This window comes from Chlorocebus sabaeus, chromosome 4 (genome assembly GCF_047675955.1).
Source record: "Chlorocebus sabaeus isolate Y175 chromosome 4, mChlSab1.0.hap1, whole genome shotgun sequence".
Taxonomy (NCBI): Eukaryota; Metazoa; Chordata; class Mammalia; order Primates; family Cercopithecidae; genus Chlorocebus; species Chlorocebus sabaeus.
Window position 1 is genome coordinate 93,065,506 of NC_132907.1, and position 249,699 is coordinate 93,315,204.

Here is a 249,699-nt window from a genome sequence, read left to right on the forward strand (position 1 = left end):
CCTCAGCTCCGTCCACCTGACCCCAGGGCGTACAGGGACCTCCAGTGCAGGGGACGCTCAGGTGCCAGTCCCAGCCCCAGGAGGCGCCAAGCTGAATTTGTGGATGGGAAAGAAGGGGTATCCGAGGCCACAGCCTGACCCTGCAGCACCTGGGATGTCCCTGCGCTCCTTCTCCAAGCACCTCTAGAATCTTGTAAAATGGTTTCTGAGCAACGGTTTGTGACTAACCATCAACTGGGGAGGTGTCTTCTCAGTGGCCTGTGGTTTTCCAAGAAGCACCTGTGACCCTGCCGAGCATCTGTGAAGAGAACCTGGGCAGAGCGGGGTCGACCTCTGTGGAACATTCCAGGAGCTCTGCCTGCCTGGCACCTGCGCCCGTGCGGGGTCCTCAGGCGGCTCTCATCCCCAGGTGAGTCTGCCCTCTGTAGCCTCCAGGTTTCTGCCCATGGCTGGGATGCCCGTGTCCCACCCATCCAGGCCCCTTCACTCAGCACCCTGGGTGCTCCTCCTGCCCCACCCCAGGGCCACGTGCGCCCAGCCCTTCATCATCTCCACGCCCTGATGTGCAGAACTCTTGGTGGCCCTGGTTGGGCCTGCCCATGGCTCTCCAGCCTCCCCACCCTATCGGGAGCCTGGGGCTGCAGCCGGGGTGGGGACGGGGCTCCCCATTTAGTAGCCCAGACTGGAAGCCTCAGGTGGAGGTGGAGCACACACAGCTGGTCAGAAGGGGTCTGCTGCCCTGGAAAGGGTTGGGGGAGCAGTGAGATCCCCTTATTTCTCCTGTTTCTCCCTCATGCCCCTTTGCCCCTCCCTCACCCCTGCAGCAGCCCCTGAGGGATCTCAGAGCTTGAAAACCAAGCAAGGAGGAACTTTGCTGTTACCCAAAGGCCACTGGCCCTGTCCCTTCCTGCCTCTGCCCAGCCCTGACCACAGAGCCACCTGCTCTCCCCTTCTTCCCTGGGGCCAGCCTGGGTGTCCTCCAGGGCTCACTGAGCACAGTGCTGGGTGCTGGGTGCTGGGTGCCAGGAGCCGAGTGCTGGGTGCCAGGTGCTGCATGTGGTTTACTCCATTCCTGCCCCACCCCTGTCCAGGTCTCCTGTGGATTTTGTCCTCCTATCCAGGTGAGGGGCATCCCCCACCCAGCGTCTGTGCATCTGGGGTCTGCAGCCTGGCCTCGGAGCTGGCCTTGGTGTCTTTACGCAGCTGCCCCATGTAATGACAGCGGGCGCCCAGGAACAAAGCCTGACTTGTTTACAGAGCCTGTGCTGCTGCCGACAGCAAGGAGCGTTATTAAAAACACTTTCGTCTCTGCCCCTTCTGCAGGCTCATTGACCTTCACGGGCCAAGCAATGCACTTTGCAGGTGTATTTTGAAATGGAAGTGCTTCCAAGGAAACATTGTTTCGGGGAACATTTTTATTAGGTGAACGAAACTCACAGTTCACCAATAGCAATCACGCCAGAGACGTTTCTCACTGTGCCCCACAGCCTCCCTGGGGCGAGCAGGCCTAGCGACAGCTCTCCTGGAGCCGGGTTTATCCAAGCCAGCATGGACTCCCTGGTCACCCTCCCCCCATCAGCTGTCTGCGGGAGCTGCTTGCTGCGCTATCACAAATGTTAAAATGTAACTCCTCCTTGCTTTTCCTCAACCACCAGCAGGCAGAGGAGCAAAGGTGAACCGGGGGTGTTGATAAGCTCATCGGGAGCACAGCGCCTTCCCGGACGTCCCATTCCGAGCCACTGCCCTGAGGGGTGGACCAGGGAGAGGCAGGGCTCAGACACCCTTCCTCGGGGCAGCGGGGGGCGGGGAGAGCTCTTCTGGCCGTGAGTCCCCCGCCCTGGCGCCCCTTCAGCAAGGTTCTCAGGCACATCTGCCAGGGTGCTGAGGGGACCTGAGATGGATGGGCCAGGAGGGAGGCTGAGGTCAGATCTCACCTCTGCACACAGCGCCGAAGCCCACTTGGGGTGAGGTCGCCACGGCTGTCAGAGGACACGCAGGGTGGGGGCTCCTGGGTGGGAAACAGGCAAGCCTCGTGGGCGTCTGGGGCTGGAAGCCTGAGTGGTCCTGAAAAACTCATTCAGGCCAGGAGCGGCGACTCACACCTGTAATCCTAGCACTTTAGGAGGCCAAGACGGGCAGATCACGAGGCCAAGAGATCAAGGCCGTCCTGGCCAACATGGTGAAACCCTGTCTCTACTGAAAATACAAAAATTAGCCGGGCGTGGTGATGGGCGCCTGTAGTCCCAACTACTTGGGAGGCTGAGACAGGAGAATCACTTGAACCCAGGAGGTGGAGGTCGCAGTGAGCTGAGATGGCGCCACTGCACTCCACCCTGGCGACAGAGTGAGACTCCATCTCAAATAAATAAACAAATAAATAAATAAAATACATAAATAAAATAAAACATCATTTAGTGAAAGAAGCGAGAAAGAGAAGGCATTCTGGGCAGACCCCGGCCCCCGGGGCACAGGCGAGCAGGGTTTCCCTTCCAGGGTTTGGTGGACACTCAGAGGGACCAGGTCAGGGTGTGGCCTGGGATGGATGGCCAAGGTCCAGCGGTCAGGGTCACTGCCGGGGAAGTCCCAGGGGCAGAGTGGAGCCGCCGCTGTGGGTATGTGAGGAGCCTACCAGCCGGCATGGCCCAGAGGAAGGAGGGGCTGAGGGTCAGAGGTCGCGGGAGAGAGGAGGGAGTGGGGTGGACCCTCTCCCAAGGCCATGGGGGTGAGAGAGAAACAGTGCCTCAGGGCCTGTCCTGATCCTCCTTCAGGGTCTGCTCAGAGTGGGGGCAGCTGCTCCTCCCTCCCCCTCCACCACCCAGGCGCAGGTGTGGCCTCTCCCTGGCCCCAGGACCTGCGCGGGGTCAGCCCTCAAAGCGCTGACCCTTATGGCTCACCTGGGCCCAGGGTGAGGCTCGACCCCACAGTGGACCCTGAGTCACCGCAGCTTCTGTGCCCAGCTCGGGAACAGAGCAGCCTTCAAGGCCAGGGCCGGGGAGGGGCTCAGCTTCTCCAGCCCTCGGACGCCACGCGACTTCTCCTCCCCGGGTGTTGGCAAAGAATTAGCACAGCCTCTGAAGTGCTGAAAAGACAAGGGCTCCCTCTTTTCCAGAAGGCCCCAGAGCCCACCATGAGCAGGCACGGTGTTCAGGAAAAGCCCGGGGAGGCAGCGGGGGCTCCGAGGAGCGGGGGATTCCAAGGGGTTACGGCTGCACTGAGCCCCAGGCTCCTGGGAAGCCTCAGAAGAAGAAGGGAGATCCTCTGGGTGGCATCCTCCCTGCATCCTGGGTGCTGCAGGGTGACCTCCCATAGTGCCAGCAGGGGCAGCCCCTCCGTCTGGCCAGAGAAGCCCAGTCACTGTCCCGTATGGTGGATGTCAGACCCAGTGCAGTGTTTCCGAAGGAGGGAAGGGGTGAGAGGCAGCAGCCGGACACCCTGCTGAGCCTGCCTGGGACCCTGAGCACGCAGGAGCTGGAGACGGTGTCTCACACCCAGTCTGGCTTTAGGACCATCCCTAGGGCTTCTGTGGGGAGGAGGAAGGAGGAACAGACGTGGAGGGGCTGTGAGGGCCCCAGCAGGTGGGGTTGGGAGCGGGGGAGAGCCAGGAAAGTGTGGGCGCCTGGGGGAGTCACAGATGGAGGTCTGGTACCTAGAGCCGGGAGAACGAGGGCTCTCGGGACAGAGGGCCTCAGACTCTGGCACACCAGCTGTACCCATGACAAGCTCCATGGGGGAAGAACCAGGGCACCTGGATGCACGGCTGTGAGGTCCCCACCCCACAGGGGACCCAGAGGCCCAGGCTCCAGGCTCCAGCGGGAAGGGCCCTGCTCCCCACCCCCACCCACCACCCCAGGCTTCACGGAGATGGGCCTCAGGGACCCTGGGAGCTTTCCATGAGTGCTCAGCAATGGGTTCCCCAAGGCCTAGCACAGGTTCTCCTTAGAGCCAGGCTGTGGACCCAAAGCCTCGGGCTGAGTCTCAGGACCAGATGGGTGACTCTGGAGGGGACCCCACAGTCCAGGGTTGGGTGCGCCCTGCTGGGGGCAGCCCTGCCCGTGGCCGTCTCCATCCCTCTCACCCTTACGTGAGGCCGGCTTCCTCTGCGTCCCGTGGTCGGGGCCTTGGAGAGGCCGGCAGGACCCGTGGGGGTCGAGTTTCTTCCCTGTGGCCTCAGCTCTTTTCCCAGCAGGACTCTGCGGCCGGGTGCAGCAGGCAAGCCCTGGAGTCCTTGGAAAACTGTGGCCTGGCAGGGGCCCAAGCAGTGCCACCCTACAGGGGACACCCACGTGGGCAGTCCCGAGGAGGGGTGTGCTGCCGCCCTGAGCTCAGCCAGGCATCGCCGTGGTGTCACCGTCAGCTCAGGTGGCACCTCCAGGGCTGCCCTCTCAGCTGCCACTTCTCATGAAACTGACAGGGACTGAACACGAATGACGTGGCTTATAGCTGGGTGTCCCCACCCTGACCACAGGTGCCACGCGAGGGGAGCCACATTCTCTTCCTGATTCTAACTCCACGGGTACAGAGACAGAAGCTGCCATCTTTAGAAATAAAACATTTTTCTAACTACAAAATAATACAGTTTAATATAGATAATGTGGAAAATATCGGGGTGGATATTGAGAAGAGAGAAGCAACACTAATCCTATGTGCGAGGCGCTGGCACTTCCCAGCGTAGCGTTGTGTTCCCGATGCTGGGGGCAGCTTGGGCATGGCCTGTGGGGGCCCCTGTGTCCAGGTGTGGAAGGGGCCCTGTGTCGTACAGGGCAAGTGGTCAGGGCCTCGGGCCCAGGCTGCCTTGAGTGAGATGACTGGGCCTGGCCCCCGGGGACTCGCTCTGACGAGTCCCCCAGCCACCCACTCCTGAGCCCCTGCAGAAGCAGCCCTGGGAACGTGGGGAGCAGCTCCTTCTGCCTGTGTGCTCTGGACTCAGGAATTCTGGAGAGAAGAAACGCGACCACACAGGCCCCGCCTGCCTCCAGTGGTCCTGAGGCCCCAAGGAAAGTCCCCGCTCTGGGCAGGGGAGTGGGTGCCCGGGCGAGGGTGTGGGGTGAGCGGGGTCCTGGGCATGTCAGGGCTGCATAGGGCTCCAGCGGGCCGGGTGTCTCCGGTGACCGGGCTTGGCTGGCCTGGTCTGCCCTCAACGGAGCCCCACCTGAGGGAGAGCTGGGGCGGGCTGCCCCGTTTACGACCGTGTAGTCGTCTTTCGCACACAGAGCCGTGTGAGTCCATATGTGAGTCCTGTGGAAAGACAAGACGTGGAATAGGAGTGACATCCGTCCCCAGGCATGAAGCAGAGAGCACCACATTGTGTGCGTTCAACACTGGCCGAGCACGGCGTGAGTGGAAGCCGGGAGCCTGGCCAGACGAGGGCTGCCCTGGGATGGAATTAGGCCAACACCCAAGGTTTCTGTTCCTTCCCATCCCTTCTCTCCCTTCAGAGAATCGAATGAGAGTTTCTAGGAAAGAAAGCGTGGCCAGGCCCTCCTCCAGCGCCCAGGCAGGGCTCAAGTGGACGCCCGCGTGACCCCCACATCTCTTCCACCCCTGCAGCTCTCTGACTCCGAGATCCCAGTGGGAGGAATGAGGAGGGGACAGGCGAGGAGGAGAAGGAGACCTGAGGGTTAGGAGGAGCACATCGTGAGTTTGTAAGGCTTCACTGACCTCTGGCCTCACAAACACACATAGGCCTGAGTTCCGGATATTTCTCCTGTTCTGGAGACAGTGAGAAGTGAAAGAGACACGGCTGCCCCTGCACCTCTTACCGAGAAGGAAGCTCAAGGCTGGAGGGCCCCTCTGCCTTCTGGTGATGGCCTGCGCCACATCCTAACCCGCTCAGCAGGTGAGCTGCAGGCTGCCAGTACACTGGTGCTACTTGCCCCTGGGTGTCTGGGTGGCTTCTGTACGGCTGCAGCAGCTTGCAGGCCCACATGCCAGGCACAGGTGGTCCTGAAGGTGCTGGGAAAGGGACATGCCCGGGGAGGCAGGATGTCCACAGTAAGTGGGTTGCTCGCCTCCACTGGAGGAGAGACGGACAGAAGCGTGGATGCACGCTGACTCGTGGACGGCTGCTGTTTGTCGAGACCATCAAGGAGGGAGGAGCATCCCTGGAAAGGCATGGCAGGGCGGTCAGGTTAGAGGTGCACATCAGCCTCTCCAATGCTCACGGCTAGAGGACACCGCGCCCCGTGAACGCTCACCGAGGACCCACCCGGGCACTGGGGCTCTCTGTGTCAGAATAGACAATACGCCACCTTCCCAGCTGCCCCGTCCTTCCTGCGAGAGCTTGGGGACAGGTACCCACAGTGGTGTTGGGGAGAACACGAGGGCTCCCCAGCAAGCAAGCGTTTTATCTCATGGAGGCGGCTCTGGTCACAGCGTCACTGCACGACCCAGCCATAGGGGTGGCCGATGGAAACTGGGCTCTTCTTTTTTTTTGAGACAGAGTCTCACTCTGTCTCCCAGGCTAGATAGAGTACAATGGAGCGATCTTGGCTCACTGCAACCTCCGTCTCCTGGGTTCAAGTGATTCTCCTGCATCAGCCTCCTGAGTAGCTGGGATTACAGGCCCCTGACACCACTCCCAGCTAATATATGTATTTTTAGTAGAGACAGGGTTTCACCATGTTGGTCAGACTGTCTCGAACTCCTGACCTCATGATCCGCCTGCCTAGACCTTCCCAAAGTGCTGGGATTACAGGCATGAGCCACCGCACCTGGCCAAAACTGGGCTCTTCTATGGTGGGCAGGGCAGAGCTATTCTCCCTGGGGTGGGTGCTTGTCTGGGACTTGTCACCATCCATTACTCCAGGGCTGTCTTCAGCACTGTCGCCCACAATCTTTCCGAAGCCTTATTCAGATGTCATAATTTCTCACACAATGTTCCTGACCAAGAAACGCATTTTACAGCAAAGGGGTGAGGAACAGATCTGTGGCCATAGGATCCCAGAGCCGTGTCCCCACTACTTAGGAGCAGGCGACCTGAGCAGAAGGGCTTGGCACTGGTGGGCAGTGGGAACCCTGCCATGGGCGGCCCAGGGGGTGGTGGGAGTCCCGCTGTGGGCAACCCGGGGGGCGGTGGGAGCCCCGCTGTGGGCAACCTGGGGGGTGGCGGAAGCCCCGCTGTGGGTGGGCGGGAGGCCCTACTGGGTGTGCTACCCGAAGGGAGGTCCTGACTGTGAGTCCAGGTTCCTGGCATGTTGAACAAAGAACTGAACAAAACTCACAAAACAACAAATAACAGAGTAATGAAAGCGCAGATTCTTTGCAGCGAACATGCACTTCCTGGGGGGACGCCGACTCCAGCAAGTGCTCCAGAGCCCCCATTAGGGTTTGTACTGGGCTAAAAGAATTTGGTAACACTCCTAGGTGCCCTTTCGAAGTCTCCGATTGGCTGCACCCTATGAAGGACTGGCCTGCGGCCAATCAGAGGCTAAGGTGGAGACCCCTGTCTTGTTATCCCAGGAGGGAGGCTGAGGCCTGTGTGCCGCCCTATCCAGCCAGGAACCGGCGGCACCTGCTGCCCTTCTGCTTCTGCCTTAGCCCTCGGTGACCCCCATTCCCTGTTCTCCTGCCTCAGGTGCAGGGCGATGGTTCTCAGTCAACGCTGGGGCCAGAGCCAAGGCGGGGGCCTTTCCTCCTGCACAGGTCCTGGGGGTGGTGGTGAGCAATGCTCTCGCTCTCACTCTCAGTGACCCACGTGCAAAGGGCCCCCCCAACCCCGCAGCTTTGGGCTCTGCTGACTTCAAGGCTTGATTCTCCTGCTAAGAGAACACAGAAGGTCCTTCTGACCACAGTCGGCCTCTCCAGCCTCTCACGCCTCTGGCCACGAGGCGACCGGCTGGAACGATGGATTCTGGTTACTACCACCCACAAGGCGAGGGGGGTGCATTGGTCAGCTTGGGCCGCTGTAACAAAATGCCACAGCCTGGGTGAGTGACTGACATTGCTTCCCCACTGTTCTGGAGGTTGGAGGCCTTAGATCGAGGTCCCTGATGCTATTTCGGTGATGCCGGAGCCTAGGAGGAGTCGCCCAGGCCCCAGCGTGGCCATAAGCACCTTCACAGGACCACGGAGTCGCTGCAGGTGTTCAGCCCTGTTGAGAGTGGGAGTCAGTGTAGACGGTCATGTCTCAGTAATTCGTCATCCCCAGCAGAGCAGACACAATTACCCTTCTCTGTCGAGCCTCCAGTCGATACTGAGAGCCACTGGGGCGTCTGATACCCAACGGCTCAGAGACGTTCACTTCGACTAAGTCCAGAGACCGTGCCCTTTCTAAGGCCCTGACTCAGTCACCCGGTGCTTATTGTGCTGGATCTTTCCACAGCCACAAAGACGGTGCGTGAAGGTGGGTGATGCAGGGGGCGCACTCCAGGTACAGAACTCAGAGGTGCTTCCCACCCCCCTTCCAGGCCTCACCCCTGCACCCTCCCTCAGCAGCAGCAGGTTTGGGCCGGGGCCTTCCTTGGCGTCCACCATGTATTCCAGTGACAGTTTAAGTAGATCACACCAAATGGCCACTAGAAACACGATTTTGCCTCAGGAAAGGTTCTCTCTGAGTTTAGTGCTCTGTTCAGGGGGTGAATGTTAAAATCTCTGCTTAACAATGTGAGATGCAGCCTAGTGCATATGACTCACAGAAACATGAAGCCACATTGGACGCCTGGATGAGACACAGATCACCTTCCAAATCTGAGTGTGGCCTTGGGACCAACCAGGCAGCCAGGGAGAAGGCAGAGACCAGAGGGAACCCAGGTGCCCTCAATCCCAGCCTCCTCCATCCCAGCCTCCTCCATCCTAGCCTCCCAATTCCAGCTTCACCAATCCCAGCCTCCTAATCCCAGCCCCCCAACTCCCAGCCTCCTGATCCCAGCCTCTCTGATCCCTGCCTCCCCTAAAACCCAGACTCTATGAATCCCAGCCTCTTAGGTGTGAACTGTTAGTATCCCCACTCCATGGACAAGAAAGCTGGGGCCTGGTGAGGCCAACAGCCTATCCCAGTGGTGTAGGAGAGGAATTGGCCTACTGGGGCCTAGTGAGGCTAACAGCCTATCCTGATGGTGTGAGGGAGGGATTGGCCTCCTGGGGCCCGGCAAAGCTAACAGCCTATCCCAGTGGTGTAGGAGAGGAATTGGCCTACTGGGGCCTAGCGAGGCTAACAGCCTATCCTGATGGTGTGAGGGAGGGATCGGCCTCTGAGGGCTGCTTCCACCTGTCTCACCAGTGGCTGCAGGCTCCAGGTGCCACTTTCCTTGAGTCCATGTTCTTTCCAAGCATGCTGCTGCTCTAGAAACTCTGGAGCCACTGGCACTGAGAGAAGCAATGGCACTGCATACAGGGTGAGTGTAGGACAGGGCGGAGCTGTTCTGTGACTGGCGGGCACGCTTTTTGTCGACATGAGCGTCCCTCACTGTTCCTGGACCCACTGGCTCCCCAGCTTCCCTGGAGCCAGGTGTGGCCACAGGAAAATGTTCAGGTCAATGACAGGTGAGCAAAAGTGTGAATACAACCTCCAGGAGTTTTCTTAAAGGAAGGGACAGGCCCTTCCCCTCCTCATGTCTCCTTCCAGTTGCCTGGAAGGCACATGTGAGGGCTGGAGCCTGAGCAACCATCTTGGGCCATCAGGAGGAAGCCTGTGCTGCAATGGTAACTCAGTGACTTGGTGAGACTCACAGAGCCTGCATTCCTGACACCTGGTGCCCTATACCAGCCCCGGGCCCCTTCTGTGTGTATTCTTAGGGTGGGAGAAAAATCAGCTTTGGTCTAGCTTAAGGTTCTAGATGGGGGAGAGAATGGGATGGAATGGGGAGTCCAGTTCCCCCAGCTGAGCCAGGTGACCGTCCCCCAGGAAACTTTGTTGACAGCAGTGTCAGGATGGGCCAGCAGAGGGCACTCGCACCCACAGGGAAAATCGTGCTCCATGGCTGGTCCACCGCCAGAAGATACTGCTACAGTGAGTCATTCCACAAATCCCTGCTGTCTCGGGATCCCTGGAGATAAAGGAAGGCGAGAATCCACAAATAGGGCTCTTTCTCCATTTATGAAATTCAGCTGCCCTTAGACTTCATGGCAGAGAATATAGAGACAGTAAACCCTAGGGTTGAAGATGGGACCACGAACCTGGGGGCACTTTCTAGGGACGGATGCTTCGTGCCAGGCATGGAGCGGGGGCGGGGCTGGAGCCTGAGTCAGTGCCAGGCACCTGAAATCTAACACGCTCAGTGCAGTTGCCCCCTTTGAAAAATAAAAGGTTTGGACAAAATAAGCTCCAAAGTCCCGTTCCGGTTTGAAATTTTTAACAAGCAAAACCACTGAACTCCAGTTCCAGTGTCACCGAGGACCTTTTGGAAATGTCTTTCAGCCTCTGTCTCGCTCTCATCATCAGGCTCCTGGGGAGGGACTGGGGGTGCTCCAGGGAGAGGGCAGCCCCCCAGCAGAGGGAGGGGAAGTGGCCCAGGGACACCCCTCTGAGGGGTCTGAGGTGGGAGATGGCACCAGCAGTGCCCCAGTGCCCAGGGCACCCCAGCGGCGGCTCAGCCCCACCTGCGTCCATGTGTGTCCATGGGCACGGCTGGGACGGGGCCCCTCGGGCTGGGTGGGGCGCTCCCTTCCTGACAGTCTTAATTGCACCCTCAAGGACTCAGACCCAGCGATTTCTTCCCCCTGGGGACACGGGGCAGCAACACAGGCGCAGCGCTGGGTTTTATACAAGACGCTGACTGCGTTCTGGCTGCCACCCGCCTCATGGTGGAAGATGATGTGGCTATGCTTTCCCGGAGGTGCCTGCGGCTGGGACCTGTGGAGCCTCCCTGCCCTCTGTCCACACCGAAGTCCACTGAGCAGCAATCAGCTGGCCTGGTCCTTGGTCAGGCCAGACGCAGGCCCCTTCACCATTGTGGGTGCTCTCTGCCCTCAGGCACAGGAGCTCCCAGGGTCTCTACAGTGCAGACCACGACTACCATCCACGCCACACGGTTCTTTCTTTTTTTTTTTTTTTTTGAGATCGAGTCTCGCTCTGTCGCCCAGGCTGGAGTGCAATGGTGCGGTCTCAGCTCACTGCAACCTCCACCTCCCAGAGAGAGGCGAAGCCAGCCAGACTTCCTGGGTCGAGTGGGGACTTGGAGAACTTTTCTGTCTAGCTAAAGGTTTGTAAACACACCAATCTGTACTCTGTAAAAATGCACCAATCAGAGCTCTGTGTCTAGCTAAAGGTTTGTAAACGCACCAATCAGCATGCTGTAAAAACAGACCAATCAGCACTCTGTAAAATGGACCAATCGGCGCTCTGTAAAATGGACCAATCAGCAGGACATGGGCGGGGCCAAATAAGGGAATAAAAGCTGGCCACCTGCGCCAGCGGGGCAACCTACTGGAGTTTCTGCTTGTGGAGGTTTTGTTCTTTTGCACTTTGGGTTTGCGCTACCTTTATGAGTTGTAACACTCACTGCAAAGGTCTGCAGTTTCCCTCCTGGAAGCTGTGAGACCATGAACTAACTAGGAGGAACAAATGGCCCTGGACGTGCCACCTTTAAGAGCTGTAACACTCACTGCCAAGGTCTGTGGGTTCACTCTTGAAGTCAGCGAGACTACGAACCCACCAAAAGGGAGAAACTCCCAACCCATCTGAACAGCTGAAGGAACAAACTCCAGACACACCATCTTTAAGAACTGTAACACTCATGGGGAGGGTCGGCGGTTGCATTCTTTAAGTCAGCGGGACCAAGAACCCACCAGAAGGAAACAATTCTGGACCCACTGGGTTCAAGCAGTTCTCCTGCCTCAGTCTCTAGAGTAAGTGGGATTACAGGTGCACGCTGCCACGCCCAGAAAATTTGTTTGTATTTTGGTAAAGATGGGGTTTCACCGTGTTGCCGAGCCTTCTTTCGAATTCCTAAGCTCAGGCAATCCATCCACCTCAACCTTCCAACGTGCTAGGATTACAGGCGTGAGCCACCACACCAGGCCCACATGGTCATTTCTACTCTGGGCTGAGTCTGCTGGGTCTTGGACAGTCTGCAGGATCCTACTGGGGAATGGGGCCCTGATCGGGGGAGGGCTTGTGAGGAGCCTGGGACCTGCTGGCCATAGGGGGACCGGAAGCTCCTTCCATCCCAGGATCCCATGGCACTTGGTCAGGGAAGCCTCCCCAGAGAGGCCAAGCTCCCAGATCCAGGTGGGGAACCAGGATACAAGTCAGTGTTCCCACCCCAGCCCTGCTGCTGGCTTCTGTCCCCGTACTGGGGTCACCCAGGTAGCTCCATCCCCGTGCTGGAGGTCACCCAGGCGGCTCCATCCCCGTGCTGGAGGTCACCCAGGTGGCTCCGTCCCCGTGCTGGGGGTCACCCAGGTGGCTCCGTCCCCGTGCTGGAGGTCACCCAGGTGGCTCCGTCCCTGTGCTGGGGGTCACCCAGGCGGCTCCTGCCTCCATGCACAGCCCTGTGGGTACCCCCACGCCGCCCATAATCAAGTCGGAGCTCACCAGCCCACAGGCCAGATGTGGCCCGCCACAAGGGGACGGTGGCCAGCAGGCTGCTCTGTGGGCAGCGCCGGGTTCCTGATCTCTCCGGGGCTGCTGGTGAATGAGGCAGGGGCAGAGGAGGCCCTCGTCTCACTTCCCACCCACACCGCCCGGTGGGTGTCTCTGTGCTGGGCAGTGCTGGGGCAGGTTACACACCCATGACAGTGTGAGGACTGAGGGTGCGTCCTGGAGCTCTCGGGGCTTGGGTGGAGGGGGCAGCTTGTTCCCCTGAGGCCAGGGCCAGAGATCCCATGCAGAATGTGGAGAACCAAGATTCTACCCGGATCCTGGCTTTGTGGGTCACCATGACAGTGGCCCAGACCTGACTGTGTGTGACAGTTTGTCCTGAGATTTATAAATGAATATTTAGACATGGGATCTGGGCGTCCACTTGAACCAAGGATGGGGACAGACAGCAGGGTGGAGGGTGGACAATGCAGGAAGATGCTGCGGGACCAAGAACAAGGGGGCTGTGGGGCAGAGAAGCAGTGTGAGAAGCCGTGTGTGCCCACTGCCACTTGCATACTCATTTCACAGCCCAAGTCTGTAACGACTGCCGCTTGCTGGAAAGATGCTCTGAAGACACAAAGAATGAGCATGCGCCACCCAGACTCCTGCCGGAGCCACTCCATTCCTTGAAGACGGTACCTGACCCCAGTCCTTGCTGTGTCCTGCAAGAGATAACGTCTGGCAGGGTTGGCAATTATGCCTCTGGGATCTGTAACGAGATATTCTCTGTAACCATTCTCTATAATCCAGATGTTCTCTGTAAACAGAAGTTTTCTGTAATTAGACTTTATAAGCAGTTGTCCTCTGTAACCTTCTCTATAATCCAGACATTCTCTGCAACCAGATGTTCTCTCTTAACTAGACATTCTCTATAACCAGACATTCTCTGTGATCAGACGTTCTGTATAATCCAGGCGTTCTCTGTAACCAGATGTTCTCTATAATCCAAACTTTTTTTTTTTTTTTGAGAGTTTCAATCTTGCTGCCCAGGCTGGAGTGCAATGGTGACATCTCGGCTCCCTGCAACCTCCACCTCCCAGGTTCAAGCGAGTCTCCTGCCTCGGCCTCCCGAGTAGGTGAGATTACAGGCGTGTGCCACCATGCCCAGCTAATTTTGTGTTTTTAGTAGAGATGGGGTTTCTTTATGTTGGTCAGGCTGGTCTCGAACTCCCGACCTCAGGTGATTCACCCGCCTTAGCCTCCCAAAGTGCTGAGATGACAGACGTGAGCCACTGCGCCCAGCCCCAGATGTTCGTTTTAATCCAGACATTCTCTATAACCAGAAATTATCTGTAATCAGACATTCTGTATAATCCAGGCTTTCTCTATAACAAGATGTTCTCTGTAATCCAGACGTTCTGTAACCCACGCACAGCTCAGTGTGACTCGGCTCTGCTGTGACTTGTGTGCCTATAATCGCGACGTTCTGTAACCCATGCACAGCTCAGTGTGACTCGGCTCTCCTGTGACTTCTGTGCCTATAATCGTGACGTTCTGTAACCCACATGCAGTTCAGTATGACTCGGCTCTACTGTGACTTGTGTGCCTATAATCGCGACGTTCTGTAACCCACGCACAGCTCAGTGTGACTCGGCTCTCCTGTGACTTCTGTGCCTATAATCGCGACGTTCTGTAACCCACATGCAGCTTGGTGTGACTCGGCTCTCCTGTGACTTGTGTGCCTATAATCGAGATGTTCTGTAACCCACGCACAGCTCGGTGTGACTCGGCTCTGCTGTGACTTCTGTGCACGTTTTGAGCTGCGTCACCAGAGCTGTGCCAGGGGCCGGGACTGTTCCACAGCAGCCTGACCATGTGCCTCTGAGAGACCCCCTGGGCTGCAGTGCTCAGAAAAACGTCCAATTAAGATGAACTTTGCTTGTTTAAAAGCTGGACTCCTTTTTTAGCGGACAGGGCTATGAGCTGAGGGACACGAGACGTCCGGGACAGGAGGCCCCGCCTCAGCTCAGGCCCTGCTCCCTCACCAAGGGCTCTGTGCTCTGTTCTTCTGAGCCAGGTCTCCTGAAACGGAGGCCCTTGTGCAACCCGGCTTTGTCTGTTGGCGGGGGACAGACACCAAGGCCTTGTCTCACACCCGTGATGGCCAGCCCCCGGCCCTCCTTCCCTCCTCCCCTGCTGTAGCCTTTAGTGTTCAGACCCTGACTGTCCCGTCCTCGTTGGGGCCGATGCCCTACCATTTCCCCCAGGAGTCCCCATGCTCGGCAGGCCTGGGCTGGGAGGTGCAGTTTCCAGTCTCCAGCAGACACCACCTTCCCCAGGAACGTGGCCCCTTCCTCGTTAGGGTGACATTTTCCTCACTGGGGAGCCTCTCGCCTCCTGAGTTGCACCGCCCCTGCACCAGCGTGGCTGGTTTCCAGAGTCATGCAGGAGCATGGCGGGCTCCCCTCCAAAACCAGAGGGTCCCCTGGACGTCAGGGCACGAGGGGCCGCCCTGGCCTCCCCAGACCCCAGTGCGATTCCCACAGCTCTCATCCACGAAGCACAGGCCTCAGCCACATTTCTAATCTCGCGCTCGCTCCTGGAAATTCCAGCCGTGGCAGATCCCATCAGAGTGGTGCTCACATCACTGAACTGACTGCAGGACACTGGAGAGCTGGCCGCGTGGAGAACCCGTGGATCCACCTGGGCCCTGGAGCCGGGGATGTTGGCAGTGTGCGGGGAGGTGGCAAGGCAAGATAGGCAGGAGGGGGCAACTCTGTCCAGGGCCCAGGGGTCCCTCACGTCTGTTCCAGGCACCCGCAGACCTCAGGAGTCGCAGTCATTGTTGGGTGTTTGGGACTCTCACCGAAACCTCACAGCTGCCACCTTGGTGCTGTTGTTATGGATGATGGGACTTTTGGGAAAATTGGGCACCTGTTGCCAGAGCAGCAGTTAGGCCTCAAGCCAACTAAGCTCCAGAGCTCCTGCCACCAATCATCATACCACAGGGCACAGTCCCAGATATTAACTGTCTGATTAGATAAAAATCAAGACCACAATTTCTCATTGCACTGGGAGCTTCCTCACGCACCATCTCTGGGCTGACACAACAGCCTAAGGCCGTGGGTCCGTAGAAATAGAAAATAGATCCTGCGTGTTGTAAGTGGTCCGGCCTGGTGGTCAGGGCTGCACACGGGGCCTCTGGACTGTGGTTGAGTGGTGGTCATTTCAGGAAGTTGTGCAGTGGGGTCCTGTGATAGGACATGTGTTGGGATCTTTATGACCTTGAGAATCATGGTTTTTGAGGGAGACCAAGTCCTCTGTGTCAGGACCAGCTTGATGGGGGTTAGGGGCAACTGAGCTCAGCACTGACAAGCTGGGAAACAGACAAGTTATCTCTTGCTCTATGCCTCAGTTTACTCATCTGTCCATTGTAGTAACACTTGTGTTTTTAAGGATTCTGCAAAAACAGCATCACGCATATGAAATGCCTGCAGGTTCCTGGAATGGACAGTGCTGAGCAGAGATGGCAGTTATTCTATTTCAGCAACCGAATGCCAAAAATGCAGAGGGGGCGGTGCAGCGTAAGGCGGATCTGCCTTACGAAATGGGCAGGGGCTCCACGCGTGGGAAATGGCACAGGCATTTGGAAGAGTGTGTGGCGCTTTTTCAGGAAATGCAACGTCCTTTCACTCTGTGACCCGGCCACTCCCCCCAGGTGCTTACTGGAGAGAAATGGACGCAGACGTCTGCACAGATGCAGGCACAGGAAGGTTTGTAGCCGCTGTATTTTAATATTTTAATTGCCCTAAACTGGAGATGACACAGAGTCCAGGCTCAGGAGCATGACTGGCAGCTGTGGCACGTCTGTGCCGTGGAGTGCTGCTCGGCACCAGGGGCAGGGGCTGTGGACAGAGCTGTGGACACAACAACGTCAGGACCACGGTGGGTGAGGAGACGGGAAGGTGGGAGCCCTGTTCTGTGGGGTTCTGGAGCAGACAAAGCATGCCTGGGGCAGAGACGGCCAGGCCAGCCTTACCCCTGGGCAAGGGCCGACTGCAAGGCCAGGACGGAGCTTTCTGGGGTGGTGCTGATGCAGGCAGACCCAGCTGTCTATGTGGAGCCCGCATCCCCTGCTGCTAGTGTCTATGCTGGAGGGCTCAGCTCACCGGCAGTTTGTCCCCAAGGTGGTGCTCAGTCACCATGCACAGGACATTTTTGACCGAAAGTTCTGTTTTTGCCATAAATTGCTCCCTGACCACACCTGCCCTTCTGAAAGCACCTGGTACCCAGATGTGCCCATCCCCAGCTGCATTTCCTGAGTATGAAACTTGAGGGAATTTGTAGCAGGGAGGATGGGACTAAGATTGTGTGTGTGTAGAGTAGGCAGGAGCTACTGAGAGCCCTGCAACCACTCAGGGTTTTGCTTGGCCATAAGGAGCCATGGTGCCTTCTAGGTTGAGAGAGGCCTTTGTGGATAAAGAAGGAAGCACCTGGATCAAGAAGGTTATTTCAGTTCTTGTCATCATCACCTTCTGGACCGTAGGTGGCAGGCACAATGCTGAAAATAACAACAGAAGACAGGCTACTTTGACTCAGATGTCTGGGCAGGCAGGGCTGGCCAGGAAGCTGGAGGCAGGACCGACCACAGCCTCTCTCTGCAAATCTGTGTCATTTATTCCCTGATGCCAGCACCCTGGGGGTCCCCCTGCCTGAACACCTTCTGGCTCTTCTTAATTGCTCTGAACACCTGGCATCAACCTGATGGGCAGGTGCTTCCCCCATGCCTCCTCTCCCTGTACTGCCCACCCCATGACTGACCTTCCCTGGGTTCCCCACATACCCCTTCAATGCCTCTCACTTCCCTCCTGATGGCAGGTGTCTCAGGACAGCTACTTTGGGGGGTTTCCCTTTGTGTCACTAGCCACATAAGGTATCTCATTATCTGCACGTCCCCATACCATGAATGGATGGATTGGTGAATGGGTAGATGGATGAATGGGTGGATGGATGAATAGATGGATAGATGGGTAGAGGGGTAGATGGATGGGTGGATGGATGAGTAGATAGGTGGGTAGGTGGATGGATGGATGGGTGATTATATAGAGTGGGTGAATGGATGGATGGATGGATGGATGGATGGATGGATGGATGGACGGACGGACAGATGAGTGGGTGGGTGGGTAGATGGATGTATGGGTGAATGGAATAATGGATAGATGGGTGGATGGATAGGTGGGTGGGTGGATAGGTGGATGGATGGATGGATGAATGGAATGATGGATAGGTGGGTGGGTGGGTGGGTGGATGGATGGATGGATGGATGGATGGATGGATAGTTGGGTGGGTAAGTGGATAGATAGAAGGGTGAGTGAATGGATGGATGGATGGATGGATGGATGCATGGACAGATGAGTGGGTGGGTGAATGGATGGATGGATGAATGATGGATGGGTGGGTGAGCAGATGGATGGATGGATGGATGGATAGATAGAAGGGTGAGTGAAAGTATGGATGGATGGACAGATGAGTGGGTGGGTGAGTTGGTGGATAGATGGATGGATGGATAGATGGGTGGATGGATGCATGGATGGATAGATGAGTGGGTACATGGATGGATGGATGAGTGGATGGGTGGGTGGATGGATGGGTTCATGAGTGAATGAAAGAATGAGTGAATGAATGAGTAGGTGAACTCGTTCTTCATGCCCTGGAGCTGGATCTACCCTACTGTGTTTGTGTGGCCTGTGTCCTATGCACCAGTCTCCATGAACTATGCTCCACACAGGGGCAGGAGCCTGACTCCTGAGAGATGTGGGTGTAACCTCTCAGGGTGTTACTCACTGGGGCCACCCAGGAGCTCCCTGCAAAGGCAAAGGCTCCAGGTCTCCCAGTAGGCAGAGCCTCAGTCTCCAGGTCTCCCAGTAGGCAGAGCCTTAGTCTCCAGGACTCCCAGTAGGCAGAGCCTCAGTCTCCAGGACTCCCAGCAGGCAGACCCTCAGTCTCCAGGACGTGGCCTGGGGCCGGCATTGTTCCAGCCCTGGGTGGGGTCTTTTACATAAGCCTCTAAGTGCCACCCTAGGAGGGGCTGGTCTTCCCACTCAGCCCTTTGTGTCCTTAGGGGCGAAAACATCTCCCTGCACCCTAGGGGGATGACTTTGCTCTGGTGCACCAGGGCCCTTATTGTGTGTCCCAAGAGAGAAAAGGGCTGAACCTGGTTTTTCTTAATCAGAAGGATGGTGTGGCCAGCCTGGGAGGAGGGGCTGCCTGGGCGGAGGCTTCTGTGTGGATGTTCAGAGTGCGGCTGTGCTGGCTGCCCAGTGCCTCCTGTCTTGAGGTACAGCTCTCTGGTGGACGGAGGACAGAGGCCCTGGAAACCATGGGCCCGGCTTGTCCCCACCCTGGTTCTGCAGCTTCAGCTGGTAGACAAGAGCTCCCGCCGGTCCCCGGGCCCCCAGAGTCTCAACCTCCCTCCTTGCTCAGAGTCTGTGCTTGTGTCCGGAAAAGGCACGAAGCAGAGGTTGCGGCATTGGCCCCAGACACTCCCTCTGAGAGCCCTGTGCCCGCCCTGGCCCTCATGGGCCTCTCATCCGGGAGACACATGTTATCTGATCAAGGAGGACTCCCCACTCCGCATCACTGCCCTCCTCCCACAGAGACACAGGGTGTCCTGCAGGGAGAAGAAGAGCCCAGTCAACTGGCTCTTCATGAAAAGTACCCTCTGGAGACGGATTTATCCGAGTGCTGGCTCTTCGTGCAGCCAGAGCATGTGGTTTCTGAGGCCAGCTTGGGGAGCCCAAGGGACACGTGGCCACGCCTCCCACAGCGCTGGTGGCTTCGTCTCAGCAAATTAGGAACAAAACCTTCTCAGTCAATCAGGGTGGGCCCCTGGAGGAAGTGGGGTGAGGTCACAAAGGTGGAGCAGCTGGCTGTGTGTGTGTCTGTGTGTATATGTGTGTATCCGTGTGTATCTGTGTGCGTGTCTGTATTTCTGTATGTGTGTGTGTTGGTGTGTGCGTTTCCATATCTGTGTATCTGTGTATGTGTGTATTTGTGTGTATCCGTGTGTATCTGTGTGCATCTGTATTTCTGTATGTGTGTGTGTCGGTGTGTGCGTCTCCATATCTGTGTGTCTGTGTTTGTGTGTATCTGTGTCTGTGTATTTCTGTGTGTGTCTCCATATCTGTGTGTTTCCATCTGTGTGTTTCTGTGTGTGTCTGTGCGTGTCTGTGTGTCTGTATTTCTGTGTATATCTGTGTGTGTTTGTGTGTGTCTGTGTCTATGTTTGTGTGTACACAGATCCACACTGTGAGATGAGAGGCCAGGGTGCTATGTGTCTGGTCCTGGTGGCCCTAGGGAGGAACCTGATGTCCCTGTGGATGTGACCTCCCAGGGCCTGAGTCTGCCCCCGAGTTTTTCGGGCTCCCGTGACCCTCAAGCGAGCCCACGCCATCCCTCCCGCCCACTGCTGCTTACCGGGCTGAATCCTTGGTGGGCCACAGCGCCCACCACCCGCGTGCAGCAGTGCCCAGGCCACTCACAAGGGAGACAGAGCTCACGGGCATCTGCAACCCCCTGCACTCGAGGGCCACAGGCTTCTGTTTGGGAGACACCTCAGCGGGGCTTAGGCCAGCGTCCCCCGAGCACCTCTCGCTGGAACAGGCTGAGGCAGCCTGGAAACCCAACCTCGATGGGGAGCCCGGGGCCCACAGGGCTGCAGGATCAGGTCACAGCGCTGGGCCAGGCCATGGGTCAGGTGGCCAAGTTTCCATGTTTGCAAGTTTCAAGTGAGGCAGGTCTCACCGTGGGGAGGGGCCCGTGGGCAAGGACTGGCACAGTGATCTTTTGGCATTGGGCAGGGCTGCAGAGCAGGGAGGCAGGCCAGGCCCACCATGGGGGTTTCTGGGCACCCTGACCCTGGGGGTATCCCAAGACTGATCTTTCAGCCCGAATCCAGGAGACCCATCTGTGATGTCACCCCTGACCCTACAGCACTGGGCATGGCTGCTCGATGAGCCCAGGTAAGAACCAGGACTATGTGCCCCTGATTGGCTACTGGAACTGGGCCGTGGACCCCTCGACTGTGGCTGAGTGTCCCCATACCCCTGCCACGGCCCAGGGAAGAACACCACCCTGGCCAGACTGCCTCGCCTGCTCCACAGAAAAACGTGTCCAGAATGTTACTACTCCCTCAGCCCTCACCCCATGACTGGCCCCCACAGCTGGCTAGTCAGGCCCTTGCATCACACCTAAACTGAGCACTGCAGGGGCAGGCCCTGGAGATGACTCAGATCTCTGCCCCCAGGAAATCCCCAAGGGGCAGGAGCACAGCCCCCTCCCAGGGGGGAGCCCCAGAGCTCACTGCAGAGCACAGGAGTAGGAGGTTGTAGAGACACTCTCCGGCCACCGAGAGCCCCTCCAGCACTCAGGGCCTCCCTGGGGCCCAGCCCAGCACCAAGCTCACAGCTCCAGCTGCTCACTGACTCGCTGGCCCCAACGCCCCTCCCGTTCTTCCTAGCAAGGTGGCCGAAGGCTGCGGCCCTTGGTTTGCTCGTCTATAAAATGGGGACAGCCATGGCCTCTCCCGCAGGGCTGCCATGGGAAGGAAAGTAGTTCTCACAATAAGCCCTTAGCTGCCTCCTGGCAGGGAGGGAACACGCCCCTTGTGCTGAGCTCATCGTTAAACAAAGAAATAAACAGACGTCAAAAAGGAAAGAGTCCGGTGACAGGAGGAGATGTTTCAGAGGGAAGAAAAGTCATCGAATCTGGCCAGTCAAAAGCCAAGTTTCTTCCTCAAGAAAAGCAGAAGTTGCCTTCATTGGCATTCTCACCAGGCTGAGGTAGGCGCCAGCTCTCAGCCCCTGTCCCTGAACAGACCTGCTGCCAGGCGGAGGCTGCACCCCAAAAGCCGGGCCCCTGAAGTTCTGGATGTTTCATTTCCGCTCTGCTCAGCGTCCCCTAGAGCCCAAATTCTATCCCAGGCCCAACCCTGTGCACGTCACCCACCCTGCAAAATCCCAAGGGCAGCCGCACCTGAGACACAGATTCCTTAGTCTGAGAGAGGACACGCCCACCCCCACCCCCAGGGCCGTGAAGGGTGTCCTCGGATGCAGGAGGCACATGATAAATGCAGGGGTGACTGGGGGAGGGTTCCAGTGGGTGTATACCCGGCCAGTGCTGGGTCAGCTGCCCGTCCCATCACGGGACCCCTCGAGGTCGAGGCCGCCTTAGGAGGACTTGCCATAGGAACATGGCGAGGCCACGTCCCCGGGCCACGGGCAGCTGGCTTTGCTGATGTGGGGTGGGCAGCTGGCCACCACCCAGTGAGTGGGCAGAGGTCTCGGCCTGAGTGGATCTGGAATGGGGCTGGAGGAAGATTCTAAAAGCAGGGAGGGTACTGGAAGAAAATGAACTCTGCTTTGGGTCATCTGCGGACCCCAGGAATCTCCTGCCGTGGCCTTGTGTGCACAGAAAGCTGGGAGCCTCCGTGTCCGCATAGTGAGGGCGCCCCGGCTGGATGCGCCTTCTGGACAGTGGGGATGCAGGAACCTCCCACTCGGCTTCTGTCGTGACTTGCTCCCTGGCTGCTCTTCAGTAGCCAGGCACATGTCCAGCACCCTCTGTCTCTGGGGACTGCACATCCTAGCCACAGCCTCACCCCAACCTCTCCCATAACTCCTCCCTTGGCTAGGGGCCAGCAACACAAGGCCGGGCTTAGCCTAAACGTGACCTCCCTGGATGGGCAACAGCTGGGGCCCCGGAGCGGCTCCTCCTCCTGCAGGTTCCCCACCGGCCTGGCCCTGGTGAGGGTGATCCCAGACCTGGCTGAAGGTCAGCAGATGCCCGGCCCTGTGGCGGCCTCCCCCGGCAAGGGGCTGTGCCCTGTAGCTGCAGCTTTCCTTAAGTAGCGCTGTCTCCACAGCACCTTCAACCCTGGGCCTTCGTCTCCAGGAAACGCCACTGAGCTAGCTGCTCACAAGGGGCAAATCGTGGACCAGCAGACCACGCGGGAGTAGACAGCTGAATGGGACACTTTATTTCAGCAGGTGAAGTGACGCCTGTGCAAACAAGGTGCAGAGCACCAAGGGGACGTTTCAGGGAGCGCCTGGGCCGGAGGACACAGTGGGTGTGCACCTGGCAGCCGGAGTTACAAAGCGAGTCTGTTGTCTCTCCCACCACAGAGCCTGCCCAGAGGGAGGTCCCAGCCCACAGAGCCAGGGAGCAGTCTCACGCCCAGCACCGCGGGCCAACAGGCTCCGGGGATGGAGCTGGGACACCTTCGCCTGGTCCTGGAAGTCAGGAACAAGAGTAGCATTCACAGAGGACAGGGCGTCCTGCAGAGAATTCCCCCGCAGTGAGTCATCTCATCCTTGAGCCCATCCTAGGGAGGAGGCACCATTGTTCTCCCAACTTTGGAAGTGAAGAGGCTGAGGCCCTGGGAGGATTCACCTCCGCAAGGGTGTGCAGGAGAAGTGCATCAGTCTGCTGTTGTGTTGGTAACACCGCATAACAAGTCGAGCTGCAGTTACTTATCCCCGCTCACTGTCGGAGCCAGCTGGTCTAGGCTTATCGGCCCTTCTGGGCTGCACTCGGGGCTGAGGTTGGGCCCAGAACCTCTCCCCAGGTCTCTCACCCTCCAGGGTCCGGCAGCCTTACCTGGAGTGTGTTTCTTACGGTGACAGCAGAGGCCAAGCCCAGCCTGCTAGAAATCCATTACTGATCCACTATTGATCCAGAGCAGAGTGTGCCTGTGTCCTTGGGGGGTGGAGGGGGAAGGGACCGGGTGTTTGCTGAACAATAATTCAAGCACCCATCATGATCTCGAGACAGAGGGAATGGAACCCAGCCCCCAGCGGCAGTGGTGACAGGGATGGAGGCTCTGACCCAGGTCAGCCTCTTCTGCTGTGCTCCCAGCTCCTCCCAGACCTCACAGCACTCCCAGGCACCCCAGGAGGGGCCCCTCCCAGAGCTCTGCCCTGAGCAAGAGGATGCCTCCTAAAGAGCAGGGAGGTGGGTGCCACACAGGAACCCCAGGAGCCATCCCTCTGTCAACATCCAGGGCTGAGAGGGCTACGAGCCCTGCCTGGGCTGCAGAGTGAGCCCCCCGGCCCCCAGGCAGCAGCGACCTCTGCACTCCTTCCCTGCCAGGCCCCTCACTGCCCACCAAAGTGGGGATGCAGGGGCACAGCAAGGGCCTTGATTCTTGGACAAGGAGACCCCACCCCTGCCCAACGTGGGTCTGGTGGGTGACGCCTTCCCTGGGATGGGCTCTGAGGCCTCCTGATCTGCATCCTGGCCTCCCCAGGAGTAGCCACTGCTTCTCTCTTGATGACCAAAGAGCCATGTCTGCGGCAGAACTCAGGAAGAGACGAGCACTGAGACTCACTCAGGAGGAGCACTGAGACTCAGGAAGAGAAGAGTACTGAGACTCACTCAGGAAGAGCACTGAGACTCAGGAGGAGCACTGAGACTCACTCAGGAAGAGACGAGCACTGAGACTCACTCAGGAGGAACACTGAGACTCAGGAAGAGAAGATTACTGAGACTCACTCAGGAAGAGCACTGAGACTCAGGAGGAGCACTGAGACTCACTCAGGAAGAGAAGAGTACTGAGACTCACTCAGGAAGAGACGAGCACTGAGACTTACTCAGGAGGAGCACACAGACTCAGGAGGAGCACTGAGACTCAGGAAGAGAAGAGTACTGAGACTCACTCAGGAGGAGCACACAGACTCAGGAGGAGCACTGAGACTCAGGAAGAGACGAGCACTGAGACTCACTCAGGAAGAGAAGAGTACTGAGACTCACTCAGGAGGAGCATGCAGACTCAGGAGAAGCACTGAGACTCAGGAAGAGAAGAGTACTGAGACTCACTCAGGAAGAGACGAGCACTGAGACTCACTCAGGAGGAGCATGCAGACTCAGGAGGAGCACTGAGACTCAGGAAGAGAAGAGTACTGAGACTCACTCAGGAGGAGCACACAGACTCAGGAGGAGCACTGAGACTCAGGAAGAGACGAGCACTGAGACTCACTCAGGAAGAGAAGAGTACTGAGACTCACTCAGGAAGAGACGAGCACTGAGACTCACTCAGGAGGAGCATGCAGACTCAGGAGGAGCACTGAGACTCAGGAAGAGAAGAGTACTGAGACTCACTCAGGAGGAGCACACAGACTCAGGAGGAGCACTGAGACTCAGGAAGAGACGAGCACTGAGACTCAGGAGGAGCACTGAGACTCACTCAGGAAGAGAAGAGTACTGAGACTCACTCAGGAAGAGACGAGCACTGAGACTCACTCAGGAGGAGCACGCAGCCTCAGGAGGAGCACTGAGACTCAGGAAGAGACGAGCACTGAGACTCACTCAGGAGGAGCACTGAGACTCACTCAGGAAGAGAAGAGTACTGAGACTCACTCAGGAAGAGACGAGCACTGAGACTCACTCAGGAGGAGCATGCAGACTCAGGAGGAGCACTGAGACTCAGGAAGAGAAGAGTACTGAGACTCACTCAGGAGGAGCACGCCGACTCAGGAGGAGCACTGAGACTCAGGAAGAGAAGAGTACTGAGACTCACTCAGGAAGAGCACTGAGACTCAAGAGGAACGCCGAGACTCACTCAGGAAGAGACGAGCACTGAGACTCACTCAGGAAGAGACGAGCACTGAGACTCACTCAGGAGGAGCACTCAGACTCACTCAGGAAGAGACGAGCACTGAGACTCACTCAGGAAGTGAAGAGCACTGAGACTCACTCAGGAGGAGCACTGAGACTCAAGATGTGGATCTTCCAGGAGCCACAGCCCAGACTGGCTCATCTCAGCATCTTATCGAATAGAACGTATTTCCATTCGTGTGCCTTTTAAAAACTAATAGACTTTGGCTGCGCTCATGCCTGTCATCCCAGCACTTTGGGAGGCCGAGGTAGGCAGATCACTTGAGGTCAGGAGTTCAAGACCAGCCTGACCAACATGGTGAAACCCCGTCTCTACCAAAAATACAAAAAGTAGCCAACCATGGTGGTGGACACCTGTAATCCCAGCTACTCAGGAGGCTGAGGCAGGAGAATCGCCTGAACCTGGGAGGTGGAGGTTGCAGCGAGCCAAGATCGTGCCACTGTACTCCAGCCTGGGCTACAGAGTGAGACTACATCTCAAAAGCAAACAAACAAACAAACAAACAACCTAATAGGCTTTAGAGCAGTTTCAGGACTGCTGAAAAATTAGTGGAAAGTACACAGTTCCCACATACCTTCTCCCCACCCCATGAACAAACTGATTATCATGCGAAGTCTGCTGGGGTTGACGAACCAGCAGTGATGCGCTGTGATGAGCCCAAGTCCATCGACCCCTGCTGGGTTCACTGAGCTCTAATCTAACTTTTCACTCCCTTTTGAACCTGCCTGGCTAGCAGCCCCCAAGGCCACTGAGGGGGCACGACTAGGGCTGGGAGGCGCAGCCAGGAGGAGGGAGGGGCAGTGGGAGGGGCCAGGCAGACTCTCCCCACCTGCTCCTGGGCACAGGCCGTGTCCTCCCTGCACCTGTCCCCTGCGTCTGCACAGGCACCTCCCGCACAGCCAGGCCTGGGTTGCAGATGTTCTCTGGGCCTTCCCTGGAACACCACAGCCAAGCTGGAAAATCTAGCAGAAAAAGGCGACTCAAGGCACAGACAGAACATTTCATCTGAAGGGGCTGGACCTCACCCCCATAGCACCAGGACACGCCAGGCACCTGACGCCCTCTTTCTCCTGGGCCTGCACCAGGGGACGGACGCTGCATTCCTCCCTGAGGCGACTCAGGTTCTTCTAAACTCTGGGGTTGGCAGCAGGTGTCCTCCTAAAACCCAAGTCCACGGGAGCCTCCAGGTATGAGGACATCTAGGAATTGTTGTCTGTGGGGGAGAGAGGGAGTTGAGGTTTTATCGCGTGTCCGGGAGCCTGTGAATGTGGACAGATGAAGCCTCTGATAACTGGCGGTTTGTTCAAAATAATACAGGTGGGGAGGGGAGTGGATTAGGGATGGAGCCGCGGGCGTTTGCTCAGGACACCCCCCTCACACAGGTTCAGATGTTGGGATGAGGCCCTGGGAAAGGAAACTGCCCAGGCCCCTTCCCGGGACCCCCGGCCGCACAGGCCTCCCTGGTTTCTGGAGCGCTGGGCCTGATGCCCCCACTACGTTTTCCTTCCACTAGCCTCGCTGTGGCCAGGAGTGGGCTTTCCTGCCTCTGCGTGACCAGCAGGCCTGGGCGCACGGCTGTCTCTGGCCCGTGGCACGTGACCGCAATGACCGTAGCCCATCCACACAGGGAACACCTCTGCGGGCTTCTGTGGGGGACTCGGATGTGTGTCTCCTGCAGCTTGGTGCCCTCGACAGCAGCTCCAGGCCCTTTGCTGGCTGGGGTGGGGGTGAGGAGCCCTTGCTGACCGAAGGCAAGGCCGGGCTGCTCTGGGATGACTGTGAGATACGGTTCAGGAAGCTGGGGGGACCCGCGCCTGGAGCAGCTCCCCATCTGGGACGGGGACATCTGCTGTCTCCTCACCACACTAGCTCCTGTATCAACACAGCTTCACCTACGGAGGGACACACGGGAGGCTTCTCTGAGTGTCACCGGTTGGGAGCACAGGCAGAGAGAATGCGGGCAGGGACCGAGCCATGCTGTTGGCAGCGGAGCTTATACGCAGGAGTCCACAGCCGGGCTGGCTGGCAGGCACCGGATGGTAGGCGCAGGGGTCGTCCCGTCCCCACACTCCAACGCCCGCCGCCCGGACTTCCCAGGAGGCCACCCTTGGAGGCCGTCGCCCCCACCCGGGAGAGAACCCTGGCATAGAGCAGAACCTGTGGACACCTGTGGGGAGTATCAGGGACTGCTCCAGGAGCCAGAGAGGACCAGTATCACCCCGATGGGCAGTGTGGCTGTGGCGCTCCCTGCCTGTTCTCCCACCACCCTTCAGCAGCTCCTCTCCAAAGGGAGGAGGCGTCCCATCGTCCAACGTCCGGTTCAGTAAATGGTGGGGAGAAAGGGTCAAAAACATCCTATCTCCTGCCTCTTGCCTCCACCCATCTCTCTCTGTCTCTCTCTCTCTCCCTCCCTCCCTCTTCCTGTCTCTCTCTGTCTCTCCCTCCCTCTGTCTCTGTCTCTCTCTTCCTCTCTCTGTCTCTGTCTTTCTGTCTCTATCACTCGCCCTGTCTCTTCTATCTCTCTGTTTTTCTCCCTCCCTCTCTCTGCCTCTCCCTTCTTCTCTCCGTCTCTCCCTCCCTCTCCGTCTCCATCTTTCTCTGTCTCTATCACTCTCCCTGTCTCTCTTCCTCCCTCTCTGTCTCTCTGTCTCTCCCTCTCTTTGTCTCTCTCTTTCTCTGTCTTTGTCTCTGCTCCCCACTGCACTCTCATCCCTCCTCACTCCCAAAGGCTCTCCCATTTCCTGGTCACCTACCTTCTTGAGGCTCCCCCAGGAAGACCTACAGGTCTGTGATGAGCCCCCAGGGATGTGACAGCAGGTGGGAGTGAAGTTGTGGGAGCCCAGGTGCGGGTGACCCCTGGAGGTGATCCCTGGGTTCCTCTGACCTGACTGTGGAATGAAGGCCGGGGACGGGGGGGTGGGGGGGAGGTGGGGGTTGCCTGCATGGGGCCTCTGACCTGGCTGCGGAATGAAGGCGGGGGACGGGGTGGGGTGGGGGGAGGGGGGAGGTGGGGGTTGCCTGCATGGGGCCTCTGACCTGGCTGCGGAATGAAGGCGGGGGTGCCTGCATGGGGCCAGACCACCCACCTGGCCCTCGCAGTCGGCCCCCCACAGAACTTGCAGCGTAAGTGGCAAGTCTTACTGTTTGCAGATCAGACCTCAATTTTGCAAACTGACAATTGAAAAAATTAGGAGCTATAAATAGGTTGTTAGTCGAAGAGATTAAAGTTGTCATTACAGACAGTGGAAAACAATAACACCGAGAGGCCACGGCTATTTTCAGGGGAAACTGCATAAGCTTCACTGTTTTCTTTATTTAGCAAGATAAACAAAAAGCATGAAGGAGTACTCAGATCAAGACGGGAGGAAGAACCGTCTTGAAAGAAAGTAATAGAAGCAGAATTTAGGACCTGGAGAGGAGGATAAAGCAGGAACAGCGGTGAGCCTGTGCTCAACCTCCCGGTGTCTGCGGCCGTCTCCCCACCGAGGGACGCGCGTGGCCGGTGCACCTCTCCCCCATCCTCAGCCCTTGTCCTTCTCCCCATCCACTGCTCAACACGGAGAACTTACGGGAGCCAGGCTGCATTTTTCTGTCTTTAATGTTTCATAAAAGAACCTGGATTCTTACATCCTTTCTCTCCTGTGGAGGCATCAGATGATCAGAGCCGGTTCGGCCTCCTGTGTCTCCAGTCCTGTCTTCGGAAGACATTCACCATGGTCCTCCCGGGACACACGCAGCCACTGTCCACGGGAGGCCAAGGGGGCAGTGGCCGCAGTGAGCCCCGTCGCCCAGGCTGACTCAGCATGGCTAGAAGCTGGCTTCTAAGGGGCTCCAGGACCTCCCAAATTTCTGGAGCAGCCTCGAGCCCAGGGACAGGGTCGGCAGAGGGTGTGGCTGAATGGCAGAGATTGGAGCATTTGGAAATGAAAGCTAGAGACAGGCTGCCCTTGGGGCAGGAGTCTGGAGGAGCTCTCACTTGAGGAACCTGAACAGGGGAGGCAGAAGCCGGGGAGGTGAGATAATCTGAGTTGTGGGACCTGCTTCCTCCTCAAGTCCATCCCAAGCTGCCTCTGGGTCTCAGGGGAGGCATCCAGGGTCGGCCTCATGGGGCAGGGCAAGAGACAGCCGCCAACTTCCCGGCCGGCACAGTGCTTCCCGGAGACACCAGAACCACCCTCACGTGGGTCCAGGCCAGACACGCAGCTCCACCAGCAACACAGCCCTGGATATCGCCCTGGAATTTGTAGGAAACTCACGTGGGTCCAGGCCAGACACACAGCTCTCCCAGCAACACAGCCCTGGATATTACCCTGGAACTTCTAGGAAATTCCAAAACAAGAACAAAGGGGTGAAAAGAAAACAGAAGAAGTAAAAACAACCAAAAAGGAAAAGATATCATTACTTACAGGTTAAAAAAATTCCTTGCAGGCTGGGTTTGGTGGCTCACGCCTGTAATCCCAGCAGTTTGGGAGGCCGAAATCACTTGAGGTCAGGAGTTCGAGACAAGCCTGGCCAACATGGCGAAACCCCTTCTCTACTAAAATACAAAAATTAGCTGGGCGTGGTGGTTCGCACCACGTGGTGGTTCAGCTGCTCGGGAGGCTGAGGCAGGCGAATTGCTTGAACCTGGGAGTCGGAGGTTGCAGTGAACTGAGATCGCACCACTGCACTCCAGCCTGGGTGACAGAGCAAGACTTAGTCTCCAAAACACAACAAAACAAAAATTCCTTGTAAAATGCAAGAAGTCGAACTGGAAATGTATTTGAATAATAGGATTTAGAGTTCTGCGAGGTAGAAGATTACAAAAGAAACACACAAGAGCAAAAGGTGTTTGGTTCAGTTTTTACATGTCAGTCCAGTAGTGACAAGAATGTGAATACACACACATAAATTAATGGAAAAAATGTGCAAGACCTAGGTGCAAAGATTTGACACCATAAAGATGTCAGTTCTCAGCAAATTTGTTTATACATTTAGTGACTTTTCAACCAAATCAGAAATGTATTTGGGGAGAGACTTCCAAAAGATTCAAAAGTTCATCTTGGAAAAAGGTGTGGGCAGGTAGGAACAGGTGTGAGAAGGTTGAGCAGGTGGGAACAGGTGTGGACAGATGTGAACAGGTGTGAGCCAGTGTGAGCAGGTGTGGGTGGGTGGGAGCAGGTGTGAGTAGGTGTGAGCAGGCTGGAACAGGTGTGGACAGATGTGTGCAGGTGTGAGCCAGTGTTGGCAGGTGTGAGCAGATGAGAACAGGTGTGGGCAGGTGTGGGCAGGTGGTACAGGGATGAGTAGGTGTGAGCAGGCTGGAACAGGTGTGGACAGATGTGTGCAGGTGTGAGCCAGTGTTGGCAGGTGTGAGCAGATGAGAACAGGTGTGGGCAGGTGGTACAGGGATGAGTAGGTGTGAGCAGGCTGGAACAGGTGTGGACACATGTGAGCCAGTGTGGGCAGGTGTGGGCAGGCATACATGCAGGTGCCATATGAGTGGAGGTGGGGTGATGGTAAGAGGGTGTGTTGAAGAAAGGAGTTCTTATCCTCCCTGGTCTTTCCACGGGCACTAGATGTGCCCTTGAAACCCAGCCTCTGGTGATTTCTCATCCACAGCACCACAAACATGGGTGGGTCACGTTTCTCAGCCTTCTGTACGTGAAGGTGTGGCCGCAGGACTAAGTTCTGGCTAACAGAATAAGCAAAGGTGCTATGTGCACTCCTAGGCTGTGCTCTGCAAAGGGGTGGCTAGCTACCTTTCCCGTGTCCTCACTCTACTGCTGGGATTCAGATGTGATGGCTGGACCAGCAGCAGCCACCTCGGATGACGAGGGTAGAGTATGACTGGAGGCAGCACAGCTGACCACTTGCTCCCTCTAAGTCACTGTCTGGATGTCACCTGAGGCCCTCCCCACACCCAGGAGCTCTTACCCTTGCCTCCCTTTAGAACATACACTTCACAGAGGCAGGGGTTCCCTTCTGTCATCTGCAGGGCCTGGCACAGGTCAGTGTTCATAAATATTTGTTGAATCTGTGAATACATATTGTAAAGTGCTCAATACTTCCACGCAAGGTGGTGGTAACAGCGTCATTAGAAGGGAGGAAAGAGCCAGTTGCAGAATTTGTGCAGCTACAGCGGTTGCAGGAATCCCCCTGAAGAGCAGGGGGGCTCTCCCAAAACTTTCAGGGTCCGGGGCTCCCAGTGCCTCCAGAGCCAGACTGGCCTCCGCCTTCCACCCTGGCTGCCCCCGGGGGCCTTTCTCCCCAGGTGGAAGTCCCAGGAGGAGGCCTCTGCCCCGCACGCTGAACCCTACTTGGCAAAGGGCTGGAGTTTGGGGATCGGGGAGGCGGAGGCCCCAGGTCAGGGCGCCCCTCCCCACAGACCCAAACGCCAGCGAGACCTCCACCCTCACCGGCCCCCTGGACCCGGCCCTCAGTGGGCGTCGCCAGAGACCCCAGGCTGCAGCGCTGCCGCCAGGGTGATCCTTGTTGGTTCCAGGCGGCGCAGAGCGAGGTCTGTTCCTCCCCTCCGGCCTCCGCACCGCGCGCTGACCCGACCGCTTGGCTGGGGCGTCTCCAAGGTCACGCAGCGAGACCCGAGGTCGCTCTTCGTTCTTCGGGGGCTGAGGCCGTGGTCGCCCCGCCAGCAGGGGACCGCCGCGAAGGTGTCAGCCCGGGTCCGCTCCGCCCTCCCGCCCAGTGCCCGCGCCGCGCGGCCCCATCCCAGGCGGTGCGCCCCGTCCCTCCCTCCCTCCCTCCGGGCCTCACTCCCTCCCTCCCGGCCTCCCCCGCCCGCCCCGCCGGCCCCGCCCTCCCCGCGCTCAGGTCTCCGCTCCCCGCAGCCGTCGCGGACACCATGTCCCAGCGCTTCTTGGTGACCCCCGCGACGGGGGATGCGGGGCCCCGGGCCGAGGAAGGCGGCAGCCAGCGCCCCATCCCGAGCCCCCGCTGGGCCCCCGACCCCGACCTGGACCCCGCAGCCGCGCCTGAGCCGCCAAGCGAGGACCCGCTTCCCATCCTGCGCTACTGCCGCGAGCCCGGCCGCTACGGTAGGTGCGCGCAGGTGCCGAGTCCCCTCGAGGGGCGCAGGTGGGCGGCGGCGGCCTCGCGGGGCGGGGCGGGGCCGAGCGGGGAAGGTGAGGCTCCTGGTCAGCCGGGGGTCGGTCCCTGCCTCGCGTCCCCCCAGCCCAGCCGAGCTCCGGGACCTGGGCCAGTTCCCTGTGGGAGTCCCGCCCTGTCCGTGGCCTGCAGGTGACACCGAGTTGGGGCAGGGGCCGGGGGGACGCCGTCCGCGGGGATGGACCGACAGGTCCCCGGGCGCCCTCTGAACTCGCGGTTCCCGCGGCTGCAGAGTCCATGCCGGGTCACCTCGTGGGGAGGGCGAGGACCAGGCCGGAAAGGGGGCCCTGTTCCCGCCCAGGGCTGCCTCTCTCAGGACCACTGCGGGTCCCTGAGGCCTTGGGCGGGGCTGTGGTTTGATTGTTTATAGCCCGGAAGGGTCGCAGGGGTCTGGCCCGGAAGATCTGGGAAGCACTGGGGGCTTGTCCCTGCGGGGAGCAGAGCCCTGTGCTCCTGACCACTCAGTGCACACACTGGGGCCCCCGAAGCGGGCGGGGCGGGGGAAAGAGGACCCAGAGCCAAGTTGGCTTCCAGTGGGCTGAGGAGGGCCCTGCCTCGGATCATGGAGTGTCCTGCCAGCCTTGGCCACACAGAGGCCACCAGGCCTGGACCCTGGCTTGGGCTTAAAGCTCATGGCCCTGAGGGCAGATGTCCCTGAGCCGTCACTCTGGCGTGGGACCTGGGTGCCCCGAGGGTCCGTCTGTTGTTCCCGCCTGACAGGGCGGGGCTGAGCTGCTCTGAACACCTGTGGTTACTGCTGTCTCACCCTGTGAGGGGGCTGGGGATGAGACAGGTCCCAGGCAGAAGGGCCTCCAATGGGCCCTGGGGGATCCAGTTCAGCGTGTGGGGGCCGTGTGTGTCCGTGTCACCTGTTCATGCATGTCACACGTGTGACAGTCCATAGCGAGGGCAGGCTTTACATGCGATGGCCCAGAGGAGCGAGCATGTCAGGCTCCTCAACTGGTGGCTGAGCTGGCCTCCTGCAGCACTACCGGGAACCATGTGAGTGTCCATGCCTGTGTGTTTGTGTGTCCGTATGTGTGTCTATGTGTGTGGTGTGTGGTATGTGTATATGTCTATGGGTGTGATGTGTGTATATGTGTGTATGGCATATGGGGTGTGTGTGTCTATATTATAATGTGTGGTGTGTGTCTGTGTCTAGGTGTGTGGTGCGTAGTACATATGTGTGTGTGTGTGTCTGTGTTGCAGACACCAGTTCTCCAGGACTGCATGCACTGGTACAGGGGTGTGTGGGAGCTGCCATCTGTGTCTCAACTGGATTCAGCTCAGTGCCCTAGATAGGTTGTGGACACACATGTTTTGGAGACAAGGTTAGGGTTAGGGGTTAGAGATTAGGGATTCGGGGTTAGAGGTTAGGGTTAGGGTTAGCGGTTAGGGTTTGGGATTAGAGATTAGAGGTTAGGGTTAGGGTTAGGGACACGTGTGTGGAGATGAGGTGGACAGGGCACCTGCCCTTCTGGGTGGCAGCTGTGGCTCTCAGGTCCAGCCCTGTCCTTCTCCTGACTCCTGAGTCATTTCTTATATTCTAGGGTCATGCCCTGCAATGTCTGATATGGGATGCTCTGGTCTCCTCCCTAAAGGAAGACCCTCTCTTCAAACAGCTGCTGTGTGACACTCCCCAGATGTGCATAAAGGTTTCTCTCTAATTCTGAAGTCAGCCTACTCACCAGGGTACATGTTCCTTTTGATTTTCTCTGTGGAGCCCAGCAACGGAGCTGGTGATTCTGCAGGTTGCCGGTTAGTGTGAACTAGAGCACCAAGTCAGGGCTGCAGGGTTCTCGGGCATCCTCAGGCCTCATTTGTTCTGGGGGAAATGGTTTGACAACATGGCTTGTGGCAATAGGGGGTTCCCCATGGGCACTGCTCTTGGCGTGGGCTGTTCCTCGGCTCGGTAGTGCCAGGGCCACAGCACCCCAGGCATGGACAGGGTCCTGAGTCAGGCTGACCCTACTGGTCTCCTCCACGCCTCATTCCCCTTTCTAGGGAGCCTTGGCCCCTCCCCCTGGTGCCCAGCACACTGGCCCATGGACCCCCTAGAGGCCCCTGAGGAAAGCATGTGGGGGCAGGTGCAGGTCTGAACTCATCTGTCCTTCCTGCTTCGGGCTGTGAATGTTTGCACATTCGTGTCAGAGTGGAGGGAGCTGTTGCCTTAATCTTGGATGGAGCAGGTGAGAGACCCTGTTTAGGCCTAGCATTCCCCCACCCACCTCATCTCCTCTTGGGGGCGGGTGCTCGGAGGCTGGGCTGGGAGGCCTAGGGGCTGGGCAAGCCCGTCCCTTCTCCCACGTCAGCGCCCGGGGGTAGAGACCCTGTGCCCACGGCCGTGCGGCTGCCTGGCTGCTGTGGACAGCTGGGCTCCAGTCCTGTGGGGGTTGGAGGAGGATGGCTCCAGCTAATGATCAGCTGAATGATTTTGTGTCGTGCCCACTACATATGAACAGAAGACCTATTATTTAACACTGCCATTAAGACAATGTAAACTAAGTTTAAAAAAGCAAACAAAGATTTTATTGGCATGCCTTGGGCGCCACAGGAATTGCACGCCGGGCGGGCCATTTGTCCTGGGCTGACCTTCCCTTGCAGATGTGTGGCCTGGTGATCAGATGAACTTTCTAATCCTCCAGAGACAGCTCCTCTCTGCTCACAGGCCCCAGGGATAAGCCAGTAATCCCTGCAGGCCTCCCCTGTCTGTCATACCTCAGTTTTCAATGCAGGAATCCAGACCGACTTTGTACTCACTTGACTTTGCTGTGAATGGCTGGGGTGTGTCGGTGCTTAGGCAGTGTGTGGTGGTGGGGTCTCCCTTCTCTAAGGGGGTCTCCCTTCTCTAGCTTGGGGGGTCTCCCTTACTGGGGGGGTCTCCCTTCTCTAGGGGGTGGGTCCCTTCTGTCTGCCACGGAATGTAAACATGCCATTGGGATCCTCGCCCTGCACTGGCACCCCCCTCGGTCCTGCTGGGTGAGCCCACAGGTGCAGGCAGGTCCAACAGGGGCTTTCCGGCTGTGTTTTTGCATCAAGGAGGGTGGTGCCACTTCCTGCTCAGCAGGGAGCAGCCTGTGGCTTCTACACCCAGTTAGTGGCCGGCCTCGGAGTCAGCCTTGCAGGCATGACTGACCCCTGCACACTGTGGCATCTTCTGTGGGCACAGGGGTGGGTGGCCGGGTGCGCAGGGCAGAGGAGAGATGAGCTGGGGAACCCCAGACAATCACACAGCCTCCTCGTCCCACGGGAGGTGGGATGGGATGGAGGTGATGGGGCCGGCCATGTCACAAAGCAGAGGAGAGGGAAGGGGAGGTGAAGCGGGGAACATCAGGCAATGGCAGAGCCCCTTGGCCCCGTGGGAAGGTCTAGCTGGGTGGTGATAGGGCAATTTCACAGATGGTTCCAGTGGCTCCAGAAGGTGAACATGGCTGCACCCCTTCCCCAGTGAAGGAGGCTGATGGCAGCCCCCGTGTAGCTCCCTTTGTGGGACAGTTTCAGTGGGGTCCCAGATCCAGCTATCAGGACATGGCAGGATCCGTCACCTGGCGTGCCCCCAGACCTGGAAGGGATGAGGAAAGGTAGGTCCCCAGCCTGCAAGGAGAGCTGTGTGCAGGAAGCTGCCCAGAGGACAGGACATTCAGGGAGGTCCAAGTGGCTCAAGGCCACAGCTGACGGGGAGCACAAGCTGTGCGCCCCTCACCACCCACCTCGTGCCTCCCCCTTGGGCTGCGCTGAACCTGCTCTAGAGGATGGGGCAGGCTGGAACTCAGGATCCCTCAGCCCGTTGGACCCTTCCTCTGGCACCGGTTGGCCCTTTCATCCCTGGTCCTGGGACACAGACCAGTTCTGAGTCCCTGATTAGAGGGTTGGACCTTTGGTTCCCTGCAGCTGTTGTTATGGCTGGCGGGGCCATCAGAGCCCTACAGACACTCATAATTATACCGGGAGGGTTGTGTGCGGCCCAGACCACTCTGGGAGGCTAAAGGAACCCTTCTCCAAGTGCTAGGGCTGGCATAGGCCGGGCTGCCTGCAGAGACTCCAGCTTGGCAAGGGCAGCCCACTGACATCTTCAGTGAGACGTGTGCCCAGGCTGGGCTGAGGCTTCTTTGTGTGTCTGTGTCTCTGTGTGTGAGTGGATGTCTGCGTCTCTGCGGCGCGTATTGGGTTTTTGCCGCTTAAGGAGAAGGTGAAGAGTTTGTAGCCTGAGCCTTGGAAACTGCTCTGGCTGGGAAGCAGCACTCACAGTAGAAGGCACCTTTGCAAGCCTGAACTTTGTGAGCTGGGATCCTGGGGACCTGGAACAGGAGGAGGCTGAGACCTGTCCTTGGGTACTGCCCACGGGCCCAGACCCTGCCAGGCCAGCAGTGAGGGCTCTGGCCCCGCCGTCTCCGTCCACCTCCCAAGGCCGCCCTCCCCATCCGGGGACCCCAGGAGAGCGGGCTGCCCCCCCAGCCATTGCCTTCTGTTGGGGGAAAGCCTCAGGAAAATCCCATGTCCTCAGCTGGCTCCATGCTCTCCTTGTCGGGAAAACCAGCAGCGCGGGGCTGCGTCTGCCTGTCCTCCTGGGCCGCTCAGAAACACGGAGCCCAGGCGGAGGCCGCCGGCTCTGGTGTCTGAAAACCCGCTGGCCCCACTGGGCAGACTCTGTTTTCTTTTTGCTTAAATATTTCATGGAGCTCGGCCCTCGTGTTAATCCATGAGCTGCCTCTAGTTATCCGTGGAGGACAAGTTTGCGTCTTGTCACTTTGCTCTTAAAGAAGTCTCGATTTAGTGATTTTAATTTTGGCTTTAAAAGAAAATGCTTGAACACATGTCCATTCTTTCTGTTCTTTAGTGTTTAATTTGGCTTCTTTTTCCACTGGAGGGGGCATGGGTTTTGAGACACCAGCTCCATGTATACACCAGAATTTTCTTTAAATAAAGACTTGACATCTGGAAGAGAGCCCGCAGCTCAGCTGCGTGGGGCACGAGCTGGGGTCCTTGTTGGGGTCCTCACCGTGGGCTGGGCCTTTGGGCCTTGGTGCAGGGCCCCACCCAGGTGCCTCCTCTGTTCCTCTGGGTGAGGCCTGTGCCCTGGAAATGAGGGATGGGGTTAGAGGGCAGGTGTGTGTGCATGGATGTCGGCTCCTGCGTGGCTCTGTTGGGATGGGGGAGGGGCAGAGAAAACTATAAGCACAGACCAAAAAAACCGCAAACACACATCAGAGGACACACACAGAGCGGAACAGCTCCAGGGATGGGAGACAGCGTTTGCAAAGCATAGAGCTGATGAGGGGTTCATACCCAGAGGATGCTAAGAACTCCTACAACTCAACAGCAACAACAGACAAATACACCCTTGTAAAAATGGGAAAAGGGCTTGAATAGCTATTTCTCTTTTTTTATTGTTATTGTTTTTTTCTTTGAGATGGAGTTTCGCTCTCGTTGCCCAGGCTGGAGTGCAATGGCACGATCTCAGCTCACCACAACCTCCACCTCCCAGATTCAAGCAATTCTCCTGCCTCGGCCTCCTGAGTAGTTGGAATTGCAGGCATGCACCACCATGCCCAGCTAATTTTTTGTATTGTGAGTAGAGATGGGGTTTCACCACATTGGCCAGGCTGGTCTCAAACTCCTGACATTAGGTGATCCACCCGCCTTGGCCTCCCAAAGTGCTGGGATTACAGATGTGAACCACTGTGCCCGGTTTGAATAGCCATTTCTCCAAAAAGATATACAAATGATCAATAAGCACATGGAGAGATGCTTCACATCCTAATCACCCTAATCACTAGAGAAATGCAAATCAACACCAATAGTTGTGAAGACACCACTTCACAACTATTTGAATGTCTCTTATTTTTATTTTTATTTATTTATTTGTTTTTGAGAGGGAGTTTTTCTCTGTTGCCAGGCTGGAGTGCAGTGGCACCATCTCGGCTCACTACAACCTCCACCTCCCGAGTTCAAGTGATTCTCCTGCTTCAGCCTCCCGAGAAGCTGGGATTACAGGCACCTGACACCATGCCTGGCTAATTTTTGTATTTTTAGTAGAGATGGGGTTTCGCCATGTTGGCCAGGCTGGCCTCGAACTCCTGACCTCAAGTGATCTGCCCACCTCAGCCTCCCAAAGTGCTGGGATGACAGGTGTGGGCCGCTGCACCCGACCAGGCTCTTATTTTTAGAATGGAAAATACCATGTTGGTGAGGATGTTACAAGTGGGGACCCTTGTGTGGTGCTCATGGGAATGTAAAGTGGCATGGCTGGAAAACAGATGACAGAAGTTCATACAGTAGCATCGTAGCATCATAGGATCCACAGTCCCCCTTCTGGGTGTAGCATCATAGGATCCACAGTCCCCCTTCTGGGTGTGGTATCATAGGATCCACAGTCCCCCTTCTGGGTGTGGCATCTTAGGATTCACAGTCCCCTTTCTGGGTGTAGTATCATAGGATCCACAGTCCCCTTTCTGGGTGTGGCATCTTAGGATTCACAGTCCCCTTTCTGGGTGTAGTATCATAGGATCCACAGTCCCCCTTCTGGGTGTGGCATCTTAGGATCCACAGTCCCCTTTCTGGGTGTGGCATCTTAGGATTCACAGTCCCCTTTCTGGGTGTGGTATCACAGGATTCACAGTCCCTGTTCTGGGTGTGGTATCACAGGATTCACAGTCCCTGTTCTGGGTGTAGTATCATAGGATCCACAGTCCCCTTTCTGGGTGTGGCATCTTAGGATTCACAGTCCCCTTTCTGGGTGTGGTATCACAGGATTCACAGTCCCTGTTCTGGGTGTAGGGGCTCAGAGAGACATTTGCACACCCATGTTCCCGGCAGCATCATTCAAGGTAGGCACAGGCAGAAGCTACCCAGGTGTCTGTGGATGGATGAACGGATTCGTAAAATGTGACATGTACTTTTAAACAAAAATTATAGGCAGATGTCATTTTGCATGGAGCTCCTACACCAGGCCCCAACACATTGCTCCATTTTGGTTTAGCCTAAATGCTAAATGGCGTCATCAAACTGAACCTTTAAGGAAGTAGATAGATCCCAAAACTGACCAGTTTTCCCTGAAAACAGGAGACTCCAGTCTGCCTGGTCAGTGTACTAAGGAAGTCCCTCTGCTTTAACCGTTACAACAAGGAACCTGAGAGAACCCGATGTCAACTGTCAGCCTTTCTCCTGCTCCGTGTCCCTGCACCCGCTTTACAAAACCCACTGGTGGTCATTGCCCAGGGGGAGCTCTCATTCCTCAATTGAGGCTGCCCTATTCGTGAAACGAGGATAAAAGCCAATTTGATCTACAGCTAAATTTGTTATAATTTTGTATAACATTTTAATACTACATGTAGTGGAATATTATTTAGCCTTAAAAATTATCAACAAAAAAATCTAAACTCTGTAAAATATTTAAAGAGGTTTATTCTGAGCCAATGTGAGTGACCATGGCCCAGAAAACAGCTTCAGGAGGGCCTGAGAACCTGTGCCTGAGGCGGTTACAGTTTGGTTTTACACATTTCAGGGAGAGAGAAGTTACAGGCAAAGCCAGGCCAGGTGTAATTCCACCTCTTTGGGAGGCCGAGGCAGTGGGATTGTTTCCCTACAGGAGTTCGAGACCACCCTGGGCAACACAGCAAGATCCCGTCTCTACAAAACATTTTCTAAAAATTAGCCAGGTGTGGTGGTGCGGACCCACAGTGCCACCTGCTTGGGAAGCTGAGGCTTGAGTCTGGGAGGTCAAGGCCGCAATGATCTGTGATTATGACAATACTGTCAGCCTGGGTGACAGAGGGAGACCCTGTCTCAAAAAAGTAGTTAATTAATTTAATTAAATGAAGTTACAGGCAAAGACATAAATCAGTACATGGAAGGTATACATTGATTCGGTGGGAAATGAGGGACATCTTGAAGGGGAGCAGGGGGATTTAGACGTTTTCTGATCGGCATTTGGTTGAAAAAGTTAAGCTGAAGACGTGAAGGCTTGCAGTGGGTGGAAATAAACGCTTGGGTTTAGCTGAGGGACTGTGGAGGCCAAGGTACTGGTGACGTAGAAGCCTCCAGGAGGCGCCCCAGAGAGGACGGAGGGCAGGCAGGGCCTTCACATGTGTGGGGACTCCTGGTGGGTCTCTCCGGGTGCAGGACCCTCGGCGGGCCTCTCAGGGTGGGGGACCCTCGGCGGGCCTCTCAGGGTGGGGGACCCTCGGCGGGCCTCTCCCGGGTGCGGGGCCCTCGGCGGGCCTCTCCCGGGTGGGGGACCCTCGGCGGGCCTCTCAGGGTGGGGGACCCTCGGCGGGCCTCTCAGGGTGGGGGACCCTCGGCGGGCCTCTCAGGGTGGGGGACCCTCGGCGGGTCTCTCCCGGGTGGGGGACCCTCGGCGGGTCTCTCAGGGTGGGGGACCTTCGGCGGGTCTGGATTTCGGGTCTTACCACAGAGTCTGTTCTGCTGTCTTCGGATCTGTATTTTGGAGTTAGTGTCAGTCAGCTGCACCTCAACTCCTACAGGTGACGGGGAGGCAGCCGTGACGAGGCGAGTCCCTCCTCCCTCCTATCACGGCGGGAATTTAGTTTTTCTGGTTGCCCTGGATCCCCTTGTCCAAGAGGGGTGCTCTGTTCATTAAGCTGGGGGATTTTGTTTTTAGTTTACGAAAGAAAGGAAATTCAGACCCACACTCCCACATGGATGGAGGCTGAGGACATTGTGTGAATGAAATAAGCCTGTTGACAAAAAGAGCGGAAGTCTGTGAAATATTTGAAGAGATGGATTCTGAACCACATAGAGTGACTGTGCAGTGACACAGCCTCGGGAGGTGGGCAGGTGCAGCTGGGCCTTAGACATTTCAGGGGGACATGAGACATCCATCAAATACGTTTAAGATATACGTTGGTCAGGTCCAGAAAGGCCGGACAGCTCCAAGTGGGGCTTCCAGGTCAGAGGTAGATTTAAAAATGCTCTGATTGGCAATTGGTTGGAAGTTATCATCAGTAGAAAGGAATGTCAGGTTAGGATAAGGGGTTGTGGAGACCGAGGTCTCATCGTGCAGATGAAGCCTCCAGGTGGTAGGCTCCAGAGAGAAGAGATTGTATGGTAAGTGTTTCTTACCAGACTTAAGGTCTGTGTTGATGTTAGTGCTGGTCGGCTTTTCCTAAATTCCGAAAGGGAGGAGGGCAGCATGAGGCATGGCCAACGACCGCTTCCCATCGTGGCCTGAACCAGTCTTTCAGGTTAACGTTGGGGTGTCCTGGCCCAGAGGAGGGGTCCCTTCAGATGGTTGGGGAAGAGCCTTAGAATTTTATTTTTGGTTTATACCACAGAGATGGCTTTGAACACCTCTCGGCAGGCCACCACTGCTCCCACCCCCATGCACGCACCCCAGCCTTCATTCCACGGCCAGGTCAGAGGGACCCAGGCCTGGAGGTCCATGGTCACCAGCCTGGGCGGTCACCCTCAAGGGTCACCAGCATCTGGGCTCTCACAACTTCACTGCATAAGCCCACCTGCTGGCAGATCCCTGGGGTCTGCAGACCCTCCCAGAGGAGCCTCAAGAAGGTGGGTGAACAGGGAATGGCCCCTCCTGCTGGGAGTGGGTTCCAGGAAGAGCCTCTGGGAGTGAGGAGGGATGGGGCAGCCAGACACAGAAAGGTCAATCCTGAAGGATAACACTTGCAGGCCGAGCCTGGAGTTGTCAAATTCTGGGAGTTGGAGGCAGAACGGGGGTGCCAGGGGCTGGGGGAGGGGAATGGGAGTCAGTTTAATGGGTGCAGAGCTGCAGCTTTGCAAGAGGAAGTTCTGGAGAAGGATGACGGTGATGGCTTTACAGCATTGTGACTGCATTTAATGCCACTGAACTGCTCGCCCAAAAATGGTTAAAATGGTAAAATGTCATGTGTGTTTTATCACAGTACAAAAAATAGCAAAAAGAAAATGCAAGCAGAAAGTAGGGGCCTAGAGATAAACTAAATCCTCCCCCACCCCCAGCCCCTTCCTTCTGCAGAGAACAGAGGCGCCTGATCCTGGCCTCTAGTTTTCTGAGAGGAGGCCGGTTTGATTAAATTGATTCACACCTAGGCAGGCTCTCCGGGGAGGGGGTCCTGTTTAATCTAAATTACTCTCTGCAGGGTGCTATTTCAGGCCTCTTGGAAGAGATATTTTTGTCCAGGGACCTTCCTGTTTCAAATAACATCCTTTGTGAGCCCTTCCTGACTGGTCCTGGAAAGGTCAGTGAAGGGGCTGGCAGCCTCTGATTTCCTGTGGGCAGATTCCAGGAAGGGGCAGCGAGCCTGGCCCCTAGGCAGCCTGCAGCCTCCGATGGCTCCTCGGTACTCCGAGAGCACGCACCTGGCCGCAGTTACCCCGCTGGGCACTCAGGGCTTCTGCAGGGGCACCTCGGCTGGGAATTAGGGGGAGGGTTGACCACCCCAGCAGCTGTGTCCCCACAGGGGAGGGGTCTGCAGAACAGGCCGTCATTTGCTGCACAGGCCATGTGATGGATGTGGCTCCCCGCTGGTCTTCCAGGCCCATTGGCAGCAGCCTCTGCCTGGCCCTTGCAGCCACTCACTGTCCTCTCTCCAGAGACCCCACACCCAAGTGTGAGGGCCAAGTTCTCGGCGCAGGTTCCCTTTGAAGAAGGGGTGATCCCTGGGCCCCCTGCGGCCTCCAGCTGCTGTCCCACGCGGGCTCTCTCCAGCCCTCCAGGCCTATCCTGGCCTTGCCGGCAGAATGTGCTCCTTCTCCAGCCCCTGCCCGGTCAGTCCAGTGGTGCCGGCTGCTGCTGCACCTTCCTCCCTGGGATGCAGCAAACTTCACATTTTGCCTCAGGACGTTCCAAGTCAGCTGTGGGAAACTGAACACTGGTTTAAAGACACATTGGTATCATCCCTGCTTTCTGCCACTCAGAGGCCTGTGTATGCATGGCCAGGATGGCAGCAGCACCTGTTTACTCAGATGGGCATTTCAGCAGAGCTGGAACTCAGAGACGCACCTGGTTCCAGTCTTTGCTTCCTTGCCTATAATTTTCTTACAGGTCTCCACCGCAGCCTGGTGATCTGTGGGTCTGGAAGTGGATGCAGGTGTTAATGGAAAAATATCTGTACTCAATTGTAAAGTATGATGTGGTCTGCTGGTTTGAGGGGTCATTTTCAAGGCAGGTGCCCACCGGGCTGCCTGCCTCATCATCTCACCATCACCCAGCATGACCTTACCGTGCCCTCCACCCAGCGTGACCCAGAGCTGAGGGCTCCTCCCATTCCACAGTTGAATTCCTGTCCCCAAACTGTCATGATGATGCTGGGACCAAAACAGGTGGGTGGGGGCGGGTAGCGGCGGCCTGGGGGCAACTGTTTTAAAGTTGGGGTGAAAACCCTGACTCTCCCAGATCTCGCTCAAAGGGGCCACTCCTTGTCGGAGCTGCCCTGAGCACCCTGGCAGTGCAAGGCCCTGGCGTGGAGCCCGGGATGTGGGCCCCTGCCTCGTGGGAGCTTGGGCACAGAGTAAGCCCCAGACACCGTCCTCTCCCACCACCCAGTGCTGCGTAGGCCAACTTCCCCTCCCTGAGGTTGGCAGGTGCGTTCAGGTCCCCTCCCCGAGGTTGGTGGATGTGTCCAGGTCCCCTCCCCGAGGTTGGTGGGTGCGTCCAGGTCCCCTCCCCGAGGTTGGCAGGTGTGTCCAGGTCCCTTCTCTGATGTTGGCGGGTGAGACCCTCCCTGCAGGGCTCTTCCCCCCCTGCCCATTTCTTAACTCTGGGCTGCAATCTTAGAACACGCTGGTGACAGCCGCCGAGCCAGCCAGGGGCAGGAGGGCAGGTTGCCCAGTACCAGGGTGCCCAGGAGGCCAAGGTGCTCAGCGCCAGGGTGCCCAGGAGGCCAGGGTGCCCAGCACTCTGCCCGAGCATGTCTGTTGGCCCCGGTGCAGCTGCAGGTTTGCTGGTTGGTACTGAGGAAGGTGCTTGAAGAGGGGGCCGGGCAGGGTCACGTGCCTGAAGCTCAGCAGCGGGTGCCGGCGCTCTGGGTGGAGAAGCAGCACCAGGACACAGGGAGAACCCTGGGAAGGCCCACAGAGGCGCACGCAGGACACAGACAGGTGCCGACTGAGTCGTGCCCCTGAAATTCGCAGCTGAGGCCCCAGCCCCCACAGGACTGTATCTGGAGCTAGGATCTTGAGGGAGGGATTTAAGGTTAAATGAGGTTGTGAGGAGGGCCCTGACCCAATAAAATGATAGGATGTGTCCGTGTAAGAAGAGAAAGCGACGCCAGGGATGCGTGTGTGCAGAGGAGCGGCGGTGGGAGGACATGGGAGAAGCCGCCGTCTGCGGGCCACAAAGAGGCCTCAGGAGAAGCCGCCCATCGGCCCCTTGGTCTTGGACTTCCAGCCCCCAGGCTGCGAGGGAACAATTTCTGGTGTTGAAGCCCCCGCCTGAGGCGCTTTGTTACAATCGCTGGAGCCAGCGAGGCCAGCCTTACACTTGCCCCTTACCCGAGAGGACTGGCACCGGTGCTGCGGGAGGTGGTGGGATGTCGGGAAGCTCGGGTTTTGGGAAATGCCACCTTCCGTGGGCAATCCTTGAGCTGCAGCTTCTGACCCTGCGGATGGAGGGGCGTGCTGCCCGTGAGGCTGTGCTGGGGCCCTCAGGGACGGAAGGCCCTGGGTCACAGATGGAGCTGTAAGCTCTGTGGTGCCTGGCATAGGAACAAGCCTTCTTTGGCCGCCTCTTGGTCCCTGTTACCGTGAATACCAGGGCCGAGGGCCCAGGGCCCAGCGCCCTCCCGGGGTGGAGAATGGGCCAGGAAATTCCATTTCTTCTTCTGCTGACTTACTCCTCCTCACCTCCCCTGAGTTCTGAGCACGTTGCCCGAAGAACAGGGGCTCTGAGTGAGTTTGGGATGTGGAGGGGAGGGGCGCATATGGGGAGGCAGCTGATGGTCACCGGTATTCTAGGGGGAAGATGTGGGGAGGGCCATGAGCAGCTCCTGCCTGGAGTTCCGGGCAGCGGTTCAGCAAGAGGGGAGACGGACAGAGAGAGACACAGAGACAGAGACAGACACAGAGACAGAGACAGACACAGAGACAGAGACAGACACAGAGCCAGACACAGAGACAGAGAGAGACACAGAGGCAGAGACAGACACAGAGACAGAGACAGAGACAGACACAGAGACAGAGAGAGACACAGAGGCAGAGACAGAGAGACAGAGACAGAGAGAGACACAGAGACAGAGACAGAGAGACAGAGACAGACACAGAGACAGAGAGAGACACAGAGACAGAGACAGACACAGACACAGAGACAGAGACAGACACAGAGACAGAGAGAGACACAGAGGCAGAGACAGAGAGACAGAGACAGAGAGAGACAGAGAGACAGAGACAGAGAGACAGAGACAGAGACAGAGAGACAGAGACAGACACAGAGACAGAGAGAGACACAGAGACAGAGACAGACACAGAGACAGAGAGAGACACAGAGACAGAGACAGACACAGAGACAGAGAGAGACACAGAGGCAGAGACAGAGAGACAGAGAGAGACACAGAGACAGAGACAGACACAGAGACAGACACAGAGACAGAGAGACAGAGACAGAGACACAGAGACAGAGACAGAGTCAGAGAGACACAGAGACAGAAAAACAGAGAGAGAGAGAGACAGATGGACAGAGACAGAGACAGAAAGAGAGACACACAGAAGCAGAGAACGGGGAAGAGAGGGGAGAGGAGAGAAGGGGGAAGGGAAAGGGGAGAGGACGGAGAGGAGAGGGGAGAGGAGGGAGAGGAGAGGGGAGAAGGGAAGGGGAGGGGGGAGGGAGAGGAGAGGGGAGAAGGGGAGGGGAGGGGGAGGGGGAGAGGCGAGAGGGGAAAGGGAAGAGTGGGGAGGGGAGACGGGAGGTGGGGAGGGGATGGGGGGACAGGAGAGGGGGTGAGTTTTCTTCCTCCTGATTATGGGGGCACCAGGGCTTATAGGGCTGGGCTGCCCCTGCCCTGTGGAGCATCTGGGCTCTGTATGGAGGGGCCCAGTCCGGGGCCCAGAGGTGCTGCCAGCGGTGGCCGGGTGAACTGACTGTGGCCCAGTGCAGCTCCCGGGAGGGGAGCAGCCACCCTGACGCCACCTGCCCTGCCTCTAGCACCAGAAGCAAAGGTGGAGACCGGGAAGCACCGGGAAGTCCTGCAGGGCTGCAGGGAAGGTGGGGGTATCTCCAAGCAACAGCCACAGTTGGTGGCTGGGAGTGCTTCAGACTCCGCATGACCAGATCCGATCCTGCCAGCAGCACCCACGATAATGGTGACTTGGACAAAATGAAAGTTCATTTCTCCCTCACTAAGCATTTTGTTCTGAATTTGTTCATCCGTCGATCTGTCCTGGTGAACCCTCTTGTCTCTGTCTGAGTGTCCAATGGCCTCTCTGCACCAATGGAGCTATTCCTTGTCCACGCCGTCCCATGCAGCACCACCGGCCACACGTGGCTATCAGCACTTGAGCTGTGGCTGCTGTGGCTGAGGACCTGGATTCTTCATTTTAAAAAAAATGTTAACTTAAATCTAAACTTCAGTGACCACACAAGCTTAGTGGCTGCTGTTTCAGTGAGGTCTGGGTGCTGAGGACACGGCAGGGAAGACAGTCCCCAGGGAGCCTTCATCCCAGGAGGGACAGAAAATAAGCTGGGGGAGAGCACAGAGAGGGAGGCAGGGATGGCTGTGGTGCTGTGGTGGCTGTGGTACCTGTGGTGCCTGTGGTGGCAGGGACAGCTGTGGTGCCCGTGGTGGCTGTAGTGTCCGTGGCAGCTGTGGTGCCCATGATGGCTGTGGTGCCCGTGGCAACTGTGGTGCCTGTGGCGGCAGGGAAGGCTGGGACAGCGGAGTTACAGGCAGTGACATCTCTCTGGGAGAGGACTGGGGGTCCTACTGCCCAGATGGTATTGGGAGGGAGGTGTTTGCAGAGGTCATCAAGTGACAGCTCACAGGGGTGTGTCCTAATTCAGTATGATGGGTGTCCTTATTAAAAGGGGGAGTTTGGACACAGAAATAGACACTCACAGAGTGGGGATGATGCAGAGACACAGGGAGAGGCTGGAACCGGAGCCCCCCATAGCTCAGGGGAGCAGCCCAGCCACACGCTGGCCTGAGACTTCAGGCCTAAGACTGCGAGACACGTCCGTGGTGTGCACAGCCTGGCTGCACTCATTTCCACGGCGGCCCGACCGGATTGATGTAAACTCCCCGTGTCCACCCTCCCCCTCAGCCTGGCCTCTCTGAACTGGCCCAGGCCCAGCTTGGCCACCTTGGCTGCAGCTCTGCCTCACCCTGAGCCTCCCGATGGGTTCCCCCTGGAACATTCTCCCATGGCGTGGTCCCCATGAAGCCACTCTGAGCTGTCATGCCGGTGCAGTGACCACATCCCTCCCCAGCCAGTGCTTGTCGACGGCCCTCCTGGGTGAATCTCCCTCCCCTGCATGCCCTCCACCAGCCACCTGAGCCCTCCCCGGGGCCCTGGGCTCCTCCCTCGCGCCTCTCGTTGCCTGGTGACCAGAGCTTTCTTGTCCCCCTGGAGTAGGGAGTGCAGAGCCAGCAGTGCGAGTTCCTGAGCATGGGGAGTTCCGGGGTTGCTGGGCACGCTGGCACTGTCCTGAACCCCATCTCCCTGTTTACGGAACAACACCTCCCTCCGGGGCAGCGGTGGGGAGGGGAAGCCAGCAGGGAGCACCCCCTTGCTGGAGCTGTACCTGTTTCCTCCTCCCTTGCTTACCAGTGTCTTCCAGACCCAGGGGTGGGAAGGGAACCGGGGGAGATGGAGACACAGGTGTGGCCATGCGGGCAGACTGGTGGTCAGGATTCATCTGAGGGGCTGTGGGGACCACGTGACTCATCGTCTGGGATGTGCTGGCTGCGGCGGGGCCGCCTTCCTCAGGAGAGGGATCTGCCTGGGTTCCCACGGGGCCCTGCTCCCTGCACCAGGTGGGCTGGAGCTGCAGAGTCCCATACCCCGCAGCTGTTGGTACAAGGTGAGGCTTCTGCCTTCCGTGGACACAGACCCTCTCGCACCTGTTTCCGCCCAGCACGCTGCTCTGCAGGTTTCCACACCTCTTCCAATCCAGCCTGGACCAGGGAGTGCTGAGGAGTTTACCCAAACCTGGACCCAGATGCAGCCAAACGCAGGCCCCACAGCCAGCCGGTGATGGGAAACAGCGTTTCTGGGGGACCTTCTGAGGGCAGGATGGCACCTTTGGGGTGCCGGTTGAGGACAAGGCTGTGGTGCCTGGTCGCTAACCTCGGAGCATGTGATGCCCTGAGACCTGGGATGCTCCAGGAGACAGAGGTGCAGGTCGGGCATGTTCTGACACCTTCCAGCACGTCCCGGCGTGGTCCGCATCTGTGACCACAGAGGTCTTCTTGACACTTCTTGGGATCAGAGCCCTGAGGCCCATGCATCCAGAAATGCCATTTAGAGATGTGGAAAATCCTTTTGACTCACAAAATCTGCCTTTGTCTCAGCAAGTGTCCCAGAGCCGTGGGGATGTAGCGGCCCTAGAATGGGAAGTGGAGCTCAGGAACCTTCAGAATTACTCGCCTTCCCCAAAGACACGGGGCCTGCCAGGAGGAGGGGCATGGGTCATAAAAGTGGGCCATGGCTACCCCAGGGTCAAGCAAGCTCGCCGTGTGCACTCGGGGAAGCAGACTGTGCGGATGCCCGCGGAGGAGCATGGGGGCCACTCTGCCTCCTGTTTCCTGGCACCCACACCGCTGGGGCTACTGCCTAAACAGTTCTCGAGGCAACCTCGGCTCCAGGTTCCAGCATGTGGCACCTTTGCCACTGTGCGGACACCATCCCCTCAGATGAAGCCAGCAAGGCCCAGGCAGTGTCAACCACCCCAGCTCCCAGAATCGCATCTGTCAGGCTGAGCCCCCTCTTGATTGAGGGCCCAGGGCCCTTGCGAGGATGTAGCTGAGCCCCAGTTGCATTTGCCTAGAGTGGTTCCTGCCTTCCAGGAGCTGCTCCCCGCCAGGGCTGGGCTTGGGTGCAGGCACTGGGGCTGCACATCCTGGGGTGATGCTACCAGTGAGGGTCCCCCCCAGGATCCCAGACGGCTGCCGTGGAGGCCACGGGCTCACACTTTCCTGCTTCCTCCTGCCTGCAGACCATGAGGACGCAGCAGCCACCCAGTGGGCCACACCCATGGGGATGAGGAGGGAGCCCAGCTGTGGGGACCATCCGAGGCTTCCAAAGTGCACCTGCTGCCGCCCAGAGGCCCCCCTAAGCTTGGGTGAGGGGCCACCCCTGCAGCCACTTCAAAGTCAGGACTTCAGCTTGCTCTCCTTTCAGAGGCCTGGTGGTGGGTGCAGGTCCACAGGCTTCTGGCCAGTGCCCTGGAGTCAAATATCCCCTTAGGACCCAGCACGTGTTAGGGACCTGGTAGAAAGCCGAGTGCTGCAGATGAACAGACACCCTGAGTCTCCTGCTGTGCACACAGGACTGTGTCCAGCAGTCGGGCTTGGCTTCCTGGGTCTCTCTCTGGAGCCCAAGTCCTTCTAAGTTTGGATCTTGATCCTGTTTTGGTTTCAAGGTTTGTAGTAAGCTAAATGGTGGCTTCTAAAGAGCTACATCTATGTCCTGATTCCTGGAATCCGAGAATATGACCTTATTTGGAAAAGAATCTCTGCATGTGGGGTAAAGTTAAAGATCTCCAGCTGACGTCACCCCAGTTTATCTGAGCGGGCTCTAAACCCACTGGCAAGTCAGAGACAGACGAGAAGAGAGGCACGCAGAGGAGGAGGCCCCTGAGGTTGAGAGGTGAAGCAGGCTGGGCTTCTGGGTGGGGTGGGGACTTGGATAACTTTTCTGTCTAGCTAAAGGATTGTAAACACACCAATCAGCGCTCTGTGTGTAGCTAAAGGTTTGTAAATGCACCAATCAGCACTCTGTAAAAACAGACCAATCAGCACTCTGTAAAATGAACCAATCAGTGCTCTGTAAAATGGACCAATCAACAGGATGTGGGCGGGGACAAATAAGGGAATAAAAGCTGGCCAACCCTCCCCACCGCCAAGTGGGCAGGCAGCAGACTGGGGCTGAGCTTCTGTGGTGTGGAAGCTTTGTTTTTGTTGTTTTGGTTTTTTTCCTTCACTTTTTGCAATAAATCTTGCTGCTGTTCACTCTTTGGGTGTGTGTCACCTTTAAGAGCTGTAAGACTCAGTGCAAAGGTCCGGGGTTTCATTCTTGAAGTCAGCCTAGACCAATGAACCTACTGGAAGGAACCGACTCTGGACACAGCCTGACCACTCCTGAGAAGAGGAGGGGCGGGTGCCGGCAGCTATCCCTGCTTCAGGGTCACTCAGGAACCAGGAGCCCAGCAACCAGCCCGACAAGAGAGACTGCTCCTTCTGCCACAACCTGCGGGACCCCCTGGGGTGTCTTTCACAGCACTGGTGTGGATGCCCTGATTCTTTATCACGGTGTGCCAGGCTCTGGGGAGCCGGTGCCAGGGGAGGGGCTGATCCGGGTGCCTGTGCTGGCTCCTCCCGTGCCAGCCAGACCATGGGTTCTGATGACGCACCTGGGCGAGCAGGGAGGGCCTGACCTGCAGAGGCCACCTCCAGGAAGAGGAGCCCTGGGCCCGAACCGTCCAGATGTGTGGCCCGAGGACAGCTGTGTGAAGCCCTGGGGCAGGCCCCGATGCTAAGTTCAGGATGAGACTGTGGACCTGAGTGGGGACCAGCTGGAGGGGACCAGGGTCATTCAGCGCCTGTTACAGGGAGGGATTGGATGTCCAGGCAGGCTGAGGAGTGGGAAGGTGTGTACAACGGGAAGGGAAGGTACAGTTGGGACTGAAGGCTGTCCCCTAGCAGTCGGGACCCTCTGGGGCTGGGTGGGGTGTATTTGACGTCCCTGGCAGGTGCCAAGCTGTAAGGAAACAAGGTGGGGAGACAGGCAGGCAGGGATGGAGTCCTGGCTCTCTGGGCCAAGGTTCTTTGTTGTTCGTGGTCTGATCCTTGTTCTTCGAGTCCTTGGTTTCGTGGGGCACAGACGGATGGGGCTACATAGGGAGTGGCTCCAGGTCGTTCCTGGGCTCCAGTGCTCTGGGAGGAGGGCACAGGTGGCCCCACCTGTGATTGGGGTATGAATCCTTGGAGTAGGGGCAGAGTGAGCTTGAGGGGGTGAGAACCAGGGGCTGCGGCGGCCTCACTGTGGCTGGGTGTGGCTCTGTGCACCCAGCTCTGGGCTGGGAAACACTCGCCATAGACACACGTGTGTCTGCATGTGTGTGCTGGTGTTGGAGTGTATGAGTACGTGTGTGTCCCGGTGTTGGTGTGAGCACGTGTCTGTGTGTCCTGGTGGTTAGTACATGTGTGTGTCCTGGTGTTGGTGTATGTGCACGTGTGTGTGTCCTGGTGTTGAGGTGTGTGCACATGTCTGCGTATCCTGGTGTTGGTGTCTGAGCACGTGTGTGCCTGCGTGTCCTGGTGTTGGGGTGTGAGCACGTCTGCGTATCCTGGTGTTGGTGTCTGAGCACATGTGTGCCTGCGTGTCCTGGTGTTGGGGTGTGAGCACGTCTGTGTCAGTCAAGTCGTATGTCTCAGTGGGTGTCAGGAGTCGTGATTTCTTGGAGCTGGGTCGGAAGGACAGTGGAGTGTTTCTCTCTATTGCACGGATGGTTCCTTGGGAGGACAAAGCTGCACAGCAGTGCCTGCAGGAGCGGAGATGGCCTTGAGTCTCCCTTATCCTGTGGCCTCTCCACAGGCTCCTCTTCCATGGGCTCTGAACCTTCCCATCAGCAGCTGTTTGCTTAAACACGGGATTCCCAGCCTGGATCGAGGGGCCATGTGCATCCGTGTCCTCTGCACCCGAGCCAGGCCTGGAGAGGGTGTGCTGCTTACCCCCACACCCCGCAGGGCCGATGAGGCCACCATTTCTGTGGGGAACTTACAGGATGAGCGGGGAGGGTGTGAGGGAAACAGGGAGTACATCCTGGATGTGGGGACGGTGTGGTCCAAGCTGGCACTGTCAAACTCATGAAAATATTTTTGGAAAACCCACCAGCTGTGAAACTGCACTCCTCTGAAAGAGACCTGGTGTGTTCCTGCCCTTACCAGGGTGACGCACTTCAGCAGAGCCTTCTGTAAACCCTGTGTGGGACGTTTGTCTTTCCAGGAACATTGTCACACTGTCACCACTCATGCACGCACCTGAAGCCACATGTGGCATCACTTTGCACATATCCACCCTTACAGAAACGGCACTGGGGGTAAGCACCGCCCTAGACTTGTTCTGGGGCTCTGTCTCCACAACCCTGTGGCCACTTCACCCCTGGGACCGGCATCATGTTATCTCCATGGCCACCCTGGATCCCAGGGCAGCAGGGCTGGGGGCGAGGGCTGCAGGTCACATCACCCACAGGTGAGCGCACCTGGGCTGGAGCCGGAGTGTTTAGTGTTGAGGCATTTGTCCAAGGCCATGGAAATGGAGCATGGTGGTTGTGTGTGGTTGACTTCCTGGGTCCCAGGAACTCCCTTTGCCTGTTGAGTCAAAATCTCACAGGCTCAGTTGCAAATGCACCTTTTCAGTTTCTTTACTAGGAAGGTTCTGGCTGGCCCCACAGTCTGTCCAGATGTTTCTCTTTTCATTTTCCATCATTTCCATCATTTTCCGTCTACTCATCCCCATCTTACAGATGAGCAAACCACGGCTTAGGAAGGTCAGTGTCTTTTGTTTGAGATGGAGTCTTGCCCTGTCACCCAGGCTGGGGTGCAGTGGTGAGATCTCGGCTCACTGCAACCTCCTCCTCCCAGGTTCAAGTAATTCTCCTACCTCAGCTTCCCGAGTTGCTGGGATTACAGGCACCCACCATACACCCGGCTAACTTTTGTGTTTTTAGTAGAGGCAGGGTTTCACCATGTTGGCCAGGCTGGTCTTAATCTTCTGACCTCAGGTGATCCACCCCCTTCGGCCTCCCAAAATGCTGGGATTACAGGTGTGAGCCACCGCACCCAGCTGAGGAAGGTCAGTGTCTTACTAGGGTCAGCCTAGGTGGTGTCAGGGCTCCGGGCTGAAGTTAGCAAGCATCCTTAAGTCCCACTCACTGGTGCACCTGAGCCTCAACTGTGAGCAGAGGGGAGCAGAAGGTTTCAAAGGCAGGCAGGAATTCCCCCACTGGGCAGCAAGGAGCTGGGCCAGCCCATCTTCCCCCTGAGGTGACTGAAGCCGCAGGGCTGAGGCTGCGCTGGGAGCTCTGGTGACTCCATTGGTGGGGACTGAAGTTAGATCTGATAGATGGTGCCTGTTAAAGCATCAGGGGTGTGCACTGTGGGGAGGCGGTGCCAGGGCCCCACTCCCCCAGCCGACCTCCTGACCTCTCTCCCTGCTGGTGCTGTGCAGGTGTCTAGCTTGAGTTCCCTTTATTGTGGCAAACATACACATTCTGCAACATTTACGGTTTTTACCACTTTGAAGTGTACAGTTCTGAGGCATTCAGCACGTCCACGCTGCTGTGCGGCCATCCCTGCCGTCCATCTCCTGTCTGCCCAACAGACCGCTGTCCCCATCACTCACTCCCCTCCCTCCCCAGCCTGCACCGCCGTCTACATTGGGTCTCTGGATCCGGCAACTCCGGGGACCTCCTAGGCGTGGGAGCGTACAGTCTTTGTCCTTCGTGACTGGCTGATTTCACTGAACGTCCTCAGCTGTCATCACACTGCCGCCTGTGTCAGAGTGTCCTTTTCTTTGAGATGAAGTCTCACTCTGTCGCCCAGGCTGGAGTGCAGTGGCACCATCTCGGCTCACGGCAGCCTCCACCTCCCGGGTTCAAGTGATTCTCCTGCCTCAGCCTCCCGAGTAGCTGGGATTACAGGTGCCCGCCACCACAACCGGCTAATTTTTGTGTTTTTAGTAGAGATGGGGTTTCACCATATTGGCCAGGCTGGTCTGGAACTCCTGGTAATCTGCCCACCTTGGCCTCCCAAAATGCTGGGGTTACAGGGGTGAGCCACTGCGCCCGGCCATGCCCTTTTTTAAGGCTGAACAATATCCTGCTATGTGGACAGACTCGTTTTGTTCATGGCTTTATCTGCTCACCACCTCTCGGGCTGATTCTGCCACCTCTCTGTTGTGGGTAGTGCAGCTGTAATCACAGGTGTGCAAATACCTGTTCGAGTCCCTGCTTTCAGTTATTTCTAGCACATATGCAGAAGTGAAATTGCTGGGTGGGAGGGTAATTCTATTAACTTTTTCAGGAACTGCCTTTCTCTTTTCTGCATTGACTGTCCCAATTTACACTCCCACCAGTAGAAGGGGCCGAATATTTTCACATCCTTGCAGCGTTCATTTTCTCGTGTTTTGATAGTAGCCATCTTCATGGGTGTTCAAGTTTTTTCTTTTTTTTAAATGGAATTTTGCTCTTGTTGCCTAGGCTGAAGTGAAATGGGATGATCTCAGCTCACTACAACCTCTGCCTCCCCGGTTCAAGTGATTCTCCTGCCTCAGCCTCCCGAATAGCTGGGATCACAGGCATGCACCACCACACCCAGCTAATTTTTGTATATTACTAGAGATGGGGTTTCACCATGTTGGCCAGGCTGGTCTCGAACTCCTGACCTCAGGTGATCTGCCCACCTCGGCCTCCCAAAGTACTGGGATTACAGTCGTGAGCCACCTCGCCCAGCCAAGTTTTTTAACCTACTAGAAACACATAGCTGTCCCAGAATTGCAGGGCTGGAGCTGGGAGAGTCACCCAGTTCTCCCACAACAGGAGAACCGGCTTTTAAAGGGGAGGCTGGGCTTGTTCTACACTCTGGCTGTCTGGGCTGGGTCTGGGGTGGGCGAGGGAGTCTGGCTGGGCTGAGCAGGCTTGTGGGCACCATCAAGCCCTGTCTCTCCACGGTGCGCATGCCAGGAAGTTCAGGGAGGAAGGCCGAGCAGCGGTTAGAACGAGAGCCCACTCCCCCCTCCAGCTGCAGCTCCATACAACCTTGTTTGCTGTTGCTGCCTCGGTTCGTCGGGGAAATAACTTGGCTCCCTGGATTACTCGGAAAGTTATTTACAGGGTCTGAGAACCCCGGGGGGTTCCTGCGCTGCCCCTAACCTCAGCCTCTGAGATTCAGCATCAGATGTTCGTACCCTGAAACTCCACACACAAAGCTGATGAAGTTCTCACCGAGGGGCACACGTCCAGCTTCCCATCTCTGATGGTGCTTTGGGGTGATCCCAGCAAGCACGCCGGCCAGCAAGCGTCCAGCAGCAGCCACAGGGCCTACGAGTATTTGGGGGGGTTCTCTCCACCCACAGTCAACCCCAAACAGCGCTGTGCAGGGTCCCCCTTGCCTCTCTTGCCTTAAGTCTTGTTGATGGAAAGAACAGGCGCCTCATGGCCCTGACCCCACCTCGCCCAGCCATCTCCCCCAGGACCAGCAGGGCAGGGTTCTCAGGGAGCCGTGTGCATCTGAACATCCTCCACTCCGGGAGGAGGTGGGGCTGGCGGGATTCAAGCTCAGGTCTGAAGATCCTGAGGAGGCTGGGGGGTTGGGGGAGCTCTTGCCCGCATGCGTGGCCCCTAACCACCAGCCCAGCACAGGGGCACCTGGTTAAATTTGTTTCAAATTAACACAAATAATTCTTAGTAGAAGCAGCTGGGTGCGGTGGCTCATGTCTGTAATCTCAGCACTTTGGGAAGCCAAGCCTGGCAGATCGCTTGAAGTTGGGAGTTCGAGACCATCCTGGCCAACGTGTTGAAACCCTGTCTACAAAAATTAGCCGGGCGTGGTGGCACATGCCTGTAATCCCAGCTACTCGGGAGGCTGAGGCAGGAGAATCGCTTGAACCCAGGAGGCAGCGGTTGCAGTGAGCCGTGATCGCGCCATTGCACTCCAGCCTAGATGACAGAGCAAGACTCTGTCTCAGAGAGAAATAAATTCTTAGTAGAAGCAGTATTTGGGCCACACTATATCAAAATAAAATTCATCATGTATCTGAAATTTGTGGTGGGTCGAGTGCCCGTGTCTTCTCCAGCAGCCCCGGCCAGGTCCTTTGGCCGTGGTGGGAGCTGACACCGGAATGGTCCGGAAAGCCAGGGGTCCTCATGCACCAGGGAACCCTGGAAGGAAAGGGACAGAAAACAGCCTGGGTTTTAGTTCAAAAAAGAAAAAAACTGTTAACCAGAAAGGGGCCCCAATCCAGATGACCCCCAAGGGAAGGTTCTTGGACCTCACAAGAAAGAATTGGAGGCTAGTCCACAGAGTGAAAGCAAGTTTGTTAAAGTGAAGGGATGAAGAATGGCTGCCCGACCAAGGACGCTGTTACTTCCTGATTATGCGCTGAACAAGGGGTAGATTATTCATGAATTTTCCGGGAAAAGGGTGCGCAATTCCCAGAACTGTGGGCTTCTCCCCTTTTTCGGCCATAGAGGATAGCTTCCCGATGTTGCCGTGGCCTCTGTAAACTGCCATCGTGCTGGTAGGAGTGTCTCTTAGATGCTAATGCGTTCTAATCAGCATGTAGTGAGCAGTGAGGATGACCAGAGGTCACTGGCCTGCCGCCTTGGTTTGGTGGGTACTGGGTATTGGACGACTTCCTGACCACAACCTGTTTTATCAGTAAGGTCTTAGTGACCTGCCTCTTGTGCCGACGTCCCGTCTCACCCTGTGACTGAGAATCCCAAAACTCCTGGGACTGCAGCACAGCAGGTCTCAGCCTCCTCAGACCCAGCCCCTGTTCAAGATGGAGTCACTCTGGTTCAAATGCCCCTGACGGAACCAGCGGCAGTGAACTTTGCCGTGTACACAGCCAGGGTGCTGGGCCCCACCTGGGAATCTGCTTCTGGGGGGTGTCGCCCCACCTCGCGGGAGGATCAGCTTACTCACTGAGCCTTTCCACAGCACAGGCCACAAAGGGAGCCCCTTTCCCGTGTCCTGGACGAGGGTCTGGGAACCCACCCCAGACAAGCCATTGCTGGGCAAGGCTCTGGGGGTTGGCCTGACTCAGGGTCTCAGTCCCAGCAGCCATTCCAGGGTGGATTCTGGAGGGCCCAAGGGGGGCAGCCCTAGCCCCTGGTTAGGGACCCGGAGAGGTGAGGTGAGGCCCCCAACACCAAGCAGGAGAGGTGGTCCCGGCAGGTTGCCTGGAGCACACCCTCTGGGGAGGTCCTCAGGGCTTGTGTTGACCACCAGGGCCAGTGCCTGCTTCCAACAGCATGGCGGACGTGCAGGACTGTGCGCCCCAGGTGCTAGGATTGTGTAGAATCCTGAGTTTCTGGAACCATCTGCCTGTTGCACCAACACTGGCTCCTTCCCCCATGCCCTTCAGCTGCTGCTGAGGCGGAGGTGCCCCAAGGAGGGGCCCAGGAATCCCCCGTGCCAGTGGTGCCAGGCCCCAGCCTCCGGGTGCCTATCGACAAGGAGCAGGACAGCCAGGAGGGACCGTGTCCCTGCACATCCCCGTGGGTCCCAGCGTGTCCCCTTACAATCGGGGACGTCCCTGTGAGTCCCTGTGTGTCTCTGTGAATACGGGCGCTGAGCTCTGAGTCTCTGTTTTGCTCTGATTCAGGCCTCCATCCCCCAGTCCCGGCCTTGCTCCCGCCCCCAGCCCTCACCCTGAAAACACTGCCCCTCCCTGACCTCCCAGGGCCCCTGGCAGCCCTCAGACCACCCTCTGAGGTGAGGTTCCGTCCGGCACCCCCAGGCTGCTCCAGTGCTGTCCCCAGGGCTCACTGCCTGAGCTGCCTCCCTGCTCAGACCAGCCCAGCCACTCCCCTTGGCCTTCCGGAAGGAGATCACATGGGCCGTGCTGAGCTCAGCTGCCTCCTCTACCCGCTTCTGCCACCCTCCTGCCGCCCTCCGCCCACCTGCATGTGCTGTGCTTCCCTGGCAGGGGCTCCGTGCACCTGTCCAGGTGTGTCTGCTGGAAGCTCCCACTGCTCCCTCTGGGCAGGCACAGGTAAGAGTGCAGCACGCCCTCCCTCCCTGCTGCCCCCGCCCCGGCTAAGGAGGTGAGGGGACACGCGTGCGCAGCTGCCCCGGCTGAGGAGGTGAGGGGACACACGTGCGCAGCCGCCCCGGCTAAGGAGGTGAGGGGACACGTGTGAGCAGCCGCGGGCAGGGCTGTAGGAGGCCCCAAGTGGCCTCTCCTGGGTGGGGTGGGGGCGGGCTTTTGCTCAGCCTCTCTTCCTCTCACAGTTCAAGCTCTGGGAGGGCCATGTCTTTGCTCCCCGCCCAGATGCAGATGCAGGTGCACCCTGGGTCCTCCCGTCCTCACTGGGCATCGAGCCGAGACAGGAGGTGCCTGCCCAGGTCCCTTGTCCTGAGAGTGCCTCCTCCCAGCCAGCCTTGCCCGGTAGGGTCCTGCAGGTTACGACTGAAGCAAGTGCTGTGGCTTCTAGAAGATTCTGGAGAGTCCTGGGCTGCCCATGAGGCCACTTGATGGGAGCAGTGGAAAAGGGGCCCCCACAGTTAAGACTCCTGTAACCAGACGGGTGCAATTCTGGGTGATTTTCCGCAGATTTTCTGAACCACATCCAGAAGTAAAGTCATGGAGGTGATATCAAAGCTTCTTGGGTATTTAAACTTCCTCTTTCAGGGGAAAACGCAGAGGTAGCTTTGGCTGCCCCAGCTGGCGAGGGCATCCCTTGAGCTCTGACCCCTGACCCACAGGCTCCTCACCTGGGAGTCAGGTGACAGCTTCACGCCCAGGACACAATGGGCTGTAAGGTTTCCAGCTCTGACGGCAGCAGGGCGTTCTTTTCCTCTTGAATCACCAGGTTTCAGGTCAGCAGTGTCAAGAGCCCGGCTCCAAGGTGCCTCTGCACGTTATCTCAGCTGGGATCTTTTCTTCCTGTTTAATCATGTCCAGAAATTACATCCCACCAGGGTGACCGCTGTGACTTTCTCTGTGAAACAGTGGGTGCCCTGGCTGTTCTCGTGTTCATCTGCGTGAGGGCTTTGGAAGCCTTGCCAGGGATGCCTGAGCAAGCGCGTCTCTCGGGGGCTGGCTAATGCCCCAGCTGGGCTCCTGGAGCCACCCTCCACCCTGTCTCCCAGGACGCTGTGGTTTCCCTGGTCCTGGTCCTGGACATCACAGGAAGGCTGAGGGGGCCAGGAGGGGAGGGCGCCTGGTTCTGTCCCTTACGCCAGGGGAAGCCTGGAACTTTCTCTGGCCCTCGTGGGCCTGGGGTCCCCTGGGACACTCCTGGTGGCCCTGTGACCACCTCCTTGCCTTGGGTAGCTGCTGAGGCTCTGTGAGACTGGACCTTGGAGGTGGGGGTGTTACCTGAACGTCCTGCCCACCTCCGACTTTCACTTGGAGCCAGGAGGTGTTGATCCCTGCAGCAGCTCAGCCTTTGGGAATGGACAGAGGGGCCGGCAGCAGTGGCCGCTGGCTGAGGGAGGCCTCTTGGAGGGGTGTCCTCGTGTGTCAAGGAGAGATGTGGCTGTCCCCGTGGCGAGGCAGGCCCTGGGCAGCAGCTGTGACCGAGGTTTGAGGAGAGGGGCTTCTAGAGGCCATCATACTTGGGATCCCAGCGGTACCCCCAAGCCTTGCAGGGGGTGGTGGGGTATGCTTGGCCATCAGGGAAAGCTGAAAGCAGAACCCAGCAGAAGGCGTGTTTGACGTGCGTGGGGATGGAGCACGTGGCAGGGAGCGGCGTGACTGAGGGTTCAGCTTGTGTGGTAGATGGTGGGAGTGGGTCTGGTTTCTGCATGTGTGTGCACATACGTGTGTATGCAAACATGTGATCCGTTCTAGGAAAAGGCTGGGAGCCATGTAGAGACCAGGCAGACTTGGGGCCACTCCCATTGGTGTGCACACATGCACACACACACATACATGCACACATGCTCTGCTGCAGCCTGTCAGGACTGGTAGTCACAGGGCAGACCCGATGCCCATGGGCCACCAGGTCTGTATCAGTCTCACTGGCCACCGCACCTGCTGAGCCTGTTATTTATCAAATATTTACTGAGCCCCAGCGGTCTCGGTGTGTTGGGGCTGGGCAGCACCTTTCCTCCCTATGAGAAGACGAATTCTAGAACCTTCCATCAACCACATGAGGAAGGAAACCCCTGTTGGAGGCTCCATCTGTACTGAGGTATGCTCCAAGGTCCCTGGGTCGGCATGAGATGTCCTGTCCTGCCTCCATGCATTGCTGCTGGCTTTTGTTAGTCTGAGTCCGACTTTACTTCCTGGAGCGAGGCCACCAGTTTCCGCTGGGCCTGACTGCCCCGTGAGAGCTCCAGTCCTGGGATTGGGATCTTGTGCTGCAGATCAGCGGGAGTTTACCTGGCAGCTGGGATCCAGCAACCCTGATCCCACCAGAGCTGGCGCGGACTTCCTGCCAGGTTGAGACCACAGGTGCAGGGTGGGGGGTGTGGTTCCTCAGGCACCCATCTCCCAGCCACGCCCACTCCCGGCCTTCCTTAAGCACGAGATCTGTTTCCTAAGTGAACTTGCCCCAGTGCATGGCGTGAGAAGCTAAATGACACACATCCTACATTCACTGGTTCTGGAATAACCAGAGATCACGCGCCTGTCACCACCTCCCAGATGAAAACCAGGACGTCGCAGCCCTGAAGAATCTGAGCCACTCTTGGGACACTTTCCTGGGGTGTGGGCGTCTCATCATGCTTTATCTTCCCTTCCTTGGTGACAAGTGCTAATTTGATAACAGGAGTTGTGCAAGATTACTTGTTTTTTAAAATTCCCTGGAAGACTTCAATGTAACTGGTATTATTTCTTCCTTCAGTGTTTGGAGGAGTTTACCAGTGAGTCTGTCTGACCCTGAAGGTTTTATGTGGAGAAGGGGGGCAAGGTTAAATCAAGGATTTAATGTCTTCATGAGACATAGTACTATTCAGAGCTTCTGTTTCTTTTTGTATGGATTTTGGTAGGTTTTGTTTCCCAGAGAATTTGTCTATTTTGTCTCCACTTACAAGATCATTATCACGGAGTTATTTGTGGTGTTTTTATATCCATCAGTTTCCTGGGACTGCTGTGATCACCACACACTGTGACTTCACAGATATGCCTTCTCTCTCAGCGATGGAGAAACGAAATCTGAAGTCCAGGTGTGGGCAAGGCTGCACGCCCTCTGGAGGTTCTAAAAGAGGGTCCTGGGCCGGGTGCGGTGGCTCAAGCCTGTAATCCCAGCACTTTGGGAGGCCGAGACGGGCGGATCACGAGGTCAGGAGATCAAGACCATCCTGGCTAACACGGTGAAACCCCGTCTCTAGGCCGGGCGCGGTGGCTCAAGCCTGTAATCCTAGCACTTTGGGAGGCCGAGACGGGCGGATCACGAGGTCAGGAGATCGAGACCATCCTGGCTAACATGGTGAAACCCCGTCTCTACTAAAAAATACAAAAAACTAGCCGGGCGCGGTGGCGGGCGCCTGTAGTCCCAGCTACTCGGGAGGCTGAGGCAGGAGAATGGCGTGAACCCGGGAGGCGGAGCTTGCAGTGAGCTGAGATCGGGCCACTGCACTCCAGCCTGGGCGACAGAGCGAGACTCCGTCTCAAAAAAAAAAAAAAAAAAAAAAAAAAAAAAAAAAAAAAAAAAAAAAAAAAAAAAAAGAAACCCCGTCTCTACTAAAAAATATGCAAAAAACTAGCCGGGCGAGGTGGCAGGCGCCTGTAGTCCCAGCTACTTGGGAGGCTGAGGCAGGAGAATGGCGTAAACCCAGGAGGCGGAGCTTGCAGTGAGCTGAGATCCGGTCACTGTACTCCAGCCTGGGCGACAGAGCAAGACTCCGTCTCAAAAAAAAAAAGAAAGAGCGTCCTTCCTTCCCCTTCCAGCTTCTGTGGCTCCAGGCATCCCTGGGTCTGTGGCCCCATCACCCCAGCCTCTGCCTCTGTCTCTGTGGCCCCTGCCCTTTGCCTCTCCTCTGTGGACTCAAACCTCTCCATATAAGGACATCAGTCGGTCAGGCGTGGTGGCTCATGCCTATAATGCCAGCACTTTGGGAGGCAGAGGCGGGTGGATCACGAAGTCAAGAGATTGAGCCCATCGTGGCCTACATGGTGAAACCCTGTCTCTACTAAAAATTCAAAAATTAGCTGGGCGTGGTGGCACGCGCCTGTAGTCCCAGCTACTTGGGAGGCTGAGGCAGGAGAATCACTTGAACCTGGGAGGTGGAGGTCGCAGTGAGCCGAGATCATGCTACTGCACTCCAGCCTGGCGACAAAGTGAGACTCCATCTCAAAAAAAAAAGACATCAGTCATTGGATTGAGAGCCCACCTACTCCAGGATGACCTCATCTTCACGATGCCATCCCATCTGCAAGGACCTACCACCCAGTCAGGGCCATTCACAGGTACCCGTGTTAGAACTTCAACATACCCTTCTGGGGGAGCCCAGCTCAACCCACTCCACTACTTTATACTTTTGCAGGATCTGCAGCGGTGACTCTTCCCTTAAGCACAGTTTCAGCTGCATCTTACGGTTTCGATAGGTTGTATTTTCATTATAATTTAGTTCAACAGGAAACCAAATACCGCATGTTCTTACTTACAAGTGGGAGCTAAACGATGAGAACCCATGGACACGTAGAGGGGAACAACCCTGGGGCCCACGTGAAGGCAGAGGGTGGGAGGAGGGAGAAGATCAGGAAAGATAACTAATGGGTACTGAGTTTAATACCCGGGCGATGAAATAATCTGTACAACAAACCCCCGTGACACAAATGTACCCATGTAATAAACGTGCATATGTACCCCTGAAACTTAAAAGTTACAAAACAAAACAAAAACAAATCAGAAGAGAAAAACTAAACACTTCAAAATGGTTTTTTTTGTTTTTTTTTTTTTTTGTTTGTTTGTTTGTTTTTTTTGAGACGGAGTCTTGCTCTGTCACCCGGGCTGGAGTGCAGTGGCCGAATGTCAGCTCACTGCAAGCTCCGCCTCCCGGGTTTACGCCATTCTCTTGCCTCAGCCTCCCGAGTAGCTGGGACTACAGGCGCCCGCCACCTCGCCCGGCTAATTTTTTGTATTTTTAGTAGAGACGGGGTTTCACCGTGTTAGCCAGGATGGTCTCGATCTCCTGACCTTGTGATCCGCCCATCTCGGCCTCCCAAAGTGCTGGGATTACAGGCTTGAGCCACCGCGCCCGGCCCAAAATGTTTTAAAACGTGAGTAACATCTCGGCCAGGCGCGGGATTACAGACGTGATTACAGATCACGTCTGTAATCCCAGCACTTTGGGAGGCCGAGGCAGATTACCTGAGCTCAGGAGTTCAAGACCAGCCTGGCCAACATGGTGAAACCCTGTCTCTACTGAAAATACAAAAAATTAGCCGGGCGTGGTGGCCCATGCCTGTAATCCCAGCTATCAGCAACTTGAGAGGCTGAGACACAAGAATCACTTGAACCTGGGAGGTGGAGGCTGCAGTGAGCTGAGATCACACCACTGCACTCCAGCCTGGAGTGAGACTCTGTTTCAAAAAATAATAAATAAAATAAAATAAAAAGAATAAGTGAATTCATGGGTTAATATTGTGTAAATATACTATGTGTATATTGCTAAAAATTAGCTTAATAACATGGGTGATTTTTTGGAAACATTAACAATTAAATTAATGAAGATATGACAACGCAGGTAGACAGGCTGGAGTGCAGATAGGCTGGAGTGCAATGATGTGATCTCAGCTCACTGCAACTTCCGCCTCCTGGGTTCAAGTGATTCTCCTGTCTCAGCCTCCCAAGTAGCTGAGATTACAGGCACATGCCACCATACCTGGCTAATTTTTGTATATTTAGTAGAGGTGGGGTTTCGTCATGTTGACCAGGCTGATCTCAAACTCCTGACCTCAGGTGATCCGCCCACCTCGGCCTCCCAAAGTGCTGAGATGACAGGCCTGAGCCACTGCGCCGGGCCCAGGTAGACATTTTAACCATATTTGATATATTTCATATTTTACCATTTGTCCAAAGTAATTGGGATCCAATTAGTCAAAGTTATCAATAAATTAGAAGAGTCTCCCACCCTAGATAAACTTTCCAAAACCACTGAGATCGGGGCATTTTCCTCAGTACAATTTCTAACGTGCTGACGTGACTGCAGATTCGATGAAAATACTAATATACCATTAATATGTTATTTAGCATGAAAATACTAAAATAAACTTTAAAAGTGTGCCGTTTGACTTCACTTGTTTTTACCCATGAAGTGATGTTTCTATGAAAGTCTTAGAATTAAAAAGAATTCACACACACACACACTTTAGTTTAAAACATTATCTCATTCCAATCATGGCTCACTCTTCAGCACGTGGGTTTCTCGATGTGCTGCAGTTTCCCAGGCCCTAGGGGATTTTCCGTTATCTTTCCGTGGCTGCTCTGTGCTGCGTTCCCAGCTGTCAGAGCTCCTCTCCCAATCCCGTGGTGCGGAGTACAGGCTGGGCAGTGGTTGGGTGTATTTCCACGTAGCTCACCATTAGGTCAGTCTTGCTCATGTGTTGTTCAAATCTTCTTTATCTCCAGTGATTTGTTTTACCAGTTACGGGGCGAGGTATCTTGAAATCTCTAGCTGTTCCCTGGAGCAGTATCTGCTTCTCCTCCACTTCTCTGGTTTTTGCCGAAGTGGGGCCGTCATCAGGGCGTGAGATTCGAGGCCTGGTCTGCCACCTCGGTTCTCCGGTTAGCGCAAGCATGGGTGTCTTTTCTCTTGATTATTTTGGATTAAACACTTTTTTTATTACTCCGTTTTCTCCCTGTGTTTACTTGCTAGCTGTGTGTTCTGCTGTTCTCACGGTCATTGCCCCAGCGTCTGCCCTGCACAGACGCCCTTGATGGTCCAGGTCCACTGCGGTCAGGGACTCCAGGGCCTCCCTCCCCCGTGCTGAACACTGAGGGTTTAATGCATCCAGCACCGCAAGGCTCTTCACCTGCCCCGCCAGTCCGTGTTCTCTGAGCTCTGGATTTCAGTGTTTCCACCAGGAACCATTTTCCTTCCACTTGGGATAAATCCTCACAGTCGTCGTTTGTCTGGAAATGTCTTGATTTTGCCTTCATTTTTGAAGGTAGTGTTTGCTGGCACAGAGGTGGAGGCTGCAGCTGTTTCTCTGTACTTTGGAAGCACCCTCCCTCCCACGGTCTTCTGTCCTCTGTGTTCTCTCTGACCACTGCACGCAGCTACTCCCTCATGGCCAGGCGCTGGAGTTGCAAATCTTTTTGGTTTTTGTTTTTTAAATGTGCATTCCTTTTCTCCTCGAAAGCACAGTGAGGGATTAGGTGGTCTTTAAAATACTTTTCTCTTGGCTTGTGGGCGCTGATCTCTATGCTGAAGATCTCTGGCCTGTGAAGTGTGTCCCTTAGGACAGATCTAGCTGTTGCTAGTTGTTGGGGCAGATTGACTTGCTGTCAGCTGTGGGTTTTGCATTGCGAGGTCCATGGAGGTTGCTGTCCTTCAAAAGCAATCAAAACTTATTTTTAAAATGTATTTTTAACTTATCGCCCTGAGAAAATAGAAATTAATGACTTGCAGTATTTGTACAGATAAGTCATTCTCTGTTGAGAGCGATGAATTTAGCAGCGTATTAGCCAGACTGTTCTCGTGATGTAAGCCAAATATTTAAGGTTTCAATGAGGCAATTAGACCAAGCGAGTTATCTCAGAAACTTAATCAAACATGTTTCCTCTTCTCTCTTCTCTTAATGAAACAAACGAAGAAAGTCAAGAAAGAGAGGTGGATTTGGATTCAGTTTGCCAAGCAAAATCTGAAGCTTAAACCTTGAGGATATGCTGCACCAGTTTGCAACACTGTTTGATGGAGGCCCTGAGTCCGGCTCCTTGGCCGATACACACGACATGTGTCCTCCAAGACCAGGACACTCAGAGAAGCTGACCGTGGCCCCCGGCCCCTTGGCGGGGAACGTCCACTCCTGTGCGACGGTCTCTGGCCGGCCTCGTTGCCTTGCTGAGCGGCTGCGCCTCAGTGGGCTGCGGGCCAGGCTGGGCAGCTTTATTCATTTATCTGGGGGCCTTTGGCAGGGGGGAGGCTGGACAGCTTAACTCATTTATCTGGGGGTTCTTTTGCCAGGAACCCCAGATGTGGGCTCTCATGCGCCTCTAGGAGCTGGTGGTGTTACCCGGCAGGGCTGTGCTTGCAGGTGCTGGGACCCAAGGGTTCGAGGGCCCAGGAGTGGACCCCTCCCCTCCTCGGAACCGGGGTCCCTGTGACCACTCCTGCTCTGCACACCCAGTATGCCTCTCTGTGCGGCTCCCAGAACCCACTTCCCCAGAGGGAATGTGAACCCAGAGCAAGCCACTGCCTCCCTGGGGCCTCACAGAGTGACCTTGGGCACAGGCCACCCGAGACCTTATCCGAACCACGTGTAAAAATAGGACAGAAATCACTGCCGGGAGCCAGAACGTGCCCTGCTTATCTTGGGCAGTGGCAGCGGCTCAGCCAGAACGATTACGAGGTATTTTTGGCCAGATGATGCTGGTGTAGCCACCCCAGATAACAGGACAGAGGAGCGTCGGCAGAAGGTCAGGCCTCACGCCCCCAGGCAGCCACGGCGACGCCCCCAGTTCCTCCCAGAGGGCTCGTGCGTGCGCACGTGGGGTGCTTCACACATTTTACACATTTTCATTTTTACTTAGATATATACCTTTGAAGTTGTTAGCCAGTACTCTACATAGGGGGAATAGCAACCCTCGTGCCCATCTGTGCATGAGTGGGTGAACAAAACACGGCCCGTCCACGCAGTGGACACTTGACAGCCAAGAAAAGGAAGGAGATGCTGGCACGGGTTACAGCACGCAGGAGCTGTGTGGATGTCGTGCCGCGGGGCCCTGTCTGATCCCCTCCTGGGAAGTCCCTGGAGTTCCCAGATCTGTAGGGACCAAACACAGAATGGCAGGTGCCAGGCTGGGGAGAGGCCTTCAGTCTGGGAGGGCTCTGGAGACTGTCGGTGAAGGCGGACGCACAGCTGTGGGAATGTTTCTTCCGTCGGACACTTAAAGATGGTGAAAATGGCAATTTTACATAATATTTGACTACAATTAAATGGATTTTTTTAGAAAAAGGAAAAAGCAAAGTTAAAACTAATAAACATTTTTACCGGTTATCTGAGCTGGTGTTGAGAATCCAAACCCCTTGAGGTGCCAAGTGCAGTGGCAGGGGCTGTGCTAGGCAGCCAGGATTTTCATCCCCACACTGCCCGGATGCTGGTGAGATTCTGACACCCCCAAATCCCGCCTGTGGAATGCATTGTGCGGGGAGGTGCAGCGGCTGTGGGCATCTGGCCAGCACCCCGTGGTGTCCCCGGCACACTGCCGATGGCGAGCGTCCCCGGGCGAGGTGGCGTCTGCACGTGCTCCTCCATGTTAGTTCGTCTTGGCCCTCTCGTCCAAAAGCTCAGCGAGACACCCGCACACCTCCCACAGCCCTGGAAGAAGCCACTAGAACCAGCCTTGGTACCTGCGAGGCTGCAGGGCCGGCGCATTTGATGTTATGAGCACAGTTGTTTGCCGTTGTCTGGGTCCCCCACGCTCCCTGATTTTTCATTGGCTCCATTAGAAGTGGGTGAGGCCAGGTCCTCTGCGGCCTGTGTCAGGTCCAGGTTTTCTCCTTCCTCCTGGACTCATTCGAATTTCCTGGCAGGAGGCATCTCCCAGTCTAGAGAGACCTTTCACGCCCAAGGACGGCTTCGTCGACTTCGCATTTGGCCAACAGCTCATCTGTGTCTGGCGAGGGTGTGGGTCTGGGTCACGCCTGTTTTTGGTGAATCCCTGGCGCTGCTGTCGGGAATACTCTTCTGCCGGGTCTGCATGGCTGCCAGGCCCGCCCACGACGTTCTCAGACCGCACTGAAACGCTTCCCCCTGTGGGGTTTTCTTATCTCTCTGTTCGAGGGGCTGAGGCCTATGGACTCCCCATCATGTAACCGTCCAGTGGGTTCGCCTTGCCCGCTGCCCAGACAGAGCTGATTGATCAAGACAGGGGAATTACAGTGGAGAAAGAGTGATTCACACAGAGCCGGCTATGCGGAGACTGGAGTTTCATTATCACTGAAATCGGTCTCCCCACGCATTCAGGATCAGGTTGTTGTTGTTATTGTTGTTTATTTCTGAGACGGAGTCTCGCTCTGTCACCCAGGCTGGAGTGCAGTGGCGGGATCTCAGCTCACTGCAAGCTCCACCTCCCGGGTTCACGCCATTCTCCTACCTCAGCCTCCCAAGTAGCTGGGACTACAGGAGCCCGCCACTACGCCCGGCTAACTTTTTGTATTTTTAGTAGAGACGGGGTTTCACCGCGTTCGCCAGGATGGTCTCGATCTCCTGACCTCGTGATCCACCCGCTTTGGCCTCCCATGGTGCTGGGATTACAGGCTTGAGCCACATGTGCCTGGCTGGGATCCGTTTTTAAGGATAGCTTAGTGCGTGGGGAAGCCAGTGAGCCAGGAGTGCTGATTGATCAGGTCAGAGATGAACTCACAGGGAACTGAAGCTGTCCTTCTGCGCTGACTCAGTTCCTGGTGGGGTCACAAGATCAGATGAGCCAGTCTGTTAATCTGGGTGGTGCCAGCTGATCCATCTAGTGCAACAAGGGTCTGCAAAACAGCTCAAGCATTGATTTTAGGAGCAGTTTAGGGAGGGTCAGAATCTTGTAGCCTCCAGCTACATGACTCCCAAACCACAATTTCTTTAATCTTGCGGCTAATTTGTTAATCCTACAAAGGCAGTCAAGTCCTCGGGCAAGAAGGAGGTTTATTTTAACTGTAAACTAAGTTCCTCCCAAAGTTAGTTCAGCCTACGCCCAGGAAGGAACAAGGACAGCTTGGAGGTTAGAACCAAGATGGGAGTCAGGTCGGATCACTTCCACCAACGGTGATAATTTTGCAGACTTGGTTTCACTAGTTGCTCTGTTGCTCCATCACAGGCTGGCAGGAACCCCTTCCCTGGCTGCCTCCCCAGTGAAGGCTGTGCCCCCACCCCTGCAGACCAGGCCCAGCTCACCCCAGCCTGCTCAGCAGCCCTGCCATGCTCAGCAGCCCCTCACAGCACGCCCCCCACCAGCCTCCTGGCCCATCCCTTTGGCTCTGGGGTTTGAGCAGGACCCTCTGCGGCTCTGAGACACAGCCAGCAGATCCCTGATCTCATGCTGTTGCTGGGGTTGGGGGCGTCACTGACAAGGGCTGGCCTCGTCCTCCATACCCAGTTCTTTATGACGTCTGAGAGAGGATTGGCCACACGTGTCCTGGGCTCTGCTTCCCTTTCTCAAGGGCTGTGTCTGCCAGGTTGGGAGGTTCTGAGCCCATCTGGACCCTGGCGCGGCCTTTCCCCCTGAGATGACAGCGAACATTTGCCCACGGTTTACTGTAAAGAAGTCACCTGTGGAGCAGGAACGAGAGCTGGCAGGGGTGGGTGGGCTTCTGGGCAGCTTGGACTTCAGAGGAAATGCAAACCTTCCCTGTGTCCGCAGCTCACAGGCGTCCGTGTGAGATTCTGAGTAACATTACGTGAGTAACACTTTGAGAGAAGGAAAGCCGCACACGTGGTCTAAAAATCCTGGAGCCTCCTGAGTGAGGGGCAGAGTGTGTCGGCCTTGTCCACGGAATCTTCCAGAGGGAACTTGAGTGAAGACTCAGTGTCCGTGAATTACAGGACTGAGAGCTTTGTCGCTCAAGCTTGACCTTCTGTTGGCGTCACTTACAGTCTCAGACACAGATGGTCTCAGAGGAGCTCTGTGCAGGGGGAGGCCCCATCTGTTCCCAGATTCAGCTCCATGGGATGTGCCCCTGCCCAGCAGGCATAGGAGCCGGGAGGCTCAGGACTCAGGCCCCATGTACCCGGCCACTGTGCAGACAGGCTCCCCAGCACCAGCTGAGCCAGGCCCACCATCCACCAGGCCCAGGGGCCCCACCCTGAGCAAGCCGGGGGTGCAGAGGGTGGGGGCAGCTTGTGGTGCCTGCCTGGGAAGAACCAGGCATTGTTTGCAGAACCCTCGGGACAGGGCTCATCTTCCGGGGAGATGCGGCCGTGGGCCTGGGGCTGTGGCTGGGGTCTTCTATCATGGCTATCTACCACAGCTCCCTTCAAGCCCCCACAGGTGGTGGCGGATGTGGGGTTTTAGGGCCACCCTGGCCATGGGCAGAATTCTCAGCCCTGGTGGGACTCCTGGGCAGGGAGAGTGCAGGTCCCACAGGCGGCTGGAGCCTTTGCTTCCTCCGCTGGTGTCCACACACCCCACTCTGCCAGGAGAGGCTCAACATACTTAAAAAAAAAAAAAAGTTTTGTTTTTTAAAAATACCTTTAGCCTTGGGTAACTGGGGCCTCCCTTCCCTCTCCCCTGCCCGCTTCCCCTTCACCCTTCTCCTGCTGCTTTTTTCTCCTCTCTCTTCTACTCTGCCCCTCTCCTCCCTTCCCACCTCTTTTCTTTCCCTTCACCCTTCTCCTGCTTCTCCTTTCTCCCCTCTCTTCTACTCTGCCCTACTCCCTCTCTCCCCCTACTCACCATGGGTACCAGGCCAACAGGCAAGCACCTGGGTGGGTGCCCAGCCCTGCCAGGCAGAAGGCGGGTGGCTTTCTGGTAAGAAGGAGTGTGGGGTCTCCAGGGCCAGCCTCCTCCAGGTGTCCCCTTCCCTGGACACGGAGCTCTTCACGGACGCTCTGCCCGCTGACCCCACCTACATCCTTCAGCCCTGGAGGTGCGCCCTGCCTGATACCCAACAGCAGGTTCCCAGCCCAAAAGGATGCAGATGGCACACCAGGAGATGAGCCCCCCCACCCTAACAGGAAAGCAGATGTGGACTGGGGGGACCCGTGGACCTGGGGAGAAGCTCCGTGTGCAGAGGCACACAGACACCTGGAGGCAGCCTGCACCTGGTGAGAGCCCTCCCAGGCCACAGCCCTGATTCCAAGCCATGGGCACAAGCAGCCTCCTGACTTGGAAGCTGGCATTGAGCATCCATCCTAATCAATTAGAAACTCCACGCCAGGGTGGCAGGCAGCAGGGACTGTTCTGAGAATCTACAAACAGAATGTAACCACCATCGGCCACCTTCTGCACTAAATCCTAGGGTTCCCCTGGCTGTGTCCTGCACACGGCCAAGAGGCCATCTCAGACGACCAGGCTCACATCATAAGGACGTGAGATTGCCTTTGAAGAGGCTCCGCTGGGCAAAGCTGGACACCAATGCTTGGAAAGGGCACTAATGGTGATCGACTGAGACCCACCCACGTGTTTCATCAGCAATGTATAAATACACTTGGGAGATCGTCAGGAACCAATTTACCATCGTAAAAAACAACAAGTGAGGGAGAGGCACCCTTGCCCTGCCTTTCCTATGGGCACCATTATCCGGACAGCCAGATGGACAGGATGAGCCTCTCCCTCCAGTGAATTCCTGACGAAGCCACCGAGCACTGGAAAATCACTGTTTTGCTCCATGAATCTGTCAATTCAGACATCAAGCACCAACGACTGCTGACGGAGGGGCTACCACCAGACAGTGCGTGGCTCCCTCTGAGAGCAAGCCCCTGGCCTTGCCAGGGGACTGGACCCAGATCCCACCAGTCCCCTGGCTCCAGATGCCCACTTTGAGGAGACACAGAGGCCTGCACCAAAAGATGCAACTCCAACCCAGGTCTCAGGTACCTCCACATGTCCGAGGGCTGGTTCCTACAACAGGTGCCATGTACAGAAAAGGACAGAGGGTTGTAGGTGGGTAGGAAGAGAGCACTGAAAGTCACACAATGCACATTTAACCCAAGGCTGCAGTGTGGGAGGACATACATGGGCGTGGAAACCCACAGAGCGAAGGAAGGAGCCACCAGGCCCCTAGGGATGGGCTACTGACGGGATGGGAGGGGCCTGCAGCGGCTTCTGGGCTCTGGCAAGGTTCTCTGTCTTGACCCGCGGGTGCTTACAGGGTGCTGATCTCTGTCATGACTCACCTAATTAGAATGCAAAAGGCAGACCTCACCCCCTACCCCAGGCCTCCCATAAGTAAGATCTAAGATTTAAACAAGAGGGAGCTTCAGCCATGGCCCTTGGTCCTAGTCAAGATTTTGTAATTACTGAGAAAACCACCCTCGGAGCTGCTGCAGGACCCTAAACTCCTGGGCCTCGGTTTCCTCCTCTGTAAAATGAAACTGATGAGTCCTGAGTCTGGGCGCTGGCCCTGGCCATAGACCCTCCAAACCAGCTCCTCTGAAGGTCCACAGCCAGTGTGTGGCGGGCAGCCGTCCCCACAGTCCAGGGGTGTGAAACAGAACTTGTACGTGCGACGGGAGCCCTGCACATCTGTTGCTCCTGCTGGCATCACTTGGGGAGGCCTTGTGCCCACCCTGAGCTCTGTCTAACCTTCAGGAATAGTGCTGAGTGGCAACCAGGGTTGAATGTGCAGAAGCCCCTGTCGGGGTGACTGAAGAGAGGGTTTACCCTGCACCCTAAGTGTGAACCCTATAATTGACCCCATTGAGCACTTCTGTTCCCACCCCCTGGATCTTTTCAGCAAAGCCAGCCCTCCTCGTGAGGATGCCTGGGAACCATTTTATCTTCTGGGGAGGTGGTTTCCCACCTTCCGTCCCACTGACCCAGGGAGGCAGCCACCCACAGCCCTGAGCTCCCTTTGGTGGGAGGTGGGGTGAGAGTGTGGACCAGGCACAGCTCCAGACACCCAGGCCAGAGGTACCCCCACCTCTGCAGAGGGCTGGTGCTGGATGGGGGACATTCCAGGAGGGGCCCAGGCCTCCAGCTTCTGCCCAGAAGAGCCCATGGGGCAAAGGGTAGAACCCTGGGCCATCGCAGGGCATGACTGGCTTTACTGGAAATGGCTGGAGAGGTTGGGCTTGCATTCCTTGATCCCACAGAGCCCCGTGATCCCACATGGAGGCCATCACTCTCATCCAGTTGCCTTTTAGGATTAGACAGGCATGCTGCTAAAACAAGGCCAGGCCATGCCCATTTTCCATGTGACAAGAGGCTGTGGCCATGTTTGCCCACACCACCTGTGTTTCTGCTTTGTTGTTGTACAGCAGTTGTGGGTGATTACGAATAAAGGCTGATTCATTGCACCTGTGTGCCATAGCATTTTAGCCCAGTTCTCCATTGACGGACATCTGATTGCTCCGTTTTTCATGAGTCATTTGTTGAGAAATGTGCCAGGTGCTGGCCGGTGGTATCTTGGTGTACGCCTGGCAGGTTCTAGAACTCCACCTTCCCTGCACCACCCTGTGAGCTTCTGGAACATTTCCCAAGGAGGGAAGGGAGGGTTCCAGGGCAGGGGCCGCAGGGCACTCCTGGGGTAGGTGTGGAGGAGACTGGGGTCTTCGTGGGTGGTATCTGTCATGGAGGGGGACACTCCCTCTACTGGGTTAGGTCCCTAACCTGGAGCTGGACCAAGGTCCAGAGGACCCTATCCCCAGACTATCCAAGACTCCTTCCACAGGAGATGCCTTCGCAGCCAGGCTGGGCTAGCCAGGAGCCAGGCTAGGAGCCCAGGGTCTGAGCGGGTGTTGACAGCCTGGAGTGGGTGGGAGGACTGTGTGGGAGGTGGGTGCTGGAGGATGGCGGGGGGTGGGGGGCAGGAGGCTGGAGCAGGAATAGGGGGCAAGCAGGAGGGGGTGCCAGACGGGGGGCCAGCAGGAGGGGCCCAGCAGGAGGGGGTGCAGGAGTGGTGGGGGGGTTCCCGCAGGAGGGCGTGCAGGAGGGGCAGGGGGCTGGAGCAGGAGCGGCAGAGGGGTCGGGGTGGGGGTAGGAGATCGAAGAAGGGGACAAGCGGGGGGGGGAGCGGGGGGGGGCAAGCAGGAGGGCGGCAGGGGGACGGGGGTTCCAGCAGGCGGGGCAGGGGGCTGGAGCAGGAGGGGGTGCAGGAGAAGGAGAGGGGATTCGCTGGCTCTGCGAGGGTCGGGGGCGCAGGCAGCGAAGGCCCAGCGTCCTGGGTCGGGGCGGTCGGGCGGACGCAGCCTGGGTTGGGGGTCCCCGCGGGAAGTCGCCTGGCCCAGCTCCGCCGCGGGCCAACTTTTCTTGGGGCCGCGGGGCCAGCAGGTGAGGTCACGTGGCTCGGGCGGGGCGGGGCGGTCGGGGCTGGTCGGTCGGACCCCGCCCCTGCGCCCAAGTCCCGTGGCGTCGGCGGGAGCGGCGCAGCGCGGGCCGGGCCGGGGCAGGGACTGTGGGCTGCAGGCAGCCATGCCCACCAACTTCACCGTGGTGCCCGTGGAGGCGCGCGCCGACGGCGGCGGGGACGAGGCGGCCGAGCGGACCGAGGCGCCGGGCACCCCCGAGGGCCCCGAGCCCGAGCGCCCCAGCCCGGGTGAGCGCGGCCGCACCTGGCCGGACAAAGGCCGAGCGCCCGGAGCGCGGGTCTGGGCCCTGCATCCGGGAGGGGAGGCGGGCGGCGCGGTGGGGGCTGTGGCCGCGGCGGTGGGGCCGGGGTACAGGAGGCGCCCCTTCCCGCGCCCCCACCTCCTGATCTTCTCGGACCCCCACGAGGGCCCCCACCCCACGTTAGTGGCACGGCTGGCGGGCGAGGGGCTGTGCCCAGGCTCCGGGTACCATCGGCTCGGGTGGGACCGGGGGCGGAGGTGTGGACGCCGCTGCTGGTAGCTATGGAAACGGGGAGGGGCCGGCGCGCCTCCGGAGGGAGCCCGGGCCCCTGGGTGGTCCCTGGTGGGACAGGGGTGGCGGTGGAGACCCGGGCGGTTCGGGAGTCGGGGCGTCCTGCGTCCCCCGCGCTCTCCCTTCCCCTGCGCCGCGGCCGTCCTGTCCCACTAGCCCGGGCCGGCCCGTCCTGCCCCCGCCTGACCCTGGAGGAGCCGCCCACCCCCCAGCGGCGGAACAGGAAGGACTGCGCCCTGGCTGGGGAGTGGGCGGCCGCCGGGGCCTTGTTCAGGCCGCGTCCTCCCGGTTCCGGGAATCTGGAGGTTTCTAGCACTTTCACTTTCTCTGGGGGTTGGGGATGGGACTGGGGAGAAAATCCCCCAGCCCTGTTCCCTCCATCCTGGCTCCAAATCCCAGTTACTCCCGGGATCTCAGCCCCATCTAGAAAGCGGAGGCTGTTAGGCCCTTCCCTCCAGAGTCTCTGAGAAGGTGACTCAGTCCAGCCGCCACCCCGTGCCCGCATGTGCCCGGGTCTCATGCAGTGGGTGGCAGCCTCCCTGTTCCCTGGAAGTGGAAGGAAGGAAGGTGAGGTCTGTCCAAGGACAAGTCCGGCGGCAGACCCCAGATCCTTCCTAACCCACCATCCCGGGCAGGAAAGGCCAGACATCCCCTCCAGGCAGTTTAGGAACCCAGGGACACGAGTGGGGACCCACCGTGAAGGCACCCACCAAGGTGGGTGAAGAGTGGTCTCAGCTTCCTCTGCACGGAGGCCAGCCCAGATCTTGGAATTGGTCAGGCTGGATGCCAGGCTCAACACCAGGTGAAGTGCTAAGCAGGGTCCATGAGTCCAAGCCCCTTCTCTCCAGTCATCAGGGCTGAGTCAGGAAGCACCAAGGAGGGTGGGCTCTGGCCTGGTCTTTCTGTGTGAGCTTTATAGCAACGCCCCCGAAACGCACTCAGAAGTCTTCCCGCCTGGCCGGCCCTTTCTCAAGGCTTATCAGGTTCACTGTTGTCTCTAGACTGTAAGTGTCCTTTGCTCTTAAGCCAGAGGGAATTTTGTGCTTGTTCGTTTTCTTGTCTGTTCTACTCTCAAGGCTGTTGAGCGGTACCCTGGGCCTCTGCCCGCCTGGGAGGCAGTGGCCCTGCCAGCGCACTCGGGTCCTGCTACTCAGGTCCTGCTACCGGCGTGTCAGGAGGCTCCCTGGCCCTTCATGAAATCGGAAACAGGAGGGAACGGGCCAGGTGTGGGCTTCTGGACACTCTTTTTTTTTTTTTTTTTTTTTTTTCCCGAGACAGAGTCTTGCTCTGTCACCCAGGCTGGAGTGCAGTGGCCGGATCTCAGCTCACTGCAAGCTCCGCCTCCCGGGTTCACGCCATTCTCCTGCCTCAGCCTCCCGAGTAGCTGGGACTACAGGCGCCCACCACTTCGCCCGGCTAATTTTTTGTATTTTTTAGTGGAGACGGGGTTTCACCGTGTTAGCCAGGATGGTCTCGATCTCCTGACCTCGTGATCCGCCCGTCTCGGCCTCCCAAAGTGCTGGGATTACAGGCTTGAGCCACCGCGCCCGGCCCACTGGACACTCTTGAAGGTGGCCTGTGGTGTGAGCTGAACTTGGGAGATTTCTCCGAACTGGCAGAGAACTTGCACCTGGGGCTTTTGTGCTGGCCACGCTTCCTCTTCCACAGAAAGGGCCCGGTGCCCAGCCACTGCCAGGCTGTAACGGGCATGCAGCTGCCCTTCGGAATCCACTTGATCACATCCTGATCTTCAGCCTACAGAGGTGTGGTGAGGAGTCCCGTGATGGGCACAGAGCCTGGGGAAGGAGGCACAGGCTTTGCTTTTTGGTGGCGGTGGTGGTGGTCGGGGGCAGGGGTCCTGCAGCAGCTGGAGCCGCTCCCAAAGGCCTGCTGCATGGGGTCCACGCCACAAGGTCACAGACCAGGTCCAAACCTGTCCAGCCACGGGAGTTACCGGCACCCAAGCTCTTCCTGACTCCATTGCCATTCCCCCGAATGGTCCATGGAGGTACTATAGAGGTACTTCTGGGCTGGCGCCTGGGTGACGGTGAAGCAAGTTTGGGGGGCCTGGTGGGTTGCTCCTGGGCACTGCTGGGTGAGCGTGGAGAGGGCGTCCTGAGCCACCCCAGCTTGAGCAGGGGACTCGGCGTCCTGAGCCCGGGTTGGGGGTTCTGGAGGAGGAGGGCTAAATGCTGCTGCCCAGGCTGCCTGGCTCGACCCACAACCCAGCAAGGCCATGTCTGCCCAGCCTGGCTCCAGGGGCTTCCTGTCCCCGACCCCTGCAGCTTCCCTGCTGCCTCTGGCGGAGCCTCTGCGGGAGGTGTCCTGTTCTCAGGATGGGCACTGTGCCCTCAGCACTTCTTCGGACACAGCTTTTATTCCTGGTTTTATTTTTATGTGAAATGCCTCGTCTTGAAGTGATGGGACATGTTAGCCCTCAGTTTCTCAGTGGGGTGATTTTTCGAGTAGGAGGTGGGAGGACACTGCTGGGGGCCGGCTGCGTCTTGAGTTGGAGGTGGGGGGACACTGCTGGGGGCCGGCTGTGTGTTGAGTAGGAATTGGGGGGACACTGCTGGGGGCTGGCTACGTCTTCAGTAGGAGATGGGGGGACACTGCTGGGGGCCGGCTGCGTCTCATCCAACTTCAGGGTGGGTTGGGTTTTATAACTGACTTGGGGGAGCCCACTCTTCCTCCGTGACTACATCAGGGTAGACTCGCTCCTTCCCAGGTTATATGGATGCGTCCAGGGGTGTCGGGACCCAGGAGACCGTGGGAGGGGTGGGGAGGGAGGGCTGGCCGGTGCCCTGGCCTGTCTGGAAGGTGCAGTGTGCAGAGCCTCCGGCGAGGCCCCGCAGGCCCGGGCCACCCACTCTCTAGGAGGGACGTCCACATGTCCGGGGCTCCCTGGGCTGGGAGAGCGTGGGTCCTGCCTGGCACCCCCAAGTCTCCCACCCGCAGCTGGGGCTCTCTCGGGTTTGCCGGGAGCTTCTTCCTGGCTCGGGCGCCATTTCCCTCTTTGGGTGCCGTTTCTGAGATTTTCCACTGTGGCTGAGCTCATGTTGGTTGTCCAGGGGCGGTCTCGCCTCCCTCTGCCCCTGGCCGCTGACAGAGGCCTGGTCGCACGGTCAGTGGCCTGCCTGTCCCTCCTGCTCCAACTACCTCCCGTGTCTGTGTTGGGAGTGCCCTCCTGAAATCTTAGGACAACAAGAGCTGCCACTTCCCGTCCCTACTCAGAAGGCCGTCCTGGGCCTCCTTGCCTGTTGGGTGCTGGGTGCCATGCTCTGCACTGGCCTTGGGAATGGCGAGACGGTGCACGCCGGCTGCACTGATCTGGGGTCCCCTTTGGGGATGCAGGGACTTGGGGATCATGCATTACATGGGGGGACCATGCCCATAGCGTCCGGGTTCTGTCCTTCTGAGTAGGGACGGACAGCTCTCATTGTCCCCAGATTTCAGGAGGGCGCTCCCGACAGACACGGGAGGCAGTCGGAGCAGGAGGTGACAGGCAGGCCGTTGACCCTGTGGCTGTGCCTGGGAACCCCTGCAGCAGCTGGGCACCACCTTGTGGGTATGGATGGTCACGGATATGTGGTGGGCAGGCAGGGAGGCTACGAGACATGCATTTTGTGTATCAGCTTCCCTTTTTGAAACCAAAGGAAACAAAAGATACACAGGAAGGTGGTGGCTGCTGGGCATCTAGGCTGGGGCCTGCGCTTCCTCCTGCGCCTGACATACTCCCAGGCTGTCTCCAGGCAAGAGGCCCTCCTTAGCAGGCATGCGGTAAAGCGTGGTGCCTTCGATCAGCTGGCTGGGCGCATGTGTGCAGGCACCTGTGTGCCTTGTGAGTGTGCAGGTGTATCCATGTGTGAGTCATGTGCTTGCACCACGTATATGTGCACATGCATGTACACACGTGTGCACACATGAGTGCACTGTGCTCTCACACAGCTGTGTGCTGTGGGCATGCTCATGTGTGTGTGCATGTGTGCGTGTGTGCGTGTGCATGTGTGTGTGCGTGCGCACGTGTGTGCATGTATGTGTGTGTTTGCGTGCCGTGGCGGGTAGACAGGGACTGGGGCTTTCTCTGCAGCAGAGGGTCACATGGCATTGGGTGTCCCTCTGGATATCCATTCCTTTCCCCTGAGCTAGGCCCGTCAGTGAGTGGCCAGCAGCTACCCCTCTTGGTGTGGCCTTGTGTTCAGGTCTGAACCTGCTCCTGGGCCTCTGATCATGTGAGGAGACCTTTGCCTTGTGGACTTGATTTCCTCTCTTGCAAAGCTCCCCAGGCCTCTCGGAGTGGGCGAGGCCAACGGATTCCACAGTGGTTTTCTGTCTCGTGTTGGACACCAGATCCCCTCCTTAGAGTGGGTGACTTTCTCGGTGCCTCTCCTGTGGTCTGGATGGCCGTTGGGAGGGCAGTGCCAAGAGGCGGGCCAGGTGCTCAGGCCTGGTGCAGGGGGCTGGTCGGGGCTGAAGCCCCAGGCTTGCTGGGGATCGGTGAATGTCGGAGACCTTGCCAGGCAGGCTGGAGTCAGGCAGAGGCACCTGAGGGACCCTGAGGGTGAGTTGGGGGCTGTCCTCCCCTCATGCCTGGCAGGAGTGAAGTCACCTCTGTCAGGGCCTCTGCCCTTTGGACGTGGGGCCGCGTCCTACAGAGCTCCTTGGACCTGACCCAGGGATTCCCAGATGGCTCAGGCTCCTGCATGGGGGATGGGTGGCCTTTGAAATCACAGAAAGCGACCTAGGTGGGCCTCAATCACTTGAGAGGTTTATTTGCCAAGGTTAAGGATGTGCGTAGCACAGAACCACGGGAAACTTCTGTGGTCCGGGCTTTTCTTCTCAAAGAAGGCTGGGAACTTGAATATTCAGAGGGTAAAGCGTGCGTATTAGGGGAAGAAAGAAAGAGAAAGAAGAGGGAGGGCAGATAAGAGGCAGGCGGCATTTGATCAGCGTTCACTGAACCCGTGTGTCACACGTGGGGGTAGAGGAAGAACCCCTCATGCCTCACACTCAGTGAATCTGCACATTTACCTACGACTCAGTCACTACGGGGTGCGCGAAGTGCTCAGGTGTGCGTTTGCCTCTGGCGAGCAGAGCAACAACTCCTGGTTCTGTCCTTGGTCCCGCACCATGAGGATGAGCTGTCGTTTCCACGGTCAGGGTGAGTTTTGTTGCAACTGCTTTAGCGTAAGGATCTTGTGGGCCCCAAAATGTGAGGGAGGCGTGTAGCTTCCTACACAGGAACAAAACAGAAGGCAGGTTGCGTGACCCATTTCCCAGCATGACTCTTGCCTGAGACTTAGTGGGTTTGGTCCTGAGATCCTGTTTTCCTTCCATACCTTGGACCAGCGAGCCGTCCCAGGGCTGCCGTCCTCGGGCACTGCAGACAGACCCTGATGTGGCACCGCTGGGCACAGCACTGGGAGTGGAGGTCAGCTCAGGGGGACATCCCAGCCATGAAGGGCACGAGTGGAGCTGGCACACCAGTGATCGATTGCCTCTGTGGGGCTGGCCGGCTGCCCGGAGGGCTCTCCTGTTACATCTCTGTTGGAATATGAATTTTCTTTTTTTTTTTTCTTTTTTGAGACAGAGTCTTGCTCTGTCACCCAGGCTGGAGTGCAGTGGCACAAGCTCAGCTCACTGCAATCTCCGCATCCCAGGTTCAAGCAGTTCTCATACCTCAGCCTTCCGAGTAGCTGGGACCACAGGCGTGCAGTAGCACGCCTGGCTAAGTTTTATATTTTCAGTGGAGATGGGGTTTGCCATGTTGGCCAAGCTGGTCTTGAACTCCTGGCCTCTAGTAGTTTGCACACTTCGGCCAGAGCACTGGGATTACAGGAGTGAGCCACCATATCTGGCCGGAATATGAATTTTCTAAGCTGTGCCTTAGACCGAGGTCTGGAGGGCAAAGTTTGATGTTTGATGTTAAGTATTAACCACAGTTCCTGGCTGGGTGCTTTTGATTTCAACCAGCTCCATCAGCTGAGTGTTTCTGGGGGTGGCTCCCAGAGTCATTTTGTGACGGCCACGTGGTGGGTGGGGCAGGAGTCCCTGGGTGCTGGGGAGTGTGAGACCCGCCGGGGCCTTGAGCGGCAGACTGCTCCCTGTGGGGCCTGGGAACCCTGTGGAGCCTGGCGGGGCTGGGTGTGGACGGCGTTCAGGAGTGGATCAGCTGGTCTTCAGGGCACTGGGCTGGGCTGGGGCCGTCTGGGGCCTGGTGAACAGATGACTGGGGGCCCTCCTGGTAACTGACACGGGGCCTGGTCTTCTTTGGTCTTCCTTCTCAGAGGCTGGGGAAGTGCCGCCCAGGGACAAGGGCAGAGCACAAAGGGTTAATACCTTTCCTTTGTGAAGAGGAGGGAAACTCCCTTTTGGGGGCAGAGGCCTGTTCTGTGAAGATAAACCTCTGGCTTCGATGCAGCAGCCTGAACGATGAGCTGCTTGGCTGGCCATGCTGTCCAGGCCCTGCCTCTTCCCTTGTTTGTGGCTGCTGACTCCCCAAGGGTCCTGGAGCCTCTGGCCGGGAGTGCCGGAGAACAGGCCTACAGCAGGGTCCCCTTTGGCTGGTGGGTGACTGCAGGACCTCATCCCTGCGGGGAGGGGTGTGTGCTGCTGTTGCAGAGGTCTCAGGGTCTGAGGTGCTTGCGGCCCTGGGCTGTGACGCAGGACCCCCCAGGCTGCCAGCCCGTGCCTGTTTCCGCTCTCTCCTTGGGCAGTTTCTTTTTGAGGAAACAGTTGTGGGGAGGAGAGTGCTGTGTCTGAATCACGTGTGAATCAAGGGTGGTTTGTTTCCTGCGTTCTGGGGTTTTCTCAGAACCCCACACGCACCTCCCTGGTGGGCCACTGAGAAAGGAAGGAGGTTGTGCCTGGAGATGGGGAGGCTGATGGAGGCATCGCGATCTCAGAGGGGATTAGGCCAGCTTCTCCCTGCAGAAACTACCCATGAAGGCACTTCCCAGGCCTGGATCGGGATGGGTCAGGGGTCTGACATGCAGACTCTCGCTGCCTCTCTGGCTGGAGGGGCTGCCCTTCCTCTGGCCGGGACACTTGTGTGTGTCTGGTCTTCGCCCTTCCATCTGCAGCTGCCTCCTTCCCTCTTGGGGTGGGGACACAGCCTGGTTGGACAAGCCCAGGAGGCTGCTCCCCAAGGGCCCAGCCCATCAGGATCTGCTTACTGACCACAGAGTCTGCATTCACTGTGTTGATAAGGTGTCAGAAAACTAATCTAGAGTGAAAAACAGACCAGAACTTGCCTCTGTGGCTGGGGGGCTTGGCTGGGGAGGGAGCTTGCCTCTGCAGGGAGTGGTCTTGAGCTCTGGGATGAGAGTGGGCCCTGCCCAGGCCTGTGTTGACCCCTGGAGTCAGATTGCCATCCACTGTGCTGGTTCCAGTGGCTCTGGGAAGTTAGGGGGCTGGGGCCTGAGCTCAAGGCTGGCCATGGACAACCGCACGCAGGTTGGCGTGTCTGGCTGGTGTGTCTGCCATGGCCTGGAGCCGTCCTCATGGTGGGGTAGCCCCGCTGGCCCTCCCAGCATTCCTGTCCATTTAGACCCAGTGCACAGGGGATGTTCACCTTGTACACGTGCATTCGCGAGGAGGATGTTAAAGTGATCCTTGAACATTTGCTCCGTGCCTCAGTTTCCCTTGCCAGGAGCCAGCCTGTCACGAGGGTGGCAGTGGCCATGACCTCTAGTCTCCTTGGCTCTGTCTGCAGACCTCTGGCGCCAGCGGGTTGGGCCTGGGCTTTCAGGGAGGCTCAGAGACGCCCTGGCAGTCACTGGGGAGGGATTGAGTGGAGTGGAAATCAGAGGAGGGAAGCGCGCCAGGCCAGGCCCCTCCTGGGTCCCCTCCACGCCACCAAGGGTCCCAACCTCAGCCCAGATGAAGCCTGTAACGGGAGCTGCCCTGGGAGGGCCCAGCAGGTGCGCTGGGGCCCTGCCTCTCCCGCCTTCCTTCGTCTCTGCCCCTGCAGGCTGCCTGGGCCCCGAGCCTCTGGCACTAGGGGACCCCATGGCCCCTCCATGGCTCAGACGTCACTCAGGCTGCTAAGGGAGGAGGCTGGACCAGGACCAGCAAACAGCTACCTGACAGAGGGTTCGGGAAGTGAGTTCACCCGAGGCCGCCTTCCCGCAAGCAGGCGTGTCCTTTAGATGGAAGGACTGTGGTCCCAGTGTGTGCCTGTGTTCTGGGCACCCCGCCCCATGGGTGGTGCAGTCTGGGGGCTGTAGGCCCTGGGACTTTCTGCAGATGTGTGTGCTGCAGATTGTGTGTGTACACGTGTATGTGCGGCTGTTTGTGTGTGACTGTGACTGTGGTGTGGGTGTGCACACATGAGTACAGGTGCGTGTGCAGGTTTGCGAGGTGAGTGTTGTGTGTATGGATGAGTGGGGTACCATGTGTGCGTGTGAGTACGGGTATGGAGAGTGTCTTACGTGTGAGCATGTTTGCGTGTGCACGTGGAAGTGCCTGTCTGTGCATGCGTACCCATGCAAGTCTGTGTGTGTGTGAGTGTGTGTTTTGTGTGGCGTGTGTTCATGTGTGTCTGGCCATAGCTTGCCAGGACCTTCCAGCCAGGCTTCCTTGCTCCCGGTGCCTCTTACGGTGAGCTGGAATCTCCCGGGCTCTCCTGGTTTACAGGATGCTGGCAGTGGTGTCTGCACAGACCGTTGGGAGGAGGGCCCTTCGGGAATGGGTGATGAAGGGCCTGTTTTTGTCTCAGAAGGCAGCACTGCTTTAGCCAGAAACTTGTGCTGGAAGCTTGAGTGCTTACCTGAAACCCCCGGGTCCCAGCCTGAACACTGGGCGGTTCTCATCCTGTGACCCTGAGAGCCTCAGGTTCTGGATTTTAGGGCCCACGCAGCACAAACTGTGAGGGGCAGAGGGAGGGCAAGGGTCAGGGGTCATCAGCTGGTGTTCGGGTCCTGGAACTGAAACACACTGTACTTCGGTGCCTGGCGCCGTCACCAGGAGCCCGGCCTCCAGGCGGTGGGGGTGGGGGAGTGCTCCTGGGTCTGCGTCTTCACAGGGAGCCCGGCCTCTAGACAGTGGTGTGGGCAGGGGGTATTCCTATGTCCATTCAGTTTCGGGCTGTTCCCAGAGGCCACGTGGGCTGATGCCACTGGGTCACTACGTGGGACTCATTCTGCTGCAGGTGTCCCTGTGGCTCCAGGGGAGGGTGGCCCCCTGGACCCAGGGGACACACAGAGCCAGGCCTGAGCACCTCCCGGAGTGCAGGGAGCTGGGAAGCCTGGACCTGCTTGTCCCCTGCCCCAGGCCTGGCACCTCTCTGTGTGCACAGGTCCTGTGCCGCCTGCCACTGCTCTGCAGGGCTGAGGAGCTGGACAGACCACCCACGCTGGAGGGCAGGAAGGGGCGGAGGCTGCCGGACCTGACTCCAGCTTCGCAGCCCCTCCTGCCTGTCAGCTGCTTCCAGCTCTAAGAGGACGTTCCTGGAGCCCTTTTCGGGAATGGCTGTAAAGTCCCAAAACGCAGGAGGAAGACGGGGAGGGATGAGCCACTGAGAAAGGGAGGAGGTTGTGCCTGGAGATGGGGAGGCTGGTGGAGGCATCGCGATCTCAGAGGGGATTAGGCCAGCTTCTCCCTGCAGATACTACCCATGAAGGCACTTCCCAGGCCTGGATCGGGATGGGTCAGGGGTCTGACACGCAGACTCTCGCTGCCTCTCTGGCTGGAGGGGCTGCCCTTCCTCTGGCCGGGACACTTGTGTGTCTGGTCTTCACTCTTCCATCTGCAGCCACCTCCTTCGCTCTCAGAGTGGGGACACAGCCTGGTTGGACAAGCCCAGGAGGCTGCTCCCCAAGGGCCCAGCCCATCAGGATCTGCTTACTGACCACAGAGTCTGCATTCACTGTGTTGATAAGGTGTCGGAAAACTAATCTAGAGTGAAAAACAGACCAGAACTTGCCTCTGTGGCTGGGGGGCTTGGCAGGGAGGGAGCTGGGGAAGTGGTGGGAGGCTTTTGGTAGGTCCGGTGAGCAGGGACAGGCCTTTGTTAATGCTTAGCAGATAGATGTTTTCTTGCCCAGGTGGCCGCAGCCAGAGAAAACTCAGCAAAGCGGCTCCAGAGGGCCACAAGGCTGGTCAGTGTCGGGGGCTGGAGGCCGGGCAGGGGCGGTGGTGGCCACTGTGTGCTGTGACATGCGTCCGTGGGGTGGATCTGTGTGTGGATAGCACCTGTGGGGGTGCACAGGATGTCTGCCCACTTGCTTACCTGGGGTCGTTTTCGTAATAAAGAGGTAGAAAAAACAAGATGAGAAAAAACTGACCTATGGCCAGCTCTCCAGGCCAGGGCTTGACCTCGCTGCCTTCATGGCTGAGGAGGGGAGCGGCATCGGTCAGCCTAGTGTGTCTGGTTCTCCACCACCGGCTGTCGGCATTTGCTGGCTATTGGGAGGGCTCCTCCAAGGTCTCAGGGGCCCACCAGAGGCCATGGTTCTGGGGCCTGGACCCAGGCTGGGCCTGCTGGCCAGACGCCGTCAGTCCAGGGCCTGTCTGCTTGGGGCAGGTCCTGTTGAGACCCTGGCCCCTGGGGATAGGTCAGCCTGGTGCATGGGGTTCATGAAGACACCAGACAAGCTGTGAGCAGAGCTGCTGCTGGAATTGCTTTAAACCTGGAGGGATGGGCGCTGGTGGCAGTGGTCAAGGCCCTGTCCCAGCACAGGTAGGCAGGGAGGTCCACCCAGTGCCAGCTGCCTAGGGCCGCTTGGGGCAGGTGAGCGAAGAAGGGCCTCTGGGGAGAAGGCACTGAAACGGGCTGTTCCCAGGCATAAGACGGGCCGAGGCCAGGGCTGTTCCCAGAGCTGGGAAGATGTTGGGATGGACGGAGCAGGAGGGCAGTGCACACAGCTGTAGGGGAGTGGCCATGGGTGGTGGGGGGCTCAGCTCGTTGAGGGCTCCTGGTGGGTGCTCACCACGCAGAACCACACCCCTCCAGGCTTGTGTTTCATCTCCTGTTTCCCGGTGTCCTTTGGTGTCCTTTTCTGTCCCAGGACACGTCCAGGATCCAATGTGACAGACACCGAGTTCCTGCACCGCCTTGGGCTCCTCTTGGCTGTGACGGTTTCTTGGACTTTCTTTTTTTGGTGACTGTGGCAGTTTTGGGGAGTCCTGGTCCATTTCAGAGAACGCCCCTCAGTTGGGAGGTGTCTGGCGTTTTCTCTCGTGGTAGCCTGTGGCTGGGTGTTCCGGGGAGGAAGACCCCAGAGGACAGGCGCCCTCCCTGTAGGCGGTGTCTGGGCACATGCGTCAGCAGGACTGGGTGCAGTCTCCCCACGGCGCCGTCTCCTCCTCCGTTACCCATGAGTGCAGCTCACCTTCCTCTCCCACCCCAGCCAGGCTTCTGGACCCTCGTTCGGGGTTTGGGGTCTGGTTTGGGTTCCGGTTGTTGGATCTGCAGATGGGCTTGCCTTTGGGGCCTGCCGTGCTGTGGATTTGGGGGCTGCTGTGAGACCATTCAGCCTTTGAAAGGCTGTGGAAGGACAGATGACAGCAAGCGGCTGCAGGAGGCCCAGGGTCCAGGCGGCCTTTACAGGGGCTTCTTTCCCAGTGACTCTGGCCGGGTCCTGTAGATTTTTAATTCTGACAGCGCGTCTGCAGAATGAAGCACCGTACAAGCCTCAACAGGCAGCGTGGACGGTACCAGCCCCTGCTGTCCTGATGCTGCCCGAGGGCGAGGGACATTCGTGGATGATTCACGGGCTTCATGAGCTATTTGCAGACATCCGCCCGAGTCTCCTTCAAGGGGAAATTCCTGAGCGGCCGCCTCGCCTCGCTGTTCTCTTCTGAGGCGTGTGGGAGCCCAGCCGGCCTGGTGGGAGGAGAGGGTTGAAATGCCGTGGCTGCTACTTCTCGCCCTGGATGCTACTGGCTGAAGGAGCCTTCTTTTAAAGCCTTATTGATCACGTTTCTCAGTGATAACAGGAACCATCACGCACCATCAGGGTGCGAAGTGGAGCGGCCCAGGCCTGGGGGACCCTGGACTTCCTGCTCCACATTCCTGCCCCACACGCCTGCCGGAGGGGACCGTGGTGTTTGTGAAGGGGCCATTCCCATCGCTCCCGACTGTTTGGTCATATGTTTTTTTTTTTGTTTTTGTTTTTGTTTTTTTGAGACAGAGACTCGCTCTGCCCAGGCTGGAGTGCAGTGGCGCGATCTCGGCTCACTGCGAGCTCCGCCTCCTGGGTTCACGCCATTCTCCTGCCTCAGCCTCCCGAGTAGCTGGTACTACAGGCGCCCGCCACCATGCCTGGCTAATTTTTTGTATTTTTTAGTGGAGACAGGGTTTCATCATGTTGGCCAGGATGGTCTTGATCTCCTGACCTCGTGATCCCCCTGCCTCGGCCTCCCAAAGTGCTGGGATTACAGGCGTGAGCCACCGCGCCCAGCCCCTGGTCGCATGGTTTTAAGGTGTCCCGAGTTTTGCTGCACTTGGTTTCCGGGAGACCATGAGCTTGGCACGAACTGAGATTCCTGAGTCAGCCTTTCTAAGCTGTCCTGGGCAGGCCACTGCTGTGATGTAAAATGTGAAAGGAGCAGGCCTTTACAGGGGTTTCTGTGAGGTGAGTTGAGCATTTCAGTCCTTAAATGTGGAGACAAATCAGAAATGGGTTTGTCTTCTGAGGAGGCGAGTGAGGTGGGGGTCGGTACCGTGGCTCATTCTGTGTCCTGACCGGAACCAGGATCAATCCTCTGACCCGCCAAGATGCCTGCTGTCCCCCAGGGGAGACGGACCGGGTCGGGGCACCGCCATCCCCCAGGGGAGACGGACCGGGTCGGGGCGCCGCCGTCCCCCAGGGGAGATGGACCAGGTTGGGGTGCTGCCGTCCCCCAGGGGAGATGGACCGGGTCGGGGCCCTGCCGTCCCCCAGGGGAGATGGACCGGGTCGGGGCCCTGCCGTCCCCCAGGGGAGATGGACCGGGTTGGGGTGCCGCCGTCCCCCAGGGGAGATGGACCGGGTCGGGGCCCTGCCGTCCCCCAGGGGAGATGGACCGGGTTGGGGCGCCGCCGTCCCCCAGGGGAGATGGACCGGGTCGGGGCCCTGCTGTCCCCCAGGGGAGATGGACCGGGTTGGGGCGCCGCCATCCCCTACGGGAGACGGACCAGGTCGGGGCCCTGCCGTCCCACAGGGGAGATGGACCAGGTCGGGGCTGGGTTGATGTCTGTGCCCTGCTCCTGCCTGAGGGCACGCGGGGTCTGGGTGCTGCTCTTTGGCCCACAGGGTGGGATTTGGCTGGGGACACTTGATCTGGGTTGTTGGGCCATCCCTTGCCCCTGCTTCACCCAGCCTGGCAGAGGCCACCTGTGCATGGCGCCTGGGCAGGGGCATCGCCGAGGCCTGCCCTGAGGGTTAGACACTGTGGGCCGCCCAGCAAGAACCCTGCCCGTCCCACCCTCCTGCATGCCACGTCGTTCCTGTGTGTCCGTTTGTCCTCTGAGGAGCCTTCCGGTCATCATGAACGTGCAGAATGACGAGGGAGGAGGTGCCATCCCAGACAAGTGGCCCTATCCCCAAAACACAGGCGGGGCTCGGCCAGAGGAAAACTCGCTGCCCTCACAGCAGCCAGGCCTGCCGATGTCCAAGTCCAGGCCAGGGGAGCACAAGGGACACAGCTGGGTGTGCAGAGGTTTACAGAGGTGACTGGGTGTGCAGAGGGTTAGATGAGGGTCTGGGCGTGCAGAGGATTACAGAAGTGGCTGGGTGTGCAGAGGGTTAGATGAGGGGCTGGGCGTGCAGAGGGTTAGAGGTGGGGCTGGGTGTGCAGAGGGTTAGAGGGGGGGCTGGGTGTGCAGAGGGTTAGAGGTGGGGCTGGGTGTGCAGAGGGTTAGAGGTGGGGCTGGGTGTGCAGAGGGTTAGAGGTGGGGCTGGGCGTGCAGAGGGTTAGAGGTGGGGCTGGGCGTGCAGAGGGTTAGATGAGGGGGCTGGGTGTGCAGAGGGTTAGAGGCAGCTGGGTGTGCAGAGGGTTAGAGGGGCATTGGATTTTTAACAAAGTCTCTTGACTGGGGTGGCGTTTGAGGCCATGACGCCCCTGGGACACACTCTTGGTTCGGGTCAGACCTGGCTGTTTTAACCATTTAGATGGAAATGTCTGTGCGTCTCCCGAGTGGGCACGTTCGTCCTGCTGAGAGCACGCTTGCCATGGCCTCCACAGAGACCAAGCGACGCTCTTAAGAAAGCGAGGGGAGACGCGTTCTCTTCAAAGGCTCGAAGGTTGTAGTCATGGTCTGAGGCTGCTTTTGGTAACAAGAACGTGCTGGTGGCTGGTAGAACATGCTCATGTGTTCAGTGCAGTCCCCACGTGGGAGGACCAGCCATATCCCGCTGGCGTGTTCCGTCCCCCTTTTCTGTGCGTCTTTGTGTTCTGGACTCATCATCTGTGTTACTTTAGTAAGCAGTGAAAGGACAGACTCACGCCTCGTTGTCCCCAGGTGTGGGGCTTTGTCGTGAGGCCGCTGGTGCACAGTCGGACACACGGATCCCAGGTGTGACCCTGTGGCGGTTACATGGTTATGTTTTCTAAGTTTAATGAATTGCTCGATAGTCATCCAACTTGAACAAGTTGTTGCTAGTGCCTTTTTCCAGCTGCATAGATTGCCTGTAGGAGGCTTGCGTGTGTGTTTTTTGGGGTGTCCTTGGGGCCTGATAGGTGTTGCCATCTTCCCAAGCAGGCTCTGCAGAGGAGACACCGAGGTGAGCAGTGGTCGTTGCTGCTGGGAGTGTTGGAGGTGACGGGAAGGATGTTGGTCTCCTTGGTTTGAGTGAGCGTGCTTGCTGTGTACACATTTTTCCTACCTGCACAGTTCGTAGAAGTTCAGATAAACAGTGGTTGCTTGCTGAACGAAAACATAGTTACATGCTAAGACCCCAACCACCAGTCAACCCGTGCTTTCCACAAGGGATGTGGGCCGAGCAGTGGAGCCCCAAGCTGCCCTCCTGGTGGAGAAGGGCAGGCAGGGCTCAGCCTCCAGAGCCACGCACCCTTCCTGCGGGGAAGAGAAACTTGAACCCAAGCAGCTGTGACTTTGTCCAAGGTTGTCTGTGGGCTTGGCTTCGTGGGAGGGAGAACCTGAAACCCTCGGGTCTCTCCCTCCCTCACTCCTTTCTTCCCTCCCTCCCTCCTTTCCTCTGTCCCTCTCTCCTTTCTTCCTTCCCTCCCTCCCTCTAAGAACAGCTGTACCAGGCTTCTGGTCCTTCATCTTCCGTTGACTCCAGAAAGACTCGCCAGTCACCGCTGATCTCTGTGTAAACAGTCGGCCATTATGTCCAGACAAAGGGCCTGAGCAGGAATCCACTGAAAACATGGGAGAGGAGTGGAGAAGGGCCCTGGATGGGGCTCATCTTGGAAAGACACCTAGACGTATTTTCTTAGTTGAATGTATTTGTAATTTTTATTTTAACCTGATTTTCATGGAACTTCAGATTTCAGAAAGGTTGCAAGACCAGTGTGGAGAACACTCACCCGCCCTTGGCCTTCGTTGCCCAAATACCAACCTCCTGCCGTGTTGGCCGTGTCCCTCCTGCTCCCCGCCCCGCCCCAGGTCTCCATCTTTCACTCTCACGTTTTTTCTGAACGGTTGGGAAGAAGCAGCCGAGTGGTGTCCCCCTCACAGGTGTGTCTCCTAAAGGCAAGCACGTTTCTTTCAGAATCTCTGCAGTGCAGTCCCCAAAAGCAGGGAGTTAATGATCACACACGAGATATCTTTTTCGGATCTCACCAACTGGCCCAAACACGGTCTCTAGAAAAAGAAAGTCTGAGGTCGTGCGTGCACTTGGCCGTCTCTGTCATCTGGAGCTTCCTCTGTGTTGTCTCCCTGACGTTTTTGAGGGGTGGGGCTGCTGTTCTGTGGTGCTGGCCTCTCTGTGGTGTGTCCCGCGGTCTGGGCGTCTGCAGTCGCTCATGGTGGCACCAAGGACCTTACACCCTGAGGGCTGTGCTTTCCGCCGTGGGCACCGTACTGGGAGCACGTGCTGCCCGCCTGCCCCGGGGCGGCGATGCCCTCTTTGCTGGCATGGCCGGAACCCACCACTCCTGCAGCTGGTGCCTGTCAGCCGGCCAAGGTGGCCGCCAGTGGGCTCTGGCACATCTGAAATGTACCATAGAAAATGCCCACCCTCCCCCTAGTGTTGTTTGGTGCAGTAATGAGCTCCTGGCCTGCCCTCCTCCGGCCACCTCGCATCCTACCTTGGCCATTTCTTCTGGACCCTCAGGGTCCCACACAGTTCTGTGCAGGGCTAGGGTGGCTGGTCAAGAATGGGCTGAGCACCCCTAGGAAGGGTCCCGGCCTGGTCGTTCCCAGTCTGGGGGGCTGGTGTGCAGCTCATGGGGCAGAGGGCCCTGGGGTGCACGGCTGGGTGTGGGTTTGATGCCCTTCACCTCCTCACCGTGCCTGGCTGGGGCATGTGCATTTGCAGACCCTGTTCTCCTGGTCATGGGCTGCTGGCTTGGGGGTCCCGGGCAGTCTGTGGTCTCTGCAGTGGCCGTGGGCGGCTGGCTCGGGGGTCCCGGGCAGGCTGTGGTCTCTGCAGTGGCTTGTGCCGAGTTCCTTGTGCTGCTGTGACAGTCCCTGATGATGGGCAGACTGTGGTCTCTGCAGTGGCCTGTGCCGAGTTCCTTGTGCTGCTGTGACAGTCCTTGATGATGGGCAGGCTGTGGTCTCTGCAGTGGCCTGTGTCAAGGGCCTTGTGCTGCTGTGACAGTCCCTGATTCCCTGATTCCTGAAGGGCAGGTGATTCATGAAGACAGAAACTTCTCAGAGTTCTCGAGGCTGAAAGTCTCAGACCAAGGCCTGGGCAAGTTTGGGGTCTGGTGAGGGCCCTAGGTTCCCTGCCGTGTCCTCGCGTGGAGGGTGGGAGGGTGGGAGAGTGAGAGTTCTGCTGCTGAGGGCTGGGTGTAGGGACTTTCATCCTTTCCATGCCTCACCACCTCCTACAGACCCCACCTCCTACAGACCCTGCCTCCTAACACCATCACATGGGCCATTGGGCCTCAGCTCGCCAGGGAGCCTCAAGTCCTCCTCCGCCCCAGCCCCGTTGCGCGTGCCCTCGAGCAGCTGCTAGGATCTACCCCCTGGTTCCAAGCCCTGGGCTCAGCCCCCGGAGGGGTCACCGGCCCAGCCCCCCGGAGGGGTCACCGACCCAGCCCCCCGGAGGGGTCACCGGCCCAGCCTTCTTGAAAGATGCAGGAGTTGGGCGGCGTCCTCGACAGGGAACAGTGGGAAATCCTCTGTGTCCCTCAGAAACGGCGGATTGAGTAGCGAGGCGAGGAGGTGCAGCCTTGACTTTTGAAAGTGAGAATTTTGCCCACATTTGGCTGAATGAGAGATTTTCAATGCCAGAGGGAGGTGCCCTTGCCCTGGGCTGAACAGCTCACTTGCTGAGGCTTTCAGGGGCTTTGTCTTAAATGATAATGTGTGTGGGGGCTAGCGTGTGTCCTGGGACTAGCGTGTGTCCTGGGGCTAGCGTGTGTCCTGGGGCTGGCGTGTGCCCTGGGGCTGGCGTGTGCCCTGGGGCTGGCGTGTGCATTGGGGCTGGCGTGTGCCCTGGGGCTAGCGTGTGCCCTGGGGATGGCGTGTGCCCTGGGGATGGCGTGTGCATTGGGGATGGCGTGTGCCCTGGGGCTGGCGTGTGCCCTGGGGATGGCGTGTGCCCTGGGGCTGGCGTGTGCATTGGGGATGGCGTGTGCCCTGGGGCTGGCGTGTGCCCTGGGACTAGCGTGTGCCCTGGGGCTAGCGTGTGCCCTGGGGCTAGCGTGTGTCCTGGGGCTAGCGTGTGCCCTGGGGCTAGCGTGTGCATTGGGGCTGGCATGTGCCCTGGGACTAGCATGTGCCCTGGGACTGGCGTGTGCATTGGGGCTGGCATGTGCCCTGGTGCTAGCGTGTGTCCTGGGACTAGCGTGTGTCCTGGGGCTAGCGTGTGCCCTGGGGCTAGCGTGTGCCCTGGGGCTAGCGTGTGTCCTGGGGCTAGCGTGTGCTGGGGCTAGCGTGTGTCCTGGGGCTAGCGTGTGCATTGGGGCTAGCGTGTGTCCTGGGGCTAGCGTGTGCCCTGGGGCTAGCGTGTGCATTGGGGCTAGCGTGTGCCCTGGGGCTAGCGTGTGTCCTGGGGCTAGCGTGTGCATTGGGGCTAGCGTGTGTCCTGGGGCTAGCGTGTGCATTGGGGCTAGCGTGTGCCCTGGGGCTAGCGTGTGCATTGGGGCTAGCGTGTGTCCTGGGGCTAGCGTGTGTCCTGGGGCTAGCGTGTGCATTGGGGCTAGCGTGTGCATTGGGGCTAGCGTGTGCCCTGGGGCTAGCGTGTGCATTGGGGCTAGCGTGTGCATTGGGGCTAGCGTGTGCCCTGGGGCTAGCGTGTGCATTGGGGCTAGCGTGTGAATTGGGGCTAGTATGTGCCCTGGGGATAGCGTGTGTCCTGGGGCTAGCGTGTGTCCTGGGGCTAGCGTGTGCCCTGGGGCTAGCGTGTGTCCTGGGGCTAGCGTGTGTCCTGGGGCTAGCGTGTGCATTGGGGCTAGCGTGTGCCCTGGGGCTAGCATGTGCATTGGGGCTAGCGTGTGCCCTGGGGCTAGCATGTGCATTGGGGCTAGCGTGTGAATTGGGGCTAGTATGTGCCCTGGGGATAGCTTATGCCCTGGGGCTAGCGTGTGCCCTGGGGCTAGCGTGTGCATTGGGGCTAGCATGTGCATTGGGGCTAGCGTGTGTCCTGGGGATAGCGTGTGTCCTGGGGCTAGCGTGTGCCCTGGGGCTAGTGTGTGCATCAGGGCTAGCGTGTGCCCTGGGGATAGCGTGTGTCCTGGGGCTAGCGTGTGTCCTGGGGCTAGCGTGTGCTGGGGGCTAGCGTGTGCATTGGGGGCTAGTGTGTGCCCTGGGGCTAGCGTGTGCCCTGGGACTAGCGTGTGTCCTGGGACTAGCGTGTGCCCTGGGACTAGCGTGTGTCCTGGGACTAGCGTGTGCCCTGGGGCTAGTGTGTGCATTAGGGTTAGCATGTGTCCTGGGGCTAGCGTGTGTCCTGGGGCTAGCGTGTGTCCTGGGGCTAGCGTGTACCCTGGGGCTAGTGTGTACCCTGGGGCTAGTGTGTGCCGGGGGACTAGCATGTGCCCTGGGGCTAGCGTGTGTCCTGGGACTAGTGTGTGTCCTGGGACTAGCGTGTGTCCTGGGACTAGTGTGTGTCCTGGGACTAGCGTGTGTCCTGGGACTAGTGTGTGTCCTGGGACTAGTGTGTATCCTGGGGCTAGCGTGTGTCCTGGGGCTAGTGTGTGCCCTGGGACTAGCGTGTGTCCTGGGAAATGCCTCTTTCTTTGGAACACAGATATGTGGAAGGAAGGGGTAGTGTCACCCTTAGCCACGGTTTGGAGGTGACAGCTGGTGGGGACCAGGGCCCTCCGTGCAGGATCTGCGGTTGGCCTTCTGTGCTTACTTTTAGTTCCTTCTATGCTGACTCTGAACTGTTTTTCCCTCACCAGGAGATGGAAATCCGAGAGAAAACAGCCCATTCCTCAACAATGTTGAGGCGGAACAGGAGAGTTTCTTTGAAGGGAAGAACATGGCCCTTTTCGAGGTAACTTATTAGAAGAAGACGGTGCCAGGGCCGTTGCTTTGATGTGGAAAAGTAAAGGAGCCTCTGGGAGCCCCCAGGCCGGGGCCTCCCACAGGACTGGACACCACGTGGAAGGAACTGGGGCCTCCCTGTCCCGAAGGCCATGGAGGGGACCCAGTCCTGCACCTGAGCTGGGATGTGGTCCTCGACGGGCGCCTTCTGGGGTCCTTCCTGGATCGAGGGTGTTCCAGCCCCATGGGAACCCCTCAGAGCTGCTGAGTGCTGGACATCCTGGGGTCCCTGCCATGGGTGGATGGTCCCACTCAGTGAGGCCTGGAGCCCCGGCCTTGGACTCAGACCTCCGCACAGGTGTCCAGGCCTCTCTGGCTGGCTTCAGACCCGGGGCTCAGGACGGGGCAAGAGCCTGAGCTCCACAACCTGAACATGGGGAGGGAGCCTGGGGGCCTGCGGCGAGGTGAGGGCCGCCTATGACCCATGTCCACACTGCACAGGAGGAGATGGACAGCAACCCCATGGTGTCCTCACTGCTCAACAAGCTGGCCAACTACACCAACCTGAGCCAGGGCGTGGTGGAGCACGAGGAGGACGAGGAGAGCCGGCGGCGCGAGGCCAAGGTACGGCTGCCCTGCCCATGCCTGCCCAGTCCCCACCCCGTGTGTCCTGGTAGGTCAGATCACGCCGGCAAAGCAGTTGCTTGTCAGAAGAGTTGCCTTAAGCAATAGTGTTGTGGCCACGTCCAGCCTTTTCTTCCTGGGAGGACTCGATGGTGCCTGCCCTGCAGCTCCGGTCCAGCCCTCTTCCCTCTCCACTGTCCAGGAAGCATGGCATCCCCCACACAGCTGGGTGGCCGGGTTCCCTGTCGAGAAACGAGCTTGGGGTGTTTTGTTCGTTCTGCGGGAGTGGCCCTGCCCCCTGCTGTGGAGAGAAGTCTGAATGGATCCGAGAGGCCGGGACGTGGCCCCTTCCAGAGGGTGCTGTGGCCTCCGTCCTCCCCGGGGGGCCACCCTCCTTTTTGTTTCCTGTCCAGGACACTTAGCCTGGTAGCGTTTTCCCTGCAGTTTTATTCCTTGAGGATTTGTTTCCAGGAATCCGTCCTAGGAAACGAGGGGGATGCAGTGGGGATTCCGTAGAACGTTTTCCCTGGGGTGGTTTCTGTGGGCGACGAGGTGTGGAAACCCCTTGAGCGTCCTCGGGAGGGTTCTGCCGTCCCCTGCGCAGACGGGTTGTCTGAGAACCACCCTGAGGCCTGACGCCCTGAAGTGACGCTCACAGATGAGAAAGACCCTGGGCCCATGTTGGGAAAAGTCTCATGGGCGGATGAAACAAACGCTGTTCTCGCTGTGGGGACGAGACAGGTGGCTCAGTTTCTTCTCAACTCCCTCTGCTGTTAAAATCTTCCAAATACGTGTGCATTGCTTTAGAATCATAAGATACAAAAAACAAACAAAAAATCCACCAAAGGAAACTGCGGCGCAGGCTCTGCTGTGAAGCCAGGCGACATCCTTCCCCAGTCTTGACACAAAATTGTCATTTCCCGAGTCAGCCCTGAGCCTGTGCCCCGCTCCTTCGGCAGACAGCTAAGGGCATGCATTGGCTTTTTAGGATGATTTTTAAATTCCCCTATTATTTTCCCTAACTTTCTAATACTCTCAGGAGACCCCTGTCTTCTCAGGAGGGAGGGTTTTGTGGCACCAGGTAGGGGCCAGCGAGCAGGAAGGAAGGAGGTGCTGAACCGGGCACCCACCAGGTCCAGGGAGGGTGGCCCCCCTGCTCTGACCTCCACCAAGTGGGGCATCCCTCGGCTGGCCCCCTGCCCTTCCCTGCATCTGCCTAGCCTGGGCTCTGTGCTTTGCGTCGGCGCCAGCCCTGAGCGCCTGCTGCCAGCGTCCAGTGTTCAGCTGACCTGGGTCCCACACAGCGATCGGGAAGTCAGGCCCCTGAAGATTTCTCTTTCCTTCCTTTTACTGTAAACACAGTGGAATTAATATTGCATTTCCAGGATACCTGAAGACACTTGGTTTTGTTTTTGAGAAGCATCACTGGGGTTGAAGTAACCAGAGACAAGTGAGGGATGTGACCGTGTGGCCACCTCGGGATGGGGCCTGGCCTGACGAGGGCCCTCAGCCCTGGCTGTTGTCCCAGGACAGGGCAGCGGCCTCTTTGGAAGCTGCATCTCTGGACCTCTTTGTGGTTCCCCTGCTGGGCCCTTCCCGGCTGGGGGAGCCTGTGGCCACCCCGCCTGTCCATAGCTCGGCCAACCCTTGGTGTGGGGCCACCACTGCTGCATGTGGACGCTGCAGAATTGGGTGTTGCCATGCCGGGCTCAGCACTCAGCACCTCTCTGGGGTTTCATGCAGGCTGGGCGCTGCCTTGAGGCCTCATGGGCTCAGGCGGGTGCTCTGGCACCAAAACTCCGGAGCGACAGGCCTTCCCTGTCTGTCCGCCTGCGTGCTGGAGTTTGTGTCTAGGGAGATGTTGGCCTTCTCCAGGGAGCAGGTGCCTTCCCACGGGCCTGGTCCGAGTGCTCTGGGAACCGGCTTCAGTTCCAGCTCGGCTGGGCTCAGGCACCTCTGGCCTGGCCACCCAGCTCCAACCCCTCTGCCTGGTGGAGCCCAGCCTGCCATGAGGTGCCCATAGAGAGCATACTCCAGCTTCTCTCACCCTCCTTGGTACCGAGACATGAGGAAACGTCCAGGCAGGTGCGTTTGTTGACGGCACACTGTGGGCCAGGGTCCAGGAGGTTTCCACCTGGAGGGCTCTCCCTGGCCCTCCCTGGCAACCCTACTCCCAGGCCGGTGTGTCTCAGGCCTCTGTCCCTCGGGGTCAACATGCAGGTGCTCAAGGCTGGTGCAGCCTGCGTTTCAGTCGGGGGGGGACCAGGGCCCGTGACCCCAGCAGGCCTGTTGTGTGACAATGGCAGGTTTCGGTTGGCAGTGAATCCTTCAGCTCCCTTTGGGGACTGTGGTTCGGCCCCCGGGGGTGGAAGGGCAGGGGCCGCCCCTCGTCCTCTTTGGCCAGGCTCAGAGGCTCACCCCCAGCAGAGCTGCTCCCATTAAAAGAGCCAGGCATCTCCAGCCTCCCGCGCCTGAAATTGGGTCGGGTTGGGCCTTATAAGTTGCCTTTTAGGCACAAACCGAGAGGCTAAGGCCAGCCATGCCCTTTCATGAGGAGTCAGGATCCCCCGCCTTTGGCAGAGAACCAGCTTCTGACTCACCTGTCATGGGGCTGTGGGATCTGAGGCTGAGCCTGGAGGGCAGGGCCCCTTCTGTGGACGGCGTCTCTGCCTGGAGCTCTGCCTATCGGCTCCTGCTGAAGCCTTACTGTGAAGTCACAGCAACAGTTGTCCCCGGAGCCTTGCTGTCACCCCTGCCCTGGGTTCTCAGTTTTATCCCATGAAAATGTCCCAAAGCCTGTTCTCCTCCATCTCCTGCCACTTCTGTCGTTTGCCCCAAGAACAAGGCGTACCCAGATTTGGAGGGCCCAGCAGCGGCCCCCGGCCCCGTCACCCTCTCCTCTCCAGGGCCCCCATCACAAGCAAGTTGCTCCCCTGTTGCTCCCCACCTAGGGCTCAGGGAACCAAGTGCATCCCCCAGGCTCTCAGAGCCAGAGCTTCCCATGCTCCTGGCTGTTCTCTTAAATTATTTTCCCCAGGGTCCTAAAGTCAGTGGAGCCCTAGATCTCTGCCGAGCCCCGGACCCGGCCTGTCTGTGGGAGGCGTTCCGGCACAATGACCCCGGAAGCCGCCCTGTTTGCTTTTGTGGTGTGGTGCTAAGCATGCTCTCCCTGGGAGCTGTCCATCACCTGGTCTCCTGTTCCCGTCCAGCAGCCGGCCCCATCCCCAGGCCTGGGCTGTGTGAACCCCAGGATCGAACCCCCTCCTCAGCCTCCTCACGGAGCCTATTCTGATCTGCACTGTGGCCGTTGTTCACAGGAAATGTCTTCAAAGAAAACCTTCCCCGTTTTCCGTATTGACCTTGAGACGTTTTCCTGTTAAAACGTCACCTTGTGCTGGGGCCAGCCGTCCTCCAGGTCCGAGCCATGTGCCCCTGCTCATGGCGGGAGGGGCTGAGCAGGAAATGGGGACAGAGCTGAAACTTCTGCCCCAGCCTGGCTGGTCCCTAGCGGGGCTGAGGGGCTGCCTCGCAGGCGCTGACCTGCTTCTGGCTGTGCTGCTGGTCCTTGCCCGTGCGGGTTTCTTCAGGGCCACGGGGTGTGTCCCCCTCTCTGGCACAGGTGTCTGAAGCGGGCTGCCTGCTCCATGCTGGGGCAGGCAGGGTGGCCCCAGGGTGGATATCTGAACCTTTGCTGTTATCTTGTGGTGACCCGGGCCAATGCTGAGCTGTGGATTTTTTTTTTTAATTAAATTTTATTTTTTTTAGCTTTATGGGCAGCAGCTGTTTCATCCCTCCGCCAGCTCTGCTTCCCTTCCTGAAGTCTCAGGCTCTCCCAGGTCTGAGGTCCTGGGTCAGGTCTGAGGCCCTGAGCCATCCAGGGAATGGAGCTGGGGGCCCTCTTGTTCTCCCTCTTGTTTTTCCCATAACTTTTCCAGTGTAACAGGTTCCCCTCCGTCGGGGAGGCACAGCAGAGCAGCTGCATCCTGGTTCTCTGCCAACCATGTGGTTCTGCTCCCCTCCCCTAAGCCCCCGCCCCGGGATGGTCAGGGTCCCGCCCTGGGCCTCTCTCTGAGCCTCCGTCTGTCCTGGGACGGACTCCTGTCCCCTCCAGTCCCCTTCCTGCCCCTTCCTGCCCCCACGGCCGCTTTGCCTGCCCAGGGCCTGAGTGCAGCCTGGGGAGGGGGCTGCCTTCGGGTGTGGGGTCTGAGCCCCCGGCACATACTGTGTTCCGCCGCAGGCTCCGCGCATGGGCACCTTCATTGGCGTCTACCTGCCGTGCCTGCAGAACATCCTGGGCGTCATCCTCTTCCTGCGTCTGACGTGGATCGTGGGGGTGGCTGGTGTCCTGGAGTCCTTCCTCATCGTGGCCATGTGCTGCACCTGCGTGAGTCTCCCCGGCCAGTGTGGCTGTGCCTTCAGGCGGGGGCAGCCGGACAGTAGGGCCCTCCCCAGACACCCGTGTAGAGGTTGTTCAGCGCCATCCCCTCCACGAGAGCTGGGGCAGCTGCGGGGATGAGACGCCGCACTGGCCGGGGTTAGCGCTGGCGTGTTGATTGGCGCTGGCACCTCATTTACCCATGTCTGTGGAAAGGCATCTTGGCCAGTGGTGGGTGTTGTGGGGCGGCCTCAGGGGGCTGAGGCTTCCAAGGGAAGGGACACCCTGTGTTTTGACGACATCACCTCCAGTTTGGAAGGACCTTGGGTACTTTCAGGGGTCCTTGTCATAGGGAAAGGGGTGGGAACCAGGACACTGCATGCCTGGTGCCCGGGAGCCTCCGGGTCCTGGTTTCCCAGCCACTCCATTGAGATGGAGAGCCCTGGCGTTGGGGGCTGACTTTCGGCGGGAGCCAGGCCGTAGACCGCGCCTTGGGAGTGTTGCGACGCCGGCAGGCTCTTGGAAAGCTCTCCTCAGATGGCCGCCTGTCTTTCTGCAGACAATGCTGACCGCCATTTCCATGAGTGCGATTGCTACCAACGGCGTGGTGCCAGGTAAGGGGTGCCTGAGTCCTGTTAGAGGAGTCTGTGTGTTTCCGCACGGTAACTGGGAGGAGGCCGCTCCGCGGGGCAGAGGGGCTGCCTGGGGGTCACTGCCAGGCCTTCTGCGTGTTCTCCACTGGCTCCTCTGGCGTTTGAGCCGTGAGGTCACGGCTGTTTGGTTTTCTTCCCCATTTTGCTGCATGGTGCCCATCTCTTGTCAGGGTAGGCAGTGCCCACCGGGCAGCGGACTAGGGAGGGGGAGGCACGGGCGATTCCAGTGACGCCTGTAGCCCGGCATGTGCCATAGGCTGAGTTCTTGGAACCTGTATCTCACAAGGGAAGGTGAAGACAAAACGCTGCCCTGACTTTGTTAATTAGTAATAAATTAATTACAATACATAGTAACTAGTGAACTGAGATGTTAATTAGTAATAAATTAATTACAATATGTAATAACTAGTGAACTGAGATGATGTTCATTAGCAATAAATTAATTACAATACATAATAACTAGTGAACTGAGATGTTAATTAGTAATTAATTACAATACGTAATAACTAGTGAACTGAGATGATGTTCATTAGCAATAAATTAATTACAATATGTAATAACTAGTGAACTGAGATGATGTTCATTAGCAATAAATTAATTACAATACGTAACAACTAGTGAACTGAGATGATGTTCGTTAGCAATAAATTACAATACGTAATAACTAGTGAACTGAGATGATAATTAGCATTAAGTTAATTATAGTACGTAATAACTAGTGAGTTGAGATGATACTGTTAATTAGTAATTAATTACGTAAATAGCTAGTGTAACTGAGATGTTAATTAGTAATAAATTAATTGCAATACGTAATAACTGGTGAACCAAGATGATATTGTTAATTAGTAATAAATTGCAACACGAAATAACTAGTGAACTGAGATGATGCCACGTCTGCTCCCTAGTGCACGTGTCCTGTGCGTGTTAACGGCCGGGTTTGCTCAGCACCAGGTCCTCACGCAGCTGGCCCCCACCCCCACGGGGGCATTGCGTGGTGCTCAGTGGACTTCCCCGGCCGCAGGAGAGCACGAGGGCCCTCACTGGGGGTCTCCCTCAGCAGCCAGGGGACCAGTCTCTGCTTCTCGATGACTGCATCCGTTAGGGCCCCTTCCTCGTGCCATATGCACTGCTCAGAGCAGGGAGAGCCGCGTTCTCCAGGCAACCCTGGGGTTGCTCCCGGCTTTCCCGTCAGCCATCGCGTGCGTGGTTCACAGTCTACCAGAGAACTCCTGAACATCCTGGTTTCTCTTTTGCCTTTTTTATAAGCAAAACTTAGTGGAAGTGGGGGCTGGGGCTGCCATTGATGTACGCAGGCCTTTTTCCGGGACCTGCTGGGGCTCCTGCCCCGACCTCACCTGGTCCTTATGTCCATGAGGGCACGGTCGGTGTGGAATGTGTGCCGAGCCTCGGAAGGGGAGCGTTTACCGTGGCAGCCAGGTGTCTTCATGTGCTGCTTTGTGGTAGGCGAACACGCTCCTTCGCAGAGACAGGCCCTCCTTCACTCATGAGCGACAGCGCAGACCACACCTCGAGTCCGCGTCCAAGCGTGCCCCTGACCCGTGGCCGCGGCCTGTGTCTCCACAGCTGGCGGCTCCTACTACATGATATCGCGCTCGCTGGGACCCGAGTTCGGAGGCGCTGTCGGCCTCTGCTTCTACCTGGGCACGACGTTCGCAGGCGCCATGTATATTCTGGGGACCATCGAGATCCTTCTGGTGAGCATGCTGCTTTGGAGCGTTCCCCACCCCGCAGTCTGCGGAAGGACGCCAAGGGCCCTGCCTGACCCGCTCTGTGGCACACACAGCACACGGAGCCATCCCGCCCCCACTGCCCTGGCTGCCCCTGGGCTCTCCCTGGCAGAAGCCGTCGGGCAGCGTCCACTCCGCAGTAACCTGGGTCCCCCGTGAGCACCATTGGTGCCCTCCGCGAGGGGTGCCTGGCATGAGCTGGGTAGACGTCTGGGCTGTGGATCTGAGCCCCGCGTGGGTGCGGCCCTGCAGTCTGAGCTGTTTTAGGGGCAGGGTTGGAACTCGGCTTAGAAGAACCTCTTGCCAGGATCCCAGCCCCTTCCCTGCCTGATTGATTTGGGCACTTGGCCGAGGGTTACGGAGCCCAGCAGTGTACGGCCAGGTGATGTCATCACCTTCCCAAAACAGGCTCAAAGCACGCCCCGCATCACCTGAGCACAGCTGAGAGCTGTGGCCTGAGTTCCTTGGTCCTCGTGGGGACAGGAACCGCCCTCTCTGGCCGCTGAGCACCGCCCTTCCTGTGAGCTTCTGAAACCCGCCGTCCCCGCAGGGCTTCAGAGACGCCCACCTGAGCCCCCGTTCACAGTCTTTCTGCCCCTCCCTCCGCTGCCAGACCTGGTTCCCGGCCTCCTGGGCTCCTGCAGAGAGCCACATGGCCGAGAAGTTTCTGAAACCTTTCAGTGGGGTCGCATCCACCCCTGTCCCACCCTGAGTCCCCTGGCCATGCCCCTCGGTCTTTCCTGCCCGGGTGCCGTGGCTGCAAAGACACCGTGGTTGCCGCACTCCCCGGGTTGCCTTTGGTGGGGATGAGTGCCGTGTCCTCCACATCTACTGTACCCCCGTCCTGCCCTGGTCTTGAGGGAGCTGAGCAGCACCATCTCACATCTCTGTCCCTTGAATTTGGGCGGAACGGAGGTTGCAGCCAGCTGGTGTGGTCAGACCCAGTGTTTGTCCAGGACGTCCAGCCAGGATGGGCCGAGCTCTCTGGGCAGCAGTCACGTTCCTCTTACCAGATGTTTCTTTTGAGTGTGGATGTGCGGCCGCCCCGGGTCCTGAAGTTGCTTTATTCTCAGGTGCCCGGGTGGCTCCTAGGAAACGTGCAGGCCCCTGGCCGTCCACTGCCCGTGCGCTGACCCCCGCGGGCTCCGTCCAGCACGGATGCCTCCCGATGGCCCCAGCGCCTGGGGAGGAGGCCCCTGTGTGGTGCTGGGTGCTTGCAGGAGGGAGGGGCACTGGGGAGTTCTGTCCGGGGACGGCCTCCCAACCCGTCTTGTCCCTGCAGACATACATCTCCCCGGGTGCGGCCATCTTCCAGGCAGAGGCTGCGGGTGGCGAGGCGGCCGCCATGCTGCACAACATGCGTGTGTATGGCACGTGCACGCTGGTGCTCATGGCCCTGGTGGTCTTCGTGGGCGTCAAGTACGTCAACAAGCTGGCGCTGGTCTTCCTGGCCTGCGTCGTGCTGTCCATCCTGGCCATCTACGCCGGCGTCATCAAGTCTGCCTTCGACCCCCCGGACATCCCGTGAGTCTCGGGGCCTCTGAGCCTGGGTGGTGTGTGGGGCTGGGGCCAGGTCCCATGGGCTCTGCCCGCCTCTGGTCCGTCATCCTTGACACTGAGCTCCCCGCGAGGGGCGGGACTGGGTGTGACCATGGCGGGAACCCCTGTGGGCTCGTGCTGAGGATTATGGGAAACCCAGCCGTGAGGCGGGCCGAGGCATCCTTGTGGCCGGGTCTGAGCGTGAAGACCCTCCTCAGTGGCAGGTTTAAGGGTGGCCGGAGGCCTGAGCACGGTCCGATGGCACCGAGGGTCGTGGGCTCCCTTGTCCCTCCCAGAGGTGCTTGGAGAGGCTCTTGTCCTCTTGGAGGAGAAGCTGGGAGGCGGCCCAGGGTCCTGGAACACGGGAGTGGCCGCCAGAGCCCTCAGGAGCGGGTCCAGAAAAGGCCAGCAGCCAAGCCCCTCGAGGTTCCCAAGTTTTTGCCGTCTCCGTGTGGAGGGAGCCCCTGAAGGAATAGCCTCATAGAGGCCTCAAAACAGAGGGAGGCAGAGCAGCCGCAACCCTGCGAGCCTGTTTTAGGGAAACACAGCTCTGCCCTTCCCTGGGGCGCCCTTCCCTGGGGCGCCCTTCCCTGGGGCACCCGTCCTGAGACCCGTTGCTGATGCCTGAAGCCGTGTAGACTGTTTTCTACACACAGGCCTGGTTTACACACCAGAGGCGGCACTCCTGTGCTCTTGGCCGTTGGGACGTGGCAGGAGGGTGGCTTGGACTCAGGCACTGAGATTGTGACAGCCGACCCGGCCAGGACACCGCTGAGGGCCTCAGGCAGGAGCGACTGCAGCGTGGCTGTGTCGGCACGGGGGGTTCGCTGGGTTCCACCTCACTGGTTTCCACTGCGCAGTGGAAAGCGTGTGAATTGTACATGTCTAGAACACTTCAGTTAAGCATGTTTGGACCATGGGTGGCCGAACCATGGATGAGGGGACGGCTGTACGGTACAGCATTCCTGCTGCAGCCTGGCCCGGTCCCGGGTTCCCGGTCCTCGGCGTGATCCGTGACCCTTGCGTTCCTGCTGCAGCCTGGCTCAGGCCCAGTTCCCGGCGTGATCTGTGGCCTTCCTGTCTTGGGAGGTGCAGGGTGCCAGGAGCCACTCGCGGGTGACACCACGGGTGCCCACTGGAGGAGCCGGGTGAGGCAGTAAAAGCCACTTCAGCAGCAGCACACGGCTGTGCCTCTTTGTCCCGCCCTAGGGTCTGCCTTCTGGGGAACCGCACGCTATCTCGGCGCAGCTTTGATGCCTGCGTTAAGGCCTACGTCACCCACAACAACTCAGCCGCCTCTGCCCTCTGGGGCCTCTTCTGCAATGGCTCCCAGCCCAGCGCCACGTGTGACGAGTACTTCATCCAGAACAACGTCACCGAAATCCAGGGCATCCCGGGCGCGGCCAGCGGCGTCTTCCTGGGTGAGGCCTGCAGGGCTGCAGCAGGGGCTGGGGGTGGCGGCGGCCGGTGCTGGCCCCGGTGGACGCTGTCACTATAGAGTCGCTCTCAGGGCCCCAGTTCCTCCTGCCTGGCCGAGCCCCTCCCCAGATGCTGCTGACGAGCCTGGGGGTCCCTGTGCACACCCCTGGCAGAGCCACAGAAGCCAAACACAGTGTGGCCGGGAGACGGCCTCTGTCGTGGTCAGCAAGCTGGTCTTAAAGCCACGGATTTATGTCCACGACCACCTGGCAGCATGTGTGGGGAACTTGCTGTGTTAGTGAGGGAGCGGTGGCTGGGCGGTGACACCCCCTCTGTGCGTCCTTCCCTGATGAGAGGCTGCCCTGGACCCGCCCCAGGGGCTTGAGGAAAAGGACCCCTGGCAGGGTACACGAGACCTGCTCCAGAACCCTGGAGAGGAGGCCCGGGCTTCCCAGGAGTACGTCGTTCCGCACTGAGGCTTCTCTTTAGTGCTGACCTTCCTTCCGTAGACGCAGACAGGTAGCTTTCCCAGAGGTACCATCTCAAAAACTTGTTTGAATTGGAGCCTGCTTGCAGCGCACAAGCTGTGACCCTTCCCCTCCGGCCACCAGTGGGACCTGCCAGGGAGTGGCCTGCCCCGTGGTGCGGGCGCTGGACGGAAGGTGCCAGAAACCCATGGGATCTTCCTTGTCCGGCAGAGAACCTGTGGAGTACGTACGCGCACGCGGGGGCGTTTGTGGAGAAGAAAGGTGTGCCCTCGGTGCCTGTGGCAGAGGAGAGCCGCGCCAGCACGCTGCCCTACGTGCTCACCGACATTGCGGCCTCCTTCACCCTCCTGGTTGGCATCTACTTCCCCTCCGTGACCGGTGAGCCCGCTGCTCCAGCCGTCTCCTTCTCTTTCTTTCTCTCCCTCTCTTTTTCGCTCTGTCACCCAGGCTGGAGGGCAGTGGTGTGATCATGGCTCACTGTAGCCTCGACCTCCTAGACACAAACATTCCTCCCACCTGAGTCTCCCAAGCAGCCGGGACCCCAGGCACACGGCACCACACCCGGCTAATGTCTGTATTTTTTGTAGAGGGGGAGCAGCTGGGAGCCCAGGCACACAACACCACGTTCGGCAAATGTCTATATTTTTTGTAGAGGGGGGTCTCCCCACATTGCTCAGGCTGGTCTCAAACTCCTGAGCTCAAGCCATCCTACTCCTCCCAAAGTGCTGGGATTACAGGCGTCTTGAGTCACTGCGCCCAGCCTCTCTCCATCTTTCCCTTCCTCTGTCTCTCTGTCCATCTCTCTGTCTCTGTCATTCTGTCCTCCTGTCTCTCTCTCTCTCTCTCATCCTCCCCCTTTCCCTCTCTCTCTGTCTCTCCCTCCCTCCCTCTCTCTGTCTCTCTCTGTCTCCCTCTCCCTCCCCCAATCTCTCTCTCTGTCTCTCCCTCTGTGTGTGTGTCTCTCTCTCTGTCTCTGTCTCTCTCTCTGTGTCTCTCTCTGTGTCTGTCTCTCTCTCTCTCTCTAGTGTGTTCCTTCCTGCCCCTGCTTATCTTGCCTGTTTGGTTCAGGGGAAGCGGCTGAGGTCTCTGCTCTGTGTCCTGATGGATTCGTAAGACGCCTGTCTGCCGCTCTCCTGGGCAGGCCTGTGTCAGGAGAAGCTGTTGTAGGGTTGCTGAGAATACATGACACGCTATTAAGAGACGCCTAGGAGTGGCCTCAGTGTGAGCTCAGAGGCCGGGGACCTCGGCCCTCTGTGTCCTTCTCAAACAGTGGGCCTTGTTCCGATCGGGGGTGGGGCCCTTGGTTGTTCCCCAAGGGGTGGGGCCAGGCCCCATGCTCTCCCAGTCACACACACACGCCCCCGGCTGTCTCCACTTGGCCTTCCTGTCGGGATGGCCCTGACTGGCGCTGGCTGCTTGTGTGGCCTGGGCTGCCCTTCCAGTCCCTCCCACGTCTGCTTCTGGACTTTATCTCAGCGCATCTCAAAGCCCTGGAGCCCAGGGTCAGCCGCAGGGCCTGGCCCCAGCGCTGGCGTCTCGTGTTTACCTCACCGCCCCTGAAGGTGGGCCCGTCTCACCATGGAGGGGGTGATCAGCCCGGGTCCTCTCCGTGTGCTTCTGCTCCAGCCTACCCCGTCCGTCTGCTCTCAGCGCCGTGGGTGGAGGGTTTGGGGCAGAGCTACTGCGTGGCTCTGGGTGTCTCTGCGGTCCACCGCACCGGACTGTGCGCTCTGCCGCCTCCCAGGCCACCCCGAGCACGGGCGCTTCAGGCTGTGCCTTGGATGGGACTGAGCCCAGTGTCAAGTGGCCGCCACCGATCTGGCTTCCCGGAGCTCTGTGGGAGCCGATTGTGTGGAAATGCCCGCGGCCGTGGCTCCCTAGAGGAAGGTGGTGCCCATGTGGCACTGCAGCAGGAGGGGTCACAGCGTCTGCCCGCCTGGCTGGCTGGGCTCTGAGTCATTCTGGGGTCTCATTCCGAAAGTCCTTAGTTCCTGGGGGGCCTGTGAGCCATTGCTCAGCACCGTCCCTGGGCTGACCCTTGGTCGTGGGATTAATGCAGGCTCCAGAGGAGCCCTGGGTGTGGAGGGCGTGGGGGTCAGTGTTGGGGTCAGGCCTTGTCCTCGGGTCCAGGGGAGAGGTAAACATGCCTGGGCCTGCGTCCCCCCAGCCGCGGTCCTGCAGCGTGGGCTGGTGGAGCTTGGACTGCAGCCTCGGGAGCAGCTCACCCTCGGGGTCTCCCCAGAGACCACCTTTCCGGCTCTCTGGGCAGGGGCCGCCATCACATGGCACTGACTCCTCAGATGGGTCTTGGCAGCATTTTCCATGTTCGTAGGTATCATGGCGGGTTCAAACCGATCCGGGGACCTCAAGGATGCGCAGAAGTCCATCCCCACGGGGACCATCCTGGCCATAGTGACCACGTCTTTCATCTGTATCCTTGGAGGGGTGCAGGCGAGGGAGGTGCGGGTTCCAGCCTCTGCCTCGGGGGAGGCCCCCATGCCCTCCCCGGCTCAGCACTGTGCCCTTGGCCACTGGCGTGTGACTTCCCGGGTTAGGCCGGACTCCGACCACGTCATCCTCCCTGGGAGATGGGGCTGGGGCTGCTGTCAGGACCCCGGCTTCTTCGCCACTGTGTGATGCGATCGTAGATAAAACAGAAGCAGTCATCCTCCTGCGTGTGGACAGTGACGCGCAGCTGTGTGTGGTGCGTGCCACCGGCAGGCTGGGCCCGTGGGGCCTCTGGCTTCTCAATCCCAAGGCTGCCTCTTTCCAGCCGAGCATCATCCCCTCAGCGAGGTCCCCTGCCGATCCCTGGTGGTCAAGCACCAGGCCAGGTGTGTCTCCACCACCCCCGGGCCCTGTTCTGTGATGCTGGACAGAGCCCTGGGAGGGTGCGCTGAGGACGCGGGGGACAGAACGTGCTCGGGATGGGATGGGGTGCAGAATGGTCCCTGCCCAACTGGAGCCTGGGGCCAGCTGGCCAGCGCGTCTCCCCACCTACCCCACCCCCCTGTACCTGAGGACACTGTACCCGCAGACCCGCCTTTCCTTGACGAGAGCTGTAGATCTCTCCTGCATTGTGCTGTTTGGGGCCTGCATTGAAGGTGTGGTCTTACGAGATAAGTACGTTTCCATCTGCAGTTTTCGTGCAAAGCCTGTCGTCTTCATGGGTTTTCCTGAGGACGAGTTCGACTTTGAAATTACATCGCCCTAGGACTTCATGTCCATATACAGAGCTGAAGCCGTCCTGGTCCCAGGGTTGGGATCCCCTTGGTCTGATGTCTCTTCCCCTGGAGCCTAGAGCCTGGGGAACCGTTCAGAGCCACCTCCAAGCCCTGATGCAGCTGGGGGCACAGGCCCTTCCTGGGGAGGCCACAGGGGTGTGGACGGGTGAGGCTTGGCCCTGGGAGACCCCCAGCCCTGCTGCCAAGTGGAGAAGTAGTGGGGTCCCAGGCAGGTCGTCGCTGACCTGCATCCTCATGGGACGTGCCTGTCTGGCAGCCCCAAGGCCCCGGGGATCCTGGGTGGTCCCTGACTGAAGCTGATGCCAGGCTGGGTCTTCGCTGCTCCCAAGAGCAACCCTGAGGTGAGCAGGACCCCCTCCCCCACTGAAGACCGTCCAGAGCATTCCGGCCATGCCGGGCAGAGCCTGGTGGAGGTTTCAGCCAACGGGGACTGGAGGCCAGGCCTCAGCTTTCCAAGGAGCCGCTCCCACCACACCGGGCCCCTCGGTGGGAGAAGACGTTTTGTCTGATTTAGGCACATTTCTGAAAACCGCCCTCCCACCCGCCCGCCTGCAGGTTCGGGGAGGCCCTGCAGGGGAACCTGGTCATCGGCATGCTGGCCTGGCCCTCCCCCTGGGTCATCGTCATCGGCTCCTTCTTCTCCACCTGCGGCGCCGGCCTGCAGAGCCTCACGGGGGCACCGCGCCTGCTGCAGGCCATTGCCCGTGATGGCATCATCCCCTTCCTGCGGGTGAGCCCTGCGTCCTCGGGGAGGTGACCCTGGAAGGTCAGGGTCGGGCTCTGTTCCCCTGCGGGATCCTCACAGTGCCGTGTGTGGGGCACATGCCTGCAGCTTGGACCCCGTGGTGGTCATTCTGCCCCGGCCGTTGCTCTGAGCATGGGAGTGGTGGGTGTTGAGTGGTGGGCAGAGGCAGCTCCAGCCCTCCTGCCTGCAGGTCCCTCCGAGCGCAGCCCCGGGTGTGTCAGGAGCGGCTGTGAGGGCCCACGGCCTCGGGTCCAGAGGTGCCTGGTCTGTTGTCTGGCCAGAAGCCCCCTGCCTGCCTGCCACTCCTTTCTCTGTATGGCTGAGCTCTTCAGCCCATGGGAGGTGGCGTCACCAGCCTGCAGCCAGAGTGTGTGGCTGTTCTGAGGATGGCACAGATGCCCGCATTGGGTCCTGTCCGTGTGCTGTGCCCAGAGCTGCCGATTGTGGCTCCTCCTGCCACTCGGGCCCAGGGGAGCTGTGGGAAGGTTGTGGATGGCAGAGCCATCCTCGCCCATCGCCGGTCACTCAGCAGGGTGCCGACCCACAGGGCCTTTGTGTGGCTGCATCTTGTCAGTTCCAGCCGGGCCTCGGGCCTGGTGTCCGGGAAGGGGACGGGCACACAGACCTGCATCTTGTCAGTGCCAGCCGGGCCTCGGGCCTGGTGTCCGGGAAGGGGACGGGCACACAGACCTGCATCTTGTCAGTGCCAGCCGGGCCTCGGGCCTGGTGTCCGGGAAGGGGACGGGCACACAGACCTGCATCTTGTCAGTCCCAGCCGGGCCTCGGGCCTGGTGTCCGGGAAGGGGACAGGCACACAGACCCCGTGGGCCTCAGCTTCTGGGAGGTGAGGGCGGCCTGAGGGTGAGAAAGGTCACCACAGGGTCTGGGGAACCGTGAGTGCCCTGGAGACGCTGGTCCTGTGTTGTGTGGTCGGGGAAACTGAGGCAGGTGGGGGGCGGGCTGAGGCCGCACAGGTTGCAGGCAAGCCCGGTGTAGACGCAGCTCTGAAGGCTCCTGGGCTGCAGCCCTTTGTCAGGGCCTCTTTCCAGGCCGGCCGGGTGATGTCCCGGGGACCTACTGTGAAAGGTGGTGTCTGCTGGTCTTTGCCTTTAAGACTCATCTGGGCTGGACCTGACCAGACTGCAGCTTCTCTCCTAAAAGGGTGGTGTCAACTGCCCCATCTTCCTGCCCTTCTCCCTGCAGGTGTTTGGCCATGGGAAGGCCAACGGGGAGCCCACGTGGGCGCTGTTGCTGACGGTCCTCATCTGTGAGACTGGCATCCTTATTGCCTCCCTGGACAGCGTGGCCCCGATCCTCTCCATGTGAGCCCCCGCAGGACAGGGACCTGGGATTGGGTGTATGGGCCTGGAGCATCGGGCAGTGTGGACGGGAGACCCTGCTCAGGACAATCAGTAAACAGGCAGGGCCAGCTGTGGGCAGTCAGGATCATGCCGGGAAGGGAGTTGGGCCGGGGAAGGCAGGTGCACAGGCCTCCAGGCAGGCGCCGGCCAGGGTCTGCCGGGGACAGTGTGGCTGAACAAATGGCTGCTGGAGAAAGGACAATGGCCCATCTCTTGATGGACCAGGCGGCCACAGGATGACTGGGGCCTGAGGGGGCCTGATTCGGAGTCAGTCTGAGTCAACTTATGTACAGAGACACGGGGAGACAAGACGCAGGTGGGAGGGACAGTGATGACAAGGGTGGTCTCCCAGGTTGCAGTGACTGGGGGCTTGGAGGGGCCCAGCCGTTGCCTGTCAGTGTCTGGTCGTCCCTGCAGGTTCTTCCTCATGTGCTACCTGTTTGTGAACCTGGCCTGTGCCGTGCAGACCCTGCTACGTACCCCCAACTGGCGTCCACGCTTCAAGTTCTACCACTGGTGAGGCCGCTCAGCACAGGCGTCAGGAGCCCTGCAGGCTGGGACAGTGGGTGCCTCTGCCAGTGGGGAGGCCGCTCAGCACGGGCGTCAGGAGCCCTGCAGGCTGGGACAGTGGGTGCCTCTGCCAGTGGGGAGGCCGCTCAGCACGGGCGTCAGGAGCCCTGCAGGCTGGGACAGTGGGTGCCTCTGCCAGTGGGGAGGCCGCTCAGCATGGGCGTCAGGGGCCCTGCAGGCTGGGACACTGGGTGTCTCTGCAAGGCCAGCTGCCCTGGGCCTGAAGACCCCAGGCGGGTCCTTGACTGTTCCTTTGCGGAGTAAGCCCGTGGGAAGCTGATGAGACTGTGGCCTCTCTTTGCCTCTGTACCTGAGGAAGGCGTCTAGTTACGAGGATGCCCAGGTGTCTGTGTGCGCCTTGTACCTCCCGTGGTCAGCCAGCCCTCCCAGGCTTGGGGCGTATTCCATCAGGGCTGTGGGTCTTCTTAACTCCCCTCCTTGGGAATCAGGCGCTGGGTGGATGCTGCAGCCATGGTGTTGCGTGCACAGCCGAGGTGCTGTGTGCACGCTGAGAGCTGGAGCTGTGTACTGGGTCTTGGAGTAGCGGCTTCCACAGGGGCCCAGGGAGCCACGTCACCCTTCAGAGGTGGCTGGGTGCAGGCATGGTCGTCAGGCATCAGTGACTGTTTTCCTGGTGTTAACAGAGAGTTTCACTGAGGGAGGGGCAGTGTCCGTGTGGCATCGGGCCACCCCTGAGCCACTTGTCCCGCCCCCAGGACCCTGTCCTTCCTGGGCATGAGCCTGTGCCTGGCACTGATGTTTATCTGCTCCTGGTACTATGCGCTCTCCGCCATGCTCATCGCTGGCTGCATCTACAAGTACATCGAGTACCGCGGGTAAGCGCCGTTAGCCCCCCTCACGGACCCGGCGCACAGGATTGTGGGCCCCTCACACTATGCCCAGGGCAGCTCCCTAGAGGGGCCTCCCTGGGGCCTGAATGTCGTGTGCCGTCCTGGGGGCAGCTCGGAGCACGTCCAAGTGGGCTGTGCTGTGAAAGCCAGGGTTACCCTCCTGCCTCCAGCCAGGCCAAGGTGCCTGTACTTGTGGACAGTGTCTCCAGCCTGGAGCTCTTGTCTCGTGCCGTCCTCAGCAGGCGGTGAGCCTATGGCTGACTATTCCTGCTACGTGTCTCGCGAGGTGTCCCCAGGTTGTGCCTGTACTCACTCGGCAGCCACGGATGTCCTTCCCCGTGCCCCAGCGCCCACCCTCCCTCCCCCTGCACCCGCCTCCTTCCCGGGGTCCAGCCACTTCCCTGTCACAGGCCTTCTGCTCCCCACCCTGCGAGGAAGGCACCTCACGCATGCTGGACGTAGACCTCATTTCCTCCATAGCCATGGCACCCTCTGACCCGGTGGCTCCTGGGACGGGCTCCCTTGAGGGCAGGGGTGGGCACGGAGGCCTCCCTCCTTACCCAGGGACTCTTCCCGGGGGTCCTGTTTGCCCTGACTCACCTGCCCCCGGAAGTCCCCTCTTTCCCAGATGGGAGAGAAGCCCCCAGGCATGTGGCTGAACAAGCCCCCCGCTTCCTTTCCCGCAGTGCCGAGAAGGAGTGGGGCGACGGCATCCGCGGCCTGTCCCTGAACGCTGCCCGCTATGCCCTGCTGCGTGTGGAGCACGGGCCCCCCCACACCAAGAACTGGAGGTGAGCACCGCCCATGCCCCGTGTTCCTCAGATGCACAGAAGAGCCGTTTCTGAGGCTGGCCTTTGAGTGGGGACCTTGGAGTCTCAGGGGCCTCTTACCTTCGGCCGCTTGGGCACGGTCTGGGGTGTGAACACTGCCTGGTGCAGAACAAATTGCACAGCTGGGGGCCTTGGAGCACCGGGGGTGTCCCTGCTGCAGGGTGGGGGCGTGGGGAGCCGGCCCCTCTGCCGGCACAGCCCTGGGCTTGGGGTGGGAGAGGGTGGCTCCTGCTGAAGCAAAGGCCATCTGCAGGAAGCCTCTGCTCCTCAGGGTCTCGGCAGGGGCCTCAGGCATGTGCCCTGGGCCAGTGTCCCCTCAGGGTCTTGGCAGGGGCCTCCGGCACGTGTCCTGGGCCATTGTCTCACCTGTCCAGCATGTCACCTGTCTCACCTGTCTAACCTGCCTGTTCACCTGTCCTGCCTGGCTAGTGCCCACCTGTCCATCGGCCCTGCCTGTCCCACCTGGCTTGTGTGGCCTGTCTCACCTGTCACCTGTTCCACTTACCCCACCTGTGTTATGTCTCCCCATTCCATCTGTGTCACCTGCCCCTTTTGTCACCTGTCCTGCCTGTCATGTGTCCCCCGTCCCACCTGTGTCACGTGCCCCAGCCGTCCCGCCTGCCCTGTTGATGGGCTGTGTGCGGGTGTGCGGGTGAGTATTGCCGTGGTAACAGCCGCCCCACCCCCACTGCAGGCCCCAGGTGCTGGTGATGCTGAACCTAGACGCAGAGCAGGCTGTGAAGCACCCCCGCCTGCTGTCCTTCACGTCGCAGCTGAAGGCCGGCAAGGGCCTGACCATCGTGGGCTCGGTGCTGGAGGGGACGTACCTGGACAAGCACATGGAGGCACAGCGGGCTGAGGAGGTGGGCAGGGCAGGGTCTGGGGGCTGGGCCCCTTTCCTACCCGGGCTGCACAGGAAACGCGCCCTGGTATGTCCTCATCGCGATGTGTCAACACGGTGCCGTGCATGGTGCTGCTGTGTTTCAGCCATGGCGGTGGCTTTGAGCTAGGAGCAGTGTGCCGAGCCTGGGAGTGCCAGCTGCACCCTGGGACACTTGGGAGGCGCTGAGGGCCGTTAGCATTCCAAGGGCGAACCCTGGGACCGCCTCCTCCTGCTGTGGGTGAGCCCTGTCCAGAGGTGCAGTCATGGTTCTGCTGCAAGCTCAGTCTCCGTCTGCTGTTCGAGCTCACTGGGGGCCGCGTAAGCGTGATGCCCGTGTGCGGCCGAATTTCTGCCCACTCAGAGCTTTGTGGGGAGGGACGGGTGAGTGCCCTGGGTGTGTACCATGCTGCTACAGTCGGCTTCCCCAGGACATCGGGGCCTGAGACTTCATGTCTTCATTTCTCTGATTTTCAAACTTCTTATGGAAAGCTTCTCACTGTCCGGAAATGGAATTATGACACCATCAAAGCCCGTGGGGCCTGTCACGTCACCTGGAGTTACTTCTGCATTTCTTGCTAAAGGGGGGAGTTTCTGAGCACCCACGAGCATGATTTTCATGCCTTGAGCCTCCTTCTTCCCCCTTGTGTCTGTGGGAGTCTGTGGAACCTACACAAAGTGCCTGTTGTGGTGGTGTGTGTCTGAGGCCCCTCCCATGCGGGTGCCCCCTCTGTCCTTGCTGTGGGTCGGGAGCCAGCTTGCTGTCAGGCTCCCACTGGGGCCTTGTGGGTGTGTCCAGGCATCTGCAGCCGGCCCCGCCTGTCCATTTCTCTGCACAACCACAGCCGCACGGAGGCCCGTCCAGATCCAGGCCGGTCAGCCTAGGGGTGGGAACATAGGTCAGCGGGACCGTGGGCATGTGGACGGTAGCAGCCTCAGGTGGCATGACCTAGGGCCAGGATCCGTGGAGGTAAAACATGGCCCCCGCCCCTCCCACCACCTTGGCCACGTGGACGGCCGCCCTCTCAGGCTGCTCCACAGGGTCGCTTTTCCAGGGAAGACAGGAGATGCTGTGGGCCTTCCCTTTCCCTGACAGTGGCATCATGGCTCACCACGGGTTCAGGCATTAGCTGCTATTGACTGTGAACCCGTGGATTTAGGTATTGTGGTTTTCAGGGGCATGTTCACAGTCCTGGTCCTCGTATGTCCCTTTCCGTGTTTCTTATCCCGTGCTGGAATGGTCTTAGGAGGAATCCCGGAGTTGGAACTGCCCTGATGGTGTGGATTCTAAGAATCCTGGCACCACCTGACCTCCCTGGAGGTTTGTGAAGGCGCGTCTGTGCACACGAGGGACAGGGCCGGGATTGCAGTGACTGGGGGACAGGGCCGGGATTGCAGTGACTGGGGGGATGACGGGACGGCCTGCCACGCTCTGCCACAGTCATCACTGCCATGGGAAGAGCTGCCCTCACTTTCACTCTCACGTCTAATGCAGCTCACAGCCAGATCCTCTCCGGCCGACAGCCCTTCGGCTGGGGGCTCTGGGGCAGCCTCAGACAGAAGCCCGCTCTCGAGATGGGGACCGAGCCCACCCTGCCCCCGCTGCTCTCAGCGAGCCTTTGGCTGTGACTTAGCTGCATTGGTGGTGAGGGCTGGAACCAGCTGCAGGCCCTGCCTTCCCTTGGCTGCCTCTGGGGTGCACTGCTCTGGGGAGCTGTGTTCTCCTCCATTGTGGCTATGTTAGTGTGAAATTAGAGAAATATGGGCAAATCTTTTTTTTTTTTAGTTTTTATTTATTTATTTATTTATTTATTTATTTTTTGAGGCAGAGTCTCGCCTGTTGCCCAGGCTGCAATCTGCAGTGCAATGGTGCGATCTCAGCCCACTGCAACCTCCACATCCCGAGTTCAAGCAATTCTCCTGCCTCAGCCTTCCAAGTAGCTGGGATTACAGGTGCCCACCACCACCCCCGGCTCATTTTTGTACTTTTAGTAGAGACGGGGTTTCACCACGTTGGCCAGGCTGGTCTTGAACTCCTGAGCTCAAGTGATTCGTCTGCTTTGGCCTCCCACAGTGCTGGGATTACAGGTGTGAGCCACCGTGCCCGGCCTGAGCGAGTCTGTAAAGCATAGACTTTTCTCTAAGAAGTGTGCAGCTTCGTGACTCGTGCCGTCGCCAGGGAGGCTCACGCACGCCCTTGTGCTCTGTGTGGCACTGATTGGCGCGAAAGGGGTCCTAAGGCGCTGGCGCTCTTGCTCCCCGCTTGTAAAGGGCCTGCTGCCCTGTGGGTTGAGGTCTGTCTGCATGGAGGCCTCTGTGGCTGCCGCGCCGGGCTGGTGCGGGGACTTGTAGTAATAGGGTCCCCCGACACAGTGCTGAGTTCCTGCCAGGTCAGGGCAGTGCCGCATCCTCCTGAAACGCTGCAGTCCTGCAAGGTGGTTTTCCCAACGGTGAGGCCGGAGGAGAGGTGAGATCCCCAGCTCCGACTCCTCGGAGCCAGCACGTGGGGTGAACACAGCAGCCGGTCCTGTGGGAAGTGGCCCCCGTGACGTGGCTCCAGCACTTGGAGACCCTCAGGGCCCCTACAGTGGCTGCGTCCAAACTTGGCTGATCATGAACAGCGCTTTCCCTGGGCTCTGGTCTCCGGCCAGATGGGGGCCTGGGAACAGAGAGCCTGAATTGCCCTGCAGAGGGGTCTCGTGGGGATGAGAAGCAGCCGCATAAAGGGGCCGCTGTGCGGCCTTTGCTGAAACAGCCGTGCTTCCTGCCTTCTTCCCACGTGACCCCCGGTGCAGGCGCTTCCCGGCGCCTTCCTGCCCAGGGGCCGCTGTGTCCACCCCACAGCCTCCGCCTCCAGCTGGTCTCTGCCTCGCTGGGGCCCCTGCCTCTGCTCGCTGGCTGGCGCCCCTTGGGGGTAACATGTTCAGGCCTTTCCTGAACTAAGCAAAAGTCTCAAAGAGGAGCATATCTGCTGGCCCCACACACTGTCCCATCTTGCCCCAGGCAGCTGGGCAGAAGGTGGAGGTGTCTGGAGAGCAGGGTGTGGGCGAGGGGTGCCCAAGGAGGAGCGGGGCTGTGGGAGAACACTGGGTGTTGTTTTGTGTGTGAAGGGCTAGTGGAGCTCTAGGTGTGAGCCAGGGTAGGGGGTGAGGACACCAGTCAGGCTGACATAGGGGCCACTGGAATCTCGGCAAAGGAGGCAGGTGGTAGCTCTGGTCCCTGAGTGGCCCGGGGCTGCCGTGATGTGACAGAGACCACACGGCTCACAGCAAAGGGCGTCTATTCTCTCCCAGTTCTGGAGCCTGGGAGTCTGAGATGAAGGAGACCACAGGCCACGCTGCCTCCAGAGTCTCCTGGGAGGATCCTCACGTCTCTTCCAGCTCCTGGGGCCCCAGGCGACCCTGAGCGCCGGTCCCTCTGCCTCTGTCCACGCCTGCACGCAGCCGCCCCCTCCCAGTCTGAGAGCTCTTCCTGCCTCATCCTGTAAGGTCATTTGTCAGTGGCTTCAGGGCCCAGCTCTGACCCAGGATGCTCTCTCAAGATCATCACTTAATTACAAGGTTCTTCAATACATCCACAGAGACAGTTTTTTCAAATAAGGTCGCATTCTCAGGTTCCCGGGGCCGGGATGTGGGTATCCTCTTTTTAGGGGCCACCGTTCAAGCCACTGCAATTGCGCTCTGGGCCCTAAAATTCATATCTGATACACGTGTACAGTATGTTCACCCCATCCCAGCGTCTCCCGAAGTCTCAGCCCTGCACAGACCAGCTGAGTCCCAAGTCTCATGTAAATCTCATCGCTCAGAGCTCCCAAATCTCATCCTCTAAGCATCCAAACCAGAAGCCAGTGAAATGTGGGATCTGGTCCATCCTGGACAGAACTGCTGTGTCTGTAGATCTGTGCAAGCAAGGAAGTGGTTATCCCAGAACGCAGCAGGGGACAGTCCGGGAGAGGCATGTTTGCTCCAAAAGAGAGAATCAGGCGGGAAGGGTCACTGGTACCACACAAGGCTGAGACCCAGCAGGGCAGGCTCTGGGGTTCCAGGGCTTGAGGTTGCCCGAAGATCAGAGGGTGGAAGGCCTGTGTCCACACACGTGTGGCTTTAGTGCGTGGCAGTCCCTCGGCCACGCTTATGCGGCCCCCCCATGGAGTCGAGCCACTCAGACACCCCCGGGAGGAGACTGCACACAGCAGTGACCCCCGACCCCGGGAGGAGACTGCACACAGCAGTGACCCTCCCCCACTGCCATTGCTCTTAGGGTTGCTTCATCCTGGACCCCACGGCCTCTCTTTGAAGAGTTGCTAATTTGACCCTTTTTCGGGTGTTTCTGAGGCACCAGGTGTATGAACCTGGCCCAGAGAATCCAGTGGCGGGTGGGCCTAGGATGTTGTGGATCCCCTCAGAGAACTGCCTGGCGTTGTGTGCCCAGAGCAGCCCTCCACATCACCTGCACATGCATCAGTCGCACCTGCTCTGTGTGTCTCTCCCCAGTGTGTGAGCGCGCGTGCACACACACGCACACACACACACACACAGCGGCCTGGAGCACCGCGGCGCACCGTTGAGCTTTCGGGCCTTCCCTCCTGCCGGGTCCACGGAGCTGGTGGGGGTGCTCTGGCCACCGTGGGTGGTGGGTGTGGGTCTGCACGCCCCGCTCCTCCTTGGGGGCCGTAGCACTAACTTGTCCTGTCTCCCACAGAACATACGGTCCCTGATGGGTGCAGAGAAGGCCAAGGGTTTCTGCCAGCTGGTGGTCTCGTCCAGCCTGCGGGACGGCATGTCCCACCTGATCCAGTCGGCCGGCCTGGGCGGCCTGAAGCACAACACAGTGCTCATGGCCTGGCCTGCGTCCTGGAAGCAGGAGGACAACCCCTTCTCCTGGAAGAACTTCGTGGGTAGGTGTGGCTGGTGGCCCCTTGGCATCCTCTCACTGTCCTCTCTGCGTCCCTTCACCGTCCCCTCACTGTCCCCTCTTCCTCCCCTCAGCGTCCCTTCACTGTCCCCTCGCCGTCCCCTCACTGTCCCCTCAGCTTCCCTTCACCGTCCCCTCACTGTCCCCTCGCCATCCCCTCACTGTCCCCTCACTGTCCCCTCGCCGTCCCCTCACTGTCCCCTCACTGTCCCCTCAGCGTCCCCTCACTGTCCCCTCAGCTTCCCTTCACCGTCCCCTCACTGTCCCCTCGCCATCCCCTCACTGTCCCCTGTTCCTCCCCTCAGCGTCCCTTCACTGTCCCCTCACCGTCCCCTCACTGTCCCTTCACTGTCCCCTCACTGTCCCCTCGCCGTCCCCTCAGCGTCCCCTCACTGTCCCCTCACTGTCCCCTCACTGTCCCCTCAGCTTCCCTTCACCGTCCCCTCACTGTCCCCTGTTCCTCCCCTCAGCGTCCCTTCACTGTCCCCTCTGCGTCCCCTCACTGTCCCCTCAGCTTCCCTTCACCATCCCCTCACTGTCCCCTCAGCGTCTCTTCACTGTCCCCTGTGTCCCCTCACTGTCTCCTCGCCATCCCCTCACTGTCCCCTCGATGTCCCCTCGCCATCCCCTCGATGTCCCCTCGCCGTCCCCTCACCGTCCCCTCACTGTCCCCTCACTGTCCCCTCGCCATCCCCTCACTGTCCCCTCGATGTCCCCTCGCCATCCCCTCGATGTCCCCTCGCCGTCCCCTCGATGTCCCCTCGCCGTCCCCTCGCCATCCCCTCGATGTCCCCTCGCCGTCCCCTCGATGTCCCCTCGCCGTCCCCTCGCCGTCTCCTCGCTGTCCCCTCGCCGTCTCCTCGCTGTCCCCCCCCTCGACGTCCCCAGGCCTGTGCGCTGTCAGGTCCCGATGGGCCTCGAGGCTGCCGGCCTGAGGGTGTGTGCTCCGAGGCTGTGGAGGGCTCTGGCCCGGGGAGCGGCCATCTGAAAGTGTCCAGGCACTCCCTCCCCTTCTCCCAGAGCCCCACGGGGGCTGGGGGAGTCCCTGGGCGCATGACCAGCAACTGAACTCTGCTGTGAGTCTCTGGCTGGGCCTTGGAGGAGCTGACGGAGTGAGGGTGGGGGCTTTGCGGGGACGCCACTCACCTCGCCGTGCCCGCCCCTGCGCTGTCTGTGAGTCCCGGAGGAGGCCAGACGCTTCTGCCGAGGCCTGTCCCGCACCCTGGCCTCAGGTGACCTGCGGACGGCCGCCTCTCTCACAGACACCGTCCGCGACACCACCACCGCGCACCAGGCTCTGCTGGTGGCCAAGAACGTCGACTCGTTTCCGCAAAACCAGGAGCGCTTCAGCGGGGGCTGCATCGACGTGTGGTGGATCGTGCACGATGGCGGCATGCTCATGCTGCTGCCGTTCCTGCTGCGCCAGCACAAGGTGGGGTGCGCCGGGGACAGGGGTGGGGACAGGGACGCACTGGCCGGAGCATGGCTACCCCACGCACCGCGGGCCGGGCAGGCTCCTCCGAGGACCCGCAGCGATGCCTGCCCCGTCTCCAGGTGTGGAGGAAGTGCCGGATGCGCATCTTCACGGTGGCCCAGGTGGACGACAACAGCATCCAGATGAAGAAGGACCTGCAGATGTTCCTGTACCACCTGCGCATCAGCGCGGAGGTGGAGGTGGTGGAGATGGTGAGGCCTGCGGCTTGAGGGGAGGAGGTCAGAGGGGAAGGGGGGAGGAGGTGGGGATGGAGGGGGAGGGCTGAGGGCCTTGTGAGGTGGAGAAGAGGGATGGGGAGGGCTGTGGGCCTTGTGAGGTGGAGGTGGAGGTGGGGAGGAGAAGGTGGTGGCGATTGTGGTGGGGACTGCCGGGCCTTGTGGGGTGGTTGAGGCGGCTTGGTTTTGGAATCGCCAGGACATTGCAGAGAGCACAGAGCCCCGTGTGTCCCTGTTGACACCTCGTGTAACCTGGGTGTGGGTGTTGCCCTAGAGCCAGCGTCGGCGTCTCCGTGTCCCCCATGGTCTCGTGTCCTCTTCGGCCCGGGACCCTGTCCAGGACCTCACACCTCAGTGGTATTGCCATGGTGGGTGCACCTCTGAGCACCTCCCGTTTTGGGTGCTCTCCCCAGATGGGCTCAGTCCCACAGCTAGAAACCACACGTCAGCAGTCGGGACTGGGGTAGAAGGGCACTGGTCAGAGAGAGGCCAGGCCGCAGCCATCGCGTAGGACAGACAGGCCCTCAGTCAGCTGCAGGTGGGGCCTGGACAGAGACTCGTCCCATCCTTCAAGCCTGGAGAGGACGGGGTTGATGGGCGGAGGCCTGACGTGGGAACGCTTGCTCCAGGCCCCCAGGCATGGAGCTCTGGACCCTGGGGGTCTGGTGGGCCCCTTGTGCTGGATAGAACCATGCTATTGCTCCCTACCAGCCCACCCGGATCCACGGCTGTGCCTTCCCCTCCGGTCCTGCTGGCGGTCCTGGGACTTTGTAGGTTCTGACCCCGTGTGGATCACACCAACACCACTAGCCTTGAAGTCAGAGCCTGCAAAGTCCTGGTTTCTTCTGGCTCCCGTGACCCCAGCACACGGTTTTGCAGGCCCTCGGTGGCCTGGACTCCTGGAGGTGGGTGCTGGGAAGACAAAAAGCTGGATAGAGACTGTCATGCTGTCCCCCAGGAAGCCATCTGTGCCCCTGCAGCAGCCTGGGAGGTGCGTTCTCCCCAGCCCTGCAGCCCCCCAGCCCTGGGTATGGCAGAGGCCCCAAGCGCCTGCTCCTGGTTTGTGTCTGGCTGTGAGTGAGGCCAGGCATGGCTTCGTGCCCCGACAACCTTCTGTGTTTCTGTGTCAGTTCCCGTGGAACTCGGTTGTCCTGTGGGGCTGCTTTTCCTCTTGCCCTGTGGGACCTTTCCTAGGCCGAGGGCCGCAGGCCTGCGTGACGCCGGGCGGTTTTCTGCCCAGTTTTGTACACTGGGCTTAGTTTGCACGTGGCCGTGTCTTCGGGGACGATGGCTGGAGTTTGTCTTGCTTGGACGAGGCTTTGCAGGTTCAAGGTTGTAGGGGTTATTACTGGTGTTAATAGTTGTATGAATAACTAAAACCACTTAGTAAAATGGTAACAAAATGCTGCCTGGGAGAACCAGCCCTGCCAGGGGCCCAGGTGGGACGGCCACTGGGGCCCAGAGGAAACAGGCAAAGTGAGCCCATGGCCCCTGCTGCACCCGCAGCCGCACCCCAGCACCCCCGTGGTGCCAGAGACAGCTCACCAGCTCCTGAGCAGGGGTTGTTAGCTCTGAAGTCCGGGAACCTGCAGCCCCCAGCACCCCCGTGGTGCCAGAGACAGCTCACCAGCTCCTGAGCAGGGGTTGTTAGCTCTGAAGTCCGGGAACCTGCAGCTCCCAGCACCCCCGATGCTCCCGGCCACATCTCTGGCAGGACGGGTGCTGCCCACCCCCCTGTGGCCCTGGCCCCAGGTACAAGTGTCACCTGGCTGGAGAGGGGTGTGTGGGCCGCTGCCATTCAGTCTGGCATGCTGTTTGTTTTTTTAAAAAAAATTTGAGACAAAGTCTCGCTCTGTCCCTGAGGCTGGAACCTCCATCTCCTGGGTTCAGGCAATTCTGCCTCAGTATCCCAAGTGGCTGGGACTACAGGTGCACGTCACCACACTTGGCTAATTTTTTTTTTTTTTTTTTTGTATTTTTAGCAGAGATGGGGTTTCACCATGATGGCCAGGCTGGTCTCAAACTTCTGACCTCAAGTGATCCACCCGCCTTGGCCTCCCAAAGTGTTGGGATGACCGGTGTGAGCCACTGCACCCGATCTGGTGTGCTGTTTTAAACACTGGTGCTTAATAGGCACAGCTGCTCCCAACTCCCATGAGCCAGGTGCAGCGGGTGGACCCAGGGGTCCCGCACGGCGGGTGCAGTGGATGGGACACAGGGGTCCCGCACGGCGGGTGCAGTGGGTGAGACGCAGGGGTCCCGCACGGCGGGTGCAGTGGGTGAGACCCAGGGTCCCGCACGGCGGGTGCAGTGGATGGGACACAGGGGTCCCGCACGGCGGGTGCAGTGGGTGGACCCAGGGGTCCCGCACGGCGGGTGCAGTGGGTGGACCCAGGGGTCCCGCACGGCGGGTGCAGCGGGTGAGACCCAGGGTCCCGCACGGTGGGCGCTGAGGTTGTGCCATGGCTTCTCCATGTGTCCTGAGTGGGTTTCCCGTGGTGCCGAGCCCCCCTGAGCATAGACAGTGACACCTGTGGGCGTGGATCCTGCAGCCCCATGGGGCAGTGCCTTGCCCTGAGCCGCGTGTGCCGGATTGGTTTGTGACTGCGGCTTTGTCCTCACAGCTGCCCTTGTGCCCGGTCGGAGGGTCCCGGGGAGGGACGTGAGCAGAGTGTGTGTGCAGCGTGACTGCCCGTCGTGCACTCACACCTTCCTGGCCACTGGGCGGGGGGCCTGAGAGCCAGAGGGGGCCTGTGGGGCCCGGGACACATGGCCTCTCCCACCGCTCAGGGCAGCTCAGTCTGGGTGCCGGGGTGGTGGTGGAGGCGGTCGTGGTTCTGTGCGCACCGGGCTCACTATGTGTTTGGGAACTTTCCAGGTTGAAAACGACATTTCTGCTTTCACCTACGAGAGGACACTCATGATGGAGCAGAGGTCACAGATGCTGAAGCAGATGCAGCTGTCCAAGAACGAGCGGGAGCGAGAGGTGCGTGGGGGCTGCGGCCACAGAGATCAGACTTTCTGAGAAGTACAGCCGGCTTCGCTGAGTCTTTCCTGGGACTCTCTTGCAGCCCAGGAGGGTTCTCCAGGGAGCATTCCTCAGGTGCTGCGTTGTGGTCTCAGCCCCCGGTCTGCGTGGAGGTGGCAGAGGCCCTGCAGGAGCACAGGAGTGGGGTCAGAGCCAGAGTGCATCGGAGCCTGGGCGTGCGGGTGCCTGGTTAGAGGAATGGCAGCCTGCCAGATGCACGCTCACGTACAGGAACAGACAGGGCCGGGACCGTTGAACTTAGCTTTTCTGACTGAGCAGCGATGCAGGCGGGAGACGTGGGGACCCTCCCCAAGGGCAGTGCCCTCTGACAGGGTCAGCGGCTTCTGAGCCAGATGAGTGCCCGCATGAGTGCCTGCAGCTTCTTATGATGGCTGCTTCGTCTCACAGCCTGAAACCCCAGAGCCCCTCAGCGCCCTTCCCCGCAGCGTGCACAGATTCTGTCCTGTCGAAGACCAAGTGGGAAGGGAGAGTGAGTGTGTGGGGAGGGAGGGAAGTGAGCTGGAGAGGAGGTACCACCACACCCTGCCACCAACACAGACCTGCTCAGCCTCCGCATGTGGAAGCTGCTCGCCCAGCCGCAGCAGCTTTGGCTCCATGGGTACCTGTAGGCTGCTGAGGATGTCCAGGTGTGTCCACCTGAGTTACAGTGGGCTGGGCCCCGTGGCCACTGTGAGACCCCGAGGGCAGGCGTTTCTGGGGTCACTTCACACTGGAGGACGGTGTGGGGGTCACCTGGTAGCAGGACGCTCAGCTCTGTGAGGTCACGGCCTCGTGGGGTCTTCGTGGCTCCCACCAGGCTGGCATCACACGCGTGTCTGTGTCTGCAGACCAGGTGCAGGCGATGGTTTTCTGAGACTACAGTGACAGCGGCGGCAGGGACAGAGGCTTTGCCTGCCCTGGGGCCTCGGCCTCAGCAGGAACCTGCAGTACACGGGTCTGTGTATGGGGCCATATGCGCTGCCAGCCGGAATCACTAAGCAGTGACCATCGCTCTCCCCAACAGAGAAGCGCGGCTCTGCCCGCTCCCAGACCCCAGGCAGGTCAGGGTGGGCACAGATGCAGGACCCAAGGGGGACGCCCGGCTTGTCTGTGGACAGAGACCCCTTCCACAGGGGCCTGGACAGCCAGGAGTGCTGGGAGGACCCACATCCTCTGTTTCTGTCCAGGCCAGGTCCCTGAGCTCCAGCAGGGTCACCCTGGCGTCACAGGGGTTCAGCCCAGGTCCAGCCAGGAGCAAGAATCCACCCACGGCTTGACGGGAAGTTCAGTGTGGAGAGTCGGCAAATGCTGAGCGAGGAGGGATCGGGGGCGGGAACGGCAAGCTCGAGCTCGAGCTCGAAGGGCGCGTGCTGGGCCAGGGCGGGGTTGGAGGTGTCGGTGTCGCTGCTCTGCAGAGGCCGGGGTTTGGCTCAGCCGCTGTGCAGACGCTGGCTGGGCACCCTCTGGTGCCCTACACGGTGGCCCTCAGGGCCAGGTGGGCGGCGCTGGCTCTGGCGAGAGCGGGCAGCCCTTGGGCTCTGGTTTCGCGTTCAAGGCCACGAGAAATTTAGGCCGGGCCAGGCTGTGAGGCGGCTGCAGAGTCAGCCACAGTGAGTAGAGGCCGGGGCCTGCTGTCCATGTCCAGAGAGGGAGGCAGCCCCGGCCTTCCCCAATCTGTGCCAACGTCTTCCCTTGCGGGAAGGACCGGCATCCAAGTGAAGCATTTTTATCTGGGGAGGAAGAACCTGGTCCAGTGAAATCACTCTGGGCCTTTGGCTTTTTAAAATCATCCTGGGGCTCCGGACTCCTGATGCCCCTGGGAGGAGCAGCTCCCCTGGGGCTGCGGCACAGACTCAGGCAGGGCTCCAGCCACGGTGGGAGAGGTGGCCATTCCGGCACATGTGTAAATATCACTTCCAAGGTGGCACCCGTGTCTGGGAGCTCCCACTGGCCTCCCCTTCAGACTGGCCACAATAGCAGGAGGGCGTGAAGGGTACAGGGAGGGAGGGAGGGAGGGAGGACCCTGTGGGGGGTGTTCAACCCCCAGGGACTGTGCCATTGGTACGACCTCACAGTGAGGGCACCACTTCCCCTTCGGCGCCTACAGCGAGGGGCGGACGGTGTTCTCATTTTCCTTGGATTGTCCGAAGTGACCCATGGGACCGGCCCTGTCATTGGCCCCAGCGGTGCCCCACAGGGCCCCTGTCAGCCTGGCTGGCCCCCAAACGTCCCCTGGCTGGTCAGACACAGCCTGCTTCCCTGGGACAGGGCCTGGATGCTGGCACAGCCCCACCTGCCCTGAGCCTCCCTGAGACAGGGACGCCTGCGTGCTGGTTGTGTGGGCGAGCGGGTGGTCTGGGGCAAACACAGTGTGCGTGGAGCCCCGTCAGGTTGGGGGGAGACTCTCCCAGCACGTGTCCCCACCTATCAGCACGGGGTCGTGGGGCCTTTCTCTCCAGTTCAGGGCCAGGGCGGGACGGTGAGGGGGTGAAGATGGGAGGAGGAAGTGAGCGTTTGGTCGGGAAGCCTGGGAGGAGGGAGGCAGCCGCGGGGGCGGCACAGGGCCAGTGTGGGAAGCCAGGCCGGGTCCCGGGGCAGGCACGCAGGCCCTTCTGGTTCTGTGGAAGCCAGGCCGGGTCCCGGGGCAGGCACGCAGGGCCTTCTGGTTCTGTGGGAGCCAGGCCGGGTCCCGGGGCAGGCACGCAGGGTTCTGTGGGAAGCCAGGCCGGGTCCCGGGTCAGGGCCTTCTGGTTCTGTGGACTGGCCTTGCCTCTGGCCCGGCCTCCCAGGTCGTTCTCGCCCGGGGGAGTTTTGAGACTGCCTGGTCTCAACGAATCCCGGGCCCACCAGGCCCAGCTGATCCACGACAGGAACACTGCGTCCCATACCGCAGCCGCGGCCAGGACCCAGGCGCCGCCTACGCCAGACAAGGTGCAGATGACCTGGACCAGGGAGAAGCTGATTGCCGAGAAGTACAGGAACAGAGACACCAGCCTGTCTGGGTTCAAAGACCTCTTCAGCGTGAAGCCGTGAGTGTCCGCGCATGTGACAGATCCTGGCAGTGCTGACCTGACAGTGAGGACAGAGTCCCTTCCCTGACCACTGAAGAGCTTCGGGGCAAGGCTGCAGGCCAGTGGGCCCGTTAGAGAATAGGGAGCCGCCTGAGTGGGCACTGAGGGGTCCTGCTGCTGCCAAGGCCGGGCCCTGAGTTCGGCCCTGTGGCCGGGCACTGAGGGATCCTTCTAGTGCTGAGGCCAGGCGCTGAGGGGTCCTTCTAGGACCTAGGCTGGGCCCCAGTGTTAACCACACAGCTGGGTGCCAGGTGGTCCTCCTGGTACCTAGGCCGGCCCCGAAGTCAGCCCTGCAGCCAGGCCTGCTCTGCTCTGCTGTGCAAACCTCACTACAGCAGGCAGATGAGTGTTCCATGGAGACGAGGAGGCGTGTGCCGGTGGGCACAGAATTCCTGGCCTTCACCCTGTGGGTAGTTCAGGCTGCTGTCAGGCCCCAGGGCCTGCCCCACGCCAAGGCTCCCACTTGTGGCCTTGGGCTGCGAACACCAGGGCTGGACAAGGTCTTTGGGGGTGTGGGTCTGGTTCTGTAGACGCAGCCTCTGAGTCCCAGGGTGACAGCACCAGAGACACCTCTCACCTGGGGTTAGAGCCAGATCGTAAAGCTGGATTCTCAGGAAGGACTGGGGGGTCCCAGGCCCTGTGGGGTGGGACGAGGCGGCGTTCTCCTGGGCAGCCGTGATGTCTGGAACAACCCCGGTGCTCACTCCTGAAGTCAGTAACGCACTCTTGTTTTTCTCTGCTGCATAGAGAATGGGGAAATCTGTAAGTCCACTCGCTGCAACCAGGTTGCCTCCCGGGCCCGGTTGCCCTGCATGCCTGTGTGTGCGTGGCTTGTGTGTGTCTGTGTGCGTGTTCCAGGCCTGTGCCTGCCCTGTGCACACTGGCCTGTGTGCATCCGAGTGTGGCCAGAGCTTACCTAGCGCTGCCGCGGCTTCCACATCAATTTCCTGTTGCCTTTGCTCCCCTCTGTTCACGGTGGCTCCAGCACACACCTGAAGCCTCTTCCTAAGGGAGGCCCAGGAACTGAGACCTGGGAGGTGGCCGAGCTGCTCCGGAGTGGAGGGAAGGCGCGCGTCTCACAGGGCCCGTCAGTCCTTCCACGTCCGTCTAGGTCGAGCGCTAGCTGAGTTGTGTCCCCACGTGGAATGCCTTCCATGTTAAAGCCGTACACCCTGGGGATTGACCGTTCAGTCTCCAGGCAGAGAGGGTTGCGGATCAGTTCTCTGTGTGGTCGGACCCTGGGGTGGGAGCTGCCTGCGTCTGAGCTCCAGGGTGGGTGGGAGGGAGCACCCTGGACGGACCCCCAAGCTGCTCCCTGGGAATCCTCGACGCTGTTTCTGTCCCCTGCCTGCCCCTGCCAGTAACCGCCTGGGCCGTGTTTTCCTTGTGGGCAATGCCTGGGGCCTGAGTGAGGAACGCCTTGGCTGAGTGGCCACACTTCCCTTTTTATCTTTAACCCTGAAATCTGAATTAATCAGACTCGAGAAACTGCAGCTGTGTGGGAGGCGTGCAGGGAATCCCTGTACTTCCTGCTCCATTCTGTGAATCTGAAAGTGCCTTCAGAATAGCGTATTAATTAAAACTGCAGAATGAGGACGTAGACCCAGGAGTAGGTTTGTCACACATGTGCACGCACACTCGGGGACCTGCAGTGGCACCTGTGCCTCCTCCCAGCACCAGGGCTTGCCTCTGCTGGGCCGGGGCAGGGGCAGGTCCCCGCAGGCCTGTAGGGTCAGGAGAAGGTGGGCCAGAATGGATGACGCGTGGGCTTTGTGTTCACGTGGGGCGTGCGTTTGGGACGGCACTAACTCTCCTGGCCCAGCAGTTCCTTGGGGTTGGGCTAGGAGAAGTCCTCAGAAGATCTGGAGGTTGGGCCCTGACCTCTTCTGGGCAGTGCAGGTGTGAGATGTGCGCAGCTTACTGTGACGTCCCCAGGAGCGTGCTTAGGAATGTCTGTGCGTTTGTGTGCGTGCTCGCGTGTACCTGTCAGCGCACCTGCAGGTGGACATGTACCTGCCTGTGTGCACGTCCGCGTACGTGTTAGTATGCATGTCTGCACATACTATGCATGTCTTACATGTTAGTGTGTCTGCACCTGTTTGTGTGCACATTGACTGCACGCCTGTCTGTGCATGATCGTGTGTGCACGTGTTTGTGTATTAGTGTGACTGCATGCCTGTGTGTACATGTCAGTGTGTCTGCATGTATGTGTGTGTGCGTATACACATTAGTGTGCTTATCTGTGCCTGTGTCTGCACTGGTGCTCCTTGCTGTGGCAGCCGGCATACTCCACCAGCAGCCAAGGGACAGGTCCCTGCTTCACCCCAGCACTCACTGCTGTAGACATGCTGCCTTCTCCGACCCCCCTTGCCCCTGGCCTGGTCTCACTTCCTGGCATTGCTGTTTGTCCCCAAACACACTGGTAATTGTGGTCTATCCAGAAGTCGAATTCAAAGTTCCAAGTTCCTGTAACGAAAGCCCCTTGACTGTGCTGTGGACAGAGACCCCATCTGTAATTAGACCAAGCTGGAGAGGAGATGAAAGGCCTCTCCGTGTTCCTCCTGGAAATTGGTGGTTGTGATCAGGTTTATTTGGCTTAAGGGTCAAGTGGATCAAAGGGCGTGAGCCTGGACGGCGTCCTTGGGGCCTCTCCGTGACCCTGTATGGGCGGCCTCTGTCTGTCCACCGCCGCCCCTCTGTGTCCAGGGCACTGGTGACCTCCCCAGTGGGCCACGGTCACGACTGTGCTGACTGCAGCTGGCCTGAGACCCGCTCTGACTTGCAAGTCCACACACGAGCCGGGTTTTTCCAACACAGAAACGCGAGTGCTCCCCTAGGGCTGCCCTCTGCCGGCGTTTCCCGAGGTGGCTTCCTGGAACGCCAGTTCTGCTGCGGTTTCGGGGCCTGCCTACGGAGGGGACCGTGGGGTAGAGGAGGGAGGTAAGCTCTGCCCTGCAGGGGCCTGAGCACTGCACAGCATGATTCTGCAGTGTCCCCAAACCTACTTGGCTGGGGAGTCTCCTGGGGGGGCTGTGGCTGGGCCCAGGCCACCAGGGATGCTTTGAGAGATGGACTGACCACGGCAGCTTTGGAGAGCAGACAGGGAGGGCCGTGGAGCAGAGCTGCGTTGTCAGTGAGGACGGAAGGCCGGGGCTGGACAGCCACACAGTGGAAGTGCTTGTCCTTTAGCCCTTGGCCAGGCAGGGGCAGGGTGGGCTGTGGGAGGGGACCCCAGTAGTGGCCACTGTGAGCGCCTGTGCCTCCAGCTGAGTTCTCGGCAGACCCTGCCCCCCTGGGAGCTTCAGCAGCGATGGCTGCACAGGCCGGGGGGACCTCAGGACCTTTCCTTCCTGAGCTTCTGGGCCCCGCGGACCCAGTCGTATCAGGACCCTCGGAGAGGAGGGGAGAGGAGAGGATGGGAGGGGAGGGGAGGGGAGAGGAGAGGAGAGGAGAGGACAGGAGGGGAGGGGAGAGGAGAGGACGGGAGGGGAGGGGAGAGGAGGAGAGGGGATGGGAGGGGAGGGGAGAGGACGGGAGGGGAGAGGAGAGGACAGGAGGGGAGGGGAGGGGAGAGGACGGGAGGGGAGAGGAGAGGACAGGAGGGGAGGGGAGGGGAGAGAAGAGGAGAGGACGGGAGAGGAGGGGAGGGGAGAGGAGAGGAGAGGAGAGGAGGCGAGGCCACGTGTGCTCAGCCTGACGGGTGGTGCTTGGCAGTGTCTGACACGGGGTTTAGGGGCAACGCCATGAATGTCAAGAGAAATGTGTCAGCCTTGAAGGCGTCAGGCACACGGGACACCCAGACGGCTTCCACTCTGTTCTGCCTGCTTCGCAGACGTAGATGTAGTTGAGAAAGCGCTTGTTGTTTGTGTCATGTGACTATAGCCCTTAGAAGCTTGGCAGCCTTAGTGTGCTGAGTTCTAGGTGCCTGGAGGCCAAAGCACCCACTGCTGAACACCTGCCCCGCTGCAGTCAGCGCCTCTCGCTCGGAGCGGCCGCCTCTGCATCCTTCAGGGTCAGAGGAACCGCCTGATCCTGACTCACAGCCCTTTCCAGCACGTGTAAATGCGGCTCATCAGGGCTCGGCTCAGCCTCATGTCCGGAGCATGGGCGCACCTGCCGCCCGCTGACCGTGCCCACCTCCCCCGCAGGGACCAATCCAACGTCAGGCGGATGCACACGGCTGTGAAGCTCAATGGCGTCGTCCTCAACAAGTCCCAGGACGCACAACTGGTCCTGCTCAACATGCCAGGGCCCCCCAAAAACCGGCAGGGAGACGAGAACTGTATCCTTTCCCGCAGTGTGCCTGCTGGGCATGTGGGCATCCCCTGCGGCTTCTCGCTGAGACCTGGGATTGTGGGTCCTGTGAGCGAGCCTGGCTTCCCGCCTCTCCTTCAGCCCCAGGCCCTGGGAGCTGCGACTGGGATGCAGTGGGGCTCTGAGGCCAGTGGTGACAGGGCCAGAGTTGAGGCCAACCCTGGCATTGGTGTTGGGGAGGGAGGACCCGACTACAGTACCAGCCCCACTGTCCCCGGGTGCTCAGGGCTGCCCTGGGGCTGGGAGGCTCCGTGCTGTGCACCCCCACAGCGGCTGTGCATCGTGGGACGTCTGCTGGGGCTCGGCCCCACCCTGCCCGGACGATGGTGGGAGATGAAGGGCCCAGCTCTCGGCTTTAAGGCCCCCAGCTTTGGGAATTTGTGCTTTGTTGGGAAGGAGAACTCCGCGGTGCATCTGGGCGTATTGGCACAGACAGGGCGATGTCTGGCACATCCCTGCCAGGTCGGCACCAAGAGCCGGGGCCAGTGAGGGCATGTCCTCCACAGGTCCTGGTCAGGAGCTGTGGCCCAGGTCCCCTAGAGACTGGCAAGGACCCAGTCCCTTGGCTGGGGTTCCCTGTCAGGTGGGGTCAGCACCGTGGGCTCTGTCGCTGTCTCTGCTCATCCTTGCTATGGCCACGGTGCTCCTTCTCTTTCCTGAGCTCCGGCCTCTCTCTCCCCTGCCCTGCCTCTCCGTGCCCGGGGGTCTCTCTAATCCCCACCCCTCTTCTCACCTTGGCTCTGGCTTTCACAAATCAAATCTTAGCTAACTAGGAAGAGGATAAAACCTCGCTCCCAACACGATTTCAGCTACACACGCCCAGGTGAGATCAGCTCTGGCCTTAACTCTGCTGACCACAGACATGGAATTTCTTGAGGTCCTGACCGAGGGGCTGAACAGAGTCCTCCTGGTCAGGGGTGGCGGCCGGGAGGTGATCACCATCTATTCCTAACGCCCAACAGCATTGCGGCACGCTGGGATGGGCACGGAGGACAGCGTGGGCGGCCTGCACCTGGGCTTGGCCCAGGGAAACAGCAAACACACTTATACCCCAGTGATGCCACCCAACCTGCCTGTGGGGCTTCCTACGGAAGTTTCTAGGCCCGTCACCTGGGGCCCTCCTGTTCAGCAGCCTTAAACGACAGGCTCGACCAGCAAGGGCGTGGCTGGACGATTTCCTTGCGTCCGAGGGCAGACGCTGCTACAGGAGTGACCTGGACATGGCCGGATCTTCTCGCAGGTCACAAGACGCCAGCGAGCCCTCGCCTTGGTTTCTGGAAGTTCTTTTCTTGGCTGGACTTACCCAGTGGTTAGGTTGCATTTCTACCCCATCCAGAACATTCTTGGAAGAGCACCCGGAACCGAAGCTGTCCCTGGTGATGAAGGTGAAACGTCAGCCCTGGCCGTGGCTCCGCTCAGGGCCCTGGTCACCTCCGAGTCGCTGTGTTCCTTGACTGTCTTTGTGTTTCTGCACCTCAAGGCAGTGAGGCTGGAGGAGTCTGCCCATGCCCGTGTCACCCTCATGTGGGAGCATCTGGGCTCAGCAGGTCCACATTTCACGAGCTGAGGTGTGGGCTGGGGCCATCTGGAAAGGGAACTCAGCTTTTCTGGAATATGGTGGATCATCTGGTGTGTGTGTGGTGAACACAGTGTGTTCGTCAGGGCCTATGGTCCAGGAAGGAGCCCCCAGTTGTGGCTCTGCCATGCTGGGCTGTGGTTGTAGCCATCCGAGTCTCCATCCGCCTTCAGAAAACCAGCCACTTCTTTTCATAAGCACTGACAGGGCCCAGCCCACAGCCACCGCTGCCGTCAGTGCCTCGCACAGGTGAATGCACTGAAACCCAGGGGCACACGCACACGGAGTGAACACTGAGTTCCCCCTACGGCCCATGACAGCCAGGACTCTCCATCCCACCCCACCCCAGGAGCACGGCACATGGTTCAGCCTCTGAGCCGGCTCACACGTGCCATCCCCACCCGGGCGCTCCAGGGAAGGTGGACACGGCCCCTGCGTGGGAGGTCCTCGGGCAGCAGTGGCACCTGGCGTCGGATCTGTCTGGCTGAGTCCTGGGCGTCCCCTCCATGGCCTGTGCCTTGCGTGGAGGCGGCGGCGGCACTGAAGAGATACCTTTCAAGAGCCCAGCACACTTTGCACTTCCGCTGCGAGTTTCTGCTTTACAGGTTGTGGTCACATTTGCAGACTGCGAGCAGTGGCACCGACTTGGGCCTTCCTTTGTGTGTGGCGTATTTATTTATTTAAACACTCCAGGGAGTTACATGGTAAGGAGGTTGTCCATAAAGAGGTTGCTTCTATATTGGAGGCCCCAGATGGCCAGGCCTCGGGCTGCGTCCGGCTTGCACGGTCTCCCGAGGGAATCAGCCCCATCATCGAAGTTCAAATCAGGGCAGAGGCTGCGCTCGTGCTTCCAGACAGTGGTTTCCGCACCAGGGCTGGCGTTGCTGTAGAGTGACGGCTGCCTAGAGCATGTCCCAGACCTCACAGCGGGGCTCAGCAGTTCCCACAGCCTCTGCCTGCCTTGGCTAAGTGTGAGTTAAGCAGCAAAACTCTCCTCCGTGTCTGAACGGGACCAGCAGGTCCTGCGTCCCCTGCACCTGGAGGAGAGCAGGCTACAGGCACGGTGGCTGCTGGGTGCTGGCTCTGAATGTCGGTTGGTGGCTGGAAAACAGCCCTGTGTGCTGGATGCCTCTGAGGGCCGCTCAGTCCTGCACACCAAACAGCTCGTGAGGGCTCAGCTCTGCCTCCACCCTGGGCCTGCAGCCTCTGCAAGCAAGCGACAGGCATCCTTTCTGTTATCAACTCCATGTAACCAGTAACTACGGCCATTTATAATTGACTCCGTTTCCTTTTGTAGGTTCCCTTTGTTCTTTGTATGATTTTGTTAGTAGAAAAATAAAGTCCGATGAAATCTGAGTATGCTGAAGAATCTCTTGAGTCTCATTCAGCATAAAAGTTAGACAACTGGAGAAAATGTACTAGCCGCCCCTTCTCTAGCAGCAGCGTCAGGGCTGACCAGCCACAGCCAACTCGGGTGGCTGAAGAGTGACCATATGAATTGGACGAGGGCTTCCAAATCATGTCATCGGCTTGGAACTGACCTTACCCCAAAATTCCTAGTGCTGCATGTTAAAAGGACCCAATCTATGTATTCATTTTTGAGACCGTCTCTGTTGCCCAGGCTGGAGTGCAGTGGCGTCATCTCAGCTCACTGTAACCTCTGCCTCCCGGGTTCAAGCTATTTTCCTGCCTCAGCCTCCCGAATAGCTAGGATCACAGGCATGCACCACCACACCCAGCTAATTTTTGTATATTACTAGAGATGGGGTTTCACCATGTTGGCCAGGCTGGTCTCGAACTCCTGACCTCAAGTGATCTGCCCGCCTCAGCCTCCTAAAGTGCTGGGATTACAGGCATGAGCCACCGTGCCCAGCCATTTGATTTATAATTTATATAAGGATGGAGGCACCAGAGAGTTGACCTGAGTGGGGACAGCATGTTCTAACACGCGGTGAGATGCCACCTCACGTCTGTGATTGGCCACAGCCAAAACAGTGGAGAATCACGGTGAGGACGTGCGGAATCGGACCCCTCTTGCGGGGTTGCAGCCACATGGGAAGGGCCTGTGGTTCCTGAAAGTGCGAGACACAGAGCTGCCCCTTCCCCGGCAGGTCCACTCCTGGTGTGTGGCACGGCCTCAGGAACGGTTGCACGCAGGTTCACAGCAGCCAAACGACGTGGTCTGAGAACATGCTGAGTCCATGCAGGCTGTGCCTGCTGCGGGCCTCACCCGGCTAGAACCAGGAGCCAAGCTTGGAAGCCTCTTGCTCGGGAGGAAGCTGGACACAAAGGGTCTCACGCTGTGGGACTCCACTTAACGCGAAATGCCAGAGCGGGCCAGGCACAAAGGCAGGGCGTGCACTGACAGGTGCTGGGGGTGGGCCGAGGGAATGGGGGGAGATGGGGGATGGGGGGAGGCTGCTCATGGGGTATGGATTTCTTTTTGGGGTGAAAATGTTCCGAAATGGCTGTGGTGAAGCTTATGTGACTGTACGTGCTGGAACACTGCCTCGTGTCAAAGGGTGAATTTTGTGTGTGAAGCTGTGGGGCACTGTCTCCAGAGGGCCTGACACATGGTGGACAGGAAGGGACACGGCACAGGAGGGTGGCGGGTCCTGCTCTGGCTCTCAGGCCACAGGAGAGTGACCGTGAGAGCAGCGTCGTCCTCAGACCCCTGACGGGTGAGTGCTGGCTGCACCCAGGAATCCACACCTGGGACTTGGAGCACAGGAGTGGCCAGCTGGGGTGGGCCTGCTGTCCTGAGGGCCACGTGCTCACAAATTCCTGCAGGGAGGTTTGAGGACCCACTGATACCCACACGTCTGGGACGAGGGCCCAGTCAGAGACCTCGAGGTGTCCCTTTCCCTGGGACTCCGAAAACCAGGCTGCCTCCTCGCCTCAGTGGGTGCTTCCCAAGGAGCAAGAACTCGGCTAGAGCAGTCACCCACTCATTTGCACGCTAACTCACCCACTCGTTCCCTCATTCCCTCGTTCACTCACCCACCCGTTCACCCACTCATCTGCACACTAATTCACTTACCTGCTCATCCACCCATGCCCCGCCTCACCCATTCATTCACCTACTCACCACTCACTGTCACCCACCCATTCATTCGCCTACTCATGTACTCATTTACCCCTCAGCCCCTCACTCATCGCTGTCATTCACAAACTCAGTCACTGTTCCATTCATTTATTCACCCGTTCATTCATTCACTCCCTAACTCACCCACTCATCCTTCACCCATTCACTCACTAATTTACACCAAGTCACTCCTACTCATTCAGATACAGGCTGGCTCAGCTACAAGATCATCTGGTAGTCAAAGTCTACACAAAGAACAAAGCTCTTCGTTTCTGTGACACAGACATCTGTCCTTGTGTAATCTCTGTCACCCGGTCTCCTGCAGCGAAGCCTTCCTGGTGCCAGCATGGTGGGAAGACCTGGCCGAACGGCAGGTAGAGCTGCCCCAGGAGCAGGCTGTGTGCCGGGAGTCCTCCGCCTCTGTCGCGCCTGCAGCGATGCATGGCCTTCCTTCTAGTGGCACCCACGTCCCCTGATGGGTGTGGCCCGGGAGCCAGAATGGGACCTGATGCCATCCTGTGCCATGTCCCTTCCCATCTGCCACGTGCCAGGCCTGCTGGACATGGTGCCCAACAGCTTCGCACACACAATTCGCCCAGGCCAAGCTGCTGCGGCATAACTGATGAGACACACCAATCTTTACACGTGAGTGTTTAATGAATGACACCCATTCAGCACTGGCTCACTTTCTGTGCATGTATGTTTTTTGTAGGGTTTTTTTTTGGAGGGGGTTGTGGTTCTTGTGTTAGTCTGTTTTGCATTGCTATAAAGGAATACCTGGCACTGGGGTATTTATAAAGAAAAGAGGTTTATTTGGCTCCCCATTGTGCAGGATGTACAAGCACAGTGCCTGCATCTGCTCAGCTTCTGGGGAGACCTCAGGAAGCTTCCACTCAAGGCAGAAGGCAAAGGAGGGGCAGGCATGTCACATGGTCAGAGCAGAAGAGGGAGGAGGAGGTGCCGGTTCCTTTAACCCAGCAGTCCCCAACCTTTTTGGCACCAGGGACTGGTTTTGTGGAAGACAAGTTTTCCACAGACGGGGTGGGGGGATGGTTTCAGGATGAAACTTCCACTTCGATCATCAGGCATTAGATTCTCATAAGGAGCACACAACCTAGATCCCTCGTATGCGCAGTTCACAGCAGGGTTGGAGCACCCATGAGGATCTAACCCCCCTACTGATCTAACAGGAGGCGGAGCTCAGGCAGTCGTGCGCTCACCACCGCTCACCTCCTGCTGTGTGGCCCGTTCCTAACAGGCCACAAACCGGTAGCAATCCACAGCCTGGGGGTTGGGGGCCCTTGCTCTGAAGAACCAGATCTCCCATGAACTCAGAATGAGAGCTCACTCATCACCATGGCGAGGGCGCCAAGCCATTTGCCAGGGATCTACCCCCGTGGCTCAAACCCCTCCCACAGGCCCCACCCAGCACTGTGGATCACATCTCAACATGAGACTTGGAGGGGACACACACCCAAGCCCTGTCCATTCCCCTTACCTCGTTCAGGCTCAAGCGTGGCACCCTGAGGCACCAAGGACCCTGCTGGGTGAGGCAGGCCCCAGCAGCTGGAGTTGGCAGTGGTGTCAGCGCCTGTTTCCGGGGCTCTTTGAGCACCAGACCAGAACAACTCTGCTCCTGTCTTGTGTTTGCTGGAGTTTCGTCTGCACTGACAGTTTTCGTTTTTAACACCAAGGTCTAGAGGCAAAGCAGGCTGAATCCCAGGCCTGGCAGAGCCTCCCTCCTCCCCAGTCGGTTGGCTGAGCCTGGCCCAAAGGGTGTGCAGGGATCTCCAGTCGGCGATGTCACTTGGGGTCTGATAGGTCCTCCGGGACTAAACAAACAAGGTCCCCTCAGCGTGAGGCCACGTGTGACATCACTGCACCCCCAGATGAATCTTCCTCGTGTGTCATCCCCAAAGCAAGTGCCACATGAGTGAGATGCAGTCATCGCCAAACCAGGGGCTGCCAGACACCAGGCCAGGCAGTGCCTCCAGGGGCTCGGAAGTGCCTGGAAACGCTGTGAGCGCTCTGGCCTCAGGAACCCCGAAAATCCCTCCCTGTGCTCACAGGAGACACCACTGGGCAGTCCCGAGGGGTCTGTAAACACCCAGGAGCAGGGCACATTGTCCACAGAGAAGCAGATGTGAGACACCACTGGGCAGTCCTGAGGGGTCTGTAAACACCCAGGAGCAGGGCACATTGTCCACAGAGAAGCAGAAAATAAGCTGGCAAAGGCCATGGCTTCTCCACAGATTCCTGTTCACACAGAGCCCAGCTTCTCTCCATAAAGCTGGGTTCATGCAGCCTCGTGTTCCTGTTACTGTGAACTGCACTTCAGGGTTTTCTTAGAGCAGTAAAATTGAAAAACAAAAAAGCCTACCTATAATTATGGAGTTGTGTGTGTGCATGTAAATTTACCGTCCTCTAAGCCGAGGCACACTTCCTCCCAGAGCCCCGCGCAGGCAGCCTGCTCTCCACGCCTTCAGCCACAGGCTGGCGGAGGGGACTGACTGACCACAGCACCGACCATCTCTCTCTGAAAAGCTTGTTTTAATACAAGGTGTGGCATGGTACAAAATGCAGATATATTTATTACGCCTGAAAAACATCTGTCGCCAGTTGGCATCAATTTGCTTTATCCTTAAAAACAGAACAAGGAATGTAAACACAAAACTGCTGTGCAGGCTTGCCAGAGCCCGGAAAGCGCCTGCACGTTCCTGTTCGGGGTAACCATGTGGACCCCTGCAGGCTGCAAGACTCAGAAATATTGGCACGGGCCCACCAGATCCCGGAAAGTGCCCGCACGTTCCTGTTCGGGGTAACCATGTGGACCCCCGCAGGCTGCAAGACTCAGAAATGTCACTGGGACGTCCTTCTGGCCTGCAAACCTCTCCTGACCCTTGCAGGAGGACACACTTTTCTCCAAAGCTGACACGTCACAGAAGCCGCTCCGTGAGTATTGGACAGTGAATGTTCAAGTCCCCGTGTTCTGGGCCGCACCAAGCGCGAGCCTCTGCCCCTCCCCACCTTGACTGTGTCCTGCGTCCACCTGAGCTGCTGTGGCTCCGGGACCAGGGGCTACCTCCACCGCCGCATGCTGCCCTGTGGCCCCTCCTCGCTCGTCAGGACTCCCTGTGCCCTGTGGTCCCTCCTCGCTGGTCTGGGCTCCCCACTCTGGCACTTCTCTTTCTAGCGCTGCTGCCTTCTGCTACGTCTGCTGCTGGCCTCCTACAGGGAGCCACGGATGCTCCCTGCTAAGCACAAGCTGCTTCCCCTCGGCCCTGTACCCTCTGACTTCATGATGCACAAGCCAGGCAAAGCCTCAGCTTTTCCATTTGCTCCCGGGCTCGCACTGGGACAGCCTACGGAGGCCACCGCTCGAAGCCCGGGGAGGAACACGCACCCCAAGCATCCGGGCATTCCCTGCGCACTCTAGGACCTCATTCTGGAATCATAAAGGAAAGCAGTTTTATGGGTGACACAGATGAGCCTTAGAGCCGGGAAATGCAGCGGCCCAGATGTGTTCACCGCCACGTGGCATCGAGGGCAGGAGAGCAGAGGGCCCTGGGCCTTGTCCGCGTGTCCAAGCTGTGCCGCCTCCATCACGCCAGCACCTGCAGTCAGTTGCTGTTTGCTGTCGGAGGTGGGGGGCGCTGGGCTCCCATCCCGAGGGTGCAGGCCGTGGTGTGCTGGAGCGAGGTGTGCTTGGCGGCGGCACTAGGACGGGTGGAAGTGGTGGTGGTGGTGGTGGTGGTGGTGCTCGTGGTGGTGGTGGTGCTCGTGCCGCTGGATCGCCGGCACCGCGTAGCCGTCTCCCGCTGGCGTGGGCGGCAGGTCCCGCACCACCTCGTGCTCCACTGCGGCAGGCTGGGCATGTGGGGCCTTGAGTGGCGAGTGGCCCTCCCTGCCCTTTTGGCGGTACCGCTTGTGGCCGTAGGGTGGCGGTGGGGGCTGCGGGGGAGGCTGCGGGAGGTGGTGGCCGTCCTGAGGGGCCTGGGGGGACAGGACGGCCGGCAGGTAATAGCTGAAGGCTTTCCCGGACTTGCTGCTGGCTGGCACCCCAGGCGGCTTCCCGGAGCCCTTGGGGGACTTGAGGAACTGCTTCTCTGGCCCCTTCGGCCGGGGCTGTGGGTCCAGGGCCCGGGCAGCAGGTTCCAAGGATGGCACGTGTTCCACCAGCACCTGCGACCTGCGGTGGTGCACGGCGTGTGTGTCCGGCTCTTGGGAGCGGGACCGAGCCTGGAGGTGCGAGGCCCTGCCCTGGGGCTCCTGCTTGGCTTGTATAGGAGGGGACCCTGCGGACACAGGTCAGAGTGTGAGGCCTTGGGAGTGCAGGCCCAGGTTCCCATCTCCTCCGAAACGGCCCAGGGCCCACTGGAAGAGCTGCGCCAGGTGTCCCATCTGAGGCCAGCCTGTTAGCCAAGTCTGCAGTCAGCCAGCCACCAGCCCTGAAGGGAAGGGGCCCGGCCACCGGGGGTGACCTGCCTGGCTCCATTGCTCCCTGCAAAGGCTGACTCCTCTAGCCCCATCCTCACTGCGTGTCCTGGGAGCGGAGCTGCTCTCCTCGCACAGCTGAGACCCTGCCTGGGGCCCCATGGCAGAAAGCCAGGTTATGTCAGAGAGGACACCCCCAGGATTCACGTCCCCTAAACCCTCATTACAAAACAGATTCCAGAAGGACCAGGGCTTCCACCTTCACAAGGTGCAGGGCAAGCCCCATGCACAGAATGGCCCAGGAGGCCAGCGTCGGCACACAGCGCACTGAGCCCGTGACCCCGATCCAGCTCCACCCCTCCTGCCCCTGGGGACTCCTGGAGCCGGGGTTAGGAGAGGGACTTGGCCCCAGTCCTTGGGGAGCGGCCTGGGCTTTAGTCCAATAATCTCCATGCAGGCCACACGGGGGTGCTGCTGCTCGGAAATAAATGGGTGCTGGGCAGGCTGCCAGCTGTCTACGCTGCTTGCCATCCACACTGCCTGCCATCTACACTGCCTGCCGTCCACACTGCCTGCCATCCACACTGCCTGCCGTCCACACTGCCTGCCGTCCACACTGCCTGCCTGCCGTCCACTGTCTGTTGTCCACACTGCCTGCCTGCCATCTACACTGCCTGGTGTCCACACTGTCTGTTGTCCACAGTGCCTGCCTGCTGTCCAGTCTGTTGTCCACACTGCCTGGTGTCCACACTGTCTGTTGTCCACACTGCCTGCCTGCTGTCCACACTGCCTGCTGTCCACACTGCCTGCTGTCCACACTGCCTGGTGTCCACACTGCCTTTCTGCTGTCCACACTGCCTGGTGTCCACACTGCCTGCTGTCCACACTGCCTGCTGTCCACACTGTCTGTTGTCCACACTGCCTGCTGTCCACACTGCCTGGTGTCCACACTGCCTTTCTGCTGTCCACACTGCCTGGTGTCCACACTGCCTGCTGTCCACACTGCCTTTCTGCTGTCCACACTGCCTGCTGTCCACACTGCCTTTCTGCTGTCCACACTGCCTGCCATCCACACTACTGGACAACCCCCTCTGCTGAGTGAGCCGGTGATTCGACCCTAAAATACTGACTTCTCACCCCAAGGCAGGGTTTTCCTGAATGCAGACCCAACGTCTTCTATCTCACTTTGAACCAGGTACTCCCCCTGCCATACACACACAGCTGGACGGGGCGCCCGCCTTGCTTTTGGGCAGCACCAACAGGTAGCCAGGAGGCAGTCACGACCAACAGGTAGCTGTGGAAGGACCTGGGTGCCAGGCGGGGCGGGGCAGGGTCCCCCTGCACTCAGGGCTGCAGGAAGCAGGACCTTCAACAGGCACCCACAGCCGGGGCCTCGCGCCCAGGGTGGCCTCCAGGACATACCAGGGCCGAATCTGGATGTGTAGTTCTCAATCCCGGCGAGGTCCAGGTAGTGGTTTCTGCGCTCCGTGTTCTCGTCCACGCAGTAGGGTCCCCGCTCTGAGCAGGGCTGGGGGTCAGCGCTGGGCCTCCTGCACGGAGCACAGAGAAGGGCCTGACCGCTGCACAGACTGGGCGGCACGCCCCTGAGGATGGGGTACCTGCAGCAGGCGGCGGACGTCTGGGGTGTGTCCTGACCAGCACCCACCTCCTCGCAGAGCAGGACGAGTGGACAACTGGGCGCAGACACAGCCAAGTGCCGTCCAGAGAAACAAGGTCATGGCTGCCCCCCAGAACCCTGTGATCTCCGTCCCAGGCACCAGAGCTGCAGGTGCTCTAGGGAGCGGCTCATGCTGTAGTGCCCCTGGTCACCACTCTGGGACCACTGTAGCCACTGCACCAGCCACTGCCCAGCCACCCTCAGCCACTGCCTCAGCCACTGCCTAAGCCATCCCCAGCCACCACCCCAGCCACCCTCGGCCACCCCTAACCACTGCCCCAGCCACCCCCCGCCCTGTTGCTCCCAAAGCTACTGAGTGGAGCAACAGGGAGCCACGGCAAGTCCAGGCTAAGGGTGTCAAGGCTGCTGCAACTGCTGCCCCTCAAAGTCCTCTGCTCAGACTCGGGGGCCCAGCTCAGCCACAGTGCCAGATGCTGGAAGGGCCCGTGCCCCACAGAGCTGTCGGCCCAGGTGCCCCCAGCAGGTCTGACCTAGAGGACAATGCATGGCCTGTGGCCTGTGGGAAACAGGGATGTGGCCAGGGTGCCTCTGTCTAAGGTACAGCCCCACCCTGGCACCCCAGCCCTCACCTGACGTGTGCAGACAACCTCCTGTCGGCCACCCTTGGCTCCTCTGGCAGTTCACTCTCTGTTCTGCAACGGTTGGGCTCCCGGTCTGAAAGGGGGGTCTTGCTGTCACTCACTCACTTCCTTCTTCATTCAGCACTAACACATTCACTCATTCATTAACTCACTCATTCACTCATTCATTAACTCACTCGTTCACTCATTCATTAACTCATTAACTCACTTGTTCATTCATTAACTCACTCGTTCATTCACTCAACTCACTTGTTCACTCATTCATTAACTCGTTCACTCATTCATTAACTCACTCATTCATTCACTCATTCATTCATCTGCTTACTCACTCACCCACTTACTCACCCATCCATTCACCCACTCACTCTTCCATCCACTCACTTGTCCCTCCCTGTCCCCAGCACACAACTTAGGACCCTGCCAATGTGGGGTAGGGTCCTGTGTGTGTGCTCAGGCCTCGCTCACCCTGGCCGGCAGGAGGACCCTCCTTCCTCTTGCTGGAGGGCTCAGGGCTGACAGTTAGCTTCACACGGAGGGTCTTGCTGCTGCCCGAGGAGTGGTTGACCGAGGCATCCACGACCTCATAGATGGTGTGCATGAGGCTGGACATGTCCTGGGGCCCAGCATCGGTGTCACTGACAGAGCAGACCCGCCCTCTCTGCCGGAAAACACACCCATCCCCTGCCCCTCCCCGCGCCATCCTCGCAGCTGCCGACAGACCTCAGGGACCAACACAGGCGTCTTCTCTGAGCAGCCTGGGTCTGCCTGGGAGGCCCTGTGAGTGCCTCCAGTGCCCTCAGGGCAGCCCTGCAGTGTGGGAAGCACAGCCGCAGAAATGGGCGGTGCAGGCTTGGCCCAGAAACACATGTGAATCAGGCCCTGGGGAGTCGCAAGCCCAGCTGGCAGGAGGACCTTGCAGCAGACAGGTCCCCGCCTGCCCCTTGAGGTATGGCGAGGCCAGCACAGTCCATCTGTCCCTCCATCTGTCCCCTAGTCTGTCTACTACTGGGCCCTGTGCAGCCCTTCCTGTGGACCTGACACAAACACAAGCTCACCTACCTCCCTGGTGACTTTCCCACAGTTGTCAAAGTCGTAGAGCGTGAACGTCCACTCCTGGCGGTCGTCGTCCTCCACCGAGACATCGCACTGGAGTGCCTGCGGGGGACATGGGGGCTGGGACCTCGCCTCCTACCCACACCAACACGCCCCATTCTGTAGGGGGGCAGGATCTTCTGGGGCCTTTCCTGGGGGTCCCTCATGCCAGCCAGGAAAGGGGGAGCCTAGAGGGCAGCGTGGCTGGAGCCCAGGCCCTGGAACCAGCAGACCTTTCTTGTCCATCTTCAGCCCTCCTTGGGGGGACCCAGCTTTGTGTTCCGTTACTTGGTTTCCCCACAGTGACACCTGTCTCAGCTCATGCAAGCACTCCATGTCCCCCAGAAGGAGAAGAGGACACGCTGGCTGTCAAGTGTTGTCAATTCCAGAAATCTTGACTGGACATGAAGACCCCACCCCTCCCTGAGCCCCCCTGGGAAGCGGAAGCCCAGTGCCCTGTGCCCTGGGCCCGGTGCCCTGCTTCCAGTCGGGCTGTCTGTCAAGTCAGCTTTGGCGTTACTCCTGTAGTGCTAAGGGTACCAAGGCTGGGAACACGGCTCAAGTTATTTAATGCCAGACCAGTCAGTTTTGGCCAAATTCACAGCAACATCCCACACTCTCTGGCTCCTGCTGACTTTGGCTGCATATTCAAGTTTTGCTTCAGTGCTTTAAATGGGGTGAACTGTGGGGAAAACTGAGTGAACTACGCAGTGTCCACAGATGCCCATTTTAGGGCAACACACGCCGGCCCCAGGGACATGTTCCCGCAAGTGAGGCCGGAGAAAGACCTACGTCAATGTTGAGGCGCTGCCCGCCTGGTCCTCGTGGGCTCTCGCGGTTTGCTGCCCTCTCTCCGTCATCTGCGCTGAGTTGTTGTCCTGGGCGCTCGCGGCCCTCAGCTTTCTCAGCGGGGAGTGCCACTAGGGGGACAAGAGGTGGCGAAGGGGCTGGCAGAGGAGACATGGAGGATGTGGCCTGCCGTGGGGGGGGCCGTCGCTGCCCTCCCCTCACCGCACCATGATCCCATCCAGACGAGCCTGAGCCGAGAGCCCGATCTTGGGACCCCTGCGGAGGGGAGAGAGGCCCCATCCCAGCCAGCCACAGCCGGGTGTGCCCTCCTCTCACCAGCCCACAGTGGCTCCCAACTGCAACCACCACCTCGGGGCTGGGGGTGCAGCAGACTCCAAGGAGCACAGATAGGGGAAGACAGCGTGGGCCTCCAGGAGATGCTCCCTGTGTCATCATCAGGCCCCCCTCCCCGTAGACACAGTCCCTACCGCCCTCCACTCCAGAATCCTGGCACTGAGCCCACAGGCCATGCAGGCCACCTGTGCACTGAGTGTGTCAAAGGCAGCCCCCTCTCCCAGCCTCTGGGCAGGATGGATGAACAGCACTCCGGTTTCTGGGGCACAATTATTCCATTATTCTCTGGCACTCACAAGCCTCGTCCCCAGGATAGGAGCATGGGCCTGTCCCAGCTTAGCACCTGCAGACAAGTGCACGTCGAGCCTGAGCTGGGACGACACTCTGGGCCTGCCTTCCCATTGAGGGGGGTCTGGGTGCCTCTCTTGGCTTCAGCAGCCATCTGAAGGTGACCCACCTGGCTGACCTCCCAGCACCCTCCCACAGACCCACAGGTAAGCCAAGTGTCGACCTGCCACACGCCACAGGTAGGACTGGTGCCACTGAGACACACAAGTGGCAGGGACTTAGGCTGGGCCAGCATCTCACACATCCTCTGACCCAGGGCTGACGTGAAAATTCACAGGTCACCTTTATACAGAGCCACCCCCATCCACAAACACAGGCTCACAGAGACTCCAAACACATAAAGGTGATGCTTAGGGCTCTGGCCATGGGATGGGCCTTTTTCATCTCTGCTGCCAGATCCCCGCTGCCAGTCCAGCGAGGACCCTGTGAGTTGTGCTGCCAAGCACTTTTCAAGAACAAAGTACGTCTGAGTCTGGGAAGTGCCCCTTGCTTCACACACAGGGTTGTTTTAAGGGTGGTTTTCTGGCGTTGCCTTGGTACGGGATGAAGTCTGCGAGGTTTGGGGAGGGCGGGCTGCGGGAGCTGCACTTACCTTCTAGGGGACACTGGTCCTCCCGGAAAGGCCCTTCCTTGGGGTTCCCATTGGGCAGCTCCTGCAGGAAGAACGGGGCAGTCAGCGGCCACACAGCTCAGTGGGCAGGCGGGGGAGACGGGCAGGAGCTCTGGGCGGCTGGACTGGAGTCTGACACTCACCTCAAGCCTCCTGGGGCATCTCAATCTCTGGGTCGAGAAACACCAACCCTCTGTGCCCCACTCAGCCTCGGATTTTAGGAGGCAAAACACACAGACATGCCCGTGTTGTCAGGTTCCCCAAAGCATTTCCAGGTGGAAGACATGGCTGCCTAGAACGACCCCTTCAGTCAGTCCTGCCCTGAGGATGCCCCTGGCCAGGGCCCCCACGCTGGATCACCCTAAATACAGGAGGAGACACGCCTGCCCCTTTGCTCTGGGGCCTGCTCCCAGCACTGCCCCCTGGAGCCTGACATGAGGACTCCAGCCGCTGCCCCCACGGCTGCCCAGCACCCCAGCGTGCCTCTTCTAGGGCTGCCAGCAGAGACCAGTTACGGCAAATGGGGAAAAACTTCAAACACATCCCAGCGGTGTTTCTGCTGAGCTAAAGCTCACAGGGTCCTCATGAATTATCTACAGCCTTGAGGACACGGAGAAGGAGACAGACCGTGGTCAGGGCAGGGGCCTTGCATGGCGGTGGAGGTGCGGCGTCCCTCAGCCCAGCACTCACCGCCCTGGAGCATTTCCTGAGAGCAGGCAGCTCTCGGGCAGGTGGGCTGGAGGGATGGGCAGCTGTGTTTCTGCTTCTGATTCCAGGTCCCTGGAAAGCCATGGAGAGCCCGCAAGGAGACAGAGCACAGAGCTGAGGCCCGTCCACCCGGATGGCCAGAGCCTGACCCTGGAGATGACTTTGGTGCCAAGTTGGTGTCTCCGTGGGTGGACACAGGACCCCAGGGCTACCCTCATGGTCCCCATGCTTCATCCTTTCCTCCTGACCAGGGTCACGTGCCCTTCATCCCTTCTGACCTCCTGGGGGGCTGCCGGCCCCGCTGGGGTCCCTGGGGTTCCTGGAGTCTGGCCCGGGCAGGAGGCCGAGAGAGGTCACCCTTGAGGGCACCTGGACCCCCCCAAGCACCTCCTGCCACCGTGGTCATCGGCCAGGGGCCAAGCAGGGTATGGTGGAAGGTTCCAGGCTGGCCAGCTGCCACCCTAGACCTTGGGCAGGGAGAAGGACTGGACCCCCATCCACACATGGGCACTAAAGTGACACTGCCGAGGCTGAGTATTGTTGAGTCAGACCCAGGCCCCCAGCCCTCCTTGTGGCTAAGCCAAGACCTAAGCTCCTCCTGGAGCTGAGGTCTCCTGCCGGTCACCCAGGGAGGTGCCAAGGCAGGGTGGGCAGCTCCCAGTGGGAGGCAGGAGAGCTTGCCCTCATTTTAATAAGAAACAAAACAGCTGATTATTAAAAAGTAGGGCCTCCCTCCTGGGGGCTGCGGTCCTGACATTCCGGGACTGGCTGCTGCGGAACTGAGGGGCCCTATGAGCCCAGCCTGGCGAGGCCCTCGTACATCCACACAGCAGGGAGGCACCGCCGTGAGGTAAAACTCTGTCCAGGTGGACGCTGGCATAAAACCAAATCATCTGTAAAACCCGGGCTGTGGTTATTTATTTATTTTTTTTCAAAATCAGAATAATGGGTGAGGCTGCAGTCGTAGGCTTCTGTGGAGTGCAGAGCAGTGCCCAGAGCCCCAGAGGTGCAGCCCCCATGGGCACAGCATCCTCGTGGGAAGGACCAGGTGCCGGGAGCTCCAGAGCCCCTCAGGTGGACTCGTCCAGGTGCTTGGCGGCAGCTGCCAACAGAAATGGTGTCGTGAGGGCAGCCAAGGCCACCAATGCCCAGGCTGAGGGACGCAGGCACTGTCACTGTGGAGGGCTGGTAGGGAGGGGAAAGTGACCCTAAATGCTGAGGTGGGCGCCCCGAGGCATCCCTGTCCACCCCTGCGAGCTCCAGTCCAGACCTTCTCTGGGACGTGGGGAGGGTGCTGGGGGGGCTGCACCACGCAGGGTTCTCAGTCCCCCCACCCCACCCCACTGCACCACAATCCCCCACCAAGCGCCCAGTTCACCTCCCATCAGACCAGCAGGCAGAGCTCAGGCCTCCTGCATGGTGCTGGGTGCCCCAAGCCTCTTTACAGATGGCAGTGAGGTGCCCTGGGGCCTGAGGGCTGGCACACACAGCACTCCTTGCTAAAGAGCCCTAACTGAAGTCACTCATGGAGGCCACATTGCTGTCCAGATGGGGGTCAGCAGCAGCGGCTTCCTGGAAAGTGCCAGAACCCATAGGAGCCGGAGGTGCGGTGGCTCCTGAGGACAGGCAGCCGGGCAGCAAGTTGGGTGGGGTGCAGTATTTTTTAAGGGATTTTTAAGTGTTTCCCACGATTTGCTGAAAATGACAAGTGAGAAACGGCGCATCACGCACTCCACGCATGAAGTCAATACAGTGAACATGCAAACGCCGTCCGTTTCATGTTTCTAAAAATTCTGAGCGCGCTTGTGGGGGATTTCTTTTTTTTTTTTTTTTTGAGGCGGAGTCTCGCTCTGTTGCCCAGGCTGGAGTGCAGTGGCGCGATCTTGGCTCACTGCAAGCTCCGCCTCCCGAGTTCACGCCATTCTCCTGCCTCAGCCTCCCAGGTAGCTGGGACTACAGGTGCCCGCCACCACGCCCAGCTAATTTTGTGTGTGTGTGTGTGTGTATTTTTAGTAGAGACAGGGTTTCGCCATGTTAGCCAGGATGGTCTCGATCTCCTGACCACGTGATCTGCCCACGTCAGCCTCCCAAAGTGCTGAGATTACAGGCGTGAGCCACCGCCCGGCCACTTGTGGGGGATTTCACTGGTTACAGACAGGAGTCTAAACTCGCGAGATGGCAGGAGGAGGGGTGCAGCTGTTCAAGACAGAAAGAATCTGCACAGACCCGTGGTTTGATTTCTGGAAACGCTCCCCACACTACACCAACCAGTCAAGCTACAATAACCAACCAACACTGTAATAACCAACCAAAACTACACCACTTAGCCAACGCTACACCAACCAGCCAACGCTACACCAACCAGCTCATGACCAGGTTCCTAACACTGAGGAAAATCCCATTAAAAAAATCCACTTAGGCCGGGCGCGGTGGCTCAAGCCTGTAATCCCAGCACTTTGGGAGGTCGAGACGGGCGGATCACGAGGTCAGGAGATCGAGACCAGCCTGGCTAACATGGTGAAACCCCGTCTCTACTAAAAAATACAAAAAAACTAGCCGGGCGAGGTGGCAGGCGCCTGTAGTCCCAGCTACTCGGGAGGCTGAGGCAGGAGAATGGCGTAAACCCGGGAGGCGGAGCTTGCAGTGAGCTGAGATCCGGCCACTGCACCCCAGCCTGGGCCACAGAGCCAGACTCAGACTCCCTCTCAAAAAAAAAAAAAAAAAAAAAAAAAAAAAAAAAAAAAAAAAAAATCCACTTATACCTCAGCCCTAGAATTCTCAGCCCTTGAATGCACAGTGTTTTTTCTAAGCCACAAGTCAACAGCTACCTCCGAGATGCAGAGAGGATCAAACAGGAAGAAATATTTGCAGTCAAAGCCACACCAGTCTCTGTGGCTGGTGATTTCATCAAATCCGTCCTGGTTGCATAAAACTGCCCTTTAATCTACGCTGCCTCAGTTAACTAGAAGGCCAAGAGCTTTAATTGCAACTTATAAAACCTGCCCCCAGGCCACTGGCCAGATGTGTGGCCCCTCCCCACTGGGGAGACTTCCTGAGAGGCCAAGTCTGCACTCGGGACGCCAGCAGGCCTGGCCCAATGTGCCCCAGCACCCACCAAAGCCTCAGCTTCCCAGGGCAGGCGCCCCTCCCTGAGATGCAGCCCCCACCTGGCCTCGCCCTCCCGAGGGCCCACCCTCCCCTCACTCCCTCCCAAGGGCCCAACCCCCCCTCAATCCCTCTCACCCTGCCCCCAGTGAGAGCCTCCTGTGACCCCCCAACCTGTTCCACCCCCCCTTCCTGTCCCAGCTGCACTTCCGGCTTGGGGTGCCTGGGCACCTCCTCTAACCTGTCCCACTGCCCTGCATCCCTGAGAACCCTCCATGTCAGCAGCGACCCCATGGCTGGCCTTCAGGCCTCCCCATGCCCGCTGTCCCCTCCCGCCCACGGCATCCTTCTGCAATGCTGGGCGCTCTCCTGGCCCCTGGGAGGACAGGGTACCCGACCATGGGCCTGCCCCATGGGGCCTCATCCCATAAGGAAAGCAGCCGCATCTGCCTGAGCAGCTCGACCCCACTCCCTCACTCAACTCCCTCACTCAGCATCACCTCAGATTTGGGAGGAGGGTCTGACCCCAGGCCACGGAGGCCTCCGGGACCAGAGCCCACAGCCTCACAGCTGCATGAGCGGCAGGCGTCTGTCACACGGTGTCGACAACAGGTAGCCTTTGCTCCAGGTCCCATGGCCCCGTGGGACGCTCACAGAGGTCACTCCGGTCTGTGGGCCAACAGCCCCAAGGCCACTGTCCATGTTCCTGCCATGACAGTGAGGACATCTGCTCCCCGCCACAGGCACCGGGCTGAGTGCTTCGTCCTCCCAGCACCCAGCTCCCGTCCTGGTCCCAGCCCAGACGGTAAGATGCAAACCACAGCCTCCACAGGCGGCCAGGCACGGAGAGACGCTCACAAAACAACTCCCAGCTTCCTGGGAAAAGTCAAAAGGAGCATGTTCCCGTGTCCCGTGTGCCAGCGCTCGGCAGCGCCCAGCAGCTGGAGCACCACTGCCCCCCAGAGCCGCCCCGTCTGTCGGAACCCCTGGAGGGGCGCCAGGCAGCTGCATCACAAGTATCATCCTAGTGGCCTTCAATCTGGAAGTGCCGGTGCAGGTGCCTCTGGAAGCCACCTGGAGTGGGCAATGTCCTCTTCCCAGTAGACAGGTGGGCACAGCCAGGCACCTTTCCCAGGTCTCGAAAATGTAGGGAGGTGCTGTCCCCTCCTGGGCCTCGTGAAGGCAGCTGTTGGCCACAGCCCTGGTGGAACCCCTGGCGGGAAGCACACGGGTGGTCCACAGTGAAGTCATGGCCCCTGGGTCACGACCTAAGCCCTGGTCTAGGGTTCTGGAAATACCAGCCCCGATAAACAGGCAAAGGCCGTGGCACATCCAGGAGGCCGGGCTGGGAGCATCCCCTGGAGCCCAACATCTCCCCACGAGTTGGGGGGGTGGAGGTGATGGGAGCCGAGGCAGAGGAGAGGGAGCAGGGAGGGAGGAGACAGAGAGGAAGGCTTCGGAGAGCGGGATGGGTGTGTCGGGCAGCATTTTCCAGAACTCAGGGCTCCCGGGTCCCTCTGGAATGGGTGTGGAGCCCCAAGTCTGGGGCATTGTCCAAAAGGCGCAGCTCCTGCTCCACCCGACGCAGGACGGGCCTCTCCTACAGCGTCCATCACCACCAGCAGCACCTGGTGCCCCTGGATCCACAGGTGCCTCCCGTGCTATACCCTGGCTCCCCAGTGCCTCAGCCGCCTTGCACTGTGGTGGGGACGGCCCTGTCGGGTGGAGCCCCTGGCTGGAAGTTCCTACCACTGGGGAAATGGCCTCGGTGCACTTCCCTGTCCTTGGCAGGTCAAGCAGTGGCTCTGGAGTTGCACCCAGGGGGCCTCCAGGAGCTGAAAGGAAGGGCCGGGGCGACGGCCTGGCCTATGTCCTGCGGTCATTGCCGCCACCCCTGTGGCCACCCGGTTCTGCAGGGCTAATCCTGCAAACTGGGCTGCCTTTTGCTGGGCAGCAAAGGCCCGAGGCTTCCAGAATTATGGGGCTGTCGTGGCATCGAGGGCAGGTTTGTGGGGCTCAGGCAGGACGCCAGGTGGTAAGGAGCGAGGTGGGCACCTGCCAGGCTTGGGCTGCAGCCACCACTGCCTCAGGGAAGTCGGGAGGCGCCTGGAGTGCAGCTGGTCAGGACCAAGGCCATGTCCAGGCCAGCAGTGACCTTCTGCCTCAGGAGCTGCAAGGACGCTGGACGTGGTGGGATGAAGTGTGTGCCCAGCAGGCAGCTCAGGGAGGGGAGCTTCAGGACATGGCACATGGGCTGGAGCTGGGCCTCTCAGGAAAAGGCTGAGGGTGATGCCAGGATCCCAAGGAACCCAAAGGGCTGGGACACCTCACAGCAGGTGGGAAGAGCAGGAACAACAGGCTGGGACACCCATAGCTGGTAGGAAGAGGATGGACAAAGGGCTGGGACACCTCACAGTGGATAGGAAGAGCAGGGACAGCGTCACTGGCAACTGGCGGACAGGGGCCAGCAAGGTCAAGGGTGCAGGTTCTGGGGCTGAAGGACAGCAAGGACCCCTTTTCGGCTGGTGGTAGGGGGAGGGCAGGAGGGCACCTTATGAGACAAGGTGGAAGGTGAGGCCGGCAGGAAACAGGAAGGAGGCAGGCTGGGTCACAGCAGGTTGCAGGCGGCCCTGGGGGAGGGGCCAGAGCAGCAGGGAGAGGGCCTGGGGCCTGGTGGGGGACAGTGGTTTCCAAGCCTCTGTAAATGCAAAGACCACCACCCCACCCGCCTCCTCCCTGCTGGGAGCTCAGATGCAAAGATGTCTCTCCAAAATGTCACCGTGGGGAGGGGGACCTGCCACCAGCGTCTGCAGAAGAGTGTGTTTTCTTTTTTTTTTTTTTTTTTTTTTTTTTGAGACAGAGTCTCGCTGTGTCACCCAGGCTGGAGTGCAGTGGCGCGATCTCGGCTCACTGCAAGCTCCGCCTCCCGGGTTTTACGCCATTCTCCTGCCTCAGCCTCCGAGTAGCTGGGACTACAGGCGCCCGCCACCACGCCCGGCTAGTTTTTTGTATTTTTAGTAGAGACGGGGTTTCACGGTGTTAGCCAGGATGGTCTCGATCTCCTGACCTCGTGATCCACCCGCCTCGGCCTCCCAAAGTGCTGGGATTACAGGCTTGAGCCACCGCGCCCGGCCAAGTGTGTTTTCTTACAAGGAGGTGCTGGGGCCCACTTCTGCTGGGCCGCCATGGGATGGAATTTGACTTCAAGGTGATCCGCCAGCACGCCTGTCTGGAAACCCCGCAGCCGGCTTTGAAGTCAAAGTCTCGGTTTCAATGGCTAAACAGTTTCAGATGTGACGATGTAGTTTTATGGGCTTAATAATTCCGACACATGTGCAGCTGGGGCCCAGAGAGGCTACAGTAACACCGGGGCCCAGAGAGGCTACAGTAACACCGGGGCCCAGAGAGGCTACAGTAACACCGGGGCCCAGAGAGGCTACAGTAACACCGCCGGCCGGTCCCTCCAGGCTGTGCTTGCTATTCCGAGCTTCTGGTTCTAAAGTGAAAGATTTAAGGACGATGAGACTGAGGCCCTGTGGGGAGGGGCTGGGGAGGGCCGGGTCGGGGGGAGGGGCAGGGGGCCGGGCGGAGGGGAGGGGAGGGGGGACTGGGCAGGGGAGCCGGGCTTCCCACGCAAGCCCTGGATACATTCAGACGGAGCCTCCAGATCTGAGAGGCATTTGCAGATTTTGCCCATCAGTTCTTCTGGGTTAGGACTGATTTGAGAGATCTTTTAATAACCACATGTGAAATTTATATCTAGAAAAGCAGTAACTTTGGGGTCAAAAGGCCTCCTAAAATACTCAGATGTCCTCGTAAGCTAGAGTTCTGCTGCAACTTAACTTCCTGTAGGCCCAGAAAATAGAAATGTTTCCATCTCCCTCTTCATCCTGCCTCACAGCAGCTTTTCATCTGGATCGTTTAAATGGAGGCGCCACATTCCCCACGCCCCTCACTCCCTCACTACAGGGCTTTTGTGTTGGCATCTGCCCTCTCACCCAGTAAACACCCTGAGCCCAGGGAGGGTCTCTGCAGGGCCTACCCCTGCCACGAGGGTGGACGCTCAGTCTAAGGGGACGACTGACCACACCAAGGGGTCAAGGGGCACCCAGCCCAGCCACGGCGCACCCTTACAAGTGGAAGTGAAGAGATGAGTTACAGCGACAGGCCCAGGGCTGCCCTGCCCATGAAATTAACCCCAATCTAAACACATGCAGAGAAAAAAAAACATGACAAGCAACACGTGGTCAGCGAGACCTGGCTTTACAACCAGGCAGCCGAGCTTCCCTCCCCCAACGCTGGGAGAGAGGGACTCAGGGAGCACTTTACCCGCATTAACCGACTCGGACGGGGGGGGAAGGCATGAGTGCAGCTGAGCCCACACCTTGGCTCAGGAATGGGAACCCACAGCCCTCCCAGAGACTCCATTGTCAGCCAGTTGTGGCTGAGGCTGAGCAGGGTGACCAGGGCCAGGGGTGGAGAGCGGGGGCCTTGATATGAAATGTTTTCAGCTCAGGTATTAAATACAGACCTATGTACGTATATGTGTGTAACCTGTATACATGGATGTGTACACGCGTGTACTCACATACGTGAACACATCACACATACACCTACATATACACGTGTGCCTCTGCCCAGATAATAGAGGCGTGATCATAAATTCTGCCGAAACTTTATGCCCTGCTTTTTACTCTTAGCATCCTGAAGTGCTGACACTGAATGTTAACAACCATTTCACAAACTCATCTGCAGGTTTGATTTTCTTCTCCCAGTCACGCCTGCTACTGTCTTTGTCTTCAGAGCTAATGATCCCCAATGTCACAGAAAAAGGAAAACCAAGGGTGACTGACCTTCCAAATTCAGCTGCCACCCTCAGCTTACATCCAGGCCACAGAACACACAGAATAAAACCACAACTCAGGCCCTGAACTTCCGAACGGCTGCACCCTCAGCCGCCCCACTCAGAGGAGGCGGAATTCCAGCGGGATTGAAAGCAGACCCGAATCCACTTCCCTTCTATCTGAATTCTTCCCCGGGAAAAACCCACCGGACGTTTTTGTTTTCTTTCATTCACATTAAAGCCTCATGTTTCCTATTTCAAAGGAAGATTAGTTCCAAAGCTGGAAAGAACCCTGCTGCATTTCAGAGTTTTCTTTTTTCTCATTTGGAAGACACCATATGTGAAGATGCAACATCGATGTCCTTACCAGAGAGAAACAGCGGGAAATGCTGGTTGAGGAGCTTATATTTAATTACAGCTCCAGACCGTGGGGACTGAGCGACTCAAACAAGTAATCAAGGCCTTTTCTTTCTCTTAAACACCCCCGTTGCATGCCCTGCACATGACAATCTCAGAACTTCCACGTGGGCCCTGCTGTGGCTGGTGAGGGGCTCCATGAGATGAAAGGAGGGCCTGCTGCCCACCTGCAACTTTGCTATTGGCTGAGGCTGCAAAGGGCTCTAGGGGGCAGGGGCTATGCCTGGCAGCTGCCATCCACACGAGCCACAGCCCACTCTCAGGGGAGAGTGGTGACAACCCACGCGTGAGAGGTAAGAAGTGTTCAGAGGAGACCACGCACATCTTTGTTACAGGACACAAAATCGCATCTCAGGAAGGGTGCTGGGCCCGAGGCTGCAGGGTGCACAGGCTGAGCTCTGAACAGCACACAAAGCCTTGGGGTCACACTCCAAACGTGAAAGAGGAGAAGCTGGCACGGGGGGCGCGGATGGGGGACATAATTGACAGGGGAGGTGCAGGCAGCCAGGACCACTGCCCCAGTCACTAGAGCTAGAGGCAATCACAGCCCTGCCAGGGGGACAGCAGGAAGGTGGCACTCTGGCCCGGTCGCTATGCTTTGACCCAGGACTCACCGACAGGGCTCTGAGTCTCCCAGACTGAGCTGTGGACAGAGGCGCAACGTCCCCACCTGCTGCCCCCAAGATGGCCCAAAGCAGGGGCGGTGCTCTCGGCCCTTTCAGAGGTCAAAGACGTTCCTCTCCGCGGACCCAGCTTGCACCACGCTCTCCCCACGACAGGCAAACAGACCCCGAGAACAGGCCTCCGGGGCAGCTTCCCCTGGGCAAAGCCAGGTGGTTGGCATGGACGGGGCTCCCCTCACACACAAGACGCCTCCAAGCAAGGTCTGGCAGGATCCTGCCCACTGGCCAGAAGCATCCGGGCCACCTCTGTGCTCCGGCCTTGGGCCTTTCTGTTGGGCTCGGCTCAGCCTGTGGGGCAGCTGCCAGTTCTTGCTACCTCCCGGTCACCCTGGGGACAAGGCGGCCGGGTATCACCGTCTGAGCACAAGCCCCCGAGTCGCCCCGACTGTGACCAGCCTCTCCCAACACACGTGAGCTGGCTGCCGCCTAAAACGCGTCTCAGGCCTGGGAAAGCTCATGAAACACCCGCGAGAGCCTTCCCCAGGCCCACATTCGCTTTGTTTTACAGAAAACCTAAACCACTTGCAACAAATCAACAGCAGGAGAGGAAGGGCCAGAAGCCCCTGCTAGTGGCTCCACCTGCTCCACAGACGGGAGGACAGGCTCGGAGCCCGAGGAACGTGGCTCGCAGAGTGGGTGGGGGTCCTCCACCCTGAAGTGTCACCCAAGGGTCATCCGGCAGGTCTGCAGCTGTGGTGCTCCTCACAGACATCAGGTCTGGCCTCCCACAGCACAGAGACCAGTGCACACCTGTAGGCTGTGCCTGTGGCTCCTTCTAGGCAGAGGGAGATGGATGGGGGCCGCCATTCTTCCTCCCCCCATCTCCCGCAGCCCCCTGCCTGCTACTGTCCCATCCTCCAGGTCTACTCCTGCCTCAGGGCCTTTGCACTGGCCACCCAGCCTGGAAGACTCCGGGGGGCCACACTTCCTCCATGCCTCCTCACCACACACTGTCCTGACACCCACAACAAGCGGCAGCCCCTACTCCTGCCCAGCCTCTCCCACACCCCAGCCCGACCTCTCTCACACCCCAGCACCACAGGCCCTGCACCCCAGCACCACAGGCCCTGCACCCCAGCCCGACCTCTCTCACACCCCAGCACCACAGGCCCTGCACCCCAGCACCACAAGCCCTGCACCCCAGCCCGACCTCTCCCACACCCCAGCACCACAGGCCTTGCACCCCAGCACCACAGGCCCTGCACCCCAGCCCGACCTCTCTCACACCCCAGCACCACAGGCCCTGCACCTATGCCCGGACTGTCCTGCATCCCAGAACCCAGGGCCCTGCCGGCCTTCCTTCCGGCAACCACCATCAGGTTCTCCCAGCAGCCAGAGAGCAGCTCAGACCCTGGGGCAGCAGGGCAGCCCGGTGGTGGGGGTGCGGGCTTTGGTCGGGGGGCTTCTGGGTTGGGGTCCTGGCTCCGGGACTCAGCTCTTCTGTTTTTGTTTCCTCTTTTTGAGGGCGTGCCCAGGACAAGCCTGTGACAGCAGCACAAGGCAAAGACAGCCCCAGAATCCCATGGCCGGAAGCCTACGGCAACGTTCTTTCATGTTACACCACAGCCCTCAGGAGCAAAATCAGAGCCACTGAAATGGCCCCTGCTCCAGCCCTGTCTAGGGTCGGCTGGTCTCAAGCGTGAGTGGCTGCCCCAAAGGGTGCAGGGCACACGGACCTGGCCATTGGCCTGGCAGGGCCCTCGGGACAGCTGAACCCGGTACATCTGGGCAGCCAAGAGAGCAGGCAGCGATGGCACGCAGAGGGATGTGGGGTGACGCTGAGGCCCAGACGCCAGCCACCGAGGGCCAGGCTACCCACGTCCCCGGGGCAGCAGGGAGGCCACCAGGGGCAGCAGCTTTGCACCATGTCCAGGCAAGTCCTTGTGAGAACTAGGATAGGGTCGGCTCCTTTATCCTTTGTGGGAACTAGGATGGGGTCGGCTCTGTTATCCTTTGTGGGAACGAGGATGGGGTCGGCTCTGTTATCCTTTGTGGGAACAAGGATGGGGTCGGCTCTGTTATCCTTTGTGGGATCGAGGATGGGGTCGGCTCTGTTATCCTTTGTGGGAACGAGGATGGGGTGGGCTCTGTTATCCAAAAGCAGCTGTAGCTCTTGTCATGTCCCCCTTAGCGGATGTGAGAGGCCTCGTCCTAGAGGTAGGTCCATACAGGACCACAGCCTTAAGGACAGGTGGGAGCCCTGGAGGGTCCTGACAGCCACCGATGTGAGTGTCATGGAACCTCACCAGAGACAGCAAGGAAGGACCCCCCATTTCCATCGGCATCCAGCAAGGCTCTCAGTCCAAATCCACCAAGACACTTACCATTAAAATAATCTCCAATTTGAATGTTTGTATTACAATATTTCATGCTTTTTGGCTTCTCTGATTTCTGGTGTGCAAAACTATGTACAATTTCCCTGGAAAATTCTGCAGAACAAAGGAAAACAAACCTTCCCCCTCCGGCTGCCGAGGGTTGGCCATCACCGCCAGTGAATTCCAGCTCTGCGCAGGACAGGATTGAACAAACCCAATTTGTTTAACGCCAGCGTGAAAGGTTGCCAGAGGGTGCCCTGCCAAGTATTTGCCAACATGAAAGCAAATTAAAGCTCCCATCAGCTAGCATGGGTGCAGCTCACTGTGAGAGCGGATCAGACCTCGGTCTCTGCAAGGCTCCTGTCCCAGCATGTCCAGGCTTCGCAGCCCAGAGGCGGCAGCCAGAGGAGCGGTGCTGACCCAGGTCAGCACCATGTGTCCCTCCAGGCCAGCACCACGAGCTTCGCCCCACACTGGGAAGGGTCCAGCATGTGGGGGGATCCTGCTACCTGGGCAGACCCCTCACACACCGCGCATTCTGCTCCCCATGGTTCCAGCGTTAACCCAGTAGCCCTGTGGGAAGGGCTCCTCCAGGGACAGCTGATGGTCATGATCTGTGACAGACAATGGCTCAGAAGGTGGCAGGGACTGAAAGCTCTGGAGCCCTTGGAACTGATTAGGGATCCTGGGCTTGGGACCCCTCCCCATGTTCAGGAAGGCAAGTCCAACAGGAGAGGGGCCATGGTTGGCAAGACTTGTGAGAGGACAGAGCCACAGGAACCCTCCAGCATGAGTGCCCCAGGACGCAGCACAGGCCCCCTTGGGTTCCACACATGGACAGGCAGATCCGCAGTCCCACTGGGAGCAGCCCACCCTGAAATGCCGGCAGCGGCATGAGCAGGCAGGACCACCCCTAAACGCTGACCTCACCCAAGCAGGGGCTCCTGCTTCCTCCTGCTTCCTGATGCTCCTGAGGCTTCCCCAACTCCCTGGGGGTGTCATGGGCCTTTCTTCATAACCCAGGGACTTTCTGATGCAGGCATCTGTCTAAGAGTCCTGCAGGAAGGATACAGGGCTCAGCCTTCAGGGCTCCAGGGACCCAGTGACTTGGCAGGTAGCTATCCACAAATTCTGGGGTAGGCTGGGCAACTCCAAACTCAGGTATGTCTGGCCTCAAGAACTGCTGCTTCTGTAAAGTGTGGCTTTGCCAACTCAAGAACAGCAGCCGGGAGGCCAGAGGCTTCCTCTCTACAGGAAGGAGGGCAGACCCCCCTCCCACCCTCTGGCCTCTGCTCCCACCACACCTGGCCACACCAGGGAGGCTGTGGGCATTGCCAACCAGTGAGAGCTTGCTGACAGCTCAGACGACTGTGCGGTACAGGTCGGGCCCACAGCATCTTGGCGTGAGCTCACGGCCTCATGCACCCCTCTGGCTTGGAGCACCCTGGCACTTGGGGAAACACCCAGCAAGGGGCTTGGCCACACCGGGCTGCTCTGCAGGTGGCCCTCGCTGCCCGGCCTTATGGAGTGTGGAGCTGTCCCTTGTCTTTCCTCGCAGGACCACAAGGGGAAGCAGGTGGCCCAGGCACGAGGGATGTGGCCAGGCTGTGAGTGGCAGCACTGGGTCCGGAGCCGGGCCCGGAGACTGTGAACCACCCTACAAGCCGCCTCTGCTAACGATGGGATGACAGAAACCTGGTACTGACGACGGGGCCTAGTCACACGTAAAATGGCCACATGGTGGCTCCCAACTGTGGTCTTTCACCAGGACATCGTTCACAGCCTCTGTCAGGGCCGACCAGGTGGGTATCCCTTGGCCGCAAAGCGGGGGTGGAGGACAGGAACCCTTGGCCCAGACTCCTAGCTTCCTGAGAAATAGAAACAGCCGAACCCCCAACCGCAGCCTAGACAGGACAGTGGCAAGGTGCATGTTTCCCCCTGCCGGGGCCTGGACCTGGGGCGGCCATGGATTTACCGCCTGCTCAGGCAGCTCTGAACAAGCGGTGGCCACCCAAGGGCAAAAGAGAGCCAGCCACTCCTACGAGGCAGGCGAAACTGCACTTCCAATCTCGTCATCACCTTGCTGCTCACACGAGAGACACGCACAGCAGGGGCCCAGTGCACGGAAGGGCACTCGTGGACGGGTACTTGAGACGGCCCTGCCCTTTCTGGCACAACCGCCTCGGCCCACACCAGCCACAGTTCCCGCGGCTCCCAGGAGTCGCATGTGTGTCTGATGGACCCCCAACCCCCTAAAGCAGGCACAGGGCGGCCCGAAGCTGCAGGGCTGATGACCGGTTTCTGAGGATTGCAAACCAGCCTGGGTTTTTTAAGAAAAGGAAAGATGTAAGCTCTTCAGCCAAAAAAGATGAAAACCTCAAAGGAATTCAAATTACTCAGCCACAAGAAGGAAGGAAGGAGGACGGAGCAGCACCAGGCTTCCCATGGTGGCTCAGCCCACTGAGGAGGGCAGGGCGAAGTCGCCTGTCTTCTTTCACCTGCAGAAATCTAAAACTTCAGGTCATTCAGTAGCAAAATGGCCAGTTTTAGCTTGAGGAAGCTGTTTCAGAAGTCCAGGGGTGACAGCTGCCCCAGATGCAGCTGCAGTCTTGTGGGCTCTTTCTTCGGCCTTGTCTGTGAAACCCCCAGCTCCAGCCCCAGGCCCTGCGGCAGGGACGCCCTGCGCTCCAGGGCCTCCATCCAGACACTTGCCTGGCCCATGTGCAGGGCTGTCAGGATGCACTTCACAGACACAGGGGCCGACATAAAGTGAGGTGGCTGCCAGTGAGAGCGCACACCTGCACTGTCCAGGCGCAGTGACCTAGGCGGGCAGGACCATGCCACTGGCCAGCCTCCGGCCTCCACCATGGGCAACACAGATCCACCGGCCCAGCCTCATGGCCGGGCGCCGGCAGCAGCCTCTCCCAGTCAGCACCCCAGAGCCCCTGCAGCAGGACAGGATTTGCCTGTGGCTTGGTGGAGAGCTTGGGGGCACACACGGCCCTCGGTGGCCCCAGGGCCTAGGCTGGCACAGAAACTACATATATGGTGTCCAGTCTGTCCCATGGCTCTCAGGTGCTGGGCATCAGCTGCCGTCAGCTGCATGCCCAGAGGTGACCTTGACGCCCCCCACAACAAGGGGGGATGGCCAGGTGGCCTGGCAACTCCCTTCCGCTCCCTCTGTGCACGTCTGTGCCGGCCTCGCCACATGGCCGGACCACATCCCAGGGTAGGAACACAGCTGCCTGTATCCAAGGGCCAGGCATGCAAAGGGCACCAAAAACAAAGCAAAGGGCAGCCACGACATGCTGCAGCCGCCGCCGGCTCTGACGCAAGGCCCCACGTGGGCCTCAGCTGCATGAGGCCACAGGGTCCCGGAACACGGGTCACAGAAGACAGAAGGTCGGCCCTCAGTGTCTGTGCTAGAGGCATCCCCACGTGCCCCTGCTGCCTTTGAAGGCTGCCGTTCTCCTGGACATCTTGGAGTGGCTTGCACCCTCAAATGCAGAGCTGGCTGGACCGGGCACCCACAACCTCTCCTTCTGTGTGGAATGTGGCCGAGCACCAAGCAGAGCATGGTCCACGTTGCCTTGTCTCTGGGCACATGTGCGCTGGCCCGAGTCTCTCCTGCAAATGTGTATCTTGTCTCCACTCTGTATCTCTGTGTTGATGCGGCAGTGTCCAGACTGTGCTCAAAGCCATGAAGAATTTCCCAGGATCTTCTACAAGAAACTGCTCCCCCTGACTGGGAACTGGGCGTTCCACTGCCACATCCAGCTCTCTGGCCCCACAGAGGACAGGTGAGTGGTGGCTTCTGGGTGGCCAGCAGGGGCAGGGAAGGGGCAGCCCCACCCCTGCCCCTGGGGGAAGGCCAGCTGCAGTCCCCAGCGCTGTGGCGGGCTCCAGTCTGAAGGCATCAAGTCATGTAATGGGGCTGACCCCCCAGTTCCTGTGAGCAAGGCCATGCCGAGGGCAGACGGAGTTTGCTGCGGGAAGCCAGAGGCCAGTGCAGGTGAAGGCCTGGGCCCTGGCCTGGAGCTCAGCCCTGGACAGAGCCAGCAGGTCTTGCAGCTGTGCTCTTCCCGGCTCCCTTCCGGGAAACATGTACCATATTAGCACATTCAGGAGGGCCATGGCATGGGGGTGGGACCGGCGAGTGCATCCTGCAAGTTGGGACCTGCCCTACACAGGCCAGCCAGAGCCGTGCCCACGGCCTCCCGCAGATGTGGGCAGGAGCCCCCCATGCAGGCCAGGGCCACGGCCTCCTCAACTCACAGGCTGGTCTGTCACGAGTGTTCGCTCCAGTGTTGCCTCTGGAGTTACCCCAGTGCACCTTCCTCAGCGCTATTTCATGGAAGTCTGTGCTCTGTTCACAACATTCCAGTTAACAGTGACTCTTGTCTTTGGAACTGTTTTCTGCCAGCATCAGGGAGCGCTATGGAAACTAAAGCTATTCTGCAGACCAGATGGTGAGGGTGAGTGTGCAGGGGCAGCCCGTTCCCAGGACTGAAGCCATCCTCCCTGCAGTCACTACCACTTTTAAAAACAGCCACGCAAGTGCACTGCCACCACGCACCACTCCTCAGCCACGCACGACCCCAGAGACTCCGGATCCCTCACAATCCGCTCTCCAGACCTTCATGGCACCGTCACTAGCAATCCCATGGCCCTGGCCCTTCAGGGACACTTGGCGATGAAGCCGTGCGGGCCCCACCAAAAGCAAAGTGTGGCGCTCCGCAGAGTTGCCAGGGAGAGCCACGTCAGGGGTGCAGAGAGACACCTGTCTGGGAAAGTGCTGCTGTTGGTGTTTTCGGACACGTACAGAGGCAGGAGCCAGCACTGCTCACAGAGAATTAATAATGGCCAATCTCATTTGTGTTATTTTGGGGGCTGGGGACAGAGGGCAGGTTGGAGGTCTTGGCTCTTAGTGCACCCAATCTCCACAGGGTTCTCTGCCACTGTTCTGTGGCATCCAGGATGCCTCGCACGGAACCACGAGGTGGATTTTGGAGAAGGGAAGGAGCGAGTCCCCTCGCTGGCCCCAGCCAGGCATCACGAGGGGTGCCTTGGGTGACTCAGGACAGGCCCTCCTCAGTGGATACCACCGGGGAGGACAAGGATGATAGGCAAGGCTCTGCACTACACAAAGAAGGAAGAAAGTAAGAGCCAGAGTGACGCTGGACTCAACACCTAACTTTTGGCCAGACACTTTGCTGTGGTGGCCACGGCTCTCCCAGACCTGGGTAGGATGTGTCACCGGGGGCACGGCTGCCAGGTGAGAGGAACAGCAATGTGGCAGGGAGGGCACCTGGCCAGGTGAGGGCGCACCTGGGCCCAGGGCTCTCCATGCCAGGTGGGTGGAGTCACGGCCAGAGGCGGAAAATACAGAAAGGCAGCACTTTTGTCTGAAAGCTGAAATGTATTTAATTCACAGGATAGCCTTTGATTCTGAGTTTATTCATTTTAACTCAGAAACGAGTTTTCTTTTATGAAATGATGGCAAAATTAGAAGGTAACAATCCAAGCAAGCCTCAACCCCCAAACTATTCTCTAAAGAAAACGTCCCAGTGTAGAGTGCCGGGTCTAAATGCCCACAAGCAGCCTTCACGTTGACATCGTAGCCACACGGGGAGCACGTGCATTTTCCAGAGCGCACTGACCTCCCGCTATGGTCCTGGGAGCCGCACTTCACGGTGGGGGCGCTGGCTCAGGGATTTTAAGGTTCATGGTGCCGCGCCTCCCAGGGAGAAGGCCCCAGGCCTGTGGGCCAATGGACAGGGGCCAGCCAAAGCCCCAACCGTGAGTGAGGTGAACACCCGGCCACCCGAGGTGCTCACATCACTGACTAATCATACTAGGAGAACCTGGCTGCTAAATGGCACCATCCACTCACCAGCAAGCCCCTGTGCAAATGTAACTGGCAAAGAGAGCCAGATTGGGGCAGGGACAGCTCCCTGGATGGCCTCACCCTGGTCTCCCTATCCCGGATGGAGACTCACAGGACCACCCAAGTTACTGTACCTTAGAGCATGCTTCCTACCGTCACAGGCGTTAGATGGTCACTCTCAGGAAGCACCAATCCTAACTCTATTGCGTGTTAATTTCCAAGCACACCTAAGCCCCTTCTCAAGACAGAGCTGCAGAAAATGTCTCCAAACATGCCCAGAGCTTTTTTTAATCAACTGCCAGAAGAACATCTTTCCAAAAAAGAAACTGTGTGTCCCAGCATGCTCTGTGTCTGGGGACCTGTGGGGACAATGGCGGAGGAAGCAGGGGGCAAGTGTGGGCCTGGCCACCTGGTGGGCCTGTCTACAGCGATCCTGTTCACACTGACACTGATGACCACTGAATGTTAGCTTTCTCACGCTCAGCAAACATGCAAGTCTAATTTACCCCAGACCCTTCCAGGATGCCAGACCTGGACAGTTCTCTGCTCCTGGACATAGAACCTTCCTCACCCACACTCAGGGCCACCTGGGTCCTAAGCCAGCCTTGCAGTCTGGGTGGCCACAGCTATGCAGATGTCCTTCTGTCTCCTGAGCCTCTAGCAGGCCTGTGGTCACTCCCCCCCTCCCCAGAGATGGGAGGCACTGTGGCCTCTGACTCTGGCCATGTTTGCTGAGCGAGCACTGAGGCTCTGGCCAGTGATGCCCCAGGCCTGTAGCTTCCACCCCCTCCTCCAGCTCCTCCAACCGGGGTACTGCATTCCCGCTTTCCAGGACCCCCAGCCCGGGACGTCTAGGTCCAGCCCCTCCCGCTCCCCCAGCTCCTCCAGCCCGAAACATAGAGCCCCCACACCGCCCCCAGCCTAGAACAAGGAATTCCTATTCCTCCACTCGCCACCCAGCACGGGACACTAGCAAGGCCTCCCCCACGGGACCCCCAGACGTCCTGGAGGCTGGGGAGGGACGGGCTCTCCTGGCCCCTCGGTAACTCGTGCGGCCATGGCGGCCCACGTCTCGCCTGTCCGCGGGTAGGCGCCAGGAACAGCTCTGACACGGCTCCCTGTCCCCGGGCGGGTGCGCAGCGCGACCCAGCCGTCGCCCCGCCGCCTACCTGCTTGTCCCGCGCGCGCCGCTCCGTTTCCTCCGCTCCTTTGCGGCCGCTCGCGTACGCTGACGCCACGAAGCTGTCCCCTGCGGCCCAGGGGCGGACGCGCGGGAAACCCGCACCGAGGAGGGAAAGAGACGCGCCGTGAGCCCCGCGGGCTCTGCGCCTTCGCTGTGTCCCCATCTCCCGGAGACCTCGCAGGGGCAGGCGTGCGGGTCCCGCGCGCTCCTGGAGACCCGCGGCCCCGTCCCCCCACCGCTGGCTCCAGGGCAGGGCGCGCGCGGGCTCCTGGCTCCGAGGGTCCCGGCCGGGGTCGCCGCCCCCCGCCCCGCCCGTCCGCTCGCCCGCTCACCTTCCGGGCTCTCTCTCCGTTTGCGGGCGGCGGCGGCTGCGGCACGGCGGGGCGCGGGGAGAGGAAAACGACAGTGAGAGGCGGCTCCACGCCCGCCCGCCCACCCTCCCGGCCCGCGGCTCACCGTGCTTGGACTGCAGTTTCCCCATCGCCGCCGCCGCGTCCCGCCGGACCCCGCGCTCAGGTGCAAGACTGAGTTCTGGAGCCGGGGGCGGGCGCCCGCGGGGGCCACATGGGCCGGGAGCAAGCTAGGGTTCCGGTAGGAGGTGGGAGAAGATGGCTCGACGCCGTGCCGGGGTCGGGGGAGCCGGGGGCCGCGGGGCTGAGATGGAGGGCACCGGGCGCAGAGCGCGGGGACAGCGGCGGCAGCGCAGCGGCAGCGGCGGCGACGGCCCACCTCCCTCTGAGCGCGTGCGCCCGCGCCGGGGCTTTAACTGCGGCCCCCGCAGCGCCCCCGGCGGCCGCTGCCCGCAGCGCATCGGCCTCGACCCCCGCCCCCAGGCGGAGCCCCCAACAGCGAGGAGGACCGGGCCTGGCCACCCGTGAGGGCGGTCAGGGGCTGCAGTAGAGCCTGGCGGGAGTCAGCTCCGACCCCTCACCAGGCCGTCCTGGGTCAAGACGTCCAATTCCAGAGGAGCCTGAGGGCCCCTGCCTTTGAAGGGGAGGACCCGCCTCACTTGGCTGCTTGAGAGGGGGTGGGGGTGTGGGCAGCCCAAAGTAGGGTGTCTCCGTACAGGACTAGTTCCCGCCCTCTCCTGGCGCTCCAAATTGATGAAGAACCAGCGTTGGCACCCCCGGCTGGAAGCGCCCTACACCCCCTTACTTTGTCCTTGGTTTGGGCAGGGTCTCCTCTGATCTGTGCCTTGAGGGTGTGGGAGCCTCCCAGGAGCCCTAAGCCTGGCCACCTGCGCTGCCTCCTCCACGTGTCCAATTCAGTGGCTTCAGCTCCCTCCCTGGCCTCATCTCAAGATCCTCCGGCTGGCTCTGGAAACCACTCCCTCAGGACCCTGCCCTGGACCCCCCCCTCTGCCTCCTACCCTGCTGGGTACCTCGGGGCTCTCTTCCTTATTTACCTTCAGAGGAACCATCTTCCCTCACCTCCTCCTGGAACCCTAACTTGCTCCTGTTTCTGGGACATTTCTCCCTTCCCTACCCATGAATCTCCTCCCTGACATGCACTGTTGCATTGATACATTGTATCTCTCTAGCCTTTCAAGAGCTAGCTCAGCATTTTCCCCATGGGCTGTTGCCACGCCCACGTCTCCAACCTCAGTGGGTGACCCCACTGCCAGGGCATCTCCTGTTCCTGGTGGAGGAGCTCCGAGGCTGGTGGTGGGGGACCCCTCACCTGCCCAGCTCAGGCCCTGCCAGGCCTCCGCTGAGATGGCCCAGGTCCCACCCCATCTCTCTGTTCCCACTCCCCTGGCTGGAGCCCTGTCTCCCAGCTGAGCAGCGCAGTCCCACTGCTGCTCAGTGCTGACCTACACCTCTGGAACTGACGTCCAGCCAAGCCCTTTCAGGCTAATTACTGCCTCCCATTCTCAGACCATCCTCAGGGCAGATGCCGCCATCACTCCATTTTATAGAGGCCTAGGCTGCTCAGTGGCAAAACCGGAAGCTGAACCAGAGGCCAGCCCCCACCCCCAGCAGACCCCTGTGCTGGCTGTTTGCAGATACCTGAGCTGCCCGTGAGCCACCAACCCTGCTGGGAGTAGTCTTGCCTGCAAACCATTCCCAGCATCCTCAGAAGAACCCTAGTGGAGGGGCCACTTCCTGCAGGCAGACAGCTCTGGCACCTGTAGCAGGGTTGCACCTGGCCAGGCCCTGCCTGGGATGGGCTCAGAGCGCCCTTGGGTGTAGCATCCAGGTGTCCAGCTTCAGGGCCAGGGCCACCCTCCCAGGCTCTTCCAGCCCCTCCTCTCTCCCTTGCACTACCCCATGTGGACTTTAACTCCCAGTTTGGAAAGTAACGATGTCACCTGTGGTTTCAGGGTCCTAGTGAGTGTGTGAGAATAATAGTGTTCCATGTTATGCAAAGTAGCACAGCCTGAGGATTGCAGCCATTTCCATGCCTCTAAATTCTGCCCCTACTTGAGGACCAGTGAGCCATCCTGGGTGAAGATCTGCTGGTGGGCTCATGACCCTTGTGTGGCTGGGAGCCTTGCCTCCCACACTCATGACTCCTCCCAAGACCCTGAGAAGGTCTCACTGGGGGAGGTTGGCTATTGTGGGCCATTGTGTCTCACTCCTCAGGTGGCTGAGCTCTGGTCCTGGTTAAATGCAGATGTCAGGAGGTCTGGGGAGGACATGTCCTGGGAGGGCAGGTGGAGCTGGGGGGCGGGGTTGGGCTGTCAGCTCAAAGGGCAACCCTAAATGGCCCCTATGCTCCCAACGCCCACTGGACTCTTCCCCTTATGACCATTTCTCCTGGGTAGGGCAGAGCCCACCTGGGGTTGTTCCTGAGCTAGAGTCACCAGCTCCAGGCCCTGCAAAGCTCACCCCCGTGCCAGTTCACAATCCCTTTACATAACATGTAACACTATTATCCTCATACGCTCACTAGGACCCTGAGACTACAGAAGATGACATCGTTACTTTCCAAACTGGGAGTTAAAGTCCACATGGGATAGCGCAAGGGAGAGCCCCTTGAGATGTTTGCATCACAGGGCGGCCTGATCCCCTCAGCCATTGCAGGAGGAGGGTGTTCTCTTTGCTCCCCTTGACGTTCCCTTCTGGCGTGTGCATGCCCTTGCCCTCTGCGGGGCCAGTGGGCACCCACCACGCCTTCCTAGTGCTGCCTCAGTGGTGGCTGCTGTAAGGTGCCCGTCTACTTTTGTAGAGGCCTTGGGACCAGTGTGGTTTGCTGGACGCCCTCCTCACAGGATGCCAGCCCGGGTGTCCTCTCCTGGGCCTGTCTGTGGGGCAACCCCCTGCCTGCCTCTTCCAGGGGCCCTGCAGGGACTTCCAGGTTCCTCAGGCCCGTCCCCGCCTCGCCTTTCTCTCTGCGTCTGCCCGGGACAGCCCGAGCTGGGACCTTCTGGAGGCAGCCGCAGCTTCTCAGGGCAAGTGTCCTTGTCCCTGGGGAACGGCCAGTGTATGCGGGGACACTTGTGGCCCCAGCCCACTGCCGGCCTGGAGGAAAGGACGCGGGGGACCCCCACAAGTGACCAGAGGCTGCAGCGTGGCTCGGGCTCACAGTGGGGTGGCTGGAGCAGCCTGGACCCCCGATGCCCGCACGTCCAGTCCGGGGGTGCTCCGAGGCTGAGCCTGCAGGGGGCTGGTCCGGGGACCATGGTCGTCCTCGCCCTGCCTTCCTCTGGGCCACGGAGCTTTGAGGACAGTTTCGCTTGCTGATAAAATCCGTTCCCAGCACTTTCAAAGGGCAGGGCGGGGCTGAAGCCGTCCCTGGAGGTTAAAATGCGCGTCCTCGTCCTCGCAGCTTTTCAAAACAGCTTTTCCTTATCTCATCAGCAGCGGGCGGGGCAGGGGCCTGGTCTCCAGGCTGAGGAGGTGCGGCCGCAGGACGCCGAGGCATCCGCCGTGTGAGGGGCGTCGCGGCGTGAGGGGGCGCTGCTCCCAGCACGGCCGCCTGGGCCCGCCCTTCTCTGCACCAGCCCAGGACCGGCAGGCTCCGAAGCGGGCGGCGGCGTCCGCGGGGCTCTGTCCTCCCGGCCCCTCCACCTCAGCGGACGCAGCCGCGGGGTCCCCACCAACAGCGTTCATGGCGCACCACGGACCCCGTCTCCCTCCGTGGCCATTGTCCCCGCGAGGCCTTGGCGCTCATGCGGCCTTGGGAACAAAAGGGCACCCGCGCGCTCCTCACTCGGGGTGGGACACCCTCGTGAACTCAGCCTCTCCCACCGCGACTCCACCGTTCTGGGAGGCGGGGCTCATCCTGTTTTGTGGTTGTCACGGTGGCCATGGCTCCTCCTCTCCCGTTTAGAAGGCAGCGAGGTCGGGGTCCGCCGTGTGAGGGGCGTGCGCCATGTGAGGAGGCGTCGAGGCATGTCCGCTGTGTGAGGTGCGTCCGCGGCGTGAAGGGGCGTCTGCAGCGTGAGGGGCGTCGGAGGCACGACGGGCGTCCGCTGATGGTGAGCGTCGCTGGGAGGGGCGCCCACTGTGTGAGGGGGCGTCATGGCGTAAGGGGCGTGGACCGCGTGAGGGGGCGTGGAGTGCGTGAGGGGGCGTGGACCGCGTGAGGGGGCGTGGACCGCGTGAGGGGGCGTCCGCGGCGTGTCTGCAGTGTGAGAGGGGGCGTCCGCGGGCAAGGGGCGTCCTCCGTGTGTGGGACGTCCATGGAGTCAGGCATCCGCCATGTGAGGGGCGTTGCGGTAAGGGGTGTCTGCCATCTGTGGGGGCGTTGTGGCGTGAGGGGGCGTCCGCCGCGTGAGGGGCGTCTGCCGTGTGAGGGCTTCGTAGCGTATCCACTGTGTGAGGGGCGTCCCTGTGTGAGGGGCGTCCGCGGCGTGAGGGGCGTCCCTGTGTGAGGGGCGTCCGCGGCGTGAGGGGCGTCCCTGTGTGAGGGGCGTCCGCGGAGTGAGGGGCGTCCCTGTGTGAGGGGCGTCCGCGGCGTGAGGGGCGTCCCTGTGTGAGGGGCGTCCGCGGCGTGAGGGGCGTCCCTGTGTGAGGGGCGTCCGCGGCGTGACGTCACGGTGTGGCATGTCGGGAAGGCATGGTGTAGCCAACTCTGACCCTGGGGTCAGGAGCCTCTTTTGAAGACACTGTCTTGGCCTGAGGCTGTGGCTGGAGTTGAAATAGGTGCATGCGCGGAGCCAGCACCCACTTTGGTGCCCAGGTTTGTTCCCATAGTGCGAGCAAACCCGTGAGCCTCGCGACCCGAAGTAGCCGGCAAGACTGAAATTCACACACGGGCTGGTCTCCGCGTGAGCTTTGGGAACTTCTAAGAAAAGCACTGCCTGACATGGGACAGAACGCTACTGTGGCACGTCACAGGGAGCCTGCTGGGGCCATTTCCCCTCCCTGCCCATGCTGCGTTGGCCCTGGTGGTTCTGCCCCACGCGGGAGGATGGCGACTCCGGGTCCGGATGTGTGCTCCCGTTGCGTGCTCTTCACTTTGCAAATGGATCACTGCGTTTTTAAGTGCACAAGATCCCCTGGGTGTCGCCTGCACACTGCCCCCTAGGCCGCCTTTGTTTGAGTCCACCTCTCCTTGTCTGTGCAGCCTCTGCCTGCCATGCTGACTCCTGAAGCCTTGGCTGTGCCTCCCACGTGCCCCGAGTTTCCCTGCAGACACACGCTTTGGCATGAACATGCCTTCTAAGGCATGAACAGGAAGTTCAAGTGGCTGCCACACCCAAGTGCCTTGCATTTCACCTGCTCCCCGCCCCCCCCCCCCCCCCGGTGTTGCCACACGACGCTTATTTTGAATTACAGGGTGGTTGTGATATCACCTCTGGTTCATGGACTGTTAAAACTATTAAAAGGGAGGTGGATGTGAAGCATGCCTACCTGTTTCATGGCACACCTGGAACGTTGCCAGACCACTGGATACTTAGAAGGATAATTCTACATTTATCTTCAGCCATCATTCTGACTGCATCCAAAAGATGAATCATCTGCCCTGACTATTAAATTTAATAACCATGCATTTCTCAAGGGAAAATGCCTCAAAGGGACCCAGACTGGCCACGATTCATAGTTGAGGAAACACCTCTTCCAGTTTCAGGTAAATATTTGTGCAAATCTTTTAGGCAAATTTGTGATTAGAGACCCAGAAGGGAAAAAACCACCCAGTTCAGAAAATGGTTTTCCAAAGGTGCACTGGGCATACTTTTATATGCACTTGTTTTTTGGGTTTTACTGGTTTTTATCGCAATCAAAATAAAGTAAGTTCAGTAAAAGGGCCTTGCAAGCTGGGCAGCGGGGGCAAGAGGAAGGCATGATTCGTGGGCAGCAGAGAAGCCCTGGGCTCCTGGCTCCTCAGTTCGAAGCACACCCAGGCGTACACACCGGTGAACATGTGAAACACAGCTATCATGTGTAGAAGGGCAGACAGCGGTGACAGTGAGAAGATGCCTTCCCAGGGTCCTGTATACATGAGTTTTTTGTTTTTGTTTTTGTTTTGAGATGGAATCTTACACTGTCACCCAGGCTGGAGTGCAGTGGCATGATCTTGGCTCACTGCAACTTCCATCTCCTGGGTTCAAGTGATTCTCCTGCCTCAGCCTCCCGAGTAGCTGGGATTACAGGTGCATACCACTATGCCCAGCTAATTTTTGGTTTTAGTAGAGAGGGGGTTTCACCATGTTGGCCAGACTGGTCTTGAACTCCTGACCTCTAGTGATTCCCCCCACCCAGCCAATCTCGGCGTCCCAAAGTGCTGGGATTTATAGGCATGAGCCACCACTCCTGGCTGTGAGTTTTTAAATAACCCAGGAATCTGAGTGAGCAGTGAAGGAAGCCCAACTGCCAAGAAACATGTGTGGGAATCAATTATGATTATTGAGGTGCTCTCCACCTAAACACTCACTGTAATTTAGTGATATTTATCTTACCCCAACCTGGGGAGTTTTAGTCTTAGTCTTTGTATCTTATCAGCTCTAGCTTGGAGGAAAGTCTCTGCCAGCTGGAAATTAAAGTGAATCAGCAGTGAGTTACTGCTCTCCCTTCCAGGTGAAGGGGCTCAGGTTCGTCCTCCACTCAACGCAGCATGTGGTCAGCCTTGGGTGCCCAGGCCGGAGGTGGCCTGAGACATGGCAACTCCAACAGCTTCTGTGCCCGACCACCGAGGCCTGCTTCTGCCTAAGCTGCAGCAGCCATGCTCCAAATGTGCAGTTTGTGGTGAAATTTCACTGGGAAATCAGAAAAGATCACAAAGGGACCTTGGCTCAGGGATTTCTGTGGACACCTGTTTCCCACGCAGGCCTCACCTGGGGACAGGGGATGTGATCGTTGGGCATGGTGACTGGTGCTTCTGCAGAGGCTTGGGGGGCCATTAGGTGTCCCGCGGTCCACAGCGCAGGGGGCTCACACACCTCTTTGCCTGCCCCTGAGAAACCCAGAGAATTGCTTCTCCACTGCACTGCAGGCTTCCCTGTGTGGCTCTGAGCTGCTTCTGGAAGAATCCGCATGCCTTCATGGGTGTTGTCAGTGAGTGTGCAGGGAATGCTGCCTGAGGGAAGTCTCTGCCATCTGATGGGCCACAAGATGCCCCTCTGTGGCCTGGTCCCGCGGGCTTCCCCTTCTCCAGCCTGGTCGTACAATCTCCTGATGATGCTCACCAGGGGTGCATCCTCCCTCCTGCCAGGACACTTGCCACCGCCCCTGACTGCCCTGCCTCCTGCCCTGTCCATGGGCCTGTGTGCATACAGAAGGCGCTTTGTGTGTGCCAATCATCCCCGAGAAGGAAGGAACGTTCCCCTGTCCACTCCTCTACCTGGGAGATATGCTGAGATATGCTGCTATTACCTGCCCAAGTCCCAAGTTCCCAGGGACAGCAGGCCAGCTGGGTCTACTGCCTCGTAGCTGCCCAGGACAGTCCCCAGCCCTGGGCTCACAAAGCCACTTATCTTTTATTTATTATTTATTTTGAGACAGAGTCTCACTCTGCCTCCTGGGTTTAAGCGATTCTCTTGTCAGCCTCCCGAGTAGCTTGGATTACAGGCACCCACCACCACACCCAGCTATTTTTTTTTTTAGTAGAGACAGAGTTTCACCATGTTGGCCAGGCTGGTCTTGAACTCCTAACCTCAAGTGATTCGCCCACCTCGGCTTCCCAAAGTGCTGGGATTACAGGCGTGAGCCACCGAGCCCAGCCTAAAGCCACTTGTCTTTAAGATGGAGGCCTCAGCCCCTTTAACAGGTTGTGCAGCTCTTGTGGTGGGGGAGTCCCTTTCCATGGCCCATCTCATCCACCGCTGGGGACTCCCTGGGGTCCCAGTCGCAAGGACCCACTCATTCCCCTGCCCAGTGCACAGGTGTAGATGCCAGGCAGATTGGGTTGGGGTTGTACTGCAGATTTTCCTTGCAGCAGCAGATGTGGACTCAAGGAACGAACCCTGTCCTCAGTTTTCAATTCTCAGCCCACAAAAGGGGCATTCTACTTTGAGGAAGGAACCCCTCATTTAGCATCTTTTTCTTCAAGTCTTCACCACATCATGGATGTCACTACGATGAGATTGCAGTGGGCACAGAAGCCTGAGGGTAATTGGTGGGAGGAGGCCTGGGGATATTGAGGGACCACATGGTAGGCAGTGGTGGGCAGATTGTGAGTTCTATCCTGATGGGTGCCCACAGGCAGCAGGACCCCCAGAGGCGGCTGTGCCTCCATCTCCTAAAGAAAGGCAGCACTCGCTCATGCTGGGAACGTGTGGTGCAGCATTTACAGCCCAGGTTGTGACAAGGATGTGTAAGTCACTGTGCCTGAGTCAGGGAAACCCAACAGTGTTTATTACCTCTTCCCCAGAGAGATGAGGGGACCAGGCATGGCGCTTACCATGAAGGTCAGGGAACTGCACTCAAGGCCTGGACTGGGATCCATCTTCCCACAGCTGTCAGGGAAGGAAGCTGGCCCTCCCATCCCTCCTGGAGGGACCAGGCCACCAGCTCTGATCCTGAGAGGCATCTTTGCAAAGGAGCAGAAAGGGTGGTGTCTGCTCAGGGCATGGCCCAGGAGACTTCCACCCTTCGCCCTTTAGGAGCCCCTTAGGAGGCAGCAGATGGGCTCAGCACAGGTGGCTGGAAGGGTCCAATCCCTCCATCCCCAGGTTTCTGAGGGGAATCACATAGTTCTCCCTCCAACCCAGGACCTAGAAACCTCCAGCTTGCCTCCGACAAGAATCCTGCTGGCCATTTCCCAGGGCAGACCCAGACCACAAGAGACTGGAGGGTCTGCTCGCATCCTTGCCTGGATGCACCTACCCCATTTACATTCCCTGCAGCCAAGGGCTCCTCGGCAAAAGCCTTGTGAAGTCACGCGTCCTGTTTCTGGGGAGTTAGTTTAGTTAAAACTGGACATCACGATCTGAAGTCCTCATGTCCATCTTGGGTGAGCTGTGGAGTGGAACTGGTATACCTGGGTGCTGGAGGGTCCCAGAGGGTCTCTGGGATTCTCCTGGCAACAGGGGAGCTTGCTGGGCTGTCTAAACAGTGCCTGCTGGGTCAAGCCTATTGCTTAGAGAGCAACTGCAGCAGTCCTTGTGTTATAGTTTCTTTTCTCACCTCAGAGGGTCAGACTGGCTGTGTCCAGGATCCCCTCTTCAATGGCAGTTTTGGGAGTTACTAAAAGAGGCTCTTCCCTCCCCATTGCCAGAACAATGAATTGCATTGAGGTGTCTCTGACTCCGCCACCCCACACAGGGCCCCAGGTGTACACAAATAGTCTTTTCTGCAGAATGTGAGAGCCAGTCCTCCCTGCCCTGGACATCCGGCTCCCTACCCAGGGCAGTGAGGCCAGGCATTCCTGCAACTCTCTCCTGCGGGTGGCATCCTGAGTCTCTGCAACCATGGGCACAGGTGGCAGCAATGTACTTGGATTCCAAGGAAGAGACTGCCCGTGGCTGAGGCAGGACTGGGTTCGCAGCCATCCAAGTTAGCATCTGGGAGAGTGGGCTCACACTCCAGAGAGCCTCCTCCCTTCAAGTCTTGGTGACTTGTCAGGGGATTTATAGCACAAGGTGGTTGTCTCACCAAGGGAGCAGCATTCTTGGGTCTTGTAAACTGTCTTGACATTGCAAAGTGTTGATGCCTCCCTGGACAGCATGGTCCTGCTGCCAACACATCTGTCATCATACTACACACTTGCAGCAAACATAGGGATGATACTTTCCATCCAAGCTCATGGTTGGTGGGGAAGGGCTCTGTCTTGCCCCATGGGCCTGCAGGTCTATCTCTGAGTTGGGACAGCTGCTGGAAGGCCCCACTAAACTAACGTAAGATACTCGGAAAGTTTGTCACCAGGGCAAGAAAGCATTCTGGACTGCATCATTGGTGTCAGATTCCACTGTGTATTTTGAAGGCAGTTTGTTTCTGACAGTCTCAAAATGTAAGCAGCAAATACCCTGCCAAGCTGCAGGCATAGGGCAGATACAGAGAGGGGTGAAGAACTGGAGCAACTGAAGGCACTTCCCATGAATGCCGCAGGGAGAGGAGCTCTTCCTGGGAGCTGAGGGCCCAGCGAAGCGTGGTGGCTCATGCCAGGGAGCCAAGAGGCTCCCACTGGGGCCCTCTCTGGTCAAATGAAAATGGCTCCTGTCTTATGTATTAGGTGAAAGTTTGGATCTCTGTGCTGTAAACTGGCCAGGACTGCACAACAACCTCCCAGTGGCCCATGGAGTGTCACCCTCACGGGGTGAAGCCACCCCCAGCACCAATGCAGCTGGAGCTCTGGCTCCTTGGGCAAGCTGGAGAGGAGGAGGAGGCACTTCAGCAGGGGCTGGGGGTGCCATGTGATTTGCCTGAGAAGCTGCTTCTGTTAACGAAGTCGTGTGCCTGGTGGGAACTCCGGTTGGCCATAAGGAGAATGCACCCATGTCCTCACGCATGTGACTGGGCCTCCCCCTCATCTTGTGGCAGTGCCAGACACTCCAGAACACGGATTCGGGAAACTTGGACTGGGTCTGAACCAGCAGGAATCATGCCAAGAAACATCCTCCCACCATCCACCTCTTCTCTCCCTCTCTCTTCCCTCCCTCCCTCTTTCCCCCTCCCCCATCCCCCTTTTCCTCCTCCTCTCTGATCACCAGTCTTCCGAGTTATCACAGCCAAGTGAGACTGACTTAAGCTGTTATTGAAAATACGGCCACATCGAATGTTTTTCTGATAAAAAGAAGAACATAAGTAATTGGGGCAGGGGGTGAGGTGGGGACCTGGTGGATGCCCTGGAGTCAACACTAGGGTGGATTTGCTTGGGCAGAGCTAAGCCAGTGAGGCCATCTCCACTCAGGCCCGATGGGGTGGAGGGCACTGCCTTGATCCAATGGAGCCCGTGGACTGTGCCCTTTCCCAGACCTGATGCCTCTCCCACCCCTGCCCGTGTTGCCCCAGAGCCAGGTGAGGGCAGATGGCTCAGGGTCACCTCAGACCTCCACTGGGAGAGCATCCAAAGCCATACCCAGTACCAGTAGCAGTGCCTCATGTTCTGAAGATCTGCTGTGTGGATAAAAATGCCTCATCCATTCTAACTGCTATGGAATATTTACTCATACACATTTATCACACCTTTTCCAGGTTGTAGTTTTGTGAAATAAAATATTTATTAGTTTTTGTTATGAAAGTGCTGTATGATCATTGTAAAAAAAATTAGAAAATTTTTTAGAAAAATTAGAAAATTAGAAAAATGTAGAAAATTGTGAAGAGGAAAATAAAAATTCCCTCCCCCGACCCACAGATTCCCATTTCCCAAGATAATCACCTAATTATCTGCAGTTTTGTTTCCTACTTATTTTACTGAAAATCATTTCATGCTCATTTCTTTATATGTTGTCAACTGAAGATTCATGAGATTCATAAACATGGAAGGGAGAGCTTTATTTCTCTAAAGAGTTGAAGCCTGCAAGTAACCATCCACAGGCTGGGAGGCATGGCCTCCGCCCTAAACCAGAGAAGCAGGCACTTTGAGGGTGGGGAGGATGAGACAGGAACGTGCTGACCAGGGTGGCTGAGAGGCTACAGGAGGCGCTGTGAGTACTCTACAAGAGTGAGGGGCACGCATGCATGGTGAGCTCACATGTGTGGTTACATGTGTCCCGTGTTCACTTTGGGGTAGAGATTTAAGTGCATTGAAATGAGGCTCTGTAGGTCAAAAGGTGAAATGAAGGACACAGAGGCATCCTGTGTGCAGCCTCCACACCAGCCAGAGCCAGTCCCCAGTCGGGGTCTGTTATCAGGAAGGAATGCTGCTTGGTGGTTGTGTCAAAACTGCATGAGGGGTGGGGAGTCTGGCAAATCTTTCAAAAGGGCTTTCTGTTTATCCTGAAGAAAGAAACTCAATGGCAGTGGTTAGTGAGGGAGTGGGCATAATGAGGCATGTCCGGCATTTCATCCCTTCATGGCTGGGAACCCAGTGTTTAAGGTTTCTCTGGAGTCCCCGTGGCCAAGAAGGGGTTCATTTAGTCAGTTGGAAGTCTTGGGATTGTGTTTTTATTTCTCAATGTTCAAATATTCTTTAAAAGTTCAATTTGCACTTCTGCCTGGTGCTGGAAGGTACAAATGTAGGGACATGGGTTTCACCATTTCCTCCCATGAAACAGCTACATTGTTTTTAGTTTGCCATTGCAGGTAACATTGTATTGGGTGGCCTCCTTCACAAATTCCTGTTTATGTTTGTAAGTGATTCCTGAGCTTCCCTGGAAGAGGGATGGAACTGCTTTTGTTCTTAGAGGAGCAGCCGCTCAGAAAGCTGTTGCCAGCCCCCATGCCCACCAGCCACACAGGGGCAAGCTCGTTGCCTTTCCAAACTGTAGCAAACTGAAAAACGAAGTCTCATGATGGCTTCAGTGTTTGTTTCCTTGGCCATGGGCAAGGTTGACATCTGTGTTGAATGTCTATGGTTATATTTCTCTTTCCGTTACGGTGTTGTTTTCTTGATTAGTAGCAGCTTTTCCTCTGTGAAGGATATGTTTTCTCTGTAATTTTGCTGCAAACATTCACCCAGTTTGCTATTACATTTATTTGTTTTTTTGATTTATTTTTTGAGATGGAGTCTCGCTCTGTTGCGCAGGCTGGAGTGCAGTGGCACAGTCTTCGCTTACTGCAACCTCTGCCTCCTGAGTTCAAGCCATTCTCCTGTCTTAGCCTCCCAAGCAGCTGGGACTACAGGCGCATGCCACTATGCCTGGCTAATTTTTGTATTTTGAGTAGAGATAGGGTTTCGCTACGTTGGCCAGCCTGGTCTCGAACTCCCGACCTCAGGTGATCTGCCCACCTTGGCCTTCCAACATGCTGGGATTACAGGCATGAGCCACCATGCCCGGTCCTGTTTTTTGATTTACAGAAGCTTAACATCTATATGTAGTAAAAGAAAAAAAAAGTACATTCTTTTCTTATTTAATAGTGTGATTGGGAATCTTTGCCATTGGAATGGGCTGCTCCACGGTGTAGGTGTGGGTGATACCTGCCCAGTGGTGTTTCCTGCCCAGTGGTGTTTCCTGCCCAGTGGTGTTTCAAGCACTGTGCTCACTGCTGGGCCCCCAGGTGGTGCTGCAAGGTTGCCAGGGATCAGCCATGGCCCATGTCCTCAACTGCCTCTGCTCCCCTGGAGCTTGCAACCTCAGCAGGATGGGGGTGGGGTGGGGTCTAGACATTGGGTCCATTCCCTTCTGACTCATCTGCTGCTAGAAATTATTTGTGGCATCCAGAGGGCATTGTGTGCACGTGCTCTGGGGTAAGCACAGGGCTGGGCACCTGTGGGTGATGAACAGGTATGCCTGAGTGTGCTCACCGCCCCTGTAAGCAGGTGGCAGCAGGTCCTGGCTGTCCAGAGCACAGGACATTCACATGTGGAAGCTGGGCTGGGACAGGTGGCCCCTTTGCACCTGCAGCGGAGCTGGCTTGGTGTTGGGCTGGAGGTAAGGACAGCCAGTTGGAGAGAGGACGATGAGGGTGGACGAAGTTGCCCCTGAATGGAGATGCAGGCTCTGAGAGTCTTCCATGGCCTTCCTAACAATGCCCTCCTGCAGGCAGGCCCAGGCCCACTGAGGTTTCCTCCTGCAAACAGCCCACCTGCCACCCACCCCAGGCACTGGCTGTCTCCTTAGAAACCAGCCTCCAACTCTTGGGCTGCAAAAGGAGATTGTGGCCACACTAGTTTCCAGGTTTGAAGTACCCCAAGCCAGTGGGACATGGTGTAGGAAGTGGCCTTTCTAGTGTTTCCCTCCAGAAGGCTGTGGGGAGGTGCAAGGGGCAGGCCTGTAGCCCTGCCAGGCGGCCACAGTGAGGCTGGCTGGCCCAACTCGCCCCTCCCAGGAAAGGGGATGGTGGAGCTCCCCTTGGCCTCTGGTACCCAGGGAGCCTCTGGCAGGAGGCAGCCTCAAGTTCAGGCTGTTTGTCAGTTGGGCTAGACCAGTTGTCCCAGATGAAAGGGGTTGCCAGGCAACTTTCTCTTGAGGCCTCCTCATGGCTGTTGACCAGAAGGCCACCTGCCCATGGGCTGTCATGTCTGTTTCCTGGAGCCTCAGGCCCACCCAATAGGCAGCACCCTGCATGGACTCTGAACACTGCGGGGGCCTGGGCATGGACACTGTGGGCTCCTGGCTGGCTGGGATGTGGCTGGGTCCTGAAGGGCCCTATGTGAGGGGCCCTCACCATGTTTCTCCAAGGGTCTGGGGGAGCCCAGGGTCCACTGAGGTAGAGGAGGGTTGTACCTGATGACACTTCTACACACATCTGCCCTCCAAACATGCATACACGCGTTCACACGGCACATGTACCCGTATGCATGTTCACACAAGCACACACACAGCCTGTGCACAAGGGTAGATGCCTTTTGCATTTTCAAGGGCTCCATTGCCCTTTGCATGTAACATGCCCCACTTCCTGGACCCTGAACTGAGCTTGATTTAATGCTCTGCTGTTGCTGTCTTGAAATTCTTAACTTTTGAACAAGGGGCCGGCCCTACATGGACATCTTGCCCTGGGTCCTGGAAGTTTCTTGGCAGGTCCTGCTTCCATGGCCTCTTATGCAGCAGGATCTATCCTAACAGAAGGCCAGCCTGGGAGCTGGTCCTTCCTTGCTCCTGGATGAGAATGGGCATCAGCCCTGCCAGGTGCTCCCTGCTCCTCTCCCCTCCTCTCTCCCCTTCGTTCTCCCTTCCCCTCCCTCCTCTTTCCCCTTGTCTCTCTCTCCTCTCTCTCCTCCTCTCCTGTCTCTCTTCCCTCCTTTCCTCTCCTCCCTTCCCTCCTCCCCTGGAGCCTGCAGGTGCCTCCCATTTATAAAATTTTCTTGCTGTGTAAGGGTCTCTGCAATTTGCAGAGTTCAGCCTTTGGGACCAAGCCCGGGGAGGGGGCAGTGCGTGCTGGGTCCTGGCTGTCATTGCCATCCCACTGCTGACTCATTGGCCCTGCCGAACCGGTGTCACTTGTTCCTCCAGACCCCATGTCTCTTCCACACTTCCACACTGGGCAACTTGAGAGCAACGGGTTGAGAGGTGGGGCTAGCTCAACTCCAGTACTCTCTATCAACCAAGTCGAAAGAAATGAGTTTAAAAAGGTCGCTGCTGCTATCCAGCTGCTTCCTGCTTGCACAAGCTCTGTTGGAAATGACCAGATTCCATCATCCTGGCTGACACTCAGGGAGTGGGGGTGGAGGTTGAACTCCAGCCTTCTCCTCCCTGCTGTTTCTCTAGGAGTAGAGGGTGGGCTGTCCTCTCTGCACTCACCCCGGAAATGGTTTCTTCGGGAACAGCCTGGGCGAGGACCAGGAGATGGCTCTGTGCCCATCCAGCTGCTCACGGCTGCTCAGTCGGGTCTCACGATCTGGGGTCATTTTTTTTTTTTTTCTTTTTTCTTTCTTTCTTTTTTTTTTGAGAAGGAGTCTCACTCTGTCCTCCAGGCTGGAGTGCAGTGGTGCGATCTCAGCTCACTGCCAGCTCCACCTCCCGGGTTCACGCCATTCTCCTGCCTCAGCCTCCTGAGTAGTGGGACTACAGGCACCTGCCACCATGCCTAGCTAATCTTTTGTGTTTTTAGTAGAGATGGGGTTTCACCGTGTTAGCCAGGATGGTCTCCATCTCTTGACCTCGAGATCCCCCCGCCTCGGCCTCCCAAAGTGTTGAGATTACAGCGTGAGCTACCGTGCCCGGCCGATCTCGGGTCATTTTCTTCTGAACAACAGACCCCAAATCCAGGATTCTCCTTCATGGGATCCCAGGACTAGACAAGGGTCCTCAGGGTGAACACCTGATGTGGCCCAGGCCTTCCATCAACAGTCAGTCCTCAGAGGCTGGGAACTGCAGAACCCTTCCCCACTCCCTGGTAACTCAAAGTTGCCGAGCATGTCCCACCGTTCCCGAGAGCAGGGACCCCATCTTACTCAGGGCACGCAGTAAGTGCTTAGTAACCGTGCTGCACTGTAGAATGGAACTGACCTGTTCTCTTTCCTGGGTTTTCCAAGTGTCCATAGATATGTCCCAAGTGGGAATGCACTTAAAAAAATCAGCTCCTCTTCTACACAAACCCTCCCTCCCTTGCCTGTTGCCCTGGCCACCTGCTTCTCCCCAGTAAGTGCAGGGGCTGCTGGCTGCTTGGCAGTGATGGACAAAACAGCGTCGCTCTGCTGCCCCTGGGGGTTTCCGTCCTGGGCTTCTCTCTCGCAAGCGCATGGACACTTGGTGCTAAACAGTTTGCACCCAGCAGAAATTGCCTCTTTAATTTTAACGCTTATAACTTCCAGGAACTTCATGAAAGATAAGCCCCTCTCCTGGGATTCTAGTTGCCAGTTATTCCTGGTTATTTCCCAACCCTACTGGATATCTCAGCTCATGGCCTGTCAGCTGCACATGGGGCTCAGTCCCCAGAGCTGCCTTTCTGCTCCTTGGCAGCCATTCCTTCAGTCTCACTGAGGAGTCAGGAGACAGAGAATGTTCTGTGGGACCACAACCAAGACAGAAGAGCTCTGGATTGAAGGGGTTAAAAACCACCACTTTTATTTAAAACAAAACAAAACAAAAAAGCACAACAGGACAGACCTGTGGTTCTGTTCCTGTGCCACTGAGGGATGCCCGACCTTGTACAACTTAGGTCATCTTGATTTCTTTATTGCAGAGGCTAGGGGTGGCGCCATGCCTCTTCTGATGGGACCTGTGCAGGAGGGGTTGCCCAGGTGAGCACAGTGCAACTTTCTTTGTTCTCCCTGGAAGATGGGCTTGGTCTGCTGTCCACACATCTCAGTCCTCACTTGCCCATGTACCGAGGTCTGGGCCCTCCATCTCCCCTTGGGCCAGACAGACCCTGATGCTGCCTGGGAGCCTGCAGACCCTTGGGCCAGACAGACCCTGATGCTACCTGGGAGCCTGCAGACCCTTGGGCCAGACAGACCCTGATGCTGCTTGGGAGCCTGCAGACCCTTGGGCCAGACAGACCCTGATGCTGCCTGGAGCCTGCAGACCCTTGGGCCAGACAGACCCTGATGCTGCCTGGGAGCTGCAGAGAGAGGCAGTGCAGAGGGGCTTGGTGAAGGCCACTAGGTTCCAGAAGCCCCCCTGCCAGGGCATCCGCTTGGCTCAATCCCATGGGATCACTGTGGGGAGCAGGAAGTATCTGGTCTGGGCCCCCTGATCTTCAGGGCTAACCCTGGGCCAGGATGGAGATGAGGCATATGGTGGAATTCTGCACCAGTGAGAAGTCCTGGAAGGGCTGAGAGCCCAGGAAGGGATTGCATTGGTTTCGTTCTGATAATCAGAGGGTGTGATGGGCGTGCAGGGTCTCATCTCGAGGCTCCTCTGCTCTAGTACCCAGTGGCTCTACATCTGCCCACTGGTCCCTACCCCTCCTGGGGTGGGGGTGACCTTGGGGGAGGAAGCGGAGGTCTCCCAGGGCCGAGCTCCATCTGTCTCACGTACCTCCCTGAGCTCACCATGGGCTGTGGGCCGTGGCTGGTGGACCGGGTGTGGTAGGACCCCAGGCCTGGCCCCACAGCTTGTGGGCAGTGGTGGGGACAGGACATGACAGCCAACCTCCCCTGGTACAAGCCTGTCTGCACCTGCCCCATGTGACTGGGAGGCTCAGCTTCCCAAGCATAGCTGAGCTCCAGGGACGGCCACTCCTTATAAACCTAAAAATCGGCCAGGCGCAGTGGCTTATACCTGTCATCCTAGCACCTTGGGAGGCTGAAGTGGGCGGATCATGAGGTCAGGAGATAGAGACCATCCTGACTAACATTGTGAAACCCCATCTCTACTAAAAAATACAAAAATAAATTAGCTGAGCGTGGTGGCGGGCGCCTGTAGTCCCAGCTACTCGGGAGGCTGAGGCAGGAGAATCACTTGAACTGGGGAGGCAGAGCTTGCAGTGAGCTGAGATGGTGCCACTGCACTCCAGCCTGGGTGACAGAGCGAGACTCCATCTCAAAAAAAAAAAAAAAGAAGAAGAAGAAGAACATGAGTTCCTCTGTGGTTGTGGGGAGGGTTCTATGGGCATCAGTCAGGTGTTCTGGGAAGAAGACGACGAATTCCTCTGTGGCTGGTTGGAGGGTTCTGCAGGCATCAGTCAGGTCATACTGATCGATGTTGTCCAATGTTCTTTCTTGCCGGTTTGTCTGCCTGCTCTTTTTTCAATTATTGAGAGAGTGGTGTTGAAGTCTTTTACTGTAATTGTGATTTTAAAATGTTCTCCTTGCAGTTCTATCAATTTTGTTTCATGTATTTTGAAGCTTTGTAATTACGTGCATAAATAATTAGGACTGCTATGTCATCTTGAAAAATTGCCTCTTTATGAAACGTTGCTTTTTTACCCTTGGTAATATTCTTTGCTTTGACATGTACTTTATCTGAAATTAATATTGCCACTCCAGCCCTCTCTTGATTGGACTAGCTGGAGTTTTTTTCCATTCCTTGAATTTTAAACTATCTGTGCCCTTTTAATTAAAGAAGGCGTATATTTGGCTCTGCTTTTTTATCCAATCTGACAGCCTCTACCTCTTAATTTGGGTGTTTACACTATTTACATTTAATGTAACTATTGATATGTGGGTTTAAATCTTCCATTTCACTATTTGTTTTCTATTTGTCCTGTTTTTCATTCATTTTTTTCATTTTTATGACTTCTTTATGGATGAATTGAATATTGTTTATGATTTATTTTTTCTCTTTCATTGGATTATTAGCTGTAACTTCGTTAGTTTAGTGTTTGCCTTAGAGGTTACAGCATACGTCTTTAACTTATCATGGTCTATCTTCAAGTGATATCATATCAATTTATGTGTAGTGTAAGGGCCTTATGACATTATACTTCCATATCTCCTTTCCTGACCTTTATGGTGGTGGTATTGTATTACTTATACATGTGTTACAAATCTCAAGTACATTGCTATCATTTTTGTTTGAAACAGTTGATTATCTTTTCATAAAGACTTATATAATGAGAAAAAGTCTCTGTTTAGCCACACACTTACCACTTTTGATCCTTTTGATTCCTTTGTGAAAATCCAGATTTCCATCTGAAGGACTTCTTCTAACATTTCTTGTAGTGCAGATCTGCTGTGATTAATTATTTTAGCTTTTGTCTGAAGAAATCTTTATTTTGTTTTTGTTTTCAGAAGACAATTTCACTGGGTAAAGAATTTTAGCTTGATTGCTTTTTAATGTTGGCACTTTAAAAATTTTGCTCCATTGTTTCCTGCTTGCATTGTTTTCAGCAAGAAATCTGCTGTCATCCAATATTTATTGTTCTACATCATGTGACTTGTTTCTGTGATTGCTATTAAGATTTTCTCTTTAGTATTGTTTTTAAGCATTTGATTATGATGTACCTTGGCATAGCTTTCTTCTTGTTTATTGCACTTGGAGTTTGTTAAGGATCACAGATCTATGAGTTTATAGTTTTCATCAAATTTGGAAATATTTCAGCCATTGTTTTTTCAAATTTAAATTATATATCCTTCCCTCCTTTAGGATTACACTTCACACGTATAGTCCACTTCCAGTTTTTCCACTGTTCTTTTGTGCTGGATTCACTTTTTCAGTCTTTTTTCTTTATGTGCTCATCTCCCAACCCTTCTCTCTGTAAAACCCTCTTGTCTCCTATAGTCTTCTGTGACCATTGGCATCCTGAGCACACCCAGACTCCCACATTTACCTCCTTAACTCAGGGAGTCTGCTGGATCCTCTCGGGTAACCATGCCTCGCCCTGCAACTTTGACACTTGTAGAAAGTATGCTGAGGGTGAACACAGGCTCATCTTGTTCATTTTCGATCTCTTAGGTATCTCTCTCCTTTGGTGCCTTCCGTACAGTGTCTTGAAAACCAATATTTCATATATTTTGTCTGATATTTTAGTTGTTTCAGTTGGGAGGGTAAATCTGGTCTCTTTACTCCATTTTGCCTGGAAGCAAACATGTTGTACAGAATATTTTAATTGAAAATTATGTTTGAACAGATAACTTCTTCCCTTTTTATTCCTTTTTTTTTTTTTTTTTGAGATGGAGTTTTACTCTTTTCACCCAGGCTAGAGTGCAATGGTGCAACCTCAGCTCACTGCAACCTCAGCCTCCTAGGTTCAAGCAATTCTCCTGCCTCAGCCTCCTGAGTAGCTGGGATTACAGGTAGCCACCACCAAGCCCAGCTAATTTTTGTTTTGTTAGTAGAGACTGGGTTTCACCATGTTGGTCAGGCTGGTTTTGAATTCCTGACCTCAGGTGATCCGCCTGCCTTGCTCTCCCAAAGTGCTGGGATTACAGGCCTGAGGCACTGTGCCTGGCCTATTTTATTCGTTTCTTTTTTTTTTTTTTCAGACAGAGTCTCGCTCTGTTGCCCAGGCTGAAGTACGGTGGTGCGATCTCGGCTCACTGCAAGCTCCGCCTCCCAGGTTCACAACATTCTCCTGCCTCAGCCTCCCAAGTAGCTGGGACTATAGGTGCCTGCCATCACTCCCAGCTAATTTTTGTTTGTATTTTTAGTGGAGATGGGGTTTCACCATGTTAGCCAGACTCCAGTGGAAGGATGTCCAGGGCTAATGGTTAAATGAAATCAGCCAATCTCAGAACATATTTTTGACACGATTCCATCTACATAAAAATGTTTCTGACGACATGCTGAGCAAATGTCTCAAAAGGCGCATATTAAAGTGTTAACAGAAGTGACTGCTGTTAGGAGGAGGACGGGAATTTTTCTTGTTTCAGTTCTGAACTTTTACTTTTTACAATAAACACACTTTTAAATAGATGGGGACAAACTTTTAAAAAGTTGAAAGTTGAAGGGAAGGCAGATGGCAAGGTGCATGTCGTACTTACTCTGAGAAACCCCCCGTGAGCTGTTCTGGGGCGAGGACCCCTCTGTGGCCATGCTGGTGGCCAGGCCCACCTCACTGGTCCTCGGGAGGGTTGCTGTGGTTCCGAGGTAACTGGCTGAGTTTCTGCAGCCCCAGGTAGGGAAAGATGGTTCACCTGAGGAAAAGTGGAAATTAGGGAAAGGGCCTGGTAAAGATGTTTCTGGAGATGTTTCATTTTCTTCAAAGACTGCTCTGTGGAAACCGAACCTAGGCAGCCTGGTTCTGTTTCATCAATCAATTTGCTTGAAAGGAATAAGTAGAATAAGCACTCGGTTCCCCCACCCAACATCCACATTAAAACCTGACCACATGACATTGCGGCGTTCCGGGCGCACATCCAGATCTAAACATCTGGGCCACTTCCTCTTTTCTGGGCCCATCAGACACCGAGAGCTGCTGTCGGAAGCGCAGGGTGGGCAGGAGTGGGGCTGGGGGCTGCGGTCAGAAGTGCCCCCCGCACTGCTCAGGATAGTGCAAGTGGGGCAGGAGGGTCTGCTGGGGACAGATTCCAGGAGCAGGTCCTTCGCTTTTCCAGGTGTTTTTGAAAATCAGCTGGCACAAAACATCTCTCTTTTCTAAGCAGGCATGCTGGAACAGTGTTTTCTCTTTCAGCAAAAAAAAAAAAAAAAAGGAGAAACAGAGCTTCTCTCTGGCTCTAAAGACGAGTGGCTCCGACTCAAAGACAGTTGAAGAAGAGGAGAACATCCTGTTCTTTTGTTCCCAAACCTTTTTCTCCCGCCTTTTCTCATGTGCATGTGGGGTTCGCTCAGAGCACAGGGGAGGGGAGGGGTGCTGGGGGCTTGATGCTGCCCGCAAGGGCCCCAGACCAAAGGCATCATTTTTTCCTGCTCAGTTTTGAAGGGAAATTAAAGACAGAAAGGAAGGGGCTGTATTTCAGTCTCCCAGACAGTTCTTTCCAGCCTCCAGAGAAAAGGCAGCTTTCTTCCCTAGAAAATTGGCAGGACAAAAGAAGGAAGTCGACTTGGAAAGGCCAGTGGCAGACCTCATGCCCCTCCTCTGGGAGGCTGCAGGTCAATGGCTCCCCCTGGCTTCAGGGGACACAGCTCAAGCCTGAACAGAGCCCATGGCCAGCCTGAAGGCCTCGCTCACTCCCAGCATCCACAAATGGGGCAAGAGCGGCTGCTTCCAAGACAGGAAAAGACACACAACCTAACTTTGCCACCGTGAAGGGAGACTTCTCTCTAATGCCTAACTAGACACTTATCTTCCAACCTCCTCAAAATGCCTTCAACAGAAGTGCCTGGAAGACACGGAGCGCCAGCCACCCACGGGCTCCTACAGGATGCAGCTGGACCAGGCAGCCCATTCCAGGGGGCCCAGGCCAAGGAGGGACCGGGTGCTTCCCCTGAGGATGAAAGGGGATGTCTGGTAGAGGGGGAGGGGGAGGTGGGACTTGCTGGTGGCTGTTAAAGGAGCTAGTGCCTCGGTTCCTGCAGGAAAAGTGCTTTGAGCCCTTGCCTGGCCTGGTGAAGAAGGAAGGCGGTTGGTGGGCATTTTTGGAAGCTCACTGAGATGCCGTTTAGCTTCAGCGAGCGTTGGATGTGGACCTGAAAACCTGGGAAGATGGAGCGAGAAGAGGGGTGATCATTCCCCTCAGGAACCCACAGCAAGGTGGCCCTGGGGCCAGAAAGGGAGAAGCTGCCAGACCACAGGGCAGAGCCTCCGCCCACATCTGGGGGCCCACATGGGATAGAGAGTGAGCATGGCGCCTGCCTTGGGGCTGCACTTCCACTGACTTTGTGACCAGGGACAAAGCCCACTGAGGGGAAGGCAGGGCACACTTGGCATCTGCATCTCACCCTGCAGGAATTCCACACTCAGTCCAGACCTCCAGCTGAGGCCACGCTTCTCCTGACCTTTGCTGACCACCGTCTTATGCAAGGAGAGGGCGTCTCGAAAAGACTCCGAGGCTTAGTCTGTCCTGGATGCAGCTGAGCTGTGAAGAGGAGAGTCCAGCCTGCTGGATCTCTTCCTCCCGCCCGGTACCAGTGATGTCCCCGGGTTGAGCTCTGCATGACTGGACTCAGGGTGTCACTCGGCAGGTTTTATAAACAGCTGCAGGGCTCAGGTGGTTGCCTCCTGTTCACACTGTTTGGCAAAGGAGACGCGGGTGAGGTGAGGCTGAGCACTTCTGATTCTAGCTCCGCTTTTCAACGGGCAGTGACTCCGTGCCGACTGTGATCCCAAAAAGCACAGGAGGGGCTTCTGGACCTGGGGCAGCCACAAGAACCTTCTTCCCAAGCATGGTGGGAGCCCCGCACCAGCCCCTCACACCACACCGGCCTCCACAGGACCCCACCTCCCGCCATGGCCCACCCCACGCTCCTGGCTGCTGGGGCAGCCCCGACACACCCCTGCCTCACACGGGCTTTCCTAGGGGCCCCCAGCCCCCACCCTCCTACCACACAGGTCCCAGGGGGTCCCCAGCCTAGTGGACAAGACCCCATGTCAAGGCTTCTGCCTGTTGGCTCTCCCCACCCCTCCCACCCATGCCACCGCCTCTCACCCGGTCACTTCATGTCCTTCCCACCGTTTGGGCTCCCAGCCCTGCTCCTCAGGGGACAAGTCCCTCCCCTGTGGTTCATTCCACCACACGCTCCAGGACACCAGGAGCAGGGTGGCCACCAGAGAGCTTTGAAAGCAGCATGACCCAGAGGGAAAGTTGGGATGGCTCAGCACACACACACACACACACACACACAAGCACACACATACCTGTACACACATGGACGTGCATGCACACACATTTGTGTGCACAATGAGGTCGCCCCATTGCTCCTTGCTGGCAGCCAGGAAGCAAAAGGCACCTTCAGGCCCTAAGAATGGAGAGGGCTTCCTGCACCCCCTCCCCAGGGACCCCCACCTCTGCAGTCTTCTGTGTACTAGAGCCAAAGCACACAGCCTCGCCCCAAATTCCAAAAGCAAGAGCCAGCCCCCAGCGATTGTGGGAACAGGAATTCTCCTCCACAGCCCAGACCAAGGGGGCTGGTGACAGAGCTGGTGCGGCTGCAGTCAGGACAGGTCCACGGCCCTCCCCCACGCTGCTCAGGGCCTGCTCCTGTAGGAGCTTCCTGGGAGGGGAATGGTTGCACTCAGCCCTCACAGCCAGATGCTATGATAAGTTGCCATAGACTCAGTGGCTCAGAACAGCACACGCGTGTTCTCTCATAGTCTGGAGGCTGGAGGTCCAGAGTGCGTCTCACTGGGCTGAGGTCCAGATCTGGACAGGGCTGTCTCCTCTTAGAGTACCCAGGGCAGACTCCGTTCCTCGCCTCTTCTAACTCCCAAGGTGCCAGGCTTGTGGCCTGTCCTCTATCCTCACCACCAGCGGTGGCCCCTGGAGCCCTCCTCCCACCCTTCCTTCCCACTCTTTCCTGCTTAGAAGGACCTGGTGGTCACCCTGGGCCTGCAGCCCCTGGGATCCTGTCCTCACCTCCACTCGGGTGAGTGGCAGCCGCGGCGCTGTAGAACCTGACATAATCAGGATGTGGACGTCCCTCCCGATCACACCAGGCTGATCACTTAGTTTTTAGGTGGGAACTTTGTTCCCACCTAAAATGATGTTGGAGAATGTGCACAAGAGGGTTCTGGACTCAGGGGCAGCAGTGCTGTCCCACAGCTGCTTAGAGGAGCCAGAGCTCCTGGGCCCTCCTCCCACCAAGTTTCACACCCACTCTCTCCACCCCTGCTTCCCTTACGCCCGTCTCTGCAGCTCCTGGGACCTCAGTCTCCATCTTCACTTCTCCAGAAAGGGCCTGTGAGAGCCATGTGCTAGGACTGCGGGGTATCCTGAGGGAGCTGGAGAGAGACACACAGAGACAGAGGCAGAGACAGAGGCAGAGACAGAGAGACATAGAGAGAGAGAGACAGACAGAGAGGGAGGAACAGAGAGACACACAGACAGAAAAAGAAGCAGAGACAGAGTGAGAGACAGAGAAACACAGAGACAGAGACAAAAAAGAGAGACATAGAAACAGAGACAGAAAGACAGAAACAGAGACAGACATACAGCAAGAGACAGAGGTGGAGTGGCCATGTCTCCTCACCCAATGGCTTTGCAGGAGCCTCCCCCACAGGCTCCTCCCCACTCCTGCCAGCACTCTGTGTGGGGAGGGTCCCGGGGTGTTGGGAGGGTTGGCTCTGTGTGGGGAGGGTCCTGGGGTGTCGGGGGCAGGGAGACCCTGGTGGAACAGCCTGTCGCTTGCTTTCCTGTCGTGGCCCGTGTCAGGTGTGAGAACTGGCTGTTGGCGATGCAGTCCTGGGAAAGTTTTCACGCATTGTTTTTATTTCCCAGTCGCTTTTAACCCAGGGGAGCGGATCCCACCCCGATTCTCTGCGGCCTGCCAGGCTGTCCCATGCGGGCTTCACATGTGAATTTCGTGGCGGGGGGGTGTGTCACAGACACACAGTCCATGGCATTTGTGTATCCGTCTCTTTACCCACTCCCAGGTCAAGACAGAGAGTGGTGCAGACATCCCTGGGGGCACCGTGGGCCCCCCACCAGACACCCCCATGGTTACTTCCACTGCGGCTGCACTGCTTTCTGCTGTGCCTTGGCCTCAGGTAGACACAACTGCACCTGCCCCCTCCTCTCGGCTGTCCTGCTGCGGGGGTGGCCTGGCGTGATGGCTCCGGTTTCTCTCTCTGCTGCTGGCTACGAGGGCGGCTTCCCACCTGGTGGTGGTGTGGGGGCGGCACGGAGGACACTCGTGCTTGGGGCTGTTGGTGGCCTGTGGAGTCTCTCACATCAGGTGTCACTGGCCATGGGGTGGGTGCGTCTGGACGTTGGTGGGGGCTCTGCCCTCCCACAGCTTCACCTTCTCAGCATTCCCACTTAAGTTTGAGATCCATTTTAAACTTATTTTTATCATGTGAAGTGTGGGCCAAAGTTCACTTTCTCTATCTCTCTCTCTCTCTCTCCTGATCCACTACCCTTAGCCAATCTTGGGAACACCATTTCCCTTGCCAATCTTTGTTCTGGAATTGGCATAAGATCCACGTCTGCTTTTGGCCAGTGAGACTCAGGGTGGGGACTTCTGTGGCTTCCAGGAAACTGCTTCAGGGACAGCAGGTGGGCAGTCCCCTTCTTCTGTCCTCCCTGGAGTGTGCGGTGAGGGAGTGTGCTGCTGCAGCCGCCACTGGCAGCCACTTTGCCCTCTTGAGGAAGCCAGCCTGAGGACAAAGCTAATCCCAGAGCTGAGCAGAGCTGGAGTGCTGAAGAGACAGGCGGAGGACAGGAAGGGGCTCCACAGCTTGATGGGCGAAGGGGCAGAGCTGGAGCCTTGAGCACCCTGCGCCTGAAACCCACCCTGAGGTGGACTTGCTGTCATGGGAGGCGGTCCCTTACTTTGCTGTCACTTACAGTCAACGCATCTTCTTCCACAGAGGAGTCACTTAATGTGATATGAAGTGCGTGTATTTAAAGGCAGGGCATGAACAGTGGGGAGACTGGGAATGGGCACACCCACAGCCACAAGAGGCGGGAGAGGCATGTTTTCATGTCTCTCTCTGTGTCTGTCTCTGTCTCTCCTTGTCTGTCTGTATCTCTCTCTGAGACTGAGGTTAGGACACAGGAGGCCTCCCCCCTAGAGGTGGGGCAGTCTATGACAAGCCAGTGTGGGGGTAAGCCAGTGGTGGGGGTAAGTTGATGACACCCCTGTGACGCCCGGCCTTGAACTCTTTATTGGGGCTTGGCAGGAGTGGGGTGTGGGTGGGGTCGGGTCTGGGTGGCCTGGCCTTGGAGGGACCTGGGTTTTGAGAGACATGGTTAGAAGTGGCTGCATGGATGGAAAGGGGGTGGGAGCAAGGTTGTCACGAGAGGGTCACTGTGGGAGGTGGCTCGGGCACCACCTACATGCCTGGAGAAATATTGGGGGAAGTGGGTTCTGTGGCACCTTCCAGAGCTCACTCCTGGGAGGAAGGCCTGTGAGGTTGAGCAGGACTAAGCTCGGGGCAGGGAATGCAGGAGCCCCTGAAGAGCTTCCTGATGTCACCGTGGTGTCCACAGCCCCTGCAGGCTGCGTCCCCAGTGCTGTCCTGCAGGGTGGGGGGAGGGGGGCGCAGATTAACCCATCACCCACTGTCTGCAGGGAAGCGCAGAAGAGACCTCCTCAGGGCAGCTGGTTCTTCCACCTCCCTGGCATCCTGTTGTGGCCCAGAGAAAGGACCCCCACCTGCCACCGGCAGACCTGGGGCCACAGACTCTGCAGAAAACCGTTTATGGCCACCGAGACTTCCATGGCCTGCTCTGAAAGAAGAATGCATTGTCCCTCGGGAAAGCATTTAATGAGACGCACCAGCCAAGACAGTATACGATAAATAAATAAGGCACAATCGAACCTTTTCTTTTAGACATTTCCAGCTCTACTATTTTTTAAACCCGTGTCCTGGCACTGTCTTGCTTCCCCACTCCCTGTCTCCTTTGAAACGTCTCAGTTCTCACATAAGCTGTTTATTAAATATCAATTTCAGGAATAAGAAATTATTTCCATCAAAATCAAGAGGAAAAGAAAACATAGCAAGTAAACTAGAACATTTTAAACTTACTCCTGTTTTTTCTCTTTTTTTTTTTGGTTGGTTGGTTTGTTTGTTTTTTGAGACAGTGTGTCGCTCTTGTTGCCCAGGCTGGAGTGCAGTGGCACAATCTCAGCTCACTGCAACCTCCGCCTCCGGGGTTCAAGCGATTCTCCTGCCTCAGCCTCCTGAGTAGCTGGGACTACAGGCACCCACCACCATGCCCGGCTATTTTTTTGTATTTTTAGTAGAGACGAGTTTTCACCGTGTTAGCCAGGACGGTCTCCATCTCCTGCCCTCGTATCCGCCCACCTTGGCCTCCCAAAATGGTGGGATTACAGGCGTGCGCCACCACGCCCAGCCCTTACTCCTATTTCAAAAGGCAGTGCAACACATTTTTGCAGGGCCGACAGGCAGTGCCCGCAGAGACAAGGAAAGATTTGATGCCAAAGCTGTGGAATCAAGTGATTTATCAGCTAATGCCAAGCTTAGACCATCCTGTCACCCACCTGCCCTCCACCCAGGGGTCTCATGGATGACGACAGGGTCTTGAGCGCCAAGCTTAGACCATCCTGTCACCCACCTGCCCTCCACCCGGGAGTCTCATGGACGAGCACAGGGTCTTGAGCAGAGGCTGCATTGCAACAGCCACCCAAGGAGGAAGGCAGCGGTTTGCTGCAGCTGAGCGGCTCTGAGGCATCTGTGCCCTCCAAGGAGGCAGAGCTGTGAGAAGGAAAGCAGGGCCCACCACGGCTGTGGCTCACCTGGCAGCACAGGCCACCCGCAAAGTGGACAGGAATGCTACTGGCATATGAAGAGGCCAGTGCTGCATGGCTGCAAAGCTCCTGAACTGCTGGGGGGAAAGTAGGACTTGTCAAACACACCGTGGAAGGAAGACCCCACTCTAACAGCAACCAGCAGCATGCAGTACCCAGATTTACGAAACATTCAGTTAGTGTGAGTGTACCTGCCGGCCTCCTGTCACAGGTGAGGCCGAGCGTCTCCCACTCACCCATCACGGGAGGCTAAGCGTCACCCGCTCACCCGTCACGGGAGGCTGAGCGTCTCCTGCTCACCTGTCACGGGAGGCTGAGCGTCACCCGCTCACCCGTCACGGGAGGCTGAGCGTCTCCCACTCACCCACTCACCCATCACGGGAGGCTGAGTGCCATCCACTTACCCATCACGGGAAGCTGAGCATCTCCCACTCACCTGTCACAGGAGGCTGAGCGTCTCCCACTCAGCCACTCACCCATCACGGGAGGCTGAGTGCCATCCACTTACCCATCACGGGAGGCTGAGCATCACCCACTCACCCACTTACCCGTCACAGGGGAGACTGAGCGTCACCCACTCACCCGTTGCGGGAGGCTGAGCGTCTCCCACTCACCCGTCACAGGGGAGGCTGAGCGTCTCCCACTCACCCGTCATGGGGGAGGCTGAGCGTCACCCATTCACCAGTCACGGGGGAGGCTGAGTGTCTCCCACTCACCCGACATGGGAGGCTGAGCATCTCCCACTCACCCATCACGGGAGGCTGAGTGTCACCCATTCACTCGTCACGGGAGGCTGAGTGTCACCCTCTTACCCACTCACCCGTCACAGGGGAGGCTGAGCGTCTCCCACTCACCCACTCACCTATCATGGGAGGCTGAGCGTCTCCCACTCACCCATCACAGGAGGCTGAACAGAGGCTGAGGTGAGTCCTATCGGTTGTTCCTTCTGTGAATCGTCCATGTCTGTCCTCTGCCCGAATGCTAGTTCTCATCTGCTGTGGTTTGTTTGTCCCCTCTCAAACTCATGTTGAAATTTAATTACCATTGCAGCAGTATTAAGAGGTGGGACATTTAAGGAGTGATGAGGCCACAAGGACTCTGCCCTCATAAATGGATGAGTGCTGTTATCCCAGGAGGGGGTTCCTGATAAAAGGATGAGTTTGGATGGCCACCCATGCCCGTGACTTCCGCCCTCTGCCTTCTGCCCTGGGATGGTGAAGCCAGAAGGACCTCACCAGATGCAGGTGCCTTGCTTGGACTCTTAGCTTCTGAAATGGTGAGGGATACATTTCTGTTCTTTATAAATTACCCAGACTGGAATTCTGTTAAGCAGCATGAAGTGGACTGAGAGGCTGCCTTTTGCTCATGGTTCACGGACGCTGCTGTGTGTCGTAGAGAAACGGCCCCTCTGTCTGCTGCGCGGGCATGATGTGGTTAATGTCCTTTGCGGAATACACAAGCCCACTGGTGGTACCCAGTGGTTTTTTCACCACGTGGTGTGAGGTTTTCTGGTTGTGAAGCTACGTGACGTTTTCTCCTGTGAGCTTCAAGGCTTTAATTTCACGTTAGGTTTGAAACCAACTTCCCCTCTTTTTTGTGTGTGTGTTTTTTTTTTTTTTTTTTTTTTTCCCTGAGATGAAGTTTCACTCTTGTTGCCCAGGCTGAAATGAAATAGTGTGATCTTGGCTCACCAAAACCTCCGCCTCCCAGGTTAAAGCAATTTTCCTGCCTCAGCCTCCTGAGTAGCTAGGATTACGGGCATGCACCACTATGCCCAGCTAATTTGGTATTTTTAGTAGAGACGGGGTTTCTCCGTGTTCATCAGGCTGGTCTTGAACTCCTGACCTCAGGTGATCCACCCACCCCAGCCTCCCAAAGTGCTGGGATTACAGGTGTGAGCCACTGCACCTGGTCCCAGTTTCCCCTCTTGAATCGGGCATGAGGCAGGGATCCACCTTCACGTTTCCCAGGCGGTGAGGCAGCTCTCATCCCTCATGCTGGCCCTGGCACCCTTTCTCCAGGGATGTGGGATCCACATTCATCATAGGGGGGTTCCTGTAGGTGATGGTCCTGTCGTATTGGGGTTCCCATAAATGGGGGCCCTTTTTGGCACTTTCTTTTATTCCATTAGTCTGTTTGCCTGTTCATGCATTTTATTGCTTTTCCCCCCAAAAGAATCAATGTGGGAATTTATTTATTTATTTATTTATTGAGATGGAGTCTCACTCTGTCACCCAGGCTGGAGTACAGTGGCATGATCTCAGCTCACTGCAACCTCCGCCTCCCTAGTTCAAGCAATTCTCCTGCCTCAGCTTCCCAAGTAGCTGGGATTACAGGCATCCGCCACTATGCCTGGCTAATTTTTTGTATTACTTTTTTTCTGAGATGAAGTCTCACTGTGTTGCCTAGGCTGGAGTGCAGTGGTGTGATCTCAGCTCACTGCAACTTCCGCCTCCCGGGTTCAAGCAATTTTCCTGCCTCAGCCTCCCGAGTAGCTGGGATTACAAGTGCCTACCACCACCACGCCTGCCTAATTTTTTGTATTTTAAAGTAGAGACAAGGTTTTTCCATGTTGGCCAGATTGGTCTTGAACTCCTGACCTCATGATCCACCCACCTTGGCCTCCCAAAGTGCTGGGATTACAGGCGTGAACCACCGCACCCGGCTGATTTTTTGTATTTTTAGTAGAGACCGGATTTCACTGTGTTAACCAGGATGGTCTTGATCTCCTGACCTCATGATCCACCCGCCTTGGCCTCCCAAAGTGCTGGGATTACACGTGTGAGCCGCTATGCCCAGCCGGGAATTTATTTTTAAATTTAATTTTATTTATTTAGTTTCTTAACTCTCTTATTGTTTTTAGGCAATTTTTTGAAGTATACTATGCATAAGAAAATTATGGTGAATTGTTACAGCATCAAGACCACCAAGACCGGGACACAGAACAACCCCAGCCCCCAGAATCCTCCACCCACTAAGGCTCCACAACCCCTCTTTTAACACACAGATTAGCTTCAGCTCTTCTTGAACTTCATATAAGTGTGAAATTCACCCATGCTGTTGAACACAGCACTGGTTCATTCATATACGTGGCCTTATAGTATTCCATCATGTGAACACAGTTTATTATCCATTCTGTTAATCACAGGAGTTTTTACCTGTTGTGATTCATTTATATAAGTGGCCTTGTAGTATTCCATCATGCGAACACAGTTGATTATCTGTTCCATTAATCACAGTAGTTTTTACCCTGTTGTGAGTAAGGGTGTTACAAACAGCCTCATGTGTACTTTGTGGTGAATAGAATTCTTTTACGGATGTGGAACATACACTGGAGTTGAAGAGCTGGGTTATAGCGTATGCACATGCTCAGCTTTATCAAACACTGCTTAATGGCTTTTCAGAGTGGCTGTGCCAACTGACACTCTCCAAGAGTCTACGGGAGTTCCAGTTGCCCCACACCCATGCTGACACTTGCAATTGTCAGCTGTAAATTTTAGCCATTCTGTTGGGTGTATATTGGTATTTTATTGTGTTTTTGATACTCATTGCTCCCACAGTCGTTGAAGTTGAGCACAGTTGTATATGCTTATTGGCAATTTGGATACTCTCTTGGCATTTTCAAAAATTGGATTTTTGTCTTTTATTGATTTGTAGAATTTCTTTATTCTGAATTTGAGTTCTTAGTTGTGCTTGTGTGAGTACACATAGTAAACACACACACAGGTTAAAATAATTAACTGGGAGATCATTAGACTGAGGTGGCCACAGCGCCTTAGGTTTCAACTCAAGCAAACCAAAGTCCAACTCAGTGTTCATGGTCATAGTTCAGGTAGTCAGAAACCACCAGCCAATCTCTAACATGGGGCTTTCCACTGGAATGATTTCTTTCCCTTTCTTTCTCTTTCTTTCTCTCTTTCCCTCTTTCTTTCTCTCTTTCTCTCTTCCTCTCCTCTTTCTTTTTTCTTTTCTTTCTTTCTTTCCTCTCTTTCCTGTCTTTCTACCTTTCCTTCCTTCCATTCTTCCATCTGTCTTTTTCTTTCTTTCTCTTTTATTTCTCTTTCTTTCCTCTCTCTTTCTTTCTTTTCTTTCTTTCCCTTTCTCTCTCCCCTCCGTCCCTCCCTCCTTCCCCTTCCTCCCTTCCTTCCTTCCTTCTTTCTTTCCAGTGGGGTCTTGCTCTGTCACCCAAGCTAGAATGCAGTGATGCAATCATAGTTCACGGCAGCCTCAATCTCATGGGCACAAGTGGTTCTCCCACCTCAGCCCCTCAAGTCACTGGGACAAGCTCAAGATTGTGCCTGTTGTCAAAAAGAGTTTTTCTGGAGTGTTTTTTAAAAAATACTTTTGTAATGTTTAGCTCCTTAAAATTTCATTTCCTAATTTTTTCAAATTTCCTTATTTGTTCAAATATATAGAATAACAATTTTTATAGGTTGGCCTTGTATTCAGTGAACTTGCTGAAATAATATATACACAAATAGTTTCCTTTAATAGATTCTTGTATATATTCTATATATTGTCAATAAATTAATACTTTTATCTTTCTTTTCAAACCAAATTCCTTTGATCTCCTTATCTTGTTTTCTTCTACTGGGAAGAGCCTCTAGTAGAGCATTTGCTTAAAGTGCTAAGAGTTGGTGCTCACCATGTGGTCCTGGCTGTGGTGTGAGGCTCCCCCAGAATCTCCACATTGGGTGCTGTGTGTGATGCCTTTCATCATCCTAAGGAATTCACCTGCTTTTCTTTCCTTTTTTACAGTTATCATATTGAATAGGAGGTCAGTTTTCTAAAGAAATCTTTTCTGGCCGGGCGCGGTGGCTCACGCCTATAGTCCCAGCACTTTGGGAGGCTGAGATGGGCAGATCACGAGGTCAGGAGATCGAGACCATCCTGGCTAACACGGTGAAACCCCGTCTCTACTAAAAATACAAAAATTAGCCGGGCGCGGTGGCGGGCACCTGTAGTCCCAGCTACACGGGAGACTGAGGCAGGAGAATGGCGTGAACCCGGGAGGCGGAGCTTGCAGTGAGTGGAGATTGCGCCACTGCACTCCAGCCTGGGCTACAGAGTGAGACTCCGTCTAAAAAAAAAAAAAAAAAAGAATTCTTTTCTGCATCTGTTGAGATAATTATGTGCTATTTTCTTACTTACATTTGAATATATGTTATCTGTATTTATTTACTTTAAATTTTTACCATTCTTATATATCTGGATTATGCCTTAATTAGCTGTGGTATATTTTTATATGCTGACTGTGATTTGCTAATTATTAAATTTTTTTATTTCAATAGCTTTTGTACATTGTACCCAATATGCAGGATTTTTAAAATCCTTTACCCGCTTCTGCCCTCCCCTTTCTGAGCCTCCAATGTCTATTATGCTCCTCTGTAGCCTTCCTGTATCCATAGCTTAGCTCCCACATATAAGTGAGAACATACGGTATTTGGTTTTCCATTCCTGAGTTACTTCACTTAGAATAATGACTTCCAGCACCATCCAAGTTGCTGTAAAAACATTGTTTCATCCTTTTTATGACTGCATAGTATACCATGGTGTATATGCACCACATTTTCTTTATTCACTTATCAGTTGATGGGCACTTGGGTAAGTTCCATATCTTTGCAATTGTGAATTGTACTGCAATGAACATATGTGTACAGATGCCTTTTTAATATAATGACTTCTTTTCCTTTGGGTAGATGCCCCGTAGTGAGATTTCTGGATCAAATGGTAGATCTACTTTTAGTTCTTTGAGAAATATCCATATTGTCTTCCACAGAGGTTGTACTAATTTCCATTCTCACTAGTGGTGTGTAAGTGTACCCTTTTAGTAATGGCCATGCTGTCTGGGGTAAAGTGGTAGCTCATTATGATTTTAAACTGCATTTCCTACAATTAGTGGTGTTGGGCATTTTTTCACATGTTCGTTGGTCATTTGCATATCTTCTTTTGAGAAGTGTCTATTCATGTCATTTGCCCACCCTTGGATGGGCTTGTTTTTTTGGCTGATTTGTTTGTGTTCCTTGCAGGTTCTGGATGCAGTCTTTTGTCAAATGCATAGTTTGCAAATATTTTTTTCTCACTCTGTGGGTTGTCTATTTACTTTGATGATTATTTATTTTGCTGCACAGAGCCTTCTAGCTTATTTAGGTCCCATTTATTTCTTTTTGTTTTTGTTGCATTTGCTTTTGGGGTCTTAATCATGAATTTTTTGCCTAAACCAATGTCCAGAAGAGTTTTTCTTGGGGTATCTTTTGGAATTGTTATGGTTTCAGGTCTTAAATTTAAGTCTTTAATTCATTTTAAGATGATTTTTGTATATTCTGAGAGATAGGGACCCACTTTCGTTTTTCTACCCTTGGTTTTCCAATTTTCTCTGCAACATTTATTGAATAAGGTGTTCTTTCCCCATTTTTTTGTTTTTGTGTGCTTTGTTGAAGATGAATTGGTTATAAGTATTTGGCTTTATTTTTGGGTTCTCTATTGTGTTCCATTGGTCTATGTATCTACTTTTACACCAATACCATGCTGTTTTGGTTACCACAGCCTTGTAAGATAATTTGAAGTCAGGTAATGTAATGCCTCCAGCTTTGTTCTTTTTGCTTAGGATTACTTTGGCTATTCAGGCATTTTTTTAATTCTATGAATTTTAGAATTGTTTTTCCAATTATTTGAAAAACGATGTTGGTATTGTCATAGGAATTGCATTGAATCTATAGATTGCTTTGGATAGTGTGGTCACTTTCACAATATTGATTCTTCCAGTCCATGAGCATGGGATATATTTCCATTGGTTTGTGTCATCTACGATTTCTTTCAGCAGTTTTTGCTAGGTCTCCTTGTAGAGATATTTCACCCCTTGGTCAAGTTATTTCTAGGAATTTTATTTTATTTTTTGCAGCTATTGTAAAAGGGCTTGAGTTCTTGATTTGACTCTCAGCTTGGTCATTGTTGGTGTATAGCAGTGCTACTGATTTGTGTACATTGATTTTGTAACCTGAGACTTCACTGAATTCATTTATCAGTGATTCACTCATTTTTAGACAATATTTGGTCCATGCACATGTCAGAGATTGTTGCAATGTTTCTTTTTTGCAGTGATCTCATCAGATTTTAATAACAAAGTCAAGCTAGTCTTTTAAATAAAGTTGCAAAGCAGTACTCATTTTTTCTCTTCTCTGGAAGAGTTTGTGTAAGATTGGTGTTTTTCTCTCCCACAAATGTTTGGAAGAATGGTTTGCTGGTGGAGCCAACTGGACCTGAAGTTTTCTTTGTGGGAACATTTTAAATAAGATTGTTCAGACTCATAAATTTTTTTTGCATCAGTTTTGGCAAGTTGTGTTTTTCAGAGTTTGTTCAATTTTTCTAAATTGTCACATTTATTGGCATAAATTGTTCAGCATATTCTTTTATTATTAACTTAGTATCGGTAGGATCTTTAGTGATGTCTCAATTTTCATTTCTGATATTGTTAATGTTGGGAGGAAAGCTGAGTGTTGGGAGAAGCTGAGGCAGGGCTTGCATGTCTGACATAATGTAAAAGAGTCTTGGAACATGTCTGGGGTCCAGGGTCTAAAACTCCTCATGGCCTTTGGAAGAGCAAGCTCTATGCTAAAGGGTGGAAGCATTCATTGGCGTAGCTGGAAGTTTGTGTTTTGGATGCTATGCACAAAAATAGAAGTTTTGGAGGATGTATCTTCCTCCAGAGGTGATTAAACCCACTTGTAGAGGAAGGTGAGCTCTTGGGTCAAGGGAACTAAACACCCAAACCATTTAAATGTCACAAAAGAAAAAGCCATGAACTGGAAGGTGTATAACATCTGAAGCAGGTGTGTTAGAATAGACACATGACTTAAAATGAGTAGGATGCTCATATTTAACATAATAAGAAAAAATGTTAGTGGTGTGAAAAAGAAAAATGTCCTGAAAAAAGAACAAAGTGGAAATAGTGGCTGTAAAAAAAATACAATAGTTGAAAGAAAGAAGTATTTTGAGGGTATAATAAAAATAGTCTCATAAGGCTTCAGAAGATTTGCCAACAAAACCCACAATGAAAACATTTCTGGAGAAAACCTCAAAATGAAAAGAAAAACAAATCCAGGAAAAGCTGCGAGAGATATGAGAAGAGAGAAAGAAAGATGAAAACTAAACTCTTGTAAAGTTTGTTGCCACCATTAAAAAAGGCCAGGACCAAAGAAATGTGCATACACAAACACACAGACACACACCACACACACACACACCACACACACCAAAACCTAAAAACCACACATTGCCCCTGTGATGCAGATGGGCTGCTGGACCCTGAGATCTGGTCAGAGGCAAGGGGGCTGCTGAACCCCTGGGATCTGGTCGGGGGGTGGGGCGGGGCAAGGCTGCTGGACCCCCTCTGTCCCCACTTGGGCTGCCATTCCCCTCCTCCCAGCACGTTCCACCTCCCATGTGGAATGGGGTCTGAGCCTCTGCTGTGGATGAGCGGCATGGGTCAGTGGGGAGGGGTCCTTCTGCTTGCAGCCATGCCCCCCGCCCTCACCCTGGACCTCTTCACCAGCCAGCTCCCCTCCCAGAGGCCCCGGACTGCAATTCCAAGCCTCCCCTGTCTCTGCCCTGGCCCCCATGAGCGTGTCCCTGCGAGTTCATAGCCAATGCCTCATGTCCCTGTCAGGGCTCTGTCCCCCAAACCCGCAGCCAACTCTCTGGGCTAAGAGGAAAACCCTGGACCCCACCTTCCCCTCCCACTCCACCCCAGCCATCCAGGTCCCCTGCTGCCCCCAGACCTTCCTTCAGAGCTCCAGGGGCTCCGAACAGGCAGAGGCACAGAGGGAAAGCACGGGCCAAAACAGCAAGACCCAGCCCTGCACAGCCCACGGGGCACACCCCTCCTTGCGGGCAGGGGTCCCACGGTGCCCCGACCTCGGCCTCGGCCTCCTTGTGGCCCTGGTGCCCATTCAACTTGAGCTGCGGGTCCTGCCTCTGGGCCTCTGCCTGCCAGCCCCTCCCTGGAGCCTCCCCAGTGGCCTGGGCCATCCATGGGCTGCTCCAGGGCTGCTGAGTGGCCGCAGCTTCTCATCCTGGCCAGCACAACACTTGCAGGGCGGGCACCCAGTGTGAGGGGCCTTTCCGCTCCCTGTTTCCAGCTCTGTTTGCCTTCCCTCTGCCTCTGCGGCCACCTCCCCGCACATCCCCGCATCAGAGTCCCCATCCTGGTCCGCTAGGGGGCATCCCCGGCCCTTCCCCATGACACAGCCCCAGCCCGGGTCCCTCCTCCACACCCGGGCATCCTCGCCAGGTGACTGCCTCTCCCCATGGCATGGGCCGAGGGAGGCCTGAACCTCACTTGCAGCTGGACCTGGAGCTGGGGAAAGGCCTTGGCACAGGAGTGCTGGGAAGCTGTGGAGAAAGGAATGGAGACCAATGCAATGAAGGGGATGGGTGGGCTGAGGCAGGCTTGGGGGCTCCAGATGGGTGGGGCTGATGCAGGCAGGGATCTTGGGGTCTCTGCTTGGTGTGGGCTGAGGCAGGCAGGGGGTCTCTGGATGGGAGGAGCTGATGCAGGCAGAGGTCTCGGAGTCTCCACTCCAGGTGGGCTGAGGCAGCCAGGGGTCTTGGGGTCTGTGCTCGGGGTGGGCTGAGGCAGGCAGGGGGTCTCCGGATGGGTGGACTGAGGTAGGCAGAAGTCTCTGCTCGGGGTGGACTGAGGCAGGCAGGAGTCTGCTCGGGGTGGGCTGAGGCAGGCAGGGGTCTCTGGACAGGTGGACTGAGGCACACCAGGGTTTTGGAGTCTGCTCGGGGTGGGGCTGATGCAGGCAGGGGTCTCGAGGTCTCTGCTCCAGGTGGGCTGACGCAGCCGGGGGTTTGGGGGTCTCTGCGCAGGGTGGGCTGAGGCAGGCAGGGGGTGTCCGGATGGGTGGACTGAGGCAGACTGGGGTCTTGGGGTCTCTGCTCGGGGTGGGGCTGATACAGGCCAGGGTCTCTGGACAGGTGGACTGAGGCAGGCAGGAGTCTCTGCTCGGGGTGGGGCTGAGGCAGTCGGGGGTCTCTGCTGGGGGGATGCACTCTGGGGGTGGTAAGGTGGTAGTTTTATTGTTGCCCTGGCCCGTAAGCTTTCTCTGACCCCAGCCAAAAGACTGCACTGTGCGGGGCCCCTGGCTGGCCCTCGGGGAAGGAGCACCGATGAGGGAGATCAAGAGGGCCCCAGATCCCAGCTTGGCCCTGGCGTCTGTTCCAGCTGCGTTCTTCCCACTCTGCTCCCTCATATGGAAATAATATTGGACCTCATAAAAGATCCAGGTTCTTGTTTCAAATTATGAAACAAACATTCTCCTTGGATAATACCATGTCAAGCCACCAGTGAGGTTTTGAATTCCAACTTCAAGGGGAAGTTAAAATTAGTTCTAAACCATTGCATGTAAGTTTGTAATAAATTGGGGGCCGTATTCTGCTGCCAATTAAAAGTAACTGTTGGATCCATTTCTTGGAATTTTTTGAATTTATGCTTATTTTATGCCCTTCACAAAGTCTTAAAGTTGTGAACAAAACTATAAACTTCAAAAATAATTAATGCAATTTGATGACAATAAATAAACTTCAAAGTCCCACCAAAACCAGCAGAACCTCCTCAAAGCAAAAGAAACAAGCTTGTTTCCAGCTCAGAGGTGAAGCGCTGCAGATGGCCAGCGTTTCATCTCGAGGGGAGGGTTGGGAAAGGCTGTGGAATGAGGGGTGTGGCTGGCGCTTTGTCCTCTCCCCACAGTAACAAAACTCTGTCATATGGAGACGCTTTGTGTCCAGATGGAGGACTTAATGTTTTTAATTTTCTAAAAAGAGAAATGCCTCTTGGAGTAAGCAGACCTCAAACAATAATTTAGGAGTCCACATGGAGACACCTCCCAAAATGTAGCAACCTGGTGTTAGGTTTTTGCTGTGGTTCTGCTACTTTTAAAAGCAATCAACTTCTGAACTTCTAGACGTTTCTGATAACTGCAGCTCCAGGCTTTGCCATGACGAATGTGCCTAAACAGAAATGGAAACCAGAACACTAAAAATATATTAGAAAGATGAGTCTGATTTTATGAGATATTGGTTAAAAAGCATAGAGATTGATTGTAAATGTTTAGAATCTGGAACATTATGAGACCACGTCCTATGTTTTATGGCTGGCTACTATTCTAGAAAACACGCAGAAATCATGGTCGTGATTTAGCACACACATAAATTGGGCAGTGGGCCGTTGCTTTAGTGGCCTCTGGCACCCCAAATCGCCCAGCATCAAAGGCCCCCGGGACACCTCCCAGCCTCTTCCTCTGGCCACGGAGGGGACTGCCCAAGGCCCCCCCATGCCCTCCTTTCTCCAGCGGGAAGAACAATGCCCCCTTTCTCTCGGCGCCCGCCAGGAAGTGTCTCCATGACATCCACACACAAAGTCAATTCCACAAAAACCGAATCACCCGCCCACATGTTGTGTCTGTGTGGGGCTGAGCAGTTGTGGAGTTGCACCGCCAGGGACGCGAGGCTTTGATTATCACCGTCCTCCCAGGCCAAGTGTCTCAACAGCACTCCTTGGATGTAACTTGGACTGGTTTTTCTTCCCCCAAGTTCAGAAGGCGAATACTGAGCCCTGGGGCCCTCACGGGATTGACTTCCCTCCTGAGGAAATGGGAACTTGAGAAGTCTCAGAACGCCTAGGCCTAGTCCACACTCACACCACAATCCCTCGCACTCACACCACAACCCCTCGCCCAGGCCTAGTCCACACTCACACCACAACCCCTCGCCCAGGCCAGGTGGGAGGACCTGTGTGGTGAGCAAGGAGGCCCCACGGTGGCCAGGAGCTCTTGGCTGAGGCCCAAAATCTCTCCTCTTTATGGCATCTGCTCTTGCCAGTGACCATTCACTCCACCAACATTTATTGAGCGCCCACTGTATACCAGGCACTGGGGTGGAAGTGAAGTCATCAGGAAGACAGTTCCTGCTGTTAAAGATCAGGGAGCTCAGAAGGAGAAAAGCAAAGAAAGGAGGGAGAGAAGGGTCGGTCCCCATCCGCCTTTGCCCACCTCTGCCCACCTGTGCAGCGGCCCTGCACTGTGCCCAGCATCTCCTGAACTGCTTCTGCTGCAGGAGGACCAGCACCATCCAGGGTCCCAGCTACAGCTGCCGCCCTTCACAGCCCCTGTCCCACACTGCAGTGGGAAACAGTGGAGCACATGGGTCTCTCTGTCCTCCCAGCCTGGCCTGGCAGCGGCCCTGAGCCCACGTGGATGGAGCCAGCCCCCTTTTGCTCCTGGGACTTGTCCCCTGGTGTCCTCGCTGGAAGTGGTGCTGATGGTGAGGGTTCTCCTTATCTCCTGGGCTCCGTGTTCCCTTCTGGAGCGAGCCCCTCCCAGGCTGGCTTAGGTCTGGAGGTGCTAGGAGCCTGCTCACCCCTTCCTGGAAGCAAACTGAAGTGGTTTCACTTTGAATCCTCCCTGCAATGTGGGGGCACCTGCTGGCTGCGCACCCCAATCCCCTGTCATTACGACATCAGGCCAGAGGAGTGTTGGGCTCTGCCAGGGTGGGGTGAGCTGGGCACCCCCAGCCCCAGTCAACCCAGAAGGGCTGCTCCTACCTCGGGCACATCCTGACAGCTGGTCGTGGGCGCAGCTTCCCAGTCAGCAGCCCTCAACAGGTTCCTTGTCAGGAAGATCACACAACCCATCACACAATTGTGTGGCTTCAGACTTACCGTCATGGAGACAGAACTCAAACCTTCCCGGCTTCTCATCCGGCTCGCTTTTGACAAAGTGGGAAGGGGAGGTGGAGTTCCTGCGTGTGCGTGTATTGCGTGTGCGTTTGCATGTGCGTGTGTCTGTGTGTGCATGTGTGTGTGCGCGTGTGCATGTATGTGTGCATGTGTGTGCGTGTATGTGTGCATGTGCGTGTGCATGTGTGCGTGCATATGTCCATGTGTGCATGTGTGTGCATGTGTATATGTCTGTGTGCATGTGCGTGCATGTGTGTGTCTCCATGTGTGTGTGTCTCCATGTGTGCATGTGTGTGTGCGTGTATGTCCATGTGTGCATGTGTGTGCATGTGTATATGTTTGAGTGTGCGTGTGTGCATGTCTGTGTCTCCGTGTGTGTGTGTACGTGTGTGTGCATGTGTCTGTGTGTGTGCGTGTGTCTCTGCGTGTGTGTGCATATGTGTGTGTGCATGGGCATAGGAATACAGTTCTTCTGACACTTGCTATCCATTTGCTGTTATTTCACAGCCAGCCCACTTTCCTTTGTCACAAAGGCCACCAGATGAGGGATCATGGACACCTGGCTGTCAGGGGACAGTGAAGGCCACTGTGTAGCTGGGCTTCCTGGAGGTGTGGGGCTCCTGCAGGGAGTTATAGCTTAACCCAAAAAGGTGTCCTTGTCTGGGGTCCTGGCCTTCCTCAGTGCAGGCGTCGTCCCGCCCACGTGCCTGCAGCTCCTCTGGCTTCCCTTCCCCTCTTCTCACCTCCTCTCAGCTCACGAGGGCCTGGCGCCCACATTGCGGATTGTAACCAATTTGTCTGTTTCCCTTCTTCTTCCAGACTGTGTCTCTTGGGGGTGGGAACAAGGACATTCCCCATTTCCTGAAGGAGACCCACAGGAACCTTCCGTAAGCCATGTCTTCAAATCCCGCCTCCCCAGAGCATGAGCCAGCCCCACCTGCTTCCACCCAAAACAGCAACCCACGCCTTCAGCTTACAGGGAAAGTCACAGCGTTTAGAGCTTTTCTTCAAGAACTGCTTCTAAACCCAGTTTTACAAACTTTAATAAAGCGATTAAAAAAATCCGTGTGTCACGCACACATGGAGACACACACACACATGCACACACAGCGACACATGCAGAAAATGTGCTGGCCGCGGTGTGGGGAAAGGGGAACCCATGAGCACCTTTGGCAGGGAGGTAATGGTGTGGAGGCTTCTCAGGAAACTAAAGACCCAGCTCCCACAGGGCCCAGAAATCTCACTGCCGGGCACCCATCCAAAGGAAAGAAGTCTATGGAGGGATGCCTGTGCCCTGGGTTTACTGCAGTCTAATCACAATAGCCAAGATGCAGAATTGGCCTGGGTGTCTGTCCATCAGCAGATGTGTGGACACCGTGGGGTATTCTCCAGCTAAAAAGAGTGAAATCCTGCCATTCTCAGCAGTGTGAATGGAACTGGAATGAAGCCCACGCTTCCCTCCTGTGGGAGCTGAGAGTGAGTCTCATGGAGCAGATTGGTGGCCACGGAGGCTGGGAAGGAAGGGGGAGATGAAGGGCTGCAGGCATGCTGCCAGGTTGAAGAAATAGGACCTGTTGTTTGGTGGTACAGTAGGGTGACTCTAAGAGAGGATCTGGGATGTTCCTGACAGAAAAGAATGATCAACGCTCGAGTTTCCCTGAATTGATCGTTAGGTGTTATGTGCATGCATCACAGTAGCACGCGCACCTCATAAATATGTACAACTGTTATGTACCCAAAAAATTAAAAATAGTTTTAAAAGGCATTGTCCTCCCTTGGGTCCTCTGGGAAGGATGGGAAGGGGAAAATCTGGAGTGGGGGCATGGGACAGGGTGGCTGCCAGCCCGCCCGTGTGTCCCTGCTCTGACCACCACTTCCCTGCGTGCAGAGGGCCAGAAAGAGGAGCTGCAGGGGAGGTGGCCTGTGGGGGCCTGGCAGCCCCTGCCTCACTTCCTGGGACCTGACCCTCCCGCTGAGAGCTGTGCTCAGGCAGCCAGTGCCACCCCACATGCCACAGGGTCCACCCAGGTCCAAGAGGGAAGGGCTGACCCCCGTGCTGACCCCCACAGAAGAGGGTGGCCTGAGCCCAGGGCCTGTGTCCACAGAGCCACCACCCTGGCCCATGGGGGCTCCTTCACGGGTGCCATGTTCTGAGGCTGGCCTTCCCAGTCAGTGGCGTTGGTATCATCAAGACATGCTCTAGGTTTCACCACAAGGGGTGGTTCTGTGGCCTTCACCGGGGTCACAAGAGCCACAGCTGGAGGGTGCGCTCAGCATCTGGTCCTGGGCAAGGGACCAGCACCCATGCTGAGGATGTGTGTGGAAGGAGTGAGTCCCTGGTGAAACCAGCAGTGTCAGGTGGGCAGCGGGGCCTCTGTGGAGAGCAGGCAACAGTGGGGCCGTGGAACCCCTGAGTCATTTCCCAGGCTGCTTCACGTCCTGAGCCCTAGTCCTCTTTCTCCAGCCACACAGCCCACACGTGCTCACAGGGCGAAAGCCTCCTGAGGACCCAGCGGTCCAGGCCTGTGCGGCATAGCTGCCCAGAACCCCCAGCCTCCCATCTCCCAGGGCCTCCAGCTTCCCATGCTGAACAACCCTGCCTGAGGTAAGGAGCTCCCAGAACCTGGGAACCACCAGGCCCCGGAGCAGGGGCCACTGCCTCGGCTCCATCCTGCTCCGTGGGAATGTGCTCCAGCCCTGCCGAGGGGCCTCTGGGGCAGCTCTCTCCTGGCCCTCTTTTCAAAGGAGAATTCAAATGGGCCCGGCTCCTGGGCCCCTGGCTTGCTGCCCTCAGAAACCCTTTTCCTTGAATAGCCTGTGGCCCTCAGTCAGACCTTGTCATTTTCTGTTTAGAGGCAAGTTTAGCTAGATTTGCCATAGCATTTTATGCAGCTGAAAATTTTCCCATTTTAAAAATTTTGGTAAAATATACATAAACATAAAATTTACCATCCAAATCATTTTTAAGTACAGTTCAGTGGCATCATTATTCCATGCAACCATCACTAACAGCCATCTCCACAACATTTTCATTTTCCAAAACTGGAGTTCTGTCACCGTAAGTGCTGACTCCCCATCCGCCTCCCCCAGACCCTGGCACCCACTGTTCTACCTTCTGTCTCTGTGGATTTGACAACCCCAGGGACCGCCTATAAGTGAAATCATGCAGAATTTGTAGTTTTGTGCCTGACTCATTTTACTCAGTATCATGTCCTCAGGGTTTGTTCATGTGGTAGCCTATGTCAGAATCTCCTTCCTGTTAAGGGCTGAGCGATGGTCCCTATTGTGTGAATGGACCACGATGCGTGTACCCATTCATCCACTGCTGGAGAAGGGCGGAGCGATGGTGCATGTGTGAATAGACCACGTTGCACGTGCCCATTCTTCCACTGATGGAGAAGGGCTGAGCGATATTCCATTGTGTGAATGGACCACGATGTGCGTACCCATTCTTACATCGATGGAGAAGGGCTGAGGACACTCCATTGTGTGAATAGATCATGATGCATGTATCCATTCATCCATTGATGGAGAAGGACTGAGCGACACTCCATTGTGTGAATAGACCATGAGGCATGTACCCATTCATCCATTGATGGAGAAGGGCTGAGTGATGGTCCATTGTGTGAATAGACCATGAGGCATGTACCTATTCATCCATTGATGGAGAAGGGCTGAGTGATGGTCCCATTGTGTGAATAGACCATAATGTGTGTACCCATTCTTCCATTGATGGAGAAGGGCTGAGTGATGGTCCCATTGTGTGAATAGACCACAATGTGTGTACCCATTCTTCCATTGATGGAGAAGGGCTGAGTGATGGTCCCATTGTGTGAATAGACCATGAGGCATGTACCCATTCATCCATTGATGGAGAAGGGCTGAGTGATGGTCCCATTGTGTGAATAGACCATGAGGCATGTACCCATTCATCCATTGATGGAGAAGGGCTGAGTGATGGTCCATTGTGTGAATAGACCATGAGGCATGTACCTATTCATCCATTGATGGAGAAGGGCTGAGTGATGGTCCCATTGTGTGAATAGACCACAATGTGTGTACCCATTCTTCCATTGATGGAGAAGGGCTGAGTGATGGTCCCATTGTGTGAATAGACCACAATGTGTGTACCCATTCTTCCATTGATGGAGAAGGGCTGAGTGATATTCCATTGTGTGAATGGACCACGATGTGCGTACCCATTCTTACATCGATGGAGAAGGGCTGAGGACACTCCATTGTGTGAATAGATCATGATGCATGTATCCATTCATCCATTGATGGAGAAGGACTGAGCGACACTCCATTGTGTGAATAGACCATGAGGCATGTACCCATTCATCCATTGATGGAGAAGGGCTGAGTGATGGTCCCATTGTGTGAATAGACCACAATGTGTGTACCCATTCTTCCATTGATGGAGAAGGGCTGAGTGATGGTCCCATTGTGTGAATAGACCACAATGTGTGTACCCATTCTTCCATTGATGGAGAAGGGCTGAGTGATGGTCCCATTGTGTGAATAGACCATGAGGCATGTACCCATTCATCCACTGATGGAGAAGGGCTGAGTGATGGTCCATTGTGTGAATAGATCACGTTGCATGTACCCATTCATCCATTGGTGGACACTGGTGTTGCATCCACCTTTCAGCTATTGCAAGTACTATTGCTATTAACATGGGTGTGCAAATGTCTGTTCTAGACCCTGCCTTCAATTCTTTTGGGTACGGACCCAAAGCGAAATTGCTGGATCATGTGGCAATTCTATTCGTAAATTTTTGAGGAGCTGCTATACTACTTTTCATAGCAGCTGCACTGTTTGACATTCCCAGGAAATGTGCACGAGGTTCCAGTTTCTCTACTTCCTCCCCAGCATGTATTATTATTGTTATTATTATTTCTTGCCTTCTAATGGGCATGAGGTTGCATCTCATCGTAGTTTTGATTGAGTTTCCCTCTTAATGAGTGAGGCCCAGCATCTTTTCATGGGCTCACTGCCATTTATAAAACCTTACATTTTAAAACACTCCCTGTTTGCTTCTGCTCATTTGTAAAAATACACCTTGTACGTTGACTTTGTACTCAATAACCTTGCTAAATGTGTTAATTCTGAGGATCCATAGATTCGTTTGGATTTTCTACTGGCATGGTTGTGTTTTCGGCAAGTGCTAGTTTTATTTTGTGCAATTCCTTTTTTCTTTTTCTTACCTGTCAGCACTGGCCAGGACCCCAGCACCCTGCTGGGTGGACTTGGTGAGGGCTGAGCGATCTCACAGAAGGCGCACCGTGTCTTCCCATCGTGCCTGCTGCAGGGCTTTGTAGGTGCTTTTTATCAAATTAAGGCAGTAACGTTCTATTTCTAGTTTACTTAACATATTTTTCATGAGTGGTGTTGCCTTGTATTAAATGTTTTTTAAAAATCATCAGTTGAAATGATTATATGATTTTTCCCCTCTAGTCTATTAATATGTTAAATTGCCAACCTTGAATTTCTAGAAAAATACGTCTTGATTATTATATATTATGCCTTTTATATAAATCTGACTTTGGTTTGCTAATATTTTGTTGAGGATTTTTGCATTCATGACCACGAGAGTGATTGAGCTGTAATATTTTTTCTTGTAATTTGTCTAGTTGTTGGACATGGAGGTATGCAAGCCTCACAGAATTATTTGGGAAATCCTTCCTGCTTCTCTTCTGTGGAAACACTATACAAGTTTGGTGTTACTTCTTTCCTAAATGTTTAGAAGAATTCACTAGTAAAACCACTTTGGTCTAGAGTTTTCTTTGTGGTAAAATTTTAAATTACAGATTCCATCTCTTTCTTTTTTTTTTTTTGTTTTTTTTTGTTTTGTTTTTTAGATGGACTCTTGCTCTGTCACCAGGCTGGAGTGCAGTGGCGCGATCTTGGCTCACTGCAACCTCCACCTCCCAGGTTCAAGCAATTCTCCAACCTCAGCATCCTGAGTAGCTGAGACTACAGGTGTGTGCCACCACACCCAGCTAATTTTTTTTGTATTTTTAGGAGAGACAGGGTTTTACCATGTTGGCCAGGATGGTGTTGATATCACTCCTGACCTCATGATCCACCCACCTTGGCCTCTCAAAGTGCTGGGATTATGGGTGTGAGCCACCACGCCCAGCCCAGATTCCATTTCTTAAAGGAATCTATTCAGATTTATTTTTTTATTCTTTTTTTCAAGGTGCTAGAACACCATGAAATAATCTTTATTTTTTATTTTTTTAACTTTTATTTTAGGTTCAGGGGTACATGTGCAGGTTTGTTACATAGGTCAACTTGTGTCACAGGGGGTTGTTGTACAGATTATTTCATCACTTAGGCATCAAGTCCAGGACCTGATGGTTATCTTTTCTGCTCCTCCCCCTCCTCCCACCTCCCCCCTCAAGTAGACCCCAGTATCTGTTGTTCCCTTCTCTGTGTCCATGTGTTCTCATCACTTAGTTCCCACTTATAAGTGAAAACATGCAGTATTTGGTTTTCTGTTCTTGCAGTAGTTTGCTAAGGATAATGGCCTCCAGCTCCATCCATGTTCTCTTGAAAGACATGATCTTATTCTTCTTTATGGCTGCATAGTATTCCATGGTGTATATGTACCACATTTTCTTTGTCCAATCTGTCACTGATGGGCATTTAGGTTGATTCCATGTCTTTGCTATTGTGAATGGTGCTGCAGTGAACATTCATGTGCACATGTCTTTACAGTAGAATGATTTGTATTCCTCTGGGTATATACCCAGTAATGGGATTGCTGGTTCAAATGGTAGTTCTGCTTTTAGCTCTTTGAGGAATTGCCATACTGCTTTCCACAATGGTTGAACTTGTTTGTACTCTCATCAACAATGTATAAGCGTTCCCTTTTCTCCACAACCTCACCAGAATCTGTTATTTTTTAACTTTTTAATCACAGCCATTCTGAGTGGTGGGAGATGGTTTCTCACTGTAGTTTTGATTTGCATTTCTTTTTTTTTTTTTTTTGAGACGGAGTCTCGCTGTGTCGCCCAGGCTGGAGTGCAGTGGCGCTATCTCAGCTCACTGCAAGCTCCGCCTCCCAGGTTCACGCCATTCTCCCGCCTCAGCCTCTGAGTAGCTGGGACTACAGGCGCCCACCACCACGCCCGGCTAGTTTTTATTTTTTTTTGTATTTTTAGTAGAGACGGGGTTTCACCATGTTGGCCAGGATGGTCTTGATCTCTTGACCTTGTGATCCACCCGCCTTGGCCTCCCAAAGTGCTGGGATTACAGGCTTGAGCCACCGCGCCCAGCTGATTTGCATTTCTTTAATGATCAGTGACATCGAGCTTTTTTTCCTATGCTTGTTGGCTGCATGTATGTCTTTTTTTTTTTTTTTTTTTTTTTTAGTTTTACTTTAAGTTCTGGGATACATGTGCAGAATATGCAGGTTTGTTACATAGGTATACATGTGCCATGATGGTTTGCTGCACTATCAACCCATCATCTAGGTTTTAAGCCCTGCATGAATTAGGTGTTCGTCTTAATGCTCTCCCTCCCCTTGACCCCCACCCCAGACAGGCCCCACTGTACGATATTCCCCTCCCTGTGTTCATGTGTTCTCATTGTTCAACTCCCTCTTACGAGTGAGAACATGTGGTGTTTGGTTCTCTGTTCTTGTGTTAGTTTGCTGAGAATGATGGATTCCAGCTTCATCCATGTCCCTGCAAAGACATGAACTCATTCTTTTTTATGGCTGTATGTCTTCTCTTGAAAAGTATCTGTTCATGTCCTTTGCTCACTTTTTAATGTGATTGTTTTTCTCTTGTAAATTTGTTAAAGTTCCTTATAGGTGCTGGATCTTAGATCTCTGTCGGGTGCAAAGTCTGCAAATATTTTCTCCCGTTCTGTTTGTTGTTTTTTCTGTTGATAGTTCCTTTTGCTATGCAGAATTCCCAAGTTTAATTAGATCCCACTTGTCAATTTTTGCTTTTGTTGTGATTGCCTTTGGTGTCTTTGTCATGAAATCTTTGCCTGTTCCTATGTCCAGGATGGTGTTGCCTAGGTTGTCTTCCAGGGTTTTTATAGTTTTAGATTTTACATTTAAGTCTTTAATCCATCTTGAGTTGATTTTTGTGTATGGTGTAAGGAAGGGTCCAACTTTAATCTTCTGCACATGGCTAGCTAGTAATCCCACATTCATTTATTAAATAGGGAATCTTTTCCCCATTGCTTGTTTTTGTCAGCTTTGTTGAAGATCAGGTGGTCGTAGATATGTGGTCTTGTTTCTGAGCTCTCTCTTCTGTTCCATTGGTCTATGTGCCTGTTTTTGTATCAGTACCATGCTGTTTTGGTTAGTGTAGCTTTGTAGTATAGTTTGAAGTCAGGTAATGTGTTGCCTCCAGCTGTGTTCTTTTTGCTTAGGATTGCCTTGACTATTTGGGCTCTTTTTTTGGTTCCATATGAATTTTAAAATAGTTGTTTTCTAGTTCTGTGAAGAATGTTGTTGGTAGTTTGATGGGAATAGCACTGAATCTGTAAATTGCTTTGAGCAGTTTGGCCATTTTAATGATATTGATTCTTCCTATCCATGAGCATGGGATGTTTTTCCACTTGCTTGTGTCTTCTCTAATTTCTTCAAGTCTTCTTTTATTCTTGCCTCAGTTTTGAAAAACTGTGTTTATCTGAGATTCATTTCCTCTATATTGTCAAATATAATGGCACATTATTTCAAAATAAGCTCATTATATTTAAGTATCCTCAGAATATTCAGTAACATCTCTCTTTTTATTTTTAAAATTATTACTTCATGCCTTTTCTCTTTTTCTTTTATTACTTTTGGCAAGATTTATTAGTGTTTTTGTTCTTTTCAGAGAATCATCTTTTATTTTCAAGATGCTCTATTGTGTCTCCTTTATTTTATTAACTTCTGTTCTTTATTATTTCCTTCCTACTGCTTTCATTGACTTTAATTTGCCTTTTTAATCTAATTTCTAACATGGATAATAGGTCACTATTTTTAAATCCTTTTTTCCCCCTAAATATTTATTTAAGGCTATAAAATCACTACATCTCTCAAGTTTTAATTTGTCATGTTCTTATTGTTTCATTCAAATATGTTTTAATTTCTGTTGTGATTTATTTTTTAACCCTTGAACTATTTAGAAGGTCATTGTTTAATTTTCAAACACTGGTTTTTTTTGATGGTTTTTAAAATTTAGGTTTTCTTTATTACATTGGGATCAGAGAAAACATCCTAAATGGTTTTAATCCTACAGTGTCGTCTTGCTTCGTGAACAGTTTATTGTCATTTAGTTTAAACGTTCTGTGTGCACATGAGCATTTCGTTTAACACATTCAATATAGGGCCTTATATTTGTTGATTATGTAAATGATGTTTTACAAATCAGTATCTTTTGACAATTTCTTAGCAGGTTTAACAATTACTGAGAATCCTGTGCTTAAAACTCCTACAATGATTGTGGATTCTGTTAAATTTTACATCCTATAATAAGGCTATGTGATTAGGTGCACGCGACTTGGAGATTGCTATGCCTTCCTAGGGGACTGGTCCCCCATCACCATGAATGCCTCTTGTCCTAACATCAGCTTGGACAGTGGTGCAGCTGTGCCAGCTTCCCTTTGGAATTTGGATAGCATGTCTTTTTCTACCTTCTTACTCTTCACCTTTAATATACTTATATTTAAGACATATCTCTCAAAAGCCATGCATAAGTTTTTGTTTTGTTTCAAGTCCAACCTGACCTTGGAGATGTTTACCTCTTAATGAGAGTATTTAGTGCAATTCCTAATATATTTGTATTTAAATTGATCATCTGACTTTACTAAGTAGAAAGAAACCTTGTCGTGTTTTACATATTCCAGTTTCCCTCCGTGAACTCGTTAGTCAAACACAGCTTAGTGCCTCCTTCATAGATCCCGGCTCAAGCAGTGGAGCTCGTGGCGTCCGATGTGCACAGCCCGTTCTGTGCTTTGGTGGCTGTGTGCTTTAACTGCCCCATTTCTGCTCTTGGGAGGCCCCCATCAGTCCAAATGCCCCTTTGTAGTTAATGTGCAATAAAACAATTGTTTTTTTTTTTTTTTTTTTTTGCTTGAAAGATCTCAGTCTTCCGTGTTTTGTGGTTTCACTACAATGTATCTGGATGTGAGTTTGTCTGTCCCATTCTACCCACATGCAGTCTGACGCACAGAGTTGCTTTGGAGCACTCGCCAGTGTGTGGGTTTGTGTTGCATTTGTCCTCCTGTGCTTTGCAGTCCGTCTGGCACTTTCTTGCTTCCATCTGTGATACACTTCCTCTGCCTGAGTAACTTCATATTGCGTCTTCTTCAGCTGAGGATCTTGCCAAAGAGTTTTTTGATTTGTTTTTTAATCTGGAATGTCTGTTTCACCTTCACTCATGGAGAATGTTTGTTTTGGGCAGGGAAGCCTGGCTTGGCAGTTGTGTTCTCTTCACATTAGGAAGATGGAGGTTCATTCTTTCCTGGATTCCATCATTTTATTGCTCCTTGTAAAATGGCATTTCTTTTCTTTGAATGTCTCAGGGATATTTCCCCTGGTCTGTGGTTCCCAGCAGTTCTCCTGTGATTTGTCTACGCCATTCCCTCTGTTCTTATCTGGTTCAAGGATGGCTACGCTTCCTGGCCCTCTTCCCAGGACTCCACAAACACCTTGCTGCTGCTAGTCATTTCCAACATGTCTTCCATCTTTTAAATCGTTGGATTTTATTTTAGGGTTTAGGTTTGTCTCTCTGTTCTTCTGTCTAGATGCTTTCCACTGCCTCATGGTCTGGCTTCCCAGTCTCCTCCTCGATTGTGTCTAATCTGCCATGAAGCCTGTCTGTTAGGGTTTGTCTTTCTTTTCTTCTTCTTTTATTTTTTATTTTGTTTTTGGTTTTGGTTTTACAGCCTTATGCAGGAACAACTGGCATACAAAGACGATTATATTGAAAGGCTACAATTTGGTAGGTTTTGAAATATAGATATAAACCCATGAAACCATTATCACAATCAAGATAATGAGAAAAACCTCTCACCCCACAAACTGGGTATCGAATTTGAGGCTGACTGCCATTCCCCCACTGTGTGGAAGGAACTTTGTGTCTCTGTCTTGCTTCTGCTCTTGGGAAGCCTCCATCAGTGCAAATACCCCTTTGTAGTTAGTGGACCGTAATACAATTGTTTTTTGCTTTAAAGATCTCAGTCTTCTGTGTTTTGTGGTTTCATTGCAATGTGTCTGGATGTGAGTTTATCTGTCTTGTTCTATTATTGCCAGCCCATAACATTTGATTTCCTGTTCTCCTGTGAATCCCGCTAACGACCAGTGGAAGCTTTTCATTCTCTCCCCTGTGCGTCTTCATCTCTCATTTGTTCTCACCTCCTTCCCTCTCTGTGTGGACATTGTGGGCTATTCTGTAGGGGAAATCTTTCAGCTGTGCCGAATCTGTTTCTTTTCCTATTGAAAATCATAGGGAAACTGCTGAAAACCCACAGACCAAGGAAACTACCCCCTTTAGCCATTTAAAGAAAAAAAGAAATTTCAATAGCTGTACACTTCATTTAGAAGCTTTATTTTATTCTTTTAAAACTCTTTGTGTTTTTCATGGTGTCCCATGTTTTCCTTTGATTTTGAACCCTTCTTCTAGAGTTAATAACTTTAAAGATGGTCACTACAGATGAACTCCAGGGCTCATGTCTGGGCACGGGCGGCCTCTGGCAGCTCTGGCTTGTGGGACTGGCTTCCCTGGGTGTTTCGTCACAAGGACTGTAGGATCGTCTTCGGGGGAATTTTGACTGTGGGAATCGCAGGAGGCAGGTGGGAGAGTGCCCCTTCAGAGCAGGTGGCCCTGGTTTTTGGCAGGCAGTCTTGGCTTGTCACCAGCCTGGGACCGTTTCTGTTTGTTTTTCTTTTTACCCTGGTAGTTCCAGCATCACAGAAATAATGTAAATATGGATCCCAGACTGTTTGACGAGCAGGCTCATCTGTGGTCAATTTGTCTCATTTTATTGACAGGTGGGTATCTTTTCCGAGTCTGTTCTTTCTTTCTTGTAAACTTAGAAGTTTGTTTTATTTATTTATTTATTTATTTTTGAGACGGAGTCTCGCTCTGTCGCCCAGGCTGGAGTGCAGTGGCCGGATCTCAGCTCACTGCAAGCTCCGCCTCCCCGGTTTACGGCATTCTCCTGCCTCGGCCTCCCGAGTAGCTGGGACTACAGGCGCCCGTCACCTCGCCTGGCTAGTTTTTTGTGTTTTTTTGGTAGAGACGGGGTTTCACCGCGTTAGTCAGGATGGCCTCGATCTCCTGACCTCGTGATCTGCCCGTCTCGGCCTCCCAAAGTGCTGGGATTACAGGCTTGAGCCACCGCGCCCAGCCAGAAGTTTGTTTTAAATGTTTGCTTTTGTTTTGCTTTGTGTTGTTCAGCATTTCTCGTTGCCTCTGGGTGTTACGCAGGAAAACACCGAGAGGCACCGCCCCTGGTGTAAGTTAGGTACATGTACATTTACATTTAAATTATTTCTCATAGGGAGGAAGTTGTCTTACTCAACATCCATCTTTTGAGTCTTTTGAATAATTCCTCCTTCATTCATTCCTTCATTTACCCATCAATATATATTTATTAATAATTATAGGCTAATTTGCTATTCACGTTTCTCTTTTCTCAATGACGCCCCAGCAGCAATGAGCACAGCTAGTGCCCTGACCTTGGTCTCTAAAGTTCATTCTCCAGTAGAAAAGAGCAGAGCTCCTTGGAGAAGTAATGGATTCCAGGGCTGGGGAAAAGATTCCAGGTCTGGGGGAAAAACCAGGGCAGTCTGGGGTTATGCCAGAAAGTGAGAAGGTGCTCCTGAAGGATGGGAGGGTTCCAGAGGGCCTGCCTGGAAGAGCCCAGCGGCCAGAGCTAGGTAAATTTGAGCAACTAAGTAAATAATGACAGTGTAGGATGATCACCCAAAGCAAAAATTCGCGCAAGTTCACATGGAGGCGCACACCTGATTGAATCAATCAGTGAGGGGAGGGGCGGTCCTTCCTCCCGAGGAATTCCAGCAGAGTGGTGAGGAAACAAATCACCTCAGAACACCACGGCAGTAATTGTTGCAGACAAAACCCACCAACAGATGCTAAAATTATCAGAAAAGACTTTGAGGATAAATAGGATACTCTTGTAGTCTCAAAGTATCTTCCCTGAGAGGCCAAGGTGGCAGATCACCTGAGCTCAGGAGTTTGAGAGAAGCATGGGCAACAAGGTGAAACCCTGTCTCTAAAAAAATACAAAACTTACTTGGGTGCAGTGGCACACACCTGGAGTCCCAGCTACTTGGGAGGCTGAGCGAGTGGCTCGCTTGAGCCTGGGAGGTAGAGGTTGCCGTGAGCTGAAATTGCACCACTGCACTCCAGCCTGAGGGACAGAGAGAGACCCTGTTTCAAAATAAGTAAATACAAATCAATAAATTACAAATGAAGAATAGTAATGTTACAGTGGGGGAAGCTGGCAGATCCCACCATCACCAGGTGACCAAAACAACTCATAATAAGGTGAAGCATCGGGCCCGTGAGTCGCTGCTGCGGACACTGAGCAGGGCATGGGGCTTCGGCCAGTTTCTTGGCACAGACACATGACTTTGATCCAGACATGATGAAATAACAAACTCGAACTGAGGGCTATTCTTCAAAACACCCAGCCAGTGCTCTTCCGAATGGCAAGGCTGTGGGAGGCAAGGAAAGACGGGACCCGTCATGGGCTGGAGCCTCCCGGGAGATGACACCTGCGTGCTCATGGAACCCAGTGTTGTTTCTAAAGCAGGAGGTGTATGTTACCGGGAACTGGAGGAATCAGAATCAAGCTACAGTGTGGTTAATTGCGCCTGTATTAATTCTTGGCCTCAATCCTTGCGGTCAAGGTCGGGTACGCAAGGTGCTGACATAGGAGGAAGCTGCCTGAAGGGGGCAGGGACTCCTGGACAATCTTGGCAACTCTTCCGTAAGTCTAACATTATTTCCGAAAAAAAAAGTATAGTGACCACAGGTTAAAAAAGAATAAGTGTAAAAAAGCTGAAAAGCAACAGTTAATCCTGTGCGAGAGACAACCACGGTTGCCTGTTTCTGCTCTTGGTGTTTCCGCAAGAAAGAAGCCCCCAGATGCCGTGGTCCCTTTGTAGATGTCAGCACAAGGCTGCGGCTCACTCCTGTAATCTAGGAGTTTCTCCCTCCCCTCCCACAGGATAACTTCTACCTCCACTTTGGAAGTTCCGAACGCAGGAGGCCCTTCTCGGAAGCTCAGCTCTGCCTTTGCCTGCCAGGGCTGTTTCTCCCCTCGAGCCTCTGTCTCCACACCTGTGAAACGGGACAATAAGGACCGCTTCGTGGTGCGGAGGGAGGACTAAGTTCATAAATGCACGCAAACTGAGGCGCGGACTGGCCGGCACAGAGAGACCCTGTGATGGCTGTCGGCCACTAAACAGACATTCTCTGTGCTCTTCATGCTCTTGCTTACGAGGAGAGATGCCGTGAACATAAGTTTAAAAACGGCCATGCCGTGACAGTTCACAAATAATAGTACTCCCACTGCAAATCCCCTCACCTTCTCCAGTGACATTCATTTCCTATCACCATCGATTTCTGTTGGCTTTTATGCCACCGTCTCTGAATGAGAATTAGGAAGACTCCGTTGGCTGTTTTCAACTCCATATTTTTCTGTTCTGTAAACTTCTGTCCATTGCCAGGCTTTGTATCTTCCTTCTTTTAAAAGCGAATGTGTTCTTTCTCTTCTTGTTTGGGACGTAGAATTGTGTATCGATGCGTTTTTGGTGATTTCCCAATAACTAGCTGTGATCCTGCTTCACAGGTTAGAGCCACAGAGACCTAACGCTTGAGCTCAAACTGTCCGAACCCAAACTGCACTCCTCGGAGAAAACGAAAGCAGCCTGGATTCTGCTGCTGAGAGTGCCTGGCCGTCCTGGCGGTCACCGGCTCACTGGGGCCTGGCTGTCCTGGCGGTCACCGGCTCACTGGGGCCTGGCCGTCCTGGCTGTCACCGGCTCACTGGGGTCTGGCCGTCCTGGCAGCTCCTCAGGTCGCCACGGTCTGGGCATGCTGGTGCTGCCTGTGCCTGGTGGGACCCCCGGTTCCCGGCACTGTCTGGGCCTCGTTCGAAGAGATGACTCCTCCTCACTGCTGGTCACCAGACCTGGGCCCTCGGCCACTCATGGCGTGGCTGCGATTTCAGGTCTCAGGGGACTGTCACCCCCTTCCTCCTGTTCAGTTTCAGCATGAAGTCTCTAAATCAACAACAGAGAAGGAGAGAGGAAAAAGGACAAAAAAACTCCCCCATAATGGCCATTTTCAGAGCAGCTGCAGAACCAGGTGGCACAGCTGACCGAGGCAGCATTGCAGATGTATTTGTGTCCCTGCAGATCTGAGGCACAAGGACCCGTTTCCGTGCTCGGGGGGCCTCTACGGGGGGTGCAGGCTTTGGGGGCAGAGCAGAGGGGTGTAGGATTCTGGGGAGGCCACAACCACCGAAGGAAGGACCTTGCTCTCTCACGAGGCCGAATCCTCCCCGAGGTGGTTGCCGTCTCCCTGGGACCTACGTTCTGCCCCCTGGGAGGTAGGGAGTTGGATCTTGTACAACGATGAATGCGTGGACATGTGTAGATGCCGTCTGCTTCCCAGAGTCCCCAGCCGGGCTCCCCAGGACTCTGCGGGACCCTCTTCAGTGCGCCTGTGCTGTTTGCTTTCAGGTGGCTGCAAGCAAGTCCCTCTTCTCAGCCAGGCAGGAGGGAGCAGAAGAAGGGCCTGTGTGTCTCCTCAGTTTCAAAGGAACTCCCCCGGCCGAGTGTACTCTTGAACTAAAGCTTGAGCGAATCAGAAACATCTGGGCTATTTTTTCTGTGCTTAAAAACAGGAAACGGACCCATCCAAAGCCGTTTGGGGTCTTCTCAAGGGGTCATTTAAGATGAAGAGCAATTTGAGATCGCCCATCTGTTGGAGAACTGCACGTGCTGAGAGGGTAAGAAACCGCAGCCCTCACAGCCACGGTCTTCACGTGGTCACTGCATGCGAGGATTTGCCGTTATCTGTTGCTTCCGAAAGCAAGGGTGAGGGGAGCGGAACTGGGTGTTGTCCAGTCCTGCGGTCAGAACAGGCACTGGGGAGGGAGTCCTGCAGGGAGGTGGGGGCCAGGCCTTGTTTCTGTGACAGTGAACGTCCCTGTCCATGTCGGTATTTCTCAGACAGGCCACCTCCTTCCACTCCCGCGGTGGTGCAAGGGGAGGCTTTAGTCCAGGATAACAAATTCTGAACCAGCTGCCGCATCTGGAGCCCCTGAGGGCTTATGCACTGGTGCCCAGGGAGTTTCCTGGCTTATCACATCCGAGGCCGACTTTCGGGCTGCAGAGGGGTGTCTGAGCCGCTGGAGTGGATGGAGGAACTGCTTCTCTGCCGGCCGCTGTGTTGAGGTGAGAGGGAGAGCAGGTCCTTCTGCTTCTGAAGCATGAAACTACCCCACACCTGCGGCAGGGCGTGCAATGCCACCGTGGCCTGGAAAACCCATGAGTGACAAGTGCTGGGCACAGGCCAGGTCTGGGGCTGTCACGGGCAGAGCTGCGGCCCAGCGTGCAGGTGGGAAGGAGGTCTCAGGTAACTCTCAGCATTCGCATGATTCTGTCCTCTGCGGACTGGGGCAGGTGCTTCCTCTACCTCCCAGTGGCCTCCCTAATTCCAGAAGAGTAAGAACAGGGGAGGGGAATCCGGTGCAGGGGCTCCCACCTGCTCCCTCCAGGCCAGAGGTGCTGCCTCGGTCCTTCACTTCCAGCCAGGCCATGCCTAGCAGGCCTCCGTCCAGTCTAAGCATGGCAGCGCTTGGTCTGGGGCCCGGCTGGAGTAAGCGTCCCCCTGAATTCCCTCTTTCATTTAAACTCTAGAATTGGGCGCTACTCTGTGCCAGGTGGCGGGGATAGACCCCACTGCCCAGCTGATGCTGTCTGGCCCTGGGGATGCCTGGCCAGGTTCATGCTGTGTCCACCTCGCTCCATCCACACCCCTCCATCACACTTCACCCGGGGCCTGGGCCAGAGATGCATCCGAGATCCCTTCTGGGAACAATGGCCTCAAAGAATGGGGAGCAGCGAGGGCTGCTGGACGCCAAGTCCTTCTGGATCTTTCTGGCCAGGCTCCTCCCCGGCATCTGGGCTCAGTGGGGGATGGTCTGCCCCTGCATTCCCACAGACCTTGGCCCCTGGCAGGGCCCCCAGTTCCCACCTGCCCTGTTTCCCGCCTAGTGTAACTATGCTGTAGAAATATATTTTGGCCATGCCCTGCATGAAGGTTCCAGTCTCTGTGTCTGTGGGAAGGGCTAACCTGCAGCAAGAAGTGGTCCCTGGGATGGAGAGATCTGGACACAGTAGAGGTTTGTGTCCTGCTCATGGAATGGCTGTCAGGTGAGCCTGGCTTCTTGGCACTCATGCCCTTGTGGTTTCTTCTTCATCATCCCAGGTGAGTCTGCGCGGCCAACAGCATGTGGTAGAGTGCTGGTAGGTCACTTCCGAAACTGGGCTGGACATGCCAGGTCTCCCTCCTGGTTGCTCTCTGTCTCCTGGGTCTTGGGCTTGGGCAAAGCCAGCAGCCATGTCATGGGAACTCAGGTGATGTGAGAACAGAGCCATCTCCCCAGGTGCACAGGACTCCAGACAACAGCCTGCAAGGACCAAAGCCTGCTAGTAGCTGCGCAGGACCCTCCAAGGGTCTCCTGGGGCCGTGGAGCCCTCGAACGGCAGCAGACTCTGGGGGCCTTGGGAGGAGTGGCTGCGTTTTGCTGGGAGAATCACAGAATCACTGGGGCCTGAGAGCCCGGGACAGCCCCAGACAAGGAGGTCCTCAAAGCTGTGCGTTGTCCTCCCATGCTGGGCCAGGTGTGTCCATGTGGCCAGAGCGCACAGTGGGTGCCGCTCCTGAGTCCAGGGCCTGAAGGACCCTCTGGGTCACTCTCTCTGCCTTGGGTCACTCATCCTAAAGGAAGCCAGCCACTGTGTGCAGGGCCCTGCGTGGAGAGGCCCTCATGGTGAGGAGATGTCCGGCCCACAGCCACAAGGAGCTGTGACCTGCCAGCGCTGGGGGTGAGCTTGGACCTGCCCCTCCAGCCCTGTGGAGGCTTCAGAGGCCATGGCCCAGGACAGCTGTGCCAGACTCACTTAGCCAAGCCCTTCAGAAACCCTGAGGGAGGGAACACTCAGCAGCAGCTTGGGAGGCGCTCACTGAGTTTGGGAGGTTTTTTTTTTTTTTTTTTTTTTTTTTGAGACGGAGTCTTGCTCTGTCTCCTAGGCTGGAGTGCAGTGGCGCGATCTCGGCTCACTGCAAGCTCCGCCCCCCGGGTTCACGCCATTCTCCTGCCTCAGCCTCCCATGTAGCTCCCAACCCGCCACTACACCTGGCTACTTTTTTTTGTATTTTTAGTAGAGACGGGGTTTCACCATGTTAGCCAGGATGGTCTTGATCTCCTGACCTCGTGATCTGCCCGTCTTGGCCTCCCAAAGTGCTAGGATTATAGGTGTGAGCCACCGCGCCTGGCCTGGGAGGCATTTTTATGCGGCAGTGGACCACTAGGAAGGACATCCTTCACTCAGACCCACTGTGGCAGAGGTGTCCACGGTCTCTGGGGCTATCTCCCCACCAGCTGGCCCAAAGATCCCAGAGGGACACTCGGGAAGACTCTTTTGCCTTGTCAGGAGGGGCTCACCTCCCATCCTCTCGCTTCTCTGGAAGGAAAGTGGCCTCATGGCCATGCCCGTGTATGGCGGCTGCTGAGGAGAGCAACCTGGCTGGGTTCCAGAGGACAAAGCAGGTCAAGAAAGAGACGGAGAAGGGGGAGCAGCTTGGCAATTGGCCCCACGGTGGGCCCCCGGGGATCCTCCTGGAAGCTGCAGCAGCCGTGCCACCATGGAGGGCACCTTGTCCTCACCAGATCCTGTGGCCTTCCTGGAGGGTAGAGTGTGTGCTGGCACCAAGGCCATGGAAAGGCCAGCCTCAGTGGGGGGTGTGGATACCCACCTGGAGGGGCCTTTGAGGCTGCCTTTCCAGCAGGTGGTGACTAGGCAGGGATGGATCAACGAGCAGGGGCAGCCCTGGGCATCCCGGCACCTGGGAGAGAAGGCCCGGCAGGCCCCTGTGTCCCCACAGAGCAGAATGAGCTCCTGGAAGCGAGTGGCACCTGGGTGTGTATTTAGGGTCTCACTGGAGGCATGCTGAGTGTTCATGCCCCTCAGGGCCCTCTGTTTGGTGAACCCATTGGGATGAACTGTGCGAGGAAATACTTTCCAGTCCCTGGGGAGTGTTGAAGCAAGTCAGCCGCTTCCCGCCACCAAGGCCCAGAGCCCCATCCCCACACACAGGGAGAGAAGCTTTCAGCAGAGGAAGTAACAGCAGAAAGGAAACAGGATGGACGGAGGGCTTGTCTGGGACTCCTGGGGAATTGCGTTTCTCCTGTGTTCTCTGTGCATCTTCGTAAGCACTGAAAACCTCAGTGTGGAGCCTGAAAGGGGCATCAGGCCTCCTGGGAGCTCCTCACTGTGCAGCCCCAACAGCTGAGGAAACAAGAGTCTGACCCAGGGTCCCTCCACAGCTGGGAGACCACATGTGGGGGCAGAGCCGGCGTGAGGAGGTCTCCAGGGGGAACAGCCACGGGCACCCAGACTGGCTCAGGACCGAACAGCTGCCCCTGTGGCCCGCTCTTCTCCAGCCCCGGCCCACCTCTATCACTGGTTCTCAGTGTGGTCCAATTAACAAGAGGATGATGAATGCAGGGAGGGAAGGAGCCAGCCTGTGAGGACCTTTAGCCCCGACCTGATTCTCAAAGAGGCTTCCAAGTTTTCTTTGAGTGACACCTGGGTCATGGACTCCTTCCTCAGCACCCTGCTTTCGAAAGGGAACCTATGCAGGTCTTGTCCTTATTGAGGGGGAAGGTTAGGAGAACCTTCTTCATTCTTAATCCTCACCCTCATCCTTCATGCGTATCCTCATCTGGGTCCTCGACCTCCATCCTCATCCTCATTCTAAACCCCATCCTCATCTTCATCCTCCATACCCATACTCATCCTTCATACTTTATCTTCACCCTCATCCTTCATGCTCATCCTCATCCACATCCTCGACCTTCATCCTCATCCTCCATCCTCATCCTCATCCTTCATCCTCATTCTCAACCCCATTCGGATCCTCATCCTTCATCCTCACCCTCATCCTTCATTCGAATCCTCATCCACATCCTCGACCTTCATCCTCATCCTCATCTTCATCCTCATTCTCATCCCCATCCTCATCCCTGTCCTCACCCTCCTCCTCATCCTTCACATCAGAGGACGGTTTCTGCGTTCACAGGCACATGTATATCAGTAACTTCTTCCTGACACTCACCGGCTTCTCTGACAAGACAGACTTCGGGCGTCCATTGCATTGGTTCCTGGTGGAGGTGTGTGTGTTCACGAAACACATCTGAGTTACGGGCCCACACTCTTATCTCGGGGATGCAAGTGTTGAGTCAGGGAGGGTTCTCCACACTCACATGTCTGTTACCCCAAATGATTACAAGACGCCCTCAGGGTGGGCATTGCCCCCTCCAGTTCTGTGACCTCCAGCCCTCTGCCTTGCCTCTGGCTACACCAGGTGGAATGGCTGTATCTGCGGGCCCAGGCAGCGCAGGGTGGGGCTCCTGTGAGCCCAGCAGGTACTCCATGCCCCCAGAGAGGCTCCTGAGGCCTGCACTTGCTGTCTCCAGCAAGGGTGCTGGAGCCGCACTGAAACTTGGCTGACACAGCAGGGTGGGGCCTGGGAGCTGGCTGCCCTCCAGTTCTTCAACAAGTCCTTCAGGAACCTAGAGTGCCCACCTCGTATTGTGGGCGGTGCTGGGCAGGCAGTCACCAGGTAACGGGTGTGGGTGCGTGGAGCGAATGGTGGCTGTGGGCGCCGCGTGAGTGACAGGCACAGGGGCTCTGGGCCTGCAGGACCCGCCCAGCGCTGAACACCTGGAGTCCCGCCTCCATCTGCTGAAGTTTTAAGTAATAACGACATGAATATTTTTGTTTCATATGTAAAATGATACCTATTAAAGTTATAATGTTTATTATCATTACAAAATGGAAAGAATAGGAACTGCTTTTCAGGATGGCTTCGAGGGGCCCAGCAGGGAGCTTCGTCCTGTGCAGCACCTCCAGGGAACCTGCGGCTGGAGCTTGCCTGGAAACGCTGAGGTCAGCTGGAGTTCACCATCAGAGGATCTGGGGCTGGACTTTATGTCCTTGTCTGCACCCTGAAGCTGGGCTCCTGTGATCCAGAGCTGCTGGCAGAAGTGGGTCCTGGGACCCTAAGGACTGTGAGCGTTCTAAGGATCTGGAAGGATGGACAGCCCCATGCAGCCGTGCCCTCCCACCTGGCAGGAAGCTTTTGTGCCTGTAGCCCACGCGGTGGGTGTGGCCCTGCTGCGAGAGGGAGTGCCCTGTCTCACTGGCCTGACAGGTCCTGATGCCGGGTGGCATCTTGCAGAGCCTGGGGTAGTTCTGGGGAGTGGTGTCTGCAGGAGACGAGCTGCCCACCATGGCCCAGAGAGGAGAAGGGAACAGCGGATTACCTCCACGGAAAAAGAGGAGGCAAAGGCAGAGAAATGGTACGTGGGCTCTGAAGCTCCAGCCAGGTGGGTTGGAAGTTCTCACCTCCTGACCTCCTAGGTTTGTTCCTAGTAGTGGAACCTAAGGAGTTAATTAGAATTGTTACAGCATTGCACACATTTTTAATAGGAAGATACAAAGTGGTGTCAAAAGCCCACTGAGAAGACAGCTGGAGCTTGACCACCCCACCCCACCCCACCCCACCTCCCATGCAGAGCCAGGTGCTAGGGTGGAGGCTCTAGTTCTCAGTCCCGGCACCCCTGGGCCCTCCATCATCACATGGGTGACATGGGAGGAGGTGGCCAAGGTGAGAAGCCCAGCCCGTGTGGCCACCGTGAGTTGTGGGTGGGGAGGAGGCCTCTGCAGGAGCGGCAGGGCAAGGGCGGGCGCAGCAGAGCTGCAGCCCCGGGGGTGGCATGAAGCAAAGCAGGAAAATCATATGATTCAGTAGCTTTAAAAATAACAGCATTTGCAGGGCAAAACAGGGTGGCACAGGTTTAAAAGAAACCACCTGTCTGTTCTGATGGCAAAGCCTGAGGGAAGCCAGTGGTCCAAGCAGATGGAGGTGTCCGGGTCTGGGCAGGAACGTGTCTGCCACCTGCAGTCTGGGCTCAGGTGAATCAGAGAAGAGGAATCCTGGGGCAGGATGTGCTGGGGATGCCCCTGTGTGGCTCTGGGTCCAGGCCTGCTGAGAAGGGGATTGCCAGGGGCTGGGGCAGTTGCCTGGACTCCCTGAGAAACCTGCAGCCCGGCAGACCTGGGTGCTCACACCAGGTGGGGTGGGGTGGGCACACCAGGTGGGTGCACACCCAGGGGGGAGGGCACACTAGGCAGGGCAGGCACACTGGGCAGGGGGCACTCACCAGGCAGGGGGCACTCACTGGGCAGGACGGACACACTGGGTGGGGTGAGCACACCAGGACGGGTGCGCATGAGACAGCAGCCACTCCAGAGAAGCGCAAAGCCTTTAGGATCTCAGTGTGATCTCACATGTGGGTTCACGAGTCCTGTCCCATCCTGGTCATAGTGTCCAGAAAAACAGGACGGTGTGTAAGTGACCCTGTTGCTTTTGTGAGGACGAGAGAGCTTCAGGGGGTGAGAAGGGAATGGTGGGTGGCGTGGCACGGGAGATGGGTTAGCAGAGGGGTGTCCGACATGGGCAGCAGGCCGGAGAGCCCCGGCGGTCACCTCCATCGGGAGACACATGCACACCTTTCCCCGCCTGCAGTCCTGGGCTCTCTCTGTGGCATTGGAGTGTGAGGGAAAAGCTGTCTCTGAAGCCCCCGGCTGGCCCCACCATCTTATGGCCTGGTGACTTGGCCCCGCTGACCACTGAGGCCGTGGTGCCTCAAGCCTTGGCCGTCGCCTTCAATTTGGGCCCAGCTGGCAGTGCCCTGACTTGGCCACAAGTCTCAGATATTCGATGCCTCACATTGCCAACATGAAGCCATTTCCCACATGGGGAAACTGAGGCACGGGGGCACCTGGGCATCGGGGCGCCTTGTGACCCAAGTCCCCGTAGCGGTTTGAGGTCTACGGTCAACTCTGTCCTAGCCCCATGGAGGGGGAGTGGCCACTTGGGCTTTGGCAAGGGTGCTCATCTGGAAAGAGGCTTTCCTGCTGTGTGTGAGGTCAGAGGGACTTGGGGTCCGATGGGGCCTTGTCATGTTGGGGGCAGGGCTGGGGGTGGGGAGCCGAGCTTGGCCCTCAGCAAAATGCCCAGAGATTTGTCAAGTGCAAGCGCTGGCGTTCTCTGTCCCTAACGCTTATGTTATTTGGGTAGAAGTCCAATCACATCGCTTCCCCAGGTGTGAATCACTGCCTGCTTGGCAGGGACCGCAGCCTTGGTTTGGCCTTTGGACACTGCACGCAGGTGTCGTGGTCCTCCTGGCTTTGGGAATGTGGTGTCCAGCTTACGGCTTAGGGTCCCGCTGCCGGGGAGCACAGAACACAGCCGCCCACATGTGGATTCACTGGACAGAGTGCTCCGTTTCCCATTCACACTGCTTTTTGTCCCCCTGGACAGCAACGCCACGGGCTCCCAGCACTGCGTCCTCCCCAAGGCGTGGCGAGGCCCAGCTGGGTTGCCAGGCATCTGCACGGCCCTAGTCCTGAACCAAACCACAGCCGCAGAGCTGAGCACGTACCTGCGTCTGTCTGGTTTGTTTCCCGGGAGTTTGGCTCCAGATTAAAGAACCGTGTGATGCCACACTTCGCTTTTCGGGTACACACTTCTGCACACTGCATGTCTGGTGGAGGACAGGGTCCTGTGAGTTTCCAGAAAAACCGCCCTCCGTGGAAACGCAAGTGGAAAATGCTTTCTTGAGAAAGTTGCAGTCAATGACAAAATGGCCTTTCCCCAAGTGCCATAGTGTCTTGCTGAGACCCTGTGCCAATGTGGGGAGATGTGGACCTTAGACCCGAGTGCTGCAGTCTCTTGCTGAGACCCTGTGCCAGTGTGGGTGTCCTCAGGGCTGAGCAGGGACCCTGTGGCTGGAACTTGGTCACCCTTCGAGCCAGACAGCCTGCGAGGGAGACTCCTGGTGGTCACCACAGCAGGTGACAGCCGTGCGCCAGTTCTCAGCCCCGTCCACACCTCATGGTGTTAGGCACAAACCCTTCATCTTGCTCCAAACAGAATGAGAATGTCATGTCGCAGTCTTGCCTAGAAAGCTCACCAGAGAAGGAGGGTAGAAGGAAGCCCCCGAAAAGTCACAATAAGACGACCCTGTGTGAGCAGCCTCCGCCCCACTGATTTGACGTCTGAAATGGCTTCCACACTGGATTTCCTGCTTCCCCACACCCTAGGTTCTGGCTTAGGGCCAAAGCCATTCTAGCCAGAGCTGTGGGTCCTTCCCATGAGCAGGCCTTGCTTCCTGCTTCCTGCACTTCAGAGATGGACGCCAACCACACAGGGCAGGGGACACGCTGGGTGCCCTCAAGAGGAGTGGGTGGAATGGCCCAGAAATACCCCAAATAAGTAAAGCTGGGCATCGGTGGTGAGGATGGCAGAGGGGCCAATGAGCCACTGCTGAATGCAACCCAGGCTGGACAGCGGCTTGAGGGGACCGGGTGGGCAGGGATGGGGGACACAGAGGAGGCCACAGTGCTCAGGAAATGAAGCCAGCATGACCTGACGTCACCCCTTGGCCAGGCTGCACCTGGCCCCGAGCCACATCCCCTGCGAGGTCAGACCAGAACCCAAACAGTTGTTTGATCTTAAAACTAAGCCTGTGTTTGTAACAGGAAACCAGTCCCAGCGAGGCTGGGGTGAGTCGGATTAAACTGCAGTGTGCGCCACAGAAAACCTCAAAGGAATGAGGGCACGATCCAGAGATGCTCCCTGCTCGGAACAGGAGCTCTGGGCCGGGGTGCACAGGCAATCCCGGGGTGTCCAGAGGAGGCGCCACACTTAAATCAACCCTGGCGGGGGGACAGTGGATGGAGACCTCAGCCTTTGAGACTGACCCGAGGTCAGTCCCAGGGCACAGATCCATGGGGCTGCCCTGAGCCAGCTCTGAGGGTTGGACGGGCTTCCCCTGTTGTCTGGGGACCCTGACGAACACCACAGTCATAAAGCACCGTTCATTTTCCTTTCAGGTCTTTTAACTAAAATGCCACAAAAAAGGGGACTGCCGCCGAGTCCCAGGCTAAGTGTGCTGCACAGCCCCGACTGGGCCTCTGCTTGGCCCAGATAACTGGAAAACATTCCAGGAATCTCAGCGTTGCGGGTTTGTTTTCTCTTGGCTTTGCGAGAGTTTAAGGAATGTGTAATTATTTATGAAATGCCAGCGTCCTGGCTGTGGAAACGCCGACTGAAGAGAGAACCAGGCAGATGCAGGGCCGTTCTTGGCTGGAGCTTTGAGCCCCACTGACTTTCCCCGCCACGATGCTGGGAATTTCTGCCCCGCTCATGGGCAAGGTGGAGCAGGACCTGAACAGACTGTAAAGGGAGGTGGAAGTGAGATCTGTGTGCGTTTTCAGAATTCAAGCAGGGTGAGTGGGTTTCCTCCCTTCACGTCCACCCCCAACCCTGAAGAGTCTTTTGGGGAGTGCCAATGTCCCCGCAGGGAGCCCACCTCCCCCTGCCCCTTCCGAGGTCCTGAGAACCATTCTGGAGGGTCTTCAGCCCCCAGCCCCGCTGGGCTTCAGCTGCTGTGGAACTGCAAGGTGGGGTGGAGTCGCCCTCAGAGGGTACCAGGTCTTCACGGGTGAGTTGAAGACCCCATGGACGCCTCGTGTCAGAGCCCTGGGAAGGGGTCTCTGAGGTTCAAGATCTCGGTGCAGCTGCCGTCCTTTCTGGAACATCTCCTGGGTACTTGGCGAGAGAGCAGAGGTCAGTCAGAGACGCCTTGGCCAGCACCAGCCCCTCACTCTCCGGCTATGCGGTAGCCCCTTCTGGTCCCCGGCTGTCACCTCCACTTGGGGCCCAGCTGGCACTGCCCTGAGTCCCAGGTCTCCAGCCCAGATCATCGAGATGGACATATTTTCCAGATGAGGAAGCCGGGGTGCAGAACCGAGCAGGACGCACAAGGTGCTTTGTAAACAGTGCCTTCCAGGCGGGCTCAGCAGCGAACACACAGACAGACCTGCCTTCCTGGAGCTGGCGCTAGCACAGTCAAGGAGAAAAGCACGTGGCCACCTTTGCAAACGCAGAACAACATCTGGGAACATTCAACAACCATTCATGAAAAGGTTCTCAGCAGGCTAAGAATAGAAAGGAATTTCCTTCACTGGATAAAGGGTTTTTAAAAAACCTTCAGCAAATACAGTACGGCGCTAAATGGCGAGACAGAGAAACTGTCCCCCTCAGACCAGAACACAGTAGGCAGGCCTTCTAACAACACTTCCGTTCAGCATTGTAAGAGAGGCTACGGCTGTCATTCATAGGAGACCGAGAGACAGAGACAGGGTCAGACAGAGAGAGAGACATAGGGAAACAGAGACAGAAATACAGAGAGAAACAGAGAGACACAGAGAAACAGACAGAGAAAGACAGAAACAGAGAGAAACAGAGAGAGAGACATAGGGAAAGAGAGACAGAGATGGAGAGAGACAAGGCATTTGCAGGGAGATAATGAAACAATATCTGGACTAAAAGAGAAATGTTCTTCACAAATGGCATTTGCTGTGGTTAGAATGTCTCTCCCAAAACTCATGTTGAAACTTAATTGCCATTTTCCAGATGAGGTGCAGAGTGGAGGCAGAGTGTTAAGAGGTGAGGCCCTCCTGAGAAATTAATTTGGTTGTGGAGGAAGCTCAATACCGACTACAGCAGTATAGTTATAAAAGTCAGGGAGAAAATGAACAAAATGAAAAGAAAATAACACAGATAAGAAACAGATAAACATAGAAATTTAAAAGGATTTACACTTATTAGATATAATAAAAAGTAGCAAGTACGTTGGATGCAAACCCAGCATTCACAATCAATCAATCATAATTCCATCATCCAGAAAAAAAAGCTTGTTTTTTTTTTTTTTTTTTAGATAGGGTCTTGCTCTGTCGCCCAGGCTGGAGTGCAGTGGCATGATCTCGGCTCGCTGCAGCCTCTGCCTCCTGGGTTCAAATGATTCTCCTGTCTCAGCCTCCTGAGTAGCTGAGATTACAGGTGCCCGCCACCACACCCAGCTAATTTTTGTATTTTTAGTGGGAGACGGGGTTTCACCGTGTTGGCCAGGCTGGTCTTGAACTCTTGACCTTGTGATCTGCCTGCCTTGGCCTCCCAAAGTGCTGGGATTACAGGCGTGAGCCACCGCGCCTGGCTGAAAAAAGCATTTAAAATTTAAAAATCGATAAAAGATGCACAGAATAATTGAGGAAAACATCATAAAACTTTCCTGAGAGACCTGTTCACTGTCTTCCCTCCCTCCCCCACGTCACTCCTGACGGATGGTGTGGGTGGAGCTCCCTGTCTATTGCGTGAATTTTCTGATGTGGAGCGTGTTATCTGCAGCAGAGCATGACTTTGCATCTCTTTTCTGCATCACCAGCTGGTATCGAATGGATGAAGGAATTAATTTTCAGAGATGCTTGCCCCTTCTGCTGTGGGGACTGGTACTCTGGCATGGCCCATCTATGTGTTTTGCTCTTTTGAGTCTAGGGTCAGCCCCGTGCCGTACGAGGTCGAGTTGTGGTGGTGTGTGTGTGTTGCATTTTTACTTTTTACTTTATCCTGCAGCCTGGGCCTCTGCTTCCCACACATTTCCCCTGACTCACCTTGAGGAGCGGGGCGAGGGTCCTCCGGAGTATGGGCTCTCTCTCTGGGGGCCCCATCTAGCTCAGGCTTGGTAGCCAGGCCAGCAGCCCCTCCACCTCAGCCACATGTTCTCAGAGACCCTCCATGACGGCAACCTCAGGGTCCCACAACCTGAGAGTGTCTCTAATTCATCAGAGAACGTGAGTGGACTTGGCTGGGGGCGCCTGCCTCCTCTCCTAGTCATCGCACTTGAGTCTTGCAGAGCCTGGGACGGAGTCAGCAGCCCTGGTCGTGGGCTCCCCTTGGGTTCCCTTCCTTGGATTCTCTCAGCAAGGCCGTGTGCTTGTGGGCCCTGCTTATCTGACAGCCCTGGACACCCTGCGGGGAAAGTATGTGCACAGTCCCTGCCGGCCAGCCCTCCCTCAAGGTACAAATTCTTACGGAAGTGCATAGTGCTTGCATTTTAGTGAACTTGTGCCAGGGGTTTCCAGGCGGGACTGCACTCCCTCAGCAAAGCCTCCGTGCTTCATTCCTGCTGTGTCCCTTCGCCCACAGATCACAGGTGAGGGCGATTTGATGCTGCCCAGATGGTGTTTCTGCTGCACTAGGATTCATTCGATGGAATATGCACTGCCAGCTACATATGACATTTTACATTTTCTAGTAGCTAAGTAACACTAAGAAAAGAGAAACAGGTATTAATTGTAATATGTGTTGTTTAACCCAATGTAACAAATATTATGCCAGCATGTGAGCAAAACGGAAAGGGTGTTGCTGAAGCATTTTGCCTTTTCTTCCCCTCCTGCCTTTTCCCACCCTGGCCCCTGTTTGCACTTGTAGAACCTCCAGCTTTGAGCGGCGGTTTCAGGGGCCAGCAGCCCCCGGGCCTGTGGCCTCTGCACTTGACACTCAGGCCTAGGCTTGTAACCCCAGAAGCAGGAGCTGCCAAGCCAGCCGCAGGCTCTCTAAGTTGGCTCAGGGGCCCTGGCTGGGAGACGAACTCTGCCTTGCACTGAACATTTTGCTCCCTGGCATGACCTGTGAGACCCAAACCACCACTCGTGCCCAGGATGTGTGCCTGTTCCCTGTGCAGAGACCCTGCAGGCCTGTCCTGGCTCAAAGACACCTTCCCCTGTGGTGCATTCCACATGCTCAGAGCCACAGGGCTGTCCTCCTGGAGCCCCCTGTGCTCCCAGCCCAGGGCCTGTGTTCACTGGACAGGAGGGCCATTGCCAGCAGGAGTGTCTCAGCTCCCGCCCTAAAGAGGCCCCAACACCCTGCCCAGGCCTCTGTGCTGAGTGTGAGTGACAGCCTCTGGTTCCCCGCCCGTGGTTAGAGGGGAACAGGCAAATGAGAACAGGGGCTGAGGGAGTAACCATGAAGGCAGAGTGGGCATAGAAGGTGGAGCCGCCTGATCTTTCCAGGGCAAAGCCTTGGGGGGCAGACTCTGGACCCCAGAAAGCAGGTGGAACCACCTTCCGCTTCTCCACAGGACGTCCAGGGCAGGGGGCCTGTGCTCCTGACTCAGGGGCACCAGGTTCAGGGAGGCCCTACAGGGGCAAGGCCTGGGGCCTTGGGAAGAGGATCATTCTCACAGGTACCCACAGCCACAGTCAAGGCCCTGGGAACTGTGGGTGTAGGGTCAGCTCTGGCCCAGGCTGCAGGTCAGAAGGGCCCGTGTGTGGAGGAGCCATCAGCAGATGTGGAAAGGACAACAACAGTGCTGGGGAACAGCCAGGGAGGGAGGCGGGAGGCGGCCAAGACCTCTCCTGTCCTGCTGCCAGCTCTCCCAGGGTCACATGAGCCCACCCAGGGGTCAGGGTCGTGCCAGGACAGCAGTACACACGTGTAGCTCAGCCCCAGTCACGGTGTCTGAATGAGGACTCCTCAAGGGAGCCTGTGGGAAGAGCCCGTGTCCCTGACTCTGCCCAGGGAACAGGGGGGTGGGAACGGGGCCTGTGGGAAGGGGCTGGCAGCCTCTGGGCTTCCTCCCTCGCCTCAGGATTTGACCATTAGGAATTCACAGGGGAGGGGCCGGCTGAGCCAGGAGGGGGCTCATTTTCCAGAACATTGACCAAAATCCCGCGATGAACTTTCCCTTCAGCTCCAACATGTAAAGAGCTTGGAAACCACAAAGTGAGAATCGTCAATTTGTCTTGGACCTGTCAAAGAAACAAGGTCAAAGGGCAGAGTGCCACCTGACACCTGGAGAAACAGGTGCACACAGAGTGTCACAGCTGAGATCTGCTCACCTAAAGCCAAATCCACTGGACCCAGAAACTAGTGCAGACACGTAAATGATGGCTTTGAGGAGGTGGCAGAGGCCAGGCATAGGACATGTGAGGGTGAGCATCTCCCTGGAGCTGCAGTCCTGGGGCTGTTACATTTATGGGTTTTACTTTCAGGAACCCTGCTGGGTTCTCAAAGATCCAAAAAGACCTGGGTCTGGCAGGGGAGGAGAGGAGGAATCACCGTGCAGCACAGCCAGAGCGTTCAGCACAGCAACTGCCTTTCCAGGGCAAACAGACCTTAGCAGGGCCTTATCCCACCTGGACAAAAGGCACTCCTCCCACTCCAGCCCCCTGGAGCTTTCCTGTCTCACCGCAGTGGGGGACACTATGCCACTGAAGAAACACCAGTGAAGGTACAGGCCAAGAGGCAGACCCCATGAAAGACAGAGACTTCATTACAAGATTGTAGCATGCTCCTTTCCCACACACCTGACTACCACACAACCAGGGTTCTATTATGACCAGGTTGCAGCTGAGTGAGCTACCAGACATGGATTCTATTTAAGGAGGAAGACCTAAGGGAGTCCAAAGTCAAAAGAGGAGACACCTGCAAGGACATTAGGGGAATTTGAAGTCTCTGGCATCTGGAGCTACGGAAAACATTACACGTGGCCTAACTCTAGCCAGATTAAAATAAAACTTCACTCTAAATCCCCACTTTCCCCCATTCCTATTACTCAATGCATCACGTATGGCTTTCAACAAAATATTGCGAGGCATGCCAAAAGGTAAGAAAAAACCGTCTGAAGAGCAAACACAATCATCTGAACAATACTCAGATGTGGCAGAGGTTTTGGAATTACCAGGCAGGGAATGGAAAGTAATATGTTAAAGGCTGTCATGGAAGATCGGGCAGCATGCAGGAACAGGTGGGTGATGTAAGCCGAGAGATGGAAGCTCTAAGAAAGAATCATAAAGAAAGGCCAGGAATTAGCTGTAACAGAACCAAAGAAGGCCTTTTCTGGGCTTATCAGTAGATGGGACAAAGCTGAAAATGAATTAGTGCATTTGACAATAGGCCAACAAAAATATCCCAAACTTCAATTTACGAAGAGAGAAAATAATGGGGAAAATTTAGGACATCCAAGAACTGCAGAAGAATTTTAAAAAGTGTAGCACATGCATAATTAGATTGCCAGGAGAAGAAAGAGAGAAGGGAGAAGAAATATTTGAAGTAATAATGGCTGAGAACAGTCCATAGCTAATGAAAGACACCAAACCACAGATCCAGATCCAGGAAACTCAGAGATCAACAGAATAAATCTCAAGAAATCTACACCTTGGTATATCATATTCGAATGACAGAAAGCCAAAGACAAAGAGAAAATGGTGAAAGAAGCCGGAGGGGAAAACGCCTCGGCATTAGGGGGACAGAGGCGGAAGTGACACTGGACTTCTCCTCAGGATGGTGAGACGTAGTGAAACTAGCACTCGCCTCTCGGGCGTTCCCCCCGAAAACACTTACCTCTAGCCTAATCATGAAGAAACATCAGGCAAATCTTTTTTGAAGACCATTCTACAAAACACTTGACCAGTACTAACAATCATCAAAAACAAGGAAAGCCCGATAAACTGTCACCACGACGTGTCATGTGGGATCCTGCACAGGGCCCTGAGGCAGAAAAGGGACACGAGGTAAAAACTAAGGGAATGTGAATGGGCTATGGGCTTTTGTTAATAGCAGCGTGTCAATGTTGGCTCACTAATTAGGACATATCTAGCAAATGAATGTAAGACGTTAGCAGTAGGGAATTCCTGAGTGCAAGGAGTATACCAGTTCTCTGTAGTATCCTAGCAGGTTTTCTATAGCTTCAAAACTGTTTTAAAATAAAAAATATATTTTTAAAATATAGGAGAAAATATATTTTTAAATATACAGATGAAAAGATGGCAAACTTTTCAAAGAAAAATGAACATGCTCAAAAAGAAATAAAAATTCTAGAAGTGAAAATGAAATAAATGAAAAAAATGTTTTTAAAGCTAAAAATTAGAAAAGCAACCCTTAGAGTAACAAGGAAGGGTGAGGCATGTGTGGGACTGGGCTGGGGGAAAGAGGCCACCTGTCCATATTGAACGAAGAGGCCCAAACAGAGCAGTGGGCAGGAGGACCCAGGCCCTGGGTCCAGTCTTGGGACCTTGACAACATCTCCCAAGCCCCTTGGGCCTCAGGTTCCTCATCTGTGGAAAACGATAACTGGATAAGTGGGTCCTTGGGCACCCTTCCAGCTCTGACCCTGGATCATGCTAAATGGCTGCCCTGACCCACCAAGGTGTTCAAATCTTGCCATCCCTTACATTTAATTTCTCCTCCCAGGCCAAGCCTTCTTTTGCTCAGTTTACCTCTCGGGGGAGCAACCATCTGCCCCCTCACCTGGGAACCAGGTATCCCCAGTACTGGAGCCGCCCTCAGGCCTGGTCTGCCTGGTCCTCAGGCCTGCTCAGAGCTCCCCACCTCCTGTTCACTCACCCAGGTGCTCTGGGGGTGACTTCACTTGGCTTTCCTCAAAGCCCCACTTCCATCCCTTCCGTCTCTCAGCCATGGGCGTGGTGCCTGTTCTGGGGGTGCAGGTGGTGGCAGAGGCATGGGCCAGTGAGGAGGGGCCCACGGGGGCCAGAGCTCTGCATCCAACCATCAGGAGAGGATCGCGCAGGGCAGGGCCAGCTCAGCAGGACGTGAGGTAATGGGAAACGCAGTGAGAGACCGAGGCCTGTGACAAGCTCATGTGTGGCTCTGGATGAATGGGACTAACTGGGGGCAGAACCTGCACCTGCACCATCCACTCTGCACCCCCTGAAAACCCGAAGTTGAGCAGAAGATGCTGGATCCCACAGCATGCGTCAGCCCCCCGCCTCCCGCGCGTCAGAAGGAACTCCGAGCCCCACTGGGGTTTTGTTTTAAAACCATGGCCTTTGGGCTGTATGATGCAATTCAAGACAAGAAAGGGCAACTTTCTGAGATGACGACCAGCCTGGGAGGCCCAGCAGGTCCCCCAGCCCCAGGCCAGGGCGAAGGGTGCTTATGAGAGAACAGGCATTGCCGGCCGGCCTTCACCAAGTAGGGTCAGAATGACTCCGTGGTGGTATTTCGATAGAGCAGCGAGGTTTCTCTGGCTCCCTCTGGAGTCTGCTAAGAGACCTCGAGATCAGAGAAGAGCCGTTGCCGTTTTCCACTGAGAAGCCTGCGTTCCTGGGTGCCAACGAGTGACGCCCACAGTGACACCCCATGGAGCACATCAGTTCCCACCAGGCGCTTTCCTTGCTGTGTTTTAAGTGCCACTGGTGAAGACCCGTAGGGGCCCTCTGGGGGTGTGGGAGTCCCACCCTTCTTCTGACATTGGGCTGCCATCTGTCAAGCCCAGCCTTTCCTCCTCCTTCCCACACCTGGGCCGCTCCCTCTGGCAGGACCACACAAGGCAGGACCCTCATCCAATCCCAGCCCTGAACCGTGGGAACCCAGGCCCGCCTCCCCGCCCACTCTCTCAATCCATCTTCAGGGCAGCTCGGAGCCACCTGCTCTCCCCAGAAGCATCGCGGTGTGAGGAATGAAGCTTTTCACATCCTCCTGGTGTGTGTGTGTGTGTGTGTGTGTGCGCGCGCGGGTGCGGGGGGTGGCGGGGGGGAGTTGCCACAGGTCTTGTTGTCTGAATCAGATTCTAGGGAGGGATCTGTGTGGTTTCTGCAGAGGTGACGACAGGGAAGCGGTTAGCAGCAGTGCCCATCACAGTCCCTAGAGACTCAGGTGCTGCAGACATGTTCTGCCACCCACACCCATGTCTGGAAACTGGTCCAGGTTTTGAGGACCAGATATTACATCTGAAACATTCTCCTATCCACTCCCCGGCTGTGTGACCCCAGAAAAAGTCACTCAACCTCTCTGGACCTCCACTGACACCAGAAAAATAGTCTTTGAACTAAATCAGCCTGCAATCCCTGCCTGCCCCAGTATCCCGTGGTTCCTCTTGAGTTCTGATTGGACCCCAGCCCTGCCCCTGGTGCTAACTCACTCCTGTGGGGAAGAGAGCTTGGACTGTGGTGGACTTGGGGGTGTAACCTGCAGGGCTGGAAGGGACCTGAGACAGCAGGGCAGAGACTCCACAGTCCCGGATCTCAGAGAGCCTGGGGAGCCCAAGGCTCCTGTCCTGGCTGTGTGACCACAGGAAGCCACGTCTGTCTCCAGGCCCCACACCCACACCTGGAGGGTCAGTGTGTGTCCAGTGCTGTGCGCACTGTGTACCAGGAGTCAACAGAAAGCTCAGAGCAGGCTCTGGGGCCCAGCAGAACCACACAGACTTCCACCTGTGAGTTCCACGCTGGATTTTAGAAAGAGGCCGCAAGGGCACAGGGGAGTCACACAAGGTGCCAGAGCCCACAGAGCCAGCAGGCATCGAGGCTGAAGGTCAGCCCAGCCCGATTCCGGCCCTAAGCTGGATCCTCCACTACCGCCTGCCTCACTTCTGAGACATCAGAACAGGGACTCGGCTGGGGCCAGGAGCGCAGAGCTGGAGCTTTCTCCATCATCCCTGCTGGCCTCACTGGCTTGACCAAGGTCACACTGAGGAGCATGAATCCACATGCAATCCTAACAGCACGGGCGACGCCGCCTGCCCTCAGGAGACCCAAACGCACAGGCTGAGCACAGGCAGTTTCTGCAGCAGCTGCAAACCCGGCCCAAGAGAAACACAGCCTCAGATGCCCACCTCCTGGTGGACCAAGGGGACCCCAGAGCCACTCCCAGCATGGTGCTGTAAAGACCCCTAGAGCTGGAAGGAGAAGCTGAGCCCCGTGAGGGCTGAGGGCGGTTCCCTTTGAATGGCCCTCATTTGGAGAAAGAGGCTTTAAAAACCATATAATTGGATGCAGGAGTCTATTTTTGTTAAAGCAGTTTCCATGATGTAGCAAAGAAGCACTACAGCTCTCCAGTTACAAAAGCAGCCTGGGAACAACGGGGTCACCTTAAAAAGTCACCAAGGTACATTTCAGCGCCTGCAGCAGGCTGTGGACGACAGCGCTCAGAACACATGCTCCCAATCTGCTTTGTGTTTACCCAGGTTTACCCTCCTCCAAAACGGGGCAGAACAACGCCTGGCTCTAGCGAGGCGAGGCTGCATTGTCAGCTCTTGTTATTTCCTGCCCCAAAGCAGCCTGTGGTGGAGGAACCAGGGAAACCAGGCTGTCCCATTCGTCTCTCCCCAGGAGAGCAGCCCTTTGCTGAGCACTACAGGGCACATCCATGAGACCACACTTTTATTGAAAGCTCTGCGTCTGGCTGCTGTGTTCTGCACTGAGATTGGTTACAGAGCCGGACAGCTCCAGGGTGGCGGGTGTGTTCCTGGCACAGACATGTGAGCTTGGGGCCACGAGGTTTAATGAACACTTTGCACCCCGTTGGCGCCTTGAAGGTTGATGCTTTCACAGGCGTCCAGGACATCTGCTGGCAGGTTTTCCAGTTCAGCATTTTTCCTTTTGCAGTCAAGGCAGGAGACGGGGAGAAGTGATAAAGTGGGACCTGGGGCATCTGCCAGAGCTATGCTGATGCTCCTCTCTGCGCTCCTGGCAGAAGCCGCGGCCAAGGGGGACACTGGTCAGCCAGCCGCCACCCTGCACCCTGACAAACGGAGCTGAAGCCACAGAACACGTGGGCTGCTGTGTGGAGCTGGCACTCCTGCCGGACTCCAGAGCTGAATAGGCAGCCCTGCCAGGCCTCTCCAACCCAGTAGCTCAGGCTCCCCAGGAGAGTTCCAGCAGCAGCGGCCAGTCAGCCTAACTCCGTCCTGGAGCACACCTGGTCTCAGATCTCTGCAGACTCACTCTCCAAGAGAAGTGCCTTGGTGGTGGGTTGAATCAATGCCATCGGGACATCACCAACAGCAACACACAGTACATCAAGTTGAGGGGAGGGCTGGTGCCTCCAACAGACTGCCCTTGTGGTCAGCACCCTGCGGTCTCTGTGGGTCTCTCTCAGGGTCAGCGTGGCCAGGAAGCATCTGCCAAGCCCTGCGTAGCACCAGCCAGATCCCCAATCTGAGTCTCAGACAGCAATGTGGAGTCCACATTTTCCTAATAACCTTAGTTCACATTGATGGCAATTGACCCTTTGGAACCTGCTTTTTATGGGGCAATGCACTTATGCAAAACCACAAAGACCAGAGGCTGTACATGTACACGTCCTGGGAGGGACCTTAGCAAAGTGTTCCCACAGTTACATCCCGGTGATGAGCAAAAAAGAGAAATTTTAACCAGAGTCGGACAAGACCGCACTCTCCTTCCACTCCAATTCCTCCTGGCCCACATCCCCCATGGCAGGAGGAGTCAGAGTCAGAGGAGGCAGGAGGAGCATGGAGAGTGACCATGGGGACACAAGGAACACGGAGAGCATGGGGAGCATGAGGAGTATGTGGAGCACAGGGAGCACGGAGAATGTAAGGAGCACTGGAAACACAAGGCCCACGAGGAGCATGGGGAGCACGAGGAGCATGGGGAGCACGAGGAGCATGGGGAGCATGAGGATCATGGGGAGCATGGAGAATATAAGGAGCACTGGAAGCACAGGGCGCACAAGGAGTATGGGGAGCACGGGAAGCATGGGGAGAACAAAGAGCATGGGGAGCATGGAGATATAAGAAGCACTGGAAGCACAGGGCACATGAGGAGTATAGGGAGCATGAGGAGTACGGGGAGCACCAGGAGCACGAGGAGCAGGGGAGCACAGAGAACATGTGGAGCAGGGAGAGCATGGAGAATGCAGAGTCCTGGAAGCACACGGCACACAAGGAGCATGGGGAGCACAGAGAGCAGGGGAGTGCAGGGCACTTGAGGAGCACAAGGAGCCCTGGGGTTGCCCAGGTAGGGAACATGAAGAGCACTGGAAGTTACAGCCCTGGGCACATGTGTGTCCTCCACCACCTGGAGGGTACAACAGCTGTGGCCTTGGGGACCCTCCCCACTGGCACCAGGCAGTTCCCTACAGCCCATGGCCCTCCTGATCCCCAGATTGTGAGGGCTGTTCATCCACCTGGGTGACACCTTCCCAGGGCCTCACTGAACTCTGCTTCTACCTTGAGCCTCTGTGATTTGAGGTTGTGCTTTTCTCTCAGGGAGCCAGATCCTTAAAAATGAGAGGGGTTTCTTCTGAATGAGCACAAAGTTCCCTGCATTTTCCTGCCATCCTCCCTCCCTCTCTCTCTGTCTGCTTCCTGCTTCTCCGGAGCCACCTCCACCCCTTGTCACTAATGAGAACCTCCAGATGCCTGCTTCGGGCCAGGTCAGCCTCTTCAGCCCCACTTCTTAAACTCTCCGCTTTGATTCTGTGAGTTCTGAATTATTTTTGTGCTTCTTTTCTTGGTTTGCTATAACTTCTTTATGCGGACATTTTCAGTAGAGTTTCTTCTTCTCAGAAGCATTTACTCTTGTAAGACAGTTGTTTCTTCCTGTGCTGCTTGTTTCTTGAACTTAGGAAGGAATGTCTGGTCAGGATGGCTTTGATGGTCTCTGCTTTCAGGATGGCATCTGTTTCACAAAAAATGCCAACACCAGATCGAATTTCAAAACATGAAGCCATGAGAGACTTTCATTCGTGCACTATTACAGATTAGATATCTAGAAAAACACCCAGGTACAAAACACGTAAAATACTGAATAAAGTTATTTTTTTCCTGTTTTAATGCATGGCTGAGTGGGCAAGAGTGAGCAGAAGTTCAAAGAGGGAAGTGGGGTCAAGGCGAGAGGAGCCACAGCAGTCCCCTATGGCCAGGCACATTGGATGCAGAACGACATCAAAATCTGAGACCACGCAGCATGGAAAACTGAGGCCTGAGAGTGCCACAGGGAGCCGGCACCTCCACAAGGTGAAACCCTCGATGAACAACTTAATGAAAAATGCTTATCAAGGGAGACAATAAGGAAACTTGCCTGCCTTAGCCCTGGCTCTGGGAAGGGGCAGGGAAGGACTTTTCTAAGAATTCCTAACTATAAGCCCATATTCATGCAGCCTCCACATCAGAACTTATGTTTCCTGTGTGTCCTAAACTCAAGCTGAGAATGAGGCTAATAGAGGCTCCAGTTTGTCGTATTCCAAGACATCTGGCAGCCTATGTGAGTTGTTTCTGGAAAAACCCACCCCAAGCCAGACTCATAGACTCTCACAGATAGAACTCTATTCAACAAGAATTCCTCTTCAAAAAAATCACAGAATATATCGATAAACTACCCAACATGAGTGAGATTCACCAGAAGGCGCAAACAGCAGAATAAGACCTATGTACATTGGATACAAATTACTTTTTAAAAAATAAGTACGCTTTATATATTTATATATGGGAGGGGATATAAAAAATATGACTAAGGAACAAAAGATATCCCAAAATAACCAATCAGATTTGAAAGAGAGATAAACAGAACTTATAACGCCGTGTGTGTGTGTGTGTATGTATATATATATAAAGAAATTATAGCTGAAATTAGAAGTACAATGGTGTGTTTAACAGAGGATATGACACTGTTTCAGGGAGAATTACTGAACTGGAAGACAAATCTGCAGGACAAAGAGATTTCTAAACAGGTTCAAGATAAGCGACATGAAGAACAGAGTAAAGAAGAAGAACGTTCATTTAATCTGACTTCTAGAAAAAGAAAATAGAGGAAGGCCATGTTGAAGAGATAATGGCTGAGAATTTTGAAGGGTTGATAAACCCAAACAGGGTAAATAAGAGAAAGTCAAACTTAGATACATTTTAGTGAAATTACAGAATACAGACAAAGAGAACATCTTTAAAGTAACCATAGAGAAAAGACACAGACCTCCTGGAAAGAATGCCAATTAGACTGACAGTAGACTTTTCAACAGAAACAACAGAGGTCAGAATAATACCTTCAAGGACTGAAAGGAAATGCTTTGACCTTGACCTCTATATCCTGCAAAGCCATTTTTCAAGAATGAGGGCTGAAGATAATTTTGTTTTTCAAAAAAGAAAAAAAAAGCAAGTTTACTATCAATAGGTGTTTCATAAAGGAGTTTCCAAGGGCAAACTTCAGGAAGGAGAGAAAGATCCCTAAATGATAATTGAGATATCAGAAGGAATGGCAAAGAATAACATTTGAAACTGGGAGAACTGGCTAGGTATATGCAGAAAATTGAAACTGGATCCTTTCCTTACACCTTATACAAAAATTAACTCAAGATGGATTAAAGACTTAAATGTAAAACCCAAAATTATAAAAAGCCTAGAAGAAAATCTAGGCAATACCATTCAGGACATAGGCATGGACAAAGACTTTATGAGGAAATTTTGTTTGTTTTTGAGCAATTGCAACAAAAGCAAAAATTGATAAATGGGATCTAATTAAACTAAAGAGCTCTGCACAGCAAACGAAACTATCATCAGAGCAAACAGTCAATCTACAGAATGGGAGAAAATTTTTGCAATCTATCCAACAAAGGTCTAATATCCAGAATCTACAAGGAACTTAAGCAAATTTATAAGAAACAAACAACCCCATTAAAAAGTGGGCAAAGGATATGAACAGAAACTTCTCAAAAAGAGACATACATGCAGCCAAGAAACATATGAAAAAAAGGCTCAACATCACTAATCATTAGAAAAATGAAAATCAAAACCACAATGAGATACCATCTCACACCAGTCAGAGTGGTGATTATTGAAAGGTCAAGAAACAGATGCTAGTGAGGCTGTAGAGAAATAGGAATGCTTTTACACTGTTAGTGGGAATGTAAATTAATTCAACCATTTTGAAGATGATGTAGCTATTCCTCAAAGATTTAGAACTGGAAATACTATTTGACCCAGCAATCCCATTTCTGGGCATATACCCAAAGGAATATAAATTATTCTGTTATAAAGATACATGCACATGTATATTCATTGCAGCACTATTCACAATAGCAAAGACATGGAATCAACCCAAATGCCCATCAGTGATAGACTGGATAAAGAAAATGTGGTACATATACACCATGGAATTCTATGCAGTCATAAAAAGGAATGAGATCATGTCCTTTGCAGGGACATGGATGAAGCTGGAAGCCATTATCCTCAGTAAATTAATGCAGGAACAGAAATCCAAACACCGCATGTTCTCACTTATAAGTGGGAGCTGAACAATGAGAACACATGGACACAGGGAGGGGAAGGACATTTATTGGGGCCTGTCCAGGAAGTGTGAGTGGGGAGAGCATTGGGGAAAAGAGCTAATGCACGCTGGTCTTAATACCTTGGTGATGGGTTGAAAGGTGCAGCAAACCACCATGGCACACGTTCACCTCTGTAACAAACCTGCAAATCCTGCACGTGTAGCCCAGAACTTAAAAAAAAAAAGAGACAGACACATGGTCAATGTCGTTAAACATTAGCTGTACGGCCGGGCACGGTGGCTCATGCCTGTAATCCCAGCACTTTGGAAGGCTGAGGCAGGCCGATCACGAGGTCAGGAGTTCAAGACCAGCCTGGCCAACATGGTGAAACCCCGTCTCTACTAAAAATACAAAAACTAGCTGGGCATGGTGGCAGGCGCCTGTAATCCCAGCTACTTGGGAGGCTGAGGCAGGAGAATCGCTTGAACCCAGGAGGTGGAAGTTACAGTGAGCTGATCACATCACTGCACTCTAGCCTGGGCAACAGAGCATGACTCCGTCTCAAAAATGAACAAACAAACAAACAACTGTACAAAACAATAGAAATTAAACATATTATTGGAAGTTAAAGAAAAGAAAATAGAACTAGAATACTGGACATTAACAGCATATAACTCAAGATGAGTCGATTGGAAATAACAAGGGAGGGAATTAAAATATACTTCTTTAAACCTCAGAATGCTCAAGTTATATTTATATTATAGTGAATGTTAGGCTAGGATTTTAGAAGCAGCTCAGTAGCATGTTCTCATGTTAAATATATGCATATTCTATGACTCAGCAACTCCGTTCTTTAGGTATACCCGGTAAAAAACCTTTATTCACCAAAAAACTGTGTAAGAACATTCATAGGACGACTCCTAATCGCCCCATACTTAAATAGTGCAAATGTCCATCCACGGCAGAATGGATGAATAGCCACGTATTCACCCCACGGCACCTTTGAGAATGAACGGAACCTCCTTACATGCAAAACCACGGCTGGATCTCACAAAGGAGCAAAGAAAGAAGGTTTTTGCACGACCCTGTTTACAGACAGCCCCAGGCAGGTCACACCCATGGACAGTGTCAGAATTCAGAGGGGCGCTGCCCTCACTGTGGGATGGAGCAGGACCATGGAGTGGGCTGGGCCCTCCACACTCTGTGTGCTGACTCCCTAACCCAAAGTGTGACTGTCTTTAGAGACAGGGCTTTTGGGAGGTAACTGTCAAATGAGGTCATGGGGTAGCCTTAACCCTATAAAACTGGTGGCCTTATAAGAAGAGGAAGAGCTCTCTGTCTCTCCCTGCCCTCCGCATGCCACTGAGGACAGGCCTGGGAGGCAGGAAGAGGTTCCTCGCCAGAACCCAACCCTAGCAGACCTAGACCTGGGACTTCCAGCCTCCAGAAACAGGAGAAAATAAATTTCTGCTGTCTAGAAGTCCCCCAGGTGTATTTTGTTATGGCAGCCCAAGCTGACCGAGACAGATGGTGACAGGTAGGAAGACTGGGGCAGGGGCTTGTAGGGTGCCAGTCATGTTCTATTTTGGGTTTGGTTACAACAAGCGTGGTTAACTTTGTGAAAATTAAACAAGCTATAAACTTAGGATATGTATACTTTTTTTGCTATGCATGCTATACTTCAAAAAGTTTACTTTTTATTTTCGAAAACCATAAACGATCCCTGAAATATGATAAAGAGACAAATTTCCTATCTCTACATTGTTCCCATGGACCAAATTCAGAACAATTTGGGCAACAGAAAAAAAATGAAGATAATGGATTATAAAACACTGAATTTCTAAAAATCTATGCATTCCTAGAGATCCAAGAGGGGAGAGGTAGAGGAGAGAGAGGAAAAGTGTGAAAATGAATTGCAAAAATAACTATTTGAAATGCTTTCTGAAATCGTAAAACACATTCAAAATAACTCCTGGATCAAAGCGACCATAGTGGCCTGGATGTAGGACAGAGTCTAAGGAGATCACTTTGGAGCTTTATGGTTTAATGCCTGCTCTGCTGAGTTTTGGATTTGCATGGGGCCTGTAGCCCCTTTCTTTTGCCCAATTTCTTCCATTTGGAATGGGAGTATTTACCCAATGCCTATACCCCCATTATATCTTGGAAGTAACTAACTTTTTTTTATTTTACAGGCTCATAGCTGGAAGGGGCTTATCTTGTCTCAGATAAGACTTTGGACTGTGGACAATTCAGTTAATGCTGAAATGAGTTAAGACTCAGGGACTGCTGAGAAGGGATAATTGCATTTTGCAATGTGAGAAGGACATAAGATTTGGGAAGGGCCAGAGGTCAAATTTTGTGGTTTAGATTTGTGGACCCACCCAAATCTCATGCTGAATTGGTGAGACGCCTGGTGAGAGGTGACTGAATCCAGGGGGCCAACTTCCCCCTTGCTGTTCTCATGATAGTGAATGAGTTTTCATGAGATCTGAAAGTTTTAAAGTGTGTTTTACTTCCCCCTTCACTCTCTCCTGCTCCACCATGGGAAAATGTGCCTTGCTTCCCTTTCACCTTCCACCATAAGTTTCCTGAGGCCTCCCAGTAATGCTTCCTGTTAAGCCTGCAGAACTGAGTCAATTAAATCTTTTTTCTTCATAAATTACCCAGTCTCAGGTAGTTCTTTATAGCAGTGTGAAGATGGACTAATATAATTGGAAAGTACACAGAGACCTAACTTTAGGTTCATTTCCAGAAGAGGGCCTGACCTGCTGCTCAGGGGTATTTCTTTCTTAGTCTTGTCTTTCTCATGAAGACACAGGTATACACAGTTTCTCCATCTTCACATCCAACTTCACTAATGGGTCATACTTTCCTTCTATTCCAAAATTTAAACCAAATAAAAACTAGCCAGAACATTGGGCAATTGTTCTCCAAAAGGGAAATAAAAGAAGTCATTTATCTCAGCAGAAAGTATAACAACTCTGTTATGAGTTTATGGGTGAATCCAGGAATTGGCTTCCCTTTGGATCACCCCTCATGGCTCTAACTCTGCCCAGAAACAGAAGGTTCAAGCCCTGGCCAACCAAAGCCAAGAGCTAGCCTCAGTCCTCATTCCTTGTTGGAAAACAGACAGCCATATCCTTTTTCATGGAGGTGCAGAGGTCAAGTTAGTCACGGCTCAGCTCAGGATGTGGTCCTGAGGACGTGACTGACAGGTGGCAATCGTTACTGATGCCTTGTTGCTGTTCTTCTCCAATGACGATCGTCAGCCTCTGATTTATTCCCAGGCACCAGCAGCCAGGCTTCAGCCATCAGCCTCACCCAGCTGAACGCAGCTCCTGCTCTTGGACGGAGGAAGGTAGGTCTCAGGAGGGCAGCCACTCAGTCCCGCAACTTGGGCCCAGGCCACTGTGCTTCCTCTGAGCAGACCACTCTGACCCTCAGTGAGCAGAGAGCTGGCATGTTAATGTCCCACTTGGAATTACTGAATTGACTCCCATCACCCTCCTATTCCTCTCTCTGTTCCTTCCCAGGACATAGCGATGCCTGAAGGGAGAAGCCTGTTCATGCCATCTGCTCCCCAGACACCAACTCGGGCGACGTGGATGCTGCTGCTTTCCAGGTGGCTGGGAGCCCGCTCTCACGTTTGGGGGCTAATGTCTGTGGAAAGGGAGGGTGCTCAATCCACATGGGATTTTGCTCCCCTGACACAGAGCACAAGGATGCTGTAAGCTGAGAGTGAAGTCATTGTCCACCTCCCAGGGGCCACATTGCAGGTCCAAATACAGAAAAG

The 249,699-nt window shown here is 56.4% G+C and overlaps 2 protein-coding genes and 1 long non-coding RNA gene across 10 annotated transcripts; 2 read left to right on the top strand and 1 right to left on the bottom strand.

Annotated features, from left to right (window-relative positions):
• The first annotated feature begins 31,944 nt into the window (after nucleotides 1-31,944).
• SLC12A7 (solute carrier family 12 member 7) lies at nucleotides 31,945-133,588 on the top strand. Of its 6 annotated transcripts, none has more exons than XM_073014850.1 (24): nucleotides 31,945-32,167; nucleotides 94,207-94,301; nucleotides 94,793-94,915; nucleotides 99,153-99,299; nucleotides 99,850-99,904; nucleotides 101,528-101,658; nucleotides 102,974-103,215; nucleotides 104,440-104,651; nucleotides 105,348-105,515; nucleotides 107,470-107,568; nucleotides 108,203-108,260; nucleotides 108,938-109,112; nucleotides 110,331-110,449; nucleotides 110,906-111,004; nucleotides 111,775-111,894; nucleotides 112,596-112,700; nucleotides 113,434-113,602; nucleotides 118,321-118,516; nucleotides 119,796-119,965; nucleotides 120,088-120,219; nucleotides 123,122-123,229; nucleotides 126,122-126,300; nucleotides 130,491-130,624; nucleotides 131,517-133,588. In XM_073014850.1, the coding sequence occupies exons 1-24, from the start codon at nucleotides 31,975-31,977 to the stop codon at nucleotides 131,606-131,608; spliced, it is 3,321 nt and encodes a 1,106-aa protein (XP_072870951.1). In that variant the 5' UTR covers nucleotides 31,945-31,974; the 3' UTR covers nucleotides 131,609-133,588. The 6 variants fall into 6 exon arrangements, with proteins under 6 accessions (XP_072870951.1, XP_072870955.1, XP_072870952.1 ...); XM_073014851.1 differs by lacking the exon at nucleotides 31,945-32,167 and adding an exon at nucleotides 57,950-58,124; XM_037985271.2 differs by lacking the exon at nucleotides 31,945-32,167 and adding an exon at nucleotides 74,233-74,434.
• Nucleotides 133,589-137,850: 4,262 nt separating this feature from the next.
• On the bottom strand, nucleotides 137,851-165,096 carry NKD2 (NKD inhibitor of WNT signaling pathway 2). 3 transcript variants are annotated; one of them, XM_007961113.3, is made up of 10 exons: nucleotides 164,822-165,096; nucleotides 164,698-164,733; nucleotides 164,352-164,431; nucleotides 145,207-145,267; nucleotides 143,916-144,043; nucleotides 143,091-143,186; nucleotides 142,497-142,644; nucleotides 142,020-142,104; nucleotides 141,174-141,301; nucleotides 137,851-139,612 (listed from the first exon to the last, which is right to left on the bottom strand). In XM_007961113.3, exons 1-10 carry the CDS (start codon nucleotides 164,844-164,846, stop codon nucleotides 139,035-139,037), a joined length of 1,365 nt encoding a protein of 454 aa, XP_007959304.3. In that variant the 5' UTR covers nucleotides 164,847-165,096; the 3' UTR covers nucleotides 137,851-139,034. The 3 variants fall into 3 exon arrangements, with proteins under 3 accessions (XP_007959304.3, XP_007959302.3, XP_007959305.3); XM_007961111.3 differs by having other exon boundaries at nucleotides 141,174-141,370; XM_007961114.3 differs by lacking the exon at nucleotides 137,851-139,612 and adding an exon at nucleotides 139,632-139,897.
• Nucleotides 165,097-168,923: 3,827 nt separating this feature from the next.
• Nucleotides 168,924-227,390, top strand: LOC103214916 (uncharacterized). Its single transcript, XR_489881.3, has 4 exons — nucleotides 168,924-169,028; nucleotides 221,581-221,685; nucleotides 221,909-222,133; nucleotides 226,829-227,390. It is a non-coding gene; the product is annotated as an uncharacterized lncRNA (long non-coding RNA).
• Nucleotides 227,391-249,699: the final 22,309 nt, after the last annotated feature.

Bases quoted from the DNA above. Each gene is read 5' to 3' on its own strand.
- SLC12A7 (XM_073014850.1), top strand. From the start codon at position 31,975: ATGTCCCAGCGCTTCTTGGTGACCCCCGCGACGGGGGATGCGGGGCCC. The intron at 118,517-119,795 runs GTAGGTGTGGCT...CCTCTCTCACAG, and splicing joins CTCCTGGAAGAACTTCGTGG to ACACCGTCCGCGACACCACC. The intron at 120,220-123,121 runs GTGAGGCCTGCG...GGAACTTTCCAG, and splicing joins AGGTGGAGGTGGTGGAGATG to GTTGAAAACGACATTTCTGC.
- NKD2 (XM_007961111.3), bottom strand. From the start codon at position 164,846: ATGGGGAAACTGCAGTCCAAGCACG. The intron at 164,432-164,697 runs GTGAGCGGGCGA...CCTGGGCCGCAG, and splicing joins ACGGAGAGAGAGCCCGGAAG to GGGACAGCTTCGTGGCGTCA. The intron at 143,187-143,915 runs GTAGGTCTTTCT...TGTCCCCCGCAG, and splicing joins GGCAGCGCCTCAACATTGAC to GCACTCCAGTGCGATGTCTC.